The 244887-nt window shown below is 48.9% G+C and overlaps 2 protein-coding genes and 1 long non-coding RNA gene across 7 annotated transcripts in view; 2 read left to right on the top strand and 1 right to left on the bottom strand.

Moving 5' to 3' along the window:
• The window catches only part of LOC142929367 (uncharacterized), a 3091-nt gene extending 2352 nt beyond the window's left edge, over positions 1-739 (bottom strand). The window contains exon 1 of the long non-coding RNA XR_012945661.1: positions 1-739. This exon is cut by the window's left edge and continues 187 nt beyond it. This is a non-coding gene — a long non-coding RNA (uncharacterized LOC142929367).
• A 1457-nt stretch (positions 740-2196) lies between these two features.
• FAM50A (family with sequence similarity 50 member A) lies at positions 2197-12907 on the top strand. The gene is made up of 13 exons (XM_032963196.2): positions 2197-2440; positions 3404-3488; positions 3760-3859; positions 4537-4664; positions 4859-4941; positions 6531-6597; positions 6874-6935; positions 7410-7486; positions 7742-7796; positions 9872-9920; positions 10846-10916; positions 11361-11471; positions 12654-12907. The coding sequence occupies exons 1-13, from the start codon at positions 2330-2332 to the stop codon at positions 12660-12662; spliced, it is 1008 nt and encodes a 335-aa protein (XP_032819087.1). The 5' UTR covers positions 2197-2329; the 3' UTR covers positions 12663-12907.
• Positions 12908-23047: 10140 nt separating this feature from the next.
• Positions 23048-231771, top strand: LOC116947448 (forkhead box protein P1-like). 5 transcript variants are annotated; one of them, XM_032963199.2, is made up of 20 exons: positions 23056-23119; positions 72330-72392; positions 104891-104989; positions 116754-116922; positions 133323-133466; positions 173588-173746; positions 182873-183010; positions 183480-183557; positions 188383-188530; positions 189946-190165; positions 191825-191926; positions 205873-205960; positions 207525-207608; positions 210745-211048; positions 212118-212194; positions 212363-212464; positions 215644-215780; positions 222516-222585; positions 223072-223235; positions 224752-231771. In XM_032963199.2, the coding sequence occupies exons 4-20, from the start codon at positions 116767-116769 to the stop codon at positions 225155-225157; spliced, it is 2577 nt and encodes an 858-aa protein (XP_032819090.1). In that variant the 5' UTR covers positions 23056-23119; positions 72330-72392; positions 104891-104989; positions 116754-116766; the 3' UTR covers positions 225158-231771. The 5 variants fall into 5 exon arrangements, with proteins under 5 accessions (XP_032819092.1, XP_032819089.1, XP_032819091.1 ...); XM_032963201.2 differs by lacking the exons at positions 104891-104989; positions 215644-215780 and adding an exon at positions 214683-214804 and having other exon boundaries at positions 23048-23119; XM_032963198.2 differs by lacking the exon at positions 104891-104989 and having other exon boundaries at positions 23048-23119.
• The last annotated feature ends 13116 nt before the right edge of the window (positions 231772-244887 follow it).

Consider the following 244887-nt stretch of genomic DNA (forward strand, 5'->3'; position numbering starts at 1 on the left):
TACACTTGCGGCATCCGGAAAATTGCGGACAGATCTGGCTGGAGCTGCTCGTACCGGGTACTGTAGACCTGTCGCAGCGGGATATTGTGATCTTTGGATGTGCACGGTCTTTTTTTTTAACCCATGGACCAGAAAACATCACAAATAATTCACCTATCTGGTTATTAATGAAGATAAACTATCGTGCATTAAGTATTACGAAAAAGAACGGCGTTATATTTCTTCGTACGGTATTGTATATGTTATTTTGTGCGCTTAATAAGCAGGTGGAGATACTGTTTTTAATAGATTTTTTGTCATTGTGATGGAATTCTATAGTTGATGTAGTATTGATATTTAGTTTAAAGAGCTCTGATAACAGTACGGTATTGTCTTTTAATTTCGATTATTGTGCTGTCATGTTTTTGTTACTTGACAATTCAAAATACGTTTTCCTAAATATAGTTGCATGAATGTTTAAACTGCACTGCACGTTCTTATTAACGTATTTGACATCAAATATGATGTGTGTTCATTTCTTTTTTTTCATGTACAGATACCCCACTAAAAGCATCACGCTTCCATTACAAGCGCGATCACTTTAGTGAGGTCTCCACACATTGTATGTATGTTGAACTTCTTGAATACCCCTTGCATCGTCAGCGTTGTCCCACTACTAAATCTGAAGTAATGGGCTTCAGTGTTGTTCTTGAAGCTATGCATCTACAGTGCCTTATATACGTTTGTTCAGCTGCACCCATGAGGTTAAACGTGCCATTTGTATAGGTTCACGTTGACTTAGGGAATGTTGTGAAACAAAAAAAATGCTCAACGCAGGATACGCAAATTACTTTACCGTATAAGCATAAGACAAAACATGCCCACCCCATCACTAACCTGCACTGATCATCCTGAAGTATGCTCACATAATACTGATCATCAATATGGTATGACGAGGCCTTCACATAAATTCGTTAAACTCCCATCATCTGGCTTGCCAGGGTATAACAGTACAGTAAGTGCATGGATTTCCATCTGTATTCCATCTGTGCGGAATACTGTTTCGGGACTTGTTTTGCTTGGCCACGTCTACTTCGCATGATTTAGGCCTAAAGCTATTCATAGGACCATCGGAATACTGTATTGAGTTCAATAATTGAGGGATGGATAGGGGTGTGAAACATAAGATACGCTAAGCTTCTGCCCTTGGTGCATATTGTCCATGGTGAACTCTGCCCAAGGTGGGCACTGCCCACGGTGGACACTGCCCAAGGTGGACACTACCCAAGGTAGATACTGCTCATCGTGGACACTGCCCATGGTGGACACTGCCCATGGTGGACACTGCCCATGGTGGACACTGCCCATGGTTGACTACCCAAGGTGGACACTACCCATGGTGGACACTGCTCGTGGTGGACACTGCCCGTAGTGGAAATACCCATGGTGGACACTGCCCTTGGTAGACACTGCCCATGGTGGACACTACCCATGGTGGACTAACCAAGGTGGACACTAGCCATGGTGGACACTTCTCATGGTGGACACTGCCCATGGTTGACACTACCTAAGGTGGACACTACCCATGGTGGACACTGCTGATGGTGGACACCACTCATGGTGGACACTGCCCGTGGTAGACACTACCCTTGGTGGACACTACATATGGTGGTGGACACTACCCGTGGTAGACACTACCCATGGTGGTGGACACTACCCGTGGTGGACAATACTCAAGGTGGACACTCTCCATGGTGGTGGACACTACCCATGGTGGATACTGCCCGTAGTGGACAATACCCAAGGTGGTGGACACTACCCGTGGTGGTGGTGAACACTACCCATGGTGGTGGACACTGCCCGTAGTGAACAATAACCAAGGTGGACACTACCCACGGTGGTGGACACTACCCACGGTGGTGGACACTACCCGTGGTGGACAATACTCAAGGTGGACACTCCCCACGGTGGTGGACACTACCCACGGTGGTGGACACTACCCACGGTGGTGGACACTGCCCGTAGTGAACAATAACCAAGGTGGACACTACCCACGGTGGTGGACACTACCCACGGTGGTGGACACTACCCACGGTGGTGGACACTACCCAGTGGCATTGTCACCCCTACCCAGTGGCATTGTCACCCCAGGTGGTCACGTGAGGGACTAGTCGTGAGGCGTTCCCACGTGGAGAGATTCAACAACTCCGCGCGCATGCGCAGAGCGAGCGCGTCGAGCCGGCGGTCGCGGTTAAGGCGGCCATTGTTCGGCAGCAGCGGCGGCGGCGGCGTTGTCTCGTCGCGGTCTCTCTTGGTCGCGTTAGCAGCCTCACTCGCTCAGTCCCCCGACATGGCGCAGTACAAGGGAGCCGCCAGCGAGGCTGGCAGGGCCATGCAGCTGATGAAGAAGCGCGAGCAGCAGAAGGAGCAGCTCGAAGCGCTAAAGATAAGGATCGCCGAGGTGAGTAGGCCTTTGCTATGCCCGATGCGTTTCCTAATTCCCCCCCCCGGCCGGGAGACACATGACCCCGGGCTCGTGACGTGGGTGTGGGGGGCATGTGGGAAGTTCGGGAAACAATGTAAACATTACCGTTAAACGTTAATGTCACGTAACGTGGTTCATTTTTGTTGAAGTGGAAACGTATTCTTTTGACTTGTAATCGAATGTGTTGAACGCCGTCTTGTGTAGAATAAGCTCGTTTGTTTAGTTACTGCGATACGTTTACATATTGACCCTTAATAAAAGGCAGTGCAATTATGCGCCGTGTAGTGATGCGAAGGTTATCTAATACGCATTAGATGAAGAGAACTTACGCAATGAATACACTAATGTTTTGTATCGGAGATACTCGAGGCGACGTGGTGGTCAGTAGAGGGCAGTACATCAGATTGCACTGTTGTACTAGATGGTTCCATGTCTATGTTCCCGTTACCAACTCTCTTGCACTGACCAGCGAGGTGAAGTATGGTGGTATAACCCCCACGACCTGCATTGTGTGGGGAGGTCTTCATTCAGCAGTAGATTTATAAGGGCCGTACATGTACAGTATGTGGATTCTGAGAGGAAGTCTAATACAGTTTTACACGAATTATTTTAAGTTGAATCGTGTTAAATGGCGAAACTGTGCTGTTCCTGTGGTTATTGTCGCTGATAAATTAAAGTCAACAGCCGAAGTGTCCTTGCTATAACGATGTTTCAATGGTTATAGAATTGTACAGCCCTGAACCAAAGTTGTTAATTCCACATTCCTGCAGTAGAAGCCAGATATACCATTGGAAAATCATATGCAATAAGAATGTAAACATGTTGTAATGAGCATATAGCTTTGCCTTTCTTTGGATGACAAACAAAAATAGTGGTGTTGCATTTGGGGTTAATGAAAACACAAATCTGTTTTAACAAATGTATCATTGTTCTTGTCAGGAAAACTTGGCCAAGTCCAACATTGACAGAAAATTCTCAGCACATTATGATGCAGTGGAAGCAGAACTCAAGTCAAGTACAGTGGGTAAGCACTATCGCATCAGTTGTTATTACATCATTGATAAAAAAACATGCACGTGCTTTATGGCTATAACTTGGTATAAACAATTATATAATTAAAATGTACAAGTTATTGGTATCTGAAGTTTAATAGAAAAATTCACGCCAACTTGCGTCGTTCAGCAATTAAGTCCTAATGAAACATCACAGTGTAAGTTTCTGAGCAATGTTGTGTGTTAGTGTACCGAACAATTCTTAGATTTTTCTTTTCACCATCTTTCCTGCCACTTGCACAGGTCTGGTGACCCTGAATGACATGAAGGCGAGACAGGAAGCGCTTGTGAAAGAACGTGAGAAGCAGCTCGCCAAGAAGGAGCTTAGCAAGGAACTACTGCTGTGAGTGCAGATGCGGATGAATTGTGCACATTCCCACACTTGCGGTACAGTTGCCAAAGAGACGTCACCACCATAGTCTCTTCTGGCAATATTTTTGCAAGTTGCTCTCAAGTTAGTTTATGTGAAGTGTTACCTAAACACAAAGTACTCAACATTAAAGCCCCCATCATGAACCCCCTACCACCAGTGCAGGATGAACTTAAAGTAGATTTTCTTGATAATAGGTTTTTCCCCTTTTTCTGGCAACAAAACACGTGTTAAGATGTTAAAACACCAAACTGAAACCTTTTTATAAGGAATCATATCTGCATTAAACACTGCTTGTGGTCAGAATGCAAACAAAAAACATACTCTGATAATATATGCATTGTCGTTTAAAATGGTGTTTTGGCATCCTCTGGTCTAAGACCGTTTGAGGTCCCATGATGTAGATTTTCTTTTCATACTTTAACAATATGTAATCACGTGGAGTCGAGAGTTTTAGGGTTAGGAGAACGGAGATGCTAAAGAGCCAATGCCAGTTAATTTTTGCTTAAGTCCTTTATTGCTACCCTGATCCTCCCTACCTGCTTTCAACATTGCAGAGTTTGCATTGCATAAATTATTTGTGAGATATTAGCATGATGGAAGTGCTTCCTGTGCAAAAAGCCGATGCTGAATCATTACCATCAATGCAGGAAGCAGGAGCTGCAGCGTGAGAAGGAAAAGAAGATGGAGCAGAAGAGAAAGATCGCCAGCTTGTCGTTCAGTCTGAACGATTGCGAGGAAGACGATGAAGACTACAACAGCAGCCTCTCTGATGAAGGTCTGTCTGGTGAAAAACTTGACACCTTTAGCCTCGGGCACCCTTGTAAAAGAGGTTATCTTTTTTTTATCTTGTTACACTGTCGCCTGCTTCCGAAATACCCACGAATGTGCATTGTAATGTTTGAAATGTGTATCCACTCACTTTTGATGCTTCCGTAATTTGGATGTTGCTGACTGCATATTTCGTTTTAGAAATCGAGTACCCGGTGAAAAAGAAAAAAATTGGAAAAAATCCAGATGTGGACACCAGCTTTCTTCCGGACCGGGGCAGGGAGGTCAGTGTTGATAATAGCTTGTCTTAACCATCTTCTGCCATGCAAACCTATTATATGCCTCCATTCATTTCCAATGCTGTACTTTAAGCAGGAGTATGGGTTTCTTAAAAAAATCGAAAAGAGTTAGAGCTTCTTGCAGGCATATTATTTTAGCGTTTTATATAATGATTTCACCTATGCTCAGGTCATTGATTATGCTTCTGATTTCATCAGAGCTCAGCAAATTTGTGCCTGGATAGTTCTTGGATGGGCAACCACCTTGCAGAGGGCAGCTCAGCAATATCCATTGTCCGTAATAGGTTTTTTTTGTTAGATCGCGCAAGTATGTGTCGTTAAACCTGCCACCACCGGACACAGACAAATAGTAAGGTTTGTTAAGTAAATAAAACGTGCCAATTCGTTACTAGTTCAGCACACCGGTGTGTTGGAGAGTAAACCTACAACATTTACAATTTGGGTACAACGTTTCGCCGGTAATTATAACCAGCCTCATCAGGCGACAACTGGAGTTGATATACATTGTAGTGTACTCGTTCCCACATCAATCCTCTGTCTTCACATGCCTGCTCTGACCAGTATTCTGATGTATGGTCAAATGACCCCCATGACTTGCATGGCATGGATAGGCCCCTCATCCACTATTGGCAAAGCCTGCATATGAACCTTACGACAGGACCCCAGGGTCCCGAATAAACGGAAGTCAAAATCTTAATTTATTTATTTTTGGCGACTCCATCCCACCGCGCACATTAAATGCCCCGACCCACCTGGCGCGAATCATTCTGTTGTCATGTCATCCAAGCGCAGCGAGGACGAATGCGCAGAAGAGCTGGACAAGTGAATGCACTCCATGCTCGGATATGGGCAGGATCATAAATCTTATCCAAAGCTGCTCAAACTGCCTACACGACTTAAGTCCTTTATTTGTCATAATGGTATGCATAATACAGTGAAACCGCTCTCTTATCTTCATTATTTGTGACCTACCAATGTCTGCAGCCAGGATCAATCGATGATTATCCTATTACCTGCAGATATTTAACAGATGCGATGCGTTGCACTGTTAATTCCTCCTGTTTGATGATTCTTCTCTTGTCCGTATGCATCTGTGCAGATTGGCTTAACCGCAAAAAAACCTTAGTCCCCACATACCGCTCGTATCAATGCGGATAAGAGGAGCGTCGACCCACTACTCTGTCGAGTAACATTAGTATAAACGCTTGTTACAATATGAACAGTGCATTGAAAACATGTCCTATTTTATGTACTGTTTACAAAGCGTGTTCACAAATCCACACTGAGAAATACGATGATTGACAGAGGGGTGTCAATTATTTTTTCGATCATGTATTTAAATAGAGGTGCTGCAGGTAAGTAGTTTTCAGTTTTAAAGGCATAGTTTAACAAGACAGCACTTGCCACCATTCCTTTAAACCCGTATCAACACATCTATTATAATATAATCAGCCCAACGTATAGGTTAATCTTGACGGAACAGATTATCCACTGTTAAATCGCAAGTGAATGCTTCTCTAATTTACGATGGACTTTTGTTAAACCTGGCTGTGTGCTTGTTGTACTTTTCGTAGGAGGAAGACAACAGATTAAGAGAAGAACTGAGACAGGAGTGGGAGAGCCAGCAAGAGAAAATAAAAAGTGAGTGGTGACTAACACCAGCAAAAGCATATACCTGGATTCTTAGGGCTTCTTTGTATTGTTTTTTTTTGTCTTGTCAATAACTTGGTAAATGTTTTGTTTACTTGAATAATAATTACTGCTTATGTTGTTATATTGGCACCATGGAATTGAGTTGTTTTGCATTGTTTAGGTTGTGCATTTATTTAAGGATGTAGAATTTATGCTTGTTTAAAAAAATATAACATTCTGGTGCGAAGTGTTTTTCTGCGTTTTAACTTGTATTAATCCACTTAGACGAGGAGATCGTAATCACCTACAGTTACTGGGATGGCTCTGGGCACAGAAAGACTGTGCGGGTACGTAGCTTTTATCTGTTCCTCATAGAATGATACATCAGTGAAATAAAGACTTGGCACACTGGACTTGCAATGCACCCAGACCACAGAAAAAAAGGCCGTAATTCAAAGCTCCCTGGGACTATCCATAAGTAGACCAGAATAGAAACATTGCCTTGATTTAGCCATGATAAAACTCGAACAAAATTGTATTGTTTATGATCAGTGTTACAACAAAAATGTCACTGCTAAGAGTTATTTTTTTTTAATCTGTGATTTGTATCCCAATAAAAACTAATTGTAATTTTTTTCATGGTCTGACATGGGTGTAAAATATCATATGATAGACTATGTTTTTAGTGAAAGACCTTTTTGGTGAATGCATTGCGGATTAAATCTCATGAGTTTGTGACGATTTTTCAAGCTAGACTCAATGTAGTCATTACATAGCAAGGTTTCACCATCCTGTGCAAATGCCACATGTTTTACTTACAGATGAAGAAGGGAAACACCATCCAGCAGTTCCTACAGAAGTGCCTAGAAATGCTGCGGAAGGACTTCAGTGAGCTCAGGTGATGCTTTTGATTACGCAAACTATTTCACCAAGGGATCATCACTCGAGTTTACCATGTGGTTTTTAGTAGCTGCATTGGTCCCATATACATTGCAGTGATTGATTAACGTCTGTCTTGTTTTGATATTTTAAACGTTTTATTACAATTGGATGTCTCTTTGTTGGCTTTTCATGTGTATGCATTGTGCAGCATTCCCTACAGCTTGAATTATGCATCTCATGTTCTTGTTATGTGATTTGTTCCATTGTTTAGAACTTCTGGAGTGGAACAGCTGATGTATATCAAGGAGGATTTGATCATCCCCCATGTGGGTATCACCCAGGCACAGGTTCCAATGCGAATCAAATTCGCATTTATGTCAATCTTGATTTGAAGCTTTCGTGACTGCAGGAATCCATACTCTTGGGTTCTTTCGGTAAAGTCACGTAGGTAAAAATAAAATAAATCACGACGTTTCGGGCGCAACACAAGCAATTGTTTCAGCAATTGTTGCTGATGACGGATGCTTGTATTGCGCTCGAAACGTTGTGATTTATTTTATTTTATTTCTACCTACGTGACTTTACCGAAAGAACCAAAGAGTATAGCATGTATGTCCTTTGTTATTGTATAGGATTACATCTGCAAAAATACCCATAAGCAGCTGCAAAAGCACAGCAACCTTTTCAACAGGCATATCATGTTATTGTAATTTTTTGTGTTTTAATTTCCTTGCCAGATCTGCACCATACATTGTTTAAGCATCATACTTTACATGCTGCAATTAGTCACAGTGAAACATGAAGCTGTTCTAATTAGGTTTACAACCATAATTAAATGATGTAGTAAAACAAATACTGCGCCCTATTTTAAAAGCATTTGCACGAAATTGGGTTGTTTACTCATTTCACAATGCATTATTTTCTTGGGTGCTTATAAAAAATTGAGAGCCAAAACTTAAAGCCATTATGTTAACAGCCATCCAGGCAGTGACACAATGCATTATAGTAGCTGTCGACTGAAACCAGCTTTTGTTTTATCTGCTTTCATATGTAGCTTGAATGTGCATCTGTAAAATATCATTGCCGTATTAGGTTATTATGTCATCAACTGATGAAGTTATTCTTTATGGAAATAATTAGCCTTGATACTCCAGTCTACTTCACCTTGCTCAATTGCTTGCATGTTGTATAGACAAATTGGATGTGGATTTTTTTTTTACATAATGTCATGCTTGTCATCTGTTCAGATCAGGGTAAGCAAAGCAGGGCACACGAAGCAGATGTGAATACCTTATTAAAATTGATTTGTTAAGGACAAGCTTGTCTGGGTTTGACCATGATAATTAATTATCCAGCAGTAATACCTGATGGATGTTGATTAAGAATCATGAAGGACGAAAACACATAAGCCATGCTTAGATGACGATAATGCTCCGTGAACTTGAATGACCCCCATACTTGCGTTATGGGTCTGTGCTGCTTGCCTGTAACACTAATTATTCCCAAGTAACATTAATCAACCAGCAACAGAACCATCTGTCCCTGAGACGAGAATATTGTTTATAACCTGCAGTGACAAGGGAATTGATGAATGCAAGGTGCCTTGCTTAATAATTATGTTTTATTGCAAAAGTATCTTTTTAAAAAAACAAGATTTTATTTTACTGAAATTAAATATGTAGTTTGAAACCAACTACCTGAATCCAAATCTGTTATGCAGACTGGTTACATTATATTGTAAGCAGTTTGTTTAAAGGCTGGATGAAATACAGTGCACATTAAAATGTTATAAAATGGCTCTTCTATTTTCAAGTCCGTGTGATTATTGCTATAAAATTATTTATCCCTAGCCTTGAAGACAAGATCGAGCAGCAATATTGTAATGTGAGCTAAAAGTTTGGCAATAACTAATTCTATCAAACGCACTCTTAAAAGTTCTAAGAAGCCATAATGTCAAGCAACATGGCTCTATGGCTTTAAATACAATGCGCTTCACTGTTGCACATAAAATGGCATTTACTTGATTAGCTGACATCATTAAAACAAAAAACTCGGTCCATAATAAAGATGCACAAAACATAAATAACAAAAGTGCTAATTTAAAAAGTCCACAGTTTCAGTCAATGAATGTACTTGCGAAGGGTGTGAAATCGACTTTCTATGAATACTTAATGTGTTTTCTAGTATTTGAGATACGTATGTCACAGCAGTGCATTTATTATCACATTGCTGCATTTGTGCAAACCTGTGGTGTGATAATTTGTTGACTGGTAGTGGGGGACCTTTTCGTTAATATTTCCCATTCCTTGGCCAATTTCTCATTTTTTTTGGTATTCTCAAGCATGACGAGTTGATGTTTTTGAGGGTCTTAATTTGAGTGTCTTTGTGCTTCTGTTTACAGCATTATTCCTTTTACGATTTCATCGTGACTAAAGCCAGGGGCAAGAGTGGTAAGTGCACAAACTTTGTGTTTGTGTGTGCCACACTTGTGCCGCTGCAGTAAAATCCTTATGGGAGTTCCGTCGCCTCATGCATAATTGCCACACTAAGAAGTTTTGGCCTCTTTCCAGTCCAGGCAATATTCTTACAATTGGCATCATTCACTGATACCCTACAGAGATTTTTGGTTACGTAAGCATGTGTTTTGTAACATCTACACAATGTGAAGTCAAATTTTATAAATTAGTTGGGGAATGTTTTGGCCCTAATTACTATTGTCACCCAGCATTTTTTTCCTGAATTATATAAAATGGGCAGATGCTTGTGACCTGGCCATTAATAATCTGGTATGTTTTAGTGATAATGAGGACATTGTGTCCTGCCTTTCGTCAAGTATTGTGAACTGATTGATTTTGTAGTTTAATAAGATGAGAGTCCCTTATGATTCAATACCAATTTCCCCATTCCAACTAGCCTTTGGGTATTAAGACTTTGCAATTGTTTGGCTGGCTGACCATATATTTCCATGCTTGCGCACCTGTCAGTGTCATCGTTTCATGACTGAAAAACTAATTGCATCCAACGTCCATTGGTACACTGCCCCTTTTATATTTTTATATAGTAGCATGAGCACTGCTCAATGGAACTGTTTGTAGTTACAGAAAATTACAATTATAGCAGAAAAATTAATGCAGCATCAATTTGGTGTAAGATTTCAAAATTTCACATCCACTGACTAATAAAATGACCTGTAAATGCACCCAATGTAATATTCAGAAGCTAAAGAGGGTAGAACCTACATAGTGATTGGATGGAAGGTGGGGGAGGCCCTTATCCAGCAGTGGTTTGACAAAGGGGCTGAATGTGCAAGGTCTGAAACTGGAATCTTAATTTGAAGCGTTCATTGTATACATTTTTGTCTGTCCCTGTGTACAGGTCCGCTCTTCAGTTTTGATGTTCACGATGACATTCGGTTGTTCAACGATGCCACGGTGGAGAAGGATGAGGTAAGCGATGGTGATTTCCATTCAGCGACTCGGCATTAACATCGTGGTCACCTTTGTGTAATGTAATCTTGGAAGATGCAGCACACGCATACAATACTCAAGAGTCTTATCGACATTTTATTGAACAAAATACATGAAACTTTAATCAAAACATACACGTGCATATAAATAAGAGGAATAACTGAATAATGAACTTTTTCTCTAGTTACTTGAAGATAGTTCTCTATTTATTCCCAAACAAAACTGCTCAATTTGGTAAATATCCCAAGAAAAACACCTCCTTAGAAAAAATGTTGACAGACTTCTGGATTTAGAATTAAAATCGTTATTTAGTATTAAATGTCAATGCTTAATTATACAAACCTCCGATTAGCACGGTTGGCTACATACGGTGCGAAAGAAGTTCTACATACATACGGGTGATGATTATACTTGTTTTCCCAGTCTCATGCAGGCAAAGTGGTCCTGCGCTGCTGGTACGAGAAGAACAAGCACATTTTCCCGGCGAGCCGTTGGGAGCCATATGACCCCGAGAAGAAGTGGGACAAGTACACGGTGAGTTGGACTTCATACACTGCACAGAGCCCCTACCTCTTTGCCCCCCCCCCCCTCCGCTGTTCACCTACAGAGCTGTAGAGGTCCTCGGAGCAACAGGGATGTAATCTGTTGACGAATGGGTTTGGCAAGAACTGCCTTACTAAAATCTGCATTGTGTTCGATACCTGCCCAAATGCATTTCCAGATACAAACATACAGTACCTTATATTGCACTTTTATGTTGGTCGTCAATGCGTGCAAAAATACACAGTTCAATTTCTGCATGGATTACAAGCGCAGTGTCATTTATATCGACAGCCCTTTTGTCATGCCACTGTTGGATGAGGTCCTCTCCAGGCCGTGGGGGTTATTTAACCATACTTCACCATGTTGGTTAATGCTGGTTGGTGAATGCTGACAGGGAGCATAGACCTTTGAATACAGTACAGTGTAACAATGGATTTTGCTGCACTGCCCTCTGCTGACAATGTGACTCCTTAGCAGCCTGTAAAATATGTCATGCATATTGTCTGACCATCCAAGCACCATCTCAGGCTGAAGACTGCTGCTTTGCTTCTGATATCTGATGATAACTGGTGCATTCCGGGTGATTTGGTCATGGACAGGAGCAGTCTCAAATGTTATGATTTTAAATAATTTAATGAAATTGTATTGCAAACTGAAGCAAGGACCTGGTTTATGTGGGAACTTTGGAAAGTAAGCCTTATTCAAATGTATACTAGTGTATGTCTCAATGGAATTACAGGGCTTGTGGCTGGCATGGAAAACTTAATTATTGCACGTACAAAACATTACAATAATTAGCACCTTTGGATGTAAAAAACTTCCCTGATGTGCTGCAGAGAAATACAATGCTTCATTGCTGCCAGTTCACCACCCAGGGTTCTTTGACCATAAATACTGCGACACTTCCAGAAACCAAATGCAGCCAAAGTAGCACAGCTTGTTCACAAAGCAGCAAATGCATCACTGCCATTTATGCCAGACATTTTCACTTTCACCGAGATTGGAGTTTGAATGAAGAGTGTTACCCTGGTATTGCACTCATTGGCATCCTGCCAAACGTGAGGTTTTTTTTGTAAAAGAGTAATGATTCAATGTGACACTTTTCGTTCGCAGATAATTAAGCACATAGTAAATTATGTTCGTGTTTTAACATACTCTCTTTGCCCCCTCCAGATTCGATGATTTATTTTGAGTTTTTCATGGAGCCTGGGCCCCAGTGGAGAATGGACGTTGCCAAGAGGAAATATTCAGAAGCTGCAGACTATTCTCTCTACAGTCTTTCAATACATCACGCTAATATTTGCTGTTGTGAAAGTCCCTGAATTGCTTATGTATAGATTAATTAAATCATGTATAAATTAGTCCACTTGTGTCATATATGTATTTGCTTTCATTTGTAAAATGTCAAATAAAATTTTAATACCTCGTGTTTTTTTCCGAGTGATTTATATACCTAACTTTCGTAGAGCCTCAATTCTGTATATTCTGTTACAAATTTACAAAATTATTTATCGGAACAGTATTTTGTTTAAACTGTACCATCAATGCAGGGTTACATGGTATTGTCCTATCTACATTTTTCTATCTACTGCCAACAATTTGCCTATGATCTTAGTTGAATAACTTAGAGAAAATCAATATATAAGCAGGATATTGCTATTTTCAAGAGGAAAATGTAGCTTTTCTGCATATTTTCAGCCAAAGAGGTGTAAAATTGATCAATTACTAACCTACTTGCAAACTCATTTACCGAAAAATAGTTTAGATTTGTGAAATGTTATAAGCTCATCTCATTGATGCTGGTCGAGTTCACCGATACATTGGCTTAGCCTGCTGAGGCCTTCCCAGCAGCAGCAGTAAAGTCTCGCTTTTAATAACCGTGTCAACACCTGAAAGGGTTATTATTACCGAGATGCCAATGGAATGTGGCAAGACATTTGTAGAGTCGGGGGCAGAGCGGAGCAGCTCGACTTACGTTTGACTATGCTTGGCAGCGGCGAACGCTACCCAAGTCGCGTATTATTAGTTTAAAACTTGCTTTACTTAACAAAGTGCGCTTCCGTCCAGATCTGCGGGGAAATCAAGTTCTCCCGCAGCGCCTGCCTACCAGCACGTGCGTCCCAGAGGGGCCACACTTTTTAACGCAGCCGTAATAATTCCCGTCACCCCGAGACCTCGTGCCCGCACCTGGGGACTTCCCTGTGCTTCCTGCTTCGTGAAGGAGCTATGGCCTACCTCGCTGAGCCCACTGCCAGGCCCAATCAAACCCTTTTGGCAGATCTGTCCTTAAGGTGCCTTAGGCAATGGATGCATGAAGCCTGATTTAAAATCGACACAAATGTTTTTTTTTAATAAAAACGACTGTACTTTTTTTGTCGACGTAATTTTCCACCCACATGGTTTTCAAAGTGGTAACGGCGCAGGCCTGCAATTGCTCACGCCGCAGCTGGTAGGAGGGCCTCACTCGAGAGAATTTTGGCCTGCTTGTCCCCGCTGTCCAGGCATTTTCGAAGTGGTGGGAGGAGGCATGCTCATCCCCACCAAGCGCGACCTGCCCTTCAACTAAATAGATTGAAAATTTCACAAGTGAATGTGCCTATTATTCAACGATTACATTTCTGACACAGTCGCGTTACAATGTAATTACATTAAAACTATTGCACTTGCTTTAACGTTGATTTTTCTGTACACAGGTGCTTCATAAGTATTGTATAGTTGTTTTGTGCCGAAGAAAGGATTTTCATTTTGAGGCAATTCATCAACCCGCACAGACTAGTATGGTGAAGCATGGTCATACACCCCCCCACGACCTACACAGAATGGGGAGGCCCTCATCCAGCACGGATTGACTAAGGGCTCTACATTAGAATCACTTTACGAACGTTGGACTAATAACTTGTGCTGTAAACATACCACGCTGCACTTGAGTGTAGCTGGGTAATGAGATAGTTGCACTGAAATTGAAGACTTTTTACTATCATTTGCCATCTGGTCTGGTAAGGAGTGTAATCACGTGGCTTAAGTTAATACAGCGCTAACAGTGACAATGCATCTGCTCCTCGGCCACTTCAGCTCCTAACATAATTACAGTACTGCACAGATGGGCTTCTCAATACAAAAGCAATTTGTGGCAATGCTTGCGGTGCACCATTTGCTGTAATTGCCAGCTAATTATAGCGTAGCACCTGTAATCTGACCTGTGCATAAGAAGTTGTAATGTTCAGGTATTGAAATTCATCATTTACAATGCAGCTGTATGCAATCTGGCTAAGTGGCACTTGGAGGTCGTATAAAGATGCGAGTTCAAATCCCTGTCGGGTTGAGGAAACTCATTCCTCATGGGGTTATTGACATGGGTACGTACCAAATTGGGACGTTAACAGTGCTCATCCTATGGTGGGACTGGCTTTTGCCACAGTAACTAAACTATTTTTTTTTACCAGGTAAGGCCCACTGAGCTATGTCGCTCCTTTTCATAAACGACCTGGCCACAAATGATTGGTCAACGAACGAGCTTATCGTGTGAAAATGTATCGCAGCCAAATACTCTAAAACGCATGTTTCTAAATGAGGAGGGAAAAATCGGAAGACCCTGAGAAAAATCCACGCGACCACTGAGAACGAAACATGCAAACTCCAAATATACAGGCGTCAGGGTCGGGATCAAACCCACTATCTCCTGCATACCAGGCGAGGTAGTTAACATCTAGATATCGTGGCGCCCCAGCCTTGTCGTGTCGCCCCCAATTCGCATAGACATGAACAGAGATGAGTGCTGCAGGCCTCATAGCTCTTGTGAATAGAAACACAAAAAAACAGCTGACCTTAAAGTACAATTTCTAACCTATACACTGTATCGTCAGCAGCCGTGATCAATCCACTGCTGGGTGAATGGCTCCCCAGGCCGTTGCTATCACCCGGTCCTATGATGTAAGCTTGCACGTGAGGCCGAGTTTATCGCTCCATCTCCATTGTGGACAATATGCTCTGGTGTAGGCCAATTAGTTTCAAAGAAAATGCGCATCTTCTCAGAGAATATTTGTTTGCATGTTCTGCCACAAGTACGTGTGGTTAATGCAGAGTTGATTCCTTGCAAGGAAGCAAATTGAAGCACTGAACAAGCTTGGTAGGCAAGAGTCTACCATTGTAATCTGAAACCTGTCATCGTTTTGGAATTTTTCCATTCCTCATTCACTTTCCTTTACAGTTCCTTAAAAACCTGTATCCAAACCAATGCACTGCTGTGGAGCATAATGGGCAAGAGCATATACAAGCAGAAATCCGTTGTGTGTCTCAACATATGTAGTTTTAATTACTCCTATACACTTTTAAGACCAATATTATCCAGCAGCATTCGTTCAAGCAAGAACGTTTTGAAACAGGTCCAGAATTCGCTTGCTTTAACAATTAGCACGGTTGTCTGCGTACTGTGCGAAATAAGTTCAACATATATACGCACACATTCTCGATAATATTGGTCTGCAAAGCCAAGAAAAGAGGCCGATGGGAACATCCGGGGCAGATGTTGACCTCAGCATTGCTCCCTGCATCATCATTTTTATGAGTCGCCTAACCCCTCTAGTATGAAAAAATAACAATAGTTTTTACCATTTTTTTCGACTCTTATTTTTTCATACTTCGATACGGGCAAAAAGGTCCCATTTGTTTTAATAGTCCCCTCTCGTTGCCATCCCAGCTCGCAACAACAAGACCCCCGAACTCGGCACCACAGCAATGAAATGCCAGGATTTGGGCACAAGGAGGCGGGTCATCCACACGGGTAAAGTGGCTCATATCCAACATCGGTTTCTCGCCGGGCATCCACTTGGGAGGATGGATGGGTGGGTAGGGGGTCATCGCTCCATGTGGCTGCGTGTGAAAGTGTTCATCTGAGACATATAATTAAATAATCACACACTCCCTCGTCCTTTGTTTAGAGACAATGCATTCATACCGGCCATCTACTCCGCATGCCCCCTCCCAAAAAAGTGAGCTGGTGAGTGTGTTCTTCCGATGTTGTTGTAATCTGGACTGTCGTATCGTAATACCACGCGCGCCATAACGTGGATGTGGTTGTATTGTGTTGCTGATAACACACGTGTGGAACTCATTACGTGTGCGAGTGGACCGTGGGGCAGTTTTGACACACGTGTGTGTGTACGTGTGTGTATTCGTATACGCACGTGTCCTCGAGGTGACCTCTTTATCGTGTCATCCACAATGATCAGACTGTCCGGAAGGTAAGACGCACCCTAGGCTTAATGTGCCCTGCTGTCACGCAAAGACAACCCCGTACCGAATTATAAGACGCACTCACAACTTTTGCACTAAAACAGAGGGGGTAACGTGCGTCTTATAACCCGAAGAAATACCGCAACCATCTTGTACACAAATATATATTTCGAGTCGGAGAGCGCTGATGTGTGTGTGTAATGTAACGAGTAATGTATGTGCACGGTGTGATGTAGTTTATGTGCATCCCTGGCACGAGTTGAAGAACACTTTCAATTGTAAAACCTGTTGGAGGTAACAACGTATAAATCCTGCAAATGACATGCACTTGGGATACGATGGTGTCACGATTGATAAATAATGTACTGCAATGTCTTGTGTCCGTGACGCGTGTGCCGTGCCGGCCTTCATATGTGCTACTCGCCGACAGCACTTGCCCCCAACAGACTGGTAAGGCTACACGGGGGGTCTTTGTCTTTGTAACGCGTGTCTTGCATCACAGAGAGGTACTACGACTTTCAAGTATTGACACACGACGTCTCATTGGGACCAGAGAGAAAGCCACCGGTTATAGAAACTCGGTATTTAGTCGAGCAATGCTTGTAATGGCCACGCAGGGAGTTAACCGATTTCAAATAGCAAGGCTTTTTTTCACTCCAGCATCAATGTTAAATGGGAGTAAAGTACGAGCATAATTTCTTCATTAATATAGCGATTAGCTCACCGTAGATCTGATTGTTCTCGCCGTCGGACATTGTTTACTTGTATAGACACAACGCAAGGCAGTTGTATTGAAGGGCACTGCTCAGAACTGCATCGCAAGGCTCAATTTACTATCGAATATTTTCCAGGGACCGCCAATCTTCCGAACCTACAACCCCTCTCAACACTTTCCTGACAGCGGCTGTGGATTTTTTTTCTTTCTTCCCGGGGCTCAACCCTGGACAGCTTTGGGTGAAATGACACTCCAATCGCAACTTAACCGTAACAAAATCAAACACAAGAGCTGTGTAACAAAAGGCACCAACGTAGAGGAATATAGCAGTGGCGAACCCCAGCTTTTCGGCCAGTGTGTGCCAGGAATACGTCTGCTTGGAAACGTTTAATAATGTCCAAAAATATATATATGTAGGGCTTATGACATGGGTTCCATGCCATCGCTAAGAGCTACGACTTTTTAAACCACTATATAAAACTAGATATCTGTGACAAACTTTAGGCATCGCAGAATGCGTGACCGAGATTGCGCTCAAGTAGTTTTTTTTTTAATTTGAAGACGAGTAAGACAATTTCCTAGCGCCGAGCCTTTGTTAAGTGTCGCAGATTCATTTCTAGCTTGTAGGAATGTAAGCTGAGATGAAGGCGCACAATGAAGAAGATGTTGTTGTTCATTATTATTAATGACGATGAGAAACCGGGCACTTGGTTCCGAAAGCGAAATACTGAATTAAGTGGGACAGCTGTAACTGTTAGCAACCACGAGGTTCATTGCCATTGTGAATGAAAAGTTTTACAAATTGAACCTTATGGCGGGACCCCGGGGTCCCGAATAAACGGAAGTCAAAATCGTCATTAATTTTTTAATTAATTTGTGCCGACTCCGTCCCACCGCGCACATCAACGCCGCGACCCACCCGGCGCAGATCGCTCTGTTATGTCGTGTCCAGGCGCAGCAGCGAGGACGAATGCGCAGAAGAAACAAAACTTTGAAACTTTGATTAGCGCACCGTGTAGAGCTCGTCGAGAGGGATAGATTTGCCGTGTCGTTCGCCTTCCACAGACATAAAATGACGTCGCAACGCAGTTTATGCGAGAGCCGGGGGCTTATGGGACCCCGGGGTCCCCACACAAGGTTCAATTTCAGTACCGTGAATATTACTCCTGGGTAGTACAGCCAACACCGACTAATACGTCCAGTAACATGCGCTCTTCATATACAATATATGTATTTGTGGCTATTGTCTGTAAGTGTACCGTGTTACTGTGCTCTGTTATTCCCGTGGTCTGTGACCAAATCTCCCGGAATGCGCCCCATCGCGTCAGATGCGGAAATCTCAGCAGGACTTGAGCCTGGATAGTCCTTGAATGGGTCACCATGCAATACACGGGGGTCCTCTCCCAAACGGCACCACTTAGTTCACTAAGTGCAGTGTGTAACTGTACATTTCTAACGTACGGTACTGTGTGATATGTATATGATTGTAAACGCATTGGCATATTCAACTGCAGTGCGGCAATGCAACAATATACAGACACCGCAGAACAATTCACCATTCAGATTTGTGGCCATGCCACCCAAATTGTGGACCATAACACGTGGGTTAAAGGCTGTAGTTCCCCCCCCCCCCCTTTCAATGTAGGAGAAGAAGCTAAAGCTACACGAACTCTCTCACTCTCCTGATTTACTCTCCAACACACCGGTGGGCTGAAGTAGTAAACTAATTGGCGCGTTGTTGTTTCCGTGACAATCCTTACTGGCTGTGTAGGGTGGTGGAGGGTTACGACACATTTATACTGACGCGATCTAACCCCAAAAACCTTTACTATGAATAATACAGTATTAGTGAACATTTTTAGCATATACCGCGTTGCACAATATACATAAAACAGTGTTGCAACCCAATAAGGTATATATACACACGTACATTATACAACAAAGACAAAGATCCCCCGTATAGTCTGTAACAGACTGTTTGGGCAAGTGCTGTTAGCGAGCACCTATGAAGGCCGGCACTGTGGCACACGAGGGGGTGGGGGTGGCCAGCACCACACCCGTCCGCCTTTGTCTCCCTTCGTGGCGATATTTACACACCGCACCAGGTACTCATTTGAGGCTGACTCCACCTATGTATATACACACACACGTGCGTTATAAACACACACGCGCACAAAGCCAATTCGAGACAAGACTTTGAGCAAATCGCAGTCTCACACACACAGGAATATGTCAATAGTTAAAATAAGCAAAAAGGGTATAAGAGCAATGATGGTGGGCCACACGTGTTTACACAGCAGGTGCACCTGACGTCAAGGCGAGAACTCACAGCAAACAATAACAACACGTGACATGCGCCACTCTGTCCAGCACAAACAAACATGTTTCCCACTTCCCAACAAGAGCAACCACCGTCACCACCACCATCATCACAACAACATGCAACCACCCACCATGTACCCCCATCCGTTGGCGGTGGTTGTTTAGTGTTGGGCTAGGGTGTAGGGTGGTTGTGTAGTGTTGGGCTAGGGTGTAGGGTGGTTGTGTAGTGTTGTGCTTGGGTGTAGGGGTGGTTGTGTTGTGTTGGGCTAGGGTGTAGGGGTGGTTGTGTAGTGTTGGGCTAGGGTGTAGGGGTGGTTGTGTAGTGTTGGGCTAGGGTGTAGGGATGGTTGTGTAGTGTTGGGCTAGGGTGTAGGGGTGGTTGTGTAGTGTTGGGCTAGGGTGTAGGAGTGGTTGTGTAGTGTTGGGCTAGGGTGTAGAGTGGTTGTGTAGTGTTGGGCTAGGGTGTAGAGGTGGTTGTTTAGTGTTGGGCTAGGGTATAGAGTGGTTGTGTAGTGTTGGGCTAGGGTGTAGGGTGGTTGTGTAGTGTTGGGCTAAGGTGTAGGGGTGGTTGTGTAGTGTTGGGCTAGGGTGTAGAGGTGGTTGTGTAGTGTTGGGCTAGGGTGTAGAGGTGGTTGTTTAGTGTTGGGCTAGGGTATAGAGTGGTTGTGTAGTGTTGGGCTAGGGTGTAGGGTGGTTGTGTAGTGTTGGGCTAGGGTGTAGGGGTGGTTGTGTAGTGTTGGGCTAGGGTGTAGAGGTGGTTGTGTAGTGTTGGGCTAGGGTGTAGGGGTGGTTGTTTAGTGTTGGGCTAGGGTGTAGGGTGGTTGTGTAGTGTTGGGCTAGGGTGTAGGGTGATTGTGTAGTGTTGGGCTAGGGTGTAGGGTGGTTGTGTAGTGTTGGGCTAGGGTGTAGGGGTGGTTGTTTAGTGTTGGGTTAGGGTGTAGGGGTGGTTGTGTAGTGTTGGGCTAGGGTGTAGGGGTGGTTGTTTAGTGTTGGGCTAGGGTGTAGGGGTGGTTGTGTAGTGTTGGGCTAGGGTGTAGGGGTGGTTGTTTAGTGTTGGGCTAGGGTGTAGGGGTGGTTGTGTAGTGTTGGGCTAGGGTGTAGGGGTGGTTGTGTAGTGTTGGGCTAGGGTGTAGGGGTGGTTGGTTCGTGTTGGGATAGGGTGTAGGGGTGGTTGTATAGTGTTGGGCTAGGGTGTAGGGTGGTTGTGTAGTGTTGGACTAGGGTGTAGAGGTGGTTGTGTAGTGTTGGGCTAGGGTGTAGGGGTGGTTGTGTAGTGTTGGGCTAGGGTGTAGGGGTGGTTGTGTAGTGTTGGGCTAGGGTGTAGGGTGGTTGTTTAGTGTTGGGCTAGGGTGTAGGGTGGTTGTTTAGTGTTGGCTAGGGTGTAGGGTGGTTGTTTAGTGTTGGGCTAGGGTGTAGGGTGGTTGTTTAGTGTTGGGCTAGGGTGTAGGGTGGTTGTTCAGTGTTGGGCTAGGGTGTAGGGTGATTGTGTAGTGTTGGGCTAGGGTGTAGGGGTGGTTGTTTAGTGTTGGGCTAGGGTGAAGGGGTGGTTGGTTCGTGTTGGGCTAGGGTGAAGGGTGGTTGTGTAGTGTTGGGCTAGGGTGTAGGGGTGGTTGTGTAGTGTTGGGCTAGGGTGTAGGGGTGGTTGTTTAGTGTTGGGCTAGGGTGTAGGGGTGGTTGTGTAGTGTTGGGCTAGGGTGTAGGGTGGTTGTGTAGTGTTGGGCTAGGGTGTAGGGTGGTTGTTTAGTGTTGGCTAGGGTGTAGGGTGGTTGTTTAGTGTTGGGCTAGGGTGTAGGGTGGTTGTTTAGTGTTGGGCTAGGGTGTAGGGTGGTTGTTCAGTGTTGGGCTAGGGTGTAGGGTGATTGTGTAGTGTTGGGCTAGGGTGTAGGGGTGGTTGTTTAGTGTTGGGCTAGGGTGAAGGGGTGGTTGGTTCGTGTTGGGCTAGGGTGAAGGGTGGTTGTGTAGTGTTGGGCTAGGGTGTAGGGGTGGTTGTGTAGTGTTGGGCTAGGGTGTAGGGGTGGTTGTTCAGTGTTGGTCAGGATGTAGGGGTGGTTGGGGGTTACTGAGTTGTTGGGGGATAAAAAAAGCGCCGTGTGTGTCCCAGTGTGAGTACGCCTCTTCTTGCTCTATCGTACACACAGTAGACCACACACACCACCCATTCACCACCTCCCCGTGCATCACACCACCCATTCACAGCAACTGCGGTGTGAGGTTGTTGTGTTGTGCACACAGCACACCACACACCACACACACCACACACACCACACATTCACAGTAACTGTGGTGTGAGGTTGTTGTGTTGTGCACACAGCACACCACACACAGCACACCACACACACCACCCATTCACAGCAACTGTGGTGTGAGGTTGTTGTGTTGTGCACACAGCACACCACACACAGCACACCACACACAGCACACCACACACAGCACACCACACACAGCACACATTCACAGCAACTGCGGTGTGAGGTTGTTGTGTTGTGAACACAGCACACCACACACAGCACACCACACACACCACCCATTCACAGCAACTGTGGTGTGAGGTTGTTGTGTTGTGCACACATCACACCACACACAGCACACCACACACAGCACACCACACACAGCACACCACACACAGCACACCACACACACACCACACATTCACAGCAACTGCGGTGTGAGGTTGTTGTGTTGTGCACACAGCACACCACACACAGCACACCACACACAGCACACATTCACAGCAACTGCGGTGTGAGGTTGTTGTGTTGTGAACACAGCACACCACACACAGCACACCACACACAGCACACATTCACAGCAACTGCGGTGTGAGGTTGTTGTGTTGTGTACACAGCACACCACACACAGCACACCACACACACCACACATTCACAGCAACTGCGGTGTGAGGTTGTTGTGTTGTGTACACAGCACACCACACACAGCACACCACACACACACACAGCACACATTCACAGCAACTGCGGTGTGAGGTTGTTGTGTTGTGTACACAGCACACCACACACAGCACACCACACACACACACAGCACACATTCACAGCAACTGCGGTGTGAGGTTGTTGTGTTGTGCATAGCTGCTGGGGGGGGAGGGAGGGAGGGAACGGCGGTGGGGGGGAGTGGAGGAGGAGGAGGTGGTGGGGGTGACGGTGACGGCGGTGGGAGTTTAGTGGTGGTGGTGGTGATGATTGTGGCGGTAGAGGGGAGAGTGGGTGGTAGTGATCGCTGATGTATGTTTTATTTATTTATCGCGTGTTGCGTGCGCCTTAAACTCTAATGTACAACACCCGCATTCACGGCTCAACGGGAGCAATTACTGTACCGGGCATCATTCGAAGCGCTCGCTTGCTACGACAATTCGGTAAGTTCGCGTGTTCGTCTTAAGCGCGCTTTGGCGGGCTAACGTTGCAAAGTTTTGCTTTAATTGCTGATCATCATTAATTACCTCTACTCTCCACTTTCACCCCCCTCACCCACCCACCACCACCACCACCGAAGCACGTACGCTAAAGTGTTTAAACGCTTGCACTGTGGACTTCCAAGTGGCGTAGTGCGGGACGCGTTAACAAGTTTGCGGTAACGTCGCAACGTAACGTCGCGTTTTACGAAGCTTTTGCTACAACATTGTATATAAGGTCGCAAGCGCAGTTAAGTAATAGTAGTTGTAGTAAATATATCCTGCTGTCCCGTGATTGTAGTATTTCGTAGCGAAGCAGCGCAATTATTGTATTGCCAGGAGGTTCTCCCGATGTTGTCTATAAGACGATTGATGGTGACTGCTCGTGTTGTTATTGTCTTGTGTTTAAAAGCTGCGTAGCTGGAATGCAGCTGCTGCTGCTGTTGTTGTTACCCTGGGCTTATACACATTACGAACGAGAGAGAATGAGAATCTTTATTTGTCCTGGAGGAAGCCGAGAGAGATAGTTTATTGAGTTTAAGGCAATGGATGGATGGGGGGAACGGACTCGCAGAAGGCAATGCGTTGTTATGGATGTGTGTGTGTGTTTGTGTGTACGGATAACAACGGTGTGGTTGTTGGTTGTTGTGTGTAGGTTGTTGTGTGTAGGTTGTTGTATGTAGGTTGTTGTGTGCTCGAAAGGACCGCTGCTAAAGCGGCCTTTGCCAAAATCGTCGTCGCGGGGGTTTAAAAAAAATATTCTTCAGAAGCGGTGCTGATAAATCTTAGTAGGATGATTGAGGCACAACGCTGCCAAAACTCCTAACTCACCCACCACCCAACTCACCCACCACCACCACCACCCAACTCACCCACCACCCAACTCACCCACCACCATCACCCAACTCACCCACCACCATCACCCAAGTCACCCACCACCCAAGTCACCCACCACCACCACCACCACCCAAGTCACCCACCACCACCCAAGTCACCCACCACCACCCAAGTCACCCACCACCACCCAAGTCACCCACCACCAAAGTCACCCACCACCCAACTCATCCACCATCACCCAACTCACCCACCACCACCACCCAACTCACCACCACCACCACCAACTCACCCACCACCCAACTCACCCACCACCACCACCCAACTCACCCACCACCACCACCACCACCCAAGTCACCCACCACCACCACCCAAGTCACCCACCACCACCACCACCCAAGTCACCCACCACCACCACCCAAGTCACCCACCACCCAAGTCACCCACCACCCAACTCACCCACCACCACCCAACTCACCCACCACCACCCAACTCACCCACCACCCAACTCACCCACCACCACCACCCAACTCACCCACCAACCAACTCACCCACCACCATCACCCAACTCAGCCACCACCACCCAACTCACCCACCACCCAACTCACCCACCACCATCACCCAACTCAGCCACCACCACCACCCAACTCACCCACCACCCAACTCACCCACCACCCAACTCACCCACCACCCAACTCACCCACCACCATCACCCAACTCACCCACCACCACCCAACTCACCCACCACCCAACTCACCCACCACCCAACTCACCCACCACCCAACTCACCCACCACCACCCAACTCACCCACCACCACCCAACTCACCCACCACCCAAGTCACCCACCACCACCCAAGTCACCCACCACCACCACCCAAGTCACCGACCACCACCCAACTCACCCACCACCACCACCACCCAACTCACCCACCACCACCACCCAACTCTGCCACCACCCAACTCAGCCACCACCACCCAACTCAGCCACCACCACCACCCAACTCAGCACCACCCAACTCACCCACCACCACCCAACTCAGCCACCACCACCACCACCCAACTCAGCCACCACCACCAACCTCACTCGCTCCCTAGTCGAGGTGGTTGAGAGTCCACGCGGCATTGCCCTCCTCCTGCTGCTTTAGTCTAAGACGTTCACTTCCTAAGGCTAAACCACTTAAAAACTTCTTACACTGCTGCTTCGTCGCTGTGTTCTACTTTTGTCAGACACTGTGTGTGTGTGGGGGGGGTGCACTAATATATCGTTGTGTTATAGGACGTATAGTAGTAGTTTTATAGTTTCGAGCAGTTATGTATCCACGTAGACTTGTCTTTTCGCGAGCTGTATGTGTATTGTAGAGTCTAGACTGTTATTGTGTTATAGCTTAGAGCGGCATGTATATTGTAGTTAGGAAGCTGTTCTAGTTTACAGCTGCATCTATGCTGTGTGGGCTATATAGAGTGCTGCTGTTGTTTTTTTATATCTTAAAACGAATAAACTGTAGGATAGACTGTTGTGTTTTTAGCCTCGAACAATATAATGTAGAGTGTAGACTATTCTAGTTTACTACCACGGGTACGGTGGAGACTTATATTTTAGGTTAGAACAATATGCATACTCTAGAGTACTATGATGTGAAGCCTGGACTGATCTAGTTTCGTATAGTATGTATACTTATGATTTATAACCATGTATACTGTAGATAATAGACTGTTGCTGTGTTTTAGTTTAGACCAGTACTGAATGTATACTGTTAGGCTGTGTTAAACATTACAGTCGTATATAACAGCATGTATACTCCTGTACATATACTGTATTGAAGTAAACAAATGTATATCCACTCATCTAATGTGGAAAGTTCATAGATTGTCGGTGGGCATACTGCGTGTATGTATACGGACAAAGTAGGTTCTGTATAAAGTGGTGCCACATAAACGCTACTTCGTTTAAAGCAGTATGCATACTGAATTACGCACAGGTTATATAGTATATAGTTAGTTCCTTGGTTAATTCCACTGCTGGATGAAGTGGTTTTGTCATGGTGGTTGTGTTTTTAGATGTCGTGGCTGGGAATCGAACTTGGGTTAAGAACACGGCCAACCCTTCAAACACGCAGCATGCCCAGTTTGTGTTGATTGATAAATGCGTGCATATCCAGTCTTTAAATTAACCCCCAAGACAGTACATGAATTAATAATATATACTCATCGGGATATTCATTATTCAAGGATGGACGCGGCTCTCAGGTTGTGTGCGTGACAGTATTGTATGTCCAGGTATGCCGTGAAGTTAATTCGTTTATTTCGCGTGGATATGTTCAGCACCCCTTTTTACAAATCTGCTTCTGGATTAAACAACAAAAAAACCTCGGATTATCGGGGGTGTTTGGGGGGGTGAGAATGTTATGACCATACCTCACCACACTGGTCATTCATAGCAGGTTGGTGAATGGGGTGAGTGGGCCCACAGGACCGTATTTATAGATCGCTGTCACTCATCCGGGAATCAAACTCAGGTGGCCTTGCTCAGAGGGCGGCAGTGCGCTAATCACTGCGCCACCGCTCTCCACCCGTGTATGATTGCATTCGACATTTGGGGTAATTTAGCAGTGGTGGTGGGGGGGGATTTTTGTTGTTGTCTACAGAGTTGCTAACTTTTTTGATATTGATGTTTCTAACTGAACATCTGCGAAAAAGAGCTTTATAGCTCGTCGAATTCCTCCAGTATGAAACAGGTGGATGTGTCATCACAATTCGGAACTGATGCTGACGAGAGTCTAATTTTAATGTTTTGTTATATCTACTGTTGGCGTGGAACAATGAGGAGCATACGTGATTAGTACAGCTATACAACTCTTTTAGTACAATTACTGCAGATAACCTTTCTTGCGGTAACAAAGTGTGACTTACGTGTGTGTGTACGCCGCTGTTTGAAATTACACTCATTCGTTTTATAGTGTTGCACTTTGTATTTTAATTCTTATACGTTGTAGAGGCTCATTAGATGTTTTACTATTTTTCTGTTATTAAATTACAGTGTTAATACACACAAGCTGTCGGTGTATTTAGGGGTAAGAAAAAATATAAACCACCTTTATCCGACCCCGGGTTTAATTTAAACATTTTCAACGCCGCGTTTCGCATTTTCATGTTGGCTTTAGATTACATCGAAGCTTTAATGTCATTGTCTTATTACAACTAATGCACATTCATTATTTGTGCGGCGTTGTTTTCGTGTATACGACTAATTATCCCAAGAACGCGTTCGGTAGATGCACGTTTCGTTAACATTGCACGCGTGATGATAACCATCGTGTGTATTTCATTGCCGTGTGTTTTCTAATGTATGTACAGTCCTTCTGAACAATATTTTATATATACACTTTGTGTAAAAGCCTTATTTTTTTCTGACGTTCGTGGCCAAAGATGTGGTCACAAAATCACATTGTTCTCTGTCCACCAAATGACCCAACCAGGGAGGGTGTTAAAGTTCTGTTCTAAGTAAGCAAATAATGTGTAGTGCACGTACGTGTTTAAATACTGTATCGACTTTGAATATTCTCTATTAATCTAACGTAGGCCTTTAACAATATTCATATATGTACATATTAAACGGAACGCATGTATATGAAGACGTTGCATTATTTTAAATACTCCCAGTATTTGTACAGTGTTATCAAATATTAGCAGTATAGTCGAAACGTCATCGATGTAAAATAAAGGTACGTGTCGAATACTTTAGGGACTTTTTTTTTCTTCCGTGGTCAAAATGTCTGAGTCATTTGCAATATTTTACACCCAATTATAACCTTGTGACGGGCATCTGCCGAACAAAGAGCCGTCACGGGTTGCCTTACAGTGACATACACGGTTGTTGTTCAAATCAGTAAAGGTTGAAAGTGAATTTTACCGCTAAATGTGGAAGCAGATTAGAAATTAGAGAGATCCACTTTCCCACTGGTAGCACAAAGGACCCCCCCCCCCCCCCATCAAATGAAGGATGCCGCTTCTCCCTTAAATCAATCTGCGGGGACCACCACCCCCAGCACCCCCCACACACAATGGGCCCGCTGGGCGTGCGCTAGCCAGGGTTACAAGTCTCAGCAAGGGCATCGTGGGGTCGAGCTGACCCCACCGCGGTCGGGCAGCAGCCGGGCGCTGTGGCCTCGTGGATGACCCCTGGGGGGGGGGGGGGGTGCCCCGAGCCAAAGGGACTCGGGAGGAGGAGGTGGGGGGCAGCATGGATGCGTGCGTAGGGGACAAGGGAGGTTTAGCGAGTTGGGGATGCGAGCCAAGGGAGCGGGGAGTGGGGGGGGGTCTATGGGGCGTGCGTGCGGATGGCGGTGATGTATCGCGAGCTGGAGCCGGGTGTCCAACTGGGATTGTTTTGTCATTTACGGCTGGCCGGTGGACTGGTGGAGCCGCTCGCGTTCCTTGGCCACGTTGTCGCTCGACTTCCTGTCCGCTGCTCGCTCGCACCTTGCTCGCCCCCGAGGACTCTCGCTCGGCCGCGTGCACTTTATGGGGAAAGTGCAGCAGATGTGCGTTCTCCCAAAGCGACATCTCACTGGCCTCTGTGAGGTTGTCCTCTGCCCTGTAGCCTCCCCCCACCTCTCCCTCCTCAACCCCCTAACCCGCCCCAAACCCCAATCCTTTCTCTTTTATCCCGAGATACGATTATTTCCCCAAGGATATATATATATTTTTTTAAATCTCAAAGTATGTTAGCCACTGTGAGTGCTAAGGGACATCCCACACCTTTATTCAGACATGGCGATATAACTCTTTTTGCGGGCCATGTGTTTCTCCTGCCTTTTGACAAGGTAACGCATGCTGATGACACTGTCAGCATGCGTTACCTTTACAAACGCAGTAATGCACAAAGCAGGAGGTTCAATTCCGAGCCAGATGTTGCGTAGCTTTCATGTACAGTACTTACAATGCAGTAGGACTCCACTTATCTCAGTCCCCGTTTCGCACAATTCTTATTATGCACGGCACCACAATCTATCCAATAACCAGCGGGAACCAATCGCGCGTAGCACGACTCCAACTTGCAGAGTTGTGGGGAGCTCCTTTGCTGTGTTCCCTCTGTGCAGCAAACTTACGAAGCAAGTTGTGTTTTTTGTGCTTTTTTAAATGCCGATACACGTATAGTATTGTTCCCGTGTCACTTCACACCACAGGTGTAGCCACCAGTGGTGTGAAGCACCTTGTGAAAGACCCAACGTAGATGATTCCCTGGATTTGATCTTCCACGAAGCTGCTCATGGCCCACCTTTAATCGCATCCACAGGACAAAGCATGGCAGTAGATGCACAAATGGGAAATAAAAAAAACTCCCCAGCAGTGTGCGACTGTGGTCATCCAGAACAGACCGTAACAATGTATAACAACGCGATGCCCCGATCCACAAATGCGAAGGAGACATCACGGCGATAAACGCCACTACTTCTGACGCTGTGGTTATCTGGGCTTGACCACCTGAATGTGAAATCGTAGTCTGTTGCTCTGCATCTACATTCGCCATACGAAAGAAGAAGTGATGGAGATCTGCATTCTGCGAAGACTCTTTAAGACATGAGGCTTGCAGACTCCAGCACCCAACTCCCCCTCCAACTCCCACCCTCCAACACCAGATTTCCACGTTCTCCACTGCTCAATTCAAATGCAAATGAGGCACAATGACACATTGCACGCATCTGTTGCTGCAAGGGTGCAAATGGAAATCTCGAGTGCGTTTGGTGAGCCAGACGACCCTAGTAGTGTAACTTGCATACGAGCAACCTTGCTCCAACTTTATCTGCGCGCGTCTTGCAAAGAGAAGTCGCGGTCTATGCGATCGTTTTTATTTTTACGCAGCAACCGTGGATCACTGGTGGAGTGGTAACAGCAGTGGTTTGCGAACTGTGCTGCTGTGAACTCGGTGACCCGAGTTCGATTCTCGCTCTTGCTGACCTCCCATCACCCCCATCCACTTCACTAACTCGCACGATCCAGTGCGGCTAAATGTGCGCAAAGAACCCCCGACGACCGACACATCGTGGGGGTGAGTCCTTCATTACTGGGCATCTGTGGAAAAGAGCTTCATAGCTCATCGGATTCCTCCAGTCTAAAGATTCTGATCCTCCAGTCTAAAGATTCTGATCCATAATTGGATTGATAAAGAAGAGGCTACGAATTATAATTAGTGTCCTTCAATTAGTTAATAACTATAATTCACAGTGCAACTTTTCGTGGGAATAAGTTGCCGTAGTAGCGTGGTAAGCTGTGGGCCCTTGTGCAAATAATGAAATGGGGCCCAGTCTTCAATGCTCCCCCCCCCCCAAGATCCCCCTTTGTGGATAGTCTGGCTCCCTGGCCCCTCCTCAGGCCCACGTGGGCCCTCCCGGTGCAATTGCACCGCCTGCACACTCGATAGCCATGCCACTGGCGTGCAGTTGACAGCGCCGGGAGTGTCAGCGAAAATGCACACCGTGTGTTGTCCGATGCTGTAATTCACACCAGTCGCAACCTAGTGGGTGCTTTGTTGTTGGAGGAATAGCCCCATCCTCCTGTACAGTGAGGTGAATGAGCTGTTTGTACATCACGTTATGGAGCGCCAGCACCGCTCCCAACTTCGCCCTGTTGCGATGAGCTAATAATTGAGTTGTCTGATTAATGGTATCACACAAAGTGGGCCATTGCGCTGAAGACAAGTAGCGTGTCAACTTTTTTTTAGATTTGAGCTTGTTTTGGGTGAAGTTTGCTCACTTTGACCAATCGCCCCAGCACAATTACATATTTCAATCTTGATTTGAAGCTTTCGTGACTAAAGGAATCCATACTCTTGGGTTCTTTCGGTAAAGTCACGTGGGTAGGAAAAATAAATAAATAAAATAAAACTGAAATAATATATCACAAAAATATTGTTTAATTTTTTTCTATCTACCTATGTGACTTTACCGAAAGAACCAAATATTACATATTTATTTAAAGCCGTTTGTCAATTAACTGTTGGATGTAAGGACGAAAGGATGGACGCTGATCTAGTCAGGATTTAGGGGTGGGGGAAAGAGATGATGGGAGAGAATTCCAAAATGGAGCAGTGCGGTGGAGAAAGGAGCGAAGTAGATGAGTGCTGTGATCTGCAGCGTGGTGGTTAAACCCAGCGTGGTGATTAAACCCAGCTGTGGTAATTAAATCCAGCGTGGTGATTAAACCCAGCGTGGTGGTTAAACCCAGCGTGGTGGTTAAACCCAGCTGTGGTTGTTAAACCCAGCGTGGTGGTTAAACCCAGCGTGGTGGTTAAACCCAGCTGTGGTGGTTAAACCCAGCGTGGTGGTTAAACCCAGCGTGGTGATTAAATCCAGCGTGGTGGTTAAACCCAGCTGTGGTGGTTAAACCCAGCTGTGGTGGTTAAACCCAGCGTGGTTGTTAAACCCAGTGTGGTGGTTAAACCCAGCTGTGGTGATTAAACCCAGCGTGGTGGTTAAACCCAGCGTGGTGATTAAACCCAGCGTGGTGGTTAAACCCAGCGTGGTGATTAAACCCAGCGTGGTGGTTAAACCCAGCGTGGTGGTTAAACCCAGCGTGGTGGTTAAACCCAGCTCTGGTGATTAAACCCAGCGTGGTGGTTAAACCCAACGTGGTGATTAAACCCAGCTGTGGTGGTTAAACCCAGCGTGGTGGTTAAACCCAGCGTGGTGGTTAAACCCAGCGGGGTGGTTAAACCCAGCTGTGGTGATTAAACCCAGCGTGGTGGTTAAACCCAGCGTGGTGATTAAACCCGGCGTGGTGGTTAAACCCAGCGTGGTGGTTAAACCCAGTGTGGTGGTTAAACCCAGCTCTGGTGATTAAACCCAGCGTGGTGGTTAAACCCAACGTGGTGATTAAACCCAGCTGTGGTGGTTAAACCCAGCTGTGGTGATTAGACCCAGCGTGGTGGTTAAACCCAACGTGGTGATTAAACCCAGCTGTGGTGGTTAAACCCAGCGTGGTGGTTAAACCCAGCGTGGTGGTTAAACCCAGCGTGGTGGTTAAACCCAGCGTGGTGGTTAAACCCAGCGTGGTGGTTAAACCTAGCGTGGTGGTTAAACCCAGCGTGGTGGTTAAACCTAGCGTGGTGGTTAAACCCAGCGTGGTGGTTAAACCCAGCGTGGTGGTTAAACCCAGCTGTGGTGATTAAACCCCGCGTGGTGGTTAAACCCAGCGTGGTGGTTAAACCCAACGTGGTGATTAAACCCAGCTGTGGTGGTTAAACCCAGCGTGGTGGTTAAACCCAGCGTGGTGGTTAAACCCAGCTGTGGTGGTTAAACCCAGCGTGGTGGTTAAACCTAGCGTGGTGGTTAAACCTAGCGTGGTGGTTAAACCCAGCGTGGTGGTTAAACCCAGCGTGGTGGTTAAACCCAGCTGTGGTGATTAAACCCAGCGTGGTGGTTAAACCCAACGTGGTGATTAAACCCAGATGTGGTGGTTAAACCCAGCGTGGTGGTTAAACCCAGCGTGGTGATTAAACCCAGCGTGGTGGTTAAACCCAGCTGTGGTGGTTAAACCCAGCGTGGTGGTTAAACCCAGCGTGCACGCGACGAAACGTCCAGGAGTCCACGAGTGAGGTTCCCACCTCCCGCTTAGCACGGTTGGCTACGTACGGTGCGAAAGAAGTTCAGAATACGTACAGTGGCCGTGGTGGTTGCTGATGGTGCTGTAGTGGAGTGGCGGTGTATTTATGGCCCCACGTGGGTGCCACTCGCGGGTGCCCTCCTCCTGAAGATGCCCCTCCAGTCAATGAGCAAGCGGCATAGCGCTAAGGAGTTGTGAATTGTGTCACCCCATGAATAACAATTAGCACAGTCAATCAAAACGCGTGCCCGTAACCCGGCACTTGTGTGAGAATATTTAATACTACGTCTCGTTATATGCACACATAGACATGGCACAGTCAATGTTTTCCTCACACACTACTGTTTTGTACATGTTTTCACGGAACTTCGTAGCCAACCGTGCTAATCGGAGATGAACTCCAATGGAGCATATGCATTGCGTATATAATGTGTGTGTAGGGTGAACGGTGGTGCAGTGGGTCGCGTACTGAGCTGTCATACCCGGCGACCTGAGTTCAATTCCTGGCCACTGGTTAATATCAGCAGTGAGTGTTGTATGAACTGGTTTCTGCAACGGGATGTCAGCGGTGGCTAGGACTTTGAAAATCAGGTCACTGGGTTCACATTAACTCCTGGCGGTGCCACTTAATCCCCCTTGTGAAAGTAGGTTACACTTCTATACTTTCTCCCATACTTTTTGGCTTAATGATGGGTATGCATTTGACATGCTTATTTAACCATGATAATACGAGTAAAATACAAGACTTGCAGTAGGTTATTTGATACATGTGAACAGGCGTCGATACATGTGAACAGGCGTTGTAATTTCTGAGCTAAACTTAATTATTTTAGTATTGTGATCGAGGTGACTGTGTGTAATGTGTCAATGTATAGCTCTTTTTGGCTGTGGGATGAGGTCATGCATTGCCATCCTGGGCAGCTGTTGTGCTAATGCCATTTGTATGCAATTGTTACAAAGTCAATTTAATTAAGGCTGGACAATGTAATTTGATTTAATAAGCCAGGGAGGGTGATTGTTTATTGCATTTCCTTTTCACCACCACTGGCGCGAGCGCACACACTCAACTCTCGCAAGTTCACGTTGTGCGTTATCCATCATATTATTGTTGTTGTGCTTAAAGCCTAGCCAAAATAAAACCACCATCTCTCCCGGTTGGTTCTGAATATAAATACGCTTTTAACCTCAACCAGTTAAACATTAACGCTCTGCCCTCCACTCTGTGGGTAAACAACACAGCGATTTGTTTTGTGTGTGTGTGCCGGGAATTTTTTTTTGTTCTGAAGAAAATGTCATTTTTTCGTTGACATGTTTGGGTCTGTGATGTTGCGGACTGGCGATGGCGAAATCGTGCACGTGAATGCAAGTTTAGAATCTATACTCTGCACGGATCAATGAGCGGGCTCTCTGTGCGTGTCCTTGTGTTTGCTAAAGTTTTTGCCCCGCCAAAGTGAGAAAGCGACATTAAGGCCCATGCAAGTGCAATGCGTGATTTAGACAAATATGCATTTACCCAAGCTTTTTTTTGTTAATCCACTGCTGGACGAAGAAGGCCTCCCCACGTCAGTCGTGGGGGTTTGTTTGACCATACTTCACCGCGTTTGGCCAGTTCCGGTTGCTTGTAAGTGGAGGGCCCAAAGCCAGTTCAGATATCTCTCGCCACTTTATATTAGCCATGGGCCGAAATCGAGCTGGGGTCGCCGAGTTCATAGCACGACATGTGAACTACTGAGCACTGTTTAAGCACCATAATGTGTACCAAAAAATATTATGCGTTAGTGTAAGGTTTACGTATATATTTTATGTATAGTACATGTAAACACATTTTTTAACTGCTTAAGTGTGTATTTATGTGTATTGTATATATATACATAATGTATTTATTCTATATCGTACTGCCATGAAGTTTTTGTTTCTTTATTTTTTATTACTGCATAGTGTGTTACGTACAAGAAGCCAGGCAAGACAGCGAATTAAGTACGGTCACTTGCAACGATTGGATGCAACTGGGAGGCGTAGCTAATGCAAAGTTCTTGAGTAATATATCGTGGACAGAGCGAAATGGAATGCCATGATCGCGATATCTTTGAGAAAGGACATGGCATGCAGTGTGTTACGGTATTTAAATGCAGTACTGTACTGTACACATTCACACGTGAGCGGTGCGCCAGGACTTCTTCATTTAGCAGTTGATTGACAAATCGGCTGTAAAGAACTATTTTTTTTTAACATACGCATGCCCACAATGCTACACCAAGTAACTCGTTAGTGGTATAAGCACTTTCAAACACGGTTGTCTGAAGTTTATTAGACGTTAGTACTCTCTAATATCGATTTCATGGCTGTAATTCAGTTATTTGTAGGCAGGGTTGGTGGACCACGCTGAGATAGGGGCCTGCATGAAACACTGCAGAACAGAGATGTGTCTTTGAGGGTACAGGAGCTAAATTGATGATCAATCTGTGTGGAGTTTGAGTGTTATCCGATCGTATACGGGTGGATTTTTGTGAATGGATCTCCAGATTCCTCACGTGTACCTGTACTAAAAAAAAAATCTGAATCAGAATATTTATTTATCTTGGAGGAAATCGATGAGCTAAAAATCTATTTTGCACACATGTCCAGTAGGGGCAGGTCACAACGTTCCAACAACGATACAAAAACACGATCCAAAAATTTACTTGCATGCACCACAAAGCTGGGCTGTCTTAAGAATGAGGCTTGGGACTTGTGTAAATGAAGAACTTCTCTCGCGTGCTACTGGATTATATGACGTTGACATTGTCACTAATAGCCCAATGGCTATGCAGATTGTGAGTGCACGCATGGCAATTACTGTGGCAAACTTGGGCGGTCTTCCAGAAGAAAGCAATTTGTAAGCACCAACAAGAACGTATCAAATGTTGGCACATTGTGGCTTTAAAACTTGTTACCAGGAATATGTTTCAATCCAGGTCTCTCCTACCGACGAATAATTACGAATCTCATCAGCACAGCTTCACCGCACCCTACAACGAGGCATAGTTATTTTATGGTAAACCTGGCAAAGGACTTTTTTAATATGGGGATGGGACCTCCAGAATTGTTGCTCATGAAGAGGAATCAAGACCCTTTGAAATACATCGAGGTAGGAGTTTAAACTGAAAACGATGGGTCCGGTAATTGTTCTGTGGGACCAACTGAGCCATTTTTGGCTGTGAAACGTTCACATTTTTCGTAGGCAAACGGTCGGGGGTTATCTTCAGAGGAGTTACAGTTACATTTGTGGACTTCAGTATTTTTTGGCCTCGGTCCAAAATCAGTGCCTGCTAAATGGGGGCACCACTGTCAAATAGATCCCTCTGCGATGAGTTCCTCGGGTTGTCAGACGAATTGTTCCGCGTGATGTTTTGACGTTTTCGCACAACGTGCTGTGAGCTGCTTCTTAAAAAAAAATATGAATTCTGAGCTTGGCTCAAACTCCACCACAACTTCCTGAAGATGCTCACCAGCGCGTGGAGCGACACGTCGGACATTATGCCGAACAATTCAGAAGTTCTCGAGCACGTTTAGCAAAACGTTGGACATCACGCCCAGACATCGTTCGTTACAATCCGAAAACAATTCGGAAAGCTGGTTCGACACACAGCCGCGAAACCCCCCCCCCATGCCCTTAATAATAATTTCCCCGCTCCCATGCTGCTGTTTTGCTTTTTGTTGCTAGAAGCAGGTCCTACACGAACCTTATCAACGGCACCACCTTGGAAACGCATCGAGTGGCATGGTTTACACCGCTTGAGTTTCTTACTGGAGGGTGGTGGAGTGATTATGGCGTTTGAATTGAGAGTTTGCGCTTGCTGGTGATTTTTTTCACGCACATACACACACGCGCGGGGGTGACAGACAGACGACTGTGCATTGATACCTACTCCACTTTGTTGGATCAGCTGTTGGCTAAAACAAATTCTGGGTTTGCCACAAGTGCTATATTCGTAAATTCTAGAATGTTTTTTTCCAACTTACGCGCTGTACTGTAATCAAAGTTTGGTTATCATTTGTGCGTGTGTGCAGGACTATAGTTTGTCATTAATGTCCTAAATTCGTTCGTTTTGCCGACTGCCATTCATCAACGGACGTTATTCTTGTTGTCCGTGCGTGGAGCGTATTTACTGTGTGACACGCGGCTTGGCAAATTGGTGAATAAGAAAAAAAAATGTTCATTGGGTGGTAAAATGTACGCATCGTGTAGCGTGCACATTGTGTTCACTCGCTGCACCGTTCATCACGGCAAGGCTTGGTAAGGCGTATGGTGCAGTACAACACGGCAACACGTGGCAGAGTGCAGGACCGAACAAGCCGCCCAACATATTATTAACATTCAGATATTAAACCACGAGGCACCTATACTTCGGTTTTTGTAACCTTTCCCTTTTCAAACATCAGACTAAAACAACAGACTAAAAGTGCACACAGACACCGCATATATTGAACGTTCGGAACAAAAATGTGTAAAATGTGTTTTTCTGCCTTCCATGCCCCCTTTTTGTAATATTTTTTTGTGTTCTTTGTAAATGCTTAATTTGGGGTGCGTATAAATGGCAGTGTTCTCCGTCACTGCATGCGGAGGCCCGGCTCAGCCTTTGTTTGCCCGGATCGCAGAGTCTGGAGGACGCAAAGCAGGCATGACAGGGGCACAATGCTCTGCCGAGACTGTGTGAGCGCGTGTGATATAGTGCGCATGCATGCGTGTGTGTGTGTCTATGTGCGAGGAGTGGTTAGTGTACTTCTACCGCTCTAATATCTAGGTGACTCCTCGTTTGATTACCAGACATGCACAACATCGGTGGTGGAATATGTGAAGTATTTCTAGCCCTCCCCTAGGTTGACTCGGCCTTAATTGAGTATCTGGTGCATTGTGCAAAACATGAGCGCCTGGGATCACACAACCCCCTCGTGTCTGTATGGGTGATCTTTCTCGTTGTTTATGGATCAGTGAGGCCCGGTTAGTAAACTATACTTGCACCACTGTATGATCTCCGTGCCCTAGGTTCGACTCCCAGGTATGCACAACATCGGTGGAAAAGTGATACCTGAACCAGTCCTAGGCCTCCCCTGGGTTGACTCAACCGTAAATGAATATACCTTATATATGTAGCATAAACATCTCTGGGGAAGTAAAGTTGACCGGGCGTGGTGCTTACCGCATCACCACCTCAAGTGCCGTGCCAAATTTAATAGGTGATGGGCAAAAGCATGTGCCCCAGCAGTCGATGAGGCTGATTGTGGATCTGTGTCTTTGTGATCTTTGTGTGTGTGTATGTCTGTGTGTGTATAAGCAGTAGTGTAGCAGTTCGCCGTTGTGCAGCGGTCAGCGCTCTGCGCTACGAACCTGGCGACCCGAGTTCCGTTCCCGCTCACGGCCAACATCGGTGGCGATTATTTGAATTGGTCCTGGGCCACCTCCCCTAGGTCGACTCAGCCTCAAATTAGTATCTGGTGCGGTGTGTAAACATCGCCACTGGGGAGACAAAGGCGGTCGGACGTGGTGCTGGCTACCCACCGCCTCGTGTGCCGTGCCGACCTCCACAGGTGCTCGCTAACAACACTTGCCCCAGCAGTCTGTTAAGGCTATACCGGGGGGATCTTTGTCTTTGTGTTTCGGCACGCATAGAGTTAGCGCCCCATGCTAAGATCTCTGCGACTCGGGTTAAATTCCTGGCCTCGCGTAATGTTGGGGGGGACTGGTATGTGAACCTGGCTTTATCCTTTCCTAGGTCAACTCCTCTTAAAATGAGCACCTGCTGTGATGTCTATATTAGCAGTGGGGGAAGACAAAGGCTGCCAGGAATAGTACTGGTCACACGCGTTGTGCCAGCCTCAATAGGTGATCACTCACGGCATTTGTCCCAACACTGTATACACGGCAAAGCATGTGCAGATAAATTAAATAGTAATTGTTGGAGGGATACAACTATAAAACACAGCATCATGTGTGTACTTATGGAAATTATTGAAGGTGCATCAAGATCAAAATGAAGTATAGAGGTGGACAAAATCTGAACTATGGGTTAATGACATGCAGCATACCGATGTGGCTGAAGAAGAAAGTTGTTAACCATTGCATGTTACCTGTCACGATATGTGGATCAGAAAAGTGCAAATAAAATTGATCAAATGTCTAAAGTGTGCAAAGAAGCATGGGGAGGTGGTATGATCAGAATTCAATTTAGGCACTGGAAGAAGGAGCGAGTGTATGGAACAGAGAACAAATTGCTGATCGGAGACATAATTTTGACTGTTCAGGAAAGCAAGTGGCCTTGGGCAGGACACGTCGCCGGCAATTGGTGATGCCCGATGGATGAGACCTTTGGCGGAATGGTTGCCGCGAGAGAAAGCGCATCTGACAGCTGCGGCGATGGACCGATGCCATCGGTTCACGTGCAGTACTGAGGTGAACCGTGGCATCGCAAGACTGAGGGATGGTGACAGCTGGAGGATCCCTTCAACTAGCAGTAGATAGGGCTGTGATTGACGTTGGCGGTAATTACTCGAGCTAAATGTATTTTTTTACGTGTCATGATGAGGTGTATGTGTGTGAAGCAGTGGCGTGGATGCCCACTGTACGGAGATAACCAGCCACCGAGATAACATTTCTCACCAAATATGCCAATGGCGATTGGTATCTGAACAGGGACACGGTTATGGTTAAGGGAGGACACCCTTCACACGGGTACTGTATTTGGCAATGTTATTTCTCAACGTTGGTACCAGGTATTTATGGATATATTGCCAGGCCCCACCACTTCTCACGTGCTGTGCAGGTCTTAACGTGCTTTTGGTAACACCTCTATCCCTCCCCCCCCCCCATTGGTCGACGGTGAAAGGGAGATCTTTGTTTGGGGTTTTCAGTATGTGTGTGTCCTCGTAAAGAGTGTCAGAAGTGGCGGTGTGGTGGCGGTGAATTTGGTGGTCAGCAAATGCACTCCGACCGGCTATCACCCGCCAATTTATTTCATCGCTATGATCCCGGCCTGCCTTCAATAACGGTTCTAGGTACACGTACATCACTCTGACGTGGTTTCCATTCATGTCCCTCTGACGGACATCTTCAAATGTTTAGCAAACTTGCTGAACATGACCTTTGTTTTGCTCGTACAATATTTATCCTGACTCCCACCTCTGCAGCTTTTTTTATTCAGCTATTTTAACATTTCCTGTATTTTATTCACATTGGGTGTCATAATGCCTGCTAGGTCGTCAGCAAAACTGAAATGGTTAATGTTGTCTCCGTTCATATTTATGATTTTGAGTCTCCAATCCACACTCATCACCATGTTGGAGGTATGAAGCCAGGACATTCCCTTAGGTGAGTGCCTGTGTGCACCAAGTCAATTTCTGTTCCCTTATTTAAACCAGTTCCAGCTCATCGAAACAGCACGTTTTCTTTGCCAAGGGAAATCAGGAATAAGATACTGTATTGTAGAAGTAGAATACAAGTTGGAGAGCACACATCGAACAAAACAAACTCAACATACTGACAAAAAGGTCCCATTTTGTGCTGCTCATCCAGAACTATAAATGCTCTGATAGTGGCGCTGTCTTTGTGCCGCTCTCTGGTATGACACTGGAGGTGAAACTTGGTCATACATGAAGCTGGTGTCTCTGGTGTAGACCAATCAGTTTCAAAGACAATGACAAATATTATTACCAGAGCATGTTTGTTTGCATGTTCACCACAAGTAGTGTGTGTGTGATTATTATCGAACTTGATTCCTTGCTAAAGGTTTCTATTTGGTGTTTGAAAATTCTTAACAGAAAGGGTAAAACCTATTCTTATTTGTTACCATAACGCAGCACATGGTCAACAACACTGCCTTATAAGAAAGTCTATAAAATCGGCAACGTTTTGGCCAGTGGCCTTCTTCAAAGCACCTTTGATTATCACGAATGGCTACGTACGGCGCAAAATAAGTTAAATGTGTATATTTTTCCCTTTTAAGGCCACAGTGTTGTTGACATGTGTGTTGAGTTTTGTTGTTGTCGATTATGCTTTGTGCACGGCCTCAGAAAAGCCGCCTCGCCTAAACTGAGTTGTGAAGAACACACAAGTTGAAGTAGAACCCATTTCACTCTTACAGTAATAAAGACAGTCCTGACGACGATGACCATCATTCCCTTTGTGTGCTGCTCATGCCGGCTTTAATAGGCGCTTGCTAACAGCCCCAATAATGTATCCACTCTAAATGGAGGATTGTTATCTTTGTGTGTAGTTATGTGTGGCCATACCCACTCTACTACAGTGCAGTTATATCACATGCGTATGCGTGTCCACATAACTTGCATATACACCCCTTGCATGCTGCAGATTGATCCTTTCAATAATAGTCTAAGGTATTCATACTCCGACGTGCATTATTCTAATGTCTCCTCGAAAATATCTGAAGTTATTTAGCGGTGACCAAGTAAACACGGAAACTTCGGGCCAGCGTTGGCATGTGGCTGGAACGTTTGGGCCAACGTTGATGCAACATTCCGCGTTTTAACTGGGAAGGTTCTGTGAATTATTAGAATTTTTATTTTATATCTTTCGCGTGGTACATGCGCCGTTCGATTCTGCCGGTGGAATGTCTCCCGTTTAGTTCCCCCCAAACGGAGACCACCTCGCCCCCATCACTGCCCTCGTGCCAATCAGCCCAGCGTTTAGAGTGGACGCATCGCATAGCGGCCACGTGTGAAAAAGAGCTTCCTAGCCCATCGGATTCCTCCAGTCCAATTCGAGATTCTGATTCCGTCATTTGTTCTGTCTCTATAGACAATACGGCTGCTCATCGTTGCTCAAGACTCGTCCAACCATCTGGAACACATTTGACATTAAAGTGTTGTTGTTATTAATTTGGATGCAGTATCGCTCCTCCGATTATCACGGTTGGCTACGTACGGTGCAAAATACGTTCAACCTTGCATACACACATACGTACGTGCTTAGTAGTTATTCTGGCGAGGGACAGATGGTAGAATAGTCACAGCATGATTTTGTGACACAAAATGTACTAATAAATATGTAGATGGCCAATTTGCTTTCACTTGTGTCCCATTGTGTGACGTTACACCACGAAATTATATACATTCATGAAACATTTAGTGTCGTGGTATTTTATGCTTTTAAAAACATGTACATAATTTAAATATAACGTAGTCAAAGATTGATGTTCATATTTGTAAATTTACATAAAACCTACATTTAATTAAATACATTATGTAACTATTGCCATACTAAAACACCTTTCTTTGGCATGCCTGACTCAGCTGACGAGCCTTAAAAGGACAAAACCAGTGTAGAGTTGTATTGCTTAACAAATATTGCTGGGTTAGCAGGCCCTTTTTAAAGATACAGAATGGAATTGGGTTTTTTTTTTACCCACAATAAAATATTGTTTTATTTTGCTAAGAAATTAATAAAAAAAATTGTTTGATCAATTAACACTAAAATTATGATTTTGTAGTAATGGAGTACATCATTCAACCATTTGGCGCTTCGGTACACAGCAACAGACACATCCGTCCGCAGTGCGTTTTGCTACAGCTCACAAAAAGACCACCACCACTCACATTCCGTCAATAACACTTGCGTGTGTGGGCCTAAAAGTGGGAGAAAATGTATCGTTAGCAAACGTTTCGAGCAATGGCCCCTGCTTCATCGCACCTAAATAACAATTCGCATCACCGCCCATCGGGAAGCAGTCGCCAAGTGAAACGCGTTTAAATTTGCCTACGCGCGAGTATCGCACGCTTTGTTTACGGCAGCACCCAGACACCAAATGCGCAAAGCACGGGCAAAACAACAACAACAACAACAACAAAAACCCCAACAACTTTGTGGTGCCAGAAAGTGGTAATTTGTTGCAGACAAAAGCTGAATGTTTAATTTAGACGGCAGCGGTCGGGAGGGTGTGGGGGGCAGAAGAGTGTAGGATTGCGTTAATGGTCGGTGTTGGTCTCTTGTCTAAATACTCGCCAGTGTATCCCATTTTTCATGGGCGTACATTTTTCGCGTCCCCCCCCCCATCCCCACTCCTCCAATGTCCTCGTGTGACGCCGAGCAATGGGGGCAGCCGAGTGTCTTTTTAAAAAAAAATATTTTTACATTTTTTTTGTTGGCTGAAGTTTTATGGGCTGACAGCATCTGTCTTTTTGCTGTCATCCAGACGTGTGCGCACGCGCGCGCGTGTGTCTGTGTGTGTCTTTGTGGTGTGTCTGTGTGTGTCTTTGTGGTGTGTCTGTGTGTGTCTTTGTGGTGTGTCTGTGTGTGTCTATGTGTGTGTGTCTACGTGTCTCTCTTTGTCTATGTGTGTGTGTCTGCGTGTGTGATTGTGTGCGTTTGTCTGGGCATCGGTGCGTCTTTGTGTGCATGCAGATTGTGCGGGTGGCTGTGCACGTGTGCGCGCGCGCGTGTCTTTGTGCGGAGAGCGGTGGCGCAGCGGTTAGCGCGTTGCGCTACGAACCCGGCGTACCGAGTCCGATTCCCGCTCACGGCCAACACCGGTGACGATGATCTGAACCGGTTCTGGGCCTCCCCTAGGTCGACTCAGCCTCAAATTCGTACCCGGTGCGATCTGTAAACATCGTCACGAGGGAGACAAAGGCGGCCGGGCATGATGTTGTCCAGCCCCAACCCCCTTGTGTGCCGTGTCGGCCTTCACAGGTGCTGTTCGTTAACGGCACTTGCCCCAACATTTTGTGAAGGCTACACGGGGGATCTTTGTCTTTGTATGTGTGTGTGTCTGTGTGTGTCAGCGTGTGTGCTGATGGGGCCGGTGTTGGGGATTGGACGAGCCGAGGGCATGTGGGTTCAGCCCAGCGCAATCGTGCATGCTGGAATGCGGGGGCCTGCAGTGAGCAACCTCCACCCACCCACCCAGCCTCCCATCCCCTCCCCGTTCTTACACTCCAGTGCCCCTGTGAAAGAGAGGAACAAAAACTAAAGGGGTGGGGGGGAGAAAGAGAGAAAACGGCTTAGAAAGTTTCGAGAAACTATCGCTGGAAGTTTTCTTTTTAAAAGTTTTTTTTTGGGTACGTCCCACGTGTTAAGAAGTATTCTTTGTTGACTACCGGGGAAACTATAGGCGCCGTTTTCTTGTTACTTAAACGTTAATTTGAAACAAACAAACAAAAGTCCTGGTTTTATTTGCAGATTTTTTCTATTGTAATAAGAGTGTGATACACCAGAACAGTTGCGAAACTCCCCGCTTAAGAATATCCGAAACGTTGCCTCGATGCGGTTGTTTGTTTTATAATCGTGCCGCTGCTGTATGTGCGTATACCACTAGTTTGGCACAGTTTGTTATTTTTATCAGCCCACCGCCGTGGACTTTGGCAAGAGAGAGGAGAGAGGAGGGCCTCACCGCAGCACCCACTTTTGCCTCGTCGTCACACGGGTTAAGAAGCCACAAAGTGACCATACCAGCCGCTTATTCAAGACCCGGCGAAAAAATATTCCATTCATCGCGGGGCTGGAGGAGGTTTGGGGTTGGGACTCGGGAGGGAGGGCAAAAGGCTCCTGTGTTCTGTTCCTTTGTCTCCGGGCTAATGCGAACTGGCGTTAAGATCCACAAGCTAATCTTTGGTGCACGTACGAACCTGCACCAGACTGTACAGATGCAACTCATAATGACTCAATTACAGAGGATCGGGAAGGCGGGTATCTTTTTTTTTTAACAGCTTACCGGAAAATATAGCCAGGTATTTTTTTTTCTCCTTCCCTGTACCTTCATCGCGATTCGCCGTCTGGTGTATTTTATTCGACAAATTTATTCACAGCATTGTCTTAAAACAACCTTATTAGTTAGGCAATGTACACAATCTAAAACTTATAATTACTGTCGTTTTTTTCGCTCTCCCTTTAGTGAGATAATAATTGTGCATGCAAATGTGGAACGGCAAGCGTGGGCATGTTGTAAGGCTGTGTGGGGTTGTGCTCATGGGCCATGGGTTACATCAGTGTCGAGCCATATCCGTAAGTTTCTTACCCCGTGCCCCCATTGGACATGTGTGGGAAAAAAAAGCTTCATAGCTCATCGGATTTCTCCAGTTATAAATGAATATTCTGATTCTATCAGAAAACGGTGCTGGTTCTCTCCCCTACGTCGTAGGTGCGTGCGCTCCAGCAGCGGGGAGACAAAGGTGGCCGAGCGTGGTTGTCCTGGTCCACCACCACCCTCCACCCCCCCGTGTTGCAGCCATGCTGGCCTTTGTAGGCGCTTGCAAACAGCGTTTTCCACCCCACCCCAGCCTGTCTATTATGAGGCTCTACGGGGGGATCTTTGTTGTTTTTATGTCACATACCATTTTATTTTTAAGTGGGCCTGGCGCTGCAGCAGTTGCTTCATGCACGCGGATTGACACACAAGACGCACACGCGCAAAGAAAAGTAACATCTGACATTCTGCTTCCTTGACTCTCAGGCCATCAGTTCGCAGCACTTTCTATGAAAGAAATCCTGCGGGACCACGCGGATTGTGTAACGGCACTTGCATGGTGGCACACTTGGGAAGAAAGAGATATTTAAAATGATGAAAACATAAACAATACCACGGTCATCTGAAACACACCAAAAAAAATGTGTTTTTTATGTTCACAGAAGGTTTATGCAGTATTTGCTTGCTTATTTTATTATTTACTTAAACAAACACTGTACGGTATTTTTCTCTCTGCCCGGGATGACAACCGAGCGCTTACATCAACGCTGGTTCAATGACGCACGGTGGCCTGATCATCCCCAGTGCTGTAAGGTTTGTGTGTGTGTGTTTCTCCGTTTGTGGTCCCAGGCGTGATTGCAATAAATATGCACGTGTAACAGCCCTTTTGTTAATACACTACTGGATGAGGAAGATGCCTTGTGGTTTTTGGGGTTATGTGACTATACATCACCATTTCTGGTCAGTGCGTGTTGAAGGTAGGGAGGATACACGTGGGAGTATAGTACAGTACAACAATGGACTTTACTGCACTGCCCTCTGGTGCCCACTATGTAGCCACAATAAAAATATGCAATGCAGTATCCCGTGGCCTCTGACCAAATCACCCAAGGATACTGAAACCTCTGCTCACAGAAGGCCATCCACTGCATTGAACTCTCTCTGAAGAGTTTTCTCTCGGAGGGTATTTGGCCTCCTCTTCCACGCTGGCTAGATGTCTTGAAAGAGGTGGGGAGTTCACGGACAGACAGCTTTTTAACGCATCCAAGTGACCTGTAGATCGACCAACTGTGGTAAATCCATTTTATACTGCTGAATACCACAGAGGGAAGGGGAATTTAAGAAATGTGCCCATTGTTTTGAACTGCTGTGACAGGAGGTCACATTGAATCGGAGACCTCTGGATTGCCAGTCCGTTGTGCCAACCGTTACACCATGGCAGCTTCCCAAAATACAATGCACGGTAGGGGATGTGTTCCCAACTTTCAGGTTAATCCCAATTTTTGTTGCTGAAAATCTGGTCTAGATATGACATTGTATATTAATCTAAAAATAACATTGGTTTTACATTGGTCTGAAAGTATGATGTCACGGGAAATTGTCAAGTATCGCGTCAATTTCCTGATTTTTCTGCCAAATGTGGCATCACATGGCATAGGTTGAGGCTACTTTTGTTAGCACAAAGACGCGTTAAAATATTAGGTGATGCAGATCTGAAAATATGTCCGATATTGTCCTTAACAATTGGAATGTTTTATTGTACTTAGATGTAACAGATGTAGACTAAAGTTAATAGCGGACCAAACAAATGCTTTGTAAGGAAGATGAAATTGCACTTTAAAATGTTGAATTAACAAGAAATGTCAGGTAAAAAAATTCTGGGAAGAAAAGTCTCTAGATTCAGAAAGTTAGAGGCAATGGAGAAAATTGCAGAAAATGTGAGAAAAATATCGATGGTGGCAAAACATGGACTCATTGTCGTGAGAATTGTGAGAATCTTCGTGAGAATTGTCGCGAGAATTGTGAGAATCGTGCCAGTGTGCGCAGGGAAAGAGCTCGCAGAGCTTTGTGAGTTTGGGAGCAGAGATGTCTCCGTTTAAAATTCACGCCGCCCTCGGACACCAACAAAGCGCACATTGTCCCACGTGCAGTTGACACATCTGCCGCCGAATCCCGAAACTACAGTCACATTTTTGCTTATAAACCTACCTACCGCTTTGTTATTTAATACATTTATTTAATGAGGACTTACCCCACAACTGGCTAGGGCACCAGTCGGCAAAAATTTCCATACTGTGCTGATGATTCCTAACATTAATTAAACCAGTCTAAGAGTTGTTTTCATTGCCCTGCTGCTACCTAAGTCATTTTTAATCTTTTTCTGTCTAAAACAAAGCTCTGCATTTATACACTTAGGATGGTGCTGTTATGTGACATGCAAGGCATGATGGGAGCACCGATCTATTGGCAACAATGGCACCTTTTTGCTGCCTATAAATCGCCTTTTGTGTGCGTCATTATTATTTCTCCTCTTTGTTGCCAGCTTGCAAGCAAGCACGTTTCTTTCTGAAGAAGTCTCTCATCATGTACGCAAACTCTTGGAATTCATTTCCCAGAACCCTGTGTACAGTGTTGCATTATGTAAAGTATATAATCATCAGCCACGATCGATCCATTGCTGGATGAAGGCTGCAATGTAATAATCCACGTAGCGCCCACACAAAGCTTATGAATCTACGACTCTTAACTGCATTCATAATTTTTCATATCTTTTTGGCATTTAAAGACCACACTTGACAGCTGTTTATTTAATACAGTGTTTTAACGCTGCTTCCTCATCTTGCCAAGACGACCCGCCTGCGATGCAATCTCACTCGCCCTGTGGTCTTTCCTTTGCCTGCGTGGGGACTTGACTGGAAGGAGATCCAAGAGCGTCTCTGAATCATCGCTATCTGGCGTGGCCGACTGCCAGGGTGCAAAACCGCATAGACTGTTGACCTGAAATTGAGTCAATCTTTCTCTTGTTCCTCAATCGCTGTGAAATCGGTGGAGGTGGAGGGGGGGGGGGTGGAAAGGGGGGCTCTGGATGGCTTTTGTTTTATAGATTTTATTTTGTGTGTGTGTGAGAGATTCAGATGTTAAACGGCGCTATCTATTTCTGGTTATTGATTGATTGGCGCAGTTGGAACGCGCGGATTGGCACGTGCCACAGTTGGCGGCTCTCCCATTGGTTTATTCTTTCCTCTTGGCAAGGATCGCGCTTTCTCGACTAACGTTTTCACCTGTTGGCAATCCGCTTAAACACAAGAGGCAAACAAAACAACGGAGAAAAATAAGGTTGTAAAAGGGGGTTTTGCATATTTGTAAAAGCCAATGTTTAACAAATGTTAATATCCCGATTGGGTGCTATCAGTGTCAGGAGATGAAATCGCCAAGTCAGAAGTATCGTAGAGCAGTGCAACTCTTTGTGTTTGCAGGATGGCCCACAGAATATTACAGAGCTACATCTGAGATCCCCTAAAGCGATATGGAGTGATGAATATGTATACATATATTTAAAATTAAAACATTAAAATGAAAGCTTAAGTTGGGAACGAAGTGAGATGTAAAAAATCCACCAAAAAAAGTCGAATAACACCTTAAGGCTGCCTCATTACTGTACCAACACAATAAACAATTCAGTTATACTATAAAGCATGCAGGAATAAACCATACGAACAAAAATTAAACGAAAACAAACGATACAAATCCAACTCGACACTTTCAAAGAGGGGCAGGTAAGGGGCGAGCCAGGTTCACGCTTAGCGGTAGGGCACGGTTGGCTGGCTCTGCCAGGTGTGTGTGTGGGTGGACAGGTGTGTGTGTCGGTGGACAGGTGTGTGTGTGTCGGTGGACAGGTGTGTGTGTCGGTGGACAGGTGTGTGTGTGTCGGTGGACAGGTGTGTGTGTGTGTCGGTGGACAGGTGTGTGTGTGTCGGTGGACAGGTGTGTGTGTGTCGGTGGACAGGTGTGTGTGTGTGTGTCGGTGGACAGGTGTGTGTGTGTCGGTGGACAGGTGTGTGTGTGTCGGTGGACAGGTGTGTGTGTGTCGGTGGACAGGTGTGTGTGTGTCGGTGGACAGGTGGACAGGTGTGTGTGTGTCGGTGGACAGGTGTGTGTGTGTCGGTGGACAGGTGGACAGGTGTGTGTGTGTCGGTGGACAGGTGTGTGTGTCGGTGGACAGGTGTGTGTGTGTCGGTGGACAGGTGTGTGTGTGTCGGTGGACAGGTGTGTGTGTGTCGGTGGACAGGTGTGTGTGTGTCGGTGGACAGGTGGACAGGTGTGTGTGTGTCGGTGGACAGGTGTGTGTGTGTCGGTGGACAGGTGGACAGGTGTGTGTGTGTCGGTGGACAGGTGTGTGTGTGTCGGTGGACAGGTGTGTGTGTGTGTCGGTGGACAGGTGGACAGGTGTGTATGTGTGTCGGTGGACAGGTGGACAGGTGTGTGTGTGTCGGTGGACAGGTGTGTGTGTGTGCTCATTCAGAGGAGGAGTTGGAGACGCTGCTGCTGAGACTGGAGCGTGCCACTAAGAGATGGGGCCTTACCATCAGCCCCACCAAACTGAGCACCTGTCTGGGTATTTTGTACCATCGGACACTCCACCCCCACAACTCCCAATCGGTGATGGGGCAGTTATGGAGAGAGTGGAGAGTTTCCCATACCTGGGCAGTGTGCTTATGACCGGCTCCAGTTTAACAGCAGAGGTCTCACTCCGAATCAGTCGAGTGGCAATATCTTTTCATCGGTTGCGTAACGCTGAGTGGAAGCTACCTGGTCTGTCGCTCCGCACTAAGCTTCAGGTCTTCTCGGCCACGGTCTTTCCTTCCCTTCTCTACGCTTGCGAAACGTGGACCCCCTTAATGGAACATCTTCGCCGGTTAGAAACATTTAGGCGAGCCTGCCTACGATCCATCCTGGGTTTAACCAGGCTGGATTGTGTGAGGAGCTCACAAATCCTTGAAAGATCTGGGCAAGGTCCCATCGGTGAGCTCCTCCGGCAGGCAAGGCTGCGTTGGATGGATCATGTAGCCCACATGCCCAGCCACCGCATGCCGAAACAGCTTTTGTTCGGCCGGATCGAGGGGGCTAAACGGGCGCGGCACGGGCTAGAGGAGAGATGGAGTGATGTGGTACGGGAGGACGTGGAGCTGAGTGTACTTGCCGATGACTGGTACCAGCGGTGTCAAGATCGGCCTCTGTGGAGGAGGCTCGTGAAGGACGCTACTGGGCAGTTGGAGGCAGTCGCCCTCCAACAACAACGGAGGGCGGAAGAGCGACGCTCACAACAACGAGCGGAGCGCCGGGTGGCTAAAGCACAGCAGGTTGGCACAGTAGGGGGCACAGGTGGTGCATCAGCCAGTCATCTCAGTCAGTCGACCCGTGGCACTTGGATCTGCCCCGTGACCTGCCAGCGGGCGTTCGACACTTCACGTGGCCTCAAGGTGCACATGGCCTGGCACAAGCGTCGTGGTGACGTCACCGCCACTTAGTGGCGAATGGCGGTTGTTGTGTGTGTCGGTGGACAGGTGTGTGTGTCGGTGGACAGGTGTATGTGTGTGTGTCGGTGGACAGGCGTGTGTGTGTCGGTGGACAGGTGTGTGTGTGTCGGTGGACAGGTGTGTGTGTTGGTCGACAGGTGTGGCTGTGAGATGGGAGGATAGGAACACCTGAAACCAACATCCCACCCCCCCCCCCCGTTCCTCCCTCCCCTCCTGATGTCCATCGCCTCCTCTGCTCCTGCCACAGTTCCTCCCGCTACTGGTTGGCACTCCCTTACCTGAGCTCTACCCCTACCCCTACCCCCCAACTCCCCAACTCCCCACGCAGCTCTCCCCACTTATCGCTCGACCGCCCACTCGCTATTACCATGTTGTCCAGATTAGAAGTAAGACGCAGCCCAAACGTGTGACTCCGGCAGTTCTTAACTTCACACGAATCTCTCTCGCCCACACACGTGCACACATAAAACCGGATTATAAGACGCACCCCCCCCCCCCCCCCCCCGAGGGAGGCGAGTGGGGGGATCTTATAATCTGGAGAATACGGTACGACTACTACTGCTGCTGCTACTTCCCCCTGCTAACCTCATGCGTCTCTCCCGCCCCCTCTCTCTCTCTCTTTGGCTCTCATCCCACGCGCGATAAAGAGCCGTCTGGCAGCCGCCTCTGAGAGGCGTGCCGGCTTGGCTGGGCTCCGGATGAATGGTGGTCGAGCTGGCAAGCTCTTCGCTTCGGAAGCAGCGCGCGGTGCCAGTAGTGGTGGTAGTAGTAGTGGTGGTAGTGTCGGGGGCGTGGGGGGGCAGGGGAGGTTGGTGGCTGACGGGGCACGGATTTTGCCCACAACTAACACACGCACGCACGCACGCGTGCACGCCACACGCCCCGACACCACCACCACTACCACCCATCATCCCCTGTCCTCCTGCCGACTCCGAGGGTCCCTCAGCGCGTGCTGCCGTGCCAAAAAGCGCGTGCTGGACGCACAAAGGTGCCCCGTATAGCCTGTAGCAGACTGTTGGGGCAAGGGCTGTAAGCGGAGCAGCATCTATGAAGGCCGGTACGGTACACGAGTGAGGGGTGGGTGGCCAACAACCACACCCCGGCCGCCTTTGTCTCCCCAGTGGCGACGTTTTTACACCGCACCCAGGTACTCATTTCAGCCTGAGTCGAACTCGGGAATAGACACACACACGCCTGTGGGCACAAAGACAAAGACTCCCCCGTGTACCGTAGTCTTTAACAGTTTGTTGTGGCAAGTGCAGTTAGCGAGCACCAAGTAGGTGGGTGGTGTAATCCATGTTCTTTTGTGTGTCTAGCACCACTCCTGGCCACCTTTGTCTTCCCAGCGATGATGTTTACACACCGCACCTGGTACTCATTTAAGGCTGAGTTCACCTGGCGGAGGCTCAGGAACTGTTCAGAGACGCGTACACCGATGTCGGCTGCGAGGAAGAATCGCATCCACGTGGTCTCACCGGGTTTGGTAATCGAGGTGCGCTAACTACCACGCCACCGCTCCCCACACGGCATACGCACACTCGTACAGCACGCGAGGGGGGAAGTGGTAACCCGATGTTTCCACCTGCCAGTCTGTGCGAAAGCATGACAGATATTTTGAGAACGGTCCCCCACCCCCCTTCTTCATTCCGCTTGGTATCCCAGCTATTCTTTGTCGAGCGCCCGAGTACGATATATCCAGCCAGGGTAGAGTTTCACCGCCACAATGCAGTGTTTACAGAACAACTGAACCTGGGCTCCCACACATTTTTCATTTGAACAAAAGCATTACATTGTTCCGCCGGCCGGTTGCTTCACATAAACCCTTGGTTGAAGGATTTGGGTGAAATACCGCCAGAGTGGGACTCTGATTCTCCAAATCGGTTGAGCAAATTAAAATGGACAGTGAGTGGTTCAGTGTTCGCACCCGTGCGGTAGTGAATTGAACTGAAAATACCAGGACTTGAACATTTTTCAAAATTCAAATGAGATTAGTCACCTTTCCAGTTTCCCCAGAAGCCTTCAAAAACATGCCCAACTTGCCTGCGGTAGAGAGCAGCCAAATTCATTTGCACAGTGATTAATAGTTGCAGGATTATGCGTGGCTCTGTGCAATTTTCACGCTTTATTCGAAGATAGATTTAATTTCCGAGCAGCAATTTAGAATCAGTTGCAGAGTTTTGTGAATTTGTTTTCCGTTCATGCATTAATTTAAGTAGCCCCCCCCCCCTCCCGGCGCACTATTTTAAACCAACTTTAATCAAATGCACACAATTTCTGTAGCATCGAAGCCCACAGTTGTCTTATTATGTGGCCGATGGTGAAGAATAGTGATAGAGCGGCAGCCCAAGATATGGGAACGCGTCCGAGAGGATGTCAATCGAAGAGATTGGGCGATTAAATCAAACTAAACTATTTTTAGCAATATCAAGACATTTTTTTTTTATTTTTACCAGGTAAGGCCCACTGAGGTATATAGCTCTTTTTAAGAAGCAACTTGGTCACAAATGATACCATACCGAAGTGGCTCATCATCACGTGGAAATTTATAGCAGCCAAATACTCTAAACGCACGTCGATTCTAAATGTGGAGGGAAAAACCACGTGACCACGGGGAGAACATGCAAACTTCAAATATACAGCAGGATAGGGATCGAACCCACGCCTCCCGTATACCAGGTGAGGTAGTTATTATCTCGCCAACGCGGCATCCGTTGTCGAAATGGTTGTGTGCCAGTGCTCGGGGTGGATCGTTGCATCGCGGAGCCGCGAGGGATAGCGACGACTTGGGGAATCCATTATCCAAGAGGGGATTGATCATGGCTGATGGTTATGAATGCCGTTTGTACGAACAATAGTGCGTAGGCTACGCAGAAGAGAGAGTTGCACAATGCTGTGTGCCCCTGTGCGAGGGTTTCACAGGCGATGCGTAACACTTGGCAGCAGCAGCAGCAGTGCAAGAGGAGAGAGCCTCTTTAAACCTCATTTGACCTCGGATGACCCGAACTGACCTGCAAGTGGTAGCTGTCGCTGGCGATCAATGTCCTTCCCATGTTTATTCAATGACCTCCTTGATTAGGAATATTTTTGTTAGCTATGTACGGTCGCATTGCCGTCACGTCCCTTCGTCTACGCGTTATTAAATGGCAGTAGATGGAAGCTGATTTGACGAGGCAAGGGGCCATTGAGATAAACATGTTTTGCGAGGGAGAGCTCGGAAATTGACGAAAGGAAAATGCAGGAGCAAGCTGGAGAGAGAGAGAGTGAAGTTGAAAACAACGAATTCATAATGGTGCTAAATGAGGGAGAATTGCAATATTTTGCAAAGTAAAGTTACAGTTCTGTATTACATTACTTAGAAATGTGGCTGTGGTGTTAATCGTAAGCACACTGGAGTTGTCAATCGATAGGGCCGCCGGTTTAATTTGATCTGCTGGTGCAGCAGTTGGAAGCATTGGTCACGTTTCTACAATCCTTTCACTTCTAGTACAGATGGATGCACCACCAGTCAGTAGGCAGGTCGTGTGCGTGTTACTTCTGCAATTCCGAGACAACTGGCTGGTGTAGAAGAGTAGGCCAAGTATCATCTAGAAGAGCTCGAGTGAAGGCCTTTCCTGAAGCAGTGATGTGAGCAAAAAAATTGCAGGGCTTTTATTATTAGATTACTTAAAAATCATCATTAGGATGCAGTAATTTTATGCATATCTTAGATATTAATATTGTCTGTTTAAAAGCTAATTTAACAATGAAATAATTATGCATATTTGTTTTTTTTATATATGGCTTGAGTACATTTCAATTTGTTGGTGTTATTTTACGCAAAGGTCCAGAACTACATTTTTTTTCTTTATTTTTTAAATAGAACTGTAGATGTTCAGTATATTTTTTAAGTCAATGGATTTTTATGCTATCAAATTTCCATGAAATGTCTGCTAGGAAAATTCAGTTGGCGTACGGATGAGAAGCAATGCCAATAAATAAACTTTATCCAGTTGCATAATGTTGATTTTAATCAAATGAGACGCTTGAAAAATATTGAAGTAAATTTTCCGCCAGAAAAATTTCTGAAGTAATATACAATACTGTACACATATATACCGGATACCATGCTTTAGGGCCGGTTTTCTTTTAAGTAGAACTCTAACTCAGCAAGGTGTTGTCGGTCAAGATTTATAGTTGCAATCTTACCTCTGAACTTTATTTGAGCGCTATCTGTGTGGCTTAATGGAGAGGTTACAGCCACGTGTGGAGTGGTGGTCCAGAGCGGTTAGCGCGCTGCGCTACGAACCCGGAGAAGATCCCAGTTAGATTCACGGCCAGCGCTTGCATCAATGACGGGTGACATCTGAACCGTTTGTGGGCCTGGCTACTACCCCCTTCACTGACCCGCACTGAGCGGCGCGATGAAGTATGGTCAAGCACCCCCCCCTGCCCCTTCCCACCCCACCAGTGACGAGGCCTGGGGGAGCACTTCATCCAGATTTTACCTTCGTATGTGTTGGATTTATAGGTGTATGCCGGTTTTCTACCGCTTGTAAAAACGTTGCATGTGGAATTGGTCGAACATATTGGGCAGGACACTCCTCTGAGTATGATTCTTGATAAACGGTGCGTAACTTTTATGGCTTTTGCTGTAGGTTAAATAGGTTCTCTTATAGGATTACAAACGCTGATGTATCTGTGGCGACGTTGTTATTGAGGCAGTATATTGCTTTTGATCACTGGAGATGAACAGAAACGTTTAATACCAGTAAAGTGAATTGGTCATTAGTGTGCAATATCAAGTCATCGTAATTGTGGCTCATTATTTTTCCGTAGTGAACTACAGCATGACTTCACTTTTAAAGACTTTTTATAGTAAAAACTGCAAAGTACTTTACTACGTGACTAAAGATTTATTATAATTTTTAAGTTGACGGGGGATTACATGCTCAAAGTTTTATTTGAACAAAACTGACGTACAGTCAAAACAGGCATCAGACAAATGTATCCCTTCTTTTAAAATTAAACATTTCACCAAAGTTATCCGACCATAAAATTACAACATTAACCGAGGAGTTTTAACGGCAAATGCTGACCAGTTCTAAACATAATTATATGAGCAAAACAAATCATAAGTGTACATGCTAGTACATTACCGTACCATAAAGAGAGACAGTATCGTTAAATGCCGTTATTATATTTTGTGTAAATGAAGCACACATTTCATGGTTTTAATCAGGACGCTTATTTTAAGCGTTATTTTCTGTAAAAATACAAACACCCAAAGTATTGTGCGGTGATGTACTTAAATTACATGAATAGCTCCAGCTCTCTACTTGTGAAATTTAAACAAGGGGTAACTTCACAATTTATCGGTATCAAATTAAACCCGTGAGCGCCAGTGGTGGGTGAGGGGAGGACAAAAAAATTTGAGTTGTGGGACATTGTTGTGTCTACGGGGTACGTGCCTTGGTGTGGGGCTGTGTGGGGTACGGTTGGGGGTGTTTGGTGATGGCGGAGAGGTTGGTGCTGTGGGGAGAGAAGGGGAAGAGTTGGGGGGGAGCAGGGGAAGGGAGGAGGGGCTGCGGGCCAAGGGGGGTGGAGAGGTTGGTTGGGAGCCCGGCGAGGTTGAGGGAGGTTGTTTGACGGCATACGGACAGAGTCGGGAGTCCCGGGACAGGCTGGGCGTTAGATTACCGCAGATTACCCCATCCCCGGCTGTTTTCACAGCTGCCACCATTCTGTGACCTCTGAACTCTCCCCGCCAGCTCCCATTTAAAATAAATCTCGTTTTGGAGGGCGGAGGGAAGTCTGTCCCTGTGCGCCGTGCTTTTTCGGAGACAAAAAGAGAGAACGGAGGAAAATCTTTTGATCAACTTCCCCCCCCCGGCTCCCCCTTTCTTTCTGCGTTTCCCCCAGCCACCCACCCCGCTTTCTTCGTTCATTTTCATTTAGCTTCAACAGATGCGCCGATGTACAATAGCTTGTCCATTGCATCGTCTGCCCCTTAAGTTCGTTATCTTTAATTACCAAAATAATGGCGTGTTTCTAATCCGTCCGACTGTCTCGCGGAATTGCAGATCTAATGGTTTGTTTTTTGGGGGGATTTCGTTTGTTATTCGTCAGTGGCGTTAGGCGTTCGGTCCTGACCCGCAGGATTGCAACGTGACAATTATAGAAACACAAAGCCTTGCCCGATGGACCTCAATGGAGCCGCTCTTGTAAACACGTTCTCCTTCTCATTGCACACGGCACTTCATTGGGTAAATGGGCTCCACATTTATGGGGTTTTGCATACAATCGTTTATTGTAACAACCCATGCATTTATGTGTATGTATGTTGAACTTCTTACGCACCGTACGTTGCCAACCTTGCCAATCGGAGGTGCGGGGGAAGAACAGAAAATTGAACACAAAAAGCCGTTCTCAAGAAATTAGTTTTCAATCTAGATTATTTAAAAGTGTATAGGTCCAATGGCTTCCCAATGTCGGAAGGAAGGGAGTTCCAGATGGACGCAGAAGCGCATCTGAAAGCGCGCGATGCAGTGAGTTTTCAATTTAGATTTAAAAGTGCGTGTGTTGATGCAGACGCTCTAATGTGGGGTATTCAGTCGTCGGTGATAACTTCTCGATGGATTCATTAATAACAATTTTCTACATTCATAATACGTGCATCGAATTGTACGAGTTCGAATGACATTGGTTTTTCAATAGGTACACGTTGTGCACGTAATGGATCGACGTGACACTAGCAGTCACTAGAGGCGCTATCATTCACTGCAAGCGTGAATTTTTTAAATTTCAATTGATTCGTGACTGTGAAACGCAACGATTAATCAAATTGCCAAGCGTGCGAATCATCGCACCCCCATTGTATCGTGTTTATGTACAATTTTCACACGCAAACTAGTAACTTAATCAATATATTCTTGGTTCTTTCCGTAAAGTCACGCAGAAGGGAAACAATAAAACAACAAAAATATAAAACAAATTTTCTTGTTGTGGTTTTCGCGCCTGATGGTGGTTTCTTGTGTTGCAGTCGAGACGTCGTGAGAATTTTGTTGTTTTATATTTTTGTTGTTTTATTGTTTCCCTTCTGCCTGACTTTACCGAAAAAAATCAAGAATATGAATCCCTGCAGTCACGAAAGCTTTAAATCAAAATTTAATCAATACACTCTGCATACACATGGTGTTCAATATTGGTATCTTTCTTTTCGTTACCAAGTTGAATTTCACAATAAATGTTGAACTTCTTTCGCAACCGTACGTAGCCAACCGTGCTAATCGGAGGTGCGGGGGGAGGACAACAAAGCAAAGCATTCCTGTCACTTGCCCCATTTTATACAATCATTTTGATCCAAGAAGTGTGGAGAGATGCATGCTTGGAATTACGGTGAGAGACGGGAAGAGAAACACATTAATAATAACGAGTCATGTGCTTTTTGTTACAATTTTTTTTATTTGACCAGGTAAGGCCCACTGAGCTATGTACAGTGAGGGAAAAAAGTATTTGATCCCCTGCTGATTTTGTACGTTTGCTCACTGATAAAGAAATGATCAGTCCTTAATTTTAATGGTAGGTTTATTTGAACAGTGAGAGACAGGATAACAACAAAAACATCCAGAAAAATGCATAAATTGATTGGAATTTTAATGAGGGAAATAAGTATTTGACCCCCTCTCAATCAGAAAAAATTTCTGGCTCCCAGGTGTCTTTTATACAGGTAACGAGCTGAGATTAGGAGCACACTCTTAAAGGGAGTGCTCCTAATCTCAGCTTGTTACCTGTATAAAAGACACCTGTCCACAGAAGCAATCAATCAATCAGATTCCAAACTCTCCACCATGGCCAAGACCAAAGAGCTCTCCAAGGATGTCAGGGACAAGATTGTAGACCTAAACAAGGCTGGAATGGGCTACAAGACCATTGCCAAGCAGCTTGGCAATGGTTGGTGCGATTATTCGCAAATGGAAGAAACATAAAATAACTGTCAATCTCCCTCGGCCTGGGGCTCCATGCAATATCTCACCTCGTGGAGTTGCAATGATCATGAAAACGGTGAGGAATCAGCCCAGAACTACACGGGAGGATCTTGTCAATGATCTCAAGGCAGCTGGGACCATAGTCACCAAGAAAACAATTGGTAACACACTACGCCGTGAAGGACTGAAATCCTGCAGCACCCGCAAGGTCCCCCTGCTCAAGAAAGCACATATACATGCCCGTCTGAAGTTTTTCAATGAACATCTGAATGATTCAGAGGACAACTGGGTGAATGTGTTGTGGTCAGATGAGACCAAAATGGAGCTCTTTGGCATCAACTCAACTCGCCGTGTTTGGAGGAGGAGGAATTCTGCATATGACCCCAAGAACACCATCCCCACCGTCAAACATGGAGGTGGAAACATTATGCTTTGGGGGTGTTTTTCTGCTAAGGGGACAGGACAACTTCACCGGATCAAAGGGACGATGGACGGGGCCATGTACCGTCAAATCTTGGGTGAGAACCTCCTTCCCTCAGCCAGGGCATTGAAAATGGGTCGTGGATGGGTATTCCAGCATGACAATGACCCAAAACACACGGCCAAGGCAACAAAGGAGTGGCTCAAGAAGAAGCACATTAAGGTCCTGGAGTGGCCTAGCCAGTCTCCAGACCTTAATCCCATAGAAAATCTGTGGAGGGAGCTGAAGGTTCAAGTTGTCAAACGTCAGCCTCGAAACCTTAATGACTTGGAGAAGATCTGCAAAGATGAGTGGGACAAAATCCCTCCTGAGATGTGTGCAAACCTGGTGGCCAACTACAAGAAACGTCTGACCTCTGTGATTGCCAACAAGGGTTTTGCCACCAAGCACTAAGTCATGTTTTGCAGAGGGGTCAAATACTTATTTCGCTCATTAAAATGCAAATCAATCTATAACATTTTTGACATGCGTTTTTTCTGGATTTTGTTGTTATTCTGTCTCTCACTGTTCAAATAAACCTACCATTAAAATTATAGACTGATCATTTCTTTGTCAGTGGGCAAACGTACAAAATCAGCAGGGGATCAAATACTTTTTTCCCTCACTGTAGCTCTTTTTCAGAAGGGACCTGGCCACAAATGATAGATCTACAAAGTGGATTATCATCACGTGGTAATTTATAGCAGCCAAATACTCTAAACGCATGTTGTTGATTTCTCAATGTGGAGGGAGAAATCGGAGGAGCCGGAGAAAAATCCACGCGACCACGGGGAGAAAATGTATACTCCAAATACACAGGGATCAGGGTCGGGATCGAACCCACGACCTCCTGCATACCAGGCGAGGTAGTTGACATCAGGTAAGAAAAGTAAGTGGGCTTGGACAGGAAACGTCTCTGGAAAGGGGATGGAGGGCCCGTTGGATGAAGACTGATCACGGAGTGGCAGCCAAAGGAGGGAAAAACACCCCCGAGAGGATGTGCACAACAATACGAACATGGAGCTAAGAAATCAGCAGGTTGCACAGGGAGCTGCAGGGTGAGATTGAACGGTAATGATGACTTGCGGAGGCCTTCAGCCAGCTTATTGGATAGATCATTTCTGACGATGAAATGTTGACCTGGAGCCAGGCGTGGGTGGGTCGAACGGAGGTGAAAATAAATCTTGAGATTTGGTGGAGCTCTTCTCAGTAATGAAAGATAAAATGTTATCTATTTAAATTTAATCGGAGCAATATGCGGTTATATGTTGTCTGTATTAAGAAACATTTAATTAGCACGATGAAGTGCGGCGAAATAACTCACACGACCTGCACGGCGTGGGGAGGGAAGGCCCTCATCCAGCAGTGGATTGACAAAATCAGAATATTTATTTTCAGAATTGGAACATTTATTTTCACTGGAGGAATCCGATGAGCTGTAAATCTCTTTTTCACAGATTCCCAAAGGGCTATAAAGTACATGTGCCCCATTAGTGAGCCCTGCCGGTGTAATCTATTCAGGGTCAAGGGTCATCGTGTGTAACAATGCATGGATTCATCGATTAACATTACTTCTCATGGTTCACGAATACACGCATCAAATTGTTCGTGTGACAATCGATGATCATATTCAGGGTTTACATACGGATCGTGTGCAAACTATACGCTGTATTTGCAGCTTGACTAATGCAGTCAACAAAACTGTGCAATCTAGACGACAGAAAGAGAAACAAAGAGTTCGGAATGGGATAAACGAGAAAAAAATTGCCTCGAATCTTGAACGGAAAAGCGACCCAGAACCGTGACAACTGATGGAATCTCCACGAGCGTGAATTGTGTGACGAGTAACATTTATACGTATACTTTAGCGTCTGCCTCTCAGTCTAGGTCTGTGTATAAACACCACCTTGTCCATTACTCAGTCTGATTGCTTTACACGGTATTTCTAGTCAATCAAAATACATTTACCGACATCCATGCGTACCAGGAATGTGTTCTGGATTTTCGGATTCATCCAAAAAAACTCTGATCTAGATTTCGGAGCTTGGAAATCGGAGCCAGGCACGGAATTTCAGATGGTCTGAGATGAACGTTTCGCAATAATCCGAAATGAGGTTGCACGTTAACGTCGCTTCCGTGCTTTTTCCGCCAAGGATGGTGTCACGAGGCATTGGGTGACGTCACTTTGGTTAGCGTGGTGTCACGTGGCATTGGGTGACGTCACGTTGGTTAGCGTGGTGTCACGTGGCATTGGGTGACGTCACTTTGGTTAGCGTGAACACGCGTTACATTTCTTGTAAAACGTGACCAAGTGAAAGCAACCCACAAAAAATGCACTTATAGTGTGAAACATTTGTTTTTGTCCCAAACTCATCCCTAACGCGCGTAAATAAAATAATGATAACCCAAAAAACCTCTTATGAATGGCAATCCATGTTGCAGCATGTTGCTGCTTGTGTATGTGAATCAAATTGCGGTGCGTTAGTCCATGCAATCTTCAAACGTGCAGTGACGGGAGCGTTTACCTACAAAGTATAGCGCTTTGAGAAACCACGCACATTGAAATTGAGAGGCCTGCGAGGAGAGGCACGGGGGTCTTCGGCATCACGAGGCTTCTCGTCGACAACGACAGACCACGACGACGACGGACGATGACGGCGTTACTTGGCCCGTAACGGCACCCTCGCCCGCCGTTGCTGCCCCCTTTGCTTGCGTGCGCGGGGGATAACCTGTTGGGGCGCGCGGGGCACGGCGGGCGGGGAGAGAGCAGGTTAGAGGAGGAGGAGAAGAAGAAGGAAAAACAATCGCCCCCCCCCAGAAAAAATATGTTTGGGGGAATGCGAAGGGAGAAGAAGGTGGAGGAGAGATGGCGGCTGCGGGGGGGGGTGCAGTGGGGGGCAGCTGTCTCGGGGACACGGCATGTTTTTGCAGGTGCGTTGGGTTCAGCGGCGCAGGGGAGAATGAAAGAGGCGAGCGGTTCTCAATATTTATCCGTGTTGCCACGTCCCCCCCAACCCCCTCCCCCCCACCCCGGAGGAGCCGTGTCACGCTCGCAATTCCAGTTCATGCTTAGACCGGGTTCGATACCCGGTCGAGGTGACCAAAACCTTTCCTCGTACGAGTCGTGCCTTAAGGTTTCTGTTCGCCCAGCAGCAGAGATGCTTTGAGGCTTGTCAGATGAAGTGAGGGGGCCTCCTCCACCCTGTGTGATGACCAGTGTGGTACCACTGTAGTCCCAAATTTCTCCTCCTCCACCGTGTGTGAGGATCAGTGTGGTACCACTGTAGTCCCAAATGCCTCCTCCACCCTGTGTAATGACCAGTGTGGTACCACTGAAGTCCCAAATGCCTCTTCCTCCACCCTGTGTGACGACCAGTGTGGTATCAGTGTAGCCCCAAATGCCTCCTTCACCCTGTGTAATGACCAGTGTGGTAAAAGTGTAGTCCCAAATGCCTCCTTCACCCTGTGTAATGACCAGTGTGGTAAAAGTGTAGTCCCAAATGCCTCCTCCTCCACCCTGTGTGAGGACCATTGTGGTACCACTGTCGTTCCAAATGCCTCTTCCTCCACCCTGTGTGATGACCAGTGTGGTACCAGTTTAGTCCCAAATGCCTCCTCCAACCTGTGTAATGACCAGTGTGGTACCACTGAAGTCCCAAATGCCTCTTCCTCCACCCTGTGTGACGACCAGTGTGGTATCAGTGTAGCCCCAAATGCCTCCTCCTCCACCCTGTGTAATGACCAGTGTGGTACCAGTGCAATCCCAAATGCCTCCTCCTCCACCCTGTGTAATGACCAGTGTGGTATCAGTGCAATCCCAAATGCCTCCTCCTAGAATTGAGCGAAGGAGGAGGGCCACTTGACTGCAGCCCAGAGGCTCCACTGTGGGCAGCGTGGGGTTGCCACCTATCCTGACCCCCCCCCCCCCCCCATCATCTTTTTGTGGTCGCGGTCCTAGAAATTCTGAAAATCTTTCCGGGATGGTAAAACTCTAGTAATTTTTTTTTTTACAGTTGCGTAATGATAAAAATGCATTAGCTTCTTTCGATATTGTGAGATTTTTTTTCCCATGGCACGTCTCGGTTTGTTTGGACCTTTTGAGGTGGCGGCAATTCTGCGCGCACCTTATGTGTGTGTGTACGTACGTTGAGGTTCCTTTGCACCGTACGTAGCCAACCGCGCTAAAAGCTTTCCAAGTGGCAGTGTGCGACTCTGGAAATCCAGAACAGACCGTGCAACGTACCACGACGCAATGCCCGATCCACAAATATGAAGGAGACATCGCAGCGATCGACACACTTTGCTGCTCCGGACGCGGTTGTCTGGCTTAACCACCGCCTTGAATGTGAAATCGTAGCTGCTGCTCAGCCTCTACATCAGCCGTAGGAAGGAAGAAAAATCGTAGGTGTGCTTGGGGTTCGCTGCGGGCCAAACGTGTGGTCCTTTCGGGCGAGTTTATATATTTCACACGGCGCCCCCCTCACCTCACAAACACACACAAAAGCACCCCCGCCGCCCGTCCCCTCCGGTTAAATGTAAAAATACGACTGGCACACCACCCAGGCCGTGCACGCGCGAGCCGGCGAGCGAGCGTGTGCCCGTGCGTTTGGCCCGGCGTGGTGCGTGAGCTCAGCAGCAGTAGCAGCAGAGTGTCGCACGGACACGGGCCACAGCAGCCCGAGCTGTCTCAGGAGACGATGGGAGAGGAATCGACGTCCGCACGAAGCGGCCGGAGAGAGGTGAGGGGGGTGGGGGTTGGTGGTGGGGGGGGGGTAAGGGGTGGAGGGGGGCCTCGGGGGGGGGGGGGCGGTTAGAAGAAGAATTAAAAAAGCACATCAGGAACGTGACAGGCGGCATTTTGCATCGTCGGAGAGCCATTGTTTTGAGTTGCTGCGGGTTTACAGGCGGAATGGGTGCGCGCGAGATGTTTCCACGAATGTTTACGTCAACAGTGTTCGGTTGCTTGGAAAACAGGTGTGGGCTGACACGGCCCCCCCTCCCCCCGGCACTGGGCAGGCGGCACATGGAGACAAGTTCAAATTCCTTCCCTGGGGGAGGCTGCGGGGGCTGTTGGGGTTTGAGGGGATCGCGGGGGAGATGAGGGCACACGAAACACACGCGTGTGTTCGCACGCACGCACACACGCACATACGCGTGTGTTCACACACACGCACACACGCGTGTGTTCGCACGCACGCACGCGTGTGTTCGCACGCACGCACGCACACACGCGTGTGTTCACACGCACGCACACACGCGTGTGTTCGCACGCACGCACGCACTCACGTGTGCACACACGTACACGCATGTATGCGCGGATGTATGCACGTGCACACGTACGTACACACGTACTCATGCACGTACGTACGTCCACACGCATGTACACACGCTTATGCGCAATAATTACATTATATTTGGTGATGCTGCTGCACTTTGAGGCCACGTGAAGTGCAGAAGGCTCACTTACAGGAGGTCACGGGGACAGACCGAGGTGCCATGGGTTGACTGACTTGAAATGACCAGCAGATGCCAACTACACCACAACCACCACCACTTACAATAACCCAATTCTAAATTTCAAATCATTACCATCCTACGTACACTTTTATAATTGCTGGTTAAAGGCGCTGTTTAATTCTAGGTAAGATAAGATTGTGTCCAGGAATCGGAGCCAGGTGACCGGGTTCGTAGCGCCGATTGTGTGACTCTGTCTGTCGCCACCGCTCCCCGTGGCATCTTCATAGCTCATCAGATTCCTCGAGTATAAATACATATTCTTTTTTCTGTGGCTGGTCGCAAGAGTCCGGGAGTTGCTGCCTGTCAGTTCACCACCAAGTCGGTTCTCACTTGAGAGCAAAAAGGAATCTCAAATGCTCTCACCTGCTAAAATAAGGCAATTAAATAGAAATTGAAGCATGCGTGCATGTGGGTTATATCATGGCACCTTCGGGTATATACCATGCACCACAAACATTGCGTGTTATTTAAGTAAACTTGTAGACAGAAGGCAAAGATCCCCCGTATTGCCTGAATAAACTGTTGGGACAAGTGCTGTTAGCGTGTAGCACCTGTAAAGGCCGGCACGGCACACGAGGCAGTGGGTGGCCATCACCACGCCTGGCCGCCTTTGTCTCCCCATTGGTGATGTTTACACACCGCACTAGGTATTCATTTGAGGCTGAGTCGACCTAGGGGAGGCCCAAGACCGGTTCGGATAATCGTCACTGGTGTTGGCCATGAGCGGGAATCGAACTTCGGTGGCCGGGTTCGTGGCGCAGTGCGCTAACTGCGACACTAGTGCTCCCCACAAAAACTTGTACACATATGCTTGGAGACATGCATGCAGTATGTACAGAGACAAAGATCCCCTGTGTAGCCATCCATAGTCTATTGGGAGATGCGTTGTAAGCGAGTATCTATGAAGACCGGCACGGCACACAATAGGGTGTTGTGTATAGAACTTCTCCTGGCCGCCTTTGTCTTCCCAAGTGCTGATGTTTACACACCGCACCAGGTGCTCATTTAAGGCTGAGTCGACCATGCTGAGGGCGAAAACTGGTTCAGATATCACTTGCAACTGATCTTATCCGTGGCCAAGAATGGAACGTACACATGTACAAAGACAAATATCCCCCATAGAGCCTTAACAGACCGTTGAGGCAAGTGCAGTTAGCAAGCACCTTTTAAGGTCGGAACCACGCATGAAGGGGTGGGTGGCCAACACCATCCCCGGCCGCCTTTGTCTCCCCAAGTGCTGATGTTTACACACCGCACCAGGTTCTCATGTAAGGCTGAGTCGACCTAGGGGAGGCCCAGGACGGGTTTTCATGACCGGTTCGAATCGCGTACACACAAACAACACGCGCCAGCTCTTACACATTCTGTGCATTACACTTGCTTATTCTTAACTGTATTCTGCAGCCTTTCTCAATCGTGGCGTTGACATCATACGGGCAACGTACATTCCTGCCCTCATCTAACCTGCGCGGGTCCACAGTCCTATTTATAAGAGCATTGCTTTATATTGCCCTTTGACGCTTTTAATCGGCTCGCAATCCTGCCCGAGCCCCCCAGTATATTTAGCCACGGGATGTTTGAATGTAATTACGCGGGGTTTAGGGCCCTCTCGGGAAAACGGGGGGCGCGGGGGGGGGGGCGGCGGCGAACGGTATTTTCTTTCCTGGAGATGGAATGCCCCCGACGGCTTTGATGACAGTCAGATGTCGGGGGCCTGGGCGCCTTCCGTCGCACGGCGCGGATAGTGCCACGCCGCTCGGCTTCCATTGCCGTTGTTTTTTGGTTAACGGAGGCGGCGCGGCGCGGTCGAGCCGCGGCGGCATGACGAAGGTGCGGGCGCTGCAATTGCCGTGCCCCCCAACGCCACCGCTGGCGGAAGCGCCTGCGCTTGAGGGGGGAGCTCGTAGAGACTGCCCGGTGGTTCTCAAACTGCTGTGACCCCCTGCCCCCGCCGCCCCCGCCCCACCTTTTGTTGAATTTAGTTTTAAACCGAGTGTACCGCTCCCTTGGCCGACCCGACGACATGGTTCTGAGAAATAAATGTACGAATGAATGAACGTCGGTATCTTGACCGATCGCCCATTTTGTGAGGTATTCTAGCTGGCCGGTAACTGCGAACGAATAAAAAGTTTTCAGTGGACGCTCGGCGTGCGTGACGTCATTTGTTCGCGCTCGCTGGTTATTCTTGGAAACCGCATTGTTTACGATCAATGAGTTTAGAAATTTATTTTATATCGTTCTAGGCTACCATATGGATTTAAATTTAATCGTTTCTATTTTATGTTGGCAGATTCATACGTGATTATTCACCAATTCCTCTCATGTACGATATCAAATTTCACACATTTATAAATCACCTCACGTACCCCCTTGGATTATTGCCACGTACCTCCAGGGATCCGCGCGCATACCCTCGACTCTCCCACGCTGACCGGACATTTTAGAAGAGGTGAGAGTTTCCCACATTTTACTCCACCACACCAATTGACTAACCGCGATGTTCCCATTTATACCGCGGGGGGTGCGGGGGAGAGGATGGGATGAAGAAACCCACGTGATCGGTTTCGTCTGCGGCACCTGACGATGGCACCAGGTGACCTCGGTCACGCAAGCCCAGTGTGCTATCCATTACGCCGCACCGGCGTTCCTGGTGCAAATTAAAAATACAAAGTTAAACGTTCCCTGTTTTCAAACGAGCATTGGGTTTGTATCTCATTGTTGGGTTCGTTCTGCTGCTCTGATCCCAGTAGTGACAATTCCGCATTCTTTTGGCAGGCGCTCAACGCCGTATGATGACCACCGGTCGCTTCCCACAAAGTGGTACCTGTTTAACAAGTGGGCTTCCGCGACCATAATTGAGGTTTTTTTTTCTGTCGGGTTATATCGCTTAAATATAAATGTGTCGTTAAAGCCGCTACCACCCCACACAGCCAATTAGTAAGGTTTGTCACGTAAACACAACGTGCCAGTTAGTTACGAGTTCAGCACACCGGTGTGTCGGGGAATAAAACCCACAAGATTTACAATTCGAGTATGACGTTTCGCCGGTAATTGCAACCAGCCTCGTCAGGCGACAGCCAGAATTGTGGATACCTACTCATTTTCTAGACCCCAGGAGGATTATGCCCCCCCGCCCGCCTGCCCCACCTCCATCTGGGATTTGAAATTGCAGCTTCCCCTATCGTGCACCGGCGCCTCTGCCACAGTGCCATCCAACCAGGCGTAATTCATTGCAGAACGGGGTCCCGTCTATAATTCTGGTGCGGTCCTGGCCAGTGACCAAAATTACCCAGAAATACAATCTCATTGGCTCTGTGATCTGTGGGGTTACGTGGTGGACAAGGTCTGTGTTGTCCAACCTCCAACCCTCCTCACCGATGAGCACGGTTGAACATGGCCGAATAAAATTCGTGACCTGCTCGGCACGAGGCGGGGGGGGGGAGGAGGCCTTCATCCAGCAGTGGATTAACAGCTGCTGATGTTGGTGATTAATAATTCTGGAACTCAGCAGTTTACATTGTCTTTAAGAATCAAGCGCATACATGCAGTGGTTCTATTCATGGCTTTGTAGGTGTGCTGGTTCGCAGAAACAGCTCTTGGCTGGGAGGCGCCTGCCCTTGGGAGGGCATGATGACATTGTTGCATCAGGCGAGATTGAAACCTGTATCTCACTCGGACACACCAATTAAGCATGTTTAGGGCTCGTGAAGCGAGTTCACAATGCCCTATGTCCGATTGTAAAGTCTGTGTTCCACAAACAAACCAAACGCTGCCCACAACACAGCGGCACATGGTCAGAGGCTGTTGAAATTGTCCAAATACGCATGTTTACTGCAAAGGCACTTAAGGATTGGAAGCGATAAAAAAAAATGTTTTAACTGTAACGATTGTCTTATTCCACTTCTCTATTCTGAATGAGTGAACTCAAAGTGGTAGTGTTCGTACACACTGCGTGTACGGAAAACCTTATCCTCTAATGTATTGAGAGTGACTGGGGGCGCATCTATTTATCGATTAACACCAATTATTTTATTGTAACAAAATGCGAGCCCGGTACAATATGCCGATGAGCTTTGGAGGGGTGGGGAACAGAAAATCCGTGACAATTCACACCGATTCTTAAGTTCATGACACGTGCATCGAATATAAAATCGTGATGTAAACGTAATAGGGTCACGTGGACCCGCTGCCGCCACTCGTACGCGCAATCGGGGATCGAACCGTGACCCCGAATCTCGCGACGACCCCCAGCGTCACGAATTGTCGCACACGAGGGGACTAGATTTTTTTAAGTCGCCCAAAAGTTACACCACATTCCGACGCTATACAGTTCAATGATGTCACAGTTCCACAAAGAGAGTGTTGCCAAATTTAACAGCTCTTCGTGATATCATCTTGTCCTCAAACATACACCATGTTCTACAATTAACCGACCTCTTGCGTACGTGGACGTCCGTGCGTTTGCTGTCGCCGTATCGTATAGAGCAGGGGAGTGGTGGTGCAGTGCTTGGCGATCTGCGATTTGAACCCGGCAACCCGGGTTCGGCTCCTAAAACTGCGCTCGGTTGTTTAAAAATAAGTCTGTGTGCACTGCCCCCCACCCTGAACGACTTTACCTGGAAAGATTTACACACACCACACCTGACTGCTTTCACATTAATCTTTTCTTCCATTTTACCATTAATAAAAAAAATCATCACTTGTGTGCGTGCGTGTGCGTGTAAAGTCAAGTCAGTTTTGTTTTTGTTGACATGCAGCAGTGGCGACTTTCTGACACAAATCTACCACGCAAAGTCCCGTCACGTAAAACTCAAACTCAACATGAAAATTTGAAAGATCCTAAGCCATGAGAAGATATATTTACAAACTATATTTACAAACTACCTAGAGTTGTATCTATGGCAGCAGTCACGCAGTGGTTAGCGCGGTACGCAATGAACCCAGTGACCTCAGGTTTGGTTCCCGGCCATGGCTAAAATCGGTCGGCGGAGTGATATCTGAACCTGGTCTGGGCCTCCCCAAGGTTCACTCGGTTTAAAATGAGTGCTGTACCTATATAACACGCTTTCGCGACCGTTATTATCCACAATAAAGGTTTTTCGGTTAGATCGCGTAAATATATAAATGCGCCGTTATACCCGCCACCAACCGACAGCCAATCAGTAAGGTTTGTCACGTAGTCAGAACGTGCCAATTCGTTACTAGTACAGCACATCGGCGTGTGTTGGAGAGTTAAATTGTAGATGTTGTGGGTTTACTCAAGAAACAAATGTTCTGGGTGTAATGCTGGCGACCCTTTTCCATACCAGCCTTAATAGCTGCTCACTAGCATCACTTGCCCTGACATTGCTGAATATGAGACGTCAGTAATTTGATGGTGGGTCTTCAAGCTAATTCAATCAGACTGACAATTCATCGACATAGGAGACATGGTATGGGTATCATGTTTGTTTAAAATCATCAGAATTTCACAGCCACCTGCCTACCTGTCGTAGAATGCACAGAAATGATAAAATCTCAAACTACTATACAGTGTAACCTCATGACCGTAAAAACTTCCAATTTCGATTTGCACGGTCGACTACGTACGGTGCGAAAAATAGTTCCACATACTTACATACAAGCTCCCAGCACGTGGAGCGGAACGTCGGACATTGGACAATGTGCCGAACGCGTGACTCAACCCCGACATCGGAGAGCCGTACAACACAGCCACGACAACTTTTGCAGTGGTCGGTATTTGCTAAATGTGGGGGATCATCAGCCATGGTCAATGCACCTTCCGGAATGAAGTCTTTCCACGATCCTGCAATGTAATAATCCACCGTGCACCAACACACAAGCTGATATCATTGCTCCGTCTCTTCTTCAGGTGAACATCTTCCGTCACTTTGGCTGCCATCCCGTCATTATCCATGTGCCCGTCATACTTCCTTGTAACGACGAGTACTGCCCAAGGTCACTCGTTTAAAAAAAAACAACTATATTTTAGATAATTAGTTCAAATGGAAGCTTTCAGGACGTGGAGCGAAACTTCGGACACCGTGCCGAACAACGCGCGGCAGAACCGGAAAACGCGTTGGAAATCGTGGCAGCCCTCGCATTGCCAAACGTTGGCACGGAGCACTGCGTTAGAGCGGCCGGAATGGGCAAACCCAGTTCGGTAGGACAAATGCCATCTGGCAACCACCACCGCGACGGGAAAATCTCCTGCCTCCCGCACTGTGACAGTTGGCCAATACAGCGCCGTTTATTACGGTAACAGCGCCCGCAATGCCAGCTATTACATCAGCAAGCCACCTGCAGTTGTACCGAGCACAGCGTTGCATCTGTCACCTTGGGCAATGAGTCACACTTTTTTTTCTACATTCAAGATAAATTGACCGCAAGTGGCTTATTTTTATTATCGTTAATAACACAATGTCGACGACGATGATGTCAACAACAACAAATCTGGTCTCGCCGGTCAAAGTCGAAGTGATTTTCTGTTCATTTCCACCGCCCTGAGGCGGCGGTGGAAATTACACATTTCTATGACGGTGAATCTCCCCGCAGGACAAACCACCGTTATGGTACTCATCGTATTGTGACCCCCAGAGGGAACGATGGGTTGGGTCAGCCCTCCGACCAGGAGTTGAACTCTCATATTTCTGACTGTCGGGCGCTCGCTCCACCGCTGAGCCACCTGGCCAGTCTCTCACGAGTGCCGTGCGTTTAAAAACATTTTTTACGGTTTGTTTAGTGATCATTTTGTAGTTTTCACAGATAATGTTTAGGGACACTCAGGTGTCTGTTTATGCTGTGTTTATTATAATTTTTTGTTAATTTTTATTTTGATTTAAAGCTTTCGTGACTGCAGTAATTCATATTCTTAGTTTTTTCGGTAAAGTCACGTTGAAGAGAAACAACAAAATAATAAAATATATATAAAACAATAAAAAATTCTCACGACGTTTCGACCATAACTCAAACGGTCATCTCCAGGTGTGTTGGTTTGCATAAATTTATTTGTAAACGGCGCATTTATTTATTTATAAAAAAAACCGTTAGCGTCACGCGCAGCGATTTGGCAGTTTACCCAGGACTAGTCCATCTATATTTTGAAAAGAGGAGGGGGGAGACGAATTTTTTTATAAATAAATAAATGCGCCGTTTAAAAATAAATTTATGCAAACCAACACACCTGAAGATGACCGTTTGAGTTATGGTCGAAACGTCGTGAGAATTTTTTATTGTTATATATATATTATTATTTTGTTGTTTCTCTTCAACGTGACTTTACCGAAAAAACTAAGAATATTAATTTTCATTGTTTAAAAAAAAATGTTCCATCCACCGAAAACGATTTTTTTCTTTTCTGATTATGTTGCTTGGAAAACAATTCGCCGTGCACACCTTATGCACTTTGGCCTCGAATTAGTAATGCAGGTCACGTGGGACAATCGCAGCGAAGTCGTTCTTGAATGAGTGGTTCTCAAACTTTTAGGGATGGGCGCGTGCGGCTCCTCAATCAGACCCACTGGTCTCCCGCGCCCCCAGGTTACACAGAGAGATCACATGTCAATGCGGTGTTGGTAAGGAATGTGTTTCATGTTGTGCACTGGTGTGTTGACAAGGCACGTTTGATTTTGTATTTCGTTGCATTTTGTGTTGGTCAGGCATGTGCTTCCTTTTGTGCATCAGTGCGTGTTGCGCAAGACATGTGTTTCGCGTTGATTAGTGTGTTTTATAGACACAACGTGACATTGACGTTGCTTTTTTCTCTGCACAGTATCCATGCCATAGCCTGTCCACCCCCCCCCCCCCCCCATTCAAAAGCCTTTTGCATTTTCTAGATATATACAGGGTTATGGAAGCAAAGGGTTTGAGTTGAGGAGTAAGAGATGGTGTGGCCGGGGAAAGGCAGCGCTGTGAAGCCAGTCATATCTGAGTTCGATCCCCTGCCATCGCTAACATGGGTTGTGAGTGATATTTGAATCAGGGCCCCGTGCATCCCAGACTCTTCAGCACGGTGGTGTATAATCAAATGGGGACCCTTGAATGATGCGGCATCCAACAGTGGATTGGCTACGGGATGTCAAAAGTTATTGCTGTCATTCCGTTATCATTGTGACAACTGGGCTCTCCCCGTCCGCTCCGTGTCTCCTGCGAGTCGCCCGCTTGCACTGTTCCCTCTGCCAGTGGCAGAGTGTGGGAGTGAGAGAAGTGATGCGGCCATTGTGCCCTGCAGGGCCGCCTGAGCAAATCGATGAGTGCATCGTGTCTCACGTTTCCACATCCTTCCTCTCTTCCTCCTCCTCCTCCAGGGGTCCCAGCCTCCGGGAGACAGTGCAGCTGGGAGGCTGAAGGTGTAACGATTCACACCAAAGGTACGAACGACGTCTTCCTGTCTTCATCGGTCTGGAAAGCCAATAGGCTGTGGACTAAATATATTTTATTTTTGTATGCGGGTTTTTGGAACGGAGGAGGTCTGCTTATACGCGTGTGTGTGTGTACCCACAATGCTCAATAACAACAACGCATCACGAGTTTGTGTACAATATTGGGTTCTTCTTTTTACGGGACCCCACATTTTAGATGGGCGTGCTCTTGCCGATAACATCTAGTCGGCGGCATTTGTTTAACAAGCCTGACTGCTGATGTGACCCAGAAGGTGGAAACCAGTCCAGAGTTTGCTTTCCTCGCTTGCCTAAACGGATCTTGCTGACGTTAGCGATGGCCGGGCATGGAACCCAGGTTGCCAGGTTCATCACGCAGTGCACGGACTACACTGTTACTGCTCCCGACCTGCCTGTAACATCTCAACATGTGCTGTTTTGTACACAACGGCGTGTTTGTTTTAGCCCGCGTTTACTTTTTTCCAGACGATAGGGTTTTATTTATCATTGACGACTGTGTGAGCGTGATTAATGCTGTTGCTGGGATGTTTGAGAATATCGAGAGGAAGGGCTCGTGGAGGACTATAGATATACGTCAACAAACTGCTGCATGTTTATTGACTGGAACATAGCTCAGTCGGTAGAGAAGCCTGGCTCCTAATTGTTAGCCATGAGTTACAATTCAGACTGTGGTCAGTTGAATGCAATATCATCATCATCATCATCTATCCTGGGTGGTTAAAATCAGGACAAAACTGGTCTTTGGCACATAAATGTGAAATTTCGGCGATAGGGTTCCGGACCATGATCCAACGTTGCAAACTCTCTCCTGAAGCCCCGTCGTGGCTAGCAGAGCTCGACATTGGAATCGAGCACCATGCACGCACAGCCACCGTCCACAAGAACAGAACGGGACCACGATAATGGTGGATGAAAACAAACGCGCCTTTTGAGTAAATGACGACTTGAAAAATAGTGTAATCACGCCGTCCGTGAATAGGTGTGCCTGGGAAGCAGCGCATAACAAACCGATCACTTCTCTCCACGGGTTTTTTTTTGCCCGCTCTCCAGCAGGTCAGCTCGTGCTGTCTCCAAAACAAGCGTGGTGTTTTTGTAAGGGGGGGGGGGGGCGGCATTTTCTGTGCATTTTTTTAGGTGCATCGATCGTCACGTGTGCTGCTTTTAGTCCTTGAGCTTTAAGGAGAAAAACGAATGCCCGCGAGGAGTTAAGTAGAAGCGGAGTAGTCGGAGGATGATAACAAATAATTAGTTCTATTATTATTATTTGCGACGTGGTTTATTTTTAAACGATGCTTCCCAAACGCACAGCAATTAAACAAACGGCATTGGCTGATGTAGCAGGTGGCATGGTTTGGGTTCTTATCAGTAAATAGGTGTCCTTGTTGTTTGTGCAGCAGCCGCCCGCTTTTAAAAACAACTTCTGCCCCTAAATGAGGAAACGCGAGTCGACCTTGCGATAAAAAAATGGAAATAAGTAAATAACCCAGCGGTTTATGTGCCGCACGCACGTGCTAAACAACCCCAATCAATGGGCCGGAGTACAGCGACCGCACAGTTTTAACGTGCGCCCGTTTACAGGTCCACAAAAAATATACTTTTAGCATAAAACATAAATATGTAGACGTTTTATTCTCTTCATTAGTAAAAATAAATCCAGCAAACATCCTGCAATGTTCTAAGCTGTTGTTGTTGCTGTTGTTGTTGTGGTCAGCTTTTCACTTCCCACCGCTGGTCAAAGGCCTCGCCCATTCTTCTTCCGTTGTTTCATTTCCTTCGCTTGCTGCTGTCCAGCAGTGGCCTCCGAATTCTGTGATGTACGTACACACGCACCACGTTGAACTTCTTTCGTACCGTACGTAGCCAACCGCGCTAATTGTAGGTGCGTACTGGGGAAGGACAACAAACCGAGCACAAAGCATTTCTAAAGAAATGAGTTTACGTTTACATGATTTAAAAGTGCATAGCTCCAGTGTCTTCCGAATATCGGAAGGGAAGAGCGTTCCAGACCGCCACAGGAGCGCATCTGAAAGCGCGCCAAAAGGCTAACCATCGATGGTCCGTGACGCTTAGCCTTTTGGCTAACCATCGCTAACTATCGTGATCCCATCTCGCAATCTCTTCAGCTGCCTCTGCTTCTTTCGCCTTCTCCCAGTGTTCACGAGAGCCTCGAGCAAATTATGGATTTAATTACGCCGCCTCTTTTATTCTCTTTAACCTTTTCCAAAGTGCTTCCTTGGAGAGATGCCAGTTTCCTCAAGCAGATGCACGATTTGTGGGTTCTATTTTTGTTGTTGTTTGCCTCTCAAATCGAAAATCACCAGGAGGGGAGGGCTGCGGGCCTGGCGCGAGAACGATTCACGTGCGGAAGTCTCGTGCGGACGTCCCGATGCGCACCATCGTTTGCCTTTGGCTTGCTGACAAGGGCTTAGTTTCTCGCGACAGTCGCTACCATTGGTGGGTGTGCGGTTCGGAAAATACGGTCCCCGGCAACGAACCACTTAAACAGAAAAAAAAACTGAAAAGGTAACTGCAAAAGAAGCAGAGATGCGAGAAATAAATGTCCAGGTGAGGGGATGGGCGAGTGAAGTTGGTTGTTTACGCTCGACAGGCCCATCTCCTCTGCAACGCGAGCGCTGTCCGGGCGGTTATCGGCTGTTGTTGACGTGTCGCTTATTTTCTGTGTTGTTCTTTTTGGCATGAGAGAGAGAGAGAAAAAAAGAATGCGTTCACTGTACTGGTATCCACCACAAAGGCACTTGGGCTATCATCCATTTCCTTCTTGTAAATGCGACCAAAGTAACTTAAAACGCAAATACTCTGCTGGGCATTCCCCCCCCCCCACCCTCGTCGAGTGTGGGAATTAGCCAGCAGCAGAGAGACGACGGCGAGGGGTGGATAATAATGACTGTAAACAGACTGGCTCGCTCACCCCTCTTCTCGATCTTTCAAGCACACAATGCAGTTCATAATCCCCGGTGTTGTGTCCGACTGGAGCTGGTAATTGTTGTCGGGTTAAAGCAAAGGAAAAAAGTTTGTTGAAATGGTTATTAGATATGAGCTACACCCAGCTGTTTAAAAATAAGTCTACGTGCACTCCCCACGTCCCCCCCCCCACCACCCTGAATGACTTACCTTGCGTGATCTGCGTGGAACACGTCCGACCGCTTTTAAATTCGCTCTCTTTGCAATAGTTTACCCTTAATACCATTCATCACTCGCACGCGTTCGCGGGAGTGGTGGCGCGCGGCGCTCCCTACAAACTCGGCGGCCTCAGGTTCGATTCCCGCTCCCGGTCAACCTCGGTGGCGAATAATATTAACTGGTCCTGGGCTTCCCCCAGGTCGACTTGGCCTCGCCACTCGGGAGACAAAGGCGGCCGGGCGTGGTTGCTGGCCACCCACCCCCTCGTGTGACGTGCAGGCCTTCCATCAGGTAGTCGCTAACGGCACTTGCCCCGACAATCGTTTGAGGCTATGCGGGGGATCTTTGTCCTCGGTGTTGGTACCTAAGCACTCTCACTCACCTTGGGTTTAACTCGTGACCCCGATGCACTATGGCGACAGCAAGCTGGCATCTACGGTCAACACGGTCTGGGCTACTGCCCAGTTCAACTCGGCCCGTTCCTCCGCGTCAATGGTGGGATTCGTGCTACAAGCGTTGACCATTGGGAGAACGAAGGCGGACAGCTGTGGTACCCGGCTGGCCAACAGCGCGCCCTTAACGGGCTCTCGCTAACCTGGCAGGTGCTTGTCAACAACAATTTCCCACCCAGTTGTGTGCACTGCTAAAAGGAGACCTCTGTGTTTGTTTGCACTGCAAGTCAAGTTCGATGACTGGTTCAGCCCGGCCGCAACAAGACCGGGCGGCGGCGTGCAAAGTTACGACCTGTGGACAGAAGGCCTGATTAGATTTTGAAGCAAATGCTTCCTTGGGGTTATTGTGCTTATTTATAGATAATGCTGCTTGTAGTGCATTACCTTACAGCCCTTTGTCAGTCCATAACTGAATAATGGCCCCCTCCCCATGCCATGCCAGTCATGGGGGGCGGGGTTGGCCAGTTATCACAATATCATCATCATCATCACCACACACCACCACCACATCATCACAATCTTTGGGCTGATAGCCCGTTGGTGTCCACTGCACATGTCCACATTTGTTTCCACTTTCTTCTGTCTCGTGCCAATGTGCTCAAACAGTGGCCACATCTTTCTGGCACCAATCCCTTGTGATGTCATCGTCAAGCGCATTCTCTCTTAGGTCTTCCTCTTTTTTTCGTTTACTTGCGTTATACCGAAACAACGCCGCTTTTAATTTACCTGTTGTTGCCCGTCCCACGTGTGTGTCAGAATAGTGCCAGTTTCCTTCTCATCACTGCCTGTGTCCAATTTAGATGCGGTACCCTTCCGTAACGATACATTTCGAATGCCAAGTTATCAGACTCGCCGACGTTAAACCCCGCTGAAAGCTCCGTGCCACCGCTCAACGACGCGACTCCCGATTGCAACGCCGCGCAGCACTGTACTGTTGTAATAAAAGCCATTGCGCCGATGGTACAATTGCCATCGACGGCGGCAGTGTTCTCTCTGCAGGGTTCATGTCTCGTGTTTGTTAACGGCGACCAGGGGCGGCGAGGGGCTGTGGCTCGGCGCGATGTCGGCGAGGGAAGGGTCGAGTGTTCGCTATCGCGATGGCATTTTCTTAAAAAAAATCGCCGTGGCCGAGTAACTTTTCGCGGGAGTTTTTCCACGCCATCGCCAATTGTGAGCCGCAAACCGTTTTGCCAGATCTGCTGCAGTAGCCAAGGAAGCAGTGTTTTGTTTACCGAAAGAAAAAAAACAGCTTAAATTCATAAACAGGAAACACATTTTTTTTCACAATTGACAGGAAACCGTGCTTGCAACTATTTTCTACCGTCGCATCCATCAGCAGGTTTTGTTTACCGACATTCCAAATCATCTTCAACTGTATCGGTTCTTAAATTGACATCTCAATGTGCAGTGTGCTTGTTAATTGAGAGTGCGAGATGCAAACACGAAGACGTACGTGCAAAAGCGTGGAAATCGTTTCCATTTTTGTTGTTTAAAGCTATTTCTGAAAACGATGAGATTATGAATGCCGCAGATGTATTCAGCGGCACGAGGATAGGGCTGCACACTGAATGTATTTGTTGGGACGTAGCTGATTTTTTTTCCTATGCACTCAATTGCTATGGGCTGCTATTTATATCATGTTGAAAACAAAACAAAAAAGCCAGCAAAAAAAATCCACAGTCCACGTTTTGACCTGCGCAATAACAAACCAGCGATACTTAAGACTGTGCGTTGAGGTGACTCGGGTGATCAACACGGAGGCCGTCTGTGTGGAGTCACGTGTGTGGTCTGATTCACTCTGCCGCCCACTCATTTTCCACGTTAAGTTACCAAAGCGCGCAATCTGCTGCTGGGTGGACCCTTAAAATATCCAGTGATCATACGCAAATCCAAAAATCCCAAAATGTAATCATTAGCCGAAATGTAAGTTGTGCAAACAAAAACCTGTTCTTGTCAATTGTAACAATTTTCAGGGTTATCTTTTTACAGAAGAGGTAAACGTCTCAAATGAGATTGTTTAAATGAAGGACATGGCCATTCATTGAAAGCCTCACCGCGTCTATGAGCCAGCCATCGGATTCATTCAGATGAGGGCTCTCTGGTTCTAGCGGAGTCATACGCTCATTGGTTCTGGCAGTGGAGGATGAAGGGCACTGACATGGTTCTTGTTGGTTGTTGTAGGTTTTGTTTAAACTTTGGGCAGCCGTTTAGAGACTGATTTTTGGGAAAATATGGACGCGGATATTTTATTCCCAAGCCGTAGGAGCCGAGTGTTGCCAGCTTGGAGTCTTGCCAACACGACTCGTGACCCCGACGCGTGACCCCAACGCGTGACCCCTCGCTCATCTCGGCACCGTAGTCGATGGGCCCATATCTGAGCTGTACCAACATCTTTAAATAATGCAATTGTCTTAATTCACGAGAACGTTGCCAGAAAGCCACTTGCGTCGTAGCCATGCACGGAAAACTATTATCGCTGCACCTCCGATTAGCATGGTTGGCTACGTACGGTGCGAAAGAAGTTCAACGTACACATATATACTGCACTGCATTTCCCCCCCCCCCACCATCACCCATCAAGACCTGGTGGCTCCTCCACAGGCGAGACACAAGGTTGTTGCATTTCGCTCGGCCGCCCGTGTACGGCACCACCACCACCACCACCGCCGCCACGGTGCATGGTGGACGGTGTTGACTCTCGCTGTTGACTCTTTAATAGATGTGTGCGCCAGCACACGCGTGCGACTGTGTGACTGTGTGTATTTGAGAACGATTGTGAGCCCACGTGGGCCCCTTTATGAGAGTGTGTGGGGTGCGTTCGCTGTTTGTCACCTACGGGGGGAACACAAGGGGCTGTGCGTACCTGTGTGTGTAACGGTGTATGTGTGTGTGTGTAACGGTGTATGCGTGTGTGTGTGTATAACGGTGTATGCATGTGTGTGTGTAACGGTGTATGCGTGTGTGTGTAACGGTGTATGCATGCGTGTGTGTGTAACGGTGTATGCGTGTGTGTGTGTGTGTAACGGCCAGCATCGGTGACGATTATCTGAACCAATCCTGGGCCTCTCCCAGGTCTACTCAGCCTAAAATGAGTACCTGCCGCGGTGTGTAAGCATCGCCACTCGGGAGACAAAGGCGGCCGGGCGTGGTGCTGGCCACCCACCCCCTCGTGTGCTGTGCAGGCCTTCATAGGTGCTCGCTAACAACATTCGCCCCGACAGCCGGTTAAGGTTGTACGGTGTTTGTCTTTTGTAATGGTGTATACTCGCGTGTCCATAAATGTTTTCCTTTGGGGGGGGGGGGGGAACCCCACACACTTTTAGTCGCCTCCTTCCCACGGACCATTGTGGACTTTAATCGGAACATTTCTGGCCGTGTTCAGTCAATGTTTGTTTTACTTTGTCGAACGTTTGGTGCAAATATAAAAAAAAAATAATTGCCACACTCGTCACACGTGAAAGTGTTGTTTTTTTCAGTGCACCGAACACTTAAGGACACAACTCCCCTCATTCTGCTCAGTCCTAAAGACAAAGTCAAATTTCGTAACTCCCTATAGTTTGTTTTCCCTTTCAGCTCACTGACAGGTTCACGCCCCTGCGCTAAGAACCCACAGAGCTGAGTTTGATTCCTCACCGCAGCTAACATCCGCCGCGAGTGACCTCTGAACCAAGCCGGCTCCTCCCACTTCACCAACCAACATTGACCGTCGTGGTGAAGTATGGGTAAACAACCCGTATGACTGACGCAGCATGGGGAGGCTTTCATCCAGCAGTGGATTGATAAAAGTGTGCCGTAAATAATTTTTATTTTTTTATTTTACTGCGTTTTATCTGTCGCGCTGAATATGATCGATACCGGGACACATGATAAGTCTTAAATGAGGTGGCTAAGTGGTTTTGGGAGCAGCTGCAATAAGAGCACTGAACTGGAAGCGCTAGGATCCTGGGTTCAAATTCGGGTTTCAGCCACCCACCATGAAACTTGGGTTCGCAAGTATAGCATGTTGTTGGTTTCAAATCCGTCACGAGCGACCGGATGCAGATGCAATCGCTAATTTTGTTTGTCACTTGAATCCAGCTTATTGGAGCTCTGAGAAGTAAAAACAAAATTGTGTATTCCCGTGCGGCGAAGACCGCCATAGCACGGTAAGTCAGATTGTGCATCATCTAGTGAGGGGACCTCAGCGATTATATAGCACGGTGTGATGCACTGCTTTTCAATAGATTTTTTTTCAAATGCTGATATGATGCCGACGGCAGAGTTGGCACCTACTTGTGGACAAAATACATTTCTGCCGTGAAACAATTTTACACGCGGTTCTTGCAACGCATCTTTTATTTTCTCCTAGGTTGTTCTCTCAATGACACGAATTTGCCCACGTGGTAGACCGCAGGGCTCGTCGACAGAAGTTCTCACATTTCAAATCCTGCTCGGGGTCAATTTGTGAGCTAGCGAGAGACGCGGATGTCGCAAGGTGCGAGAAACGGTCTGTGGGAAGCTCGGCAGTGATTATCGTAAGGAGGTGGCTTGTTCCCACCATAGGAATGTGGAATTTCCACAACTTGCTCAGGACCGGCAATGGAGTACGCAATAATATAGCACACTAGCAGGGTGCATGTCTTACGACTAAGGTACTGTCCATATGTACACAATATCCAATTCTGCACAGTATATGTTTGAACCCACTTCCTGATGTGGTCATGTTACTCATTTGCCCTCGTTGTGAAAAAAACATATCGGGGCGTTGTTTTCCATAAATACACACGGTGATATAGATGCATTGTTGAGTAATGCACCAGCACAATACAGTAAGGAGTGAAGTCACTGAGCATGATTTTTCGTATGTAGTCTTTTGCACACAAATGTTTGTGTAGGCAGGAGTAGCAGAAATGTAAGTAAAACAAAAATTACAATTTACAGCTCTTTGTCAATCCGCTGCTGGATGAAGGCATCCTGCAACGTTGGTCACGGAAATCCTTTGACCATACTTCCCCACAACCGGTGAGTGTGGGTTCGTGAAAGCGGCGAGAGACCTCGGACCGGTTCAGGTATCGTTCGCCGCTGTTGGGTAGCCCTGAGCGGGAATCAAACTCGGGCTACTAGGTTTATACAGTCATGCAATGCACTAACCACCGCGCCACCTGTCCACCCAGAAATGTAAATAAATATTTTATAGAAAAGTCGATCAATCAGAACTGCGAGCAGCAAAACACAATAACCCTGGCAAGTCAAGATATTTTGCTTCAGTTTGTCCTGAATTGCCCGGGCAGTGAATGTGCCTTCAGGTTATCCCTGGGCATAAAAAGGAGATGATAGGCATGTGGCAATTATCGCAGGGGAGGAGGGTGACGTCTTACAAACAGAATCACAGTATTGGCAAGCCCTGCCTTCAAAGCAGATTCTCGTGGGAGAGCAGCGACGCTCGGTTACGTAATTATCGCGAGTCTGCCGAAAGCAAAAATGTTTCAAAGACGCAAGAAGGGGTTGAATTGAATGATTGAACGACACAAAACGGGGTATCTGTGTGCAGTGCGTGATCTTCAGCGGAGCCAAAGCAGTTGAACGCGAAGGCAGACGGGCGTATTACATGGACGCGTGTGCTTAGCGGCGCTGTTATAAATGTGTGCGGTCGCTGGCAGGCAGGGCACATTTAGGCAATATTTTGCAGTGACCTTATTTTTCAAACAAAAAAAGAGAAAAGAAAACAACCAGGGCAATGCAAACCAGTAAAACTTGAAACGGCACCTACAGGCGCGCCTAATAAAAACGTCACTGTGTGGTACGCGTCCAAACGAAAGAAATAAGCCCCTCGCTAATTCTGGGGAAGTTTCTGTTAAGGCGCCCGCGTGCCACGCTCGGTAAATGGTCTTACGAGCCAATTTGCCCTTCCTTTAAAGTAGTCGTCTCCCTTTTTCCACCCCCTTTTTTCACGGCGACGCGACGGATCGTTGTCTCCCTCGCCTCCCGTGGGTGTTTGCGAGCGCGGTCCGTAGAGGCCGGGGCCCCCCTTTAAAGCCGGCTCCGTGGCGCGTATCGGATGTCGCCCGTAATTGCAGGCTTTGCGCTTTAAAGAAAAGCTCAAATGGAATAATAATTCGGCCCTGGCATGGACGCAGGCGGGCCGCCGCGACGGTTGCAGAGACATCGCCAGCGGATGCAGAAAGGTCCCTGCTGCATTCATGCGTGCCTGCGTATTCGTCTGCTTGTCCGTCACCGACATCGTCGTCGTCGTCACTGTCGGTCGTTATCTATCCACTGCTGCATGAAGGCCCCACCCCCCCCCCGTGTCGTTGGTCGCCCTCTCTCACACGGTCATGTGATGCCACCATCCGCGTCGCGCTCGTTTGCTCCATCTCCATGGTGATCGCGCTCTCGGGTGTTTTCCCCCTTCTTTGGTTGCATTTGTTACCAAAGTCACAATTAAATAATGCTCTAAATTATCTCCACACAGGCATATGTTTAAATAGAGGTTTAATGATTCTCCTCCCCTCCCCAGGTGATGAGATGACTCGTTACAATTGGGCATGATGATACATTTTCTGGATTAGATTACTCTCTTTAACGTCGTGGTGAATGTAGTGGCCACGGGTGGCTGCAAAGGGTCGCTTAAATCCATCGCAACGAAGTGCGGTACTGCACGCGAAGAGCAAAAAATAATTGATTCGTGCACATGTGCTTTGTAAAAAGTATCGTGAGCTTAAGAATGGATATTAATTGACGCGTCTCTACGACTCCACGGCACAATTCTGACATCATTCCCCTCCATCGGATCTCTTTTTTTCCCTCGAATATATCCCTCTACAGATGTAATCTGTAAAACATCTCTGGAAAACGTTATACTCTTAAGAAGTTGCACAGAGTGCCAATTACATCTTCAGCGTACAATGGCAGCTGTTCACATTTCCTGGCCAAAAAGCAGCTCCCGTGTTGAGATTACAACACTGCCACTTTGGCCAAAGCAGCTGCAGTGTAATAGAGAAATTGGCATACAAATGATGATGATGGCGATGATGTAATTACTAGGCAGCTGAGTTCCCCCTTTAAAAGCTACAGTTTAAATACTTACATTGTAAGCAATTGCATTTGCATGCATTGTTCAATAATCTAGCCTTAGCTACACGTAAAATAATCACCATCATCAGCTGACTCTCGTGCCCCACAGTCTAGCAGTTGAAGGGTAATATTGAGATGGGCTGGTACATAACAATGGCAAGAGTGTGGTAAGATTGATATAATAACTCTCATAAATAATTATAATCATTTGCAGGTTTTCGTCTATCCACCGCTGGATGAAGGCCCTCCCCACACCGCGTTGGTCACGGAGGTTGTTTTACCATACTTCACCACACTGAGCAATGCAGCTTGGTGAAACTATAAACGATTTTTATTTTACCAGGTAAGGCCCACTGAGCTACATAGCTCTTTTTCAGAAGCGACCTGGCCAAAAGTGATGAGCTCAGTGAAGTGGCTTATCGTGTGGAAATTTATAGCAGCCAAATACTCTAAACGCACATTCATCCTAAAATGTGCAGGGAAAAACCGGAGGACCCGGAGAAAAATCCACGTAACCATGGGAAGAACATGAAAGCTCCAAATATACAGCAGTCGTCAGTCGGGATCCGAACCCAGGAACCTGGGTACCAGGGGAGGTAGTTAACATCTCTCCACCACGGGGTGGCCCAGGACGTGGTCAGATGTCACTCGCCACCGATGTCGGCCGTGGCCGGGAATCAAATTTGGGCCGCCGGCTTTCATAATGTAAGCACGCTGACCACTGTGCCACCGTTCTGTCGATGGACTGATTTAAAAGCCGATGATGGATTAAAATGCGACGAGAAAAAACCGGAGCTGCCCTTCTCTTATTTTTGTTGTAACGTTGGCAAAGTGCCCACCGGTCATGGAATGAAATGCCCCGTTACAGTGAGTTGATGGATCGTCACGATTCAAGGTCTTGCAATTTGATTTCAGGAACGATTGTTGCTTCGTAAATGTTTTTTTTACTGTCTCATTGGTAGTGTTTCAAATTCGTGAAGTCTCATTTGAAGAGTTTTTGTCCTGTCTTTTAGCCGAAACATAGCAACAGATTTTTTCAGGAGTCTTAAATGATCGATTGTTACACGCCCATTCCAATGCGTGTATTGCGTGGATACGAATGGATCTGCATTTGTTAAATATAACAATTGACGAATAAATTCATCAATTAACGAATTTCATTGTTACAAGCCTAGTTGCCACAGTTGGACAGACAGCGGTGGGCCAAACAATGCGGTCGGTGGTCATTAAATTAATATTCTTTGTATTATGATATCATCAGCAGCAGAGACAGAAGGCACTCTCTAATGCAGTCTTTGCAAATCTTTTTTCGCCCCTCATGTCATCTTCAATTTGTCCCAGACGTCAGTCATTTTTTTCCGCATTGTTTTCAGCTTTTGTTTGACAAAGGAGCCTGTACCACCACCGCCATTATCGGCACTCCCCTCGTAATTGGCGCCACGGTGGCAAGATGTTAACTACCTCGCCTGGTATGAAGGAGGTCGTGGGTTCGACCCCGACCTTGATGCCTGCTCTATATTTGGAGTTTGCATGTTCTCTCGCTCCCCATGGTCGTGTGGATTTTTCTCCGGGCCCTCCGGTTTTGAACCCTACAGACGACGATAAGCCACGTCGTTGAGCTATCATTTGTGGCTGGGTCACTTCTCAAAAAGAGCGACACAGCTCAGCGGGCCCTTGGTGAAAAAAAAAAGTGTTTAGTTCTCGTCGCTATGGGTAAAGGACAATTGCAACAATGGCGCCCTTGCCTGCCGCGTATCCGAGCAGAGCGGTGCGGTCACTTAGCGCCTCGTGTCGGGCCCAGTAGAAACGTTGGGACTGTTTGGCACCGTTTTTACAAGTTTAACCAGAGTCGGAATCTTTTATCTTTTGCTGGAGGAATCCGATGAGCTTTGAAGCTCTTTTTCACAGATGTCCAGTAGGGGCGGGTCAGCAATTTACAAGAACAAACGTTGTCTTACCAGATAAGGCCCACTGAGCTATTAGCTTCTTATTCATGAATGGACTGGCCACAAATAACTGCAGAGCGAAGTATCATGTGGAGATTTATAGCAGTCACATAATCCAAAGAATCAAATGGCATGTTTCTAACGGCACGTGTAATGTGGCACGCACATTTCGCGTCTCGGGGTTGAATCCGCGTTGTTTTGAAACGCGGTTTCTTTTCGTCCCTTATTTTTCCAGAGGTTCTCCCGCTCTGAGCAATTAGGGTCGGGTGTGGAGGGTGCACCCCTTGCGTTATTATTATTTCCGTCCGTTAAGAGTTTTGTATTTGTATAATTGGGGCGTTATTGTTGCATGGGGGGGTTTGTGTGGCACCTGTCACGTTGGATATGGAGCAGATGAAAGGCTTGCAGGGGCCCTGCCGGATCATTAATTCTCTCGCGCTGCTTTCGGCGCGACTGGTGGGAGTGAGGCTGTAATGAGTGCGGGGCGGACTGGGCAATTTGCACATCTGTGCGCGCGTTTTTTTCCCCTCTTCTGCTACTTTCTTTTTTTGCGTGACGTAACCTGGAAGTCGGGGCAGAAGATCGAAGCGGCGATCGACCGTACTTGGTCGATCGCCGGTGCTAACCGTACTCACCGTACACCGGCACCAGTTGTAGATCAGGGTATCATTGGAGCTGTGTTGATGTGTGGAAAGCAAGCTTAAGAAACAGAATGTGCCGGTTAACACCGGAACACCCCCCCCCTCCCGTAGCCGAGTCCATCTCGACTTGCTTGTAGCGTCAAGCAGCGTGGAGCATTTTCTTCAGTTATGATAGTAATCCTCGATTCACTCAGCAAAGCTGCCGCTGAATCTCAAGACTCTTTTTCACGAGTGTCTTGCTGGATTGGGACATTTAGCAAACTTCCTTGTTAAGTAGACTTGTATTCACGGGTTAAAACGCAAGCACTTCATATTTATAATGTCATTAAACTACTCTGTAGACTTTTTTCATGCTGGCTAGGTCGCAACCTTGCAGGTGAAGATTTCACATACCCAGAGGTCTCTTCGTGAGCTACCAACCCCGCCGCGCTGTCGTCATCGATCCGTCGGCCGCCGTCCGCAACCGACCGATTGGCACGGTCGGCTACGTACGGTGCGAAAGAAGTTCAAGCATACGTACGGCTACGACAGCCGCACACATGGTCGCTTGGCCGTGCGTGCGCCACCGATCGGCGCTTCTTTACGTCTTCCACCCCCCTCCTCCGCTTGTGCAGATTAATCCACTTCGGTCCTCGGGATATATATACACTGTGGTGCAAAGAGGGAGGCCAAGCGCCCGGAATGGCCGAGACCGGCGGTGGGGGCGGCGGTGGCACACGCGCGGGGAGTGGCTCCCGTCGAGGTGGAGGTGGCGGCTCAGCGCTGGTGACGCGCGCTATTGTGTTTACGGCTCAATAAATGAAAGAGAGAGAGAGAGAACAAAAATACCCCCTTTTGATGATCCGCAGGTGACGTCGTCCCCCGTCTCGGCTCCGGTGGGGGGAGATTTGCGGAGAAAATATGACGCGCGGCATTTGGTGTTTCTGTGCCGCCACGCCCCAGATCCGCTTGAAACATAAACACACAAACACAACTTGTTTGCCGACAAGTATTTTGTTTGCTTGTTTGTTGCCACGTTCGCACCGCCGACTCTCGGCAGCCCGAATGGGTTTTTTTTTTGACAGGCGCGGTCGTCGAAAAGGAACGGCGTGGATTATCAAACATATTTTTGGAACACTATTGCGCGTTATGTTTTTTACTCCTTCCTGACTTACTACTGTGGAGGAGTATGCACGCACGGAATCGTTCGATCACAGTTACTCAAGGGTGTGCTGCGGGTCAACACGGCCCATATTATTGTTATAACAATAAAGACAAATATTTGCTCGCAGTTGAGCTGAAGTGAGCGACTAATAATGTGCCCACCTCTTATTTACACGCAACATGGTGTTTGGTTTGCAGCACTGTTTACTGTTAATAAACATCGAACTTGCAACCAATATGGAACCATGCAGGCGCATTGCACTTGCGTACGAAAAATAATCATCGTCGTCGTCAGCCGTGGAACAATCCACTGCTGGATGAAGGCTGCCTCCGCAAGCCGCCACCGCCACCTCTCACGATGCCGCGATGCATGAATCTATCTCGCCCCTGCGCGCGAGATGATTTCATTGCTCCAGAGTCTGCTTCCTGCCGGACGCGTTCCATTCCTTGATGACCACTGCAACTGAACCTGGTTATAATAATACCGTGCGCCACGTTGTTTGTATGTACATTGGACTTGTTTCACACCGTACGTAGCCAACCGCGCTAATCGGAGGTGCACGGGGAGAAGGGAATCAAACGAAACACAAAAGGCAGTTCTAAAGAACTGAGTTTTCAATTTGTATCATTTGCATCCCAGACAATTTTTCTTGACCATTGGCAGTCGCCCCTTCGAGCAACGTGCTCTGCCCAAGCCCGTTCAAAAACACAGTCGCTAAATATCCGTTGACCATGGTTCTGTCGACTAAAAAATCACTCGTTTGATATATAAAGGTACATGTGCAGCCCTCATTGTTTGCTCATGCCACTGCTGGCGGATGGGTCTCCCACTAGGTGTTTGGCCTACTTTTATCACGTTCACCAAGACATCTTGAAAGACTCGACCCTGCCGCACGTGACCTGCCAATCAGCTGGCTGTGGTATACAACCAGGTTTCTGTTTAAGCGAGGGCAATTGAAGAAACCCGCCCCACTGTTTCCACTGCCATATCGAGAGATCGAACCGGCGACATCTTGATTTCTACTCATCATTACCCCGCGGTGGCAGCATTTGATAGATGTGTCGCGAAACGCTCGGTGACATTCCACCTCGACGATAATCAGGAAACGACGTCAATTCAAAGCGGATTTCACGGCTGACGCACTCACGCGCTGAGCAAATTTGACGCTAAGGAGGTTGCGCCTGCACTTACGCGCGTCTTTGTGTTTTATTTGATTTGCAGCACCATCCGAGGAGCGGTTATTTCATTATTGTGCACGTAATGCACTCTTAAGTGCTCTGGGTGCTGGGATTTTGACGGAGGCAGCGGCACGCGCGTCTCATGCCCCCACTTCGCCGCACGGAAATGCAATCGGAGATTTGTCGGTGTTTTGTTGTTGTTGTTGGTGGCGGCGGCAAGAAAGGCATCGCTGAGTGCGTGGGATGGTGCTCCTCTCTCAATTGGTTGTCCGATTCAAAAAGCTCTCGCACAAAACCGAGAGCGGAGGGCTCACACTGACAGATTAGATATGTAAAAAAAACCAGGAGTATATATTTAACTTTCGCATCCGAGACCTGCAAAGAAAAGAGGCGTCGGAGCAAAGAATGATAGTCTGCATGACCCTGGGCTGGCGACTTGTGGTCTCTGCATTTCTGTGCCTGCATGTCCAGAATTGGTCCATTCTCCCTCTCGCCCATCGCTCGCTGACCCTTCGACTCATCCGACTCTGTTGTTGATTCTCTCTCGCTGATCTCGCGTGTCACGGCGACGTGACGCTCGTTTCATGCTTAAGAATCGGCCACGTGGGGGGAGCTTGGGTCAGGCCGGAGATATGTCATAGGCCCCAAATGGAATGTCAATCGGACCTTCTTGCTCACACAAGCGCTCTGAGGTGCATGCATGAAATGTTTTTTTTCTAAGGTGACCAGGTGCCACCATTGGAGTAAATTTGGGGGTGATACTAATTGTTCACCGAGCTGCAAATTGTACTTCTATGCTCCCGAGTTTATACTACCCCCCCCCACCGCCTTCACTGATCCGTGCTGATCGGCGTGGTGCGAATCACGGTCACGTGACCTCCACGATGAACGGCATTGTGCCACGGCGAGGAGAGGCCCTCGCCCATTCGTGGATCGGTGGAAGGGCTCCGCACGCACAAGACAAAGATCCCCCGTATAGCCTTCACAGACTGTTGGGGCAAGTGCTGTTAGCGAGCACCTATGAAGGCCAGAATGGCACACGAGGGGGTTGGTGGCTAGTACCACCCCCGGCCGCCTTTGTCTCCCCTGTGGTGATGTTTACACATCGCACCAGTTACTCATTTGAGGCTGAGTCGGCCCCAGGACCGGTTCAGATAATTGTCACTGGTCTTGGCTGTGAGCGGGAATCGATCTCGGGTCGCCGGATTCGCAGCGCAGCGCTCTAACCGCTGCACCACTGCTCATACACGCAGTTGATCAAAAAACACGAAGCGCGCCGTCAAAGTCAGGGCTGTGTCTTGCGCGGTGTGGCGATGCAGTCAACATGGTGCGTCGCCGCGTCGCGCTTTCCAAGAGGCGGCGGGGGAGCTTTTGCCCCTCCTCTGGCACCGTTTTCTCGGCGGTGCCAGAGTCGCGGCCGGCCTTCGTTTGGTTCCGCGACCTTTGGCGCCGACCGCGCGTGCGTGCGCCTGCTTAAGCGTCCGCCGTGAAGTTCTGCCGGGGCGCGGAGGTGGAACGTGTCGGGCTGGCGGGAGGCAGCTGGAACTGTGTGGGGGACTTATAAGTCGCTTCGAACGGCCACGGTTCACACGTGCGATTTGCCTCTAAACGGGCGCAGTTATTTACAAAAACGGAAATGTTTCGGAAAGGCAAAGATTTAGGGTAAGGCTGCAACACGTGGCGACAAATGTTTTCGACTAACGAGGGCACGGAAACTCTCACGTGGGCAGAGGTAACATGGACGGAGTTAAATTGAGCTAGGTAACAACAATGAACGTGAAAGAGAGAAGAGCAAAAATAAATCCTTGGCTAATTGCAAAATCTGCCATTGCATCTTGGCTGGGTTTATTTATCATATCATATTTTTGTAATCAGATTTTAAGAAAAAAAATGCTCTCGCGTAGGTTTTTGTGGTCGTGCTGTCGGGTCGCACGGAGCGTTGTTGTTGAGCACGATGTCCGACGTTTTGCTCCACGTGCTGGGAGCTCCTTCAGGAACGTTAACCTGAAGGAGCTCCCACCACGTGCGGGCGAAACGTCGGACGTCGTGCCGAACAATGCGCGGTGCAACTCGACAAGACTTCAGAGAGGCAAATAACTGCATTTTTCATTTCACAAAGTAAGCCACGCCTTGAGACTTTCAGCACGGAATGATCAATTGCGGAATGACAGTTGCGTTGAAGTGTGTAAGCGTATTGTTCGAGTGAGCGTTCGTTTTTATTGGGGTTCAAAAGCTCTCGTGGCTTGTGAACTCGCTGCTGTTTGAGTCCTGCCCATATAACCCCAGTCCACCATTCCGCCAGGGTCAATAAAATACGCACCGCTTTGTTGGGGTACGTCAACAGTGGTTGTTCCTGTGGATAGATTTGCATCCACCATAGGAATACAGGATCACTGGCTCAGGGCAGTAAACGGGAGGTGAGCACCACCAGCGCCTCAATGCTCATTTGAGCATAAAATCACTCTGACATCGGCTTTTGACATTAAACACCAGTACCAATTTACGGCTCAGACTGACCCGCTCTCTTCGACTTGGGTCAACTCGGTCTATCGTAAGTCCCCGGATTCAGTACGAGGTTGTCGTTCAGAATGATGTCCAGCACTTCCACCGCCACCGCAGCGCAGTCGAACCCTTTGGTGGGGACGATAATCGCGGATCGTATTACGTAACCACCACGTGACCCACAGATCCGTTCCTCTTGTCCGAAGAAGAAATAATAATTCCTCGGATAAAAATAGGGAGAATAGGTGCCACAGGTAATAAGTGTTTTCACGGACACTTTAGCTCGAGAAGATACTAGGAGTCGCGGGTAACAAGGTCACGGATAAGAGGATTTCTACAGTGTACGGGGGGAACCATGAAGATCATTGTATTTCAGTGTTTGGGCTGTTGAGGTCTCATTTTTGAACCTTGTTTTTGTGGCTCCTCTGAGCCTACTCAGCCTTCCTCCGGCTGCGCGGCCGAGTGTTTTTCCTGCACAATTACGGAACACAAAGGCCCTCTCTGTGACCATCTCACCTTGTGGCAGGGGGAGTAAGTCGGTTTGTTTTGTCAAAAGCGCTTAAGGAGGAGGAGGAGAGAGGCGGTGGAAATCTGCGGAAGCCCTGTCGGCACTCATTACACAGCAGGAGGGGGCGGTGCATGTCGAAGTGAATCAATAAAAAGCGGTTGTTTCTGGCCGCGGAGTAAAACATTTTTTTTTTACAGCGGCCGTTTTATTGGCGGGGCCTCACATTCGACAGAGTTCGGGACTTTTGGGATTTGTGCCGCGATGCCGGGCCGCGGTTCTCAATTTGTTCCACACCCCCTCCCCACCACCGTGTAAACACGTTATAAACTGATTTAAATTTGAAAAATAATCTTCCACGTTGTTTTCCTTTTGTCTGGTTTCCAAATTAGCCGTAATTTAGCAATTTAGCGTTCGTTTTATTGCTGCGCACCGTGGGACCTGATTTGTTTATTTCTTGCTTCCAGCATTCATGCATTGCCGCAGCTCCGAGTGTCGACGTTCACGATGGGCCCCTGCCCCGCCAACGAGATGCTCGCATCGCACCGCCACAGACGCTCGGTCGCCCTCACGCAGATGTCTCACGTTTCACCAGTCTTCTCCCTTCCTTTACAGTTTTTATTTGTGACACGCTGCATGCGCCTGATGATTGGTAAACACATCCCGATACCTAATGGAGAGGGCTGTTGATCTGCATTAAGATTGAGATGTGTGTGCGTGCGTGCGTTTGTTTTTCCTTACCATGCGATGTAGAAAGCGCTCTTTATAGTTTTCCTTTTACGTCCACAATAACACTGTGGACGTGAAGAGAGAAGTTTACAATCGGTGACGTTTCAGGCAACGGCCCTTTATAGCACCGCGTGTGTGCTATGCAGCGGGGCCAACGCTCGAAACGTCAGCTGAGGCCACACAGTGTCGTTGACGAATGTGCCGAGTTCAATGTTTTGTTGTTGTCGTCGCAAGCGTGCTTGCAGTGGGGGGGGGAGGCGGGCGCACCACTGCCGCAAAATGCGGCAGATGCATCGGCAAACAATCGGGGTGATTTTAATAGCCCGCTGCCCACGTCATCCGACGCACGTTTACCCATCGTCAGGCGCGCGCACGTGCGCATCCGTCCACGCGGCGCGTAGCGAGACTTCGTTTGGATCCGAAGTGAAAAAAAAGAAATTGGGTCGACGCTGGAGAAATGGAGAACTGTGTTGGATCGCGATCACTGGAGTTGGGGAAACCCTGCCCCCGGGGGGAAAATAATTATTTTGAGAAGCAGCCAGGCCGGGGAAGCATGGCCCACGGCTGTAGCCTGCATTGAGCTGCATACACATAGACAACGACAAAGATCTCCCCGTATAATCTTAACAGGCTGTCGTGGGAAAGTTCTGTTAGCGAGCACCTATAAAGGCTGGCACGGCGCACGGGGCTGGGGGGCGGTTGGCCGGTACCACGCCGCACACACGCAGAGAGATTTGGTCGAAACATGGATCTCAGATGCTAAGCACGGCTGAGCTTGGTTAATACTTGGATGGGTTACCACAAGGTGGCCTACCAGGTGTTGTAGCTACGAGGTGATCAGAAGATGGCGGCGCTGAGTGTCTCCTCATATGCGTAGGTTCTCTCCGGGATCTCCGGTTCATTTTCCCCATGCTAAAACGTTGATGGGATTGGGCAAAATATCCCAGTGCAGGACCTTCTTTAGAAGGAGTCTTGAGACTCGGTGGGAATTTTCTGCGTAAACAATCAGAATTATTCCTTTAAGTAAGAAAAACAAATCGTCTATATAGGTTGCCTGCGCTGCCATTAATGAGCACATTGAGACCAATTCAACTCCACTACACTTGAAAACGTTGTTTAATCTTGGGCGGCTGCCCGCATTTGAACCCAGGGTCTCAGCCCTTACTGGCCCGGTGCCCTGACACGAGCAATACAAGCCGCCCTCCCCCTCACATCAAAGTTAAGGTGAGGGCAGCCGAAAGTGGCCTGCAGCCAACAATAGCGGGGCCGCCAGTTCCCAGAGCGAACCATTTTTCCTCCCCTATTTAATCCGACTCCTCGGACGCGGGGGCCACCTGCCCGTAATGACCGCGGCTAAGCCGTGACCGTCAGCGGTCTTTGTGTGCGACTGATGGGCGGTAATAGCCGTGTTTGCGCGGCGCGATGTAACGTTACCGGCGTAGCGGCACGCGCGCGAGCGACGTCGCGAGGCGGGCGTGCGTCCGTGCGTGCGTCCGTGCGTGGTCTCCACACATCACACGTGTGGCGTCGCGCGGGGTGTCCCCGACGTGCGTCGGGGTTCTTCCGTACCGCGCGTCGATCTCTCGGCTATTCGCGCCCACGTTCTGGCAGCTACGTCAGGTACTGAATGGGAGGGAGCGGTACTCCACTGGATATCGGTGTTTGCAAATAGGCTGCAGGCTTGTTTGCTTCTGAACTTTTACACCTTTTCACATTTTAGGCCACTCTGTTTGTTCTTTCCACATCGCCTGAAACCCAGCAGGCACCCTGCAGACACCCAGCACACACCCGGCGGACTAACGGCAGACACCCAGCGTACACCTGGCAGACACTCAGGGGGCATCCAGCAGACACCGAGCGAACACCCAGCGGACACCCGGCGGACACTCAGCAGACACTCGGCAGACACCTGGCAGACACCCAGTGACACCCAGCAGACTCCCAGCGGACACTCAGCAGACACTCAGCAGACACCTAGCGGATACCCAGCGGACACCTGGCAGACTTCCAGCGGACACCTGGCAGACACTCAGGGGCATCCAGCGGACACCCAGTGGACTCCTAGCAGACACCTAGCAGACACCTAGCAGACACTGAGCGGACACCCTTCGGACACCCAGCAGACACCCAGCGGACAAGAGACTCTACTCGGCACGTACATAAAAGCAAGTCCCCTTGTTGACCAAGCCGAGACGCGCTTGAGCGTTTTATTTACGTCTCCGTTTTATTTGTCCGTAAATTATTTAACCAGGGGCCAGGGGGGTGGCGGTGGCGATTCCGCGAGACGTGAGTAACGTCTCGCTAGGCCCTCTAGAGGGACGGGGTGGGGGGCACGTTGCCCCCCTTCCGCCGCCGCCCCCAGCTCTCGTTGCAAAGAGCTGGGGCGGAGGGCGGACTTCCAGCGCCGCATTTCACCGGCCCCCTCCACCTCCCACGGGGCTACTCCCGTGACCTCGTGACCTCCGGAGTTTTATGTGCAGGTGGGAATGAAATGGCCGGGGCCCGAACGTGACCGAAGGCCCCAAAGCGCCCCACCGCGTGTACGCTCCGCACAGCCAAGCCCCCCCCCGCCCCCGTGCCGCCCCTCCTCCTCCTCCTCCTCGTCGTCGTCGTCCGTTCTCCCCGAAATCCCCCACCCCCGATCTTGGCCTCACACGTGTGTTTGTTTTATTTTATTTATTTTATATTCCACTCTCCCCACCTCCTCCCTCCTTTCCACAACCCCCCCCCCCCTCCAATACTTGCTACCTCCCCTCTTAAAAAAAAAAGTAAAAAAAACCCGCAGCCAGCTGAAACCGGGTTTTGTTTGAAAGCTGCTCTGTCTTGGGCGGCTGTGGTCATGCCGGGGTAAGGTTTCCCATGGTCGGACGTTTCCTGCAGTGCACCTTGGCCGCCCCCCCCCCCCCCCCCGATGATCGCGTCGTGAAACCCAAACCGGTGGGGTGGGGGGTGGGAGGTTTGGTGGCTTTTTCGCGGGCAGTGCACGCGGACCCACCGTCGGCACGGTCGCTTGCCAAGCGGCAGAGCAGTGTTTAGATTTTGGATTGAAAACTGAATTTCGTTAGAACTGTTTTTTGTTTAGTTTGTTGTCCTTCCCCCGCGCCTCCGATTCGCGCGGTCGACTACGTACGGTGCGAAAGAAATTCAACGTACGCGTGTACGCCTGATGGTGTGCGTGTGCGCACGTTGCGTGCACCTGCGTTGTCTTGCAAACGCGGCCAGAAAGTTGTGTGGTGTCCTTTTTGTCGTCGTTCCATTTTGTTGTTGTTGTTGCACGAATAATGTTTCGGATGTGCTTACCGGCATCGTTTCGCGAGACGTGAGAAATGTGGTCCGTTTGTAACTCTGCAGCATAGCGGTGCATCACCCTGTCGTTAAGAGGTATGGTCCTGGAAGATGACGTCACAGAACTACTTCTGAGGTTACTTCAAATGGCCTCTTTGTCCACACTCACGGGTCCACCTTTTCTATTCCCTGAAAAGCGTGTTTATCTCACGTCAATCAAACATTTTTTTTAAAGTCTCGGAGCTGGAATTTTTTTCGAAATTAAGTCTTTTTATTTTATTTAACATGATGGCTTTGTTGTGCATTTGTTTCATGACCGGTCTGAAACCATCAACTCGCCACACTTCAGAACCCAGTTTGATAAACTAAACTATCACCAAAACTTTTTTTTATTTAACCAGGTAAGGCCCACTGAGCTACATAACTCTTTTTCTTAAGCAACCTGGCCACAAATGATCACCCAACGAAGTGGCTCATCATCACGTGGAAATTTATAGCAGCCAAATACTCTGAACGCACGTCGATTCTAAATGTGGAGGGAAAAACCGGAGGACCCAGAGAAAAATCCACGCAACCACGGGGAGAGAGAGGGAGAGACGTGCAAACTTCAAATATACTGCAGGCGTCAGGGTCGGGATCGAACCCACGACCTCCTGTATACCTGATCACGGGAGACTCGACCCCGGGATCCCGGCGGTGCCGACCCGGGGCTCCGACCCCTGAGCCGCCATCCGGCCACGAGACCACCGCGAGGAAGGTGCAAGTTTAGAACACGCCTGCCGCTGTGCGTTCGTCAATTTACGGTGCCAGTACCATAGGATCAGAGGGGAGGTGAGTGCGAGGGGTTTGGGGGTGGGCGGGGGGGGGTCTGGAGAGAAAGAGCGATGTTTGTAGGCCAAGGATAAGAAGCGCGATCATGATAAGGACAAAAGTTGCAGGTGTAATAAAGTTGATGAAGCTGTAAAATGTTGACGCGATCACAATTGGTGGCATCTGGGTTCATTTTATGTTACCTGCCCTCCATTGGTGGGAGGGCCGACTGGCTGAGCCGTTTGAGATGCCCCGTTGCTGGGGGGGTACGGGGGGTGCAACGTTTACAAGCGGCGATTGGCGTGCACCGGAAATGCATCGTAAGAGAAGCGTTTATAGGGCCCTGTTTACGAAACGCACCACAGGCACAGAAAAGCGGCTGTGAGTGTTGCTTTCACCCGTCTCCTGCAACTCGGATTTCCACGCGAGGTACAAAAAAAAACTGGCAGCAGATCATGGGAAAAATAAAATGTCACAATATCGGTTGAGGCCAAAGCTAGACGTAAATGCATTGTTCTTGAGTGGCGTATTGTTATCATTACTCAATTGGCATACAATGGGGGCTTTTAAGATCTGGGGAAGACTGAAATATTTCTCAGGGCAGTTATCTCCAATTGAGGATGATCCTGCGAAAACCCAGGACAGGTGGGCGGCAACCCTCATGTGCAGTGCAGGTGTTGAGATATCCGGGTAGCAGTGGTGATGGTTTCTGTGAGTACGCCTTAGGGGTCGTATTGAATCGTGCCAAAAATCATTCATGAATCCCCTCGTGAACAAAGAGGCCGGAGTGGTGGCCTAGCGGTTCGCGCGCTGTGCCGTGAACCCGCCGGTGACCTGATTTTGACTGCTGGCCACGGCTAACGTCAGCGGCGAGTGAATGTGGGCGCCTGTCCTCGGCCTCTCCTCTATCAACCGGCACAGACTCGGCGTGACGAAGTACGGCGACGCATTTGCGCTGACCAGCGGTGGATTGATGAAGGGCTTTGAATGGCTGTTGATTCATTTATTTAAGCAGCTGCCACCTCTGTGAATGTTCGCGTAGTGATGCGTGCCCGTGATGTCGATGCGGTGCAGTGCTGGTCTCTGCTCGATGGCCGTACGGGAAATCGTACACTGACCCCTTTTTTTCATTTAAATCGTTTTAATCAATTGTCTTGGTGAACTTTAGTCCCTCTCTATTTTTCACTCTTGCCTCCTACTTGCCGTGTTATCGCCAAACTGGGGGTCATTAATCCGTGCGTGCATCTGTCAAACCCACCTCGAGCGTTTATTTACCTGCCTGCTAATTCCGCGGGTTTACTTAATGCAATAAGTCGGGGCTTCATGTGATGAGGCCTCCGTGTATGATTACATTTGCTCATGGACTAACAAAAATAAATTGTTGGCAAACAAATATCAAACTGCGTTTCATTTGCGCTGCCTCTTAGCGATGCGGTGGGGGAGGATCGTGGAATCGATGCTCGCGGAAACGGGGTGGTGGATCATTGAGACGTGTTTATTTTTGGTTTGTAGCGCCGAGGTGGCCTGGCTGCGATTCGTCGGCCCCTCTTGCGTCTCCGCGGCGCGGCGATCGCGGCGGTCAAATCTCGCGGCGCGGTGCCTCGCGTGAGCTGGCACCGACCCCCCTCCCCTCCCTCGTGTTGTTGGAGGCCGCGTTTTGTCGATCGTGGAAAAGCAAGGAGGGTATTTTGTGACCTCGGAGATTTGCCGTACGGACTCGGTCTACCAAGCCGACTGCCTCGTCCCATCCATACTTTGTGCAGGTCACAAAGAAACTCTAATTTCTTCAGAAGTTGCTTTTTGTGTCTAGTTTGTTGTCCTTCCCCCACACCTCCGATTAGCACGGTTGGCTACGTATGGTGCGAAATAAGTTCAACATACATACACATAAACATAGCACATACAGACAACCCACTCGCTCACCCACCCGCTCACTTGCGCACCCACTCACTCATCATCCTGCAGGTCAGAAGACTTATTTCCGCCTGCCTCGACTTTGGAATTCACTCGCATTGTCTCCTTTCCAAAGTTCTTACAATAACCTTGCTCGGTTCAAGAACTGTATCCACTCTTATCTATTACACCTTCAGTGGTGCTGTTTGTTGTTGGCTGCTTGGCATTTTAGGCTTCCTTGTGATGCTGGCCACCCACCCCCTCGAGCGCTGCGCCGGCCTACAAAGGTTCTATTCGCGAACAGCACTTGCCCCAACAGCGTGTCAAGGCTACACGGGGGGTCTTTGTCTAAGTAAGAACGAACGGTGCGCCCTGGCAGCCATTGAGGGTGCCTGGCCCACTTAGAGCCCTGAGCAGGAGGGGCGGAGGGGGGGGGTGGTGCCCCCTCCCAATCTATTAAACCCCAGTCAGGTGACGAGAGGTGTGAGCTAGAGATATGGATGTCGTGAGATAATAGAAAAGCTGACAACAATAGATCTGCAGTGGGATGAGAGGAGAGGGATATAAATTTGCTCCTTTTTCTAAACCAGTGCGGCCATCCACAGTGGAGGGCTCTGATTGGCTTGGTTCACGTTCGCGAGGTCCTTATGTTTATTAGGATTTGAATTTGAGACGATATTTTTGTTGTTGTCTTCGTGAACCCAACCCGGTTACCCCCCTCGAGCTGCTTGGGGACCCCACGGTTGTGCTTGCCGTGACCCCCCCCCACCACCACCACTCCCCGTGTGTTGTGTGACCTTATTAGTGACCTTAGTAAACGATGAATGAAGAAAAAAACCTCACACACAAGTCGTGGAACGTGATTACTCGGGCAGATGCAAAAAAAATTCCTCTCCGCAAATGCCACCGTTGGGGAAGGCGCTCTGTACGGGGGGAGGTGGGGAGGGGATGCTGTCAAGTGGTTTTGTTCTTAAAAGTCTGGGATTGTGTTGGTTCGCCCAAGCGGGCCCGCTCATCCCTGCTGCTGCTGCTGAGTCATGCGGCTCGCAGGCACCTTCACCACGCCATTGTGCCATCAACAAGGCTCGCAGGTACCTTCACCACGCCATTGTGACATCAACAAGGCTCGCAGGCACCTTCACCACGCCATTGTGCCATCAACAAGGTTCACAGGCACCTTCACCACGCCATTGTGCCATCAACAAGGTTCACAGGCACCTTCACCACGCCATTGTGACATCAACAAGGCTCGCGGGCACCTTCACCACGCCATTGTGACATCAACAAGGTTCACAGGTACCTTCACCACGCCATTGTGCCATCAACAAGGCTCACAGGCACCTTCACCACGCCATTGTGCCATCAACAAGGCTCGCAGGCACCTTCACCACGCCATTGTGCCATCAACAAGGTTCACAGGCACCTTCACCACGCCATTGTGACATCAACAAGGTTCACAGGCACCTTCACCACACCATTGTGACATCAACAAGGCTTGCAGGCACCTTCACCACACCATTGTGACATCAACAAGGTTCACAGGCACCTTCACCACGCCATTGTGACATCAACAAGGCTCGCAGGCACCTTCACCACGCCATTGTGCCATCAACAAGGTTCACAGGCACCTTCACCACGCCATTGTGACATCAACAAGGCTCGCGGGCACCTTCACCACGCCATTGTGACATCAACAAGGCTCACAGGCACCTTCACCACGCCATTGTGACATCAACAAGGTTCACAGGCACCTTCACCACGCCATTGTGACATCAACAAGGTTCACAGGCACCTTCACCACGCCATTGTGCCATCAACAAGGCTCACAGGCACCTTCACCACGCCATTGTGACATCAACAAGGTTCACAGGCACCTTCACCACGCCATTGTGCCATCAACAAGGCTCGCAGGCACCTTCACCACGCCATTGTGCCATCAACAAGGTTCACAGGCACCTTCACCACGCCATTGTGTCATCAACAAGGCTCGCAGGCACCTTCACCATGCCATTGTGCCATCAACAAGGCTCACAGGCACCTTCAACATGCCATTGTGACATCTACAAGGCTCACAGGCACCTTCACCATGCCATTGTGCCATCAACAAGGCTCACAGGCACCTTCACCATGCCATTGTGACATCTACAAGGCTCACAGGCACCTTCACCATGCCATTGTGACATCTACAAGGTTCACAGGCACCTTCACCACACCATTGTGTCATCAACAAGGCTCGCAGGCACCTTCACCACGCCATTGTGACATCAACAAGGTTCACAGGCACCTTCACCACGCCATTGTGACATCAACAAGGCTCGCAGGTACCTTCACCATGCCATTGTGCCATCAACAAGGCTCGCAGGCACCTTCACCACGCCATTGTGCCATCAACAAGGCTCGCAGGCACCTTCACCATGCCATTGTGACATCAACAAGGTTCACAGGCACCTTCACCACGCCATTGTGACATCAACAAGGCTCGCAGGTACCTTCACCGTGCCATTGTGCCATCAACAAGGCTCGCAGGCACCTTCACCACGCCATTGTGACATCAACAAGGCTGCGCGCGCGTGCAGGCGTCCGGGTGTCGCCGTAAGCGGGCAGGAAAGAACGGCTCCAACGTTGAATCAAATCCGCAGGCGGCTGAGCATGCCGAGGTGGGTTTTTAATTTGGCGCGCAAAAACGCGTGGTGGTTATTCCGTTTTCTTGCCGCTTTGACTGGCCCAGCGAAGAGGTTGGACACTCTTGTTGTTTTGGCTTTTACGGTCGTGTTCAGAAGACTTTTGTTGAACACCGTTAGGCCGCTTCGACTTCGAATTTATTTTGTACGTTGGCCAGCGAACAAATACTAAAACTTTGGCGTGATGCAATATGTGAATGAATGCAGGAGATTCATGGGCACTGAATATGGATACTGTACTTCTGCCAGGCAGTACATTAGCAGTACTGTACTTGAGTGTCATCTGACCCATATCAGTTCTCTGATTGGATAACAACTACAGACTGCCAGCTTAAATCCGATATTCTATGCGGAGGTTGCTGTAATATACGGGACTATGTTTTACACGTAGCAGGCTTTCACGACCAATATTGTTCATAATAAAGCTTTTTGGGTTAGATCGCGTCAGTATAAATGTGTCGTAACCCTCCACCACCCTACATGGCCAGTGAGGATTGTCACGGAAACAACAACGCGCCAATTAGTTTACTACTTCAGCCCACCGGTGTGTTGGAGAGTAAATCCACAACATTAACAATTCGCCTGATGATGCTGGTTTATGTAATTGCCAGCGAAACGTCTTTACTCAAATTGTAATTGTTGTGGATTTCCTCTCCAACACACTACCTCACCTGGTATGCAGGAGGTCGTGGGTTGGTTTCTGACCCTGACGCCTGCTGCTGTATATTTGGAGTTTGCGAGTTTCTCTTCCCGTGGCCGCGTGGATTTTTCTCCAGTTCCTCCGGTTTCTCCCTAAAAATTTAGAATCAGCGTCACGCCTTTCGAGTATTTGGCTGCTATAAATTTCCACACGGTGACAAGCCACTTCGTTATCATTTGCGGCCGGGTCGCTTCTGAAAAATATCTACACAGCTCCATGGGCCCTTACCTGGTGAAATAAAAAAATATGATGAGATTCGAATATATGTGTGGCATACGCTTGTAAAGCTATCAACGTTGCCACTGCAACGAAGGCAACGACGTTGCAATGGCGCACGGCCGTCGAATCGGCTTTACTTTCGGAGTAGTTTTCTCACAAAGAAGATGAAGGAGCGCGCGAGGATTTTGACGAGGTTGCGTCGTGAGAGCCGCCCGCCGGTGGCAGAGGCCGCTCTGCTTCGCCGTTTGACCCCCGGTCACATTTTGAGGTCCCCCCCTTTTGCCAATTCGCGCTTCCGAGACCGACCGACGTCCCGGTGACACCGGGCGGTGTGTGATTCACCGCGGTCGACGACTGGGGATAAGCCACCGGTTTGGATAGATAACGTCGAGCCGTCGTGCAAGCTATTGTTTTTTTTTTACTTTGCTCAAAACATTTGATAAGGTGCTTTTTGAATCGGCCAAAAGTATTGTGAGGACACTGGCTTTGTGATGAATAACTGCAGCACCTGTACGTATATTACGAAAGAATATGAGTGGAGGGTGGTGGTGCAGTGGTTAGTCCACTGCGCTATGAAGCTGGTGACCTGAGTTTGATTCCTGGCCACGGCTAATATCACTGGCGAAGTGGTATCTCAACCGGCCCTGGGCAACTCGACCTTGACCAAACCCACACTGACCGGCCTGGTGAAGTATGGTCACGCAACCCCCCCCCCCCCATCACCCAACATGACTGACGAGAGTCTTCACCGAGCGGTGGACTGACAAAGGGCTGACATTTATTATTGGTACCATTTTATGAACTGACACGCGAACAAGCGCGTAGCGAATTATTCTCATCGACTCAACATCTCGCACGGTGGCAGACGTAACGAAGATCCGGGACTCGCGACCGCTTTGTTCGCAGCAGCGGCTGTGGTCCCCCTCCTTTGTGCAGCCTCCAGAAACACCGCCGTGCGTTTGAAATAAATGGCTCTGCATGGCAATCCCATGGCAACAGAGCTGCACGTGCTTTTGTCGTAGAATTAAGACAAATAATGTCATGTTCTTTGATAATGTAATGCACCTGTATACATTATACACACCCTGGGGGGGGGGGATATGGGGATCTGGAGTGGTGGCGTAGATATTCGTGCACTGCGATACGAAACGTGTGACCTGGCCACGGGCTAACATCAGTGGCGAGTTATGTCTGAACCGGCCCTGGGCCATGCCTTCACCAAACCGCACTGGCCAACGTGGTACGTATGTACGTTGAACTTTTTTGCACCGTACGTAGCCTAACGTGCCAATTGGAGGTGCGGGGGAAGGACAACAAAGTTTGGTGAAGTATGGTCAAGCAACCCGCATAACCGACAGGGTGTAGATGAGGCCTTCATCCAGCAGTGGATTAATAGAGGGCTGTGAATTATTATAAATATTATTACATGCATGTATAGATTCAAATCAAACTTGACTTATATAGCACAATTTGTACAAAGAACGCTACGCAAAGTGCTTTACAGGACTAAATTATATTCTTTGGGTCACGTAGAACAAAAAAATGTAACAAAAAATCTAGGACGTTTCGATCGCAACACAAGCAGCCGTCATCAGGAGGAAAAACTGAGGACTAAATTAAGCGACTTACGCAATGTGAACAACAAAAATAATTATACATTAAAAAATGACATCACATTATAACGAGCTAAAAGTCGAATTTAAATGCATAATAAACACATAATGAAAGCATCCTAAATTAAAAGCCAATCTAAAAAGCCAAAAGAGTACATATATACTACGCGCGTTGCGGTATGGTGTATTGAGAAGGCCCGCGTCAGTGCTGTGTGCGCGTGAACGCGCCGCCACTGAACGCGTTGGATAGCCGCCGTCGTAGGCACGAGCAGCAGGAGCTCCGCAGCCGTTCGTCGGCCCGCTCAGCCCGCCTCGAGCACCCACGACCACCGTCCCGTCGTCTCGAGCCGCACACAACCTCTCCTCGTCTCCTAGGGGGCGCTGGCTACGTAGACTTAGGAAACCCAGTGGCGCTCTCGTCGTGGGGAGCACGCGTGTCACTCTCGAGTTAACGCCGTCCTTCAGCACCCCCATCTGCTTATGTAAATGAGGTGCGAAGCTTTCCTCGGTGCCCACACGGCCGGATGTTGCAAAAGCAGAAGTTTTCACTCGCGCTGTTGCAGTTGCAGCTTGCTGCTGCCTGTTGCTGCCCGTTTCTCCTGTTGCTGCTGCTGCTGCTCTTGCCACTGTGGCTATTTCTGCTGCTGCTGCTGCTGGGAAGTTCCATTATTTCAGACATTCTCACTTTTTCGCCCATGCTGGGCTGCCGATGGTGCATCACGCTTTGTGGATGTCTCACCATTAACATTTTACACGAATAAACTGCATTTTCTAAAACTGTAGATAGTTACTTTCAAAACGCCTACTGTATGCGTCACTGTATTCGCATTTTTACATTCTGCCCAAGGTTCGCCCAACTTGTGACACTGCCCTGCTTCTAATGCAAAATACAAAAACAATCCCGGTCGGTAAATCTGACTGACGATGATTACCGTGTCACCATCGGGACGAACAGTTCAGCGGTCACCACGACGATGGCCAGCGGTTGAGAATCGGAGCGGAGTGGCGGGCAAAGTGCGGCAACAACGCCTGAGACCGCGTCCTCCGCGGAGATGGGAGCGGTGAAATCGACTCGCGCGCCAGCGCTCGATGGACTGTTGCATCGCGAGGCTGCGAGAGAGACGGTGACGGCTCAGCCTTTGTCCAGCAGTGGACAGGTCACGGCTCACGATGTTGATGGACTTAGGGAGAGGATGGAACCGAGTTCAGGCACCAGTTGGCGATGCTGTGGTGCGTGGCCAGCAATTGAACCTTGGTGCTGAGATTATTAAGTGTCGTGCGCTACCCGTTGCGTTCATTGTCATCTCACCACATGTATAGATCCACAGATATAAATGCTACAGTCCTGCTGTCTATATATATAAAAATAATACTGTCCCCGTGTATAATGGAGTTCATTTGTGCTTTGAAGTAAATCTGCCAATTGAAAGATGCAGGGCGGCAACAGGGGCTGTTGTGTGTGCCAAATTGTCAAGTTATTTCCAGTGCTGCGATGATATCCTTCCTATTGTCAAAGCTGCCTCGACCGTAATCCACGTTATGTGTGCAAGCTGCCAAGTGATTACATCCAGACTTAGCGGCTTTGGCCAGCGTATTCTGGTGGGCGTGGGGCTTTTTTAATCCTTCCCAGCAGTGAAATCTACAATCGTGCTGGCGAATCCAATCCGGTCACACGCACCGCGAAGAACCCATCGGCGCACCGGGAGCAGTGTGGCAACCGAACCCTTGGCACAAGTGGCATGCGGGAGGTGATTGCGGCACGTGTATCAAAAACTTGCGGATACGGCCAAACACCAGTGGCGCAGCGAGGTTGGCACGTACGTTGAGCTTATTTTGCACCGTGGCCAGCCGTGCAAATCGGAGGTGCTGTCAGTTGCGTAATGTGTTTTTAGCATTTGCAAACGCGGACCTTGGTTGCAAGGAGGTAAATTGTGTCCCCCCCCCCCTTCCTATTTCCTCCCCTCTTAATATCCCAGTGGCCTGGGGCCCCTCCGACTCTTGGGACCCTGTTGCAGTTGCACCGCCTGCACACTCAACGAGCACTCCGCTGCTTCAGTGCTGGAGTGTGGCACCAGGTAATGGGCATGGGTACAGGAGAGGAACAGGGGGTGTGCTGACAATTTATGCTCCACGCAAACTATTGGACCTGTGGGGGAGTGCGTTGGGTGCTAGGCAGTACGGCGCTGCCCGTCAATAGCCTTCATTGGTTCCCCCAAGGTTTAATGTGGCCCCAGTTTAAAATTGTTCTATTGCGACTGCCATCGTAGAATTCTTCCTGGGTTATGTTCTCATATTCTACGCTGATTTAGATATCAAACTAAAGTAAAAGGCAATTTAAAGGCGTTCTGTGTCAACGGGTCATAAACATTTTAGGCGTCGGCTAAGGCCTAGATCTCTAAGAAATCGAGGCCTGAAAGTGGACTCATTCATACTTCAGATTAGTTTACGTTTTACTAATCATTTACATTGCTTTGCCAATCCACGGCTGAATGAGTGCCTCCCCATGCCATGTCGATGAATTGGGTTGTTTGACAGTGCTGTACTTCAGTACAGGTTGGTAAAAGGGGGCAGTTGGCGGTGGCCCAGGCCAGTTTCGATAGCACCTGACCACTGCTGTTGGTCATAATCGGGAATCGAACTTGTGGTGGCTGGTTTGATAGCATAGTGCACTAACTACCGCACCATCCGCTCTCATTGCAGGTTTTTGTATTTTATCCGTGGAGTTCTGTAATATTGTATTTATAAGGAAGGCCAAGCTCTCCAGGGAGTCTCTTGGGTATCGCCAAATCTTAATCAAGCTCCGATGTACTTTGCAGGGGGGCACGGAGCGGGGAAAGGCATTGAAACACAAGGGTACAGCTTCATAAATCTCTGGATCTATGTTTGGGGTGTTTTTTTTGTTCCACTTCAATCATTCACTCATGCACAGCCCAGGCCACTGATGTGGTCAAGAGTTAGGTTTGGGAGGGGAATATACAGGCCAGAGCCTCTCGCTGTACTTTGTAGTTTGTCATATGGCTGGCAAATGTTGGGTTGATGTAATTTATATTCATTGCCATTGTGTGAGGTGGCAGGGATGGGGAGTGTCCAGCATTAAAGGAAATTCAACAAGACGCAGTATAGATTTATGAAGCCACTCTTGTCAAAACCCACCTCTTCCAATCGAGATAAAAAACGAGTTAAGGGAACATCTTGCATATGCCTGGATTAGGCAACGCTTTCCAATGGATGTATGTTTCTCCTGGGTAGTTTTTAATCAGCAGTAAGGATGTCGATGGATGGGTGGGTAGCTGTCAGGGCAAAATGCGTGTTTTTGTTAAATATTTGCAAATATGACGTTTTGCTCTGGATTGTTTCTCCTAAAATTATGGACCAAGCTCTGTTTTTGTTGGATGGATGGGCAGAGGTAATGCGTAAACACTTCCATACACGTTGGAAAGCATTGCCACTATATTCTTTCGTGGAACAGGAGAAAGTTATTAACTTTGTGAGTTATTGATCTAACTGAAAGCGCCGATCAAATGAAACCACTCATATACCAGCACGTATGTTTGAGAAAGCACTTTATACACAAGACACAAATTGACTACAGCGGTATGGCATGTGTCTACGAGAATTTTGCTGCACCACGCGAATGAGATACGGAAAAAGCTTTTGTTGTGTGAGTGCGCTTGTGTGTGTGTACAATTTATATATATATTTTGCTCTTTAACCAATTTTCTCCTGGTTGCGCCATTGATGTCACGTCATCAGAAAAAAACCAGTCCATTCCGAACTTTCCAAGAGCAGCGCTACCCCCAGATGTTTAGAGTATTGCCCAGGAAAGCAGACATAAACAGAGCTGCTTCTGAGATCCTTCCAAGTGTCCTCTGGTCCACACAGCGGAGGGCAGCACTTCCATACCCCCCCCCCCCTCCATTTAAGAGGCAGAGCGCCTACCACGGCGTAGTATCAACTTGGCCCCAGGTGAGTTGGCGTCATTGGCTAGGTGAGTGTTGAGGCAGGTCAAAATGACCGTGAGCTACCTATACCCCACCTGGGATGCAGGGTGTATTGTTTTACTTGCTGCTAATTAATTTCTCACTTGTAGCCAGAGGGAAATACAGTAAATGAAATGGCGATCAGAGTCAAAGAGATGCGTGCACACACACACAAAACACTTGCGCGTGAAATGCACGCTGATCTGCAGGCCTCTGACGAGTTTTCGGGTTGTTAGCGCGTGTTGTTCGGCACGATGTCCGACGTTTCGTTCCATGCCCTGGGAGCCTCTTCGAGATCTAAATTCAGGAACTGAACTCGGTTTCGGATGCAACCCGAAAACATGTGGGAGAGCTGTGTACAGCACAAGCACGACAGCCTATGCAGTTATCACACTAAAAAAAGATATGCAGTACATATTCAGGTTCTTGGAAACTTTTTGTTATCTTCAGTTTTAAAGCATGTTTTGGCTCCCCCGTATTACTTTGTATACAGAGTAATATGGGGAGCAGTGGTGTCGCGGTCAGCGCACTGCGCTATGAACCCGGCGACCCAAGTTCAACTCCCGCTCACGGCCAACACCAGTGACCATTATCTAAACCGGTCCTGGGCCTCTCCTGAGGTCGACTAGGACAAAGGCGGCCCTGGCGTGGTGCTGGCCACCCCACCTCGTGTGCCCTGCCGGCCTTCGTTAGGTGCTCGCTAATTGCACTTGCCCCAAAAGTGTGTTCACGCTCTGTTGGGGGGTGGATCTTTGTTCCTTGTGAACTGAGCGATGCCACGCTTCAGTTTAGCCACCGTGTCGCTTCCTCCAAGGCAGGGTTCATATTATACCGGCTTGCGAGGCGTTGTGAATTATTTCCTGAAGGTTTTTTGTTTCTTTTCTGTTGTTCGCCTTTAGCTCGGTTCACTTTGCAAGTGTGCCGATGTTCTCTCGTGTAAGGAAATGAAACAAAAATGTCTACTCAGAATAATGCAGCTGGCAGTGCATCATCCTGTCGGAGAATGGCCGCGGAAGATAATGTCACAGGTAGGACTTCTCAAGTCCCTTCAATAGGCCTCTTTATCCACACTCTGGACACAGCTTTTATATTCCCGGCAAAAAAATGTTTTTCTTCACAGGTCAGAAAGCAAACATTTTATAGTACCAATGGAGGAATTCATCCAATGTAACTGAAGAATCAAATTAGACACAATAGTTTTTTTGGCAACAGTCGTTGGCTTGTTACCAAGATGACCATCAGCCATCATCTCGCGACGCTCCTTAACCCAGTCATATCACAGGCGGCTGCCCAGATTTGAGCTCAAGGTTTTAAACCTGGAATCTCCGTGGTATCCGGCTCATTGCTGCAAGCCCCTTGAGTCACCCGGTCACCTGAAACCTGACAATGGCACTGAAGTGTTCGTCAAGGGTAGCACCGAGGTGGCATTGTGCTCCCAGGTGACCTGGACTCTCCTGCTGCATCAGCTTGGCTATGCCGGCAGTGACATGGGTCTTGGGTCCGGCTTGACGAAGACCGACTGTTCCTTGCTTAGTGCTCGGTGGCTTCATGACTCCATTCGATTGTTTGCGGTCCATGTAGAGACGGTCGCCCGTCCGGGGATCCTCTTGGCTCGACTGCCACAGCGCAACGGAATGGTCGAGATGAGATGTTATGTAAGGTGCATTGGGATGCCGAGGCATGTAAGCGAGCACCGTGTAAATGCGAGTCGTTGTCCTTAACAACAAGGGGATAACGTCATCCATTTTGCAAGCGATAAAATTAAATAGAATAATTTAGCGCCTTTGGTGTTTGCACAATTCTGTGAGCGCGAATCCACCACATAGCTGTCAACCCCTTCCGTGCCTGCATTATTACAGACCAATTCAGATCTTATTGATCACCCCGTGCTCTTATAAATCTCAACGTTCACCCTACAAAGTCCCATCATCACAAGGGAGAAACACAAACAAATAGACAACAATTTTGGTGTTGTTGCCCGTATTGAAACTGCTGTACGGCGTATGGACCTGAAAACTAAATTTCCCTGTGCAATAATACGGGGTAACAGCTATGCCATCACGGAGGCGCCAACCCAGCTTTGTGCAGTTTGCGATGCCCGTAAATCAAGAGAGCGAGAAAGTGCGAGACGCTTCGCCCAGGTGGTGGTCATGTGATCGATGTGTTCCTGCATTAACACGCCCCATGCAAGACCACCCGCTCTCCATAACGGCTGCGTAAACGGTTCTCGCTCGGCGACGTGCGTGCCTCTGTTCAGCAACGCGGCCGCGTGGAGCTGGCGCCCGCGTCCGCGCCGCCGTGTGTGGCAGCGTTGACGACGGCGACGACAAAAGAATGGAAGCCGACAAAAAGAAAGAAATAACGATAGCGATGATACACTCTGCCAGCTCCTGTAAAATAATCTTTTTTTTTATATATTCGGGTCGGCTTTTGGAGGAGAAAAAACACAAAAAGATGTGCCCGTTACCAAGACACGTCCTGTGTACTTGGCCAACGTTCCGTGACGGAGTCGCGTTGCATGATCCCCCCCCCCACCCACCACAACCACCCCCGTCGGAGGTGCGATTGTGACCAATGCCCATGCACCTGCCGCCGGGTCCCGGAGTTCACGGAAACCCACGGGAGGACCGAGCGAACGCTGGGAGGTGTCTCTCCGTGGGGGAACCGTATTCACGGCGGTGGTCCCAAATCTCCCCTAAGGGGGGGGGGGGAGGGGGGGAGAAATCCCGAAGGAATTGACCGGCCCCAGCTCTCAAACATCTCCTCAGACATGCTCAGCCCTTCGCGTCAATCCGCTGCTGAGTGAGGTACTCTGTGTACTGCATGTTGAACTTCTTTCGCACCGTACAAAGCCAACCGTGCTAATCTGAGGTGCGGGGGAAGGACAACAGAGGTGTTATTGACCATACTTCACTATGCTGGACGTTGCCGGTTAGTAAAAGATGGGAACACATATCCGAGAGCATAGAAGTACAGTACAACAATGGATTTTGCTGGAATCCTCTCTGCTGTCTACCAAGTAGCTCTACAGACTATAACTAGCTATTAATGCCTGGTGGTCACCCATAAGAGCACTATCTAGGCTGAGTTATGGGAATATCTGTGACATTGCAGGTGAAAAGGTCGTGGGCAATGCATCTCATCAATTGCAACCCAGTGAGATGCTTGGGTTTTCTTTCACCCGTTATCTCCATTCAATGCCACCGAGGTGAGCACTCGCATGCACATCGTGCGTGATGTGGCCAGACATTCCAGGGAAGGCCATCCTTGCAATGAGCCTCAAGACTCATTTGCCAACGATTACCCAGGAAAGCCTCGGCCGTGTCTCAAGTTTCTTATTCATCGGGAAGTTTGTCCGGTTGCCAAGAAGGAGTTGCCTTTCATGCGGAAAGAAACCGCCTTGGGCCAGGAGAAAAATCCCACGAAGCCGTACCAGAAGGCAACACTTCGCGCTGCCATCTCCTGGTCACGTGGCTGCCCCCTTGCTTTTGCTTTCAAAATTAAGAAGTACGTTCAGTGGACAAAGTTTGCTCCGGAAGTTTGGCCACGAGGAGCTCGCAGAGAAGCGACACCGTTTCTCGCTTTGTTTTTCTGCACTTGCGGAACTTTACACGCCGGCGTGCGACGGGGAGGACGGCGACGGTGATGTTATCACTCCTCCAAGGCTGATGTCAGCGGGAGACGAGTTTTTGTTGTTTGAGCGGCGGCATATATTTTTTTGCGCGAGCTTAGTCTGCGTCCGCGTCGTCTTTGTCTGGCAGGACAACAACAACAACAAAAAGCACCGTGTGTCATCGCAACCTCGCGCCGCCGCTTACCCTCCCCCCATCCCACCGTCTCACGGCGGCCTCCCGAGACTCGACGCAGCACGGGGGGGGCGATTTGTGCTCTCGGGTTATTGACGATTCGGCGACAGGCGGGCCCAGAACGGACAGCGCCTGGCGCGCGAAGCCCCGGGAAGCCGCTCGCCGAGCCTGGCCGAAGCGAGTGCGGCGTATGAACGCGTCGAAGCGACGGCGGCGTTCGTTCGTTCGTTCACAGCCGCTCGACGCTCTCCCCCCCCCCCCCCCCATCTTGCCCCAGATGGTCCGCTGCTCGGCAGCAAAACTCCTCAACGTCTCCAAAGTCTGAAAATGTGCAGCGAGTGACCGCGCTTCAACTTTATTATTATTATTTTAAAACGTGGGGCGCGCGCGCGTGTGTGTGTCCTCGCATACACCCTCTCGGCAGTGTCGAATTTCCCCTTTAGGCCAGAGAGAACAACCCTCGAGTCAAATGAGCTTGAGGCTCCGAAACGAGAGGGGCAGCGCCGCGCTCCCTCCCGCCCCAACCCCTCTCCCGCCCCACCGCCCGCACAGCTCCCTGGGCCCCCGCGTGCGCCACCCCCCCCACCCCCTCCACCTCACCACCACTCCCCCATTGCCCGCGTCCCCATCAGAACGCTGCGTGTTGACAGCGTTTTGTTTGTGCCAAGCCCGGCCCCGCGCAAGGCTCCCGTTGCCCTAGAGGTTGTTGGCTTCTTCTTCTTCGTCGTCGTCGTGAAGGGAGGGAAATATCAACGGTTCGCGCACGTCAGCGCCTCGTTGTGACAAAATGTCTCCTTCGAGGTCGGCGGTAAAAACGCGGGCCCTGCAACTGCTGGCTCACGCCACCGCTGGCGGAAGGGGCCTCTACGCTAGAGGGGATCTCTACAGAGGGCCCCCCCACACCTCCTATAGGAGGTCATTTTTGGCCGACTCTTCCACGCTGGCCAATCGTCGTAGCACAGGAGGGAGTACCCACACTGTATCCCACCGCGCGGCCTATCTTGTCAATCGACGAATTCCAAGGCTACCACGGCCCGGTTTTATTCATTCAGGTTTTAATCGGTTTTTATAATAAACCGGAGCACCTGGATCCTGCCCAAATCCGGTTTTATTCGGTTTTATTGAAGTTAAGTCGGGATTTCAGTCGCACGCACCCATCAGCGGCGTCTTCATTAAGTCGAACCTCAACGCGTTCCACGACTACCCGACGCCCGACGACGGCGACAACGACAACACCGAGTCCAGCGGCGAGAGCGACGACGACGAGGAGCAGGATTGAAGTGTGCACGAGACGCCGATAATAAAACCAGGTTTTAATCGGCAAAATCGGGTTTAATTCCATTACAACCAATAACCCGATTTGTCGGGCAAAAAAAAATCGGGTTTTTCCCACCCTTGACGAATTCTGCTGTACGTACGTACGCTTTGTTGAACTTGTACGTACGTATGTGTGCGTGTTGAACTTCTTTCGCACCGTACGTTGCCAACCGTGCTAATCGGAGGTGCGGGGAAAGAACAACAAACTGGACACAAACATCATTCACACTGCCTGGGGTGGACAGAAGGGGAGAAGGGAATTTAAGAAGCTTGCCCACGCCAGGAGATCGTTTAGAACCGGCGACCTCTGGATTGTCCAATTGGTTCACCATTGCTTGTCTATTGTACGTGAGCGATATTGTTGTTTGTGTTGTACACTTCCATGTGTCCAGAGGTGCGGTTGTGACATTATACGAATCGTGACTTCATTTGTTTGACTCTGCTCTAATTATTCAGATGCTGTGTTAGAGATGTGTGTTATTTTGTCTCCTTGGCATAAAATGGTCATATTACATTAGCGTATGGCAGATGCTGGCCATGTGCCGAAACGCCATGCATTTGTTGTGCTTCGTGTGCTAGAGATAAATCATTGCAGTGTCTTTCTTCTTTTGGCACTTTTTGGTGCGCAATCCATGCAACCACACGATGAGTAGATGGTTGCCTGCCCACAGGTGGTGGAAAGTAAGTTCATTAAGGTGTTAGAATTCGCATAATTTGCACAAAGATGGTGTTTTATGTAAGATTAAGTAGTCGTAGACCACCTTGAGTTTTAGGAAATCAGCAAGCTGTAACAACTGTATGTTGACGTCGTGAACATTTTCCAGAGCTGCATAGAATCGATCCTCGCGAGCCATGTTCTGTCCACTGCTGAATGACAGCCTTCCCACGTCGTTCTCGACGCTGCCTCTGTCGTCTCTCACGGTCTTGCGATGCCACAATCCGTTCTTGCGCGTGCGCACGACTGGATCGCTTTGTACGGCGTCCTGAGATGCCCTTGGTGGCTAGGAGATGTTAACTACATCGCCTGGAATACAGGAGGCCGTGGGTTCGATCGCGACCCTGACGTCTGCCATATATGTGGAGTTTGCGTGTCTCTCTCTCTATCCGTGGTGAGATGTTAACTACCTCGCCTGGTATACAGGAGGTCGTGGGTTCGATCCCGACCCTGACGCCTGCTGTATATGTGGAGTTAGCGTGTCTCTTTCTCTCCGTGGTGAGATGTTAACTGCCTCGCATGGTATACAGGAGGCTGTGGGTTCGACCCCGACCATGACGCCTGCTGCTGTATATTTGGAGTTTGCGGTCTCTCTCTCCCCGTGATTGCATGGATTTTTCTCCGGGTCCTCCAGGTTGTTCCCTCCACATTTAGGAATGTGCGTTTAGAGTATTTTTTTGCTGCTCTAAATTTCCACCCCATAAGCCACTTCGTTGAGGTGTTACTTGTGGCCAGGTCGCTTCCGAAAAAGAGCAATACAGCTCAGTGGGTCTTACCTGGTAAAATTTAAAATAGTTGATCCAAATTGCATCGTATCGTAACTCTTGCCTAATTAATTGTGCAATTTTATGTAAATTATCTGGTTGGCATGCGTTGATCCTTCGATTACCTGGTAAAATAAAAATGTTTTTGTGATTTTCTAACCCTCCCTATACTTTGCAATCCTATGGTGTTTTTGTATTGTTTGTTATAACGTTCTGACCCTGCATCCCTACTGGAGATGTGAGCAAAAAGAGCTTCATATCTCATCGGATTCCTTGAGTATATTTATTCTGATTCTGAAAAGCTATTGACGCTCACAATACACTCATGGAATTGTGTGCGCAACAATACATTATTTACACCGATTGGAAATGACCGTGCATTATTTGCACGGTATCTGCGAACCAGTCCTACCTCCCCGTCACCCCTCTTCTAATTTCACCAACCCATTCTGACCAGCGTGGCGAAGTATGGTCAAAACAACACCCATGACCGATGCGGTCCCGTGGAGTACTTTCAACCCAGGAGTGGTTTGAAGACGGCGCGGGTGGGAAGCACGAGGTGAGGCAGCCTGTAAATGATCAGCATTAGTCATTACGTTTGCGTGTACGGCACTTGAAATGCACCCTTGTGCATAAACGGGCTTTACTCAGCACGCATTTACGAGCGATGTCCCCGCCGACGCACGCCCCTGCAGGGTCGCGCAGGCCCACGGGCACTGCGGGGCAATGCGGGGCACGGGAGAGGGAAGCCCCGGAGCTGGCGCCGCAGTGGCGGTGGCTGACGGATGATGACATCACCCGCGTTGTGGCCGCGACCACCGCCGCTGCCGCTTCGCGAGCCAACGCCGTGCAGCTGCGCGGTGGGGATGGTGGGGGGGGGGGGCACACGTGTAGGCTGCCTCGTGGTGGGCGGGTGGCGGGGTGCTGCGGGTAGGGCAGAGATGGGACGAGGAGGGGACGTCGTGACGGCAGGGGATGGTTGGAACTTCGGTCCGCTCGCTCGCTCGCTCGACAACCCCGTAACGGAAAGTGAGCGGGGGGAGCGGGGGCGGGGGGGTTGGGGGGAGGGGCTGAGCACACCCCCCCCCCTCCCATATTAAAAAATATATTTTTTGTAGCCTCGTTTCTACAGTTTTATTTGCTTCCTTAAATGTAAGATGAGAATGGGCTTTGTTTCCATCGTAAACAATTCTCGCGCACCTGTACGGTGGCGGTAAGAATCGATGGTAATCGGTGATCCCTCACGTGCCCAATCGCTCCGAATTTAGAGCAGTCGGACGCCTTCGCGAGCCTCGCCTCGTGTTAACCTTGTTGACTCGTCACTCGGTCTTCAGAGCTCAGGTTCATCGCCGTGCTGAGACCGGCACAAGCTTGTTCAACCCTCCCTCACACGCCTGGCCTGTCGACCGTCCTGCGGGCGGAAGCACTCTCTTCGTGGTTAGCACGCTGCAACAGGTCACGACCGCTTAGATTACAACTCCTGGTTCGATGCCCGGAGCGAAAGTTGAAACGACGGACAAAGTTCGTAAAAAAATCCTCTCTCTGTCCCACCCAGCAGTGGTGCACGCGGGTACAACCACTGGTCTGGTCGATGGGCAGGTCGCGTGCGCTGGGCTTAAGTGTGGGGTGGCTCCCCACCTCTTCCAAGACGTCTGGCCAGCGTGGAAGAGTAGGCCAAAATTCCTCCAGCCGGGTGGGTGGGGGGGGCTCTCATAGAGCTTTGGTGGACGCCCTTCCCCCAGTAGTAGTGTGAGCAAGCAATTGCAGGGCTTCGCCCTCACCGTGTATGGAACGCACTCGGTGTGTGTTTTTAATGCACTTTCACGATGTACTATTACTCATTCTTTCTTGGGTTTTCTCTCGGCTGTCATCGAGGCGATGTCTCTGGGTGTCTTTCGACTAAAACACGTAAAAGCCAGTCGCAACGTCACCTTAAAAAGCACCCCCCCCCGCCCGCCGTTGTAGGTTTCCTCTGGAAAGGAACAAACGAATCTCAGTGGGGCTTTCACTCGGCGAAGTAAAGGGGCTTGATTGATCGGATTTCGCTAAGGGGTGTCACCTTCGCTATAAATAAAGACATTCGTATATACTGTGTGTGTGCGTTATTTTACGTTCCATTCAGCTTCATCCGAGTGTTGCGCGAGGGAGAAAATGCACGCACGAGTTCCCAAAGAATGGAAATTGACAACTGCTGAGGGACTTGTACTGCTGTGTGGCAGTAAGAGTCTTATTTTCCCTATTCTATGGATTGTAAGATTCACATCTTCCCCCCCCTCCTCCCTGTGTATATCAAATCAGTAGTTAGGGGTGCATCTTATAATCCGGTCAGGGTTTGTGTGTGTGTGTGCGTGTATAACTTTATTGACACCGGGCACAAGTTTGGGGTGCGTTTTGGAGAATATTCAAATTGTGCTGAGGTGGAGTTCTTCCAGCAAGCGGTGTGTGTACCACCCTGCGTGAACACAGTGGCCCACAGATATGACAGACCGGGCTGTTGTTAGCGAGCACCTATTAAGTAGCCGTCCATAAATGACGTCACGCATCTGGGGGGGGGGGTCAGACATTTATGACGATGTGTGACGAGGGGGGGGGGGGTTTGAGAAATGTGACGTCACATCAAAATGCGCAACTTTAAATCGATATAGACAACACGTTCTACTTAATTAAGTAGACTTTTTAACAAATGTTTTCTCCTACAACATCAGAGTGCAGCGCCACATTAAATACGCACTACAATTACAATAGTTTGAAGCGATTTGAAGCATAAAATTTTGATTTAAAGCTTTCGTGACTGCAGGGATTCATATTCTTGGTTCTTTCGGTAAAGTCACGTTGAAGGGAAACAATAAAATAATAAAATATATATAAAACAATAAAATTCTCACGACGTTTCGACTGCAACACAAGCAGTCATCATCAAGGGTGAAAACCACCGACGTTGGTTTTCACACCTGATGATGACTGCTTATGTTGCAGTCGAAACGTCGTGAGAATTGTATTGTTTTATATATATTTTATTATTTTATTGTTTCCCTTCAACGTGACTTTACCGAAAGAACCAAGAATACGATTTAAAGCATGTTTTATTTTTTTTGGGGGGGGGCAGAGCTTTGTGACGTCATTTGAGGGAGGGGGGGTCTGACTTTTTGTGACGCCGTGTGACTAGGTGGGGGGGGGGGTCAAAAACCGTCCAAAATCGCGTGACGTCATTTATGGACGGCCCCTTAACCCCTCCGGTGGCCGCGTGTGCCTTCCAGACGGCGGTTTGCGATGCAGGACTCGGGGGGTGCTGAGTCGCTAGGCAACAGTGCGGCCAATCAGGCGCGGGCCAACGGGCGGAGCGGCCAATCGGAGGGCGGCGGAGGAGAGGGGCAACCGTCGTCAGGGGAAGTTAGCGCGGCTGACCTCCTGCACCTCCAGCAACAGGTGAGACTGGGGACCAGTGCCACACGCAGGGCCCACCCAGGTGCCTGTTTCATTTCTCTTTAACACTTTACAGCTCAGGGTTGAGAGTGTTAATGCAACAGCTTTGGCCGTATCACCAACTCTCTGTAATGGGGAGGGGCACGATAACTCTCGGAAAGGTGATCCAATGTGAACAATATGTTCTTGTAAAGTTGTGTTATTGGGGACTTGCCCTCGAGAATACCGAACAAGTTTATTAAAAGATTGCCCAAAACCTTGGTGATAAAAAAATGGCCGACAAGTATTATCGTTATCTTTGGCGGCCATGGTGATTATTTTATTACAAGTAATGTCACCTTTCTGAGTTACACACACCTCTCCACCCCCCCTAATGACATCATAATGTATCATATCAACTTACAATGTCACTTGTCACGTGTCGTGTGATGTCATCTCCTTTTACGGCTTGGAAACGTATCACAACAGAATGTTGAAAAGCGTTACGAAAGCTAAACTCATATATCGGGAATATCCTTATTTACAGTTTACTTGACCTCTTTTGCCAACTTTATCTGTCATGAGACAGATAATCCATTCATATTTCTCGCAGAGCCGTGCATCCCTCCTGTGTTCGAGAACGAACCACTGAAGTAGACTTCACAGAACTACCGCTGAGATCCCTTCAAGTTAACTCTGGTCCACACAGTCGAGGGCGGCACTGTCCCACCCACCCCGCCACTTGAGCGTTACTTTAAAAGTCAAAAATGATATTTTACATTTTCAGAGCTGGAAATTACCCAAGTTAAGTGCAGAACCAAATTGCATTGTTCATCTTTTTGTATTGTTCATTGGTGGCTGGGCCAAGACCAACTCACTACACTCGAGAACCTGGCTTAATGAAATTCAGGATGTCAGTGGTGCCAGCTCAGCTCTCTGATCTCTGAGCCGCCAGGCCACCTTGTGCCATTTTACTCTTAAACTTCAAAAACATAAAAAATATATATATCATAATGGATATTTCAACGAGTAAGCCAGTGATGCACCCACTCCGTCTCCATTAAGAAGCTGGACAAATAAATCAGCTTATTCGTATTCAAATCGGATTGTGTAAGTTGAGTGATTTAACATTTCCTAAAATGGAATTGTTTTGTTGTAATAGCCACTACTGGCCTCGTGTGTTGTGAATTGCATTTTTTTTACAGTAACATCCTAATATTAACTGTCTACGAATTGACAGAATCTTTAAAGTGTATCTTATTTTGACGTAAAAATAATTCTCAGTACTTTCTAAACACATTGGTTTAACGCGATATTACATGTAGAATTTGTTTTTATCCTGTTCGTGAGTATAATTAGTTTCTTTGGACAAACATTACATTTTGACCCATCCCTATTGATTTTCCAAATCACTTTCATGAAATCAGCGGCACATATTGAAAGAAAAAAAAATCCCCGTAATTGTAAATCCACTAAAGCGTCCTTTCCACGCGAGCAAGTGAAAATGACGAGGTGTACGGTTCACTTGAGAATCAAACAAGAGATGTGGTTGCGAGAGCATTCCACATCTTAATGCCACCTCCACTCACCACGCTTCCATCGTCGTCATCTTGCCAAGATCAGTCCGCTGCTGGTTGAAGGCCTTCCCCAAGGAAACAAAATGAATGACACAGCGTGGGGACGCCTTCATCCAGCAGTGGATCAACAAAGGGCTGTAAGTTATGCATGGCTGTTGGTTAGTTATAATTGAGTAATAACCGATGTGCATTGGGTAAGCATAGATAGAGTTGCTTTGTTGATTTATATGATGTTGCTGCAAACAATCGTAAAAGTATTGTGAGTGAAGCGTGAATCTCTCGTAACCGTGCAACACCAAAGTTTATTTTCCAGACCAGTTAAAGAAACTTTATCTTCTGCAGGTGCATCGCTTAACATCTTCAGATATTAAACACGTTAAATTATTTTAAATACCATTTTTTATGACGTTTTACGTCAAAACGACGGAGACGTAAACATTACTTATACGAGGTCGGCTGTCTCGCTGTTATGCCACTTTAGAGCATCAAGCCAGCACCATGGAGACCTCGGTTCGAATCCTGGGCTGCTCGATTCTCAGCCAGCTGTATGCCGAATGTCCTATTGGTGTCGTCTTGTACGACAACGTGTCTTGTACGACAACGTGTCTTGTACGACAACGTGTCTTGTACGACGTCGTCGTCTGCGCAGGGACAGCTGTCATCAGGGAGACCCCTCGGCTAAAAAATATACAAAAAGTGGAAACTATAAAAACTAAAGCCATGATTGAGACGAGATGGTGGTGGCTTCATGGAAAGCCTTTGGCAATGTAACTAACGGTCATGACTCATGTACTTTGAGATGCTGGGGCAACCTACTTGCTATCTTGCTTCCTACAGGTGAGTTGTAGCTGCTGCAGGATGGGCCTTTCAGACACGACAGCTCTATCTCTTCAGGATTCGTCAACCCCCCTCCTCTTACAGTTGCTGGCTTACAAGCGTGCATCACCATAACGCCAAACACATTGTCAACAGAGGCGGGAATCTGATGTTCATCGAAACTTGACTGACGCTCAAACATTGAACACCAACATTTGTGTGTGTGTGGCTGTGTGTGTGTGTGCGGTTAGCGCGCTACGCTATGAACCCGGCAACCTGGGTTCGATTTCAGCTCACGGCCAACACCAGTGACGATTATCTGAACCGGTCATGGGCCTCCCCTAGGTCGACTCAGCCTCAAATGAGTACCTGGTGCGGTGTGTAAACATCGCCACTGGGGAGACAAAGGCGGTCGGGCGTGGTGCTGGCCACCCACCCCCTCGGGTACCGTCCCGGCCTTCATAGGTGCTCGCTAACATCTGTTAAGGCTACACGGGGGATCTTTTATCTCTGTGTGCGCATAGGTAGCAGTGGCGTAGTGGTTAGCGCACTCAGCCTTCAAGGAGTTCCTGGTGAAGCGCTTACAAAAACGAGTACTGGGGGAGAAGACAGAGCTGACCCGGCGTGGGGTGTCGACCACGCCATCGCCTCGTGCACCACGCTGCCTTTAATAAGCGCTCGCAAACAGCACTTACCCAAGAGGCCTGCTAGAGGCTACTGCAGTGTGTTGTTTGTCTTTGTCCCTCCTGTGCTGGAATAGACCAGACCTCGCCGCCGCCGCCGCCCATAGGTTGGGGTGTAAATATCTCTGTGGCCGGCTTAAAGCGCGCACGTGTTCCTGCACGCTGCATCTGCTGCAAAGATGGTGTTGGTTGAAGTCTGATATCGAGGTTTTTTACGACCTTATTTTTCACGCTTTGAACTCCGTTGTTTTCTGGCAGACGGACAAAGGTGGGAAAAATGCGTTTGCTCTTGAGCCTCTGCTTTGTGATGGGCACACATGTGAGGGCCGTTTAATTTATCTGGTATTTATCTGTGCAACTTGTATTTTACTAGTGTTGTTACTCATTCTGGTGCTCGTTTTCACTATGCCTAAGGGTGCGAGAGTGCGGACTTATTGTCCTACGAGGCAACGTTTAGTTTGAAATTAAAAGGGATGCACTTTAATATGTTCTCGCCGTGGTCGTGTGGGTTATTCTCCAGGCCTTCCGGTTCACCCCCCCCACCACATTTCGAATCAACGTCACGCATTTTGAGTATTCAGCTGCTATACTTTTCCACGTGGTGATAAGCCACGTCGTTGAGCTATCATTTGTGATAGCCAGGACGTTTTTGCAAAGGAGCCATATAGCGCAGTGAGTCTTACCCAGTAAAATAACAAAAAAATAGTTCGTAGTTTATATAAATGAGGCCACTTGTATCGCCCCCTTTCAACCCTCCACCACCCTCCTTTCCGTCCCCCTCACCTCATCTCCTCCCCCAGGTAACTCAGACGACGATGCACAGCGAGATCACATGTCCACGTCTCTAGTCAACACGGTGCTAAGGAAGCGTTTGTTTCATGTTCCGTATTTGCGTTCTTTTTTTTTGCCACTGCATGGTGCTGGCATTACTCGCACTCGTCCGTTTTCTCCTGCACAGTGTCCATGCCGCAGCCTCCATCCCCCTTTCAACCTTCACCCCTCCCACCCCTCCCCCCGAAAGTACCAAGGGTTGAAAACAACTCGCTTAAATCCTTTTAATAAACAAAATGAAGGGCAATCAAAAAAATCCAATGTACGGATGCACGCATTGAAAAGCAAACTAAAAGGGGCTTACGAGTGAAATATGCAAAAGTAATAATACTTTGCCAGCATTTTCTGGCCCGCTCAGCTTGGGCTCCGGAAAGTCGTTGGCACCGCTGCGTTTTATTTGAGGCCTCTCCCAAGACGCGCGAATCGTCGCCGTCGCTCGTGACGTTCGCCAAAGTTGCCAATGGGTCTGCTGGGCTCCTCCGGAAAACTCCTGCGGCATCTCGGCTTTTACTGTTGCTCGTCAAAGCGCTGCGAGATTCCTTCTGTGCACACACGCACGCATTTGTGTGCGCGTGTGGCAGTTCGTAGCCGTTCGCCACGCACACGCGCGCACGTGTCCACACGTGGACGGTTCCACAATTTTGACAAAGTACTTTTCAAACATTTTAAAGATTTAATCAATCAGTTTCATTGTGATGTGACTTTTTATATATAAAGTATGTAAACCACTCTTACAACTGCATTTCAGAATGATTTGTCCATCTGTCTTGATAAGGGAGGGAACGCCCTTAACATTCCCACGCTGTTGGACGTGCAAAGACGAACTGACTTTCTTCATCCACGTTGGGAGGGATAGGGTGGGTGCATTCGGTTTTGTGTAATCTATCAAATCACCGGCTTATTCCATATTATTAGCTTCACAATGATATCCCGTATTGATCATTGGAAACGTTTGGTTCATTTTTGGCTGCGAGGCTGCCTATGTTGTGGAACTGCTGGAAAAGTGTTTCCTCTGACTAGTGACGCATTGGAAAGTTAAGTTGCTCAATAAGGTTGGGTGTGCCTCAGTAGCAAGATGTTAACTACCTCGCCTGGTATACAGGAGGTCGCGGGATAGATCCCGACCCTGACGCCTGTATAGTTGGAGTTGGCATGTTCTCCCTGTGGTCGTGTGGATTTTTCTACAGGTCCTTCGGTTTTTTCCTTCCACATTTAGAAACACGCGTTTAAAGTGTTTGGCTGCTTATACATTTCCACGTGATGATAAGCCACTTCGTTGAGCTATAATTTAAGGCCAAGGTAGCTCCTGAACAAGAGCTACAGAGCTAAGTGGGACCTTACCTGGTAAAATAAATATAGCTTAGTAGTTTTTTTTCATAGGTCTGAAACTGCCAAGTGGCTCACCATGTCCTTGCAATCAAATTATTGAAATTGTGCACGTGCACTTGTGTTCAATGTTTGGTTACGTTTTATTCTTCAGTATCAGCGCCCGTATATGAAGATATTTTGGACAGGTAACATAATATAACTTTAAAAAAAATACAGCCCGTTGTCACTCTACTGGTGGATGGAGACATTTCCATGTCATGCCAGCCATGTGGGGGGTGGGGTTGTTTGACCATACTTCACCATGCTGGTCAGTGCGGGTTGGTGGGGAGTTGAACGGACCGGTTAAGATATCACTTGCCAATGGCATTATCCGTGACGAGGAATCTAACGCGTGTGGCTGGGAGTCCAACTCAGGTCACCAGCTTTGTAGCGCAGTGCGGTAACCACTACCCCCCATAGCATCCCGCCTGTATCCCCCTTATTCTGATTACACGTACATCATCGGGGAGGGAAAAAAAACTAAACAAAAATAACTTCATCAGTACGTCTTCAGGTTGGTAGATGTGTCGAGGCTGCTACAAGGCCATGCGGGAGGAGGGCATGTGGCACAGTTTGCCGCCTGCTATCATAGAGTGCGGCGGTCGAGTCGCTACGGTTCTCTGCGGTGAGTTCAAGTCTTTAAAAACAACGGCGCTACGCCTCTCTAAATAATATTCATGCAAACCGCTTGCACGTTCCGAGATTCAGCGGCGAGCGGGACACCGCACCCTGCAACTTGCAGACGTCTCGGAACGGGACGGGGTTAAACGCGCTCGCTGGCTTTCTGCTCCATTTGGCCAACACTACCTGAAGTGAGTCGATGTCCTCACACGACCCCCACCCCCCCATAGTTGATGTGCAGGGCCGCTGGTTCCTGTACGTGTGACATCTGCCTACAGCTACTAAGCCTGTTTGTTTTCATCCTCCCCCCCCCATCCCCCGCCTTAATCTCCGAATCCGATGCAACGCATTTCACAATGCGAGTCGGATTTACACAGCGTGTCTAAATGCCACCACAACAGCATCTTCGAGATGCTGTACAGAAACAGCGAGCGTCTTTGTTTTATAGATTACTAGCTGTACTACCCGGCTTCGCCCGGGACTTGGGTTCACCACGTTCCGGCCGCCTTTGTCTCCCCAGTGGCGATGTTGACACACCACAGCAGTTACTCGTGTGAGGCTGAGTCGATCGAGGGGAGGCCCAGGACCGGTTCAAATAATCGTCACCGGTGTTGGCCGTGAGCGGGAATCGAACTCAGGTCGCGGGTTTGTAGCGCGGCGCGCTAACCACTACACTACCGCTCCCCCCACACACAAACGCGCGCGTCCATACGTACACATACACGCGCTTGCTGCAGACACACACAACTTTCAGGGTGCGTACGGCAGTAAACGACTCAAATAATAAAGCACTGCTGCGCGAAGAACGCCTTAGACCTGTAACACATTTGTATTTCACTTTACTCGTGGAGGCTTGGGGGGGGATGAGTGACATGAGCAGGCACACTCCGTTACGCTTCCGCATGCGCGGGTGACTGACAGATGTGACGTCACAGCTCACTTGCCGTGCAAAATAAATCCATTATTGCGCCCCCCCCCTCCCCCCAAAAAATATACAAAAGTCGATTTTTAGATTTTTTGCATAGTGTACAGTCTGGAAAGTACCCACATGGCAAATTTCAAGTTTGTTGCATGTCGGGAAGTACGCTAAACATTTTGAACAGACACATTCACAAATTTCCCTTTTATATACAGTGAGGGAAAAAAGTATTTGATCCCCTGCTGATTTTTTACATTTGCCCACTGGCAAAGAAATGATCAGTCTATAATTTTAATGCTAGGTTTATTTGAACAGTGAGAGACAGAATAACAACAAAAAATCCAGAAAAACGCATGTCAAAAATGTTATAAATTGATTTGCATTTTAATGAGGGAAATAAGTATTTGACCCCTCTGCAAAACATGACTTAGTACTTGGTGGCAAAACCCTTGTTGGCAATCACAGAGGTCAGACGTTTCTTGTAGTTGGCCACCAGGTTTGCACACATCTCAGGAGGGATTTTGTCCCACTCCTCTTTGCAGACCTCCAAGTCATTAAGGTTTCGAGGCTGATGTTTGGCAACTCGAACCTTCAGCTCCCTCCACAGATTTTCTATGGGATTAAGGTCTGGAGACTGGCTAGGCCACTCCAGGACCTTAATGTGCTTCTTCTTGAGCCACTTCTTTGTTGCCTTGGCCGTGTGTTTTGGGTCATTGTCATGCTGGAATACCCATCCACGACCCATTTTCAATGCCCTGGCTGAGGGAAGGAGGTTCTCACCTAAGATTTGACGGTACATGGCCCCGTCCATCGTCCCTTTGATGCGGTGAATTTGTCCTGTCCCCTTAGCAGAAAAACACCCCCAAAGCATAATGTTTCCACCTCCATCTTTTACGGTGGGGATGGTGTTCTTGGGGTCATAGGCAGCATTCCCCCTCCTCCAAACACGGCGAGTTGAGTTGATGCCAAAGAGCTCCATTTTGGTCTCATTTGACCACAACACTTTCACCCAGTTGTCCTCTGAATCAATCAGATGTTCATTGGCAAACTTCAGACGGGCATGTATATGTGCTTTCTTGAGCAGGGGGACCTTGCGGGCGCTGCAGGATTTCAGTCCTTCACGGTGTAGTGTGTTACTAATTGTTTTCTTTGTTTTTTTCGGTAAAGTCACGTAGGTAAAATAAAAATAAAATAAAACAACTAAATTAAATCACGACGTTTCGGAGGCAACACAAGCTTCCGTCTTCAGGTGGAACAGACACAGCAAAGTTCGCTGTATCCAGTGAACAGCTCTCGGACACCCGAGATTATATACAGGTTAAGGGGGGGGGGAGGAGCCAGGAAGGGACGTGGGTGGGGAGGGAGGGGCTAAGTTAAGCCGCCTTTTGTTTTGCTGCAGGGGGTTCGGGGGGAGCGATGGCGTGTTGCACAAGAGCAAGCACCATCCTGGTAGAAACGGAAACGGCTGTACAATTATCAGCCAGCTAACATTTGACTTGGTTGATGACATCTTTCCAAGAATTGCTCAATTAGAAACCATCCTCTCGGTTGAAGTTGTGTCTATGTTTATATATCTGGATGGCTTCATGGATACATCGTTGGTAATAACCGGGAGGTTTGCATAGTGCTTTGGTATCGGAGAAAACAATGACATGAGAACCCGCTGTGTTGAAGCAATGATCAGCCACGGCAGAACGAATTCTAAGTCATGTTTTGCAGAGGGGTCAAATACTTATTTCCCTCATTAAAATGCAAATCAATTTATAACATTTTGGACATGCGTTTTTCTGGATTTTTTGTTGTTATTCTGTCTCTCACTGTTCAAATAAACCTAGCATTAAAATTATAGACTGATCATTTCTTCGTCAGTGGGCAAACGTACAAAATCAGCAGGGGATCAAATACTTTTTTTCCCTCACTGTATATAGATAAGAGGACGAGGCTGATCAGTCGGGAGGTTAAAAAAAATGGACTTCAGTCTGGACTTGGATGGGGGGCAGGTAGTCGGCAGCACCGATGGCTGGGAGAAGGGACAGACGGACTATGGGGAGCCGAAGAGGAGGATGAGCGAAGGCTGACCAGGAGCTTCCACATTGAGCCTCGGTTAAGCTAGCGGAGAGTGCGTGCATGATAAACTTCTTTCATATGTAGCCAGCCGCGCTGATCGGAGTTGCGGTTCTAAAGAAATGAGTTTTCAATCGAGATTTAACAGTGTATAGCTCCAGTAGCTTCCTAATATCGGAAGGAAGAGCCTTCCAGACGGCCGCAGAAGCGCATCTGAATAGAGTAAGATGAGAGGGTAGAAGTAGGGGAGTTGAGATTCATCGATTGATGTCTATGTATCATAATTATGTCTTATAAGACTGCTTTCCATTGTCGTTATCTACGGCTAGGACTCCTTGAATTGTAATGCAATGCATGCACAGCCAGAAGCGCGCGCACACAAACATGCACACACATGAACACACGCACTCACTAACACAAACAGGCGTGCATGGACATGCATGCTCACACTGATTCCCCATATAGCCCAAATAGCCTACATAGATTGTTGGGGCAGTTGCTGTGAGTATTAAGGCTGCCATAGCAAACACAATGTTTGATCGTCTCCCCTTTGCTCATGTTTACACCAGATACTTTTTAATGGCTGAGTTGACTTCAGGGTTCAGGGCTCGCCACCGATGTTAGCTGTGGCCAAGAATCAAACTCTGGTTGCTGGGTTTCACTCCCCATGATGCACGCAAAGATAAAGTCTAAGATGCCCGGTATAGCCTTTAACAGACTGTTGGGGCGTTGGTAGCTGTGAGAGGGAATAGAATTTGGGTCGCTGGGTTCGTAGCACAGCGCGCTAAACGCTCTGCACGACCGCTCCCCACCAACTCGGGACGCGCGCTCAGAGAGGCACTCGTGCTAGCACACGAATGCAGACAGGAGTGAAAACAAACCCTTCCTGCATGCTTGTCAAGCAGACTGGAGAGATCATTAGCTCAGGGAATGAATGCTTCCCGCAGGTCGCAGGAATGCCAAGAGGCGTTGTGGAGTGGCTTTGGGAAAAATGTGCGTGGCCTGAAATGGCTTTCACGTGGCTTGCAATGAATGGGACGAACCGCATGCCCCTACCACACAAATATAAACAAGAACTAAATATTGATAGGCCACTATCAATTTACTGCTGGATGATGGCCTCCGCGCACCGTGGAGGTCATGGAGGTTGTTTGACCATACTTCACCCCGCTGGTCAGTTATGGTTGATGATATTGGCAGAGGGCGATTGCGCTATCACCCTCTGACAACTAGTTGAAGATGTGTCTATTAAGCGTTTGAAATGGATTCCTTTGCCTCGCTGTGCGCGCATAGAGCTATGTGCGCGAGAGTCATTTATTGGTGAATGATGCAATGATATGCACATGCCACATTTAGGCCAATGGTCAAAGGCTGCGTAAAAAATGTGGAAAACTGAGAAACAATACAAGCGTAATGGTAAATGACAAAAAAGTGCTTTTATTACGGAATCATAACCCTGAATTGTTGACAGTGCGTCAGATCAGAAAGGAGCCGAGTCATTACACGACTCGTGTAAATATTGGCTGATCAAGACAGGTATTATTATTATTGCCTATAGCAATATGTTTAGAATGAACATGGACAAAGAACATCTGAAGAGTGTGCAAGAAGCATGGAGAGGTCCTTTCTTTGAATTACACTGAGAGACAGAGCAACACACAGATCAGATAACTGAACTAAAACTATTTTAAACAATTTTTTTTATTTGACTAGGTAAGGCCCACTGAGCTCCATAGGTCTTTTTCAGAAGCGACCTGGCCACAAATGATAGCTCAACGAAGTGGCTTATCGTGTGGGAAATTATAGCAGCCAAATACTCTTGAAGGCGTCTTTCTAAATGTGGATGGAAAAACCAGAGGACCCGGAGAAAAATACACGCGACCACGGGGACAACATGCAAACTCCAAATATGTAGGTGTCAGAAGAGTCCAGATTGAACCAACGACCCCTGGTATACCAGACGAGGTAGTTAACGTCTTGCGACTGAGACATTGAAGAAACGTAAGTAGGCTTTGAGGAGGGCAAGTTGCCAGAAGGGATGATGGACGCTGTTCGAGACTAATGACGGAGCTAGCGCCAAAGGAGAGAAAGTTCCCGAGGGATGTTGTCTGAAGAGATGGGGCGATGAAATCAGATTGTGTGCAGAAGCTGGGCAGATTGTTGCATCGGAAGACCTTAAGATATGGCGAGAGCTCGGGAGAGGTCTTCGTCCAGCAGCGGATAATTGACGGCTGGCGATAATTGACTTGTTATGCTCACAACGCATTCAGACATTTACATCTGATTTGATATTACAAAGCTCATCTTTGTTAACGTCAGCTGTGTTCAATCCGCTGCTGGATGAAGGGCTGCCCGAGCTGCATCACTTTCCCGTGAAGCCACGCGACTTTACGATCCACCTGGCACCTGCGCACCAGGGCTGTTCACCACCGGCCGCGATGATAGCACCGACGATGACGTGCAAGCGTTTGAATTTTCCCCCAACATTTAATGAGCGCGATAATTTATGAACAACAACAATTTGTTCTTGTTATTGTCTCGGCGGATTTAAAATGATCCACGCCCGATGGCCAGAAAGATAGTTCGAATTCGGAGCCAGCGGAACTCGGCACGCGATGCACAGATGGATTATACCCGGGGGAATCTTCAAAAAAATATATATATTAATCGGTCAGCCCGCTTTATCGTAACGCAACTGTGGATGGTTTTGGCTTGCGCGTGGCGAATAATAATAATGAGTGATAAAATAAAATTATTACACAGCTCCTATGCGTCTACAATGCAGCCAGTTACAAAGTGCACACCCAGCCGTGGCCAACGCCTGCGGGTTGCGGTGCCGCGATAAGGAAGCCCTTGTGCAGCGGAGTGAAATGACTGCAAAAAATATGTAGCGCTTGCTGCCATCGAAATAAAACAAATATATATAAAAAATAAATGACTCAGATAGGGTAGTTGGTGGCATGCTTGCGGGCTGCGCGTTATTATAATTTTTTTGAGCAAAGTAAGTGCACGCGCACAAACAAATGAAGCAGATAACTGCCAAGACCAGCTGTTTGGCATCATTACAAGATCCCCCCCCCCACTGCTACACACGCACTGGGCCCATGCGCCCTCCCCTCCCCACCGCCCCAACTGTTTTAGACCCCATACGCAAAATAAGCATGAATAAACATTGCGAATGAGGTAAGCAGCAACCGGGCCGTGATGTCATCGCCTTCAGCTGTGTTTGTGTGTTGTGTTGCAAGCTCTGTGACTGCCGCCCCCCCACCCCCCTCTCCTGCGGCCGCGTCGCGGATCCTGGCGCTGTTTGGGGCAAAAAAACTTTCTCGCGACGCGCGCGTCTCCCAGAGGCGTCACGCAGCGCGCACACGCACGCGGGTCTCTCACCGGTCGGAGATGATCGACCCTGCCGCGCGTTGAGCTTGGTCCAGTGAGTAACGTCGGCGCGCGGGCGCCCTTGTTTATCCGATATCGTGCGTAAAGTGCTTGAGCGCGCGTTGCGTTTTATATCGATGCGTTCCCCCCCCCCACCCCACCCCCGCGTCGGCAGTGGGGACGTTGCGTGGAGCGTCTTGTGCGTTGTTTGTGCGTTCCCGTGTGGTGTACGTTCTTGCAGATTGACTGTGCTTGTGGACGCACGCGTGCACGTGTAATTTTTATTTGTGCGCCTTCGGGAATGCGCCGTGTTTACGAATTGGCGAAGTTGATTACGTTCGCTCGTGCGCCCCGCTCAGGTCTGCATTTATTCATCCGAGCACCCACCGGGATTGTTTGACACACGTGTATTTACAGTGAGGGAAAAAAGTATTTGATCCCCTGCTGATTTTGTACGTTTGCCCATTGACAACGAAATGATCAGTCTATAATGTTAATGGTAGGTTTATTTGAACAGTGAGAGACAGAATAACAACAACAAAATCCAGAAAAACGCATGTCAAAAATGTTATAAATTGATTTGCATTTTAATGAGGGAAATAAGTATTTGACCCCTCTGCAAAACATGACTTAGTACTTGGTGGCAAAACCCTTGTTGGCAATCACAGAGATCAGACGTTTCTTGTAGTTGGCCACCAGGTTTGCACACATCTCAGAAGGGATTTTGTCCCACTCCTCTTTGCAGATCTTCTGCAAGTCATTAAGGTTTCGAAGCTGACGTTTGGCAACTCGAACCTTCAGCTCCCTCCACAGATTTTTTTTATGGGATTAAGGTCTGGAGACTGGCTAGGCCACTCCAGGACCTTAATGTGCGTCTTCTTGAGCCACTTCTTTGTTGCCTTGGCCGTGTGTTTTGGGTCATTGTCATGCTGGAATACCCATCCACGCCCCATTTTAAATGCCCTGGCTGTGAGGGAAGGAGGTTCTCACCAAAGATTTGACGGTACATGGCCCCGTCGATCGTCCTTTTGGTGAGGTGAAGTTGTCCTGTCCCCTTAGCAGAAAAACACCCCCAAAGCATAATGTTTCCACCTCCATGTTTGACGGTGGGGATGGTGTTCTTGGTGTCATAGGCAGCATTCCTCCTCCAAACACGGCGAGTTGAGTTGATGCCAAAGAGCTCCATTTTGGTCTCATCTGACCACAACACTTTCACCCAGTTGTCCTCTGAATCATTCAGATGTTCATTGGCAAACTTCAGACGGGCATGTATATGTGCTTTCTTGAGCAGGGGGACCTTGCGGGCACTGCAGGATTTCAGTCCTTCACGGCGTAGTGTGTTACCAATTGTTTTCTTAGTGACTATGGTCCCAGCTGCCTTGAGATCATTGACAAGATCCTCCCGTGTAGTTCTGGGCTAATTCCTCACCGTTCTCATGATCATTGCAACTCCACGAGGTGAGATCTTGCATGGAGCCCCAGGCCGAGGGAGATTGACTGTTCTTTTGTGTTTCTTCCATTTGTGAATAATCGCACCAACTGTTGTCACCTTCTCACCAAGCTGCTTGGCAATGGTCTTGTAGCCCATTCCAGCCTTGTGTAGGTCTACAATCTTGTCCCTGACATCCTTGGAGAGCTCTTTGGTCTTGGCCATGGTGGAGAGTTTGGAATCTGATTGATTGCTTCTGTAGACAGGTGTCTTTTATACAGGTAACAAGCTGAGATTAGGAGCACTCCCTTTAAGAGTGTGCTCCTAATCTCAGCTCGTTACCTGTATAAAAGACACCTGGGAACCAGAAATCTTTCTGATTGAGAGGGGGTCAAATACTTATTGCCCTCATTAAAATGCAAATCAATTTATAACATTTTTGACATGCGTTTTTCTTGATTTTGTTGTTATTCTGTCTCTCACTGTTCAAATAAACCTATCATTAAAATTTTAGACTGATCATTTCTTCGTCAGTGGGCAAATGTACAAAATCAGCAGGGGATCAAATACTTTTTTCCCTCACTGTATCTCTTTGAAGAAAGAATAGACAAATGCTGCTGTCAATCAGATTAAGTTCACATCGAGCGAAACGCGCGTACTTAAAAACAAAACCCCATCCCTCCTTGCTATTTATTTATTTATTTACATTTATATCGAAAGAGGAAATTGCTGCCAGGGTACCCCGATTTAGGACAGTTCGCTACGTACGGCGCGAAAGAAGTTCAACGTGCACACGTACGTATCAAATTGCGAGAGTAAAATTGCAGAAACTACGCTATTCGCGGGAGTAGATACTACAGCGTGAAATAACCGTACGTCGTTGCGCCAAAAACCCTAACATAGATTGAGCGCACGCCGGGCAAATCTTTTAGGTGGGGCCAAGCGACGGGCGTGCGATGCTTTGGGAGGGATAACTGATGACCGTTGACGGACGAAAAATATTTTTAACTCTATAGAGGCGGCGGTTTAAAGGCGTTTAGTTGGACTGACATGGGCACCGTTGACGAGTGACTTACGTCGAGATGAACTTTCGGAACGCGAGCGTCGGTCCGAAAGCCGACTCATGTATTGCGGTTCTCCCGTTCTTTTTTTCCTTCGGTGGGATTGTTTCTTTTAAGACGTTGTTTATTATATTAATCAGTGGGTTCGTGTAAACGTCACCAGTTTACAGAGCGAAACCTTTATATCGGGATAAGAACCCCAGACTGCCGACGGCAGAGCAAGCGCATCCCTGGTAAGGGAACGGCCTGGAGTGAAACAGCGCGGGCGGCGTTTCCTGGCGTCCCACTCGTTGAGCTCGCTCGCCGCGTGACCCCGCGTCGAGAAACGAGCGCGGGTGCCGGGTCATGGACGGCGCGTTCGAACGGCCCGCAGGGACTTCTTATCGCGTGCCGGTCGGTGTGTGATTCGAAAAGTCCCCGGCCAGGCGGGAGATGACGAACCTCCTCTACGCGGTCCACCGCTTGTTATAGGCGTTTATTTTCGAACGCAAACCCGCCATGAAATCGGCCCGGTCCGCGGAAACTTCCGCGAGGAAGCTGCCCTCTGTCCGTGACGAATCCTATTCGCACCGTCGGTGGTGGTAACTCCGAAGTGGGGGGGGGGGGGGGGGCGGAGTTTGAGCCCAGATGTTTCGTCGGGGTTTGTGTTTTGGTATCCTGCCACAAAAAAAAATGTGAAGAAAATTCCAATTCGTTACGTTGAGTGGGGTTAAAGGGGGAAGTGTGTGAAGGGTTGAAATTTAACTAGGACAGTGACCTTCTTGCGATGCTCGGCTCAAATTCTGACGTCGAGAGGTACAAAGGCGAGGCGGTTGGCACACTTCCTGGGTGCGCTTCGTGCGCTCCTGACGTACGTTGATGTTACTCCTATTTTTGAAAAATTTCGATTTGTGGTTTGAAGCGTTTTTGGAATTTCAAAAAGTGGGGGAAATTAATTTTTTGTTGCATTGTTTGAACAATTTTTTGCGAATAGTAAACTGCAAAGCTATGTTGAAGTCAAATTTAACGTACGTTAAGGTACGTTAAATTTAGTATGCATTTTACCGCATTTCATACGACCTGCCATATATTGTATAGATCATAGAGTACATACAAGCATACACATAGGTGTCTGCATACATTACATGTACTTACAAATATTGTACAAACAAGACTACAGCATACTATGCACTTTCTCTGAAATGAATAAGCATCCATTTTCGCAAGTTATGTTTTTACATTCATAATCACGTGTGTCTGAAATCACGCAGCACTCTCTTATTTAACTTTAACAACAGAGATAGGTACTCGACCGTGTATCAGGTCATCCGCTTTCGATGATCATTCAAACGAACTGCAATTTTTACTCCAAAACGTGCACAATGTGTCTCTTTTGTCCTGACGTGCTTGAGATCCGATTCGGCAGAGGGTTTGGTGGCAGCGTGGCCTAACCACTTTGGACGTCGTGTGTTTTGTGCGTTTTAAGTCCCGTTTTTCCTACGACTGGTGCTTGTGAAATGCTTGCCGCACTGCACACGCGTTCTCCACACGTGAGGACGGTGGACGCGGAACAGTCGCACTTCCCCGTTCGTGCGAGAGTGCACGGTTGAGCGTCGCACGTGCCCTCGTGCGCTCGCGCTCCCGCGCTCTTTACCGTGGCTCGCCCGCTTTCATCGGCCCGCCTTGTTGCCGTCTGTCCAGTTGCAGGCCATTCAAGCTGCCAGGCTCTATCTTCAGCAGCAGCAACAGCATCAGCAGCAGCAACAACAACAACAACAAGTGCAGTCGAAGAACAGTTCCAAAACATCTACGGCCAACGACAAGCAGCAAGCCACCGTACTACAGGTGAGAGCGCGCGGGGTGTCTCGTACGGCAATGGTCTCAGCATTGAAGAAGTCGTTCAGCCTGCGAGTCCCCTCCGCTGCAGTGTCGCGGGCTTGTTAAGGAGAGCAAAGGAGAGCGGGAGAAGGCCCCCGCTCATTCATCCCGTCGAACGTTCCCCGCGCACTGTGCTTCCTCGTAGCCTATAGCACCTGTGATGCACGTCAGTCATCCGTTCGGGCACTGTCCTGGTGCAAACCTGCTGCTTAGCTTTCCGAGATGTGACGAGATCAGGTGCATTCTGGGTAATGCGGTCATATAATTTTAAAATAATGAGAATAATGCTCTTGTTAATTTGGCATTGACAGTCGCCGATGTCTATTATCGACAAGGCTGTGTGTAATGAACTCGGTGATTGGTGTGCTCGTGTCTATCAGCGCCAGGCGCAAAAATTAAATGTCTCTCGGCTTTGCAGCGAGACCCAGTGGCCACTGCGTGTGCGCAGAATTCCACAGCTGTCAACCTGGGGACATTGAGTTTTCAGGTCCATATGACGTACAACCGTTTCAATACAGGCAAACATTTTTGTTAAAGTTTTTGTGTTTCTCCCTTGTGATGGGACTTTGTAGGATGAACGTTGATATTTATAAGGGCACGGGGTGACCAATACCGTCTGAATTGGTCTGTAATAAGGCAGGGCACTGTGATAAGGGGTTAACAGGTATGGAATTCATGCACAGTTTGTGTCTTGTTTCCATAAAGTTTGTGGCCTTTATTTGATGAGGTGCAAGTCAAGAGGGGTGAATTGTCTCTGCTGAAAACGGGGACAAGATCGCAATTGCATAGGGAGAGTTTTAATTTTGTGTTATTATTGCCAATAAATGGGCATTAAAAAAATATAATTTGGTATTTACAATAGGAGCTAAAGTATATACGACACTGCTACGATAGGAACTACTGTAAAAGACACAGCACTGTTATATTAATACACGTAAGACACATTTCTGTTATAAAAGGAACTATATGCATGGCCCTGTTATAAGATATATAACATACAATACCATTATAATCGGAACTATAACATACAGCACCGTTACAATAGCAACTATTATACACGTTCTGTTATAGCTTTTATACACGGAACTGTTACAATAGGACCTATTGTTCACGGTACTGTTACAATGGGAACTATTATTCACGGTACTGTTACAATGGGAACTATTATTCACGGTATTGTTATAATAGGAACTCGATGGAAATGGAACGAAGTGTGGCTCTAACAGATTAGACACACACCTGACGAGAGCACGACTGAAAAGTCCAAGATGACTCATTGTGCACCGCAAAGCGGATCTGTGTGTTTGTGTGTTTGTGTGTGTGGTGCCACTGTATTTGTGTGTGCACGCCACTGTGTGTGTGTGTTTGCGTGCCACCCTGTGTGCTTGTGTGTGTGTTTGTGTGGGGCCACTGTGTGTTTGTTTGTGCACGCCACTGTGTGTGTGTGTGTTTGTGTGCGTGTGCGTGCGTGGGGAGCGGTAGTGTAGCGGTTAGCGCACTGCGCTACGAACCTGGCGAACCGGGTTCGATTCCCGTTCATGGCCAATACCAGTGACGATTATCTGAACCGGTCCAATGTCTCCCCTAGGTCGACTCAGCCTCAAATGAGTACCTGGTGCGGTGTGTAAACATCGTCACTAGGGAGACCAAGGCGGCCGTGCATGGTGTTGGCCACCCACCCCCTCGTGTGCCATGCCGGCCTTCATAGGTGCTCACTGACAGCACTTGGTCCAAAAATATATTACAGGCTGTACGGGGTATCTTTGTCTTTGTGTGTGTGTCTGTATATGTGTGGGCATGTTGTTATTGTGAGGCTGGTTATCTCATTGTGCTACAATCCCAGCTAACTGGTAGAATTCCTACATGGGAACGTCAGCGGTTGGGAGGTGTTTCAAGCTGATCCAAGCCTTGCTTTGATTCAAGAGCTTCGGGAGTTTGTGTACACACACACACGTGTGCTGCGTTCTTTTTTTTTAAATATGGTGAATTTAACAGCCTCTAGTGGCTGCAGGGGTGGCGTGAACCGTCCCCGTACAAGGTGCCCTCAAGAATGTACATCGATCAATGCATCGATGCTTCGTTACACCCACAGTTTTCGTCTTAGGTCTCGTTCGTACAATTTACTTTTTGCCCATAACAATCGGACGTAATTTTGCGTGAATCACAAACGTCAACAGTAGTCACCCGCAAGGTCTGACGCGTCGGTCTTGAGCGTGCTAACGAGTCGATTTGAATTGACTAATCTGCACTACCCGTGAATTGTCGCGCGCGCGCATATAGTCCCCGAGCGGGTGCACGGGCGCCTGATTTGTGCGCGTACACAGCTGCCGCTGTTAAAACACGTGTGTGCTCGCTCTCGCGCACGCGTGCGTGCGTCTGTGTACGTGCGTGGGTGGTCTTGTGGTGAAGCCGGGGTTGGGGTGGGGGGGGATATGGAAGTTTGTCATCGAGTGTTTCCTCTGCGCGCTGTCCTGTCCCGCCAGGCTCCGGAAAAAAAAAACCGGAAGAGCTCCGCTCGCTCCGATGCCCTCAGTTGAGATTGTGTCATTCATTGCGGAGTGCATCTGTAAACATCGTCAACACCGGGGCGACCATAACTACACAGCGGGGCTTGAGCGGCTGTATCACCGGAGCTGAAATAACCGAGGTGTTGTGGCATCGGGGCGTGGGTGGTGATTAAAACAGCAGAGGGTAAAGGGATTGAATATACGGAGAGAGGAGGCCCCCCCTCCAAAATCGTAACAGCCCCCCCCACCCCTCCCCCTTCAGGGCCCCCCTTAAAGTTAATTCGGCCCTGCTGACCGCCACTACTGCCCACACCAGCAGATGAGAGGTGCGAGAGGCAGCAGTTCAAAATGTGCGACTAAATACGATGCGAGGGTTCTCGACTGGCGACGAATCTGTGGATGCTCGGGGGGTTGCAGGTATTGCTTAAAGACCCTGCGATAGTGACGATTAGTTTTGTTTTTGTCGCGTGCACGCATCACGAATTTCACCTCCTAATCCATTCAACGAATCAAAATTAACGAAAAATAAAACAGGGGTGTGGATTTGCTGATATGGCACCCGACCGCACGAGAACTGCCACGTTGTAGTTCCCGCAAACGGTATTTTATTGGACACTGGGAGCATCTTAGCCACACTAATCGGGTACTAGAGGCCAATATTTTTGACCTGGCAACAGAACATTTCATTTGTTAGCGCGAGCTCAAGTCACCTGTTGGCTTTCACGTTGGTCTGAGCACGCTTACAGTCCTAACGTGAGCAAGGCTTCGTGTCGGCCTGTGTGTGGCTGTCGGCCAAATCTGTTCGGTCCTCGGGTAATCTGTTCTTAATGAGCCCAGATTAGTGATGGGGGAAGCTGATGATCGGTTCCATTATCACTCCAATATCACTCAAATATTACTCGCCACTGATGTTAGCCGTGGCCAGAAACCACGTTCGTAGCCCAGCTCCCCACCGCTCCCCATCGCATACAAATGAACAAAATAATAATAGCGTTTGAAAAATGTACGAACTTATTTAGTTTTTTTAATTTGTGGCTGTTATCATTTATTATATTGTGCAGCAATAGTCGTGCTTAGGTTTTCGTGGTGTGCGCTGCGCAGCGCGCCCAACAACGTCGCGTGTGGTTGGGCGCGATGTCCGACGTTTTGCTCCAGCTGCCGGGAGCCTACAAAACACACTCGGAGAGCTGTCGTGCAGCGATGTACGGCGCGTGGCGGAGCCGTGCCTCTGTGGCTGTGGTGGCGTGGCGAGGAATAGGCTGGCGCTGCGACGAGCTTCGATGCAAGGAGGGGAACGCGCTGCAGGCTGGAATGAGGCTCCGTGGCGGTGTTTGGCAACACAGTTGTTGTGGAACCGGCATTCTAGCATGGGCCCCGCGGCATCTCTGTGTCCCGTCTCCAGGCCAAGCGGCCGCTAGATTGTTTCGAACGCATGTCAGTGGCACCCCCACCCGCTCCCCCCCCTCCCCCCCCACATTTGTTAGTGTGTACGTGTGTGTGTGTGTGTGCCTGCCAGTCATCTCAGTCAACCCATGGCACCTGGGTCTGTCCTGTGACCTCCTGCCAATGGGTGTTCGACACTTCACGTGGCCTTAAAGTGCACATAGCCTGGCACAACCGCAGTGGTGACGTCATCGCCACTTAGTGACAAATGGCGATTGTTTTTGTTTTGGGTGAGCGAGGCTATACAGAGGACAAAGATTCCCTGTATAGCCTTAACGGACTGTTGGGGCAAGTGCTGTTAGCGAGCACCTATGGAGGCCGGAACGGCACACGAGGGAGTGATTGGCCAGCACCACGCCCAGCCGCCTTTGTCTCCCAAGTGGCGATGTTTACACACCGGACCAGGTATTTATTTGAGACTGAGTCGATCTAGGAGAGGCCCAGGACCGGTTCAGATAATCGTCACTGGTGTTGGCCGTGAGTGGGTTTGTAGTGCAGCGCACGAACCGCTACACTACCCGTTCCCCACATGCCAACACACACAGTGCACACACACACACACAAGCATATAGAAGTTTCCACCAGCACACAGCTTGTTGTGAGCTCTGGGAATTAGGAGACAAACGGTGCTGGCTTGGGCGCGCATGCACAAAAAACGCCTCGAGCACGTGTGAACTAACACACTTTTAGATTTTTTGCAAGAGGTCAAAGTTTACAGAGAAGGCAACCCCACAGAGAGACGGCGGGATTTGGAGACACGAATGAATACGTGCTTGGCAATGTGATCAAAGCTGAAACGTCATTCACGCGCTCGTGAATACATTCAAGAGCAGTCCTGTGAATGGAATTGTAGAAACCCATTTCTTTTTGTTCCAAGTAACTTTACCCGTGCCTTTACTTTCCTTATTTATTTGTTTGCTCTTCGCTATTGATTTTCGGCTGAAATGTTCGAGGGAAATGCTGCGTTTGCCGCTTTTACGAGCCTCCCCGATGCTTGGTAGAGTCATCGCCACTCCTAACACACAAAGCGCTTGCCACAAATGAACCACAATACCTTTGCTGATCTCGTCAAGAAACATAAACTATCACGCAAACTCCGGTCATCCTCGCAGCAGCGGCTTTTGGCTAGCTTTTATACACTCGCTCGCGCTTTCAGATGAGCTTCTGCGGCCGTCTGGAACGCTCTTCCTTTCCGATATTAGGAAGCAACTGGAGCTGTGCACTTTTAAATCTAGATTGACAAACTTATTTCTTTAGAACTGCTTTTTGTGTTTACTTTGTTGTCCTCCCCCCACAACTCCAATACGCGCGGTTGGCTATGTACGGTGCAAAAGAAGTTCGACGTGCATGCATCTAGAGACCAGCGGCGTCTCCGAGTGGCGTTAACAGTTGCGTGCATCGCTATGCACGCGCGGGCTACGCACGCATAACGATTGTGCGTACGTATGGATGCGACATTAACTTCCTGAAGAAGCTCTCGGCATGCGAAGCGAACCGCCGGACGTTTTGCCGAACAACACGCGGGTGAAACCCCAAAAGAAGCACACCGGAGGGAGCTTGGCAGGACAGTCGCACAAGATAAAACAGAACGCCTCCGTAGGCGTGTAATAACACGATAATTAATTTGGCAAATTTGTGTAGTCGTGAAACTTTGAACGTGCCCGAAGAAACGGAGCTTCTCCTTTGCCCGCAGTTTGGTGGAAAGGGTCGGGCCTCCGACGCGATTGTGTTAAACGTGGGGAAAGAGAGAGAGAGATTAGTGATTAAAGAGATGTGGGTGGGTGGTGGATCGATGCGAGAGGAGGCTCGGCATTATGGCTCCCAGTTTGGACTGTGCTCTTTTCAAGGGAAGAGAAGAGAGAGAGAGAGGAGAGGAAGAGGGAGGGGGAGTGAGGGGGGGGGGTGTCGTTCAGTGTGTGGAGGAAACTGGGGGGCAGGGGGGCAGCGTGCCCTCTGCTAGCCGCTGGGATTACCCTGGCGAAATGAAAAGGGATTAGGGCCTCAGGCTTTCTTCTGCCCTCTCGTTTTAATCCCTGAGACTCAAATCCCTCCCATCCCCCTCCCTCGCTCGCTCCCTTGCCCCTCCGTGGGCAACGCAAACAAAAAATCGGGGGGGGGGGTGAAGAAAAGAGGCAAAAAATGTTTGAAAAAATAAGCGCTCTCCGCATTCTCGCTTGTAGTCAAAGCCGAAGTTGTCACCATTGCTTGGCAATCAAAATACGATCCACGTATCTCTTAATTTCCTACGTGGCACGCACATGTTGAACATTTGGATGCCAAAACAAGACATTTTAACGAAACGTCTGTAACTTTCTCTGTTTAGCGCTGTGCCTGTAGTGATCCTCTGTCATCCTGCCAGGTTTGATTTAAATAAATGTGTGCCACTTTGTCAGAAGTCGCTGTTGATTGTCATCTCATAAGGGTAGACTTTTGCCCCTTCCTATGTAAAAATGTGGAATCTCCACCACTGGCCCAGGACTTTAAATAAGCAAGAAATCATTTCCACTCCTCACTTGTTTGAGTGGGGAAACCAATGACTTTATAGTGGCCTTGTATCACTCGATGTTTCGTATATGAGGGGGTGCAACGCTCTTAAATTTTCGTGCACATGGACTCAATTAAAGGGTACACATTTGTTTCCCCATAGACACATCGTGGCATTGCGAGTGTGTTAAGCGCACGAGTTAGAAGCATCATATCGACTCTAAAAGTAAGTGAACTTGGGCAGGACAGGCTTCTAGAAGGAATGATGGTGGCAAGTGGTTGAGTCGAACCACGGAGTGGCAGCCAAAGGAGAGAACGTGTTCTGTCACAGCGGTCCACCACGCAGATGAAGCGATGAACTCTTGCCTGTGTGCAGGCGTGAGATGGATTGTTGCATCACAGGCTCATGAGAGAGGTGGCAGCAGTTTCAAGGGAGGCCTTCATAAAGTCACAGATTGTCCAAGGCCATTGATGATATAACAATGCCATTTATCTGCATTCATTGTATGCAATTAATTCATGTTACATCCCCCCCAGCCACTAGAGGCCATTACGTTTGCCAGTGTGGCAAGACCATGAAGGGTGGCGATGGCTTGGGGAAACCTTCATCCATCTGGGGATAGATCATGGCTGATGATGATGACGACAAACATTAATCCGTTTCAGATTACCGGAATTGAAAATTGCAATTCAATTAGTGCAGAAAACTGGTTTGGACGGGGTGACGCTCAAATTTTTGCACACAAAAAACACAACAACATCAACAACAAAAAACCCCTGCATGTGAATTTGCAGCTGAATAACGTTTCACCAAAACCACATTTCCGGTGAAGTTTCCTGTGATTGTGGAAAGTGTGAGGCGAGCGGTCCTTCGCCTGCCGTTTTGCCCCGAACGGGAAAGAGATATAATTCGGAGACAAGTGTTTGTTGTTTCTACAGTTCTTCGAAGGCTAATTCGGCCACACTTCTAAGATGCGTGGGCAGGAGACGGTGGCGATAGCTAGAGCTTAGAGGGAAAGGGCAGGAAACCGTTACGTTGGTTTGCCGTTCCACGTCGATTGTGCAATTGTAAGCAAGCGTGCGATCACGTCACGGTTTGTGTCATCAACTGATAAAAAAAATAATTCACAGCTCTTCGTCCAAGCTGCCCCGCGTGCTGCGACAGTTCACGGGAGCTGTGCATCTCGCCAAGGAGCATGAACCATCATCACGCGAATTCTGGTCATCCTCGCAGCAGTGGCTTTTGGCGAGACATTGAACACAGACGTCGGTCACCGCATCCCACCTCTTGCTCACCGTCAGCCGTAGGAAGGCTCCTACCCATCCACTTCACGGTCGATACGTGTAACTAAGGCGGGAGCCGTTTGGAACGGTTTTGTTGGGGGGGTGAGTTAAAATGTTGCCTTATTTAATTGTTGGGCCCAGTGTTTTTTTTTTCTGAACGTGCCGCAACCCCCCAACTCTCGTCTGCTTCGTTATGTCATCGTTTGGTTGCAGCTCGCCTTAAAACAGCGTTCATTTAGCAGTGGATAGATCATGTCTTAAACTGGTACAGGGTAAAGAGGCCAAATAGAAGTGCAAAATGAAGAAAGCACAGTTTAACATGTATTGAGGTGCAACTGACGACGCCGACACGGTTCTTGAGTAGGGGCGGATGCCAAGGTTTATTAAGGTCTACTGCCAGTAACTTATTAAAGGCTTACGCCTAACAGGTGACAACCCTAATATCTCCCCAGGGGAAAGGGTACTGGGAGGTCCCTAGCTCCACCCAGGCTATACGTGATCTCCCCCAGCACCGACCGAGGATTCATCCAACCCGGTCGGCCGGGTGAAGTATCACTCTCGCCTGGCGCTAATTCCACCTACCCTGGATCCCGACTCCCTAACTCTCTCCATTTCTGGCCCTTCGCGACGACCCCCTCTACATCACGGGTTCCCCCTTATATATCCCCGTAACCTGACGTCATTCATTCTCACCCCCCTGAGTGACATGACGTCCTCCACTACTCGTCTACATTACCCCCCCCCCCGTGAAAAAAAAAAACAGCCGACCCGGCTGCAACAATTATGCGAGAGGAGTCTATCCGGTGGGAAGCCACCGTGACCAGGAACCCCAGGGGACGCATGCGTATAGAGACAACCCCGGCTGCTAGCAGAACACAACACTAGGGCAGCACGGGATCAGGTAAGTCTGGACAGTCACCACCCGGCAGCGTAAGTGGCGACAAGGCAGGGGATTGAAGTAGACGACCCTGCGGGCCGTCAGTGTATGCGCACGCCCCTTGAGCGCGTGCCCGCCGCCGGCCCGCTCCCCCGTGTGGCGTCGGCCGCCCGAGGCGACGGCGCGCCTGGTCGAAGCCGAGCCCGCCGGCACGTGGCCGAGCTGAGGCGTCGCCGGCGGCACCGCCGGCAGGGGCTCTGCTGGCGCCTCTAACGGCGGCCCACTGCCCCCTGTGGCGTCGGTGTCCGGACCGGGCGGTGGCCTGGAGGGAGGCAGGGTCGCCGCCGGGACACCCACCGGACGGCCCCGCCGTTGGCGGCGTCACCGTCGGTGGCTCTGCGGGCACTCGCACACACGGGCAGGGCATCGCTCGCATTACCACGACCCCCGCGGCCCGGCTCGTCGGACGCAGCAATCGCCGACCGCTCCGGAAATGGGGATGAATCGGGGAGCCCCGGCGGCACCGCCCGCTTGAGCCGCGACGGGCGCACGATCCGGTGACGACGGCCCCACCGGATGCGGACACGTTGCGGACGGCGGACCTCCACGACCTCGACAGGACCCTGCTATGGGCGATGTAATTTAGGAGACGTACCCACCGGCACTTGGGGGCAGTGCAGCCACGCCAACTGGCCCTGTTGCCACGGGCGGCCGGCAGCCGGGTGTTTGGGCAGGCGCTCGGTGCCCGCCTGCCGGCTGGCCGAATTATCTAACGCCGCCTGCCGCGCCTTGCGCAGCCGATCGAGCGCGATCCTCATCTGGACGGGAACAGGCGAACCCTTTTTGGCAGGCCCGAGGTCCAGTTGGACGTGCATCGGGGGTTCGGGTTCTCTCCCGTACGTGATGTAAATTGGGGAGAACCCCGTCGAGGCATGAGGAGCCAACCTGTACGTGGCCAGCACCCTCGGGATGAACAGGTCCCAGTCCGATTGGGACGTGCTCACGTGATGACACAGCTCTGCCATCCCGTCGGACTGGGGGTGGTAGGGCGAGGTGCGGACCTTCTTCGTCCCAAGGAGGTCACAGACCTCCTTGAGAAAACAGGAATAAAAATTCCGCCCCTGATCCGTCAAGAGCTGATCTGGCGCTAATTCCCCCTACCCTGGATCCCGACTCCCTAACTCTCTCCGTTCCTGGCCCTTCGCGACGACCCCCTCTCCGTCACGGGTTCCCCCTTATATATCCCCGTAACCTGACGTCATCCATTCTCACCCCCCTGAGTGACATGACGTCCTCCACTATTCGTCTACACATGTATAAACTCACAAGTCTAAACCCATGTTGACGTTTAAAGCGTATATTTAATTAACCTAACGATCAGGCAGTCAAGCCTCATTTCAAAAGCACATTCATCGGGTATGGAATCTGGAAATCTGATTGGAGATTGGCTGTTTCTAAATGTAATGTAGTTATACAAACATGTACAGCTGTTTGTCAATCCACTGCTGGATGAGGGCTTCCGCATGCCATTGCAGGGTCATGGGGGTTTTTTGACCGTGCCGGTCAGTGCCGTTTGGTGAAGTTGATGAGCGTAAACCTGGGAGCATTGAAGCATAGTACAATGATGGATCTTGCTAGATCACCATCTGCTGGCCACGACGTATCAGTCACGGCAGTCTATGGCACCTGTTTTGTGCACGGAGGTCAATCTGAATCATGTGAGTTCTACTGAGGCTCAACCCAGCTTAGATTCTATGATCAGTCAGGTGCATTGCGACTGATTTGGTCACAGTCGTTGAGTTGCGGTGTGAACGCAATTATTGTTTAACGCTTGGGAGGGCCATCGGATATGAACGTGGATTGGCCAAACCCTGTGTATTGCAGTTGGCACGCAGCGGTGGAATTTAGAAGCACGCTCTTCAGCCGTCCAGCACAGTGGTTTGTAATACCCTATTTAGTTTTTTTTGAGGTGGGGAAATTTTGCAGGTTTTGTCTTGAATTTAATGTTTTATGTACAATCCTGGCCGATTTGCCGGATGCCATGACAAGAGAAGGAGGGCGTTTTGCGAGGTGGGAGACCACCATCATGCAAAGTGATATGGATTATGGATCGTTCCACTGTGAGTGTGTGCATGTATTGGCGCCGCTGCTAATGGTTTTCTGTGCAGTGGTGACAAGAAGGGCCAATCATTGGGCAAGATTGGGGAGTCCTTGAACCCGCAACCAGGCCACCCCCCCTCCTCCCTGCTCACATCCGCCCCAGTGTCCCGTGTCAGTCTGTGGTTTAAGGCGCCTCAGAAATCCAAACGCGCAATTTTTTTCTGCTTCATACTTTACTGTCATTGTGTGAGCGTTGTGTGTGTGTGCCTGTAGTTTGTGAAATAATACGGAACTTTTATGGCTACTTTTGAAAATGCAATATTTTACGACCGCACACATTTCAGCCGCAAGGATTACTTTAGTTATTTTGTAATACCCTATTTAGTTTTGGTTTTTTTGAGGTGGGGAAATTTTGCAGGTTTTGTCTTGGATTTAATGTTTTATGTACAAGCGCAGTTTGCAGTCTTTTGTTGTGATTTTGGTTCTGGCTTTTTGTATGATTTTGAAAAGGCTACTGAAAATCTATTAACCTGTTTTTTCAAACAGGGGGTTCTAGGTCATGTCTGAGAGCAAGGCTTGAGAGCATTGTACATGCAATACAGTGGTCACGTGTACATGCAGTCCAGTGGTCACGTGTACATGCAATCCAGTGGTCACGTGTACATGCAATCCAGTGGTCACGTGTACATGCACTCCAGTGGTCACGTGTACATGCAATCCAGTGGTCACGTGTACATGCAATCCAGTGGTCACGTGTACATGCACTCCAGTGGTCACGTGTACATGCAATCCGGTGGTCACGTGTACACGCAATCCGGTGGTCACATGACATGCATGCAAGACAGGATGGGGAGTTGTGTCTTCATGCTGTTTGTGAGCACACCTTTGTATTCTGTTACATCTGTCGGCTTATAGTCCCATAGTGGAATTTAATCATTCAGAAATGTACTGCCACGAATTGGGATTTCATCCAGGGCACTCTTACATCCGTCACAGAGAGGAGTGGCAGGCAGAAGTCGCTGGATCTATGCTTTTTAAAATCTAGATTGAAAACTCATTTCTTCAAAACTGTTTTTTGTGTTTTGGTTGGTGTCCTTCCCCCGCACCTCTGATTAGCGCGATTGGCTATGTACGGTGCGAAAGAAGTTCAACATACGCACAGGTTCACCCAGAGGTGGGTAACCTCACAAAAGAGGGGGGGGGGGGGGGGTAGAGGCACAACGGGCCTGTTTTATGTCGGTAATGAGTAAGGGTTCTGCACGTGCCACTCTGGCCTGGGCCTCTCGTACCGTGCCTCCAGGAACTTAAACTATTAAACTAAAAACTTAATTTGTTGTTGTTATTTTACCAGGTAAGGCCCACCGAGCTGTATAGCTCTTCTTCAGAAGCGACCTGGCCGCAAATGATAGCTCAGCGAAGTAGCTTATCATCGTGTGGAAAACTCTGAACGCATGAAGCTCTGGGCGCCCCTGGTACCAAGACAACCTGTGGCATCATTCACAAGAGGCAGTCCAGGAGTGTACCCATGCCGGGGCAACATTGAAAGACAATTGCCGAAGTGTCACTCTCCCCGATTGTTTCCTGCCATTGAATGCTTCGCTGCGCGTGCCGAGCGGAATTTCTCTCGGCCAAAACTGCGACGGCCTAACTTAAAGGCTCATTATTTTGCACATAGCTTATGGATAGCTCATAAATGAAGTGGACAAAGCGAGATAAGTTTTAAGCACAGTTGAGCTTTTCAGTTTTGTTTATTCTCGTTGGCTGTGCGTGCTGTCTAGACGATTGTTTTTGCCTTTCGAATTTGGTCTGCAATCACTTCCTTACGGAGTAATTATCTCAACTCTCCTCTGTGTTGCAAGTTTCTTAAATACCTGCCCCCCCCCACCCCGTGCCCCCCCCCCCCCCCAACGTCGCCTTGCGTGTGGTGGGGTTAGCTGTGGATACTGCCACTTATTTTAAAACATCTGGCCAGCATGGAAGAGTAGGCCAAAAATGCCCTCTAGAGAAGTGGTTCTTAACCCTTACTGCAGCCTTGTTCCCCATTGGTTTTCAACCATAAAAAGTGTATAATGTTAATAAATACATAGGTTTGATGAAAAAAAGTAGTTGTGCTTATGTGCCCGTGCTTAATTTGTGTTTTCGATGATTTACCTTCTAAGAAAATCTGGCCATGGCTCGCAGCCCCAGAAAGGGCATCTCGCACTCCCAGGGGATGCGGGGTGTACCCTAGGTTAAGAAGATCCACTGCTCGAGAGGGAGGCGGCTGTCTAGAGCTGCCCTCTCGTAGAAGCCCCTTCCGACAGCAGTGGCGTGGTGAGCGAGGAGTTGCAGGGCTGCCCCTTTACTTTTTTGCCTTCACCCGATACGGCGCCTCGAGCCGTACCGCATGGCAGGCGAGGTATAAATAACAAACGCAGATGATGACGACGATGACGACGACGATGACGACGACGACGTGGAGGTATGTTGTCCGTGCAGACCGAGCCCTCGCTTTCCCCTATACCGTGAGCGTTACCACTTGCGAGTCGCGTTACCACCGCCTTTACCGTTTGCCACCCTTCGCACCACCACCACCACCACCACCTCTTCTACACTCGCTACCAATCCTTTTCTGCACCCACTGTTACCACGTGCGCTTTAGTGGCCGTCTGGAACGCTCTTCCTTCCGCTATTAGACAGCCACTGGAGCTGTACACTTTAAATCACGTAGCTTTAAAACTAATTTCTTCAGAACTGCTTTTTTGTGTTTAGTTTGTTGTCCTTCCCCTGCACCTCCGACTAGCGCGATTGGCTACGTACGGCGCGAAAGAAGTTGAACATACATACGCATGATGACGGTGGCAGCGGCGATGGCAGAGGTGGTTTTGGTGCTCATTAAGGGTGTTCGCGGAGAATGCTCCGGCTTGTTTTGGGGGAGCCGGCTGTAGCCGCGAGGCGTTGTGGTGGGCGTGCCGCTCGCGTGCTGTCGAGGCGTGCCGTGGCGTTCGCCTCGCTTGCGTACGGTGAAAATGCGCACGAGCACGTCGGGGACAACAAAAAAGCCGGGGCGTTGAAAAATAAAAAAAATTAAAACGTCAAAATAAAATGCGATTGCAGACAGCCGGCCTTTCCACTGCAGCGCGTTCGCGGGGCTTATTGATGTCCGCGTTGCATTCCCTCTGATGTTTATCGCTTGCGTAAACCATAACACATGCTGTGTTATTGTTGCTGTGCCACTAGTGCGTCTTGAAAGACAAACTCTTTTCTTTTGAGTGCCTGGCAACTTTGTGCGCGTTCGAACGACGCGGGATTATATTTATGGTTTAGCGCGCTACGCTATCAATGCGCCAGCTCGAGTTCGATTCCCAGGCCACAGCAAGCATCGGTGGCGAGTTATATCTGCAACCGGTCTTAGTCTCCCCCCATCCTCATCAACCCGCACTGACCAGCGTGGTGAAGTATGGTCAAATAACTCTCATGGGAGAGGCCTTCCGCAACAGAATTCACACAGGGATGTAGTCATCATCGTAAACCATTATTGTTATGCTTCTCACAGACACTGTTGCTTCATAATAACATTTTTGGCTGAGGCCACATTGTGATCTGGCCATTTTTTTGTTGTTGTGACAGATCAGCCATGAATTCTAACATTGTTGGTCTTATAGACACCGTTAAGATGCATTGTGTATAGCAATTGGACTGCTATACTGTTGTTTAAATTTGACAGTAATTGATCATTACTGAAGAGGTGTGGGAAGACCTTCATCGACTTTCAGATGCGCTTCTGCGGCCGTATGGAACGCTCTTCCTTCCGATATTAAGGAGTCACTGGAGCTATTCACTTTTAAATCTCGATTGAAAACTCATTTCTTTAGAACTGCTTTTTGTGTTTAGTTTGTTGTCATTCCCCCGTACCTCTGATTAGTACAGTTAGCCACGTACAGTGCAAAAGAAGTTCAACATGCATATATATGCATCGACAGCTGTGGTATTTTAAAAGGCTGTAGGTTATATGTTTATTAGAGAATGTTCAGAGTTTTTGTATATTTCTGTGCACAAACAGAGGAACGATTTCATTTGTGAGAGCTCTCTGTGACAGCTGCGCCGACTTAGAGATTGCTCTTCAGGGTCACAGCCGCGTGCAGTTGTATTCATGGTGGAGCAGCAGAGGCCTCCGAGTTTGGCTAGATACAAGTTCACCTCAGTTGATCCCTGTGGTTAGAAGGTTTTTTTTAATGTAAGTTTGCACTTTTTATAATGGTCAAGATGTCTCCACAGCCGGTGCCATTGAATTCCACCACATGTCGGCATCACCCCCGTGCCTTTGTCTTGCACGTTCCTGTGGTTGTTGTGAAGTCAACACCCCGATCTGCAAGGCCCCCTCAAGTCAAGTCAAGTCGATTTTATTTTTCCCTACACACACGTGTGGTGCCTTTCTGGTGTAAATCCAGCACTCAAAGCGCTATCATCACATTACTACTCGCCACCACCATGGGACTTTAGGCCTTGCCTTGGGTGTCTTGACTTCTAGATGTCACTCCAAAGCATGTCTTGGCAACTTGCCCTCCTAACAATCTGCACGTCCCACCTATCACAGTCTCCTCGTCCTCATTACACCCCACAGCAATCTCTTTATTCTAGATGCATATGGGCTTCCAGGTTATTTTCACTGTCATTCCATCAAGTGCCCAGTATCCTGCGCGTGTGCCTGTGTTACATGGGTCGCCAGAGTGGTGAGATGTTAACTACATCGCCTGGTATACAGGAGTTCGTCGGTTTGATCACGATCTTGACGCCTGCTGCTGTATATTTGGAGTTTGCACGTTCTCCCCGTGGTCGTGTGGATTTTTCTCCATGTCCTCCGGGTTTTCCCTGTCCATTTAGAATCAACGTCACGCGTTTAGAGTATTTGGCTGCTATAAATCTCCACGTGATAAGCTATCACTTGTGGCCAGGTCGCTTCTTGAAAAAGATCGATACTGTAAAGCTCAGTGGGCCTTAACTGGTGAAATATGAAAACAAGTTTACAGTTTAGTTTATATTTCAATGCAAATAAATCGAATGCTTTTTTTATGCAGCGTCGTTAATGCAGATTATGTCTCGAAACCACGTGAAATATATTTTTTTATCTCGTAGTGTTCGCACTCAGGGCAGGAACGCAGTCCAAACCTTTTTAAAGAGTTGACCAAGCTCTGTGATCCTATATTGGGATGTTTGGCCAACTCTGCTAATGAGTATTTGCAATTGGAGATTATCAAATATGAATGGCACAGCATTGCATTGAAAATATCCCTTTCCATCGATTACTTTCAGTTGCTTTAATGTAATCGAACAACTCGAAGCAGATGTGGAAATTCCATGTTTCTATGGTGGGGTTCATGAGCCAATCTCGCGAACGTGGGAACACTGGAAATGTTTATTTAGTCTGGTGTGCCATTGCAATGGAAAAGCATGGTCAGGAAATAGCTCTGCTTCCAATTGGGAGTTTGTGAATCCAAATCTTGGCTGAGGTCAGCCCATCATCTCTCTGGGGTGGGTGAAATGGGCACCGATTGGTGTGCGTTGTACCACTCAAATGGAGAGGTCACTAGCAGTTGACCTTTGGAGTAGACACCTCGCTCCGTTAGTAAGTAACCAGCTCACTATTGCAAAATGAGATGACCATCATCCAAATTGCATCTCAACTTTGGAACTTTCCATCTTCAAGCGAACACAAAACTACGCGCAAAACTAAACCTAGCTTCATGTTAGGTCACACATCAAATGTACAAACATGTTTTAGTAATTGTCTCCCAAATTATCTCCGAATGTGCTATCATGTCACGAGATGAAGTGTCCACTCAGATCTCTCACGCGCAGTGCATCCCGTCGTGATAGAGAATGGCGCACAGAAGCGGATATCACAGAGCTACTTCTGAGATCTCTTCTGGTACACGCGGTAGAGTGAGGCGCTTTCCCATGTACGAGGTTAATGTCTGTCGCTTGATGGGTGTGACGCACAGACATTTTAATTCTCAGAGGTGGAATTTAACCAGATAAAGTTGCGAACGAAATTAACCATTAACTCGCTGAACCAGGAGCCTCGGCGCTCCGACCCCTGAGCCATCGCGAGCCACGTCGCTCAACCTTCATTTTACTCACGCCACCTTTAGAGAAAGAGCGGTTCGATGGAAACATCGCTGGAGATCGGCCGATCGAGACTTTCGTGGCGTCCGCCGAGAAGGCGTTGACGCGAGAGAAGGGGCGCGCGACCGCTCCTCCCGTGTTGATCCTCGTGGCGGTTTAACTTCATCGCGGCCGCGGGCCAGGGCTCGGCTTTCCCGACACTGCCCTGAACTGACCCGGCGTGCATCGTATTCATACATCATTTACTGTCCGCGCTTCACGACGGATTTGCATACGTGAAAACCGGTCGGGGACGCTTAGGCGCGCCTAATTAGTGTGCACACAGCGCACGAGCGTTTGTACAAGTCGACGGGTCGTACACGCGCCCGTTGGTTGAACGCTCGTGGCAGCGAGAGTTATTTTTTTTTTCTCGCGGGGATGGGGATGGGGGTGGTGGGTTGAGACAGAAACAGAAAACTAATAAAAGCGCCGTGCGCGACTTGGACTTGTGCTCAAAGTAACGCTTTTCTCGTCTGATGCCGCGAGTGACGCTGCCGCTCGCGGTGCGCTCGTTGTTGTTAACGCTTTTGTTACGAGAACCTGAAATAAATTGTAAGGAGGACACTGCTTTCTCTTCTTTTTTAATGACTGCCAAAGAGGGTTGAACGTTTCCGCGCATTTGCTTTGTCCGTCTGTCTTTGGGGGATCAGCGGTGGGGGAGGGGGGGGGTAGCACATTATCCCTCATACATATAATCTGATATGGAAAATATGGACAAAACTTTCGTGTAATGTTTTGTAGGTATTCGGGACTTACCCTATTGAACACCAGACACATTCATCAAAGGGCTGCCCCGATCGTGGAGAAACAAAAACAAATGCATGTTGATAAAACTTTAATAATCCATGCGTAAGTATGATTTTTCTTCCTTGTTTAATGGCACTTGATATCGATTTTTTTTTCTGTAGTGTTGGGACGATGGGTGCAGATAAGGCAGCAGGTCAGTTTCTGACATCTGTGCATTAAATAATTCCAACAGACTGCGTCAAAAAGAAACAATGCAAATAGCTGTTGGGATGGTGGTGGTTTATAATGTCTATGTTGGCATTCATTCCATTCATGGGCAAGTTCATGGAGAGAAAGAATTTTTTATCAAGGAAATTTGCACTGCACATCAACTGTAAATGTTGGCAAATACCAAACTGCGTCTGACGTTTATCATGCTGCTCTCAGTTACTCACGTAACCTAGATACAGGTTCAATGAAAAGCACTTCAAACAAAATCGGTTTGTATTATTGTCCGTGCTCCAATAAAGGAAAATAGTTGCACCTAACCGTCTACTGATCGTGGCCCGATGTTCTTGACGCCCGCTATAATATGTCAAGGTCAAATGACCCCATTCTCCAGCAAGCTTTGACCAGTGGTTATCTTCGTTGGGGAATTTAAGCCACCAGTGCATGGGCATTCCCTGTTCCCATGCCAGGGGAAAGTCTTTTCGAGAGGACTGCCCGTGACTTCACGCTGGACTCCCTTTCCCTGGCAGTCAGATGAATTGTCACAAGCTACGGTCGCAGCTTTCTCTCGGTTTTACCTCATCGTTTGTTCTGCTTCCCGTACGTTCTCTCCCCGTTTGTATGGCTTTGTTCGCCGCGCGAGCCGAAATTCAATATTTTAGCCCATGATGAGCATTCACTGTGCAGCAAGTCATAGCGATTATCGATTCTCGCACGCACGATTTTAAGAAAGTGTCTTGAACATGACAATTCCATTTGAAAAATTGTAATCATTTAGAGCCTAATTTTCATCAGTTGGTGCAGCCTTTGTAAGGGTGGGGTTGTAGGTCGTAACTTTATCAACCCTTGACAGATGATGGTGATGATGGGGCTGTTTGCGACCCTGGACAGAATTTGACTTGATGATTTCACAACAGATAGCCTTCCCAAAACAACTCAAGTTCTGCCCCTTATGATAACTACCTTATAATAACAACAACAATAACTATAATGAAAGCTGTAAATTAAAAAGAAAACCCCCCCAAAAGAGTGGACGATAAAAAAACCCCTCTTCAGCCACATCTCTTCCAAACTTGTGAGAATGGGATTTGTGAGAATGCGGGTGTCCGAATTGGGCATTCCATTGCCTGAAAGCTTCATCCATCGTGAACCCCTAGGGTAGGGGTTGCTCGCCGGAGCCGCACGGCGCGGACGAGTCGTGCCGTTGAAGTTGAAATATGCGGCGAACCGGAATGGCGAAACGCGGGGCGGGGACACGCGCGCTCGTTCGCTCGTGCATGCGTGCCTTGTGTACGTGCGCGCACGTGTGCACCTGCGTTGTGTACGCGCGTGTTTACCCTTAGCCGGCATGGCTAGTGCCGTGGCACCGTGTGCAGGTATATGCGTTGTGGCCTCGCTCGCGAAGGGCTTGGCGTGCGCGCTGGTGCCTGCCGGTCGTTTTTAACGGGTCCGTGATTGGTGGGCCGCGGCCACTGTGGCTGTCCCCCACATCCCCCTCATCCCCCTCCAACACGCAGCGGTGCGGCTAAGAGGCGCCAGTAAAATTTTGGACAAAAATCGCGGTGATTTTGAGAGTCGTTTTTTCTGCAGGCGACAGAACCTTCATCAGTTCGCCGCGTGACACGAAGAGTAGGCCCAGTGCTCAAGTCACCAGCCGCTAGTTGCGTTGGTTTAATATAATTCATCTCCAGTGGAGTGGGGGCAAGCAAGCTCGTCCGAAAACTTACAGAGTGCGGCTGCGTGTGTGATTGTCATTGAGAGCGGTGGCGCAGTGGTCAGCGCACTGCGCTCTGAATGTCACGACCTCAATTTGATTCCTGTCTGATCTCGGCCTCGCCGAGGTCAACTCGGGTGATTGAGACCGGTGCTGACGACCGACCGTGGTGCTACCATACCGCTGCTTGAGACTCTCTCCCCGACCGTCTGTTCAGAGGCTGCACGGCAGATCTTTGTCTCGCACGTTTCCCCTGCCATCGCCTGGGTTCGATTCATGGACGTCTTGGCAGCACAGTCTGGCTTAGGCCTCTCCTAAGTCGACTCGGCATAAAATGATTGCCCGTTGTGGTGCGTCAGGATCTCGGGGCAGCCCGTCACACTGGCAGCGCTGCCTGGTTCTCATTGACATAATAACCGAAGCTCGTCTCGGCTGTCTGCGACACTCAACGGAAAACCTTTGTGTTTTTTTTTATCAAACCCCCTCACGAGACAAGCATTCATGGGTTTCCAGCGACTGTTGATTAATCATTATCTACTCCGTTCTTTAGCAGCCACAGGAAGTGAGCGTTGTTTGCCAAGACAAGTGCTGTTTGCTGCCTATTGAACGCAACGGCCAGCCTCCTCGGGTGTCGTTAACCCGAGGCCGATGATGCCAATGATTGCCGCGGGAGAGTGGGAGATGGAGAGCGGGAGAGAGAGAGCGATCGAGGGAGTGAGATGAGAGAGAACGCGAGAGAACGCGGCGGCGGTGGTTACGGGATACAACCACTGACAGCAGGGTGGTATGAAAAACAAGATTTAGGTTTGACCCTTTCTGGCAATAAAACAGGAAATGTTATAATGTTCAAACACCAAATAGAAACCTACTCTTTGGTTCTATTCGGTAAAGTCACGTAGGTAAAAATAAAATAACAAAAAATCACGACGTTTCGGCTACAACACAAGTGGCCTTCATCAGGTGAAGGGACTGGACTGTCGAGAGGACAGCGTTGGAGTGAAGACAGCAAGCCCAGGTCGCGTCCTTTAAGCTTGTTGTCGCGGCAATATAAATCTTTTTCAAGGAATCAAGTTTCTGCATTAAGCACACACAGTGCTTTGTGGTGAACATGCAAACGTGCTCTGATAATATAAGCATTGTATGTTGAAGCTGATTGGCCTACACCAGAGACGGCCTTCTTCATAGTTAGGTTCCAGAGGTCTGTTCGTCAGTCCAACTTTACTCCTGTCGATTCCAGATGTGTTGTACGGCATGTACACTAACCATGGGGAATCGCTTGAAAAGTTGTATAATCTCCTGTAGATGTAGATGCCACTGGTTCTTCACGTTCTGTAGATGTAGATGCCACTGGTTCTTCACGTTATGTAGATGTAGATGCCACCACCGCCATCTATTGCGCGGCAGTTGAACTTACGACTCTTGGTCCGAACAGGCAACTGGACATCGGGACAGGTTTGTTCGTATCTCTGAAAGTTCGTAAGTCGAATGTTCGTAAGTAGAGGAATCTCTGTACTGGGAAAAAAGGTTCCATGACATAGCAGGGGGGGGGGGGTGTGGACGCAGGGCGTGCTCGGCACTGTGGCCGCCCAGTCGGTGGCGTTCCTTTGCTGGTCTCATTATTCAGCTTATGTGCGATGACGCCAATTGTCTACACGTAAGAAAGCTTCGCCGAGTCTCATACGTCTCAGGAATGGTCCTACTTTGAGACGTTTGGCCAATTCCGTTGCCGTGGCTTCGAATGCATTTTTTGTTGTCCCCCATCCCCGCACCTCTCGATTACCACGGCTGGCTATGTACGGTACTAACTGAAGCTACGTACATACGCAGACAAATCCCGTACGAGGTGGTAACGCTTAAAGCTCAGCGCAGATCGATTCAAGAATCCATTGCTGTTCAAGCCATCTCCTTGACTAACTCAAATCACAGGCCTACGCCGATGTTTGTTTCAGTCTATTCGTTATAAATACATGTTACGTACTTCGATTACCACTTTGTTAAAGGTGGGAATCGAGCGAATGGGTCGCTGGGTTTGTAACTTGGTGCACTAACCAAGACGGCGGTCACCGCTCCGCGTGCTTTCGGGCGCGCTTCTGCGGCCGTCTGGAAAGCCCTTCCCTCCGATATATCAGGAAGCCACTTTAAATCGTCTAGATTGAAAACTCATTTGTTGAGCACTGCTTTTTTGCTTTGAGTTTGCTGCTTGCCCCCCGCCCCCGCACCTCCGATCAGCGCGGTTGGCTACGTACGGTGCGAATGAAGAAGTTCAACGTGCATGCTTACGTCGCGAAAGCTCCTTGGCCGCTTGTTCTGCGGTTGGCTCGACGAGGTGGGGGGGGGGGCGCGTGGCCGCACACGTTGTTGGCTTGCAGCACCGTTAGGTCACACGATGTTGTGTCTCTCGCCGATTTTCATTTCACTTTTGTTTTCCTTCCCCTCCCCCCCCACCCCCCATGCTGTCAGTGTTGATGCATTTTGTTTTGCGGGCGTTCGCGTGTGCACGTGCTGCGTAATTGCCATCGCGGACTTTTTGTTTCTGGCAGGGTAATTGAATTTGTGCGAGCTGCCCTCTCGTGTTGAATATTTTGCTCCTTCAAAGTAGAAGTAAACACGTCCGGGCGAACTTACGTATGTGCGCGTGCAAGTGTGGGGTAGTTTAAGTCCAAATGCCTTGGATAAGAGGCATTAACGCACCGCATGTGGCACTAATTACATTTGCATTGGGACAAGAGGGCTTGGAGACATTTAATTAGAGTAATTTGGGGTAATTAATTTATTTGTGGGCAGTGACTATTTGCCACACTAATTGCCAAAATCTCCATTCGAGGGAACACCAGAATGGTAATTGGGCGTAACATTGAGAGAATAAGGGATTTGTTACTACACAGCTACATTATATCAGCACAGTAAGCCACTGATCTGTTGTACTCGGCTGAGTTAATTAACTACGAGGGCTGCACATTTGTCTTTTAAAACGTTGTAATTTCATTTGCCAAAATGTGTATATATTTATTTATTTCTTTTACCCACATTGGAACGGACTTCACTCCGACCCCAACCCGGCATTGCCTCGACTCTCCCCCCCACCTCATGACCCCTCCCCCCACCTCATGACCCCTCCCCCCCCACCTCGCCCCCCACCCTCTTCCACTTTCCCCCCCCCACCTCCACCCACCCCCCCAACCCCATTCTAGATTCGCTGCCCAATCTCCCACGCCGCCCCCCTCCCCGTTAGATGTGGCACGGCTTCCTTATTTTAAGGGCAGCCGTATAACGAGGGCTTAATGAGCGTTTGCCGGTGCCGTCTCGTCTCCTAATTACCACCCGCTGCTCGCATCCCATGCGGCCCGCTATGAAGGACTCCCTGAAATGCGGTCAGGAGTGACACCACCCCCCCCACCTCCACACCCCCCACTTCCACACCCCCCACCTCCCCCACCCCACCACTAGACGCCCCAACCAACTACACCCCCCGCCTCCACCTCCCCCACAGCCGCCACCACCTGACCCCCCCCTCCTCCTGCTCCCCCGCCTCCTGCCCCCCCCACCTCGCAGCCCCCCCCCCCCGCTGCACTGCTTCACCAGCCACCACCAACCAGACAACGTTATTCCACCCAGACAGCGAACCATCCCCCCCCCCCGCCACCCCCCCCCCCCCCGTGACCTTCTTTGTCAACGTTCAGCCGTGATTTTAAAACGTGTAACTTTGAGTTTGAAATTAATTCGTACGAATTCGGATGTAAACATTACTGCGCACCGCATAGGCAGTGGCACTTTCTCAGTACGTTGTTGCCCATGGAACTTGAACCGACACTGTTATATATATGTTGTTTACGTGCCTTTTATATATTTTTATACACACGTATACTTTATTCTCCAGATTATAAGATGCACTTTGCGCCCCTGTATTTTAAAAGATAAGTAACCAGGAAGCTGTGTGTGTGACCAGATCTTTAAAACTTTACTGACACGGCACACGTTTTTGGGTCTGTCTTCATTTCCGGAACTTCTCATTATCCAGAGTATTTTTTTTTTTACGTCGTAACTGCAGGGGTTACGCAAGTCGATTAAATCATGTATGAATAACACAAAAAACATCGAATAGAGATACACACACGAGTTGATGCGCTCATCGTGAGCATAGCCATTTATATTTGATTGAAAAGTCATTGCATCATTAAACTCAAAGCCAACAAGCTCTGTAGTCTCGTGAAAAGGTTTGCACAGAATCAAAGGTTGGGTGGCAAATACAGCCACTCGTTGAACTGTGCGGTGCTGCAACAGATTGTCACAATTCAGGGTGACGGTTCAATTTGAGAATTAGCTCTTGAGTTAATTTTTTTTACCGTGCCATTTGTATTGCTTCCTTGCATGTTGCTCACTCCGTGAGATGTAAGATGTGACATTGTGCATATCAATAGTACGAGACTCAACGCGTTGATGTGTCCGTCACACCTCGCAGAGGTAAGTGAGAATTTCAGGCACCGTTGCTGCGGAGCAGAGTGAGCAGGGCACGATTTCAACAAACAGTTTACATTTGACCTTATTATTTGTATTCGTCCGTCTTTCCATTGGTAGGCATGTGGACTCGGGGCCGACGAGCAAACTTCTCGACCGTCAGAGCACTGCGATCTCACACCGTTGCTTGTGTTGTTTAAAGGTGTCCCTGGGAAGCCGACGGGGATGTTTGAAATTTCTTTCGGGGGCCCCGAGGGGAGATCTCCTTGTGCCCTGGAATGGGTTCTAATGGGATGTGTTGTGAAGGACTTCAAAAATAGCAGGCCCCCTCCAGTATCTGTTTGAATCAGAAGAAGATCGCTCGGGTGTTGCAAGTGATAAAAACGGAATTCTGCACCTTTTATACCCGGCGGTCCATTTATCAATAGTACCTCAATGATTCTAATGATCCTCTAACTGATGCTAATGACCCTCTTTCTTCCCAACACGCGATTGAATGTTATGAAAGCGATGGCCCGCTAGCTTACGGACGAGACGGTGAAGATGTTTAAGAAGCTTTGCGGTATTTGTGGGAGACGCGTTTGAAGCTTTAAATAAAATGTTGTTTTATCTATGATTTATTATTTTAGTCAGGCCTCTATAAATGGACCCACCTTGTAATTATAGATGCGTATTAATGGCTTGCAATTAATTATTTCTTTCACTTATTTATAGCCAGCTGACGACACGTTGAGAAAATGCATTTTCCACGAGGTTGTCCTGAGCAAAATACAAGAGCTGAGATCCCTCAATGGATACAAAATCCGAGTAAACAAACATCTGTGAACAGGAGACGAGTTCACATTTGTTTTTATATTAGATTTGCGGATTTGTGAGGACAAATTCAGATGCTGCGGGGACTTTCAGTTGATCTCCGTGACGTATCAAAGGTTAGTGTCTGCGTGCTCACAATAGTGACGTCACCTGATGCCACGCCGCAACGCCGCCTCTTGCGATCCTTCTGGAACAATGTTGGAATTCGCACTGGTTGGTCACAATCACCTCCGCATATTGGACTGCTTTGTGTAGTGCACATGTGCTGCGGGGACAGCAGTGGTTAAAGCGATGCACTCGGTCCCTGGATGCCCGAGTTTGATTCCTGGCCATGGCTTGGATCAGTTGTGAGTGATATCTGAATCTGTGCTTTGTCCCCCCCTCCCCCCCCACTTCGCTGACCTTTACCAACCAATACTGACCAGCGTGGTGAAGAATGGTCATACAAACTCATTTGGATTAACATAGGGACGTACATTTTTGTAATATATATTTTTTCTTACAAATTTAAAAGATGCAAATGACACGCAAGCAAAAAATTGCCACGGAGAGATGCATACTTGGGAAAGACACGGAGAGACAGAAAGAGGAACACGTGGATCGAAGGACGCACTCGGTTGCATTGTTAGGTGAGGGAACTAAACAGACCTGAGCGGGACACACCGTCGCTCGATGCGACGATGACCGATGGGCGAGGCTGGCCACTGAGTGGCAGCCAGGGTCGGGGTCACGCCCGAGAGCGCAGGTCCAGCGGTGGAGATGGAGCAGTGAGACTTATCGCGTTTGGGGAGCGGGGCGGATTGTGGCATTACAGGACCGTGAGGAGTGGCTGAGACATGGGCGAGTGCCCTTCCATCTGGCAGTGGATAGAACGTGGCCGATGTTTATTGTGGTTTTAAATTGTATTTAATGTGTAGGCGTATTTGTTTTCTAAAGGGGGCTTGTAAAACTTGACGCCGGGAAAATATTGATAGGCGATGTGAGGGTGGTTTTAGCTGTGGGTGGAGAGTCGGTGGTGGTGGTGTGGATGCGGTGACAGGGAGGGAGATCAGCGTGGGTAGTGGTGGTATAGATTGGGTTGACGAAGGGTGGGAGCCTGTGGTGGGGCTGCTTGTCGTGGTGTGGTTGGAGGTGACAGGCAGGGAGGGGGTGTTGGTGGCGGTGGCAGGGGGCGCAGGTGGTGTATCTGCTGGTCATCTCAGTCAGCCAACCGATTGCACCTGGGTCTGTCCCGTGACTTCCTACCAGCGGGCATTCAACACTTCACGTGGCCTCAAAGTGCACCTTGCATGGCACAGGCGCCGTGGTGACGTCACCGTCACTTAGTGGCGAATGGCGGTTGTTATTGGTGGTGCGTATGGGGTGACGGAAGGGGGGAGGGTGCTGGCCGTGGTAGTGGTGGTGTGGATGGGGGTGATAGAGGGATTGAGAGTATAGGGGCTGGGAGGGAAGCTTCGTCTGAGATGCAAAAACATGACTTAACTTGAGCGTAAACACGGAGCTCACGGGGCAGCTTTAAAAGCTTGACAGAGTGCATTATTTATACAGGCTCGCCTGTGTTTGTTAAACAATCCCCACTCATACAGGGTGTGGTTTTATGAACTCGCTTTCTTGCCCCAGTTTGCATTCCTTGTGGCTGTGTGCATGTTGTATGAGTGTGTGTGAATGTGCTTTATGTACGCCCCGTACGACGCTGCTGCTACTAGAAACACAAACACATGAGTTCGATTTCCGGCTACGGCTAGTATCGGTGTGGCGAGTGAAACCAGTCTTGGCCCTCCCCCAGGTCGACTCGGCCTTAAATGTGTTCCTTGGATGATGTGTGAATATCAGTACCGGGGGGGGGGTTAGGGGGAGATACAAAGGCGGACGGGTGTGGTGCTTGGATCAGCGCACTCCCTTGCGCACCGTTTTGACCTTTAAAGGCTCTACCCCACGGGGATCTTAATCTTAGTATATGCTACATGGGTAATTGCTAACAATACTCTCCGCAAAAGTCAGTTGAAGGCTATATGGGGGATCTTTGTCTGCACTATATAGGAGAGGGGTAAAAGTGCACCGAGTCGTTGATCGAATCAGTTCGGTACGCTCGCGTAACATTTGCATCGGTTCGTGTTTGAGATTCGATTGCGGTGTTTGTGATTTGTTTTTGGTTGCACACGGCTGGGTAATCTGGTCCCCTGCAGCCACTGGAGGCGCTCAAAATTGCGTCATTCGTTTGTTTGGGGGGGCTAGATTGTTACAGGCCCTGCTGTCAAAAAGTTCGGTAATTTTACATTCCTTATTTCGTGATACATACGCATACCGCAAACACTTGGAGTTCAACCTAGTTATAAGTTAACAACGGTTATCCCACGTATTATTTGGTAAAGTCACGTAGATAGGTTGATGACCGCTTGTGTTGCGATCGAAACGTCGTAGTTTTTTTGTTATTTTTTTATTTTCTTTGAACCTATCTACGTGACTTTACCGAACGACCCAAAGAATATTAATTCCTGCAGTCACGAAAGCTTTAAGTCAAGGTATATCCCACGGTTAGACTGGTTCCCACCATAGGAATGAGGATTTTCCCCTCCAGCCTTAAGGCCATCAACAGAGATGAACAGCACCACCCAAACGCTAGTTTGAATAGAGAGATAGTTATTTTCATCCGTATCTCTGTCGTGTTGAAACTAAACTAACTTATTTATATTTTACCTGGTAAGGCCCACTGAGCTACATAGCTCTTTTTCAGAAGCGAACTGGCCACAAATGATAGCTCAACGAAGTGGCTTATCACGTGGAAGTTTATAGCAGCCAAATACTCTAAATGCACGTTGATTCTAAATGTGGAGTGGAAAACCGGAGGACCCGGAGAAAAATCCACGAGACTACGGGGAGAAAATGGAAACCCCAGATATACAGGTGTCAGTCGGGATCGAACCCACGACCTCCTGTATACCATGTGAAGTAGTAAACATCTATATTCTTAGTTCTTTCGGTAAAGTCACGTTGAAGGGAAACAACGTGACTTTACCGAAAGAACTAAGAATATGAATTACTGCAGGCACGAAAGCTTTAAATAAAAATTTAGTAAACATCTAGTTTACATAGCAAGCCACTTTGCCATTGGCTGATGGCAATATGTAAAGTCGATCTTAACTTGCAAAAAAAATAACACAAACGTGGTTTCAAACTTCATTTGTGCCCTGAAATCTCCGATGGCACACACCTGTAAGCGCTTGTTTATTGAGCACGGAATGCAAATGTCACTTTACACATAAATAAGCGGCGGCCAAATTGTTCTCCCGAATACGTACAAACTTCCAGATTGTTGAAAGAAATTAAAAAAATTCCCCCCCCCCCCCCCTGGAAATTTACGAACAGGCAAACTCGAGTTGCTAATTGCGCTAATGAGGCAGGCGTGCACACCGAGCGGTCGTTCTCGCCCAGCGTGCGCTGGTACACGTTGCTCACACGGGGTCAGCCCCACAAGGAGGACGCTGGGGGGGGGGGCGATGCATTAATTTGCTCGCCACAAATGAACCACAATACCTCGCTGATCACGTCAAGGAGCATGAATCATCATCGCACAAACTCCGGTCATCCTCGCAGCAGCGGCTTTTGGCTAACCGTCGAACAAAGACTGTGGTCACCGCATCGCGCGCTTTCAGATGCGCTTCTTCGGCCGTCTGGAACGCTCTTCCTGGCGATATTGGGAAGCCACTTGAGCTGTGCACTTTTTAATCAGCTAGATTGAGAACTGATTTTTTGCGTTTAGTTTGTTGTCCTTCCCCTGCACCTCAGATTAATGATCAGGGTTGGCTACGTATGGTACAATAGAAGTTCAACATACATACCGAAGGGGGGAATTTTTCCCGGACCTCGCCACACACAGCCCGACTGTAGATGGTGGATCAGGAGGGCCTCCACCCACAGAGTGGTCCCGATGTCTTGTGACCCCCATTTAAAAATTAAGTAACCTTTATATAAAGCAGAAATTAATATGCAAAGGAAACAGCAATGTTAGGAGGGGGTCAATTAATTTCGGGTTACTAGACATCTGGACCACGCTGTCGGTTTCTGCCGAGCACTTACAGGAACCTCTGGCTGCTCCTGAACGGGCACGCTAACAACACCCTCAGCTCGTTCTCTTGGCAGCCACACTGTTTGATTTCGCAATCTATTCAACAGCACCGGGTGTACAAACAAACATTGTTTCGCTGGCTCATTTGACTTGCAAATTGGCTGTCACCGACGAATCGTAGAATAATAAAAAAAAAATTGCTGTTTTGTATACGGGATAACGCCTCGCTAAAAAAAAATACTTTCAGATGGTTGCGATATATTTGCACTCAGGAGGAAGTTGCAGTAGCCGGAGAAAAGGCCATTCATACGAGGGGGATAACGATCAAACATCGGCACAGATTTATACTTTAGTTCCCTTCTTCCTTTTGTACAGGGTATACATTTGGCTGCTGTATCCAACATGCACTTGCGCCGGCGATTATAGGCAAATTGCTATCACAACGCGCACGTGAGCAGTGATTGAGGGAGACAATTTACCACGTCTCTCTGGCAGGGCTGAGTATAGATAATGTTGATTCCCAAAATGTGGAACTAATTTTTGTTGACGGCCGGTGGGCTGAGTCGACCCTAAAGGGCGATTTCAACTCCCAATCTTCCCATTCGGTGTCACTCAGAATTAGCAAAACTACAGGACTGAAGTACACTTTTACACGGCCCTTTGCCGATCCACTGCTGGATGAAGGCCTCCCCAAGCCGTGCGCGTATGAGGGTTTGTTTGATGGTAGTTCACGGTACAAGTCAGCGCGGGTTGAAAAGGAGAAGGCTCGGCCCCCTCGGACCGGTAAGAGATATCACTCGCCACTGATATTAGCCGCCTAGCCAGGAGTGGGACCCGTATCGCCAGGTTCATAGCGCAGGGCGCTGACCACAGCGCCACCGCTCCGCTCCCACACCACGCCACTCGTTCTCAAAAAGCATTTTGTCCTCACCTTCTTGTGTTTATAGCACAGCCTGCGTATGTGGCGCAGACGCCGAAGCCTTTTTTTGTGCAAACAGCGCCGAGCAAATACGTCGCGTTAATATTGTTATTACAGTAGAGCATTTGCATTGAACCTCCCATTGTGTGAAAGCTAATAAAAAATATATTTCCTTTCTTTGAAAGTAAAAAAAAGTCACTGGGTGCACGGCATTCGTCATCATCTAAAGTTCATGTTTGAGATCCGTTTCGCGTGGTCAAGGTCAATGTGAGGAGGAGGGGGGGTATGGGGGGCAGGGTTGTGGGGGCCCCTAGCTGCTTGAGGGTCCAGGCGGCAGGCGGGAGGGGGTCAGGCGCTCTCTGGACGCTGCGATTGTTTGCGTATTGGCGTCAAGTCTGAGGGGCGTGAATACGTTTCTTAACAATGCGGCAAGATATATGGAGATTGATTGTGTTGACTGGAGGTGTGTTTCCTGGGCGCGGGGTGGGCCGGGCGTAAGAGATTTTTTTGTTTGACATTCATTTTGCTGCCGTAAAATGTCGAAGTTTGTTTGTTGTACCGGATGCGTGGATGGAGGTGCGTCGCCGTGGCTGTATGCGAATGCAAAAGGTGTGATGGCGGAGGCGCAGCCCCGCAAGTGCTTGTTGGTCTCCACCGCTGGTCAACGGAAGGGCCCTCGCTAGGAGGCAGCTCCGGAGAAGCTCCCTGCAGGGAATATTTGGCCGCCGCATCCACGTGTTCGCCAGACGTCTCGGAGGAGGTAGGAGCACCCGCGTTTGACCCCGACCCGCGCGCGACACACTCCCGTCGGACAGCCGTTGCGTTGGCCAATTTGCGCTGGCCGAGCTTGAGAAGCTCGTCCGTTGTTTCAACTGCTGCGCCGTGAGATGGACTCGACCTCTGGATTGCAAGTGAACGAGCGTGCTAACCGTTACACCACTGCGCGCCACGTGAGTGCGTTGTTACGTGGCCAACGGAGCTGCCTTCCTCGGCTGAGGTCGGTGGAAACGGTGACATCAGGCAGCGGCTGCGGGGAATTTTTGCTCGATGCGTAATACCGCGATCGTGGGCAGCATCGTGCCAGGGTTTTTGTGCATGCGCCAACAGTAGCGCAGCAAAAGTTATTTTGAGAGACACGCAGACGAACAGTTTGATTGCACGTGAAAAGAGAGAGCAAGACAGAGAGGGAGAGAGAGCGAGATAGTGTAAGTTATAAAGAAAAGGATGGAAAAGATCTCGCCTCTGACCACACGTTTTGGTCGTTATCTGACTCAATGAGTAAGCTTCCACGTTCGCATGAAATTCAACTGATTGCGAAATAAATAAATAAGGTACAAATTAAAAAAATAAAAACAAGATATTTCCCTGAAGTGATAATTTCGGACGAGACGGAAACGTCCTGTAAATCAACGTTTTCATCAATTCCAACGACCTTAAGCAGGAAAAAAAAAATAGTTTCTCAGCGTCGGGGACGTTTTTGAGGTTCGGCGTGACCGTCGGAAGTTGTCGCGACACTTCGTCACACGGGCGACGACCGTGTGCGCATCTCGGCCTATTGCACAACAACGCCGCCAAGTATATAAAACAAACACACACGCAGCTTAATGCACCTTTAATCTAAACGTGCGGCATTTGCTCCAGGGGATAGAGGGTGCGGCTGTTGGGCATTTCGGCCGTGCGTATACAAGTATCCTTGCGCGCGAAACATGCTTGTGCGTTTACGTGCATATAATAATGTAAATGTATCAAGCGCCCTTAAACTATCATTCTCAGGGCGCGTTCTGCTTGTACAGGAACGTGCAGATTTTTTTACCGGGTTAACATTTGTTATGTTTGTGGATGATGCAAATCCGTTAGTGTGCAAATGTGTCATGTTTGTGCATAAACGTGCATATTTGTTACGTGCATGCAAACACAAAAATGTGTTTGCACGATGTTCAAATTCTTCATTTGGAGCAGTGGCACATCGTGTAGCGTCTTGTGTTGTGTCGACGTAAGTTCGGTTCCCAGCCACGGCTAACGTCAGTGGTGGTCCGAGGCCAACTGTTCACTAAACCTGCATGGAGCAGCGTGGTTTGTGGTGAAATATGGTCAAACCCCCCCCCTTCCCCATGATCAAACAACCTCGAAGGCCTTGCCAAGCAAGCACGGTGTGTGTGGGGGGGGAGGCTTTGGGGGCCTTCATCCACCGGTGCAGTGACAAAAGGCTAAACGTTATTAATAATAATATTATTATTGTAACATTGTTCAACATGGAGTGATGTTTGAGAGGCCATGACCTGACCTCGAGAGTGGGTAAATCTGTGTCATAGTTGCGTTTAGTTTGCTCACTAGAGACCCGTATTGACAGACAACAAAATAAGTGAGCTGACAGTATGCCTGCTTCACATGTTTGTCCCTCGACGTGACAAATGAAAGGTTTATTTTTTTGTACACATCCCATCAGCCACCAAAGGCCTTATGGGCATGCATCATTTGGCAGATGGCTGATATACAATGTTTGTTTGAGTCAACGTTATCGTCGTCGTCATACTGCTGTTGATGTCACGAAAGATTAATTTGCTTGTCCGCATCCTTCCAGCGCGCAACTTGACAACCTGGAGTAGCTCGGCTACGGGCGCCGGTGTTCCCGTCGCGATTTCCCGTCCGCACGGCCGTGCTGCTGAGATGGTGCCACCGCGGTGCCGAGAGCCGGTGGAGCAAACGCGCGTGCCGTAGCTCTCTATGGCTGTGACGGCGCGAGCAATGATCCTCGTCTCCATGAGCATGGCAGCGTATTCTTGACACACGCATTAGACGGATAGATGATCTTGTCTTGTGTGTATGTATCCGCAAACCTCCCAATTGGCACGATTGACTCCGTTACGACGCGAGAGAGGTTCAACGCGCAGACGTACCTGTTATTTGTTTTGTTGGAAGCTACATGCCAAGTGGCAGTGAGTGTGGGTTAGACCACCCACCTTGTGGCACGGGAATTTTCGGTAAACCTTTTTGCGGGTTTGTAAACTCGTCCGCCTGGCGTGTAACCATAACGCCTCTCACCCGGCCGCCAGTTAATGGATTGTTTCACTTGTGTTGTCCATCTTGTTTGTTCTGCATCAGTGGCTCCAGTTAGCTTTCACGTAACATTTTGCATGTAGTATTAGTAAAACTTAATTATGATTTGCAGCTCTTTCTCAATCCACTGCTGGATGATGGCCACCCTCCCGGGGGGTGAGTAAGAACTGTCACGACCGACAGCGCGTGGGGGACACACCGTCGGTCATGAGAGTTCTTGAAATCATACTTCACCGTGCTGGTCAGTGCAGCTTGCTTTGGTGGTACTCAAGTCAGCCGAGTTCATCGCGCTTGGTGCTAACCACAGCACCGCCATGGCCTATAACATTTGCATCAATTGTAATGAGTCAATTATTACGGGCACAAATCCATGCTTGTGTTGCGATGGTTGTTATAATTTAAGCGGGGAGTGGTAGTGTAGCGGTTGTTACGCTGCGCTATGAAGCCGGCGACCCGAGTTCGATTCCCATTCACGGCCAACACCAGTGACGATTAACTGAACTGGTCCTGGCCCTCCCCTAGGTCGAGTCCGCCTCAATTGAGTACCTGGTGCGATGCGTAAAAAAGCCATCGCCACTAGGGAGACAAAGGCGGCCGGGCGTGGCACCGGCCACCCACCCGCTCGTGTGCCGTGCCGGCCTTCATAGGTGCTGCTCGCTAACAGCACATGCCCCAGCATTCTATTAGGTTTCGAGCTGCACACAAGCCGCACAGCGCAGATGGAGCGTTCTGTTTCAGGCGTTCCGCTGAGAACCGAGAGACGTTCGAGAGGCCATCACCTTGCAAATTGGAAACAATCTCAGCGGTTAATTCATTGGCTTGCCGTACACGGGGCGGGGGGGGGCGGTTGCCGAGTCACGTTAAGTGGGTGTTACCACTGACTGTTTTTAATTAGGGACTTGCTATCTCCTCTCTTGATGTTTTATTAAGCGCTAATACATGTTCTGGTGAATTAATAAGCGGGTCGGTACTGCATTATGTATGGTCTGTTAATAATTAAAAGTAATGAGTTGCTGCTGATTAACTTTTTCAGCAGACACTCAAGCCACTGGGCTGGTGATGCCAGACCCCACAGTCTCTGACTTTCTGAGTTTTGTTTGCATCGGGTGTCAGGAGGGCGCTACGAACCCGGCGACCCGAGTTCGATTCCTGCTCACGGCCAACACCAGTGACGATTATCTGAACCGGTGTTGGGCCTCCCCTAGGTCGACTCAGCCGCAAATGAGCACTTGGCGTGATGTGTAAATATCGCCACTGGGATGACAGCGGTTGTCGGGCGTGGTGCTGGCCTTAATAGGTGCTACTCGCTCACAGTACTTGCCCCAACAGTATGTTAAGGCTGTAGGGGGGATCTTTGTCTTTGTGTAAGGAGAGCAGTGGCTAGGGTTGCCTCCTCTGAGGTTTATAAAAGACCCAAAACGTACTGTGGAAAGTAGAATCTCTCACAATAGTGGACGAGGGGAGAACTGCTCGTAAATGCATTGCCTTGAGTGGTGTATTATTACGGAAATAACAAAAACTGGTACTTCTAATGCTCCGGAAAGAATTGTCAGATGTGCCAGCACAGTTATCTCAGCCAGAGGAAGATCCTGGAAAAACCAGGGCAGGTGGTGTAGTGGTTTGTGCGCTGCGCTATTCAGGGGGCCACACCTGGGTTCTACTCCCGGCCGTGCCCAACGTTAGCCATCAATGTGTTAGCCATCAATGTGTTAGCCGTGACAAGTGATGTCTAAAGCGGTGCTGGTTCTCCCCGACATCGACACAACCTCACGTGCGTACCTGGTGCAGCGTTTAAACGTCAGCGCTGGGAACACAAAGGCGGCCGGGCACGGTGCTGGCCACATCACACGCCCCCTTGTGCGCCATCCCGGCCTTCTTAGGAACGCGCAGGAAAATGGAGGATCTCCGCCTAAGTGTGTGTGTACACGAGTGTGTGTTTACTTATGCATGCACGCGTACAAGAGGATACACATCACGGTGACGAGATGTTAACTCCCTCGCCTGGTATGCAAGAGGTCGTGGGTTCGATCCCGACCCTGTTAAAATTTTCTCCGGGTCCTCCGGTTCTTTCCTCCACATTTTAGTTTCGTTTAGTGTGTCTGCACGTGTGCGTGACGAACACCGGTGCAAGCGTGTTTCTGCATGCGTGACACATGTTGCTCGCCCAGCCAGCCAGCTTGCACGTGGAGCTATGCGCGTGGGCACAGAGAGTGTGCATGTGCACGCGCGTGTGTTTGCGCAAACGCACGCGCGTAAAACCCAGCAGACTTTGTGTCATCGATCTCCCATTGAGGCCAACGTTGAAAACGAGATGGGTAGTTACAGTACCATGCCGTACTCTACCAGGCCTGGCTCGCCTTTGTCTTCCCAGTGCTCGTGATGATGTATATAGATCCACACAATTGGGTACTCATTTAAGGCTTAGTCAATCTAGGAAAAAGGCCAGGATAAGTTCTGATGACAGTGTCGGTGATGGTTAGACGTGGATGGTTATAGAACATAGATCGCTGGGTTCGTAGTGCAGTGTGCTCATCACTGCTCCACCACTCCCCCCCCCCAAACACACACGCACATCGACTAAGATACCCCATGTAGCCTGCATCGACTGTCGAGGCAACTGCTGTGAGTGAGTGACACCGGTTTCTGCTCTGGCCCATCGACTCATCGCAATGATGCGATGGACACAGCCCCAGCCGAGAAGGCTCACACCCATCCAAAGACCTCACCATGTGATTCCGAGCCGTGAGCGGACATCAAACTCCGCAAACCACAGCGTCACTCCGCTCCCCACGCTGTACATACATATAAAGATAAAGATCCCCCATATAGCCTTAACATACTGTAGGTGGCAAGTGCTGTTAGCGAGCATCTATGAAGGCCGGAATGGCACACGAGGCGGTGGGTGGCCAGCACGACGCCCGGCCGCCTTTGTTTCCCTAATGGCGAAATTCACATGTTGCACCAGTTACTCATTTGCGGCTTAGTCGACCTACGGGAGGCCCAGAACCGGTTCAGATAACAGTCACCGGTGTTGGCCGTGAGTGGGGATCGAACTTGTGTCGCGGGGCTCGTAGTGCAGCAAGTGAACCGCTGCACAGCCTCTCTCCACACACACACGGACACACTCTCTTGTGTGTGTGTGTGTGCGCGTGTGTGTTCGGGTGTTGTGACATGGCCTCCGCAGCGGTAGGGAAGAGCTGAGCCGCTGAACCTGCTCGGAATTTTAAGTGCAGATTTTTGGGGGGGACGGGGATGGATGGAGGGCGAAGAGTTGGGTGGAGACACCGGTGAGCGGTACCGGCGGGTAGGGGGCGGGTGGAGAGGAGATTGCAAAAGTTTTGGGGAGTCGGGAGGGGGGCAGAGAGGAGGGGGACACTCGGCAGAGAGAATTAGAGAACGAGAAGGGGCTCAAGGTGAGGGGGCAGATGGGGTGCGATTGGGCGATTGGGCGAGTGGGGGGGGGATGTCGGGAGGGGAGAGAGACGAGAGGCGAGTGGGGTTTGTGGAGGATGGGAGCAGAGTTGGGGGTGGAGTGTGTGGCCATGGGAGAGGAGGGGGTGGACAGGCGGGAGGGGAGGGCTACGGTAGCCTTGGGCGAGGAATGCACTTGAGACGTTCCCTCCTCCTCCTCCTCTCTTCCCGTTGACCTGAGCCGGTCCCCGGGGCCCTGCCGCCAACCCCCCTTTGAAGCCTCTTCACCTCAAACTCTTTTTTTTCCCCTCCTTCCCAGAATGCCTCTTCATTCACACAGGCGGGCAACAACAAATGCATTGTGTGTTATACTGTATTATGATCTCTGTGCCATTTCACATTCTTTTTACCTTTGTCGTAAACCACGCTGTCGTTTGTATGTGTGCTGCGTCTACATATTTGTGTGTACATGCTTGTGTATATTGCGGCACAATGTGGATTTACAGAGTGTCTCATTGCAGCTCCATCTCAATACGGCTACTTGTATATGTATAGTTTTTGGTATTTTGATAAAATTGTAAAGCTGTTTTTCTCACGCTCGTGAGCTTATTTTTTTTTTAAATTAAGTTCTGAATAACTTTGGCGTGGCTTTTTTTTTTCCTCAAGGAGTTTACGTGATCGTTCAGAAAGTCAAAGGGCCTTTGCTGTTTTGTGACCGGCACTCAAAAGTTATGGATCCCGTCACATGAACTTCATTGTTGTCGTTGGACTTTTTCGCACTGTAAATAGCCAGCCGCGCTAATCGGAGGTGCCGGGGAAGGACACCAAACTAAACACAAGAAGCAGTTAGACAGAAACGAGTTTTCAATTTCACACGTGAGGCTCTTCTCTGTCGGTGTTCTTGAAACCAGCGATGAACATTTCCGTATTTCCATGACGGAACCTTGTTTATCCATAGGACAAACTGTATTTCCTTGCACAGAATTGTTGTTGTTTTTATTGACTCTATATAAAAAAGTCACGGTTTAAATCCGTGACGTTCCGCCGCCATTCGTTTCCTTTGGAGCGTCGAGAGAGAGAGAGACGCGCGCTGTCACGAATGTGGATGGCTGCCGAGTTTATTCTCTCTTTGGTTCAAATGTTTTTTTGCGTGAGATTGTTTTGTGTGTATGTGCGCGCGCGCGTGTGTCTGAGAATCGAGCTCTTGGGAGAGGAAGCAGAGGGCAGTGAGGGTCAGATGCCGGAAAGATGGCCCCAGTAGCCTTGCTCAATTTTGCAACAATTGCACTCTGTCCGATCCTCTAGCCTGCAACCCCCCCCCCCCACTATTCCCTCCACCACCACTCCCTCCTCTGCGAGCCCTTCTGCCCACCACCAGCTGCCTCTTGCGCCCTTTCCCCTTTTCCTCATCCTCTTTTTTGTTGTTGTTGCTGTTGCTTCGTTCAGTCATTTCACTCTGGTGCCCTCTGTCCAGCGGTTGAACTTGAATGGCACGAATTAATGTCTGGAGTGGCATTTTCCGTTGGAAAGCCCTACGACCTAAAAGCCTTTTAAGATGTACAACTTTTTTATTTTTGAACTCCCTCCTATCCTCCACGCAATGTTTTCAAGCGATGCTCCGTGTAAACTCGCCTTACCGTATTGAGGACAATGCAGGCGCGAGCCGCCGTTTTCTTGACAGATTTATGCGTCGTCTATTTTTATTTGGCGTTCGTGCCCTGGGTGGCGGCTAAAATCGGCAAAAGGTGAAAAGGAATCGTCGTGCGCTCGCGTTCTCTGAAAACGTGATATGAGAACCGGCATGAAGGTCACGATTGAGAAAGCGTGCACCCTTGAAATACGAATAACGTAGGCGATTGCACACAAAAAAAGTTGAGAATTACTTTGGGTGGCTTCAGCAGAATGTTGATCTAAAGGTCGGTGGATATATGTGTGTTCTTAAGAAATGCGGTTACCCTGTCAGCAGCCTCCAGCGCAAGGAGAGAATCCGACTTCCTAGTGTGTGTGTGTGTGACACCTTTGTTTCACGTATGAATTTAATCGTGATCGATGGTATGTTTGTTTTAAACTAGGGATGATGGGGAGGGGGTGCCGGTGCTTTAATGTACACAGATGGTGAAAATATCATCGGTATTCCTTAATTTAAGGCTTTACTTTGTTGTGTCAACACCACAGAAACACACGGGGTGAGTGAGGGCGGGCGGGGGGGGGGGGCTGTGTTCTAGCCCTGCGTGGACAAACGTGACCAGTGGGGGGGGGGGGAGGGTTAACAAAATAAATAAATAAATCCCTCTTTGTTGCACGCGCGGTCCGCCAGAGGCCAAGGAAATGTGACCACCTATTTTTTAATGACACACAATACGGTTGTTTGCGACTAAAAACTCGCCTTGCCCAGTCGTCGCGGCGCGCCAGCGACAAACAAACACAACAAACACGACTCCCGCGCTCTCTTCGAACCGTTCCGGGGAGCGTCCAGTCGCTCCAGTCGGCAGCTCTGGCGCAAACTCTCCAACTGACGTTGCAGCCACCCTTTGAAAATCCACGGTAAGCAACGATTTGCTCCTGTTTAATCTTGTTGGTTGCTCGTGAAAAGATATCAAAATGGACTCAGCATCAGCCCCTTTTTGTTCTGGCTGCGCACAGTTGCATCTACGCCACAAGCACGCGCCACGCACGCACGCACGGGAGACGGCGCCGTATATTTGTGGATTCATTCAAATGTGGTGGTTTGTGCAGAAGTGTGTGTGTGTGTGTGAGCCGTGAGGGGACGGGAGCCGCGTGACCTCTCCGGGGACAAGATTCTGTTTCCCGTTTCTGCGCTTCACAAGATATGCCCGTCAACGTGGCTCCAGTCGGCGTTCTCTCCGCGCGCGTGCCGTCGTCCTGGATCTGTTTGCCGAATGTTTTTCGCTTTCTGGAAGGGTGCAGCGGCGAGTCTGCTTCGGATCACGCCAGCCGCGCGCGGTCAGCGTTCGCGGGTAGCCAAAGCCAAGTGAAAGTTGTCTCTGCGCTCGCAACGAGCAACTGGGCAACTGAGCAACTGGGGCTCGCTGTCCTCCCTCCCCGCGCGCAAACCTCCGATCGCTGCGGTTGGCTACGTGCGGTGCGAAAGAAGTTCAACATACGTATACAGACATGGATCTCTATTAATGGCCCGGAGCCAGTGCTCGAAATTCCACATTCCTGTGGTGGTGCCAGTTTTTTGCCATCGGACAATCGTCATTGATGCTAACGAAGCGTTGGTACGAAACTGTGCGTGGATGGGTGATAAGATCAGGCGTGTTCACTTGAGGGTGCTGTATACAGTTTTTTTTTTCAAGATAATTGATATGATGTACGAATGATTAGTTATTCGTTTATTTTCTATCACCGTGTGCAGTCGGAGATTCGGTGAATCTCAAACTCATCTGATTTGATGTGGGTGTTGGTGGGTGACGAATCTAGGAAGCATCGTTAGCGTGACCTTGTTTATAATATGGGAGGGGTGGGGAGGGGCATGACACAGTCAATGTTCAGCAACTTTGAACAAATGTTAAACTCTAAACTGATTGTTACATTGCAGCATCGTGAGAGGTGGCAATGGCTTAGGGAGGCCTTCACCCAGCAGTGGATTGAACTTGACTGATGACGATGAAACAGAATTAGTAATAATGCATTCTGCTTTTTTCTGTTTTGCATTCTGCTCTGGCTCTCACCCGCTGTGTATAGGAGGACAAGCTGCAATGCTTACCCGCTTTATTGTACATTAAGAATATAGAAGGGGGGAGTGAGGGGGGCTAAGCCCTCCTCCAGCCCCCGGGGCTGGACCAAGGAGTGGCTGATGCTTGACACTGCGGCCGCCCGCTGTCTCTTGTCCCCAGGTACCGGTTGCCATGATGACCCCGCAGGTCTTCAGTGTGCAGCAGATACAGCAGCTCCTGCAGCAGCAGCAGCAGCAGCAACAGCAGAGCCTGACAATGCCCCAACAGCTGCAGGCCGCACTTCACAAGCAACAGCAGCAGGCCATCGCGCTGCAACAGGTGGGCTCAGTGCGGAACGCTTGATTTCCTCTTGCCTGGGACGTTCGACCCAATTCCGTTTTGGATGTATCTTGAACTTATTATGCACCATACGTAGCCAACTGTGCTAATTGGAGGTAATGAGTGTTTGGAATGTGCTAGAAGACCAGAGCACCCGGAGAAAAGCTGCGTGTACAATGAGAAAGCACTCACAATCCTGCAGAGAAATGCCAACATCCTACTTGCCGTACTGTCTCATACAGGCACCCGAATGCTCCTTCAGGTGTGTCTGTGTGTCTTTGTTGGCATGATCCAGACTGCCAAAGTAGCTAGATCACACTTGGCTGTAAGCAGCTCATTACGATAAGCCACAGTTTCAAAGATAAACGTTTACGAAAGGATGCACGTGGAATATTTACCTGGTCGATGGTCGTAACCACAGAATTTGTGAAAAGGTCGGATGTGTGAGCGTGTCTTGAAAACCAATGTTACACTACCGTGCACAAATAGGACCTCCGATTAGCACGGTTGGCTACGTACGGTGCGAAAGAAGTTCAACATGCATACGTACACAGGACACTGGACAGAAAATTAAGCTAACACTCTGCTCTGAGCATCGGGTAAAATGCGTGACTGTGCTTCACAAGCGAGCCGATCCTCGAGAGATCAGGAACACGTGGTCGTTTGTTAAAAAGGTCAGATCCGTGAACGTCTGTAGAACATGACAGCTACAACCGAGCCCAAATAGTGCACTGGGTGTGTGGGCGGTTAATTGATCGCGACAGTCGTGTATACGACGTCATGCTGCAGTTGACGAGGCCATTGGCGGGATTTGTCTTGAACGGCCTTTGGGGCCTTTGACGGAAAAAAATAAAAACCCATGCAGGATTTCATTTTTTTTTTATCGTTGCTGTTGTTGTTGGAAAACGACGCGAGATGCCGAATGAGTTTCTGTCATGGACAGCTTCACTCGTTCGCAATTTCCCTTTGATGGGACTCTCCGCCCGCTGTCTCCACGGACAACGTCAGCGTGGCATGTTCCCGAGCCGCCTTAATAAAGGCCAGCGTTATGGAAAGGGAAGGCGGTTTAAATATATATTTGCATGTGCCATCGCTTCCCTCTCGTATGCGCTGTTATTTATTTTCATGGCAATTTAAAGGAAATTCGAAAACGTTCAAAGTTGTCCTATGGAATGGGAGCAGTGGGGGGGGGAAGAGTAATTTGAAGAAAGAATGGCAAATTAACTGGAAAGATTGTGAAATATTAAGCGACATTTAAAGCAATTATGATGTGCTCAGTGAACGTAATTGGGACACATGTTGATGTAAAATCGTATCCATAGCAATGGAGAGAGTGTTTGAGCAAAGTATCCTTTAAAGTTTGCCTTCCCTTACAGTTTCACACCGATGGCCCATTTTACGAGTTACTTTTTCCACACGGTTGAAATTGATGAATAGGGTCGACCAAAAGCGATGCATCGTAGGCATGTACGGATGCGTCAGTTGCATTGGGTGACATCTGTTTCAACGTCCGCGTGGCATGCATTAGATCGTGCGTACACAAACCGATTATTCAGGATTAATGCACTTTGGCTGCCAATGTTACCTTAAGGCTAATGTTCCTTAAGGCTAATGTTGAAGCTCGTGGGTCAAATGGGAAAGACAAAAACTAAAATATTGATTCTAAAATGGAATGTAAACTGGGACCATCAAACTATTAAGAAATAGATTTCTCTACCGATAAAATATAATCGGTCTAATTTCTTGACCGCTTTGGAAACTTGGGCAGCCGTTTGGCCATTGGCCTCTGGCTATCTGGCTGCCTCCCTTCTAGCTCGTCCGTGGTTTCTGCTGTAACGAGCCGGGCAAGCTGAATGGGCGGTCGGGGGGGGTGGCCCTCTCTCATCAGTAACCTTTCTGATGAACCGACAAAACATGACGAATTCTCGCCTCTGCTCCTACGTGTGTGCCGTTTGACGGGAGGTCGATGAACTTCATCGACATCATCACCAGCAGCAGCAGCAGCCACGTGACGCTGGCTGTGGCTTATAGGGGGTTTTGTCACCTTTGGGAGAAGGGGGAGAAGGGGTGGTTGGCCACTATTTGTAAAGGGGCCAAAGTAACGGATTACACAAAAAGGAGTTGATTACATTGCAGCCGATTGCTTGAACATAATCCCGCAGAATTGTTGCGGCTCCGATGGCTCTACAACCCCCAAGTTATGACGATGTGAATCGGCGCCCTGCACAGTGAGTTCCATGGCCATGCGATTGTGGTCTTGAGTGAATCGCTGCGATGATGGTAATGAACAATCCTTTGAAAAGTTAAATTTCACTAAATTTGATCGTGAAAACACACTATGACACTTAATTACTGTGATTCCCGAAAAATGTCGGAGCCATGGCAGCTCTAAATAGCATCGATTGTGCCATCTGTTTGGGAATTGAGTAATTTAAAGATTAGATTTTTTTATGCGCACAGCTGTCTGATGCCGTTACTTGTACACTATCTTACGTAATTGTTCCCTTAATGCTGTCGATATTGAAAAACTGACGAGCTTCGTAATTTAACAGATAATGTACACGTTTAATATGTGCATTCATATTCACCTCTGGAGAGCAGCGGTTAGCTCACTGCACTATGAACCCGGCGACATGAGTTTTATTTCCCGCCACAAATAACATTGGTGGTGAGTTATATCTGAACCAGCCCTGTACCCCAACCAATTCTCTGATCTGCACTGACCAATATGGTTCAGTATGGAAGAACAACCCTCGTGTCCAATATGGTTGTAGAGTGGGTCTTCATCCAGTACTGGATTGACAAAGGGCTATTCTGCTAAATGATATAATCATAAACCATCCGTTGTCGATAAAATGTGAACCGTTCTTTGGGACTTCAGCCGTGGTTGTCCTGTGAAAGACACTAGTCCTTGTCATAGGAATGTGGAATTGCTACCACTGGCACAGGGCTGCCGCTGCATATGAGCACCAGCTCACGCTCGTCAGCAGGAGCCACACACTGAATGAGTTCGCCATGCGAGCGGTGAGACTTTTGAGACTGGCCGGAGAAATACGTTGACATAAAGTTGATCCTTACACTGTGTATACTATACTATGTGTGTTAGAATCAATTATGTACCATAATGCAAATTAATATACAATGTTACATTCGAAGCCTTTGAGTTGCACTAAAGCTGTGCTCACGAAGACAGAGCGAGCAAAATAAAAAATACAAATGAGACAGCCGATTAAGAAGTAAAAAAAAAACCACAACACATTCTCGGACTCACACCGTGACACACCGAATGATGACATTTCGTTGACTCGCCGATGGTGAAAGAAAAGGAATCGGGGGGTAGGGGGTGGACAAGTGAATCATCAGATGCCTTACTGCTGGCGGATCCCCTGGCAGCGTGCATAGTGGGGTGGACCGTGAGTCTCTGCGATCGTGTCGTGACGTCGCTAGCTGCCCTCCCAGTGTCTCCAACCTCGGCTGCTGTCGCTTTGCCGGCATGCCCCCACACCGCCCCCCCCCCCCCCAACTCTGTGTCATCTTTGCTCAGCTGTGAACCCACAAACAGGTTTCCCACAATGTGCGCTTGTCGCCCCCCACTAAGAGTTGGTTAGTCCGTTCTATGTCACTGACATGGGGGACTGCCCAAGGCTGTCCGCTTCTCACACATGTGCCACAATTCTGAGCTCTTCCCACACAGCACGCCGCATCTGTAGATGCAACATCCTTCAGCTCCCTCTTGAGGTTAATATATTTACGCTTTAGCCAAATCGCTCACCGTCATCGTCATCATCAGCGGCCAAGATTTATCCACTGCTGGATTGAAGGCCTCCGCCAGCTGTCGCCATCTCTCACGATTTTGTAATGCCAGCGGTCCATGTAGCTCCTGTACACAAGCTGATCACCATGGTGGTGAGATGTTAACTACCTCGCCTGGTATGCAGGAGGTTGTTGTGGGCTCGATTCCGACCCTGACGGCTGCTGTATACTTTGAGTTTCATGTTGTCTCCATCGTCGCGTGGATTTTCCTCCGGGTCCTCCAGTTTTTCCCTCCACATTTAGAATAAAGATGCGTTCGGAGTATTTGGCTGCGATAAATTTCCACGTGATTAGCCACTCCGTCGAGCGATTATTTGTGGCCAGGTCACTTCTGAAAAAGAGCTGTTTGTAGGAGCTCAGTGTGGGCCCTTACCCGGTAAAATTTTAATTGTTAGAAGTGGTTTGATTTCATCGCTCCAGGTTCACGGTGGGCGTCCTCTCAGGCGCTTCCCCTCCTCTGGCTGCCACTTTGTCATTGGCGGTAGTACACACGTGCGCAATCGGCGCTCGCCGATTTGCCTGCCGTTGAACGGGATCCGGTCGACGCCGTTCAGCTTTCCCCAAGTCGCGGGCGGCGACGCGTGGCTCGGTTTTTGTCGAGGTTTGGGGATTTCTCAGCGGTGGAATCGCCGAGAGATATTTTATTGTTTGTTTTCTGAAGAAAACCCAAGCCAGAAGTGCGCGATGGTTATTTCGTCTAAGTCGGTGGATACATGCGTGCAAATAAATAATAATGCTTAACACGTAGGCTTTTGCGACCAATAATAAATGTTTTTTGGCTAAGATCACGTAAATATAACTTCTGGCAAATTGCCTGATGAAGCTGTTTGTAATCACCAGCTAAATGTTGTACTCAAATTGTAAATGTTGTGGGTTTATTTTCCAACACACCGGTGTGCTGAAGTAGTAACTAATTGGTCACTTGACAAACCCTACCCGACTGACCAAAAGACCAAGAGTATGGAAACCCTACTAATTAGCTGTGGCAGGTGGTGGTGGGTTAACGACACATTTATATTCGCGCGATCTAACCCCCAAAAAAACCCCTTTATTATGAACAATAATGCAACGTATAACTTTCACAACATTTCACGGACGTGAAACCCAGGCGATGGAGGTGGGGCCCCCACGTGTCTCTGGAAAGTCGGTGACAGTCGGTGTGGGTTGAACTCTGTTGCCATAGTGCTGCGGGATGGTGGTCCAGACAGCGGGGACTGCCGCGGATGACTGTTTCAGAGAGTCCACGGACCCCGCAGTCTGCTGGGTTTCACAGATGCAAGTTTTGTGGCCTCATCAGTACACTTAGATTTGCATTGTTTCAGAGATTTGTAAGTCTGCAAGCTTAATAATTTGCGATCAATTCCACTTTTTGCCGTTTAATAACCAAAAATAACTTTAACAAAAATGTATTTCTCGTAAAAAAATTATGGTCGGCGTCTACGAACCACTTCACCGGCCCACGCGGGATTTTTGGAAGCCATTTCTTTTACGCTGAAACCGATGGCAAAATCTGCTGTGTAATGGCCACGCGTGATGTCATAGCGTGGCTCGGTCAACTCCTACACAGAGGTCGCACCGATGACTTCATTCTGGTTTCTCCAAAATCAAACCTCGTCTTTGCCCTGTTTCGGGCGACCTGCCAGATTGCGTCCGTGGAATTGGGTGGCCCACATCTCTACTGCCGCCGTGAACCAAGCCTCTGATTGCTGGGAAACATCAGCTGTGTCCCTCCTCTACTCTCCACGTTCCCAACTGAATTAGCGACACATCAACAACGACAACAATGATAATAATAACACTAACGTTGGACCTTACATTGTGAACGTTTTAGCTTTTCACTCAGACTGTTGCTGTGGCCCACACTTTGCTAGGGCCAGCGAATGAAAAAAAATGTGCAACGTCATCTTCGCGTTTGTAGAAAGCATTGATGTTCGTTCATTGAATCCACGATAAATTATTTGCAGTAGATTCAGAAGGATTCCACAACATTGTTTCACATTGCCCACCGACTGCAGTCATCGCAGTAGAAAATACCGGAGAAGGGGGAGCAATTTGGGTCACGCTGCTAGGGTGCGCCGGTGCATCTGTGGCTCATTGGGTGGCACAGTTTTAGGCATTGTGCATTTCAAAATGTGCCCGTTTATTGCCGTATTGTCGCCCACATATTGGGCTTCATACCCCACCCCCTCCCCAGAGTAATGCAAAGCCGAGCGACATCAACAGCGTAGTGTCCACTTTAGGTAAAGGGGCTCTCTGATTTATCACCGTGGGGGTTGCTAAATAACGATTGCTTCAGCATGAGCGCACAATGGCCTACTGTTACAGAGAGCAAGCCCGGACAAAGTCGCGCGTGGCACCGTCTGTAAAATATACGTGAGCGCATTTTTGTTTACGCGCCGAGTTGGGTTGCCGCCGGTTCACCGGCTTCGGCTCGACGGCCGGGGCGAGTCCGTCGATTAATCGACTAAAATGAGATTCACAATTGGATTTTAGGCACGATCGTACTTTCCACGATGTGACCAAAAAAAAATAATCTATTATTAATTATAATACGGGGTCACAAAAGCCTAGGTGTTGATTTCATCAACTAAATGTTGTAATCGTCTCCTTTTTTTGGTGGTCGATTACTCCGGGCCCCTTTTAAAAAATGGTCGCCGTCCCACAAAAGCTGCCGCCTGAAGGCGGGAAACCTCTTACGAGCCACGCCCAGCGTGACGCGGCTGGTGATGCCAGTGATGTCACCATCATTGGCATGTGTGTGTCGTTGTTGCTCTGGAGAGCGGGAGATCGATGATCGATGTTCAATTGCCATGTTGACGCCATTCGTCGTGATCTCTCACTTAATGGAGTGGGCCGTGTGAAGGCTGCCATCTTCCACTCCTGTGGTCATTGAAAAGACAACGTGGCATAATTCACAGGAGTGGATAATTTTGCGCCAGTGTCATGGGCTAAATCTCAAAGTTTTTTTTATGAACTTGCGAACTTAATTGCGCTGCTCGAAATAAATCTAGTTTCTTAGATGGGTATGGCGACGCGCACGTGTGATCCGGAACTTCGGGGGGCAAGGGTGAAAATAGCTGCGTTAATATCCGTGAAACTTTAAAACCTGCTGGGCCGCAATGTCACCTGGAAACGGCAGTCACAGTAAGTTGGTTTCGTCTGCTGGCCATGTTGCCCTTGACAAAGAGCCGTATGACTCAAGGGGATTTTACTTGGGAAATAAAATTAGCATTATAAACTTCGGAGTTTGTGAGCCCGTCTCTGCTGCCACTAGCACACACAAAGACAAATATTATTGAATCACCGGGTGGAAGAGGGTTAATAATTACATTCCTAGTTTTACATTATGAGACCTCCTTTGCCAGTAACAAGATATAGGAATAGGTTTTACCCTTTTAACTGGCACAAAAACTGACACCTTTATTCAAGGCATCATGTTTGCAATAACCACAACACAAGCAGTCAAAATGCAAACAAAAAAAGACAACTCTGATAATAATATGCACTGTCCTTGAATTTGATTGGTCCACACCCGAGACGGCTTTTCTTAGAGCCTAGTCTCCATTGGTGTTGGCCTAGAAGACGCCAAAAGGCGTACAACTCAAAAACTGCTCACTCCGAGCCCTCAATACTCTGATAGTGTGCTGTTTTTGAGTTGTACGCCTTTTGGCGTCTTCTGGTCTTTTTTTTGTTTGCATTTTGACTGCTTGTGTTGTGGTTATTGCAAACATGATGCCTTGAATAAAGGTGTCAGTTTTTGTGCCAGTTAAAAGGGTAAAACCTATTCCTATACATTCCTAGTTGTTCTTGCAAAGCAAAATTTATCACGAGGCCACATTAGGAATCAAACAGTAGGTACTCGGTTCAAACGTGCTTAATTAGAGAGCTTGCTGAATCGGGGTGTAACGACCTATCGATTGACATCGATTTTTAAGCTCAGAACATGTACATCCATTCACCTGCCTTTCAGAATCGATATTTTCGAACACGTGTAACCATTTGTCTATTAAAGCTGAGGAATTAAATGATGTCCGATCCAGGAGATGGAGTGGTGAAATCAGCTCGTGTGCACATGTTAGGTGGATCGTTACAGGATCGCATGAGGTGGGAGGCCTTCATCCAGCAGCGGATTGTTATAATGCTGATATAACAGTGCCAATTATTTGTTTAATGCGGTACTTGATCCCTTGCAAAATATTTATATTTGGTGCGTGAAGATCTTAACACCTCCTGTTGTATTGCCAGCAAGGGTAAAACCTATTCTTATACTTTGATACTGGAAAGAAAGCTCCCACGGTTATAGCTGCTCACCCCGAGCTATAAATGATCTGATAGTGGCATTGTCTTTGTGCTGTTCGCCTTTTGGCGTTCTCTGGTCTGACACTGGTGAGACTAGGCCCTAAAGAAGGCTGTCTCTGGTGTAGGCCAGTCAGTTTCAAAGACAATGCCCATGTATTACCAGAGCATGTTTGTTTGCATGTTCACCACAAGTAGTGTGTGTGTGTGGTTGATATCGAACTTGATTCCTTGCAAGAGGTTTCTATTTGGTGTGTGAACATCTTAACACCTCCTGTTTTATTGACGGAAAGGGTTAAACATATTCTTATATTGCGCGCAAAGGTTTCGTCTGCCACCCTCCAGCCACAAGGGGCCGTTACCCTCGTCACTGTGTTAGACAAATGCATTCCTTCTCGAATGAAATCGCCACCCCAAATCTTGACGGTTAACCGAATTGTGAGGTGGCTGATTTGTTGACCCTCTGATACCGACTTGCTCAAAATCCCCCCCCACCACCCCCAAGCTCCCCCAGTGTTTTGTCGAGGTGCCATACATACGCTGGCTCGCCAGGAGAAGACGGTACAGCAAGTGGACTAATCGCCATCCGTACAGGGATACAGCGTTGCCCCCTTACACGTGTGGGTTTTCTCCGGGTGCTCCAGTTTCCTGCCACATGCAAACACTCATTAACTGACAGGATAACACCTTAATACAGATATAGGACCGCAGAGCTCACAGGGGGAATCTGGCACCGGCTCACCGCCTGACTGTCGCCGCCATTTCCCCCTCGTCTGTGATTTCTCCTCGCCCCTTTGAGTCGTGTCTTGTTTATTGTCCTTTCCCCGCACCTCCAATTAGCACGGTTGGCTACGTGCTGTGTGAAAGAAATTCAACATACACACATACGTACGTACGTTATCTCTCTTCGAGAGCGAGCGATTGCCGGTGCGCGTTACAAGTTGAAATTATTATCATAGCTACGATTGACGATTTATCGCTAACCCTAACGCTCGCGCGCGTTGTGCCGATCCACAGCAACAGCTGCAGGAGTTTTACAAGAAGCAGCAGGAGCAAGCCCAGCTGCAGCTGTTGCAGCAGCAGCAGCATGTCCAGCAACAGGCGCACGTGCAGCAGCAGGCCCAGCAGCAGGTGGCCAGCAAGGCGCAAAAGGAGGTAACGATTGGCTTCGGCGGCGGTGGCAGACGCAGCGGCGGCGTCAGCAGCAGCGCCGGCAGCGGTAGCACGCGCAGTCTTGTAAAATCCCAGAAACCTAAGCTGGCGTGAGCCTGGATAGCGCCCTGACGAATGACCGTACACGGCCCACCGGCTGTTGAAGACGTGACGCCGCGTGGTGGCCACGAGATGGCGGTCTTGAGTGTTACCCGCTCGTACATGTGAACGGACGCGGTGGCTCTTAACCGGAGGACACGGGGACTCGCCCCCCTCCCCCCTCGGCTGGACAATGTTCCGGCAGGGAGGCTCCCACCCCCCCCTTCCCGCAGTTGTGCTTACCGCCTGGAGGCGCCCCACGGCTCGTACCGCTGCCTTTCGCTGCGGTGCCATACTACCCCTCATCAGAATCGGAATATTTACTTATACTGGAGGAGGAATCCGATGAGCTATTAAGCTCTTTTTTTTACAGATGTCCTGTCGGGGCGGTTCAGAAAGTAACAACAGCAAACTAAACAAAAACACGACAGGAGGGCAAAGTATAGGAAAGGTAAGCACATCGCACAAAAATAAAACAAAAACTAAACTATTTAAAATTTTACTCTGTAAAGCTCCACTGAGCTATTAGCTTCTTTTTTTTTTATAAGCGACTTGCCCACACGTGATAGCTTGACGAAGTGGGCTTATCGCGTAGAAACTTATAGCAGCCAAATAATCGAAATAAGGTTATGGCAGGAGGAGGCGGAGGGGTGACCTGGCGTGCTGCCTATCGGAACAATTTTTACTAAGTGTCTTCCCATGCCAGGATTCGCGCTAATGTAATCCTCCCACTCATTGAACACTGCGAAAAAATATACACACACACACAAAATGAAGATCACGCGTGCGGTAATACAAAATAAATAAGCCGACTAATTCTCCTCCTTCCCATATCTGTCCCTCACACAACATTTAAACGCATTTTCACATATCAGTCACGCTGCCTTCTGGGAGTGCGTAATTGCAGCAGCATTGGGTCGACACTTATCAGACACCGATAGCCAACGTTTTTTTTTTTCTAGCTATAAGCATAGATTGGACTACACTTGTGCCAAATTTCATCTTTCTATCCCTTACGGAAACTACCTTTTAATTGTTATAATAAAAACATCGGCCACTCGTTCAATTACGATCGCCTCTATTATGCATCCGACACTGGTGTGCGCTCTATTGTAGTGTGGTGCACAGCTGGCCAAACGGAATGCCGTAGAGAACTCTGAAGGCATGCTTGCACCCTGTTTTTATTCATTACCCAACGATGAAAATCATATAATCATAATACAAAAAGTCTGTATAAAACATGAGAAGAATGGGGGGGGGGGGAAACGATAATGGACTTTCAAAAGCAGGCTGTGCGAGAGAAAAGCTTGAGGTACAAGCATGGAAAGGACTCCTTTGTGAATCTGGACGCAGTGGGTAGTCAGTTTATTAAAACCACATACAACGGCGGTGGAGGTGGGGGGTGGTTTAGTGACTGAAGGCCATTGGGGGGTGCCCCTCCCCCCCCCCCCACTCTGTTTTTCTTCAGCCATGGGAAAGTGTCTGCGTGCACGCTTTGGTGCATGTTTACATACCAGGCCGCTTGCGCAAAGGACAGCGGTAAAATTAGAACGTAACGTGTTAGGGCTGCGCAAAACCTCTCTCGAATCGCCGTATCGAGCCACCCCGCTCTCGACCCACCACCACCCCCCCACGATCCCGTCCGATACGGTACATTCAGAAATCTACGTGCTTGTTCACTTTCAAAGTGTATGTATTTGGTCAGCCTGCAATGGGTTGCATACGAGGCTTCACGCACTCGCATGGCGGGCGCCGTGGTGGAGAGATGTTAACCCCCTTGCCCGGTATGCAGGAGGTTGTGGATTCTATCCCGACCCTGACTTCTGCTGTATATTTGGAATTTGAACGTCTCTCTCCCCGTGGTCGTGTGGATTTTTCTGCGGGTCCTCCGGTTTTTCCCTCCACATTTAGAATCTAACGTGCGTTTTAGAGTATTTGGCTACTATCAATGTCCACGAGACATAAGCAGCCTCGTTGAGCAATCAATTGTGGCCAGGTCGCTTCTGAAAAAGAGGTATGTAGCTCAGTGGGCCTTAAACCCAGTAAAATAAAAATAGTTTCCAAGTTGAAAGTGGGAGGAAAGCGGCACGTTCCCCAACAGCCGTGCGGTCTCTCCTAAAAAAAATCATGGCCTGGGACACGATTGTGAGTGTATCTCAGTTGAACTTGTATGTATATGTGTACGTTGAAATTATATGTTTGTACAAATTTTTATTTAAAGCTTTCGTGACTGCAGTAATTCATATTCTTAGCTCTTTCGGTAAAGTCACGTTGAAGGGAAACAATAAAATAATAAAATATATATAAAACAATAAAAATTCTCACGACGTTTCGACCATAACGCAAACGGTCATCATCAGGTGTGAAAAACCAACGGAAAGAAGTGTTTGTACGTTGAACTTTTTTCGCTCCGTAGGTAACCCACCATGCTAATCGGAAGTGCAGAGTGGGCTGTGGTGGCGCTGCTAAGTCATGGGCCTATGTCGGCCTATCTCGGGGGAAACATATCACGGGCTTTGTCGGTTATTCTAAGGCTGCTGCTGCTGCTGGGACACGTTGTTGATCGTACCAGACGTGCACGCACCTGAGAATGCGGGCTGTTTAGTTTATATTTTATCTATGTTTCCATTTTTACACAAAGCCCAAGAATTTCTGCTCAAATATGAAAACGCACGCCGTATAATGTACACGGCAATCTCGAAGATTAAATTCACTTATTGCTGTTGCCATGCTGGTCGGCAGACGCTTTAATAATGTTACTTTCTTATATAGAGGTTCTTATTTGTAATTCTCCTGGCCTCCTCCGTTAGGCTCGGCGATGTCGTATGTTTTCATACAAGTCACGATCTCGTTCAGTAAAAAAACATTCTCTATTTCCATTGTCACGACACACTTCTTTCACTTTCAATTTTTTTTTTTTATCTCGGGCCTATTCACCAGCGTAATGCGAGCGAGGTGACACTTACGTGACCGTTACATGAATGCAACATACGGTGCATCAACCGTAATAGAATACGGTTCCAAAACCTAAATAGTGAAAGATGTAATCGAAATTGTGAATAAACTTTTAAAAAATGCGCAAAATAAATATTGAGCTAAGAAAGAGAATCTTAAGTTTATATCGAGGGTCAAAAGATACGTAAAATAAAACACTGCACAATGGACACATCTAATGTGCGTCGACAGTTGTGATTGAGTGACTGATATGCATTCTGCTGATATTTTATAAGGGCTGGAAAGCTTAAAATTTGCACAAATGTAGTCGATTCTATGCTTATAACTCAAAAATAATGGCGGGGAGAATAGTTGGTTTGACTCACAGGGGCAGACTCCAAAAATAAGGTTTTACATTCTGATAGTCCTCCTGCTCAAAGCGTAAAAAAAGATTTGTGCATCATCAGTGAACCCAGTTATTTGCCTCCCCATCGGGTGGTAGGCAAGGCCCACAACAAGACAACCTTGCCAGGGGTCAGCATCCAAAATAACAAGAAGAGCCATTTTTTTCGAATTTAGTAAAAAAACTCAACATTTCAAGAGCCTCCAATGAATGCGAATACGAGATGGTGTTTTTGGTCCTTAATAAAATTTGGAGGCGTAGATGTGGTGACTATGCTTCTGTGCTCTTGCGCCATGTGGGGAAAAAGGGGGGGATTACTAAGGCAATGTACATTATGCATTATGCAAAATGTACGTTGCCTCATTTGAAAAAAATGTTTCCAAATTTTCTTGTTGTGGTTTTCACACCTGATGATGATTGCTTGTGTTGCAGTCGAAACGTCGTGAGAATTGTATTGTTTTATATATTTTTTTTATTTTATTGTTTCCCTTCTACGTGACTTTACCGAAAGAACCAAGAATATAATATGTTATCGTTTACGGTAAAATAAAATAAAAAGCCCGGCGCGATGTTTTAGAAGCATCTAAAAAGCCGAACAACTCCTCGAACGCCTGGCCTGATCGGCTAGCAGAGCAATGCCTCCGTGTCTGCCCCGCGGCATGTTGTGTCTGCTGGTAAGTGGGCACTAAATTTTGTGCGTAAATAAAAAATGTTCACGGTTTAAATAAACTTTCCATGACCCTGGCAGGATTCCACATGCTTGCGTTAGGTTTATGAAGGCTGGTTTGTATTCGTCTTGAGTATGCGAGTTGGTGCCTGTATTTTAATGGCAGAGCTATCGGGTGTTAAATTATTTGACCAGATTTGTATCCTTGGCCATTTAAGAAAAGTTTCGCCTCAAACGGACAACAATGTGGACCACACAATAACAACTTAATTGTCTATGCTTGGCTCAGTAAGAGATCACCGCAATGCTGTGGATGGTTGTTTAATGCCATTAAGCCAGTTCATTGTCTGGAGCAGCGTAGAAGATAAGAGAGCTTCTCTCTCTCTCACCTTGACGTGCATCATTTTCTCCGTCCGAACCAATCGGTGACTTTGATATAGAAAAATCTGGTGAGATCCATCAGCAGCTGGTGGCTCGGACTGCTAACAAGACCTAGCCCCCTCAAACCTGTTTACCGGCTACCGGCTTGCATTCCGGTGCACCCTGTATCGTCTTAAAGCCTCTCCTGGATGCCCGACTCGGCGAGAGATCGCAAGGTCACCAGCCGGGGATCACGCGGGTAGGCTGGGCCGCGTGTCAGTGAAGCCATGCAAGTTTAATTGACTTACAAATGTAATGTCCAATTGAGACAATCGTCATTGTGTGCCCACTCGTGAAGGGGCAGATGATCTCGGACCTCGGAGCAAAAAAAATAGGAGAGTAAGTTAGACATTGGTGACCTACAAGTGACCTAGAGTTATAGTTCGGAGTTGGGTTATTATAATGATCGAGATGAGCACATTGCTCGTAGATCATTACGAGGGATGTGATTAATCTAGAAAACAAAAATCAGGCCCAGATACGAAATACTGGATAATCCAAAGGTTTTTTTCCTCAGATAAATCTTAAAAATCCGGAAGTGACGTCATTAAATTGCCATCACCACCGCGTTTTTTCTCTCAAAAAAGCAGCGTCACGTGGCATTGGGTCACGTCAGTATTGTTGCGACGAAGAATGTTCCTTTTTTTACAGAGATGGAAGTGATTAAAAATGATCCCAAATAATTCCAACATCTGAAATCATCCGAAGCTCATCTCCAATCACTGCACTCGATAAGCCAACGGGAATAATACCGAACTCGCGCCGCACACAGCCAGAGAGCATCTTTCCCTGTCAAGCCAACGGCCCTCTAACTGTTGGTGCCTGCCCCCTTCCCACCTCTCTCTCTGCCAGCTGATGGCCCAGCAGCTGGCCTTCCAGCAACTGCTTCAGCTCCAGCAGATCCAGCAGCTGCAGCAGATCCAGTCTCTACAGAGGCAGGGGCTGCTGTCCCTGCAACCCAGCCAGGGAGCCAACATCCCCCTCCAGGCTCTGCAGCAAGGTACGGGTGACACGGGGGTGTGTCGACGTGGGCCCTGTCTGTGTCTGTGTGTGCGTGTGGGGTGGTGTGGGGAGTGGTAGCATCGCGGTCAGCACGCTGCGCTACGAATCCGGCGACCCGAGTTGGATTCCCCGCTCACGGCCAACACCAGTGACGATTATCTGAACCGGTCCTGGGCCTCCTCTAGGTCGACTCAGTCTCAAATAAGTACCTGGTGCGGTGTGTAAACATCGCCACTGGGGAGACAAAGGCAGTCGGGCGTGGTGCTGACCACCCACCCCCTCGTGTGCCGTGCCGGCCTTCATAGGTGCTCGCGAACAGCACTTGCCCCAAAAGTCTATTCAGCCTGTACGGGTGATATTTGTCTTTGTGTGGGAAGGTGCTCGCTAAGAGCACTTGCCCCAACAGTCTGTTTAGGCTGTAGGGGGGGATCTTTGTTTTTGTTATGTGGGGTGTGGCGGGGGGAACGGTGTGTGTGTGTGTATGGGGAGTGGTGGTACAGTGGTAAGTGTACAAATTCAAATCCAGCACTCTCTGTATATGATGAGAAGACCCCATCACAACAGTTAAATGCATGCAGGCTGGAACTGATGGGCATATCACTTGCCGCTGATGTTAATCATGGCCGGGAATTGAACTCAAGTTTCTGGGTTTGTCGTGCAGTGCACTGATCACTGCACCACCGCCACAACCCCATGAGAAGATTTACACTAACACACACACGTGTGACAGGAGACAGAGGAGTCTGTGCACGATTAAATATTTGGTTTCTCACGGTTGAACATTGACCCGAGTATCCAGATTCTTGACCGGGGTAGCACACTGCACTGCACTTACGATCCAGAGGTCGCCGGTTCCACTCGATCATCGGGCACGGACATTGAAAACAATGGAGTGAGTATCTTAAATCATCCCACCTCTCTGTCCCACCCAGCAGTATAAATGGGTTCACCACAGTGAAGTCGATCGGCAGGTAGTGGCGTAAAGCCTTGGGAGAGGTGGGTACCCTCACCTCTCTCCAACCATCACGCGAACTCCGGTCATCCTCGCAGTGGCTTTTGGCGAGCCATCGAACAAAGACGGTCACCGCATCGCGCGCTCTCAGATGCACTTCTGCGGCCGTCTGGAACGCTCTTCCTTGTGATATTAGGAAGCCGCTGGAGCTATGCACTTTTAAATAATCTTTATGGAAAACTCCTTTCTTTAGAACAGTTTTTTGTGTATTAGGTTTGTTGTCCTTCCCCCGCACCTCCGATGAGCACGGTTGGCTACATACATACATCTTACCAGATGGGAATTGTCGGCCAAATACTACCAGCGGTGGCATGAGCAGGGAATTGCATGGCTACACCTTCACCTTTTGTTATGTTATCTTGTCTCGACTTTCGTCTGCAACCCCGACCCACCCCCCCCAGGCCTAGTGTCGGCCGAGCTGTGGAAGGAGCTGGTGGCGATTCAGGGTGCGCAGGCCGGTGGGGGTGGCCACGGCGGCCCGGCGCAGGCGGACGAAGGCCCCACGCTCGCCAACGGCCGCCCCGAGATGCCCGGCTTGGGGGCCATGCGGCCCACGCCCAGCCCTCTCCGCTCGCCGCTCACCAACGGGCAAGGCCAGACGGCGGCGCACGGCAAGGACGGGTGAGTGGCGTCCCCCCCACCCCCGCTTCCGGCACGGCCCAACACGGTCTCCGGTTTGTCCGCGCCATCGTCAACCGTCGTCGTCGCCACCGTGTGTCACGTGTGTCCCGAAGCTGGCGCGACTCTGGGAAGCAGGCAGGCAACAAACGAGCCATGGTGGACGGTTCCAGGAATGGGTCCCGGTTTGGCTTGCGTCTGATATATTCGGTGGTTGTGGAAGTGCAGCCGTGCGTGTGTGCGTGACCGAATTTGAGCGATGGCAGTCCACGTGTGGGCAGGCCTGTGCCCGTTCCCCTCGCCTGCACGGCCCTGTTTTCTCCTTCTCTGGGTAGGCTTTCATCCAGCAGTGGATAGATTGTGGCTGCTACTGCTGCTGCTGCTTATGATAATGACAATAATAATGATAATAATAATACAGACTTTGTGATTACATCACCCACCCGAGAACAGCTGGGGTAAACCGTACAGTGTGCATTGCAACAATAATAACAACAACCCAATTACGGATGAATAGAACGCTTGGAGATCAAATTGTAAATGTTGTGGATTTACTCTCGAACACACCGGTGGGCTGAAGTAGTAAACTAATTGGCGCATTGTTTACGTGACAAACCTCACTGGCTGTGTTGGGTGGTGGAGGGTTACGACGCATTTATACTTACGTGATCTAACCCAAAAATCTTTACTATTAATAATATTGGTCGCGAAAGCCTACGTGTTAAACTGCTTGGAGCTCGTGGCTCGTCTCTCTCCAACTCCGTGTCCGCGCCAAATCACGGTCGGCCAAAGCCGGACAAACGCGATTGGACAAACCGGGACAAATGCGATCGCGAGAGTTTTCTCGCCGCTGCTTGACACCGCGGCTGCCCGCCTCGCCCCAGACAAAGCCCCCGCGCAAGGCTCCTCGTCCAGAAAAAACAGAAAAGCGATTTAGCCAACCTATGTCGCTCCGCCGTCGATGCTCAGAATGGCACAGCTTCGAGAGGTGGGCCACGGCTTTTTGTTTTTTGTTATTGTAGCACTCGGTCTAAAAAAAAAAGGCCCAAAACGCCAGAGTTGTAACGAATTATCAAAGGTGGCACGGGTAAGGGTCAAAGTTACAGTATCAAGTCTGGTGGACCCAGTCCTCAAAATGGGCGGAGGAATCGTGTTCGTGAAGTTGACGGCAACGGGAGCGATGGTGGCAGCGCTGTAAGAGCGACGGAAGATAGCTTGGGTTAGGGCATCGGGGCCAGCATTGCGGTCAGGGTTTAGGCAAAGCTTTGAGGTAAGTTCCGTCGTATATGTCTTGTATGTATGTGTCCGTGTATTTGTCTTAATCTGTTTGTATACGTCTATGTGCTTATGGGAAGCAGTAGTGTAGCGGTTACCGCGTTGCGCTTAGAAACCAGCGACCCAAGTTCGATTCGTGCTCACAGCCAACACCAGTGACGATTATCTGAACCAGTCCTGAGCCTCCCCTCGGTCAACTCGGCATCAAATGAGTACCTGGTGCTGGCCGCCTACCCCATCGTGTGTACTGTGCCAGCCCTCATCGGTGTTCGCAAACAGCACTTGCCCCAAAAGTCTGTTGTGGCTACACGGGCGATCTTTGTCTTTGACTGTGTGTTCGCGCGCGCGTGTCCTGCCTGTGCCGCCGGCGCCGCTGCTGCCCGGAAGCTCGCTGAGCGACGACTCGCCGGGCCACCCGCTCTACCGCCACGGCGTGTGCAAGTGGCCGGGCTGCGAGGCCCTCTGCGAGGAGTACTCCCAGTTCCTGCAGTGAGTACCGCGCGGTGCACACGCAGCAACGGTGAAACAATTCTCAGCTAATAATAGGGTTTTTCCCCTTTTTTCTGGCAACAAAACTGAAAACTTTTTACAAGGATTCATGTCTGCATTAACCACAATACCTGCAGTCAAAATGCAAACAAAACACATACTATGATAATATATGCATTGTTTTTTAAACTGATTGGTCCACACCAAGGGACTGCTTTCTTTAAAAAGAAAGCCATCCCTTGGTGTGGACCAATCAGTTTTTAAAGAAAGCCGTCCCTTGGTGTGGACCAATCAGTTTCAAAGACAATGCATATATTATCATAGTATGTTTTTATACTCTTGTGTTCTATTCGGTAAAGTCATGTAAAAAACAACAAAAAATGAAAAATTCACGACGTTTCGACCACAACACAAGTGGCCTTCATCAGGTGAAGGGACCAGACTGTCTAGAGGACAGCGCTGGAGTGAACACAGCATGGAGTGAACACATGCATTTTGACTGCAGGTATTGTGGTTAATGCAGACATGAATCCTTGTAAAAAGGTTTCAGTTTTGTTGCCAGAAAAAAGGGGAAAAACCCTATTATTACATTTTGGTACTGGCAAAGGAGGTCTAATGACTAAATTCTCAGCTAGTCGCTCGCTCACTTGCTCGCTTGCTCTCTTTCTCGCCGGCGGCCGGTCGCGTCTCCTCATCATCTCTCTTATATCGCTACTGCTGAGGTCGCACTCGTTACACACGCATAATGCTTTCAACAAATGAACCACAATACCTTGCTGATCTCATCAAGGAGCGTAAAACCATCACGCGAATACCGGCCATGCTCAGAGTAGCAGCGGGTTTTGGCTGGCCATTAAACAAAGACGGTCAACGCATCGTGCGCTTTTGGATGCGTTCCTGCGGCCCACTGGAACGCTTTTCCTTTTGATATTAGCAAGGCACTGGAGCTATGCACTTTTAAATAATCTAGATTGACAAGCTCATTTCTTTAAAACTGCTTTTGTGTTTAATTAGTTGTCCTTCCCCCGTGCCTTCAATTAGCACGGTTGGCTACGTATGGTATGTAAGCAGTAAAACAATACAAGGCATTCTACTGCCAATATTTCCCAGGGATAGATTTTGGCATTAGTATTTGGCGAGCTGTGGTGAGTTTCGCAGTGACCGGCTTCGGGGTTTTGTAGCTTTGAAAGTATGTGATGTGTCCCTCTAGGTCATTAGTGGCCTCCTTATCTCTTCTGTTGCTGCTACTACCGTGGTTACTATTCCCACGAACTTGACTCGTTGATTCCTCCACCCGTGTGGAGGACTCGGTCCGTGCCAGTTTGCGAGTGATGAGGTTTTGACGGATTATATTCTCCTACCACCATGCAACGTGCAGACACAACCGGCCAATCACGTTCAAGCGAACCCTGGTGATCCCGGTGTGAGTGCGGTGCACACCGTAGCGCCACTGTCTCCGTTCCGCAAGTGCAAGGCATTCGGTGCAGAGCAGTGAGCAACTCTACCAAGATAACCCATCGCTGCTTTTATGATGTGCAGAGGCCCAGGTATAACCCAGGTGACGGAAAGCAGATAAAAATGCTTCTGTACCGGGACTGATTTTTCACGCTGCCAACTCGAGAGGCCAATAGCCGTGCATCGTGTCAGACGCTGACACAGCGACCGTAACCACACACACAGACACACCGCTTGGCAAAGCCAGTCTCATCTTCCCTCAACCCCCCACCGCCAACTACCCCCCCCCCCAGACCCCCGTCGACAAGAGCCTCTCTTTGTGCTGTCCTGCGGAAACCCTGCCAATTAATTAGCAAGGCTTGGTGGCTGCCCGCGCAGAGCCTAATCCTAATTAAATCGTTTAATCGCTCGCGCAAGATGCGGTCATTACGGCCGCCGTGGTTGCCACCGTTCGCCGTTCTCCTGGGGAGCGGGCGAGCGCCCCCCCCCGCCCCCCCCCCCCCGAGCGGCGCGGTAATGATGGACGCCCGCTCGCGAAGGAGCACCGCGGAGTTTATTTTTTAGTTTTTTGTTGTTGTGAGTAAGGGAGCGATGCGCCACGCGCGCCCGTCGCCGGCGCGTGTCCCTCCGCGCAGGGGGAGGCGTTTGCCCCATGATGCGATGGCCCCATCTAGCCCTTGCACGCGAGATGATGTCGTCGCTCGATCGCTTCCGCGAACATTCCTCGGGCGCGTTCCCTCCTTTGGCTCCAGCTCCGTTCGTAGCCTCGACCGTCATCCCTTCTGGCGACGTGTCCTGCTCGAGCCCACGTACTTTTGTTGACGGCATCCGATGAGCACGGTTGGCAACGTACGGTGCAAAAGAAGTTCAACGTACGTTTGACGACGGTCAGTACGATATCTCTAACGTGCACACGTTCTTCGTGGCGCATTTCTCTTTGTTGTCTCTCAGGCTAATTCGAAGAATGCTTCTCTCCATGCTTCTTTGTACTCGCGATGGGGTTCTAAAATAAGCCATTAGGTCGGGGTGATTTTTTAAAATCTTTTTTGAAAATGACTGGAATGCCCCTTGTGTATTTACATGTCAGTGAAAGATCCCGTTATGTTGCTCACAATGCCAGGCCTTTTTTTTTTTAAACCGCGTCATGGCCAGAGTTGCACATTTCACATGCAGTAAACTGCACAACAAGAGTCTCTGTGAGGCTGCCGTAACATCTGTCCCGCAACAACTCATCCCAAGGGGGGTGGAGCAACGACGCAAATCAACCCAAATGTCTCTTCTACCCTCGGGACACAACTCGCTTCCGTTTCCTCATTTTCCTCCGGTCCTCCGTCGCCGACTGCAAAACGTGAAATGTCGAGGAGGAGTCTGAGCTGACCTCTAATGCGGCATCATCGCTGTCCTCACCATGAGGCCATCCCCGTTATTTACGTGAATGTACAGAGGCACACCTCTGGGGGGGGGGGGAGTTAAACCCCCCTCCCCGCCCGCCCCACCCCTCCAAAATAAAAGTTAAATGGCTGCCATTGTATGTCACACGCCAATTATAAAACAAACCAAATCAGAATTGGCTGAATGTGACGTAATAACTGTTGTAGCAATATGGATTTCCTTCTTAGCTCTCTCAGCACGAAAAGCAACTTAGCCCCCGCCGTTGAAATATTAATGTGGAGGTGCGTGACGCTGTAATGTTGGTGCTTTCTGCTGCCAGCGAGGGAACGTCTCGCGCGTTCGTATATCGAAGCGTCCGCCAGAGGCGCGCCGCTTCCCCGGTCGCACGCCAGAGGGGACAAAGAGGGGACAAAGACGGCCCGCGCTAGCGGGGACAATAAAAGCCTCCGGCTCGCTTGCTCGCACGTTCACACAATTAGCGCGACAACGGCCCTCTCCGTACGCGGTTTGTTTTACGGATGTCGAGGCAACCGTGTAATTTCTTACAAGTTAAACCGGAGCACTCGCGAGGATCGCGGAGTAGGGGAAGCGCCCAACGGCTCCGCGTTTTTTGTTGCAGCGAATGTTTAGAAACCCTCCACCTTATAGTTGCAATTCGTAAAACACTGCATGGGACGTGTGGGAGCCTTTGTGAGGGTTCGTACGGTTGTGTCCAGAATTGTGCTGGCTTTTTATATTACGGTGAATATTTTTATTTTATTTTATCCAGCTTCTTTCATGCAAATGTTGCGTCACAGTTCTGTGGAATTTGTAACGTGCGCGATTTTTCACACGGAAGCATGGGGGACACCTGAGACGGTCAGAACCGGTGCCAACAGTTGCCCAGGCGCTGTTGTCCTATGTTCAGATGTTTGGCCAACTCAATTCACGAGTGTTTACACGTGCGGAGATAACCCCCGCACCCGGCGGGGGTAGAAACTCAATTCCAGTACAGATGGGCACTCGCTCAACGCTCGTGGATTGGGATCTTTACCAATTTGTAGGATCCACCGATTAGAGGCATGGACTGCCAGCCCCTGGCCCTTTTTAGCACCTACGGTTTATTCTATTTCGAGTTTTCCTCGATCTGAGGGTTGGCCGCGAGATGGACAATCCGACACCGCAGGGCTCTCTGTCTTTGGCAGTTGTTGTGACTTGTCCCATACTACCCCAGCCTCTCCTTAACCACTCCCACCTGTCCTCCTTACTGTGTCACCTTCGCTACACCCACCACTTTTAATAACAGCACTTTTTTTTTACTACTTTCATCTCATGTACAATTTTATAATTGTATGTATGATTAACTTATTTCGCGCCGTACTTGGCTAAACGTGGTATTCAGAGGTGCGGGATAATTATTGTAAAGCTCCTTGGACTGAAGCCATGTATAAATCAATTTAAGTTAAGATACTGAGCCCCTTCCAAGTATCAACCGTGGCGCCAATCCTGAGACCGAGCCTCAGGGCCGCCACCTTCTCCAGGCAGTCTCCGGGTTTCCGTGGGACGCAATGGCGGAGCCAGGATTTTCAGGGAGGGGGGGGGGGGCAACCCCTCCAGCAATGTAAAATGATAGAGGAGTTGTTAGTAAGTAAGGAGTTGTTAGTGAGTAAGGACTTGTCCCTTGCTTTTTATTCGACGCGTGTGCGGCGATGGCGCAGCCATCTAAGGTTCGATCGAATTGCGAACCGCGTTGTGTGATCGGCATTGCGCTCGCTGAAGGTGCTGATGCCTTCAGGGAAGTCGTGTGCTGTATACGCAACTGCGCACAATTCTGTGAGTCACTTAGAAATGCTTTGTCGTTACTTATTGCCAATTATGGACTCAGACTATTGTCATATCATCTCATAAAGTCCCTGGCACGTAATAATTTGCTACACAGTGGCAGTGGGGTCGCAAGATGCCGACATTACTAATAAACCCCAATGATCGGATCTAAATTAGGGATTTTGATCAGATCATTGGGGGGGCACGTGCCACCCCACCCCCCTCACTGGCTCCGCCAGTGGTGGGACGTATCCCTGGAGGACCACCATCTCTCTCTCTTATTGATCAACTCCACGAACCCCTGCACATTTTTATTTTGCCATTGATTCATTTTCAGGACTGATTGATTTTTGTTTATTTTTTTGCGTGGAGATCACTGTGGTTGAATAAAGAGCTTGTGCGTGTGCCAATAAGCAGCTTAGCTAGCTATCTGGCTATGTTCTCATTGGGTCTGGCAGCCGTAAACGAAATTTCCGCCGTGTGTACGGCACAAGCCCTTTAAATCTCGAGCGGTGACGGACAGCTCCGCCAGGGATGTGGCGGCTGCCACGCCCATTTAATGTGCAGTCAAAATTAATTACCGGCAGCCTTGCCGGTGGTGTCGTGAAACGCCTACTCCCCCGAAAAGTTTTTTTTTATTGACTTGAGTCGCGGAAAATTATTACGACACGGGCATTGGTAGTGACTCTCCCCATCCGCTGCTCGCTACCCAGCGCTCCGCAGAGCCACTGCAGTCGAGAAAAAAAAACAAGCGTGACCTAAACCCTCCCAGAGGGACGCTGCTAAAGTCATGCCATTGCAATTAATGTCGCGTGATTTCCAGGGGAAAGGGCTTAACCCTTAAGTCGGTTTTACGTTTCTTTACTCCTGAATTTAGCCCCGTTGCGCTATCGGCGTCGTGGCGTGAGGTGAAGAATTCATTGGGAACTCTCAAGAACCAAAGAAGATGAATCATTGCAGTCACGAAAGCTTTAAATCGAAATTTAACTCTCCCAGAGTAACGAATTGTCGGTGTAAGGAGATGTCATAGCACCTCTTCTGTAATCGGTTCCAGTGACCTCGTATCGACACAAAGAGGCAGCACTTGTTCCATCCATTGCATGACCGTCAAACTAATATAGTCTGAAAAAGAGTGATATAGCTTAGTGGGCCTAACCTGAGCTTGATATTAATTTCTCGGAGCTAGGGTTTTATTGAACCAAATTTCATCATGCTTTTTTAATTTGCTTTATGTGTGTGTGCATTTATTGGTGGCCGGACTGACACCATACATTCAGCCTACTTTCATCAGTAGCCGCCTGGATTCGGAGCCAGGACCTCGGCACATTTGGCTCAGCCACCCGCCGCCTCGAGCGTTTGCTGTGTCTGCTCCTCTCTTAAATACGGCGACGATCATTTACAACCCAATCTCACTCCACTGCTGGATGAAGGTCTCCGCACACCGCGTCGGTCACAAGGGCCGGCTGTTTCACCGTACTTGACGCGAGTCGGTGTGGCTTGGTGAAGGTGGCACCCTGGACCAGTTCGGTTATCGCTTGCCACTGATGTTAGCCTTGGCCCTCGGATCGAACTCAGGTCACCAGGTTCTGAGTGCCATAGAGTGTCTCGCGATGCTGTCACGTTTTGAGGCTCGCGTGCGTGCAGTCTGTACCTTTGTTGCGCAACAGTCGAGGTCGGGAATCAAACTCGGGTTCTTAGCAGAGGTGTGGTAACCACTGCACCATCGCTCCACCCCGCGTTTAATTCTGCCGTAGATTTATTTGAGCCCATGATGACAGTTCTAATTGGTTCATGCCGTGCAGCCCAGGGTACCCTGCTTTGCCCAGGAACAACACTTGATTATTCCCCTTGCTGCCATCACCACCACCACCACCACCACATTACCCTAAACCTTGTATGCATGTTGAACTTATTTCTCATCGCACGTAGCCACAGCCGTGCTAATCGGAGGTGCGAACCTGGAAGCGGGAACTCTTGTATCTGTCCAAACCCCAGCCAGGTGCGCGTGTTCACAATGTCACCCACGCAGGGTTTGTGAGATGATAGCTCACCCGGTGGGAACGGGTGAGCTCAGGGTGCACTTTGAGGTGAGGGAAGTCGCAGACTGGTTGTCCTTTTGCCACCGGAATGGCGCGGGTCGGCGGGCGGCATCGGGGGGGGTGGAGGGGGGAGATGGCGGCGGTGAAGTGTGTCCTAGCAAAATAAATAAACCCAGGGAGCTTTAATCCAGTTGCGAGGCAGACTGACAGAGAGAGAGAGCGGCGCGGGGAATTAAGGAGGGGGCAGAGAGCGAGAGAAAGAAATGCATTTCGTGCTCGCCCAACAGAGAGAGAGAAAAAAAACATCTCGCATGCTGATTTTTGTTCATTTCGGACGGGAAATTCCACTTTGTAATATTCTCAGCCAAACGCAAACAAGTCCGTACCGCGTACGTGCATTTTGCTATTTTAGCAAGGCGCAGATTTCCCGATTAGATGATTTTCAGACGCAGCGCAGGGCTTTGCTGCGCTGCTTGGTTTAGTGAGAACGAGCGAGCGCTGCGTTTGGAATAAAATGTTTGGGTGGGTTGGTGGGGGGGGGTGAGTTCTAAAATGTTTTGTCGCTTTTTAATTCCCCCTCCCCGAGTTGTTTCAGGCCGAGCGCGGTCTGAACGCACATGCAGCGCTGGGGTTGTAAAATAAATGAAATAAACTACGAGCGCTCAAGAGCACGAGGCGGCTGTGTTGACATAAACCTTGAACCTGTGCTGTGTTATCAAACAGCAGACATCTGAGCTGTACGTGACTTTGTCTGGAATCGTCTGCTCATGCCGCAGAAAGAAAAAAAAGATAGTATATGCTAATCAGCAAGGAACGTCCAACGCAGTCAGCTCGGTATCTTCAGACTCCTGAAGAAATCCGGAGAGCTATGAAGCTCTTTTCCACACATGTCCAGTAGGCGCAGGTCAAAACGTTATAACAAACAATATATAAAAAAAACAATAGGAGTGCAAAGTATAGTAAAGGTAAGCAAATAGCTAACAATAAATAAATAACTATACTAAAACGAAACTATTTTTTATTTCACCAGGTAAGGCCCACTGAGCTTTATAGTTTTTTTTCAGAAGCGGCTTTGGCCACAAATGATAGCCCAACGAAGTGGCTTGTCATCACGTGGGCATTTATAGCAGCCAAATAAATCTAATTGCATTTTTCTTAATGTGGAGGGGAAAAGCTGGAGGGGCCGGAGAAAAACATTATTGCGATCACGGGGAAAGAGACACGCAAAACTCCAAATATGCAGTCTTGATAACTGTAATCCACCACTGCGGAGGCAGCAGCAAGGGTTGGTGAATCACTGCACAGATGTTGTGAAACTCCCTTCCTGTGAGTGTCGAGGAGGTGCCATAGCCTGGCTCACCAGGAGAAGGCAGAACGGCGTGTGGACAAATCGCCATCTCGTTCCCATCTGCACGGGGATAGGGTGTTGCTCCCCCCGCGTGTGTCGTGGGTTTTTCCTCCGGCTCCTCCGGCCTCCTCCCACTCGCTGTGCTGAAGACAGCTCGTCATTCATTGGCTGAAAACTTCTTCAAGTAAAAAGCCTGATGCAGCAGCATCAGCAGGACGCTCCTGAAAACGAGTCCAACGACTCGGCATGGCTCTCCTGCATAATAAAGACGCTTTACAAAAAAAGACGACGATAATTATCACAGTCGTGCGCACACGTGGTGCATGCAACGGGATGGGGTTTAAGCAACTTTGAAGCATGTCATGGAACGTGGCAAAAAGAGTGAGCGCCGTAGGCGTGCATTGGGAAACGGAGCGGTTGCCATTTGTGAGACACGCTTGTGTAGGATGGAGGGAGCGGAGGTTTACCGGGCGGACGTTGGAGTGACACCCGGGGGTTAACGAACAAGTGGCGGACCTGTTAGGGAGGCTGTAAGACCTGGGCCTTGAAGGTCGGGTGACGACCTGTTAGGGAGGCTGTAAGACCTGGGCCTTGAAGGTCGGGTGACGACTTCGCGACAGCCGCAGGTTATCTCGATGCGACGGCGAGATGTGGTGGCATGGACACCGTTGGCCCTGATGATCGTTTGCGCCAGACCTTGCATTTATATGCAATTCAAGATCTGTACTAAATGTATTTCCTATATTCTGTGCCGGGTTGTGAGAACGGTTAGATTGAAAACTCATTTCTTTAGAACGGCTTTTTGTGTTTAGTTTGTTGTCCTTCCCGCACACCTCCGATTGGAGTGGTTGGCTACGTACGGTGCGAAAGAAGTTCAACATACATACATATGAAGTTCAGCATACATACAACGATATCATGGGGCCTTTTTGCCAGTATCAAAGTATGAAAAATAATAGGTTTTACCCTTTCTGCCAATAAAACAGCAGGTCTTAAGATGTTCAATAAATTAAAAACCTTTTTGCAAGGAATCGTGTCTGCATTAACCACACGTCCTTGTGGTGAACATGCAAACAAACATGCCTCTGATAATCTATGCATTCTCCTGACAGTGGATGAGACTAGGCCATAAAGAAGGTTGTCTCTGGTGTTGGCCAATCTGTCTCAAAGGCATTGCAAATATATCATGAGAGCAATGTGTGTTTGCATGTTCACCACAAGGACGTGTGGTTCATGCAGTACTTGATTCCTTGCCAAAGGCATTTATTTAGTGTTTGAACATCTTGACACCTGCTGTTGTGTTGCCAGAAAGGGTTAAACCTATTCTTATTTTGCATACATCGATACAAGGAGTCGTGAGTAGGCGTATTTAGCCCTCAGCAGTTGACTTGTAACCCAAGCAAAGCCTTGCACGCATTCTGGTTGACTTAGACTTGTGAAAATTCAAATTAAACAAAGGTCCCTCACGTATCAGTAGGCACGTAACGATAATACGTAGATTGATCGGCGAATATCATTTCTAACGCTCTCGCTACGTGCATAAAATCACTCGCGTAGGAACAGATGCATGATTCCTATACGTTTATGCGAATGGAGTGGTGGTGAAGTGGTTGGCGTACTGCACTACGAAGTCAGAGACTTGAAAGTTACTTATTTTGAATGTGCGTCTAGATTTATTTCTAGCCTCTTAATCCGGCAACTATAATAAAAAAAAAACACACTAAATATAAAACTCACCGCCGGGTTCTAATTGTATTGTCACTAGTTATTTAAGATTCATTTAATAGCGGTGTTTACATGTGCTTTTATTTATGAAAGCTCATGGTATATAATCCTGGCAAATGTTACCTTTGACGTTCTTTAAAGAGGTAAATAAATATGTTGGCTTCGTGCAGCCTGCCGCTGCCGTTATAGCGGTTTTGCAGAGAGAGAGAAAAAGTCCAGAAATATTACATTTCTTAAACGACTTCAGCAGCTGCTTTCTCACATATAACTTACATTTGAACGTTTATGTAATGCCTGCGTAGCTTACATGCTCGCCAATAAAAAAAACAACATTTGATTTATGGCGCTTCTTGCTTGCAAGCGGATTTTTACTCCACGTGTGCATTTATTGAGAAATCCTCATTTATTTTGTGATATTTTACAGGAGAGCGACCCTTAATGGGCTCAAGTGAGCAGACGATTGTTATCCTGTCAAACAAATTTTCCCTCTGATGCTGCTGCTGCTTTGGCAGTGGTGTACAAAGATAGTTAACACAACAATAACTCAATGCACGCACTTCTCAATACCGCTGAGGCTATGAATGGTTTTATCTTTTATATATATATCATAGGCGACATTTCGGGCTGTGTCCGGTGGCGGTGGGTTAATGACACATTTATATTTTTGCGATCTAGCCCAAACAAGTTTTATTATGGATGGCAGTAAACTACTATTTTTTTATTTTAAAAGCTAAGGCCCACTTAGCAACATAGCTCTTTTTCAGAAGAGACCTGGCCACAAATGATAGCTCAACGAAATGGCTTATCACGTGGACATGTATAGCAGCCAAATACTCTAAACGAGTGATGTTGATTCTAAATGTGGAGGGAAAACCCAGATAACCTGGAGAAAAATCCACGCGACCACGGGCAGAACATGCAAATTCCAAAGATACAGGGATCGTCAGGGTCAGGATCGAACCCACGACCTCCTGCATACCAAGCGAGGGAATTAACATCTAGCCACCATGGCGCCTTACCACCACGGGCTAGTAGTACCAATGGAAGAGAGATAAGGAGCCCACTGATGAACACACTAAAAATGTATTTTCAAAGCTACAAAACCTCCTTAAGCCCTGTCACTGCGAAACTCGCCACAGCTCACCAATGCTAATGCCCAACACCCGCACGAGCACCTGGGCAATATTGGCAGCGGAAGGCACCTTGAACAAAGCGCTCTCACGGGAAAAAAAAAACTGTCACATCATGCTGCGCGTCCCAGCGCGGTTAGCGCGCGCTTTTGCGTTATCTCACTCGACTCACGTGCGCGTCCGTTTGTGTGGGCATTTGTCTATTTTCCACGCGTGAGTGGTTTTGCACAGACTCCCCTTGATGTTGAGGGCTCGTCAGCTTGTTAAAAATAGACACCACAAATGAATACTTTTTTTTTTTAAGCCTATCATCCTGTTGGCCTTTCCAGACTTTTGTTTGTTTGAGCAATTTCTGGACCGGCTTTTTGGGTTTTCACCAGCAGTCAGGCGTGTGAAGCACATGCAATGTAATGATGGTCCAACCAGACGACATTGATGATTGTGCTCCTGCCGTCTGAATGATGTGGCCCAGTTTGAATAAATAAAAGTACTGCAGTGGAGCATTGTTGATTGGCGCCACGGTGGCTAGGAGATGTTAACTACCTCGTCTGGTATACAGGAGGTCATGGGTTCGATCCCGACCCTGACGCCTACATATTTGGATATTGCATGTTCTCCCCGTGCTCGCCTGGGTGTTTCTCCGGGTCCACCGGTTTTTCCCCTCCACATTTAGAAATGTGCATTCAGAGTATTTGGCTCTAATACATTTCCACATGATAAGCCACTTTGGCGAGTGATCATTTGTGGCCAGGTCGCTTCTGAAAAAGAGCTATATAGCTCGCCTAGTTTAGTTTTTAGTTTAGTTTGATTGTTAAGCAAATATGCAACTTTGTCTTCCGTGTAGGTCGGTGTTTCTCAACTCCCGACTTCGTGCCCAGTACAGTACACCTTTTCGTGATTACCAATCATCAGGCGCATACGGTGTGCGGTGGCCTAATTTGAGTACGAGTTGAAGTGATTTGGAGAATCGCAAGAGGTGAACTGTGGAGAGGTGGTGCGTGGACTGGAGCTGAGAAGCACTGGTTTGCCAGCAGTTATTGAGAGCGCGGTTGTGAAACTCACGGTCGTCTGTCTTCTTTGCCACCTTGTTTAATGTTTATGCGTGGAGACGGGGATGATGGATCGCGCAGAGATCATGAAGTGAGCGAGACCGCCACACGCTTGTGCGGGTAGCGAGGCACTTACAGGAGGCAGTACAGCAAGTAGGATGCTGACCTATACTCTTTACCAATTGATGGCATGTGATGCATATCGGTGGTCCCCTGGTCCTGCGGTTTCTTCTCGCATTTAAGACATCCAAGAGAACATGGCCTAACTTTTGAACTATGACCTTACTGTTTACGGTCTTGAGACTCAGCGGATGCTTTTCTCTGATAAAAAAATAATAGCAATGCAATTCCTTCCCGCACCTCCGATCAGCACGGTTGGCTACGTACGGTGCTAAACAATTTCAACATAATACATATTTATGTGTTTTTTTTCTGTAAATTCCCTGAAAGGTGTGCTGCTGTACTTGTTCGCCTACGTATATCAGATCTGTAAACAACGATAATAGCCCCCATCGCAACAGCATAATAGCGCAAGGCTGGAAAAACCATACCTTTGCAAACTTAGACACGAGTGTGCGTTAAAACCACGCGGCCAGTGTGCGTACGTGCATACGGCCATTGTGGCCGGCCCGCAGTTGTTTTCTGTCGCTGCATCGCTGCTGCTCCTGCTGTCAGTCGATCATCACATTCACTCAAATCAATTTTGTTGGTGACCAAAGACAAAGAGGACCAACAATGCACTTCTTCAGGAAATGCCGATGGGTTATTGTTTCTCTCGAATCAACCTGTCTGTACATTCAAGCGTCGTTTATCATCGCCGTGGCATTGGAATGTCTTGTCTGTCCTCAAAATGCTCGATCATCATCACCGCCATCACTCGTAAACACTGCCTTTTTGTAAGAGGGGAAAAGTACACAAGCTAAGTTGTCTCTCCCGTCTCTCGACCAGGATTGGTGGACAGAGAAATAGCCATGCACAGCTGCGAAGCTCAGCCGTGCGTGATTAGCGCCCGTACGCATACGCACTGATTGTGCGCACGCAAAAAAGTATCCTCAGACCTCCGATCAAAAACACCTGGCGTTCATCCGATCTCTCACAGTCGCGCGGAAGCTGAAGCGAGCATGAGCACAGATTGCGCCCGTGCGGGCGACCACGAGCCCGCGACACCTGGAGAGAGCGGCGCGTTATCGGGCTGCTTCGGGGCCTACCGTGTGCATAGAGGAGGGGGCAATCTTGATTTGAAGTTTTCGTGACTGCAGGGATTCATACTGTTTGGTTCTTCCGGTAAAGTCACGTAGGTAGAAAAATAAAATAAATTAGATCACGACGTTTCGATCGCAACACAAGCAATCATCATCAGCTGGGAAAACCACGGCAATATATTTTTTTTTGCTGAAGGAGGGGGCATTCCAGAGACACCCATTGCGGTCCCGCGCCTGTACTGACGAGCGTGGTGAGGTACAGTGAATTAACTCCCCGACGACCCACAGCGGCTTGATGAAAAAGGGCTGTCCATGTGTGCACTTAACTGAAACGTATCCTGTGTGAGCTGTTTTCTGTCTGCCTCTCTGCATATCGATTTAAAGCTCATTCCTTTCGAATTGCTTTTTTGTGTTTAGTTTGTCGTCCTTCACCCGCACCACTGATTAGCACGGTTGGCTACGTACGGTATGAAAGAAGTTTAAGCATACGCATGCACATACAAACGGTGGTTGGATGGCGAGCCGGTCATAAATTTAATCCACAACCACACTCGGCTCGAACTTTGTGTCTGCAAGAAGAACCTAGAACCTAGCAAATGTTCTCCTTGCAGACACAACGGGCGTTCGCTGACACCACTTTGCCCCAGTCGTCTCTAGCCATGCTAAACAAGGGTCGTACGTGTTGTGTGTGCGTGCGTGTGTGTGTGCATGCGTGCGTGCGTGTATTGTGCGTGTGCGTGTGCGCGTGTGCGTTGCGTGTGTGTGTGTGTGCGTGTTGCACATACGCATTGACCGCTGCCCAGGCACCTGCACAGCGAGCACGGCTTGGACGACCGGAGCGCCGCCCAGTGTCGCGTGCAGATGCAGGTGGTGCACCAGCTGGAGATACAGGTGTGTGTGCACACCCATCATGCCCGCCTGTGCACACGTGCGTGTGCGTGCGTGCATCTGCGCGCGTGCATTTGTACGCGTGCGTGTGGGAGTCACAATAACAGAGCGATTTCCTGATGCTCATATGAGCATCGAGGCGGCGCTGCTCATCTCCTGCTTACCGCTCTTAGCCAGGGCTGGGAATTCCACGTTCCTATGGCAGGGACGAGTCTATCCTTGGGAAATCCGCTGCTGTAGACTTCCCTGCAAAGTGGTGCTTATTTTATTCCCCCCTCAACAGGCTTCTGATTGGGATTTGAATCTGGAATGGGCCTCCCCTAGGTCGAGTCGGCCTTAGATGAGGGTCCCAGGTGCAGCCCGTTAACGTCGGCACCGAACGCGCAGGAAGCTGGTCACGCCGCTACCTTGAGTGCCGCCCCCACCTTAATAGGTGCTCGCTAACAGCAATGTACGTAGCCCAACTATGGAGGCTCGTGGTGTGCATGTGGCTATACATGTGCATTTGCGTGTGTGCAGTCTGGGTATCCATGTGTTTTTGCTTAAACAACGTACATGCACCATGAGTTTATTGACATATGCCATGCAGTGTTTATACATTTGTAGTTTATACACTCTCCCATATATGTGACATTTATTCAAGCGTGCATTCACAAATATACAATATATACATGTGTGTTTATACTGGATACGATGCATCCTGTGATTCAAATCACCCATAATTAGTCCAATCTCTTTAACCTCTTCTGGCAATAATGCAGGTGTTAAGATGTTCAAACACCAAATCGATGACTATTACAAGGCATCAGGTCTGCATTTACCACACATGCTCGTGGTAAAACATGCAAACAAATATGCTTTGATATAATCTTGCATGCACCGTCCTTGAAACTGATTTGCCTACACCAGAGACAGCCTCCTTTATGGCTTTGCATCTCACCGGTGCTATAGAAGAACAAAAAAAACCAACGGCAACAGGACACAAGGACGATGCAAACGCCGAAGCGTTAATAGGTCGGGCGAAAGAGTTTTTCAAAATCGTGTTTGATACTGGCAAAAAATAAAACAGGATCCCGTAGATATCCCAACCCCGTCGGGTGTTGGACGCCGAGCGTGGCTGGTCCTGGATGTGGCTGAGACGGGGCACCGCGACGAGGCTGTCGTCATTAGGCTCCGTGGCGGGCCTCAGGGGGCAGCGCCACAGTACCACATGGTTCGCACCGCCGTGCTCCAAACGACTATTCACCTCCCCCGCATTTCACCGACCCGCACCGACCAGCGCGGTGAAGTACGGTCGAACGACCACTACGACCCACACGGCGTGGGGGGGGGGGGGTGGGGGGGTGGGCGGCCTTGGTTCTGTTAGCGCGGTTGGGTATGTACGGTGCGAAATAAGTTCGACATGTATATGTAAGTACAGTCCGGCAGTGGATTGAGCAAATAGCTGCATGGATACACGCAGAAGACCGAAACCCCCCTCTACCTACAAGATCAATCTAGAGGATTTACATCAGGGTACATTGCTCGGATCCCATGCTAACATGCTGTGCTCTTTGCCCGCGTGCAGCTGGAGAAGGAGAGGGAAATTTTGGAGGCGATGATGTCCCATCTTCACGTCTCCAAGTCTCAGTCGAAGAGCTGCATCCAGCCGGTAACGCAGACACAAACGCGATGCTTCGTTTGTCATGTTCCCTTCACCCCAGGCGCCATCGTCGTTAATGCGACGCATGAAACGTCATCGTCGTCATCATCGTCATTTGCAACCCCTTGTCAATCCACCGCTGGGTGAAGGCCTCCCCGAGGCTTCGGTGTATCTCACGGTCTCACGATGCATTCATTCACCTCGCACGGCAGCTGATTTCACCGCTCCGCACCCTCGCTGCGCGACCTCTCGGGCGCATTTCCTCCTTTGGCTGCCACTCCATCGAAAATTTCCGATGCGGGGCCACCATCGCTTCTTAGCGACGTGTCCTGCCCGAGCGGCACGCGGCCGTTTATTAACGACTCGTCGTGTTTTTTTGTAAATGCAATAGAGGACGTCGTAGTTTCAAAGCATCAACGGGAAGGTTTTCTCTCGGAACCACTTTGGTGATAATGGGAAGACAGATGACGATGCCGACGTTTCACTTTATGAACTACAAATTTCTAGGTATTTTAGATTTGCCTGCAGGTGAACTTATGGAAGTGTGGCTGCCGGGAGCCAGTGGTAGAAATTCCACATTCCTATGGGGGGAGGGGGCGTTGGGTTGGGGGTGAGTCTACCCAAAGCACATCCACTTTTTGACTTGCCAACAAAATAGTACTAATTGTTTCAACCCCTGCAGGATTATGATGATGATGATGGTTAGTGGCACCGTCATTGCAAACAGAGTTTGCGGCGCGCAGACTCAAGATTGTGGAAATGTCACCGCTAAAAACAGAAACAAACTCTCAAATGATGAAATCATCGGAATTTTTTTTTGGCGGGGTGGGGGGGCGTTTATTATTCTTTTTCGCCGCACTCGTTATTTTCCTGCAAATTCATTGTTTTGCAAAACAAGTTTCTGGTTGACGGAAATCTTGGACGTTTGCCAGGGGGAGGGGAGGGGAGAGGGGGTTGGTCCCTGATTTCATCTGCGGCGCTTCGTCTTCGTGTGCCGGGCGTTGAGACCGCACGCACGCGTCCTTATCCACGGCCCCATCGTGCCTACGCACGCGTCCGTACAAATGCCGGCGCGTGTTACGATAGAGGCTGAACGCATATTCATCGGCCGCCGGTTGAAACGGCGACGTTTTTTTTTCGATGAACGTCAAGAACTTTGTGTCGCACACCCCTGATTAGAACGGTTGGGCTACATACGGTACAAAAGAAGTTCAACGTACAGAATCAGAATATTTATTTGTACTGGTAGAAATCCGATGAGCTGCGAAGCTCTCTTTCACCGATGTTCGCACAGCGAGGCAGCAGTGTTGCGTTCGAAGCATTGATTGACAAAAGGGCGGCACGTTATTTCACGAATACTTAAATTTATCGACTCTTATTTTTATTCGTCCATTGGGCCGGGTGGCAAATGTTCAGAAGGCTCTGTCGTACCCTCTAGTGGGGAAATATGACATTGCAGGGATTTTTGTTTATTTATTCCGGAGACGGTTAAAATATTCCCACAGCGCGCCCCATCGTCAGCGGTGGTGGCAGTGGGGCGTGAACCGGTACCTATTAGTGTCAGGGGTTGCCCTTCTTTGTAGTTAGACCACCCGCAGGGCTGGGCTGTCGCACCACAATAAACCGAATGCTTGTAACTCCCCCGCCATACATTTACAGATCTAATAAATAACCCAAAAACATAAAAACTTAGAAATTTATGCTTGCGTTTTTATACCCTGCCATTATGAGAAAGGGGTCATAACTTTGATAAGCTGTGTGTGTAGTGTGTGTACGCGTGTGATGTGTTGCAAGCCAGTGCTGGGTGTGTGTGCGCGTGTGGGGGTGTATTGTAGCGCAATGCCTTTCAATGCCTGGCAACGCAGGTTCACTCATTGCATATGCACAGTGACGGCAGCAATGGGAATCTGAAACCCGGTCTGGGCCTCCCTTAGGTAAACTCTGGACACAAAAATGTGTGCTTGATATGGCGCTGCCGGTCGTGGTTGGACTGGGTCAATACAGCGACACCGGGAATTTTCTCAATGAGTTAGTCCCTTGGTTGTACCCCAGCACACTGAGTGCAACTTGCAAAAGAACATCTACGATGATTCACAGGCCAGTTAAAAGGAACACAAGGGAGCTCTTTAACTGTCACCGAGAGGAAGGAAACATCTACACGCGTGGGCTCGCCGCGTTCATTGGGGAACTCTTGAGGTTTATATATGAGAGAGAGAATCTCAGAGATCCTGGCAAGAAGGGGCAAGGGTAGGGCGGTGCTGTCTGATGGAGTCGAGATGATGAGAGGCTCGCCGTAGGGGTCGCGTAGGGGTCGCAACTCTTGAAGAATTCTTGAAGGCATTGCGGCGTTAGCATGCTGATTGGCAGTGGCGTAAATAAATCCAGATAAATATCCACTTATCAATGGTGATGGAACTGAAATTTCAACTCCACCCGTCGGCCTCCGTTTGCTGTAAACCTCGATATTTCTTCTGTCGCAATAATAATTATTTACAGCCCCTTGTCAATCCACCGGTGGATAAAGGCCTCCCCATCCTCCATCGGTCATGGGGGTTGTTTGGCCATGCTGCTTCACCATGCTGGGCAGTGCAGGTTGGTACACGACAACGCCACCCACGTTACATGCCGACCCAAATCGCATCGCAAATTGTTCTGCGCCGTGCAGGCCGCCAGGTTCATAGTGCAGTGCGCAAACCACTGTTACAGCGGTCCCCACCCCCCCCCGCACGCTTTAATTAGCGCAAAGCATATTGGGTAGGCGGTCAGTGTTTTGAGATGCGGTCGCATCTGGACGTTACGTAAATCCAATTCCTTTTGTAATTTCTGAGTCGGCGCACAAACGGTTAGAACACTGGGCTTGCAATCCAACGGTCACCACTTCGATTCCATCCCCCAGGGGCGGCAGTTGAAACAATGGCGCAGGTTTCTTGAGTCCCCCCCCCGTCCCGCCTCTCTCTCTCCAACCGCCCACCGCCTCTGTCCACCGAGAAATGGGATCCACCGCAGTGAATTGATGCGCAGGCAGGCCGCGTGTGGCAGGGTAAAGTGTGGGTACCCGCCGCCTCTTCCGAAGTGTCCGCTAGGCTGGCGCCTGCACGTCATTCCGTGTCCCCCTTCCCTTCCCGTGTTTTTTTGCCCGCCGCAGCTGAACCTGGCGCGGTCGGTCCCCGAGACGCCGCCGCGGAGCAAGACGCTGGCGCCGCACACGCCGCCCACGCCCTGCGGTCCGCCGGCGGCCCTCGCCGTCCTCTCGGCGTCGTCGGCGGCCTTGTCGGCACCGCCCCCCCTGGCTCCGCTGCCCCCGCCGCCGCGGCTCTCCGTGTCGCCGGGCTCCGGCATGGGGGTGGTGCAGGGGCTCACCGTGCTCACGCAGAGCACCATGCAGGCCATGCAGGCCGTGGGGCCCATCCGGCGCCGCAACCTCGACAAGTTCGGCTGCCTCTCGAGCGGTGAGCGCCAGCGGGAGGAGGTCGTCCCTCCGGCGGGGCCGTGACGCCGACTGGCTATGTGCCGTCGTGCCCCCCCCCCGTGCCCCCCTCCCCGTGCCCCCCCCCCCCCGCGCTTCCCCCGCGCCCCCGCTGGCAGCTGTCCCTGTGTCGTGTAAGGTGGCTCAGTACCTGGCCGTGTAAGCGGGCCTTAGTCTGCCAGTAGGGGCCGACGATCGCTTTGTGTTATCCCAATCGATTAAAATAAAGTAACGTCCATTTTCACTCAGCAACTGTAGATATTTGCCGGAGGAACACAACTGGAAAATACAGCCGAGCATCATGAAGGCCTCGGGCCAATGACTGAAGGCGGACCGAGATCGCGTGATGAATCGAAGGGGCGGGCGAGAGCAGGTTGGAGTGCTTTCTAAAAATGTAATTTTGACGATGGAAAGCAGCCGAAACATTGTCCATGGAGTGTTTAGTCGGTGTGTAGTGCACGTGTGTGATGACGTCTATCAGAAAGGTGGACGTCGATGAGGAAGAGCGAACAAAAGTGCGCACAAAAGTGAGGTGGGGGAGGTTCATGCTTAGAATTGCACTTAGAGACAGAAAGATGAGCACGTGGTTTGGAGAACGCATTGAAATCAGAGACGTCGTATTGACCGTTGAGAATAGCAAGCGTTTTCGGGCAGGGATACGTCGCTGGGGCGGATGACGTCCGGTGGTCGAGACTGATGATGGAGTGCAGCCAAATGAGTGAATTACTCCCGAGAGGTCGATTGCCGCAGGGACGGAGCGATGAAATCGGCTCGCACGTGGGTAGGAGCAAGGTGGATCGTTGCAGAGCACGACCGTGAGATATGGCGGCAGCTTTCTGGGGGGAAAGCCTTCGCCAGCAGGTGATAGATCGTGGCTGGGCCGAACGTCCCTGCCATGGCCTCGAGGGTTAATTATCGCTCTGTCGGTTGGCTACCTCCGATTAACACGGTTGGCCACGTACGGTGCGAAAGAAGTTGTACATACGTACGTACATACGTCGGGGAAGAAACTTTTTTTTGACGGAGCGACAACGATGCCTTCTCTTTTGCAGAAATAGCGCAGAACCAGGAGTTTTACAGGAACGCGGAGGTGAGACCTCCCTTCACGTACGCCTCTCTCATCCGGCAGGTGAGATCCCGTCTCGGCACGCCACGCCCCGTGCCGTCATCGCTGCTGACATCTACGAATTTTCGCTCCGCTTCTCGCCGAATCTCGTTAACTTGAGTTTTGTTTGAATTGCTTGTTATGCCGCTGTTGAAATATCTCTTGAAACCTGCCGTTTCCCACTTTCCGCAGGCCATCATAGAGAACCCCGACCGGCAGCTCACGTTAAATGAAATCTACACTTGGTTTACGACGACCTTCGCCTACTTCCGCACCAACACGGCCACTTGGAAGGTACCCGGCGTTTTGAAACTTTACCGAATTTTTTTTTTTAAACATACACATTTGATTCTTGCATGTCACCGCGTCGTGACAGATTGACGCGTTGATGGAAAGTATGCGCTTGAGTGTGCGCGTGCTCGTATGAATTACGCCTGTTACGGAAGGGCGAACGGTACTTTTAAATTATGAAAAAATCAGAATAGGTTTTTCATACTATGATACTAGCATAAAAGGTCCCGTTTGGTTCTTTCAAATACATTGGTAGACAACCACGCATTTTGAACACATGCCGCAGTCACCTCAGTGCGAAAGGCCCTTACGGTGACTGTGCTAAAATAAGAAACGCAATGTTGCCAGGTCGAACCTGTCCCCCTCTCGTACCCGATTAGTGTGGCTTAGGTGCTTGCAGTGATGCACAACGCTCCGTTTGCGCTTTACACTGGCAGCCCTCACGTTCAAATGCAATCAACAAAAATGTCATATTTCAATCGCCTAATTAAATGTAACACCCACATACTTGCCGGGGGGGGTACGTGCACAACATGGAAGAGGTCTGCTGTGTGGGTTACACGCTGAGCAGAAGCTTCGCAATTAATGTTTAAAGGGAAGCAGCCACAAGCTGCCGTACTTGTACCCCCATAGCCGTACCTGTCCCCCCATAGCCGTACCTGTTCCCCTGTACATGTCCACATAGCCGGCCTGCATTCTGTTCCAGCGCGATTCATTTTTGTTCTCCCACCTGAAAATAACTAAACTTAAGCACTCTCTGTAGAAAAATAATTACCCAGTAATAGTGATAAAAGGAATTGATTTAAAAAAAATGTGACTTGTTTTGACAAGTCTGGGTCAGGAATTTATATTGGTACAGTTGTATTTACGAATCAGACGATCGTTTTACTGTTGGGAATAAAAATGCCTTCACAGGCTCAATTTGTTGTTAGTTTAGTTCGTGTGGCGGCGGTGCGTTTTGCTGTTTATGGGCTCGCCGTTGTTTTAACCCTTTCAGAAAGCGATGGAGGCGTCGTGGCGTCGCGCGTTCCAGCGCCGCGCTTTGTTCGTTGTGCGGGCGTTCGCAACGGGCAGATTGTCGGTCGAAAGACCGCGACGGCGAACGGCCCTCGCCTTGTGGCCATCACGGTCGAGCTGAGCTTTGCGCAGTAGCCGAAGGAGCAAACGGTGGCACGCCGCGTGGTTCTGTGTCGGCGCGGGGGAGGGGGGGGGGGCGCAAACTGGAAAACTCAAAATGCACGACTGAATTAAGCGTGGCGTGATGATAGGGGGGGTCATCCATTTATTATACACAGCCCACAGATTTCTGCTCAACAGGTGGTTTAATGTTGTGATTGAATAATTGGCAAAAGCGATCGTGAGAGGGTTTTGAAAGCTGTAATAGATGTATGAGGTTGGGTCAAGATGTGTTTTATATAATTTCCTCCCTGAATTTTTTTACTTGGGGTATTTATAAATGTGCTTTATAACTCGGTTAAGTATAATAAAGTCGACAGACCAAACTGTATGAAGTAAAACAATCAAATTAGTTTAATGAAAAGAGTTTGAAATAAATTATATCGACGTGTCCAGGATTCGTATGTTAAACAGAGGAGGCGGCATTTATCCACGATGTTGTGTCACATCGATCCGGTTATGTGCGGGGGTTTTTTTTTGCCGTTTTGGTCAGCTTCGACGTGGCTCCACACCGACCGGGAGGCTCAGTCGCCGGCGGGAATACGAGATGGTGGTGGTTGTTGTTGGCATTGTGGCTTCTGCGCAGACAAATAAAATAAAAAGTTATCACCGTCATCGTAAAAAAATTCAGGTGTAAGATGACAAACATTCCCAGCAAGTGCCGTTCATTGCACCTCACCTCGAGCTGATAAAAAGTCAGAAGCGACAACCATGTGTGAATAACAGGATGTGATGGACGCTATAAACCCCACTCAGGGCCCAATATGCATGGGGTGGAGCTGCTTTTGGCACGACGTGTGCACAACCTGGTTGTTGGGCGAGTTCACTGTTTTACTGTTTTCATTATTTAAAGACGTTTCACTGCCCCGGTCTTTTAAAGGGCTCTCAAGACGTGTTGTTGTTGTTGTTGTTGACCAGGCCGGAAGTCCTAAACACGTCCAGTGACTCACCGCCTTGTGTTTTGTTTGTTCCTTTTTGTGTCCATTTTCTTCCCATCCCATCCGCTCCCGGGTACTCGTGCGCCCGTCCGTCCCCCCCACCCCAGAATGCCGTGCGGCATAACCTGAGCCTGCACAAGTGTTTTGTGCGTGTTGAGAACGTTAAGGGTGCAGTGTGGACGGTGGACGAGCTGGAGTTCCAAAAGCGAAGGCCGCAGAAACCCACAGGGTAACGCGCCGCGCGCACGCGTGTGTGTGTCGCGCCCACCCGACCCGTCGCCCCGGGCTACCGCCGTCTGCCGCGCTTCACCGCTCTCTGTTGTTGTGCCCCTTTGCGCCTCCAGGGTTGTGAGATCTTGGCAACGTAACCCGCAGCAACCGGTCCTCGCCGTTGCCGCCGCCCTGCCCTTCCGCCCCCCCCCCCCCCCGCTTTACGCTTGCTTTGCTTCGCCACCCCTTGCTTGGCTGCCTTGCCATGCGCGCCGCACTCTGCTGGGCCGTGGAGCTCAGAGGGAAAGGAAAACAAAGGGTGATTTTTAAATACATTTTGAAAAACCAACGAATGCTGAGAAGAAGGAATTTTGAATCAAATTATTTATGAGCCCTCCCCCCCCCACTACCCCATAGTTCCCCCCCTCCACCCCCACCCCACTCTCCATCCCGACTCTCGATTTCCACCGGCGTTTGGATGTTGCTGAATGTTAATGGTGGTTTGTGAGTGACTCCCCTCTTGTTGTTGTGTCTCCCTCTCTCTCCCCCCACTTCCCCGCCCCCCGTGGCCACTCCCCCACCGTCCCTCTCTCCCGTGCCGCTCCACAACTACTCCGCGCTGGCTTCGCTGCCCGCTTGGAAAATCCGCTTGAACCTCGCGCGCCGCTGCCCCCTATTTGCTCCCCGTCCCGCTAACCTGCTGCCCAAATCCCCCCCCCCCCCATCTCCCCACCCACCACCACATTCCCCACGTGACCCCTGACCCCCGTTCCCCCCGCCCCCCCAATGTGACCTCCGCCTGCCCCGCGCCGCACGCATGCGCGCGCTCACGCGCACCCGCTGCCGCCCGCATGCCAGAACGCCATCCGCACCAATCTGTCGAAGCACCCATGCTTCGTGCGGACAGAGGTGGGAGCCGGTTCCGTTTGGACCTACCGGGGCACCGACAGCAACAGGAAACCGTCCGGCAGGGCTCTGAGGAAATACCTCCTCCAGTAAGGCCGCCTGCCGCTACACCTCCCTCCCTCCCTCCCTCCTCCCCACCGCTTCTCCCTACCGCCCCGTCTCCTCCTTAACCCCACCCCGGCCCTCCGCTTTGGCTGCCTCCGCTTCGCTTGCGCCAAACGCTTTGCCCCGCCCGCTTGCTTGCGAGTTTGCGCGCGGCCTCTCGCTTCCATGCAGGGGTCCCGGTTGTTCCGCGTTGACCGCGGCGCAGTGAGAGTGCTCGGCACGCAGAGGCTAACCGCGGGGAGGACCCCACCGCCTCCCCCCCCCTCCCCGTGCGATCAACGTGGTTGCCAGCGGTGGTGGTGATGGTTCGGCCTCCGCGAATGTTACCAGTACACAAAGAGGCTGAGCGTTGAGCAGCCTCCGTGCCTCTTCTCCACTGGACAACCAAACCGCGTCCGTCGGGGCTGCCCTGTGCCGGCTCGGGAGGCTCCGGGTTGTTTTTTCCACTGCCAACTACAGTCACACGCGATAAACGCGTCGGTACGCACGCAGATGAACGCTGCGTTGGAGGTGTGAACTGATTCGCGTCACACGCATTGATGGCGTCATTAGCTCCGTCCCTGGCCCTACTTGCCCCCCCCCCCCACCCCGAGCCAGATTGAGATGCCTTGAGAGACCGGCGTATCACTGGTTGGTTACGGTTTGGCTCGGCAAATATCCCAGTGGAAAACCACCCGTGTTGCGAGGGGGCCCCTTGTGGTGGCTCGGCTCAGATGTGGCAGTGGAAAAAGTCTCCCGGAGCTGGCGTTAAGGCCTGAGGCCTAGCCTTGAGGACGCGTTGGGTTGGTGAAACCGGCCCTGTTGGAAACGAGGTGTTCGCTCGAACTCCATTCGGTTTTTGTCGTTGGTCTTGTGATTACGATGATGCAATATATCGGTGCCGCCTAGGTGAACCTCTGCATTGTTTATTATTATTATTATTGTTGTTGTTATCGTAGTGCCTGTAATTACGTACACACGCAGCCCCTGTGTCAATCCACATGCGGATGAGGACCTCCCAATCACCGTGTGGGTGGTTCTCTGGGTCGTTTGACCGTACATCACCTCGCTGCTCAGTTGTGGGTTGGTAAAGGCAGGGAGCATTAACACGGGAGTACAGCAGCACAGAGCAACGGTGGCTTTGGCTGCACTGCCTATCACGTAATAACATAATAATTAAAATGTATAATGCTCAATACATCCTAGGATCCCAGTGCGTAATGCATGAAAAGCAAGTAACAAAAACAGAACCGGGGCAACTGCCAAAACTAAAGAGGGAAGAAGGCCACTTCAACGAGATGGGGTTTCAAAGCAGACTTGAATCTATCTACCGCCTCTGATTTCCTGATTTTTCCAGTGGCAAAGGCGTTCAATAGCTTGGGTGCCACGCTAAGAAAAGCCTGGTCACCAAAAGAGCGCCAACCTAGACCTGGGAATGCTGAGTAGTTGGAGATCAGAAGATCTGAAGGACCTTGATGGAGTGCCTGTCTGTACGCGGCGGTTACCATTCCAAGCGCTGTCCAGGCTCAAATACCTGCTTAGCTTCTGATATCTAACGAGAGGCTCAAATGCCTGCTTAGCTTCTGATATCTAACGAGAGGCTCAAATACCTGCTTAGCTTCTGATATCTAACGAGATTGAACACAGTTTGGGTGATTTGGTTATAGGCTGGGATTGTTATTATCGATAATATGTATCCCGTAAGGTTATATATTACATAAATATGCTGGTAAGGGTAAGATGCGACTGTGTTCGGTGATAATTATGCATCCATCCATTATAATTCCTAATAGGCAACGTGAGACAGGAACAGATCACACAGTGGACTGGTGAGATACCTCAACATTACTTAGGAATGTTTAACATATTTTAAACTAAATCATATGGAGCAATTGGCCAAGTGCTCGTGTTATGCGTTTTTAAACATGGTTGCTGAGCACAGGCCTAGAGGCCCAGAATGTCAAGCAGCCAGCAACAAGCAGCACTATTTTGTCATAGATTACAGTTGACTCGTTTATTGAATTGTACAAAGGGTTATATTCTTGTAAGAGCTTAGGGAAAAGAAACGATGGGAGGGAATTCCAAAGTGGCACAGTGCAAAGGGAAGGAGCAGAGAGAGAGAAGCTTTGTGACCTGCAGTGTGATGGTCGAACACGCGGTGGTTGAGACGAAACCGTCAGTCTGGTAGACCGAGACCTCCACCCAACATGGGTGGAGGAATCGAGGAATGCAGTTCACGCAAACCCTAAACATGGTACTAGCGATAGAAGCGTGATATGGAGGCGACTGACCACCGGTGAGCCAGTGGCTGGAGTGAGTGCCGGATCGTAAGCATTGTTGAGAAAACAAACACGACTGAGAGAAATAATCACAAGGACTTTGCTGAACATCAAAAGCAGCACAAGAATTCTGGATGAAGGGACATGAAAGTAAAATAATTTCCAGCCATTCTCAATCCTTACCAACAGATGAAGGCCTCCCCACGCAATGTCGGTCACGAGGGGTTTTTGACCATACTTCACCACACTGGTCAGCGAGGGTTGGTGAAGGGGGCAGAGGGCTGGACTGATCTCACGTGCCATTGATGTTAGGGCATTTTTGTACCTATAACAACGATGCTGTTCATCAAGGAAATTCTCATTGAGGATTTGGACTCTTTTAGGAGGATAGCTTCATGCTCAGAGCTCCACACAGCTCGATTGAAGAATCCATTGGTCAATTGCCATGGCCTGATTGTCTGGCCTGTTCACCTTCCTCACAGAGTGGGCTTCATCAATTAAAGTAGAATCATCCTTCACTTAACTGAAAACGAAACTACTTTTATTTTACCAGGTAAGGCCCACTGAGCTCTACAGCGCTCTTTTTCAGAAGCGACCTGGCCACAAATGATCACTCAATGAAACGGCTTATCACGTGGACATTTATAGCAGCCAGTAACTTTAAACGCACGATTCTAAATGTGGAGGGAAAAAATCGGAGGAACCGGAGAAAAAGTAACGCGACCACGAGGAGAGGGACATGCAAACTCCAAATATACAGCAGGGGTTGGTTGGGCTCGAACCCCCGACCACCTGCATACCAGCCGAGGTAGTTAACATCTCGCCGCCATACATCCAACCTCAATTAGCGTTGCCTACGGCATGTTGGATATGTTTACCAATCATCAGACAGGTGCGGTGTGCAATGGCTTGATTTGTATCTGAACGGAGAAGACTTGGAGGGGAAGGCGGATACGGCAGTGAGTAGCGAGGACTGGGAAGCCTGCCGATTGGCTCCGTTGGTTCTTAGGCATCATCTTGGGCATCATCAGCCGTGGTCAATCGACTGCTGGATGAAGGCCTCCCCCAAGTTGCCGCCCACCATCGAGGGTGGACGATCGCTGACACGACAGCAGCGCGTGCGGGGGCGGAGGGGAAGCCCGGCGTCCTTGCGTCTTTCCAATGGAATGATGCTCGAAGTGAAACGCCCAGCACCGCACGAGCAAACCCCGCGGCATTCCCGTGCAAGTGGGCGGGCGCCCGTCACGGCAATTAGGGTCGCCACCTGTTCTCTTTTGCTTATTTAATTTAAAAACAACTCATTCTTATCGCCCCGTCGATTCAAAATTCCATCTGCCCTTGAGTGTGTTTAAGCCACACTCGGCTTATTGGTGTCTCAGTTGCAGAGCAGATGAACGCTTAAAAACGATGGACGATTATAAATAGTTCTCTAAAATATGCAATGGTCGGTGGGGGGGGGGGGGGGGTGGCGGTTAGATCGGTGGCACAGAGGTTGGCGCACTACGCCGTGAACTCTGCGACCTCGGTGTTATTCGCGACCATGGCTAACATGAGGGGCTCGTGATATCTTAACTGGACCTAGGCACCACCCTCCCCCTTCACCAACCTGCACTGATCTGCATGGTGAAGTATGGCCAAGTCTGCCCAGAAGGGGTGAGGTGGGGGGGGGGGATGACAAAATAAATTTGTCCCCCCCCTTCTCACGAAAAAGAGGGCCCCAAAATAGGCCTTTGGATGGTGGCATTAGCGGGGCCCTATTTGGGAATCTGCCTTGGGCCTCCAGGAACATCCGGGCACGCCTCTCCATTCTACGTGACTTTACCGAAAGAACCCAGAAGACGATCAAACAATTCCTAAAGCGGACACGGCATGGGGATGGCTTCATCCGCTATTGGTCCGAGTAAGGCCTGTAAATAAATAATGTGATTGTTATAAACTATACACCACGGGGCTAAGCCTGGGTGCAGTGGAGCATTGGTATTTGTTCGTAAGATGGAACGTTTATCAGCAAACGTTCCTTATAAATAATGCGGCCATCAGATCTCGGAAGCTTAGCAGGGCTGAGTCTGCTTCGTACCCGGCTGAGAGAGTGCCTACCCCGGGTGTGGGATGGAGGCTTGGCCTGCGAGGTGGCAATCCAGCAATGGGATTCTTAAATCTTGTCAATGCAGAGCTGCGAGCGTGCCTACTTGGGTTTTTTTCTGGGAAGTCACAAAGTAACAAATGCTTTTGATTTAAAGCTTTCGTGACTGCAGGGATTCATATTCTTGGTTCTTTCGGTAAAGTCACACAAGCAATCATCATCAGGTGATGATGATGATGATTGCTTGTGTTGCAGTCGAAACGTCGTGAGAATTTTATTGTTTTATATTTTTATTATTTAATTGTTTCCCTTCTACGTGACTTTACCGAAAGAACCAAGAATAAGAAATGCTAGTTAAGGAAATTGGCCAAATGCCTCGAGGACTCTCCTGAAGAGTTCTGCTGAGACTCAGCGGTCTCTTGGGCAATGGGCCCTACTATTTGTATTGTTTACTGATCACCAGTTTAGCTGCAATTGGTTTGACCATAAAGTAAGTGCGTAGTTGGAGGCCATTCAATGGAAAACAAACAAACAAACGATGGATTTTGAAAAAAGTACATGCTCTTTAAATAATATACAAATATCGTAAAAATGATAAGCCATGTAGCGAGTTCCAGCAGCCACGAGTCATTATTATTAATATTAGCGACTCTCTCTGAAAATGACGGCGGTACATTTTTGTAAGTCTCATCCAAAGACCAACGCAAAAACCTTAACATGTTGTGCAACGTTCTTTACGCGTGACACTTTCTGAACTTATATTTTGCTTTTATTCTGATTTTATCCCCCCGCCCGCCCGCCCGCCCTCGCTTGCCGTGCTTGCTCGCTTGCTGCTACCGCCTAACCCAGTCTCCACGCTCCTTCGCATGCTCGCTTGACTCATCGCTTTTGACTCACTGCCGCGCCCGCGATTTCGACACTCGTTCGTGACGGTTTGTCACCGCCCGTCGTGTGTTGCGGGAACGCCAGTTAGTTTGTGGTCACCCGCGGAGAGCGATGCGAATCGTGTTTGTGAATGGACAATGCGGAAGATGGCCGCGTCTTTAGCCCGGGCTTAATGAGCACCGAGCGGGTCACAGGTTCATCGAGCTCCGCTGGAGAGGGCTCGATTCCGAAACAACAGGCTTCTCCCACTGCTAGTCGCCAACTCTTCCTCTCCGAGTCTCGCAGTGTGTGGATAATGGACAGTAGAGCGTAATGTAATTTTCTTTGCTTAAACCCCCCCCCCCAAGTTGTAGAGATATTCATACTCATGTATATAAAGCGTCTAATCACCTGCAGCCCCTTTGTCCTTCCATTGCTCGACCCGTCCCATGTCGTGCCAGTCACAGGGATTGTTTTGACCATACTTCACCCCGCTGGTCAGCGTGGGCCGGCACAATTGGGCAGCCCAGGAAAGCGATGCAGGTGTCACACGCTCGTCACTGATGGTAGCCGAGGCTGGACACGCAACTCGAGTGGCAGGCCTCAGCGCGCCAATCCTCTGCTCCCACCACATTTACAGATGCACGGAATCGATCGATTTTATTACTTGCCGGTAGTCATGTCGGTAAGTGAAACTTGCCACAGAGCCATTTTTTTTTTGTTTGAAGAAGGTACGCTGCAAAGCTGGACTTTTAATGGCCCCAGCCGGCAATGGCCCCATTCCAAAAGTTGACAATGTTGTTGACCTCGCCAAACAGATAATGATTTTCAATGGGCTGCCACCTGCCTGGCATTAAATGGTAATGGATGATGCATCTCACTGGAGGTCAGTGTTGCTGGTAGTGCCTATGAACGGAATTACCCGTGGAAAATTGCTCGTAAAGGGATCGATCTCGTGCGTCACCGTAAGCCCTCGGAGTCGTTAGCGGGTTAAATGGAACGTGCGTGGGAGTGTGCGCGTGTGCGTGCGTGTGTACGAGTATGTGCTCGCGTCTCTGTACGTATGTGTGCGAGTGTTTTTGTACGAATTAATGCGTCCCGTCCACGTGCGAGTATGTGTGTGTTCGTGCGTGTGCGTGTGTGTGTGTGGAGGGGAGTAACGGCACCACTCTACAGGTCTAGCAATCTTCGTCAGAATCACAGCCACAGATGACGTTATTGGGCAAGTGATATCAGCACCGGTTCTGGGCCTTCCCTTGGTCGACTAGGCCTTAAACGATTGTGGCAAACATCAACGCTGGGGAGACAAAGGCGGGCCGGCCGCCCGGACTTGATAGCGGGCCACAAAATGCGCTCCCTATAACCGCACCTGCCCCATCCGGCCGAATAGCTATACGGGGACCTTTGTCTGAGTGTCTGTGCTTGAGCGTGCGTGCGAGTGCCGTGTGTATGCGGGTGCGCGCGTACTCGCGCGTGAGCTTTCACGAGCCGTGTTCTTGCGTCGGCGCGCGCAGGAGCCCCACGCTGCTGAAGAGCGCGCCCGGCGGCCTCGACAACGGCTCCTTGCTGAGCTCCGGCCTCCAGGTAACCAACCCGCCCCGAACACGTCGCCGACTCGGGCGCTCTCGTTGCATCGCATCGCAGCTCGTCTCGAATAGTCCCAGTGTGGTCGCGGCGTGTTGTCTCTCTCGCGCGCGTGTGTGCGTGTGTGTGCGTGTGTGCGCGCGTGGCACGTGTCCGTGGCGTGTCGCTGTGGGCACGTGTTCGTGACGTGCGTCCGTGGCGTGTGTCCCTGGCACGTGTTAATGATGTTTCACTGTGGCACGTGTTCATGTTGTTTCTCCGTGGCGTGTCGCTCTGGCACGTGTTCATGGCATGTGTCTGTGGCATGTGTCTATGGTGTGTGTAAATGGTGTGCCACTGGCACATGTGCATGACGTATGTCCGTGGCGTGTCATTCTGGCATATGTTCATGGCGTGTGTCCCTGGCATGTGTTGGTGGCATGTGTCCTTGGCGTGTCGCCGTGGCACGTATTCATGGCGCTTGCGTGTCCGCTGCACCCGATCCAGGCGTTGGGCGAAGGCAACCTCGCGTACCTCGCGCGGCACGGCCTCGTCAACCCGGCCACGGCGGCAATGCTGGCACAGGCGGCCGAGCGTGCCCAGGCCGACCTCAACGGCAGCCGCGAGTCCGGCCCAGACAGCTCCGCTCGCAGCCCCTCGTGGTCCCCGCGGTGAGGCCTCGCCCTGGGTGGCACGGGGTCATGGGTCACGGCTCACGGGGTCATGGTGTCACGTGGTTGTCCCGAGGTCACGGGGGTGCAGGGTCACCCAGGGCTACAGGGGATACATTGAAAAAACGGCAGGAATTTTTTATACTTTTGCAATTTGTATTTATATACTCTATACATTATTAACGAAATAAGAATAGGGTTTTCCCTTTCTGGCAATACAACAGGTGTTAAGATGTTCAAACACAAAATAGGTACCTTTTGCAAGCCATCAAGTCTGCATTAACCACATGTACTATGTTGTGGGTTTACTCTCCAACACACCAGTGTGCTGTGTTAGTAACGAATTGGCACGTTTTGTTTACGTGACAAATCTTGCGAATTGGCTGTGTTGGCAGGTTTAACGACACATTTATATTTACGCAATCAAACACAAAAAAACCTCTATTATGGGTTTTTGTCTTCTGTGTTGTTGTAACGTTCTGACCCGCCCCTACTGGATATCTGTGAAACAGAGCTTCGTAGCTCAATCGGATTCATCCGCTCTAAATAAAGATTCTGATTCTGGTTGTATAACATAGTATTAAGTGACCCTGCCGGTGAGCCAGCCGGCACGGTAGAGGGGCATGCCGCTAAGTCTATCCAATTTGAAAATTCAAACAGGAGGCCACGTGTGCCCGTGTCATTATCCAACTTTGCCAGTGTTCTGTTATTACTCGAACGTTCCTTGATTTGGCAAAACCACAGAGCAACGTGGCCCTCTACTTGAGGATTGAAAACGGATTTGTTTAGAAGTTGCTGTTTGTGTTTAGTTTGTTGTCCTCTTCCTTCACCTCCGATGAGCACGGTTGGCTACGTACAGTGCGAAAAAGGTTCGACATACATACTACACTCTTCAGTGAGTATTATTGTCATTCATTATCACGATCCGTGGGCAGATATCCCCGTAGATCTCCACAGCACATTTTGTCATTTCTTTTCACTTTCCTCTGTCTTGTGCCAATATGCTCAAGTAGCGCACTTCTCTCCGGCAACGATCTCTTATGTCGTTGCCAATAAATTCTCCGTTAAGTCTTCCTCTCTTTCCGGTTCCTTCCATTTGTCCTGAGCAACAACACACTTTTAATCTTCACGTCATCCATCCTACATATGTTTGTCCACATAGTGCCAGTTTCCTTCTCATCAGGTCTTCTTCTAAATTTCGATTAAAGCTTTCGTGACTGCAAGGATTCATCTTCTTTGGTTCTTTCGGTAAAGTCACGTCTAATGAGAATAAAATAATAAATTGATAAAATAAAATAACACAACGTCGTGAGAATTTTATTGTGTTATTTTATTTTATCAATTTATTATTTTATTCTCATTCTACGTGACTTTGCCGAAAGAACCAAAGAAGAGGTCTTCTTCTAATCGCGCAAAACTCTTTCTCACTCATACGTTGGTCGCCCATCCTTTGGGCGCGTCACTATCATCGTCAATTACCAACTCACGTCCTCCCGTCTCTGCCGCCCTCCCGCAGGTCCCACGTGTACATCAAGGAGGAGCCCATGTACATGCAGCAGGACGACGACTACCCCAGGGAGCGAGAGGTGGAGTTCGATGACGACGATGAGGTGGAGCGGGAGGCGGATTTGGAAGAGGAGGAGGAGGATGTGGAGGAGGAGGAGGCAGCGGCGGCGGTGGCGGAGTTTGAGCAAGGCCCCCTGTCGCTCGTCACAACGTCCGGGGGGTGCCGCTCCCCCGAGCCCCCCGAAGCCCAGGGCTACTGCGACGACATCACGGAAGATGACGACGAGGTAGACGAAGAAGAAGAAGAAGGAGGAGAAGAAGGAGGAGAAGAAGGAGGAGACAGGATGATCGGGGGCGAAGTCATCGAAGCGTCGGTGCCGCATTTTCACGGTCACGGAGCGTATGCCGCCCAGTGATGGCATCGTTTCCGGTGCTTTGGGCCGGGGGTTTAAAAAAAAATTTTTTTTTGCATTTTTTACAAGTTGTACGACGACGACGTTTTCTACCGCCGGAACGAACGTTTGCCTCGCGTGGCCATCGTCCCGCTCGCCGCTTGCGGGGACAAAGACAATGAAAGGAAAAATGACGATAGCTCGACGCAAAAAAGCAAAAAAAATAGGAGAAAAGAAAGCGAACGTGGGGCTTTTTGTTTCTTTCACGAAAAAAATTTGCAAGAAAAATCCGGCGAGCCCTTTTTTTGTTTGGGGTAGGGGGGAGGCACTCCGCGGTGCGGATTTTTGACGCGGCCGTCGCGTTCCCCCACCACCCGACGCCCCCCCCCCCCCCCCCCCCCCTTGTCGCGAGTTTCCGTGACGAAGCGAACGCTCGCGAGTGAAGGGAGAAAGCCGTGCTTGTGGCCGGCTCGGATGTTGGTACGTCTCACGTCAATGCTGGATGCTCGGACTTATTTTTTAAAATTAATTTAGACACACACGCGCACACAAATAGGCCTTTACCTGTATTGGACTGGTATGCATTAGTTTCTAACAAAAAAAAAGATATTTTTTTAAAATGGTAAAGAGAAAAAAAAAGTCTTTTAAAAATCTGACCGATAGTAATCGTGTTCGTACATTGTAACGTTTCGGTTGGACAGAATACTACTTCGATACCTTTACAATACCACTGCCTTAAAAATGAGTCTCAAGGGCATTGGTGCCTGTTCGTCTCCACTATGTATGTTCATCATCCACCGCTCAGCGTTTTCTCAAACGCGACTGCGTCAGCAATAATGCCGTTGCAGAGGTCCATCGCTCGTAGCTGGGGGCGCAGAAGCGGCCGAGTTGGCGGGAGGGTTTTGTATAAAACGCCCTTCAATGCTGACGTCGCACCGCCCCAATGGAACGGCAGGGTCACGCGTCCCTGTGAGCAGGTTCACGCGGTAAAAAAATGTACGGCGTTCGGATGGTTTCTGATGCAGCAAAAAAAAATGTATCGGCCGTGGGTTGGCAGCTCCCAAAAGCCGCAACAGAAACGTGTCGTCACGATGACCTCGGTGTGATCAAACAGAGCGGCAGTTTCAAACTAAACGTCTACAAACGTCGGATCGGGTATTCACCCCCGAGTCTTCATCATCCGTTGCGTGGCGAGTTGCACACTGCAGTCAGCGCACTGCATTAAACACACGTTCGTCGTCCTTCATTGTTTTAGCTAATCTTTTTAAAAAGGCAGTACAGGTGCAACCCTGCAATTGCTCACTCACGCCACTGCTGATGGAGAGACCTCCACCTGGAGGGAACGCTTAGACGGTATTTGGCCTAGTCTTCCACACTGGTCAGACATCTTGGAAAAGGTGGACGTTACCCACACTTTATCCCAACACATGCAACTTGTCGATTTAAATCCTTGAAATTATCGATTTTTTTAATTCGGACCTCAATGATATATTTTTTTTACGCTGATGTGAGTGTGATGTCGCAGTGGCTCATTTAATCATGAATCGGGAATTGCAACAGCAAACAAAACCGTACCGTGCGTTCAAGATTGTGGTTCGTGATCAATTTCTGTCGAATGCACTATATACGGTATAATTGCTTAATCGCTAAAGCTTTGAAAGAGGCCAAACTATGAACATTAGCTTACCTTTAAATGCCCCAAAACGGAAACAAAATGTGAAGAAGAAGAAGAAAACAAATGAGACGAAATAACCACCAGCTTAAATAACCACCAGCTTAAACGAACACCAAAGTAAAGCAATAGAGAACCAAAATACGCTTGCCCACGTTTCACAGATGTCCGTCGCCGCCGGAGCGCGTGTGTGCATGTTGTCGGCACACGCGGGTGGTGGAGTGGTGGAAGACGGAGGAAGTACAAGAGACGAATCGTCGTACAGCCTTGTCCGTACACCGTATCGTCCGTTGTGAGAGAATTATAATTAGACAGCATTCTGACCCAGGTCGACAAAACTACAAAGATTGTCATCCCCCCCCCCCTCCCGTATAGCGTCAACAGACTGTTAGAGCAAGTGCCGTTCGCGAGTCCCACCTATGAAGGGCCGGAACGGCACACACGAGGGGGTGGGTTGCCAGCACCACGCACGGCCGCTTTTGTCTCCCTAGTGGCAATGTTTTTACTCATCGCACCAGGTACTCAATCGAGGCTGAGTCGGCCTAGGGGAGGACCGGGACCGGTTCAGATAATCGTCACCGGCGTTGGCCGCGAGCGGTAATCGAACTCGGGTCGCCGGGTTCGTAGCGCGGCGTAGCGCTAACTGCGACATGACCGCTCCTAAACGTACACACACGCAACTTAGTGCGAAAATGTTATCCTGTGCGAGTGTCATCCCTCGAAACGTCCACGTGTCCTCCGTGGCGACGGCAACGCACGCCGCGTCGAGATCTTAAGCAGGCCTCTGTGCTCGTCGACCCCACCGTTGTGACTCTCAATTTGCATATTTTGTCACGCGCCAGTGAGGATAATTCTCGATGTTTAGGCTACAACAAAAAATATCGTCTATTAAGGAATGTCACCAAATTGTTGTCTAATTATATATTTTTTGTCAAAATGTGACGATACCTGTATGGACAACCCCGTATTATGCAAATCCAATGCCATTATGAACTTAGCAACTCCAATGTCCTCCCACACAAACAACCCCCTCCCCCCCCAACTCACACCCCCCACAACTGTTAGACCTTGCCAAAGACATACATCTCCAAAGCGAAGCCTTGTTGTAAGTTGCGTGCATTTTTCATGCGGCTTGAAGAAGCATAAGAAGAAAAAAAACCAAAATTGGCCACAAACGTAGGCAGCCTTAACGTCTTTTATTTTATTTTGATTTAAAGCTTTCGTGACTGCAGGGATTCATATTCTTGATTATTTTGGTAAAGTCACGTAGAAGGGAAACAGTAAAATAATAAAAATATAAAACAATAAAATTCTCACGACGTTTCAACTGCAACACAAAAAAGAGACCTGATGGTTCAATGAGCCACTCTGTCTACAGGAAAGCTACCCATACGGATGCTAACCTGAAACCGGATTCCCACCACCATCCATCCAAAAAGAATTCCCTCATCAAGACTATGCACCATAGAGCCCAATGCATATCCGACCAGGAACACATAGCCAGTGAACTGAAGCACGTACACCAAGCTCTTAAGGCTAATGGTTACTCCGACTACACAATCTGCAAAGCTATCACTCCAACCATGAAGAAAGACCCTCTTGAGGAGCCTTTCAAAACCATCACTTTACCCTACATTGCGGGGATCACAAAAAATATCTCCAAAATCTTGAATAAACACAAGATCCAGGTCCGAATCAACACATTACATAAAATCCGTGATCTGATTCCGTCTGTAAAAGATGTGATTCTGGACATACAGTACCCTGGCGTCTACAAACTAAGTTGCCTCTGTGGTAGTAGTTACATTGGAGAAACCAAACGACATGTCTCGGACCGCATTCGTGAACACAAAGCAGACCTAAAACACGGTAGGACCAACACCTCGGCCGTGGCAGATCACTGTTATAATTCAGTAGGCTCACATGACATTGACTTCTCCAAGACAGGTTCTTTGCAAGCCATCTGGCTACCATGAGAGATTCGTTCATGAGGCTATCCACATATACAAGCACAGAGACAATTTCAACTGAGAAGATGGATTCTGGCTTAACAATCATTGGAAGGATTTGATAAACCATTTCGGGTCTTAATTGGTTGTTCACGCTTACGGTGGCTTTCAGACCGCATCCATTATTTTCGTCTCCCCCCTCCTCTTTTCCGAACATAGATGGACTCGTCCATCTGAATAACTGCCAAATCGCTCTCCGTAGTGCTAATGTAAAAAAACCGCCACTTTTTTCAAATTTTCTTGCTGTGGTTTTCACACCTGATGATGATTGCTTGTGTTGCATCGAAACGTCGTGAGAATTTTATTGTTTTATATTTTTATTATTTTATTGTTTTTCTTCTACGTGACTTTACCTAAATAACCAAGAATATCTTTTATTTTATTTTGATACCCGACAAAAGAGTCGAATGAGCCAAACAGGTGGGCACAATGCATCTCCTTCTGAACCAAAGACAAACTGCTAAGTCACGAATCTCAGCCTTATGAAGCAAGACACGGGGGAATGACAAGCGAGCACTGCGAATGAAACTTCGTGTTGCCTTTTACACAAGAAAGATGCGGTGTTTTAAAAAAAATGTTTAGTTCAAAGCGTGTACGCAGGCGCTCGCGATCCGGAGCCGCATCTTGCAGGAGTAACAACAAAAGAACTGGGCCATTGTCACGTCGATTAATTAGGGGACAATTACCTCAGTTGCAGCTCTGTCCGTGGTGCTGAAAATAAAAATAAACACATTGTCACATTGCTGATAAATGATAGACGCTCGTAAACTTGAGCAATGCGTAAGATACGTTTGCTTTGTAGAGTGATTGTTTTGTTCAAAGTGGGGGATATTTAATTTTCTTTAGCACACAGCACAAACGGAGTTGCTGTTGTTCAGCATCTGTGTGCAGTTTGTACACTTCCGGGTTTTTTTATTTTTACGTAAGAAAAGAGAGAGAGAACAGCAGTGAGGTGTGGTGGTGTAGCAGCTCATGGCTAAAACAAAGTCCGTGACTGCTTTCGTCTTTTGAGGCCATACCCTAACAACTTGCGTGTGTCACGTATCCGTTTTTTTGTTTCCTTCCAAAGTCGTAAACGCATCGCTGGGGTCGACTCGTTGAGAAGCGATGACCTACAGACAGCTCCCCCCCCCCCCCATCAACTCTGGTCAAAAATAATGACCGCACTGCACTACAAACACCGCTAGGAAATGATTGATGGTGGCCTGGGTGACGTTTCAATGACCTCGCTTTTTTCCGGAGCCGAGGTAAAAGGTGCACAGAATTTCACGGCACTTTCCACTAACCAACAGAAAGAACGAGGTTGTGTGGAATTGATTTTTTTTGTTTTTTAAACAGAGTAACCTGTATACTGTCGTGTCCACGTTCAAGTCGTGAGAAGCACCTCTGCCCGTCGTCGCGATGGAACAGCGAATGACCGTGGCTATTGTGGCCATTGTATTTACCTCCAGCGTGCAGTCATCTTCTTGCGGTGAAAACGCTCGGGCCGAAACACGAGGCCTTGGGCAAAACACGGAGATGGTTACGGCAAATTTTGTGCCAGATGAAGGCTTCAGATTTTGGGCAGTAATCCCACACGCAGTACCAAAAGGCGGATTTGCCAGACGCCTACGATGCCGGCCCGCGTGCTGAATGCTTCACGCGAACCAGTACAATTTAAGCGCACAGCCGCTTGTCAAACGACCTTCACCGCATTCTTTGGTTTCTTTCGGTAAAGTCACAGATGATCTGATCGAGTCACTCACATTTCTGAAGCGATGCCGAACCTTTTTGAACAGTTGAAATCAGAGGCTGTACCCCCCTTTTCTCTCCGCATTATGTTGCGATCGAAACGTAGTCAGTTTTTTTTAATTTAACATTTGTTATTTTATTATCATTTTTTTATTTTCTGTCTACGTGACTTTACCGAAATAACTAAAGAACATGAATTCCTGCAGTCACGAAAGTTTTAAGTCAAAATTTGACCTTCGCCGTCTCCGGAAGCTGGTGCCAACCATCCCCAGGTGGCTCCCTCCTGGTGAAGAGCGAGCGGGTTGCGAGTTCAAAATCCTGGCTGGACGATTGACTCGGCCCATCATCCCACCGAGGTCGATCAAATATTCACAACTTGGCGGGGAAGTCAGTGGGATTTATAATACAGGTTTTATTGGGTTAGATCGCGTAAATATATGTGTCATTAAACCCGCTACCACCCGACACAGCCAACTAGTAAGGGTTGTCACGTAAACAACGTGCCAATTCGTCACTTGTACAGCACACCGGTGATTTGGAGAGCCAAGCCACATCATTTACAATCTCAGTACGACGTTTCGCCAGTAATTTACAACTAGCTTCATCAGGCGTCAGCCAGACAGTCAGTTGGGTTTATCTTGCAGGAGAGACTTGCCCCTGCCATGAGAAGGCAGAATTTCCACCACTGGCTCGGGACTGTGAGGATAAAAAAATTACTTTGACTTTTATTTAAATAACTAAATGTGTCCGATAGCTGTTCATGGGACCTGCCCAAACAACTGAAGCCCGCATCTGAAACAAATCTCGCGTCAAGGCCGTGCGGTTTGAGCTGTCCCGATTATTTGGCGCGGCGTTTGTCGGCTATGTAGATGACCATTGAAATGCCAGAGAATAGAGAGACATTCTTGTTGTTGTAGATAAACGTTTTGTGTGGATTTTGTTCGGCAATTGTTTTGTACATTTTTTTTCACCGGTGAATTCGTTTTCTTTTTTTTATCTTATCCCAGGGCACTCATTGTGATTTTTGTTCGTCCGTCCGTTCGTTGTTCTGGTGTCACCATTCGATGGTGACGGCTGAAACCGTAAATGTTTAAAGTGTAGCATCGACATACTGATAGGGTTATGCATGTGTTGTTTTTTCTTCCTTCCTTCCTTCCTCTCCAGTAGTTTAAGTGGGATGATGGTGACAAAGAGTGGCAACTGAATAAATGATTGAAATGAATGAAGCCCACCGCGGTCATTCCTGGCTAATTTCTTCACGCGACCTTTTTGTGCGATCGCACGGTCAGCAGATCGTAGGGTTGTTGTTGTGGCTGTTGTTTGTTGTTATTGTCACAGTTGCTCAATTTTTGGGAAATGCTTAATCCGCCGTCGAGTTGAGCGCGAGACTAAATTTGAGAGTTCAAACGCTGGCACGCAAAGCACAGGAACAGCACCTCGGGAGAACACTCGGGCGGCAGGCGGAGAAAGCGACGACGTCAACCGCTGTTGATATATTTTTTATATTGCGGAGGGCGGAAGGGGGGGTGACACATATAAATATATTGCCTCGTCCACGTAGAATGTTTCATATTGAATTCTGTTGACATTTTGATGAAGTTGAACGACAGCAAAAAAGTAAAGGTGCCCGTTTATAACCCCCCACCCCACCCCCTCGTTGCTGTAGCAAGATGCGGGCAGCAGCTCACGGCGAGTAATTGAGAGGCGATTGTCTGGTCGTGTTGCGACTGTGCCCCCCCTCCTCCACCTCTCGGCTCAGGTTCGCAGTTGCGACGTTTCACGGACGCGGTAGTCATCGTAATAATAACACTGAATTATTCGGGGGGGAGGGGCGGGTTGTGTGTGTGTGTTGCCTTCCTATGTGCTCGTTTGCGCTTCTCTTGCTCTCTCGCTGCAACGTGATGGCTTCTCAGACACTCGAACAATCAAAGACGACACCGCGAGACGCGGGTGGTCACAGCCGCGTCTCGGGACGTGTCGAGCCGCGTGCCCCATTCCACGTCGGGGGGCTAAACCGAACAAGGTGGGGGGTGGGTGGGTGGGCAATCTTGTCTTGAATCCAAGCGTCGATGAACTCTGTGTTGGATACCGCTCACCGGCGTCCGCCACGTGCGCGTGCGTGCCTTGTCGCGTTGTTTTTGGGGCAAATCGATCCCCTTCAAAGGCGTGAAGTAGAAACGGCGGATCTCCTCGATTTCAGCTCTCGCTGTGTCGGCAGCTGAGACATCTTGGGCTATTGCTCTCTTTGGCTGTCCTTGAGATGTTTAGTATTTATGGTGCGGTGCTTTCGTTGTTGTTTTTTAAATCGTTGTTATCGGTTGTCATTCGCGATCCTACCGTGGCTTGGGGCATGAAAGGGGACGGGTGTTTGTTTATTAGTTTGTTGTTTTTTGCTATTTTTAAATGTGTGGCAGTTAAACTGTTTGGGTTTATTCTTCATTATTAGGTATGTAATTTTTGTAAGGTTTCATGTTACGTTTAGCTTGAGAAGTACGGCACCGACAAGAATGACGTGTTGTGTTTGAGCCACAAGGCAGTTGTGTTTGAAAACGCATCTAAAATGTTTCCAGTATTAACAACAAAACTCCAACTCAGATCGTCGAGTTCGCGAGTCAAAACTGTGTGGAAGTGGAGGCTGAGAGGCGCCTGTGGGCAATCCTGAGCCACGGCTCGTGGCTCGACACACAAACTCTCACGCACCCACCCACCCACCAAACAAGCACCAGTTTGTGACCAAAGTTGTGACCAATGTTGAAACAATAAACTATAAAACTGTATAAACTTTTATTATTTTACTTTACCAGGTAAGGCCCACAGAGCTGTACAGCTCTTTTTTCAGAAGCGACCTGGCCGCAAATGATAGCTCTACGAAGTGGCTTATCACGTGGAGATGTGCAGCTGCCAAACACTCTATGTCGATTCTAAATGGGGAGGAAAAAAACGGAGAAACCGGAGAAAAATCCACGCGACCACGGGGAGAACATTCAAACTCCAAATATACAGCAGCAGGCGTCAGGATCGGGATCAAACCGACGAACTCCTGTATACCAGGCGAGGTAGTTAACATCTCGCCACCGTGGCGACCCATGTAACACAGGCACGCGCGCAGGATACAGGGCACTTGATGGAATGACAGTGACAATAACCTGGAAGCCCATATGCATCTAAGCGGCGTATCCTGCGACCACGGGAGAGAGAGAGAGACACGCAAACTCAAAATGTGCAGACGTCCATGGTCTCGATCGAACCCGCGACCTCCTGCGTACCAGGCGAGGTAGTGAACACCTCGCGGCGGCGCACCGAACACCGATAGCGAACAGTCGACAACGTTCATCAGGATCACCGCGCCCCCTCTTTGAGAGGGGAGATTCTATCACAGACCAAGTGACGGGGATGTCATCGTGGCCCCAAGTCACCGATTCCACCACACCTCCCCAACGTGTTCTACCCGTCGATAAATCGCCTATGATCGAACTCGTATAGCGAGCGATGGAATGCCGTTCTTCGCAGCAGATAATTAGAGATGGAGAGGCCAAGAGCGAGAGTGATTCGGTGGCTAAAAGTTGGGAGAATGCACTAAACACCATAGGGCCCTGACATAAATTCATGTTTAAGAATCCATCAGGGTCTCCATAGCGTATAGTGCTATCTTCCAACTTGCGACGGTAGCGATATGTTAACTACCTCGCCTGGTATGCAGGAGGTCGTGAGTTCGATCCCGAACCTGACGCCTACTGTGTTTTTGGAGTTTGCAGTGTCTCTCTCTCTCCCCGTGGTCGCGCGGATTTTTCTCCGGGTCCTCCGGGTTTTCCCCTCCACATTTAGAATCAACGTCACGCGTTCAGAGTATTTCGCTGATGCTCTAAATGTCCACGTGATGAGCCACCACTTCGTTGAGCTATCATGTGTGGCCAGGTAGCGTTTGAAAAGAGCTATTGAGCTCAGCGGGGCCTTACCTGGTAAAAATAACAAAACATTTCAGCAAAAATAGCACGCACGCCTATCTGTCTGGCCTCTCGTATCTCCCCTGCCACGAAGAAGGGACATCACCCCAGAAAACGTCGCCTGTTGTCGAACGTCTCCTCCCCCTCCGCGGTGTTCGCGCGACGAGCGAGACCGGAGAGTCCTCGTGGTGATCAAATCTGCGCGCTGCCCTCCGCAGCGTTCCCCGTTGCCCTCGCTGCGGTCCCCGCTCACGGAGACGCGAACCCCCTCCACCGCCAACACCACGATTAGCGAGGCGGTTGGCCGCGTACGCTGCGAATGAAGTTCAACGCACGTCGCGCGCCGCGTACGTAGAGCGGCGCGCTGCGTTGAAGTCGCCGTCCGATGGACACTGCCGTGACCTCTTGTTGGGCAGCCTCCGTGAGAGGTCTAATCCGAGTTGAGGAGTCTCCCTGTAGCAAGGTGGTAGTGGTGGTGGGGGTATCTCTGTGCCTTCGATGGCCCTTTCACTTCGGGTTCAGGCTTCCAGCCGCACGCGAGCCGCTCTGCGCTTTGTACATTTTTATCGTCGCTGGTTTAAACTCGACCCTCGCCTCGCTCTTCGTTGCCGCCGTCGTCGCTGCTGCTGTTGTTGTTTGTTGTTGTTTGTTGTTGTTTGTTGTTGTTTACTCGTTCCGCCACTCGCCCCGTGCAGTCGCAGAGCGCAGCGGCGCGCTCTTTGTCGGGAGTGGGGAGACATGATTAGTTTGGTGATAGTTTGGTGATAGTTTAGTTTGGTGATAGTTATGTAGTTTGGTGATAGTTGTTTAGTTTGGGGATAGTTGTTTAGTTTGGGGATAGTTATTTAGTTTGGTGATAGTTATTTAGTTTGGTGATAGTTATTTAGTTTGGTGATAGTTATTTTGTTTGGTGATAGTTATGTAGTTTGGTGATAGTTGTTTAGTTTTGGGATAGTTGTTTAGTTTGGGGATAGTTGTTTAGTTTGGTGATAGTTGTTTAGTTTGCTGATAGTTGTTTAGTTTGGGGATAGTTGTTTAGTTTGGGGATAGTTATTTAGTTTGGTGATAGTTATTTAGTTTGGTGATAGTTATTTAGTTTGGTGATAGTTGTGTAGTTTGGTGATAGTTGTGTAGTTTGGTGATAGTTATTTAGTTTGGTGATAGTTATTTAGTTTGGTGATAGTTATTTAGTTTGGGGATAGTTGTGTAGTTTGTTGATAGTTATTTAGTTTGGTGATAGTTGTGTAGTTTGGTGATAGTTATTTAGTTTGGTGATAGTTGTTTAGTTTGGTGATAGTTATTTAGTTTGGTGATAGTTTGGTGATAGTTATTTAGTTTGGTGATAGTTGTGTAGTTTGGTGATAGTTATTTAGTTTGGTGATAGTTGTTTAGTTTGGTGATAGTTGTTTAGTTTGGTGATCGTTATTTAGTTTGGTGATAGTTGTTTAGTTTGGTGATAGTTATTTAGTTTGGTGATAGTTTGGTGATAGTTATTTAGTTTGGTGATAGTTGTGTAGTTTGGTGATAGTTATTTAGTTTGGTGATAGTTGTTTAGTTTGGTGATAGTTGTTTAGTTTGGTGATCGTTATTTAACAGCAGACGATGGGGAGGGTGGGGGAAAGTAAAACTGACGTTAGCGGTTAAAAGCGTGGGTGGAACGTAGGAAGACAACAAGCCAGCGTTTGGCTGTACTACACAGCCACGTGAAAAGGCAACACCGGGCCATTGGCGATTTATTAACCAACTCTTTTGCGATGGAGGTGGTTGCCTTTTTGACGACGAGACACTCCGCGTTCTCCGCTGGCAGCTCGCAGCTCTTCCAGATCCGTCGCGACTTTTAGTTTTGCCAGCAGCAGCAGCGGGCAGCGAGTGGCCGATTTGGAGCCAGCCGCAATGCGCTTTTTTTTACTTTTGCAGCAGCTGCGGCGAACTTTGCTGGGGGCCGACACGTCGACCGTAGCCTTTCGTCGTCGTGACGCGTCGTCCATCACTCCGAAGGTCATCGAAGTTACCCGCAGGTGAACGAACCCGTGGCCATTGTGGCACGTTCAACCGCGTGGGCAATGCAAACTGAACCTTTGCCTCGCGTGAAATGTTCGTCACGCACGTCTCTGCAATCATCAGCCGAGCCGCTTTTTGCCGAGATGGGGGCCTATCCCCGGGTAGTCGGCACGTGGCGAGCATAGAGGCGCGGGGGAAAGTGGAAACGAATGATGAAATGTAGCAATGGACACACCTACGGCCTTTGTGCCCACTGGATCGTGATGACGATGGCCCACCATGCGTTGGCTCCCCTTTTCTTTGCCACTCTTCTGCTTCTTCCAATTAATGCCCCCACGAACCTGATCCGAGGCCTTTGAAACCAAGCGGAAGCGTGCGATGCCGACTGACGCCACGATAGCAAAGCAAAGCAAACAAATCTGTGTCAGCGTGAACTCGTGAGCCCATTTAAAGCCCCTTTGGAAATTCAAAACATTTTACGAGTTCGGAGGGGGGCAACGAGACGCCTTCAGTTGGAGACCTCCACGCAAAGGATTCGTTCCGTGTGCAGGGGGGCCGCGTGTCCCGAGCGCATGGCACCGCTGGCCGCGACGTTCCGTTTGTGCTCCGAAAATGAAACGTTCGCGTGTAACCCCCCCTCCTCCTCCCCCCTATGCGTGATCGCACCAACCAGAATCTGAATGTTTACACTGGAGGAATCCGATGAGCTATGAAGCTCTCCTCCCCCCCCCCCCCCCACACGGGGTAAGAACGCTACAGCAGCAAACAATACCAAAACACGATTGGAGTGCAACGTATAGGAAATGTAAGCAAATCACAAATAAACTATTTTTATTTTACCAGGTAAAGCTCACTGAGCTATTAGTTTCTATTTCAGAAATTGATCAAACGTCAACTATTGAGTTTTATTTTACCAGGTAAGGCCCATTGAGCTCTTTGCTTGATTTCAGACGCGACCTGGCCACGAATGATAGCTCAACGAAGTGGCTTATCATAAAGTGGAAATTTATAGCAGCCAAACACTCTCAAACCATCTGTGGGGAAGAGGGTGGGGTGGGGGGTGGGGAGAAGATTCGCTACCTCCTCTGCATCGCCGCCTCTCGGCCTCTCTCCCACTACAGCGTTGTCCGCTCGCCAGACGCCTTCATTCACAGCCCCTGGACACGCCGTCACTGCGCAGTCAGCGCCGTAGCCTGGTTGGCATGGACCCTGGTGCAAGGAATTAATTGGGGGGGGGGGGGGGGGTTGGAGGATTCTCTGCTCAGGGTCTCCACGGTGGCGAGATGTTAACTACCTCGCCTGGTTTACGGGAGGTCGTACGTTCGATCCCGACCCTGACGCCTGTTATATATTTGTAGTTTGCGTGTCTCTTTCCCCGTGGTCGCGTGGATTTTTGGCTGATATACACGTCCACACGATGATGATGATAAGCCGCCTCTTGGTTGTCGATAGCCATGTCGCTTCTGATAATGCGCTATAGAGATAGCCTGTGGACCCCCTCCCCTCCGTTCCTCCCCCCCGGCGAAGTTGCACCGCCTGCACACCCCGTAGCTACGGCTGCTGTTTTTGTAAGAACTACGCTAGGACGACGAGGACGAACACAAATGACAAAGGCGGGCGTGGAAAATGTGCAGCGGGGGAATTGTTGCACGAGCGCGCGTGACGAGTCTTCCTCGAGCACGTGACGAGTCTTCCTCGAGCACGTGACGAGTCTTCCTCGAGCACGCGACGAGTCTTGCTCGAGCACGTGACGAGTCTTCCTCGAGCACGTGACGAGTCTTCCTCGAGCACGTGACGAGTCTTCCTCGAGCACGCGACGAGTCTTCCTCGAGCACGTGACGAGTCTTCCTCGAGCACGTGACGAGTCTTCCTCGAGCACGCGTGACGAGTCTTCCTCGAGCACGTGACGAGTATTCCTCGAGCACGTGACGAGTCTTCCCCGAGCACGTGACGAGTCTTCCTCGAGCACGCGTGACGAGTCTTCCTCGAGCACGTGACGAGTATTCCTCGAGCACGTGACGAGTCTTCCTCGAGCACGTGACGAGTCTTCCTCGAGCACGTGACGAGTCTTCCTCGAGCACGTGACGAGTCTTCCTCGAGCACGCGACGAGTCTTGCTCGAGCACGCGACGAGTCTTCCTCGAGCACGTGACGAGTCTTCCTCGAGCACGTGACGAGTCTTGCTCGAGCACGTGACGAGTCTTCCTCGAGCACGTGACGAGTCTTCCTCGAACGCAGGCGGCGAGATGCACGGGAGGGGGAATGTCGCGCGCGAGAGCTGTTTTATTTTTTTCCCTGCGTTTTTCTTTTGCATTCGGCCACAAAAAAGGATAATGTTACCAAAGCTGTTTTTCCTCACAGCGTAATTGTCAGCTATATTTTGTGTTTTTTTTTTAAAGTGTGATGTATCCATTCCGATGGTCTGTTCTGAACAGGCAAAAAAAAACTAAGAAAAATACACGACGGCTGTATGTAAAAAAAAACCGTGGCATTTTGTAAAAATGGAGTAAAAGCAACTTTATACAGCGCCGTTGCATTCTTGGTGTTCCTTTACGGTAATACATTTGGTGTGGTGGTGGTGGTGGTCAGGGCGTAGACTCGCAAGCGCCGATGCAGACCAGCGTAGCATCTCGCCACCGAGATGTTAACTAACTCGCATAGTCTACAGGAGGTCGTGCGTTCGATCCCGACCCTCACCGCCTGCTGTTTATTTGGAGTTGTGAATGTCTCTCTCTCTCTCTCTCCCCGTGGTCGCGTAGATTTTTCTCCGGGTCCTCCGGTTTCCCCCTCCACATTTAGAATCAGCGTCACCACGCGTTTAGAGTATGTAGCTGCTAGAATCTTACACGCGATAAGCCACTTCGTTGAGCTATAATTTGTGACAAGGTCTCTTCTGAAAAAGATCTGTATAAAACATAGTTGAGTAGTTTAGTTTACTCTTTAGGCACTCATTTTTGGCCGAGTAGAGGCGTGCTTAGAGGGTTGCAGTTGGAACGACGCAGCAAGTTCCTTAAATCACCCCCATCGCCTCTGTTCATGCGGCAGCTGAAATGGGCTACCGGCACAGCCGCTCGACTGGCAGCTTTGTTGTGTCGGGTACTTGAACAACTTCCGAGATGTTTGGACAGCGTGGAATCGTTTGCCCCCCTCCCCCCCCCTAAAAAAAGTATACCCCTACAGAGGGGGCTCTCCGAGCTTCTTTTAGCCCCTTCTGCCAGCACAGGGGTGCGAGCAAGCACTTGCAGGTCTGCGCCTTTACCCTGAGCTCTCGGGGAGATCCCACCAGGCCCGTGTACCCATTGGCAATCACCACCGATGTGCGTCATAGCACATCGGTAGGGATCTAACCCACGTCACTTGGATCGCCTGCGCGCTCACCGACATGACACCGGTCTCCCGCACGCACATGACAGACGACACGTGTGGACCCGCGGGCGGCGTATAACTTAACGCCGTGTCTGAGACCCCAATCCTTGATTCTCGCCGGGGACTCCAGCTAGTGCTTGGCGACTACCGACCACAGGAGCAAATCGGCAAATCAAATAAATGAATAGGTGCCCCGCAGCAAGGAAATGAACCGACTATTGCGGCACATTTTTTTAAATAATGGGCCGTCTGTTAGCCATTATCCTTGTTTACGCGAGTCAGACGGTGCATGCCTCGAATGCTTTTTTTTACCCTTTCGCACGCATCGGAGAGCGCGGCCACGTGCACGCGGCTAAGTCGCTAATCGGCGACGTTGTCGGCTCCCTCGCCCGGGTGTCCAGCAAAGGGCCGGAGACATCCCGACTCGGCTCTCTCGCTCTCTCTTTTGGAAATTTGGTGGCGATGAGTTTGGGGCAACTTCGCGATGTCCAAAGCGGGAATTTGTTTCCGCCCGCCCGCCCGCCCGCCCGCCGTGGCGACAGCTTCTGGCGCTGCGGTACCGTGCTTCCGTACGTCGTTTTGACAGTGGAATATGCGGGAAGTCCGCGTTTTACAGGTGATCGAGGAGAGCTGTTAAGACACTGGACAAGCATGGCTGCTATCCGATGTGCATATTCGGGGTCGTTCATCGTGACAGCCCCTGACGATTCGCTCCGCGTGCTGGGAGCGATCCATCGGACAAAGACTGTGGTCACCGCACTGCACGGCGCTTTCAGATGCGCTTCTGCGGCCGTCTGGAACGCTCTTCCGATATTAGGAAGCCACTGGAGCTATGCACTTTTAAATCACCGAGATTGAAAACTGATTTCTTTAAAACTGCCTTTTGTATTTAGCTTTTTTTGTCCTCCACCCGCACCTCCGATTATCACGGTGGGCTGCGTACGGCGCGAAAGAAGTCCAACACACACACGTGCATACCTTCGGACACCGCGCCACAAGCGATGTGCGGTAACGACGCGGAAACTCGTCAAAGAGAGCCACGCACATCGCAACCACAGAAACACCGTGCCGAGCAGCGCCTAATGAGTGCGTTGAGATCACTGGGAGACACACGGAGGCTCTGGCTACGAGTGGATGGGCCCTGTGCTCTCCACTACAGAGCGAATGGCGACGGTAGCTGTTTGTTTTGAACGCCACAGCCCAAAATTGGTCCCAAGGGAAGAGAAAGTCCCCATTGGTCACCCCAACTGCGGTGGGGGGGGGGGGGGGAGCTAATGCCTCCACCAGCCCACGCCCTGACCCCTGACCTAACCCCCCTTGACCCTTCTCAATTGCACGGCCAATTGTGACGCCAGCCGGTGACGCTAATGCCTCAATCGCGCGATCGGGCTCACGTCCCAAGGAAGGGGTCACGAGGCCCCAATTCCATCAGCGTGGGGGGAGTCGTCTCAGAGTGCAGATCCCAACGTGGCCACGACTGAGTCACCCTCCACGTACACCCCGCCCCACCACCCCCCTCAATCTCGTGGGGGTCTCGAAAGATAGGCAGAGGTCGAGTACTCGGGTGGGTATTGAAGGTGTTGGGCTGCTGCTGTTGCTGCTGCTGCTGCAGGGTAGGCAGGAGGCGTGGATTTGTCTTGAGTGTGCCCCAGTTTCCTTCCCACACGCGAAGGACAAATTAATTGGCCAAACATCCAAATGCAGCAGTCTCCTGAATAAAGAGTCACGGATCGGTGAGGTTTTCCTGGATGAAGGTGCGTTACTGTTATTCAGCAGTTTTTTTTTATGAATAATATATATCCACGCACGTGTGTGTGCATACATGGGGAGCGGTAGCGCGCTTCGCTGCAAACCCAGCTACCCGAGTTCGATTCCCGCTCACGGCAAACACCAGCGACGATTATCCTACCCTGTCTTGGGCCACCCCTAGGTCGACTCGGCCTCATATTAGTACCTAGTGTGGTGTGTAAATACATCACCACTGAGGAGACAAAGGCGGTCGGGCGTGGTACTGGCCACCACCCCCCCCCCCCTCGTGTGCCGTGCCGGCCTTCATAGGTGCTACTCGCTAACAGCACTTGCCCCGACAGTCTGTTACATGATTATTTGTTGTGCCACCTTATTGGCCAGTGACAATATAAATGACGCACCGCGTGCACATAGACGGAGTGCTGGCACAGCGGTGTGGCGCTTTGTGCCGTGAACCAGAGTTCGATTCTTGACCACACGGTGGCTGACATTGGTGGTCAGTGATCTCTGAACCTTACCCCTCGTGGCCCCCCCGTCTCTTTCTCCAACCCATGGCCACCCGCACGATGTGGAAAGAGCCGACTGTGGATCGACAAAGTGTTGGACCACAGGGATCGGTTTTTACCCTCGCTGGCAATACAACAGGAGGCGATGAGATGTTCACACACCAAATAGAAAAACCTTTCGCGAGGAATCAAGTCCGCATTAACCCCACGTGGCAAAACATGCAAACAAACAGGCTCTCGTGATATACGCGTTGTCGTTGACATTAATTGGCCTACACCAGAGACAGTTTCGAAGACAATGCCCATATTATCAGAACAAGTTTGTGTTTTTTGCCAAAAGTACGTGTGGTTAATGCAGAGTTGATTCCTTGCAACAGGTACCTAATTTGGTATTTGAACATCTTAACACCTGTTTTATTACCAGAGAGGCCAAAGCCAATTGTTTGTGTTCATACTTTGATCCTGGAAAATAGGTCCCATCGATAAAAGGGCTGTCATGCTAAAAGTAGAACTCGTTATCACGTGATGTTGTTGTCATTTGTGGCTCTAAACCATGGGGTTGCGTGGGTGCGCGCTTTGTAAAAGTTGTCAATAAGCTGGCAAGAGGCCACTATATTGGCCAGTGGCAATCCGTCCAAGCAATTAATCCAAGCTCTGTGATAAGTCACTTCGTGTGCGTTATCTATGCACGTGGTGTGTGATTTGCCTGTGTTATAAAGCACTCGAACGTTTGTCCTACACTACACACACACTATAGCCGGCCAGATTAACATTAACACACCACCACCATCATCATCAGAAGACGTGATCTATATATTGCCTGATGAAGGCCTCGGGCGGGCTGTCGCCGTCTCTCACAACTCTGCGATGGAATTACTCCGTCCAGCCCTTGCGCACCCAGTCCGCGTGTCTGCCGCTCCGTCGCCTCCGAGGTGTGGACGCGTGGATCTCTCGGGCGATGTCTTTTTGACGTTTCACCTCCTGTACCTACCACTCCATCATTAGTCTCAACCACAGCACTATCCCCCCCACCCCCGCTAGCGTCAACGTGTCCAGCCCACGAACATTTCTCCAATGTGTCTCGAACTCACGTGCTTCTCTCCAGCACATGTGTTTCCCTTCCCGAGCCCCGCTCCCTCTCTCCCTCCCCCATGTAAGGAGGCATTTACTTTTTGTTTAAATAACATCGTTTCACATTATTTACAATTAAACACTCGTACGCATCGATTGCAGCCTCGAAGCTACAAAGCAACGGTGACACAGCCATCTGCGGTACGTGGTTACAGTGTTGTGTGACCCAGCTACTACCCCCCAACAGAAAAGAGATGGGGAGGAGGCGGGGAGGAGGGGGGGGGGCTGCCGGGGGTGTAGGGGGGGCTTAAATAATGAAATCGCTCCGAGGTCTCAAGCTGCTCTGACACCGCCCACGAAGCGACTTTGCTTTAGTCTCATTGCGGTCCGCGCTCAGGAGAGAGAGAGAATCGCGCCGCTTCATTCCACGTGGCTGGCCTAGGGCACGGCCGATTATCTACCCAATTTCTCAGAACCCACAAGTTGCGAGCCACTTTAACGGGGAAAAAAATCCACCCCGCCACCGCTTTCTCGGCTCGCTGAGAGAGCGCAGATGCTGCAATGTGCTCCGTGTTAGGGCGCGCGAAGCGCTGCGTTGCTTCCCCGCCTACGTCTTCTCGACCCTCCTCCTGCCCCCCCCCAAGCACCCCCCCCCACGCACCCCCCCGCACCCCCCCGCACCCCCCACGCACCCCCCCACGCACCCCCCCCCCCCACGCACCCCCCCCCCACGCACCCCCCCCCCCCCACGACAAAAAAATATCTTCACTTCGCAAACCACCAAAGCCTCCAGCTTCCCATTCCCCACACTGCAGCCACTGTGTGTGTGTGTCGGGGGGGTTTCTTCTGTATAAAGGCAGCAGACGAGGCTCTCGTTGCGTTTAAATTGTTTATTAAAATCGGACACAAGATTGTGTTGGGTGTTTCCACGTGCGTGCGTGTAGATGTGTGTGTGCCCCCCCTAGGTTGACTGGGCCTCAAATTGGTACAACACCTGGTGCGGTGTGTAAACATCACCACTGGGGAGACAAAGGCGGCCGGGCGTGGTGTTGGCTACGCACCCCCCTCGTGTGCCGTGCCGGCCTTCATAGGTGCTCGCTAACAGCACTTGCCCCTACAGTCTGTTAAGGCTATACGGGGGATCTTTGTCTTTGTCTGCTTTCGTGGGGGGGGGGGTTGATTTTTTTCTCTCTGTGACCACCTAGCCTGGCACAATCGCCACCTAGCCTGGCACAATCGCCACCTAGCCTGGCACAATCGCTGCGGCTTCATCACAGCCGCTTAGTGGCGAATGGCGGCTCGTTGTTGTTGTCTGTGGGTGAGCGGTGGTGCAATGGTTAGCGCAGTGAGCTCCGAACCCCGTGACGTGGCATCTATTGCCGCCCACGGCTCAAGTCAGTAAGGTCCCGGGCCTCCCACAAGGTCCACTCGGCCTTAAACGAGTGCGGTGTGAGAAGATCCCCACAGGAGAGACATCTCGGCGGGACGTGGTGGCATTCTCACCCAGCCTCTCATTCGTCCCGCCGTGACGACACATTTATCCCACACACAACATTTATCCCACACACAACATTTATCCCAACGGTTCTGTGATGGGGCGATATTCAGGGGAAGCTCTCTCTCTCTCCGTCTTTGTGCCTGTGGGTTGTGGGTGGCTTGCGGATGTTTTGGGAGAGCAGAGTTTTGACCGTTGTTGTTTTTTGCGT

Source organism: Petromyzon marinus, chromosome 30, assembly GCF_048934315.1.
Source record: "Petromyzon marinus isolate PM22_M1 ecotype Great Lakes invasive population chromosome 30, UKy_Petmar_22M1.pri1.0, whole genome shotgun sequence".
Taxonomy (NCBI): domain Eukaryota; kingdom Metazoa; phylum Chordata; class Hyperoartia; order Petromyzontiformes; family Petromyzontidae; genus Petromyzon; species Petromyzon marinus.

Coding starts and splice junctions, on each gene's coding strand:
- FAM50A (XM_032963196.2), top strand. CDS start 2,330: ATGGCGCAGTACAAGGGAGCCGCCAGCGAGGCTGGCAGGGCCATGCAG. Junction 3,489..3,759: donor ACTCAAGTCAAGTACAGTGG/GTAAGCACTATC, acceptor CCACTTGCACAG/GTCTGGTGACCCTGAATGAC. Junction 7,797..9,871: donor AGGATTTGATCATCCCCCAT/GTGGGTATCACC, acceptor TTCTGTTTACAG/CATTATTCCTTTTACGATTT.
- LOC116947448 (XM_032963198.2), top strand. CDS start 116,767: ATGCAGGACTCGGGGGGTGCTGAGTCGCTAGGCAACAGTGCGGCCAAT. Junction 188,531..189,945: donor CCTCCAGGCTCTGCAGCAAG/GTACGGGTGACA, acceptor CACCCCCCCCAG/GCCTAGTGTCGGCCGAGCTG. Junction 205,961..207,524: donor TGCACCAGCTGGAGATACAG/GTGTGTGTGCAC, acceptor GCCCGCGTGCAG/CTGGAGAAGGAGAGGGAAAT.